Genomic DNA, 288,358 nt, shown 5'->3' on the forward strand with positions numbered 1-288,358 from the left:
TTCTCACCAGAATACTCCAGTTTCTTTGCGGGGCTGGAGGATCAAAACCATTCAAGGTGGTCCACATACAGGGCGGCCATCTTGAAACATTTTTCTGTGCACAGAAATCCTCAAGAGGCTCGCAAGGCAGCCTACAATTTGCAATGTGGGGAGGATCAGGCCCCACAAGAGTTTGTGCAAGAATTAAAGCGTGCTTTTGCGCAGACCACCAGAAGGGTGCGCACGGATAGCAGAGAATTTATCAATACGTTTTTCCATGCCTTACCCAAATACATAATGACCCAGCTCGTGAGAGATTTTCATGAGAAAAGATCTTTAGACTGGGTCATTGAACAGGCTACCCGGATCTATGAGGTGCAGAAGCGCATCGAAAATAAAAATAACGCGCCGAAAAACCCCAAAACCAACAGCACCCCTGTGCTGCCAAGGTGGCAGAGGTAAAGGTTGCCCCCGTTTTAGATTTGGAGATGGGGCGCCTAAAAACCTGCCTGCACCACATAATTCACAGCCCAGAAGGCCCTCGGGCCAGTCACAGACAGGGAGTCGAGGAGGCAGTCCCACAAATGGGGTCCCCCGCTCCCCTGACTATGTAAGTCCCCGCTACAAGGGAAACCGACCAATACTGGGTTATGTGTGGACACCTCCAGCCCAAGGGGGGGATCCAGCCAAGCACCTGACCCGGGGAACTTCCCTCCTAACTTCCCCCAGGAGGGCAGAAATTCTCCAAATCCTGGGCAGAACTTTTTCCCCAGGTATCCGCCCAATTTCCAGCCCCAAAATCATCCATCCTTCTTTCCCCAATTCCCTGAGCCCAGACAACCTAATCCGGGAGAGGGGAGGCCAAGGGTGGAGGGGTACCAAAATCTTCCCAACCAGGGGGACTAAGAGAGAAGGGATAGCTACCCTTCCTGGGATCAGCCCAGGGGAGAAAATAGAGCCCCGTATCAGCCTGAGCGGGTTTCACAACTTGAGCGCCAGGTCCAAAATATGGCACGGGATCTGGGTCACATACTGAGGGCTCAACAGAACCCTCAGATGAGCATGCCACCGCAGAATGCCCCGAACTCTGGACATGGTGCTCCAGAACAATGACGGGGGCAGCACCCCGATAACCCACCGGTTCCCAGGGAGGAGGCACAAGGAGAAGGGGGGTGTAAAGCCTTGGAGGAAGCTTCCTTCCCAACTTGTAAACAGCCCCTGGAAAACCAGGAAACGGAAACAAAATCTCCTATCCCTGAAAGCCTGCCTCCCAAGGAGCAGAGGGGGGGTAGGAGAAACAAAGGACCCAAACAGACCCACTTTGTGGAGGAGGTACAGGTCTTCCAATTTGAGGGAGAGGGATCCTCAGAAGATCCTGGGGAAAGGATCTTCTCCTTCAGAGATGGGGGAACTCCTCCTAAGGAAAAATGGGTCCCAAGGGATGTCAATTCAGACTGGGGAGATGTGGAGACTGAGCTACCGCCGCCCAACATCTCATCCCAGAACCGACAATACCAAAATCCCCTGGTTCAAACCCATCCTGGTGACTGCCTCCAAAAAGGGGGGGGCGGCCCAGAACCGGAACCAGGGGAACCCACAATGGCTCTGATCTCCAGCTGCCAACTTTTTCTTTCAGATTCCCAAGGCTCTCCACAGAATTCTGCCCAAATCTCTTCGCTAGCAATGTCCAAAACCAGAAAGTTAGCCCACCAGTTGTCCAAAAATGTGCATTATCTGTGCCCCTTTGAGGAGAAGGAGGGAAGATATTATGCCCCGGTACAAGTACAGGGGCTGGGTACAATTTTGGCACTGGTGCACATTGGATCCCAAGCTACCCTTCTGTCCAAAAGGGCCTTTGAGGAACTAAATGCAGGAAGGGGGGAGAATTACCGTATTCCTCTCACCTCTCTTCCTGGACAACTGCAGAACTTTGACGGGAAGGAAATTCCCATTGAGGGGACTGCAGACTTGGACATTAAAATTGGGTGACACAAGGTGAAACACCCGGTCTTAGTAGTGACTCCAGAGGGCACCCCTTGTTTACTAGGGAATGACCTCCTGAGAAGGTTGTCACCCCTAATAGATTGTGTAAACAAGGTCCTCTGGACCCAGACTAGCCGACCAATAAAATTTAAACAGAGTGTCAACCATGTTAGTTTAAACGGCACCTGCCACATGGCTGAACAAAAATCTGACCAAGTAGAATTTCACTTCCAGAACAACCAAACTCCAGACGTGACAGTAATAGCAGTAGGACAACAGACTGGTGATGGGGGGTACTCTCTATTTCTGAAAATCAACCTTCCTTCCAGTTTAAGGTGGTATTCCACACTGGAAGGAAACACCCTGAAATTCTTTACTAATCCACAATCAGAAACTCCCACTCCGATAGTCCAGAAAGATGTGAAATCAGCTCAGAGCCTGGCTGATATTCAGCAAATTGGAGAGCAGTTGTTCATCCCTGTTCAGTTAAATGATGGGAAGGACTCTGTTCTCGCTCGAGTGTGTGTGAACAACGGTAAGAGCTTCATCAGCGAAGCCATGTTCCGCCAACTCCCAAGAGATCCAGCCATTCCCACATTCAAACTGCTAGACAAATGGGAAATGGACCTGGAAGCACCTAATTCCAAACATCTCCTGCAAGCAGGTGTATGCTCAAAATCTCCATTGGCAACAAGAGCATAGTTCATAATTGTTGGGTCGTGCGAGACGTCACTGCCGCCTTTTACTTAGGCAGTGACATTCTCAATCGCTTTGCCATTAGTTTGGACCTAATAAACTTCAAAGCTTGGTCCCGATTAGCGGATAATCCCATGGGCTTTGATGATCCAGAAAAAGCATTTAGGTCAGCTCAATTGCTACCTTATGCAGTTGAAATTCAGATCAAAGAGGAAGTCACCATCCCAGAAAGGACCTGACAATTCTCCCTGGAAGTGAAAGTTAAAAGAGGACAAAAATTGAAAAACCCTGATGCTTATATCCATCTAAATGCTTCTCTCCAACCCAACACCATTAGTCAACATAGAACATGACACCATTCCAATAGAGGTGGATAACAGCGATTTGAAGAGTATTTCTCTAGCCGCAGGCACCATTATTGGAATGGCAATTGATGACCGACATTTCTCCATTGATTTAGGAAATGGACTGTTAGGACCAATCCCCAAGGACTGTTTTGATAGTGACAGTGAGGACAATACAACACCAGACAGGATTTTCACCCGGCATGGGGGGATCTTCCTGGTGTACACTTCTTGCCCTTATGGTAAGGAAGATGTGACTTGTGACTTCAGGAGGGATGAGGTGATTTTCCAGGTCCATGAGGGCTGCCTTTCCCACCTGAAGCCTCCAGCCCAAATCAGCACTCTGACCAGGGACTTCTCCACCCAGCTGGAGGAGGCTGCTGAGATAGCCAAACCAGAAGTTTTTTCAGGCTTTAGGCAGATGGTGGAAGAGAGAGTCAACCTAGCTGATGCCTGTGTGACTCTGGAACAGAAGCAAAAGTTGAAACAAGTTTTCTTGGATTTCCAAGATCTCTTTGCGGTAGACTCATATGACTGTGGTTGCACCGACATCCACACCACAACAATTCCCACGGACCCTGGAATGACTCCAGTGTTTGTGAAGCAATATCACTTGCCTCTCGCATCCATGGAGTCCCTTACTGAAATAATTAAGAGCCTTTAGTCCCGGGGAATAATCCGTCCAGTCCACAGCACTTTCAATAATCTGGTGCTGGGAATATTGAAGCCAAACGGCCAGTGGAGACTCTGCGCCAACCTTAGGGAGCTCAACAAACGGGTCCATACTTCCCGATGGCCTCTGCCCTACATTGACCAAGGGCTGGCCCAGATTCAGGGGTCACAGGTATTCACAGCAATAGACCTAACCAATGGATACTGGACCGTGCCTGTCAGTAGGGAGGACCAATACAAACTGGCTTTTACCTTTGGGGGCCAGCAGTACACATGGACCCGGACTCCCTTCGGATACCTCAACTCTGGCAATGAATTCAACATTTTCCTACATAAGGCCATGCCCGACCTGGGTGCGAGGGGTAACCTGGCTTATGTAGATGATGTCCTCATCAAAAGTTCATCTGTGGAGGAACAAATAGCGGAGATCCGTTATGTTCTGACACAGTTGAAGGCCTCTGGAGCAAAACTTTCCTTTCAGAAAGCACAGTGGTGTAGAACCCGTGTTAATTTCTTGGGGCATGAGATTACTCCTCAGGGTCTCTGTCCCCAAGAAAAGAAAGTGGAAGCACTCCAGAAACTGAAAGACCCCACAACTCTGCGGGAACTAAGGAGCCTCCTTGGACTGACTAATTACAGGAGACAGTTCATTGAAGGCTACGCAGAGATCACTAGACCCCTGATTCATCTCTTGAAGGGGGGGTCAAGTGGGAATGGGGTCCAGAACAATCCGAGGTGGTAAGACAACTCAAAAGAAGCCTCTCACAAGCGCCTTGCCTAGCTTACCCTGTGAGAAACAAGGAGTTCTTCCTGGAGACGGGGTTCTCTAATATGTGCTTGACGGCAGTATTATACCAAAAGCATGACAAGGTCAATAAAGTGATCTTCTATGCGAGCAAAACTTTATCCTCTGTGGAGGAAAAATTCAACGATTGTGAGAAGGCACTCCTGGCAACGGTGTGGGCATTGAAGAATTACCGCCCGTTTATCCAGGGGGAACACATCATAGTGGAGACTCTACACCAGCCTCTGCAATATCTCCAAAGTGACAGAATCCGGGCCGGAAATGTGAGTAATTCCCGAATTTCTTCCCGGATTCTGTCAATGCAAGGCTTTCCTGTGGAGGTCAGATATGGCCAAAACAAGAAGAGTCCCCTCGCGCAAGGTCTGGCTGACTTGCATGATTGTGCCAGAGAAAACTGTCTCGAGGACGAAAGTCTAAAAATCAAGGACAACATGGAGGCATACCTTAATTCCCCACACAAAGTCTTTGAAGAAGACAAGTGTGAGGGAATGCCCACTGTCTATGTGGATGGATGCTCTTACCATGTTGACAATGACGGGGAGAAAGAACTGGTGGCTGGCGTAGGGAATGCATGGGTGAAGGAGTTCCCAGAACCCTCCGCTGGATACAAAATTGGTCCCCGAAGTAGTCAGGTGGCAGAATTGATGGCTGTGCATCAGGCCATCCTCACTGATGTCCAGCATCAACTCCACGAACTGGTCATAATCACAGATTCAGATTATGTACGGAACGGGTTCGTGGAGCACCTGGTCAATTGGAAAACCAGAGGCATGTGTTGCGCTAATAACAAACCCCTGAAACATGGGAAGTTAATCCAAAATATTGATGATCTGGTCACATCGAATGGGATGACCACCTACTGGAAAAAGATCAAGGGTCATTCCAAAGTAGAGGGACCAGACAAAACTGGAAATGACTTAGCTGATCAGCTGGCCAAAACCGGGTCCATCCAAGGGGATCTAATAGAAATAGAGTCCCTCTTGGGGGAAATCCAGGTCACTGCTATCACTAGGTCCCAGACAAATGCTCACAATGATCTTTCAACTGCACAATGGAGTAAGGAGACCCCTGATGCTGAATTAATTACAGCTCAGAAGGGGGATCCAATAATTGGTAAGTTTTACCAACACATTGAGGACCCTGAGAACTTTCCCCTGACGGATACCGATAACATTGGGAAAGAGGACCTAAGAGTGTTGATGAAATGTCCATAAAGGTTCCGAATCCAAGACGGTTTGCTGGTAAGGAAATCCAAAGCTGGCCACGATCAGTGGGTGGTTCCTACCCCATTCCGAAGCCTGATGTTAAGTCACGCCCATGATGCCGCCACCGCCGGTCATAGGGGGTTTCACACAACACTGGAAATCTTAAGAGAGGTTGCATACTGGCCTCACATGGGGCAGGACCTCGACCAATACTTGAAAGGGTGTCTTGTTTGTGCACAATTTCAGCCATCATCCCTCACACTCCGTGCGCCTCTCCAAAAGAGGGGGATGACACTGCCATGGTCAGATTTGCAAATCGACTTTGTAGGCCTTGTGATTCGCTCGTCTAGAGGAAACAAGTACATGTTGACCGTTACATGCTTGTTTACCAAGTGGGTGGTATGTCTACCAGCCCCAAATTGCAAGGCAGAAACTGCAGCTGCCATGATGATTGACCACATCTTTTCCCGTTTTGGTCTACCTTAAAGGATTGAGTCAGACAGAGGTAGCCACTTCACCAGTGAAGTAATGACAAAGATGTGGGAGATACTGGGGGTCAAAAGAAAGCTACATATTGCTTACAGGCCAGCTTCTTCTGGAGCAGTGGAGAGATATAACCAAACCATTGTGAGCATCTTAAAAAAGTTTGTGGCAGATTATGGGCCAAGTTGGGATATCCGATTACCTCTGGTCCTAATGGCCATCAGATCTACCCCTTCATCTGCAACCAAAATGTCACCATTTGAGTTGATGACTGGACGCAAGATGGTGCTTCCCCAGCATTTGCTCTACAGAACCCAAGAGCAAACGTTGATAAATGCCTCCACAACTCATGAGTATGTGGAGAATTTAAGGAAACACCTTCAGCATGCTTTTGCCTATGCTCAGCGGAATCTAGAATGATCAGCCGAGAGCATGAAGACCCAATATGATTTAAAAACTACCCGAAAGGAATATAAGGTGGGTGATCGGGTCTATCTATACAATTTCCAAAGGAACCAGGCCAAACAGCAAAAATTCTTGCCTACATGGAAGGGACCGTTTGAAATTATAGACAAAATCTCCCCTGTGGCCTACAAGATCCGCATCCCCAAAGGCGGTTTGGCAGAGGGGGAAGACAAGTGGGTACATAGAAATCAGCTAAAGTGTTGCCATCCCAGGCACACTCTGCAACAACTGGAGGAATCCACTGGAATCCCAGAGGGGGCCGCTCCAGAGTAATTCAGTTCCAACCCTAAAATATTCCACATATAGCATATAAAATTCTGTGATCCTTGTATATATATGTTCTTGTCTTCTAATTTAAAAAAGAAAATGTATATGTTCATATCTTCTGATTCATAAAATGTATATGTTCGCCACACCAGTAATAGTGGTGAAGAAATGTCTACGAATAGGTATTGCCGCTTTCCTTTGTCGTCCTAGGAGAAAGAAAACCTGGAGACTGGCCAAGGAGGACGACCAGGGACCGGGAGCAGAGATCCGAGGGGCCCGGGGTACCGCCCAATATTCCCATCAGGACCGGCGAGAAGAACCGATCGATCTAACCGGATGGGGGAAAAGATGCTGAACTGTGCCATCTACCGGAAGAAGATGAGGAAAACATCCCAGATCTTGCGAGTTCCATCTGTGAAGGATCAGAATGGCCATCGCAAGAAGGGGGGGCTTGTGGGATGTTTTTACCCATGCATCCGAGCCCTACCACAAAAACTGTGCCTTACTGGCATTGAAAACATCATAATGGCCATAACTTCCCAGAAAATGCACAGGGAAATGCATGAAGAATAGGCTGCCACCCATTTCTGCCTATGTTGTGGGCACAGAAGGGCACTGCCTAAAACCACCATTGGGCTACACACAGTAGCCTGAAACCATTTCAAAAGGGGCAATGCTGATTGCCAAAAGCAACCCATAACTATTGGGAATTCATTTTCTTCAGGTCAAATATGGCTAAATTATGGGCACAAGATTATTTTACTGCAGAACCACACCAGTGCCATGTGTTGAACCTGGATAATATACTTCCATGTAAAATCTCTTGTTTGAAATGCATTAATTCAAGACTGATCCAAAAAAAAAATGCATGCAGTACCCGCTTTGGACTCAAGGCGGCGCTAGCGGTCTAAACTCTGACAGAAGAACTGCTACTTCAGAAACTAATCAGCCTTCTGTGACAATTGGGACTTCAAAAGACTGTGGGTTAATTAAAAATCTAACCACCTGCTGTTCCCAGAGACAATCTGATTTGATTAACAGGCCAAAAGGCTGGGAAACCTTCTCACCTCAGAAAGCCCAGGATATCACATGGTCATGCTAACCAAATGCAAAGTGGCCCCCTGGTCTGTTGACCTCAGCTTGCTGGAGCCCACACAAAAGACCTTTTCCCTTGAATAGGATATGGTGATTTTGACTGTTTCCTGTCAACAAAGATCTGCCAGCCAGGAGAGACATGTGATCACTGTCATCCCCAAACTTTGGGGGCGGACTCAAACACTGCAGTACTTTGAATTGAAAGCAAATATATATTTTACAGAAACACTGATGACTCTTGGTAACCAGATGACAGAAATGTGAAATTTGGGGATCCTTAAAATAAAAACTTTGCCCACAATTCAAGCCCAAACTCCAATTTGTGTGATGTTCTGGGGCAAAACCCCGCTATTTATTGATACGACAGACTCTGTGTTTAAGCTAGAGACATGGGAATTTACTGGAGTATGTATGGACAGGCCGTGTATATGTGTATAATTTTTAATGAAAAACCAATGTTGCATAACCCACTAAAATCGAAAATAAGTTGCCATTTCTTTACCCAAGCTCCTAGAAACGCCAGAGTCGGAACAGTGCCTACCTCATGTGATATACGATGTGTGTAGGTGATGTAAAAACAACTGTGTATTTGGGAAAATATGTATTTGGATCAAATATAGATTTGTGTGTTAAGATGACAGGGGAGGGCCCTCTGGCCATAAAATCTACCTCATCACTCTGACTCACAACCCAGTTCCCCCAATCAAGGGAGAGAGGAGGAATTGGCCAATGACAAGTAGAGAGGGGCAGGCTTAGCTAGGCCCAGGCACACACCCATTTTCAAAATACATAAAAAGAGACTGCTGGGACAGGTAGAGACATTCAATTCCATTTGCTGCGGAGCATGCTGACCGACGACTTCACATCCAGAGATCCAACACTTAGACTTCCAAGCTAAACAGAGACTACAGAACTTTGAACCAAGAAGGCCCACTGCAAGCAAAAGTATTTGTCAGCAGGCCTCAAAATCATTTGCAAACTATCCCACAGCCGGGCGAGCTGTCTGAATTTGTTTGCCAAGAACTCTTGCCAGTACCCAGAAAGCAGTGTTACATCCAGAATCCACTTGATCCGGACCGGAAAGCAGAGCAGTATCCAGAACCAGAGGCCGCTGAATCCAGAGAGGCTAGACCAGCAGAGCAGAGCTGACCCAGATCGCTGTGAGCAGAACCGGTGCCTGATTGACCCGCCGAGCAGACAGAACCGCAGCCGGACGTGTTGACCAGATCCATGACGAGGCCTAGTTCAAATTTATATTTTGAGTACCTAGCAGAACTGTGCAGAACCAATCTCTTAGTTAAAATAATCTAATCCAAACTATTTTAACCTAAGTAGAACAGCCTCCTAGAAATCGTGCCATCTGTCATTTGTAAAGCTGCACAACTGTCACCTGTCAATTCTGAAGCTGCAAGCTGTCACCTGTCATTTTGAGTTTTACTTTAAATCCGAAAAACTACCTTTATTTAATCGTCCGTATCTCTGGAACCGTTTGTGCTAGGAGGAACGAGATTGAACTTTCTTCTGAAAGCTTAGAATCTACGCTTTCCAACAAGCCTAGAACTGACCTCCTACTCCTTATACTTTTTCCGCAATCACGATTTACGCACTCGCGAAAATTACAGCGATTTGCGATTTTGGCTCAATTTCACCACTTGTCAAAATAGCAGCTCCATTCTTTCCTTTGTTAAAATCCGTTTGCAACTTGGTAATAACTCATAGAGCATTGCTAAAGTGAGCCTGAACTAATACCAACACGCATCTCCCACTCACCCTGAATCTCTAGAGGGAATTAAAATCATTGGCACATTTCCCATCCATTGCCATCACATTTAAAAAGCATTTTGGGCCTGTGTTTCAAACTCCTACCTGTTTCCTCTAAGCTTGCTGGGGGGGAACTGAATTTCATATTGTATTTGATTGCATTCCTGAGAACTGTGTGCTCCTCTTTCCATCTCCTTCCATTTCTTACATTGCATAAGGGAGGGGGTGAATTGCCAGAGAAAAAGTGATTATCTTATCTTTTTCTAAAATCATATCAAGTATTTCTGTCCTGCATTTTATTCCTCCTTGCTTTTCCCTTGAAATCATGAAAGTATTTTTGCTACTTTATCCATCCTATACTAACTCCTCATTGATTGTAAAGAAGTGTGCTAGTGCCAGATTACCCATTGTTGATCAACATCATATGTCTAAGTGTACTATCAGATATTAATTTATTATAAAGTGAGATATATATATATATATATATATATATATATATATATATATATATATATATATATATATGTATATATATATATATATATATATATATATATATATATATATATATATATATTGTTTAAATTCTCAAATAAACCTTTTAATTTGCAAAACAAACCTACTTCTTGGCTCAGTGGGGTCAGGGGGATTCTAAGAGGGGGTGTTATGCAAGGGTGGTCATCCAGAGTACTGAACTAGACATAAAAATACATTAATAAGGGTTTTCCTCAGCATCCCAGACTAGGCATTGACTTGGCTGTAGTGTTGATTGAATATCGCTTACAAAAGTGGGGTCTCGGAGGCGGGATATTCTGGGTTAGATTTACCATTTGTGCAGATTAATACAGTGTGCCAACTGACCAGATACACATATCCGGTTAGATCACCACGCTGTTTTACACTGTGAAAGCACCCCTCAAAGGAACGCTCTAAGGAAACTGTCTGTTTTGCAAAATAAAATACAAACTTTTGTAAGTCAGGAAGGAACTCAAATTCTAGAATGACGACCTTGGTAGATATGAAAATAGCCAGAGAGAACTTCTTACATAAGCTATTCGTGAGAGGTGAGTGGACTCATCAGGACCAAATGGTCTGGCTGCAGGCAATCGCGCAACAGGTCACTGAAACAGGGTCAGATATATGAAGAGATCAGCGTCCATTACATGTGGCCCTGAGTGAATTATACATGGCTCCTAAAGTTAAAGATGAACACGACAAGATGGTTAGGATAGCGGCATATTTGTATCTATATATGGGAGCCATGCAGGACAAATGTGCTGAAGGCCAAGATCTGGCAAGTAGGCAACAGCTGGCGTTAGAAAAGGCCCAATCTGACCTTGTCTCTTCTGAGCAGAGGCTGCAGAGGAGCCAGGAGTCAGAAAATGATAGTAGGCAGTATATCATTAAAATAAAAGAGGACATGGATAGACTCCAACAGGAGAAGGCTGACCAGGATACCAGATTTCTGGCCTTGCAGAAGGAGTACCAAGAAGGTTTGGACTCCCTTCTGCAGAGCCAGAAAAAGCTGGAGCAACAACTGGACTTCAACAGGGCATGCACAGAGCAGGTAGCCCCCAAGCAAATTCGATTAGACAGAGAGAAAGAGGAAAGCAATAAATTGATTCTGAAAGACTTGGATACCCAGGCAGAGTTTGATCAGAAGCGCCAGAAAGATGGTGCCTTCCAAAGGCAAAGGGACGACCTGGCGGCACAGATGCAGGCTCTTAGTCAGGAAAGGGATACCTTAGGCCAGGAAGTCTGCCACTTAAAAAGGAAAATGGAAGAAAATCACCTGGCCCTCCAGGGACTGGGTGACCTCCAAAAAGAACACCAGAACTTGTTAGAGCACACCTGGAGGGTGGAGGATGCTCTGGCAAGAAAGGAGCAGGCCAATAGGGACACAGCTCAGGAGGTAACCCTCCTGCAGCAGAGACTGGCCCAGTACTCCAGGACCAATCAGGAGGCACAGAGAGAAAATGAGGCTCTCTGTCAGCACAATGATAGGCTCCAGCAACAGGTAGCGATGCAGGAGAGACTGATAGAGTCTAGTAAGGCCTTAACTGAGGAACTGAAAGCGCAGGCTCTTGCATTGCAACAGGAAGCAGGGGCGGATAGAGATGAGGTTCGCTGGGAAAGAGAAACTCCTGAGCATAACCTCAGAAGCCCTAGTACCAGAGACCTTCATCTCTCCCAGTCCATGGACTCTGCCACCCCCATGTCCCCTCGCGCACATGAGCCCAGGGCCACGCGGATGGCAGATTACTATCCAGCTAGAAGTATGGGGCTCATAGGCCAGTACCTGCCAGGAATGGATGGGTGGGTATCCGGGTATGGGCACCCAAGCACAGTGCAATTTAGTGGGGAACCCCAGGAGAGTAGGCCCATTAAGGGCATCCTGAAAACCTCTGCCCAGTTAGGTCAGTGTTGGGGATACCCAGCAAATCCTGGTAGCAAGGAGGGATCTGAAGATTCCTCTGAGTGTCACAGGACACAGGAGACCAGGTCCCCACATTCTGCCAGCCATTCCCAGGCTCGCAGAATCCAGGAAAACCTGGAAGATCGGACGGGCACCTCTGGGAGCAGCGCTTCTGAGTCGGAGGATGAATGGACCAGGGTTACCCGAACCAAAAAGTCCAATAAGGCAAAAAGGGCCTTGCTTAAGGACCCATTGAAACAAATAAAGGCAATAAGGAGTGTCATCACGCCTTATCATAAGAATGCCAAGTATTCTGTTTGGGAACACTTGGAGCTCTATGAGCAAATGATGGAGACTTTCCATTTGAAGGACAGCCAAAGCTGTATTCAATATGTAAAGTGGACCTTCTCACCAGTATACTCCAGTTTCTTTGCGGGGCTGGAGGATCAAAACCATTCAAGGTGGTCCACATACAGGGTGGCCATCTTGAAACATTTTTCTGTGCACAGAAATCCTCAAGAGGCTCGCAAGGCAGCCTACAATTTGCAATGTGGGGAGGATCAGGCCCCACAAGAGTTTGTGCAAGAATTAAAGCGTGCTTTTGCGCAGACCACCAGAAGGGTGCGCACGGATAGCAGAGAATTTATCAATACGTTTTTCCATGCCTTACCCAAATACATAATGACCCAGCTCGTGAGAGATTTTCATGAGAAAAGATCTTTGGACTGGGTCATTGAACAGGCTACCCGGATCTATGAGGTGCAGAAGCACATCGAAAATAAAAATAACGCGCCGAAAAACCCCAAAACCAACAGCACCCCTGCTGCTGCCAAGGTGGCAGAGGTAAAGGTTGCCCCCGATTTAGATTTGGAGATGGGGGCCTAAAAACCTGCCTGCACCACATAATTCACAGCCCAGAAGGCCCTCGGGCCCCTGGGCAGAACTTTTTCCCCAGGTATCCGCCCAATTTCCAGCCCCAAAATCATCCATCCCTCTTTCCCCAATTCCCTGAGCCCAGACAACCTAATCCGGGAGAGGGGAGGCCAACGGTGGAGGGGTACAAAAATCTTCCCAACCAGGGGTACTACCAGAGAAGGGATAGCTACCCTTCCTGGGATCAGCCCAGGGGAGAAAACAGAGCCCCGTATCAGCCTGAGCGGGTTTCACAACTTGAGCGCCAGGTCCAAAATATGGCACGGGATCTGGGCCACATACTGAGGGCTCAACAGAACCCTCAGATGAGCATGCCACCGCAGAATGCCCCAAACTCTGGACATGGTGCTCCAGAACAATGACGGGGCAGCACCCCAATAACCCACCGGTTCCCAGGGAGGAGGCAAAAGGGGAAGGGGGGTGTAAAGCCTTGGAGGAAGCTTCCTTCCCAACTTGTAAACAGCCCCTGGAAAACCAGGAACCGGAAACAAAATCTCCTACCCCTGAAAGCCTGCCTCCCAAGGAGCAGAGGGAGGGGTAGGAGAAACAAAGGACCCAAACAGACCCACTTTGTGGAGGAGGTACAGGTCTTCCAATTTGAGGGAGATGGATCCTCAGAAGATCCTGGGCAAAGGATCTTCTCCTTCAGAGATGGGGGAACTCCTCCTAAGGAAAAATGGGTCCCAAGGGATGTCAATTCAGACTGGGGAGATGTGGAGACTGAGCTACCGCCGCCCTACATCTCATCCCAGAACCGACAATACCAAAATCCCCTGGTTCAAACCCATCCTGGTGACTGCCTCCAAAAAGGGGGGGGCGGCCCAGAACCGGAACCAGGGGAACCCACAATGGCTCTGATCTCCAGCTGCCAACTTTTTCTTTCAGATTCCCAAGGCTCTCCACAGAATTCTGCCCAAATCTCTTCGCTAGCAATGTCCAAAACCAGAAAGTTAGCCCACCAGTTGTCCAAAAATGTGCATTATCTGTGCCCCTTTGAGGAGAAGGAGGGAAGATACTATGCCCCGGTACAAGTACAGGGGCTGGGTACAATTCTGGCACTGGTGCACACTGGATCCCAAGCTACCCTTCTGTCCAAAAGGGCCTTTGAGGAACTAAATGCAGGAAGGGGGGAGAATTACCGTATTCCTCTCACCTCTCTTCCTGGACAACTGCAGAACTTTGACGGGAAGGAAATTCCCATTGAGGGGACTGCAGATTTGGACATTAAAATTGGGTGACACAAGGTGAAACACCCGGTCATAGTAGGGACTCCAGAGGGCACCCCTTGTTTACTAGGGAATGACCTCCTGAGAAGGTTGTCACCCCTAATAGATTGTGTAAACAAGGTCCTCTGGACCCAGACTAGCCGACCAATAAAATTTAAACAGAGTGTCAACCATGTTAGTTTAAACGGCACCTGCCACATGGCTGAACAAAAATCTGACCAAGTAGAATTTCACTTCCAGAACAACCAAACTCCAGACGTGACAGTAATAGCAGTAGGACAACAGACTGGTGATGGGGGGTCCTCTCTATTTCTGAAAATCAACCTTCCTTCCAGTTTAAGGTGGTATTCCACACTGGAAGGAAACACCCTGAAATTCTTTACTAATCCACAATCAGAAACTCCCACTCCGATAGTCCAGAAAGATGTGAAATCAGCTCAGAGCCTGGCTGATATTCAGCAAATTGGAGAGCAGTTGTTCATCCCTGTTCAGTTAAATGATGGGAAGGACTCTGTTCTCGCTCGAGTGTGTGTGAACAACGGTAAGAGCTTCATCAGCGAAGCCATGTTCCGCCAACTCCCAAGAGATCCAGCCATTCCCACATTCAAACTGCTAGACAAATGGGAAATGGACCTGGAAGCACCTAATTCCAAACATCTCCTGCAAGCAGGTGTATGCTCAAAATCTCCATTGGCAACAAGAGCATAGTCCATAATTGTTGGGTCGTGCGAGACGTCACTGCCGCCTTTTACTTAGGCAGTGACATTCTCAATCGCTTTGCCATTAGTTTGGACCTAATAAACTTCAAAGCTTGGTCCCGATTAGCGGATAATCCCATGGGCTTTGATGATCCAGAAAAAGCATTTAGGTCAGCTCAATTGCTACCTTATGCAGTTGAAATTCAGATCAAAGAGGAAGTCACCATCCCAGAAAGGACCGGACAATTCTCCCTGGAAGTGAAAGTTAAAAGAGGACAAAAATTGAAAAACCCTGATGCTTATATCCATCTAAATGCTTCTCTCCAAGAGCAAGGGTTAGGGGTAAACCCAACACCATTAGTCAACATAGAACATGACACCATTCCAATAGAGGTGGATAACAGCGACTTAAAGAGTATTACTCTAGCCGCAGGCACCATTATTGGAATGGCAATTGATGACCGACATTTCTCCATTGATTTAGGGAATGAACTGTTAGGACCAATCCCAAAGGACTGTTTTGATAGTGACAGTGAGGACAATACAACACCAGACAGGATTTTCACCCGGCATGGGGGGATCTTCCTGGTGTACACTTCTTGCCCTTATGGTAAGGAAGATGTGACTTGTGACTTCAGGAGGGATGAGGTGATTTTCCAGGTCCATGAGGGCTGCCTTTCCCACCTGAAGCCTCCAGCCCAAATCAGCACTCTGACCAGGGACTTCTCCACCCAGCTGGAGGAGGCTGCTGAGATAGCCAAACCAGAAGTCGTTTCCGGCTTCAGGCAGATGGTGGAAGAGAGAGTCAATCTAGCTGATGCCTGTGTGACTCTGGAACAGAAGCAAAAGTTGAAACAAGTTTTCTTGGATTTCCAAGATCTCTTTGCGGTAGACTCATATGACTGTGGTTGCACCGACATCCACACCACAACAATTCCCACGGACCCTGGAATGACTCCAGTGTTTGTGAAGCAATATTGCTTGCCTCTCGCATCCATGGAGTCCCTTACTGAAATAATTAAGAGCCTTGAGTCCCGGGGAATAATCCGTCCAGTCCACAGCACTTTCAATAATCTGGTGCTGGGAATATTGAAGCCAAACGGCCAGTGGAGACTCTGCGCCAACCTTAGGGAGCTCAACAAACGGGTCCATACTTCCCGATGGCCTCTGCCCTACATTGACCAAGGGCTGGCCCAGATTCAGGGGTCACAGGTATTCACAGCAATAGACCTGACCAATGGATACTGGACCGTGCCTGTCAGTAGGGAGGACCAATACAAACTGGCTTTTACCTTTGGGGGCCAGCAGTACACATGGACCCGGACTCCCTTCGGATACCTCAACTCCGGCAATGAATTCAACATTTTCCTACATAAGGCCATGCCGACCTGGGTGCGAGGGGTAACCTGGATTATGTAGATGATGTCCTCATCAAAAGTTCATCTGTGGAGGAAAACATAGCGGAGATCCGTTATGTTCTGACACAGTTGAGGGCCGCCGGAGCAAAACTTTCCTTTCAGAAAGCACAGTGGTGTAGAACCCGTGTTAATTTCTTGGGGCATGAGATTACTCCTCAGGGTCTCTGTCCCCAAGAAAAGAAAGTGGAAGCACTCCAGAAACTGAAAGACCCCACAACTCTGCGGGAACTAAGGAGCCTCCTTGGACTGACTAATTACAGCAGAAAGTTCATTGAAGGCTACGCAGAGATCACTAGACCCCTGATTCATCTCTTGAAGGGGGGGTCAAGTGGGAATGGGGTCCAGAACAATCCGAGGCGGTAAGACAACTCAAAAGAAGCCTCTCACAAGCGCCTTGCCTAGATTACCCAGTCAGAAACAAGGAGTTCTTCCTGGAGACGGGGTTCTCTAATATGTGCTTGACGGCAGTATTATACCAAAAGCATGACAAGGTCAATAAAGTGATCTCCTATGCGAGCAAAACTTTATCCTCTGTGGAGGAAAAATTCAACGATTGTGAGAAGGCACTCCTGGCAACGGTGTGGGCATTGAAGAATTACCGCCCGTTTATCCAGGGGGAACACATCATAGTGGAGACTCCACACCAGCCTCTGCAATATCTCCAAAGTGACAGAATCCGGGCCGGAAATGTGAGTAATTCCCGAATTACTTCCCGGATTCTGTCAATGCAAGGCTTTCCTGTGGAGGTCAGATATGGCCAAAACAAGAAGAGTCCCCTCGCGGAAGGTCTGGCTGACTTGCATGATTGTGCCAGAGAAAACTGTCTCAAGGACGAAAGTCTAAAAATCAAGGACAACATGGAGGCATACCTTAATTCCCCACACAAAGTCTTTGAAGAAGACAAGTGTGAGGGAATGCCCACTGTCTATGTGGATGGATGCTCTTACCATGTTGACAATGACGGGGAGAAAGAACTGGTGGCTGGCGTAGGGAATGCATGGGTGAAGGAGTTCCCAGAACCCTCCGCTGGATACAAAATTGGTCGCCGAAGTAGTCAGGTGGCAGAATTGATGGCTGTGCATCAGGCCATCCTCACTGATGTCCAGCATCAACTCCACGAACTGGTCATAATCACAGATTCGGATTATGTACGGAACGGGTTCGTGGAGCACCTGGTCAACTGGGAAACCAGAGGCATGTGTTGCGCTAATAACAAACCCCTGAAACATGGGAAGTTAATCCAAAATATTGATGATCTGGTCACATCGAATGGGATGACCATCTACTGGAAAAAGATCAAGGGTCATTCCAAAGTAGAGGGACCAGACAAAACTGGAAATGACTTAGCTGATCAGCTGGCCAAAACCGGGGCCATCCAAGGGGATCTAATAGAAATAGAGTCCCTGTTGGGGGAAATCCAGGTCACTGCTATCACTAGGTCCCAGACAAATGCTCACAATGATCTTTCAACTGCACAATGGAGTAAGGAGACCCCTGATGCTGATTTAATTACAGCTCAGAAGGGGGATCCAATAATTGGTTAGTTTTACCAACACGTTGAGGACCCTGAGAACTTTCCCCTGACGGATACCGATAACATTGGGAAAGAGGACCTAAGAGTGTTGATGAAATGTCCAAAAAGGTTCCGAATCCAAGACGGTTTGCTGGTAAGGAAATCCAAAGCTGGCCACGATCAGTGGGTGGTTCCTACCCCATTCCGAAGCCTGATATTAAGTCACGCCCATGATGCGGCCACCGCCGGTCGTAGGGGGTTTCACACAACACTGGAAATCTTAAGAGAGGTTGCATACTGGCCTCACATGGGGCAGGACCTCGACCAATACTTGAAAGGGTGTCTTGTGTGTGCACAATTTCAGCCATCATCCCTCACACACTGTGCGCCTCTCCAAAAGAGGGGGATGACACTGCCATGGTCAGATTTGCAAATCGACTTTGTAGGCCTTGTGATTCGCTCGTCTAGAGGAAACAAGTACATGTTGACCGTTACATGCTTGTTTACCAAGTGGGTGGTATGTCTCCCAGCCCCAAATTGCAAGGCAGAAACTGCAGCTGCCATGATGATTGACCACATCTTTTCCCGTTTTGGTCTACCTCAAAGGATTGAGTCAGACAGAGGTAGCCACTTCACCAGTGAAGTAATGACAAAGATGTGGGAGATACTGGGGGTCAAAAGAAAGCTACATATTGCTTACAGGCCAGCTTCTTCTGGAGCAGTGGAGAGATATAACCGAACCATTGTGAGCATCTTAAAAAAGTTTGTGGCAGATTCTGGGCCAAGTTGGGATATCCGATTACCTCTGGTCCTAATGGCCATCAGATCTACCCCTTCATCTGCAACCAAAATGTCACCATTTGAGTTGATGACTGGACGCAAGATGGTGCTTCCCCAGCATTTGCTCTACAGAACCCAAGAGCAAACATTGATAAATGCCTCCACAACTCATGAGTATGTGGAGAATTTAAGGAAACACCTTCAGCATGCTTTTGCCTATGCTCAGCGGAATCTAGAAAGATCAGCCGAGAGCATGAAGACCCAATATGATTTAAAAACTACCCGAAAGGAATATAAGGTGGGTGATCGGGTCTATCTATACAATTTCCAAAGGAACCAGGCCAAACAGCGAAAATTCTTGCCTACATGGAAGGGACCGTTTGAAATTATAGACAAAATTCCCCTGTGGCCTACAAGATCCGCATCCCCAAAGGCGGTTTGGCAGAGGGGGAAGACAAGTGGGTACATAGAAATCAGCTAAAGTGTTGCCATCCCAGGCACACTCTGCAACAACTGGAGGAATCCACTGGAATCCCAGAGGGGGCCGCTCCAGAGTAATTCAGTTCCAACCCTAAAATATTCCACATATAGCATATAAAATTCTGTGATCCTTGTATATATATGTTCTTGTCTTCTAATTTAAAAAAGAAAATGTATATGTTCATATCCTCTGATTCATAAAATGTATATGTTCGCCACACCATTAATAGTGGTGAAGAAATGTCTACGGAGAGGTATTGCCGCTTTCCTTTTCATCCTAGGAGAAAGAAAACCTGGAGACTGGCCAAGGAGGACGACCGGGGACCGGGAGCAGAGATCTGAGGGGCCTGGGGTACCGCCCAATATTCCCATCAGGACCGGCGAGGAGAACCGATCGATCTAACCGGATGGGGGAAAAGATGCTGAACTGTGCCATCTACCGGAAGAAGATGAGGAAAACATCCCAGATCTTGCGAGTTCCATCTGTGAAGGATCAGAATGGCCATCGCAAGAAGGGGGGGCTTGTGGGATGATTTTAACCATGCATCTGAGCCCTACCACAAAAACTGTGCCTTACTGGCATTGAAAACATCATAATGGCCAGAACTTCCCAGAAAATGCACAGGGAAATGCATGAAGAATAGGCTGCCACCCATTTCTGCCTATGTTGTGGGCACAGAAGGGCACTGCCTAAAACCACCATTGGGCTACACACAGTAGCCTGAAACCATTGCAAAAGGGGCAATGCTGATTGCCAAAAGCAACCCATAACTATTGGGAATTCATTTTCTTCAGGTCAAATATGGCTAAATTATGGGCACAAAATTATTTTACTGCAGAACCACACCAGGGCCATGTGCTGAACCTGGATAATATACTTCCATGTAAAATCTCTTGTTTGAAATGCATTAATTCAAGACTGATCCAAAAAAAAATGCATGCAGTACCCGCTTTGGACTCAAGGCGGCGCTAGCGGTCTAAACTCTGACAGGAGAAATGCTACTTCAGAAGCTAATCAGCCTTCTGTGACAATTGGGACTTCAAAAGACTGTGGGTTAATTAAAAATCTAACCACCTGCTGTTCCCAGAGACAATCTGATTTGATTAACAGGCCAAAAGGCTGGGAAACCTTCTCACCTCAGAAAGCCCAGGATATCACATGGTCATGCTAACCAAATGCAAAGTGGCCCCCTGGTCTGTTGACCTCAGCTTGCTGGAGCCCACACAAAAGACCTTTTCCCTTGAATAGGATATGGTGATTTTGACTGTTTCCTGTCAACAAAGATCTGCCAGCCAGAAGAGACATGTGATCACTGTCATCCCCAAACTTTGGGGACGGACTCAAACACTGCAGTACTTTGAATTGAAAGCAAATATATATTTTACAGAAACACTGATGACTCTTGGTAACCAGATGACAGAAATGTGAAATTTGGGGATCCTTAAAATGAAAACTTTGCCCACAATTCAAGCCCAAACTCCAATTTGTGTGATGTTCTGGGGCAAAACCCCGCTATTTATTGATACTACAAACTCTGTGTTTAAGCTAGAGACATGGGAATTTACTGGAGTATGTATGGACAGGCCGTGTATATGTGTATAATTTTTAATGAAAAACCAATGTTGCATTACCCACTAAAATCGAAAATAAGTTGCCATTTCTTTACCCAAGCTCTTAGAAACGCCAGAGTCGGAACAGTGCCTACCTCATGTGATATATGATGTGTGTAGGTGATGTAAAAACAACTGTGTATTTGGGAAAATATGTATTTGGATCAAATATAGATTTGTGTGTTAAGATGACAGGGGTGGGACCTCTGGCCATAAAATCTACCTCATCACTCTGACTCACAACTCAGTTCCCCCGATCAAGGGAGAGAGGAGTAATTGGCCAATGACAAGTAGAGAGGGGCAGGCTTAGCTAGGCCCAGGCACACACCCATTTTCAAAACACATAAAAAGAGACTGCTGGGACAGGTAGAAACATTCAATTCCATTTGCTGCGGAGCATGCTGACCGACGACTTCACATCCAGAGATCCAACACTTAGACTTCCAAGCTAAACAGAGACTACAGAACTTTGAACCAAGAAGGCCCACTGCAAGCAAAAGTATTTGTCAGCAGGCCTCAAAATCATTTGCAAACTATTCCACAGCCGGGCGAGCTGTCTGAATTCTTTTGCCAAGAACTCTTGCCAGTACCCAGAAAGCAGTGTTACATCCAGAATCCACTTGATCCGGACCCGAAAGCAGAGCAGTATCCAGAACCAGAGGCCGCTGAATCCAGAGAGGCTAGACCAGCAGAGCAGAGCTGACCCAGATCACTGTGAGCAGAACCGGTGCCTGATTGACCCGCCGAGCAGACAGAACCACAGCCGGACGTGTTGACCAGATCCGTGACGAGGCCTAGTTCAAATTTATATTGTGAGTACCTAGCAGAACTGTGCAGAACCAATCTCTTAGTTAAAATAATCTAATCCAAACTATTTTAACCTCAGTAGAACAGCCTCCTAGAAGTCGTGCCATCTGTCATTTGTAAAGCTACACAACTGTCACCTGTCAATTCTGAAGCTGCAAGCTGTCACCTGTCATTTTGAGTTTTACTTTAAATCCGAAAAACTACCTTTATTTAATCGTCCGTATCTCTGGAACCGTTTGTGCTAGGAGGAGCGAGATTGAACTTTCCTCTGAAAGCTTAGAATCTACGCTTTCCAACAAGCCTAGAACCAACCTCCTACTCCTTATACCTTTTCCGCAATCACGATTTACGCACTCGCGAAATTTACAGCGATTTGCGATTTTGGCTCAATTTCTCCACTTGTCAAAATAGCAGCTCCATTCTTTCCTTTGTTAAAATCCGTTTGCAACTTGGTAATAACTCATAGAGCATTGCTAAAGTGAGCCTGAACTAATACCAACACGCATCTCCCACTCACCCTGAATCTCTAGAGGGAATTAAAATCATTGGCACATTTCCCATCCATTGCCATCACATTTAAAAAGCATTTTGGGCCTGTGTTTCAAACTCCTACCTGTTTCCTCTAAGCTTGCTGGGGGGGAACTGAATTTCGTATTGTATTTGATTGCATTCCTGAGAACTGTGTGCTCCTCTTTCCATCTCCTTCCATTTCTTACATTGCATAGGGGAGGGGGGTGAATTGCCAGAGAAAAAGTGATTATCTTATCTTTTGCTAAAATCATATCAAGTATTTCTGTCCTGCATTTTTATTCCTCCTTGCTTTTCCCTTGAAATCATAAAAGTATTTTTGCTACTTTATCCATCCTATACTAACTCCTCATTGATTGTAAAGAAGTGTGCTAGTGCCAGATTACCCATTGTTGATCAACATCATATGTCTAAGTGTACTATCAGATATTAATTTATTATAAAGTGTGATATATATATTGTTTAAATTCTCAAATAAACCTTTTAATTTGCTAAACAAACCTACTTCTTGGCTCAGTGGGGCCAGGGGGATTCTAAGAGGGGGGTGTTATACAAGGGTGGTCATCCAGAGTACTGAACTAGACATAAAAATACATTAATAAGGGTTTTCCTCAGCATCCCAGACTAGGCATTGACTTGGCTGTAGTGTTGATTGAATATCGCATACAAAAGTGGGGGCTCGGAGCCGGGATATTCTGGGTTAGATTTACCATTTGTGCAGATTAATACAGTGTGCCAACTGACCAGATACACATATCCGGTTAGATCACCACGCTGTTTTACACTGTGAAAGCACCCCTCAAAGGAACGCTCTAAGGAAACGGTCTGTTTTGCAAAATAAAATACAAACTTTTGTAAGTCAGGAAGGAACTCAAATTCCAGAATGACGACCTTGGTAGATATGAAAATAGCCAGAGAGCACTTCTTACATAAGCAATTCGTGAGAGGTGAGTGGACTCATCAGGACCAAAATGGTCTGGCTGCAGGCAATCGCGCAACAAGTCACTGAAACAGGGTCAGATATATGGAGAGATCACCGTCCATTACATGTGGCCCTGAGTGAATTATACATGGCTCCTAAAGTTAAAGATGAACACGACAAGATGGTTAGGATAGCGGCATATTTGTATCTATATATGGGAGCCATGCAGGACAAATGTGCTGAAGGCCAAGATCTGGCAAGTAGGCAACAGCTGGCGTTAGAAAAGGCCCAATCTGACCGGGTCTCTTCTGAGCAGAGGCTGCAGAGGAGCCAGGAGTCAGAAAATGATAGTAGGCAGTATATCATTAAAATAAAAGAGGACATGGATAGACTGCAACAGGAGAAGGCTGACCAGGATACCAGATTTCTGGCCTTGCGGAAGTTGTACCACGAAGGTTTGGACTCCCTTCTGCAGAGCCAGAAAAAGCTGGAGCAACAACTGGACTTCAATAGTGCATGCACAGAGCAGGTAGCCACCAAGCAAATTCGATTAGACAGAGAGAAAGAGGAAAGCAATAAATTGATTCTGAAAGACCTGGATACCCAGGCAGAGTTTGATCAGGAGCGCCAGAAAGCTGGTGCCTTCCAAAGGCAAAGGGACGACCTGGCGGCACAGATGCAGGCTCTTAGTCAGGAAAGGGATACCTTAGGCCAGGAAGTCTGCCACTTAAAAAGGAAAATGGAAGAATATCACCTGGCCCTCCAGGGACTGGGTGACCTCCAAAAAGAACACCAGAACTTGTTAGAGCACACCAGGAGGGTGGAGGATGCTCTGGCAAGAAAGGAGCAGGCCAATAGGGACACAGCTCAGGAGGTAACCCTCCTGCAGCAGAGACTGGCCCAGTACTCCAGGACCAATCAGGAGGCACAGAGAGAAAATGAGGCTCTCTGTCAGCACAATGATAGGCTCCAGCAACAGGTACCGAGGCCTCAGTTAAGGCCTTACTAGACTGATAGAGTCTAGTAAGGCCTTAACTGAGGAACTGAAAGCGCAGGCTCTTGCATTGCAACAGGAAGCAGGGGCGGATAGAGATGAGGTTTGCTGGGAAAGAGAAACTCCTGAGCATAACCTCAGGAGCCCTAGTACCAGAGGCCTTCATCTCTCCCAGTCCATGGACTCTGCCACCCCCATGTCCCCTCGCGCACATGAGCCCAGGGCCACAGGGATGGCAGATTACTATCCAGCTAGAAGTATGGGGCTCATAGGCCAGTACCTCCCAGGAATAGATGGGCGGGTATCCGGGTATGGGCACCCAAGCACAGTGCAATTTAGTGGGGAACCCCAGGAGAGTAGGCCCATTAAGGGCATCCTGAAAACCTCTGCCCAGTTAGGTCAGTGGGGGGGATACCAGCAAATCCTGGTAGCAAGGAGGGATCTGAAGACTCATCTGAGTGTCACAGGACACAGGAGACCAGGTCCCCACATTCTGCCAGCCATTCCCAGGCTGGCAGAATCCGGGAAAACCTGGAAGATCAGACGGGCACCTCTGGGAGCAGCGCTTCTGAGTCGGAGGATGAATGGACCAGGGTTACCCGAACCAAAAAGGCCAATAAGGCAAAAAGGGCCTTGCTTAAGGACCCATTGAAACAAATAAAGGCAATAAGGAGTGTCATCACGCCTTATCATAACAACGCCAAGTATTCTGTTTGGGAACACTTGGAGCTCTATGAGCAAATGATGGAGACTTTCCATTTGAAGGACAGCCAAAGCTGTATTCAATATGTAAAGTGGACCTTCTCACCAGAATACTCCAGTTTCTTTGCGGGGCTGGAGGATCAAAACCATTCAAGGTGGTCCACATACAGGGCGGCCATCTTGAAACATTTTTCTGTGCACAGAAATCCTCAAGAGGCTCGCAAGGCAGCCTACAATTTGCAATGTGGGGAGGATCAGGCCCCACAAGAGTTTGTGCAAGAATTAAAGCGTGCTTTTGCGCAGACCACCAGAAGGGTGCGCACGGATAGCAGAGAATTTATCAATACGTTTTTCCATGCCTTACCCGAATACATAATGACCCAGCTCGTGAGAGATTTTCATGAGAAAAGATCTTTAGACTGGGTCATTGAACAGGCTACCCGGATCTATGAGGTGCAGAAGCGCATCGAAAATAAAAATAACGCGCCGAAAAACCCCAAAACCAACAGCACCCCTGCTGCTGCCAAGGTGGCAGAGGTAAAGGTTGCCCCCGTTTTAGATTTGGAGATGGGGGGGCCTAAAAACCTGCCTGCACCACATAATTCACAGCCCAGAAGGCCCTCGGGCCAGTCACAGACAGGGAGTCGAGGAGGCAGTCCCACAAATGGGGTCCCCCGCTCCCCTGACTATGTAAGTCCCGCTACAAGGGAAACCGACCAATCCTGGGTTATGTATGGACACCTCCAGCCCAAGGGGGGGATCCAGCCAAGCACCTGACCCGGGGAACTTCCCTCCTAACTTCCCCCAGGAGGGCAGAAATTCTCCAAATCCTGGGCAGAACTTTTTCCCCAGGTATCCGCCCAATTTCCAGCCCCAAAATCATCCATCCTTCTTTCCCCAATTCCCTGAGCCCAGACAACCTAATCCGGGAGAGGGGAGGCCAAGGGTGGAGGGGTACCAAAATCTTCCCAACCAGGGGTACTACCAGAGAAGGGATAGCTACCCTTCCTGGGATCAGCCCAGGGGAGAAAATAGAGCCCCATATCAGCCTGAGCGGGTTTCACAACTTGAGCGCCAGGTCCAAAATATGGCACGGGATCTGGGTCACATACTGAGGGCTCAACAGAACCCTCAGATGAGCATGCCACCGCAGAATGCCCCAAACCCTAGACATGGTGCTCCAGAACAATGACGGGGGCAGCACCCCGATAACCCACCGGTTCCCTGGGAGGAGGCACAAGGGGAAGGGGGGTGTAAAGCCTTGGAGGAAGCTTCCTTCCCAACTTGTAAACAGCCCCTGGAAAACCAGGAACCGGAAACAAAATCTCCTATCCCTGAAAGCCTGCCTCCCAAGGAGCAGAGGGGGGGTAGGAGAAACAAAGGACCCAAACAGACCCACTTTGTGGAGGAGGTACAGGTCTTCCAATTTGAGGGAGAGGGATCCTCAGAAGATCCTGGGGAAAGGATCTTCTCCTTCAGAGATGGGGGAACTCCTCCTAAGGAAAAATGGGTCCCAAGGGATGTCAATTCAGAATGGGGAGATGTGGAGACTGAGCTACCGCCGCCCAACATCTCATCCCAGAACCGACAATACCAAAATCCCCTGGTTCAAACCCATCCTAGTGACTGCCTCCAAAAAGGGGGGGCGGCCCAGAACCGGAACCAGGGGAACCCACAATGGCTCTGATCTCCAGCTACCAACTTTTTCTTTCAGATTCCCAAGGCTCTCCACAGAATTCTGCCCAAATCTCTTCGCTAGCAATGTCCAAAACCAGAAAGTTAGCCCACCAGTTGTCCAAAAATGTGCATTATCCGTGCCCCCTTGAGGAGAAGGAGGGAAGATACTATGCCCCGGAACAAGTACAGGGGCAGGGTACAATTTCGGCACTGGTGGACACTGGATCCCAAGCTACCCTTCTGTCCAAAAGGGCCTTTGAGGAACTAAATGCAGGAAGGGGGGAGAATTACCGTATTCCTCTCACCTCTCTTCCTGGACAACTGCAGAACTTTGACGGGAAGGAAATTCCCGTTGAGGGGACTGCAGACTTGGACATTAAAATTGGGCGACACAAGGTGAAACACCCGGTCATAGTAGTGACTCCACAGGGCACCCCTTGTTTACTAGGGAATGACCTCCTGAGAAGGTTGTCACCCCTAATAGATTGTGTAAACAAGGTCCTCTGGACCCAGACTAGCCGACCAATAAAATTAAAACAGAGTGTCAACCATGTTAGTTTAAACGGCACCTGCCACATGGCTGAACAAAAATCTGACCAAGTAGAATTTCACTTCCAGAACAACCAAACTCTAGACGTGACAGTAATAGCAGTAGGACAACAGACTGGTGATGGGGGGTCCTCTCTATTTCTGAAAATCAACCTTCCTTCCAGTTTAAGGTGGTATTCCACACTGGAAGGAAACACCCTGAAATTCTTTACTAATCCACAATCAGAAACTCCCACTCCGATAGTCCAGAAAGATGTGAAATCAGCTCAGAGCCTGGCTGATATTCAGCAAATTGGAGAGCAGTTGTTCATCCCTGTTCAGTTAAATGATGGGAAGGACTCTGTTCTCGCTCGAGTGTGTGTGAACAACGGTAAGAGCTTCATCAGCGAAGCCATGTTCCGCCAACAGATCCAGCCATTCCCACATTCAAACTGCTAGACAAATGGGAAATGGACCTGGAAGCACCTAATTCCAAACATCTCCCGCCAAGCAGGTGTATGCTCAAATTCTCCATTGGCAACAAGAGCATAGTCCATAATTGTTGGGTCGTGCGAGACGTCACTGCCGCCTTTTACTTAGGCAGTGACATTCTCAATCGCTTTGCCATTAGTTTGGACCTAATAAACTTCAAAGCTTGGTCCCGATTAGCGGATAATCCCATGGGCTTTGATGATCCAGAAAAAGCATTTAGGTCAGCTCAATTGCTACCTTATGCAGTTGAAATTCAGATCAAAGAGGAAATCACCATCCCAGAAAGGACCCGACAATTCTCCCTGGAAGTGAAAGTTAAAAGAGGACAAAAATTGAAAAACCCTGATGCTTATATCCATCTAAATGCTTCTCTCCAAGAGCAAGGGTTAGGGGTAAACCCAACACCATTAGTCAACATAGAACATGACACCATTCCAATAGAGGTGGATAACAGCGACTTAAAGAGTATTACTCTAGCCGCAGGCACCATTATTGGAATGGCGATTGATGACCGACATTTCTCCATTGATTTAGGAAATGAACTGTAAGGACCAATCCCCAAGGACTGTTTTGACAGTGACAGTGAGGACAATACAACACCAGACAGGATTTTCACCCAGCATGGGGGGAACTTCCTGGTGTACACTTCTTGCCCTTATGGTAAGGAAGATGTGACTTGTGACTTCAGGAGGGATGAGGTGATTTTACAGGTCCATGAGGGCTGCATTTCCCACCTGAAGCCCCCAGCCCAAATCAGCACTCTGACCAGGGACTTCTCCACCCAGCTGGAGGAGGCCGCTGAGATAGCCAAACCAGAAGTCTTTCCAGGCTTCAGGCAGATGGTGGAAGAGAGAGTTAACCTAGCTGATGCCTGTGTGACTCTGGAACAGAAGCAAAAGTTGAAACAAGTTTTCTTGGATTTCCAAGATCTCTTTGCGGTAGACTCATATGACTGTGGTTGCACCGACATCCACACCACAACAATTCCCACGGACCCTGGAATGACTCCAGTGTTTGTGAAGCAATATCGCTTGCCTCTCGCATCCATGGAGTCCCTTACTGAAATAATTAAGAACCTTGAGTCCCGGGGAATAATCTGTCCAGTCCACAGCACTTTCAATAATCCGGTGCTGGGAATATTGAAACCAAACGGCCAGTGGAGACTCTGCGCCAACCTTAGGGAGCTCAACAAACGGGTCCATACTTCCCGACGGCCTCTGCCCTACATTGACCAAGGGCTGGCCCAGATTCAGGGGTCACAGGTATTCACAGCAATAGACCTGACCAATGGATACTGGACAGTGCCTGTCAGTAGGGAGGACCAATACAAACTGGCTTTTACATCTGGGGGGCAGCAGTACACATGGACCCGGACTCCCTTCGGATACCTCAACTCCGGCAATGAATTCAACATTTTCATACATAAGGCGATGCCCGACCTGGGTGCGAGGGTTAACCTGGCTTATGTAGATGATGTCCTCATCAAAAGTTCATCTGTGGAGGAACACATAGCGGAGATCCATTATGTTCTGACACAGTTGAGGGCCGCCGGAGCAAAACTTTCCTTTCAGAAAGCACAGAGGTGTAGAACCCGTGTTAATTTCTTGGGGCATGAGATTACTCCTCAGGGTCTCTGTCCCCAAGAAAAGAAAGTGGAAGCACTCCAGAAACTGAAAGACCCCACAACTCTGCGGTAACTAAGGAGCCTCCTTGGACTGACTAATTACAGCAGAAAGTTCATTGAAGGCTACGCAGAGATCACTAGACCCCTGATTCATCTCTTGAAGGGGGGGTCAAGTGGGAATGGGGTCCAGAACAATCCAAGGCGGTAAGACAACTCAAAAGAAGCCTCTCACAAGCGCCTTGCCTAGCTTACCCAGTCAGAAACAAGGAGTTTTTCCTGGAGACAGGGTTCTCTAATATGTGCTTGACGGCAGTATTATACCAAAAGCATGACAAGGTCAATAAAGTGATCTCCTATGCGAGCAAAACTTTATCCTCTGTGGAGGAAAAATTCAACGATTGTGAGAAGGCACTCCTGGCAACGGTGTGGGCATTGAAGAATTACCGCCCGTTTATCCAGGGGGAACACATCATAGTGGAGACTCCACACCAGCCTCTGCAATATCTCCAAAGTGACAGAATCCGGGCCGGAAATGTGAGTAATTCCCGAATTACTTCCCGGATTCTGTCAATGCAAGGCTTTCCTGTGGAGGTCAGATATGGCCAAAACAAGAAGAGTCCCCTCGCAGAAGGTCTGGCTGACTTGCATGATTGTGCCAGAGAAAACTGTCTCAAGGACGAAAGTCTAAAAATCAAGGACAACATGGAGGCATACCTTAATTCCCCACACAAAGTCTTTGAAGAAGACAAGTGTGAGGGAATGCCCACTGTCTATGTGGATGGATGCTCTTACCATGTTGACAATGACGGGGAGAAAGAACTGGTGGCTGGCGTAGGGAATGCATGGGTGAAGGAGTTCCCAGAACCCTCCGCTGGATACAAAATTGGTCCCCGAAGTAGTCAGGTGGCAGAATTGATGGCTGTGCATCAGGCCATGCTCACTGATGTCCAGCATCAACTCCACGAACTGGTCATAATCATAGATTCGGATTATGTACGGAACGGGTTCGTGGAGCACCTGGTCAACTGGGAAACCAGAGGCATGTGTTGCGCTAATAACAAACCCCTGAAACATGGGAAGTTAATCCAAAATATTGATGATCTGGTCACATCGAATGGGATGACCATCTACTGGAAAAAGATCAAGGGTCATTCCAAAGTAGAGGGACCAGACAAAAATGGAAATGACTTAGCTGATCAGCTGGCCAAAACCGGGGCCATCCAAGGGGATCTAATAGAAATAGAGTCCCTGTTGGGGGAAATCCAGGTCACTGCTATCACTAGGTCCCAGACAAATGCTCACAATGATCTTTCAACTGCACAATGGAGTAAGGAGACCCCTGATGCTGATTTAATTACAGCTCAGAAGGGGGATCCAATAATTGGTAAGTTTTACCAACACGTTGAGGACTCTGAGAACTTTCCCCTGACGGATACCGATAACATTGGGAAAGAGGACCTAAGAGTGTTGATGAAATGTCCAAAAAGGTTCCGAATCCAAGACGGTTTGCTGGTAAGGAAATCCAAAGCTGGCCACGATCAGTGGGTGGTTCCTACCCCATTCCGAAGCCTGATGTTAAGTCACGCCCATGATGCGGCCACCGCCGGTCGTAGGGGGTTTCACACAACACTGGAAATCTTAAGAGAGGTTGCATACTGGCCTCACATGGGGCAGGACCTCGACCAATACTTGAAAGGGTGTCTTGTGTGTGCACAATTTCAGCCATCATCCCTCACACACTGTGCGCCTCTCCAAAAGAGGGGGATGACACTGCCATGGTCAGATTTGCAAATCGACTTTGTAGGCCTTGTGATTCGCTCGTCTAGAGGAAACAAGTACATGTTGACCGTTACATGCTTGTTTACCAAGTGGGGGGTATGTCTCCCAGCCCCAAATTGCAAGGCAGAAACTGCAGCTGCCATGATGATTGACCACATCTTTTCCCGTTTTGGTCTACCTCAAAGGATTGAGTCAGACAGAGGTAGCCACTTCACCAGTGAAGTAATGACAAAGATGTGGGAGATACTGGGGGTCAAAAGAAAGCTACATATTGCTTACAGGCCAGCTTCTTCTGGAGCAGTGGAGAGATATAACCGAACCATTGTGAGCATCTTAAAAAAGTTTGTGGCAGATTCTGAGCCAAGTTGGGATATCCGATTACCTCTGGTCCTAATGGCCATCAGATCTACCCCTTCATCTGCAACCAAAATGTCACCATTTGAGTTGATGACTGGACGCAAGATGGTGCTTCCCCAGCATTTGCTCTACAGAACCCAAGAGCAAACATTGATAAATGCCTCCACAACTCATGAGTATGTGGAGAATTTAAGGAAACACCTTCAGCATGCTTTTGCCTATGCTCAGCGGAATCTAGAAAGATCAGCCGAGAGCATGAAGACCCAATATGATTTAAAAACTACCCGAAAGGAATATAAGGTGGGTGATCGGGTCTATCTATACAATTTCCAAAGGAACCAGGCCAAACAGCGAAAATTCTTGCCTACATGGAAGGGACCGTTTGAAATTATAGACAAAATCTCCCCTGTGGCCTACAAGATCCGCATCCCCAAAGGCGGTTTGGCAGAGGGGGAAGGCAAGTGGGTACATATAAATCAGCTAAAGTGTTGCCATCCCAGGCACACTCTGCAACAACTGGAGGAATCCACTGGAATCCCAGAGGGGGCCGCTCCAGAGTAATTCAGTTCCAACCCTAAAATATTCCACAAATAGCATATAAAATTCTGTGATCCCTGTATATATATGTTCTTGTCTTCTAATTTAAAAAAGAAAATGTATATGTTCATATCCTCTGATTCATAAAATGTATATGTTCGCCACACCATTAATAGTGGTGAAGAAATGTCTACGGAGAGGTATTGCCGCTTTCCTTTTCATCCTAGGAGAAAGAAAACCTGGAGACTGGCCAAGGAGGACGACCGGGGACCGGGAGCAGAGATCTGAGGGGCCCGGGGTACCGCCCAATATTCCCATCAGGACCGGCGAGGAGAACCGATCGATCTAACCGGATGGGGGAAAAGATGCTGAACTGTGCCATCTACCGGAAGAAGATGAGGAAAACATCCCAGATCTTGCGAGTTCCATCTGTGAAGGATCAGAATGGCCATCGCAAGAAGGAGGGGCTTGTGGGATGATTTTAACCATGCATCTGAGCCCTACCACAAAAACTGAGCCTTACTGGCATTGAAAACATCATAATGGCCAGAACTTCCCAGAAAATGCACAGGGAAATGCATGAAGAATAGGCTGCCACCCATTTCTGCCTATGTTGTGGGCACAGAAGGGCACTGCCTAAAACCACCATTGGGCTACACACAGTAGCCTGAAACCATTGCAAAAGGGGCAATGCTGATTGCCAAAAGCAACCCATAACTATTGGGAATTCATTTTCTTCAGGTCAAATATGGCTAAATTATGGGCACAAAATTATTTTACTGCAGAACCACACCAGGGCCATGTGCTGAACCTGGATAATATACTTCCATGTAAAATCTCTTGTTTGAAATGCATTAATTCAAGACTGATCCAAAAAAAATGCATGCAGTACCCGCTTTGGACTCAAGGCGGCGCTAGCGGTCTAAACTCTGACAGGAGAACTGCTACTTCAGAAGCTAATCAGCCTTCTGTGACAATTGGGACTTCAAAAGACTGTGGGTTAATTAAAAATCTAACCACCTGCTGTTCCCAGAGACAATCTGATTTGATTAACAGGCCAAAAGGCTGGGAAACCTTCTCACCTCAGAAAGCCCAGGATATCACATGGTCATGCTAACCAAATGCAAAGTGGCCCCCTGGTCTGTTGACCTCAGCTTGCTGGAGCCCACACAAAAGACCTTTTCCCTTGAATAGGATATGGTGATTTTGACTGTTTCCTGTCAACAAAGATCTGCCAGCCAGGAGAGACATGTGATCACTGTCATCCCCAAACTTTGGGGACGGACTCAAACACTGCAGTACTTTGAATTGAAAGCAAATATATATTTTACAGAAACACTGATGACTCTTGGTAACCAGATGACAGAAATGTGAAATTTGGGGATCCTTAAAATGAAAACTTTGCCCACAATTCAAGCCCAAACTCCAATTTGTGTGATGTTCTGGGGCAAAACCCTGCTATTTATTGATACTACAAACTCTGTGTTTAAGCTAGAGACATGGGAATTTACTGGAGTATGTATGGACAGGCCGTGTATATGTGTATAATTTTTAATGAAAAACCAATGTTGCATAACCCACTAAAATCGAAAATAAGTTGCCATTTCTTTACCCAAGCTCCTAGAAACGCCAGAGTCGGAACAGTGCCTACCTCATGTGATATATGATGTGTGTAGGTGATGTAAAAACAACTGTGTATTTGGGAAAATATGTATTTGGATCAAATATAGATTTGTGTGTTAAGATGACAGGGGTGGGACCTCTGGCCATAAAATCTACCTCATCACTCTGACTCACAACTCAGTTCCCCCGATCAAGGGAGAGAGGAGTAATTGGCCAATGACAAGTAGAGAGGGGCAGGCTTAGCTAGGCCCAGGCACACACCCATTTTCAAAACACATAAAAAGAGACTGCTGGGACAGGTAGAGACATTCAATTCCATTTGCTGCGGAGCATGCTGACCGACGACTTCACATCCAGAGATCCAACACTTAGACTTCCAAGCTAAACAGAGACTACAGAACTTTGAACCAAGAAGGCCCACTGCAAGCAAAAGTATTTGTCAGCAGGCCTCAAAATCATTTGCAAACTATTCCACAGCCGGGCGAGCTGTCTGAATTCTTTTGCCAAGAACTCTTGCCAGTACCCAGAAAGCAGTGTTACATCCAGAATCCACTTGATCCGGACCGGAAAGCAGAGCAGTATCCAGAACCAGAGGCCGCTGAATCCAGAGAGGCTAGACCAGCAGAGCAGAGCTGACCCAGATCACTGTGAGCAGAACCGGTGCCTGATTGACCCGCCGAGCAGACAGAACCGCAGCCGGACGTGTTGACCAGATCCGTGACGAGGCCTAGTTCAAATTTATATTGTGAGTACCTAGCAGAACTGTGCAGAACCAATCTCTTAGTTAAAATAATCTAATCTAAACTATTTTAACCTAAGTAGAACAGCCTCCTAGAAGTCGTGCTATCTGTCATTTGTAAAGCTACACAACTGTCACCTATCAATTCTGAAGCTGCAAGCTGTCACCTGTCATTTTGAGTTTTACTTTAAATCCGAAAAACTACCTTTATTTAATCGTCCGTATCTCTGGAACCGTTTGTGCTAGGAGGAGCGAGATTAAACTTTCCTCTGAAAGCTTAGAATCTACGCTTTCCATCAAGCCTAGAACCAACCTCCTACTCCTTATACCTTTTCCGCAATCACGATTTACGCACTCGCGAAATTTACAGCGATTTGCGATTTTGGCTCAATTTCTCCACTTGTCAAAATAGCAGCTCCATTCTTTCCTTTGTTAAAATCCGTTTGCAACTTGGTAATAACTCATAGAGCATTGCTAAAGTGAGCCTGAACTAATACCAACACGCATCTCCCACTCACCCTGAATCTCTAGAGGGAATTAAAATCATTGGCACATTTCCCATCCATTGCCATCACATTTAAAAAGCATTTTGGGCCTGTGTTTCAAACTCCTACCTGTTTCCTCTAAGCTTGCTGGGGGGGAACTGAATTTCGTATTGTATTTGATTGCATTCCTGAGAACTGTGTGCTCCTCTTTCCATCTCCTTCCATTTCTTACATTGCATAGGGGAGGGGGTGAATTGCCAGAGAAAAAGTGATTATCTTATCTTTTGCTAAAATCATATCAAGTATTTCTGTCCTGCATTTTATTCCTCCTTGCTTTTCCCTTGAAATCATAAAAGTATTTTTGCTACTTTATCCATCCTATACTAACTCCTCATTGATTGTAAAGAAGTGTGCTAGTGCCAGATTACCCATTGTGGATCAACATCATATGTCTAAGTGTACTATCAGATATTAATTTATTATAAAGTGTGATATATATATATTGTTTAAATTCTCAAATAAACCTTTTAATTTGCAAAACAAATGGGGTCAGGGGGATTCTAAGAGGGGGGTGTTATACAAGGGTGGTCATCCAGAGTACTGAACTAGACATAAAAATACATTAATAAGGGTTTTCCTCAGCATCCCAGACTAGGCATTGACTTGGCTGTAGTGTTGATTGAATATCGCTTACAAAAGTGGGGGCTCGGAGCCGGGATATTCTGGGTTAGATTTACCATTTGTGCAGATTAATACAGTGTGCCAACTGACCAGATACACATATCCGGTTAGATCACCACGCTGTTTTACACTGTGAAAGCACCCCTCAAAGGAACGCTCTAAGGAAACGGTCTGTTTTGCAAAATAAAATACAAACTTTTGTAAGTCAGGAAGGAACTCAAATTCCAGAATGACGACCTTGGTAGATATGAAAATAGCCAGAGAGCACTTCTTACATAAGCAATTCGTGAGAGGTGAGTGGACTCATCAGGACCAAAATGGTCTGGCTGCAGGCAATCGCGCAACAGGTCACTGAAACAGGGTCAGATATATGGAGAGATCACCGTCCATTACATGTGGCCCTGAGTGAATTATACATGGCTCCTAAAGTTAAAGATGAACACGACAAGATGGTTAGGATAGCGGCATATTTGTATCTATATATGGGAGCCATGCAGGACAAATGTGCTGAAGGCCAAGATCTGGCAAGTAGGCAACAGCTGGCATTAGAAAAGGCCCAATCTGACCTGGTCTCTTCTGAGCAGAGGCTGCAGAGGAGCCAGGAGTCAGAAAATGATAGTAGGCAGTATATCATTAAAATAAAAGAGGACATGGATAGACTGCAACAGGAGAAGGCTGACCAGGATACCAGATTTCTGGCCTTGCGGAAGTTGTACCAAGAAGGTTTGGACTCCCTTCTGCAGAGCCAGAAAAAGCTGGAGCAACAACTGGACTTCAATAGTGCATGCACAGAGCAGGTAGCCACCAAGCAAATTCGATTAGACAGAGAGAAAGAGGAAAGCAATAAATTGATTCTGAAAGACCTGGATACCCAGGCAGAGTTTGATCAGGAGCGCCAGAAAGCTGGTGCCTTCCAAAGGCAAAGGGACGACCTGGCGGCACAGATGCAGGCTCTTAGTCAGGAAAGGGATACCTTAGGCCAGGAAGTCTGCCACTTAAAAAGGAAAATGGAAGAATATCACCTGGCCCTCCAGGGACTGGGTGACCTCCAAAAAGAACACCAGAACTTGTTAGAGCACACCAGGAGGGTGGAGGATGCTCTGGCAAGAAAGGAGCAGGCCAATAGGGACACAGCTCAGGAGGTAACCCTCCTGCAGCAGAGACTGGCCCAGTACTCCAGGACCAATCAGGAGGCACAAAGAGAAAATGAGGCTCTCTGTCAGCACAATGATAGGCTCCAGCAACAGGTAGCGAGGCCTCAGTTAAGGCCTTACTAGACTGATAGAGTCTAGTAAGGCCTTAACTGAGGAACTGAAAGCGCAGGCTCTTGCATTGCAACAGGAAGCAGGGGCGGATAGAGATGAGGTTTGCTGGGAAAGAGAAACTCCTGAGCATAACCTCAGGAGCCCTAGTACCAGAGGCCTTCATCTCTCCCAGTCCATGGACTCTGCCACCCCCATGTCCCCTCGCGCACATGAGCCCAGGGCCACAGGGATGGCAGATTACTATCCAGCTAGAAGTATGGGGCTCATAGGCCAGTACCTCCCAGGAATAGATGGGCGGGTATCCGGGTATGGGCACCCAAGCACAGTGCAATTTAGTGGGGAACCCCAGGAGAGTAGGCCCATTAAGGGCATCCTGAAAACCTCTGCCCAGTTAGGTCAGTGAGGGGGATACCCAGCAAATCCTGGTAGCAAGGAGGGATCTGAAGACTCATCTGAGTGTCACAGGACACAGGAGACCAGGTCCCCACATTCTGCCAGCCATTCCCAGGCTGGCAGAATCCGGGAAAACCTGGAAGATCAGACGGGCACCTCTGGGAGCAGCGCTTCTGAGTCGGAGGATGAATGGACCAGGGTTACCCGAACCAAAAAGGCCAATAAGGCAAAAAGGGCCTTGCTTAAGGACCCATTGAAACAAATAAAGGCAATAAGGAGTGTCATCACGCCTTATCATAACAACGCCAAGTATTCTGTTTGGGAACACTTGGAGCTCTATGAGCAAATGATGGAGACTTTCCATTTGAAGGACAGCCAAAGCTGTATTCAATATGTAAAGTGGACCTTCTCGCCAGAATACTCCAGTTTCTTTGCGGGGCTGGAGGATCAAAACCATTGAAGGTGGTCCACATACAGGGCGGCCATCTTGAAACATTTTTCTGTGCACAGAAATCCTCAAGAGGCTCGCAAGGCACCCTACAATTTGCAATGTGGGGAGGATCAGGCCCCACAAGAGTTTGTGCAAGAATTAAAGCGTGCTTTTGCGCAGACCACCAGAAGGGTGCGCACGGATAGCAGAGAATTTATCAATACGTTTTTCCATGCCTTACCCGAATACATAATGACCCAGCTCGTGAGAGATTTTCATGAGAAAAGATCTTTAGACTGGGTCATTGAACAGGCTACCCGGATCTATGAGGTGCAGAAGCGCATCGAAAATAAAAATAACGCGCCGAAAAACCCCAAAACCAACAGCACCCCTGCTGCTGCCAAGGTGGCAGAGGTAAAGGTTGCCCCCGTTTTAGATTTGGAGATGGGGGGCCTAAAAACCTGCCTGCACCACATAATTCACAGCCCAGAAGGCCCTCGGGCCAGTCACAGACAGGGAGTCGAGGAGGCAGTCCCACAAATGGGGTCCCCCGCTCCCCTGACTATGTAAGTCCCGCTACAAGGGAAACCGACCAATCCTGGGTTATGTATGGACACCTCCAGCCCAAGGGGGGGATCCAGCCAAGCACCTGACCCGGGGAACTTCCCTCCTAACTTCCCCCAGGAGGGCAGAAATTCTCCAAATCCTGGGCAGAACTTTTTCCCCAGGTATCCGCCCAATTTCCAGCCCCAAAATCATCCATCCTTCTTTCCCCAATTCCCTGAGCCCAGACAACCTAATCCGGGAGAGGGGAGGCCAAGGGTGGAGGGGTACCAAAATCTTCCCAACCAGGGGTACTACCAGAGAAGGGATAGCTACCCTTCCTGGGATCAGCCCAGGGGAGAAAATAGAGCCCCATATCAGCCTGAGCGGGTTTCACAACTTGAGCGCCAGGTCCAAAATATGGCATGGGATCTGGGTCACATACTGAGGGCTCAACAGAACCCTCAGATGAGCATGCCACCGCAGAATGCCCCAAACCCTAGACATGGTGCTCCAGAACAATGACGGGGGCAGCACCCCGATAACCCACCGGTTCCCTGGGAGGAGGCACAAGGGGAAGGGGGGTGTAAAGCCTTGGAGGAAGCTTCCTTCCCAACTTGTAAACAGCCCCTGGAAAACCAGGAACCGGAAACAAAATCTCCTATCCCTGAAAGCCTGCCTCCCAAGGAGCAGAGGGGGGGTAGGAGAAACAAAGGACCCAAACAGACCCACTTTGTGGAGGAGGTACAGGTCTTCCAATTTGAGGGAGAGGGATCCTCAGAAGATCCTGGGGAAAGGATCTTCTCCTTCAGAGATGGGGGAACTCCTCCTAAGGAAAAATGGGTCCCAAGGGATGTCAATTCAGACTGGGGAGATGTGGAGACTGAGCTACCGCCGCCCAACATCTCATCCCAGAACCGACAATACCAAAATCCCCTGGTTCAAACCCATCCTAGTGACTGCCTCCAAAAAGGGGGGGCGGCCCAGAACCGGAACCAGGGGAACCCACAATGGCTCTGATCTCCAGCTGCCAACTTTTTCTTTCAGATTCCCAAGGCTCTCCACAGAATTCTGCCCAAATCTCTTCGCTAGCAATGTCCAAAACCAGAAAGTTAGCCCACCAGTTGTCCAAAAATGTGCATTATCCGTGCCCCCTTGAGGAGAAGGAGGGAAGATACTATGCCCCGGAACAAGTACAGGGGCAGGGTACAATTTTGGCACTGGTGGACACTGGATCCCAAGCTACCCTTCTGTCCAAAAGGGCCTTTGAGGAACTAAATGCAGGAAGGGGGGAGAATTACCGTATTCCTCTCACCTCTCTTCCTGGACAACTGCAGAACTTTGACGGGAAGGAAATTCCCGTTGAGGGGACTGCAGACTTGGACATTAAAATTGGGCGACACAAGGTGAAACACCCGGTCATAGTAGTTACTCCACAGGGCACCCCTTGTTTACTAGGGAATGACCTCCTGAGAAGGTTGTCACCCCTAATAGATTGTGTAAACAAGGTCCTCTGGACCCAGACTAGCCGACCAATAAAATTTAAACAGAGTGTCAACCATGTTAGTTTAAACGGCACCTGCCACATGGCTGAACAAAAATCTGACCAAGTAGAATTTCACTTCCAGAACAACCAAACTCTAGACGTGACAGTAATAGCAGTAGGACAACAGACTGGTGATGGGGGGTCCTCTCTATTTCTGAAAATCAACCTTCCTTCCAGTTTAAGGTGGTATTCCACACTGGAAGGAAACACCCTGAAATTCTTTACTAATCCACAATCAGAAACTCCCACTCCGATAGTCCAGAAAGATGTGAAATCAGCTCAGAGCCTGGCTGATATTCAGCAAATTGGAGAGCAGTTGTTCATCCCTGTTCAGTTAAATGATGGGAAGGACTCTGTTCTCGCTCGAGTGTGTGTGAACAACGGTAAGAGCTTCATCAGCGAAGCCATGTTCCGCCAACTCCCAACAGATCCAGCCATTCCCACATTCAAACTGCTAGACAAATGGGAAATGGACCTGGAAGCACCTAATTCCAAACATCTCCTGCCAAGCAGGTGTATGCTCAAAATCTCCATTGGCAACAAGAGCATAGTCCATAATTGTTGGGTCGTGCGAGACGTCACTGCCGCCTTTTACTTAGGCAGTGACATTCTCAATCGCTTTGCCATTAGTTTGGACCTAATAAACTTCAAAGCTTGGTCCCGATTAGCGGATAATCCCATGGGCTTTGATGATCCAGAAAAAGCATTTAGGTCAGCTCAATTGCTACCTTATGCAGTTGAAATTCAGATCAAAGAGGAAGTCACCATCCCAGAAAGGACCCGACAATTCTCCCTGGAAGTGAAAGTTAAAAGAGGACAAAAATTGAAAAACCCTGATGCTTATATCCATCTAAATGCTTCTCTCCAAGAGCAAGGGTTAGGGGTAAACCCAACACCATTATTCAACATAGAACATGACACCATTCCAATAGAGGTGGATAACAGCGACTTAAAGAGTATTACTCTAGCCGCAGGCACCATTATTGGAATGGCGATTGATGACCGACATTTCTCCATTGATTTAGGAAATGAACTGTAAGGACCAATCCCCAAGGACTGTTTTGACAGTGACAGTGAGGACAATACAACACCAGACAGGATTTTCACCCAGCATGGGGGGAACTTCCTGGTGTACACTTCTTGCCCTTATGGTAAGGAAGATGTGACTTGTGACTTCAGGAGGGATGAGGTGATTTTACAGGTCCATGAGGGCTGCCTTTCCCACCTGAAGCCTCCAGCCCAAATCAGCACTCTGATCAGGGACTTCTCCACCCAGCTGGAGGAGGCCGCTGAGATAGCCAAACCAGAAGTCTTTCCAGGCTTCAGGCAGATGGTGGAAGAGAGAGTTAACCTAGCTGATGCCTGTGTGACTCTGGAACAGAAGCAAAAGTTGAAACAAGTTTTCTTGGATTTCCAAGATCTCTTTGCGGTAGACTCATATGACTGTGGTTGCACCGACATCCACACCACAACAATTCCCACGGACCCTGGAATGACTCCAGTGTTTGTGAAGCAATATCGCTTGCCTCTCGCATCCATGGAGTCCCTTACTGAAATAATTAAGAACCTTGAGTCCTGGGGAATAATCTGTCCAGTCCACAGCACTTTCAATAATCCGGTGCTGGGAATGTTGAAACCAAACGGCCAGTGGAGACTCTGCGCCAACCTTAGGGAGCTCAACAAACGGGTCCATACTTCCTCTGCCCTACATTGACCAAGGGCTGGCCCAGATTCAGGGGTCACAGGTATTCACAGCAATAGACCTGACCAATGGATACTGGACAGAGCCTGTCAGTAGGGAGGACCAATACAAACTGGCTTTTACATCTGGGGGCCAGCAGTACACATGGACCCGGACTCCCTTCGGATACCTCAACTCCGGCAATGAATTCAACATTTTCCTACATAAGGCCATGCCCGACCTGGGTGCGAGGGGTAACCTCGCTTATGTAGATGATGTCCTCATCAAAAGTTCATCTGTGGAGGAACACATAGCGGAGATCCATTATGTTCTGACACAGTTGAGGGCCGCCGGAGCAAAACTTTCCTTTCAGAAAGCACAGTGGTGTAGAACCCGTGTTAATTTCTTGGGGCATGAGATTACTCCTCAGGGTCTCTGTCCCCAAGAAAAGAAAGTGGAAGCACTCCAGAAACTGAAAGACCCCACAACTCTGCGGGAACTAAGGAGCCTCCTTGGACTGACTAATTACAGCAGAAAGTTCATTGAAGGCTACGCAGAGATCACTAGACCCCTGATTCATCTCTTGAAGGGGGGGTCAAGTGGGAATGGGGTCCAGAACAATCCGAGGCGGTAAGACAACTCAAAAGAATCCTCTCACAAGCGCCTTGCCTAGCTTACCCTGTCAGAAACAAGGGGCTCTTCCTGGAGACGGGGTTCTCTAATACGTGCTTGACGGCAGCATTATACCAAAAGCATGACAAGGTCAATAAAGTGATCTCCTCTGCGAGCAAAACTTTATCCTCTGTGGAGGAAAAATTCAACGATTGTGAGAAGGCACTCCTGGCAACGGTGTGGGCATTGAAGAATTACCGCCCGTTTAACCAGGGGGAACACATCATAGTGGAGACTCCACACCAGCCTCTGCAATATCTCCAAAGTGACAGAATCCGGGCCGGAAATGTGAGTAATTCCCGAATTACTTCCTGGATTATGTCAATGCAAGGCTTTCCTGTGGAGGTCAGATATGGCCAAAACAAGAAGAGTCCCCTCGCGCAAGGTCTGGCTGACTTGCATGATTGTGCCAGAGAAAACTGTCTCGAGGACGAAAGTCTAAAAATCAAGGACAACATGGAGGCATACCTTAATTCCCCACACAAAGTCTTTGAAGAAGACAAGTGTGAGGGAATGCCCACTGTCTATGTGGATGGATGCTCTTACCATGTTGACAATGACGGGGAGAAAGAACTGGTGGCTGGCGTAGGGAATGCATGGGTGAAGGAGTTCCCAGAACCCTCCGCTGGATACAAAATTGGTCCCCGAAGTAGTCAGGTGGCAGAATGGATGGCTGTGCATCAGGCCATCCTCACTGATGTCCAGCATCCACTCCACGAACTGGTCATAATCACAGATTCGGATTATGTACGGAACGGGTTCGTGGAGCACCTGGTCAACTGGAAAACCAGAGGCATGTGTTGCGCTAATAACAAACCCCTGAAACATGGGAAGTTAATCCAAAATATTGATGATCTGGTCACATCGAATGGGATGACCATCTACTGGAAAAAGATCAAGGGTCATTCCAAAGTAGAGGGACCAGACACAACTGGAAATGACTTAGCTGATCAGCTGGCCAAAACCGGGGCCATCCAAGGGGATCTAATAGAAATAGAGTCCCTGTTGGGGGAAATCCAGGTCACTGCTATCACTAGGTCCCAGACAAATGCTCACAATGATCTTTCAACTGCACAATGGAGTAAGGAGACCCCTGATGCTGATTTAATTACAGCTCAGAAGGGGGATCCAATAATTGGTAAGTTTTACCAACACGTTGAGGACCCTGAGAACTTTCCCCTGACGGATACCGATAACATTGGGAAAGAGGACCTAAGAGTGTTGATGAAATGTCCAAAAAGGTTCCGAATCCAAGACGGTTTGCTGGTAAGGAAATCCAAAGCTGGCCACGATCAGTGGGTGGTTCCTACCCCATTCCGAAGCCTGATGTTAAGTCACGCCCATGATGCGGCCACCGCCGGTCATAGGGGGTTTCACACAACACTGGAAATCTTAAGAGAGGTTGCATACTGGCCTCACATGGGGCAGGACCTCGACCAATACTTGAAAGGGTGTCTTGTGTGTGCACAATTTCAGCCATCATCCCTCACACACCGTGCGCCTCTCCAAAAGAGGGGGATGACACTGCCATGGTCAGATTTGCAAATCGACTTTGTAGGCCTTGTGATTTGCTCGTCTAGAGGAAACAAGTACATGTTGACCGTTACATGCTTGTTTACCAAGTGGGTGGTATGTCTCCCAGCCCCAAATTGCAAGGCAGAAACTGCAGCTGCCATGATGATTGACCACATCTTTTCCCGTTTTGGTCTACCTCAAAGGATTGAGTCAGACAGAGGTAGCCACTTCACCAGTGAAGTAATGACAAAGATGTGGGAGATACTGTGGGTCAAAAGAAAGCTACATATTGCTTACAGGCCAGCTTCTTCTGGAGCAGTGGAGAGATATAACCGAACCATTGTGAGCATCTTAAAAAAAGTTTGTGGCAGATTCGGGGCCAAGTTGGGATATCCGATTACCTCTGGTCCTAATGGCCATCAGATCTACCCCTTCATCTGCAACCAAAATGTCACCATTTGAGTTGATGACTGGACGCAAGATGGTGCTTCCCCAGCATTTGCTCTACAGAACCCAAGAGCAAACGTTGATAAATGCCTCCACAACTCATGAGTATGTGGAGAATTTAAGGAAACACCTTCAGCATGCTTTTGCCTGTGCTCAGCGGAATCTAGAAAGATCAGCCGAGAGCATGAAGACCCACTATGATTTAAAAACTACCCGAAAGGAATATAAGGTGGGTGATCGGGTCTATCTATACAATTTCCAAAGGAACCAGGCCAAACAGTGAAAATTCTTGCCTACATGGAAGGGACCGTTTGAAATTATAGACAAAATCTCCCCTGTGGCCTACAAGATCCGCATCCCCAAAGGCGGTTTGGCAGAGGGGGAAGACAAGTGGGTACATATAAATCAGCTGATGTGTTGCCATCCCAGGCACACTCTGCAACAACTGGAGGAATCCACTGGAATCCCAGAGGGGGTTGCTCCAGAGTAATTCAGTTCCAACCCTAAAATATTCAACATATAGCATATAAAATTCTGTGATCCTTGTATATATATGTTCTTGTCTTCTAATTTAAAAAAGAAAATGTATATGTTCATATCTTCTGATTCATAAAATGTATATGTTCGCCACACCATTAATAGTGGTGAAGAAATGTCTACGGACAGGTATTGCCGCTTTCCTTTGTCGTCCTAGGAGAAAGAAAACCTGGAGACTGGCCAAGGAGGACGACCGGGGACCGGGAGCAGAGATCTGAGGGGCCCGGGGTACTGCCCAATATTCCCATCAGGACCGGCGAGGAGAACCGATCGATCTAACCGGATGGGGGAAAAGATGCTGAACTGTGCCATCTACCGGAAGAAGATGAGGAAAACATCCCAGATCTTGCGAGTTCCATCTGTGAAGGATCAGAATGGCCATCGCAAGAAGGGGGGGCTTGTGGGATGTTTTTACCCATGCATCCGAGCCCTACCACAAAAACTGTGCCTTACTGGCATTGAAAACATCATAATGGCCAGAACTTCCCAGAAAATGCACAGGGAAATGCATGAAGAATAGGCTGCCACCCATTTCTGCCTATGTTGTGGGCACAGAAGGGCACTGCCTAAAACCACCATTGGGCTACACACAGTAGCCTGAAACCATTGCAAAAGGGGCAATGCTGATTGCCAAAAGCAACCCATAACTATTGGGAATTCATTTTCTTCAGGTAAAATATGGCTAAATTATGGGCACAAAATGATTTTACTGCAGAACCACACCAGTGCCATGTGCTGAACCTGGATAATATACTTCCATGTAAAATCTCTTGTTTGAAATGCATTAATTCAGGACTGATCCAAAAAAAAAATGCATGCAGTACCCGCTTTGGACTCAAGGCGGCGCTATCGGTCTAAACTCTGACAGGAGAACTGCTACTTCAGAAGCTAATCAGCCTTCTGTGACGATTGGGACTTCAAAAGACTGTGGGTTAATTAAAAATCTAACCACCTGCTGTTCCCAGAGACAATCTGATTTGATTAACAGGCCAAAAGGCGGGGAAACCTTCTCACCTCCGAAAGCCCAGGATATCACATGGTCATGCTAACCAAATGCAAAGTGTCCCCCTGGTCTGTTGACCTCAGCTTGCTGGAGCCCACAGAAAAGACCTTTTCCCTTGAATAGGATATGGTGATTTTGACTGTTTCCTGTCAACAAAGATCTGCCAGCCAGGAGAGAAATGTGATCACTGTCATCCCCAAACTTTGGGGGCGGACTCAAACACTGCAGTACTTTGAATTGAAAGCAAATATATATTTTACAGAAACACTGATGACTCTTGGTAACCAGATGACAGAAATGTGAAATTTGGGGATCCTTAAAATGAAAACTTTGCCCACAATTCAAGCCCAAACTCCAATTTGTGTGATGTTCTGGGGCAAAACCCCACTATTTATTGATACTACAGACTCTGTGTTTAAGCTAGAGACATGGGAATTTACTGGAGTATGTATGGACAGGCCGTGTATATGTGTATAATTTTTAATGAAAAACCAATGTTGCATAACCCACTAAAATCGAAAATAAGTTGCCATTTCTTTACCCAAGCTCCTAGAAACGCCAGAGTCGGAACAGTGCCTACCTCATGTGATATATGATGTGTGTAGGTGATGTAAAAACAACTGTGTATTTGGGAAAATATGTATTTGGATCAAATATAGATTTGTGTGTTAAAATGACAGGCGAGGGCCCTCTGGCCATAAAATCTACCTCATCACTCTGACTCACAACTCAGTTCCCCCAATCAAGGGAGAGAGGAGGAATTAGCCAATGACAAGTAGAGAGGGGCAGGCTTAGCTAGGCCCAGGCACACACCCATTTTCAAAACACATAAAAAGAGACTGCTGGGACAGGTAGAGACATTCAATTCCATTTGCTGCGGAGCATGCTGACCGACGACTTCACATCCAGAGATCCAACGCTTAGACTTCCAAACTAAACAGAGACTACAGAACATTGAACCAAGAAGGCCCACTGCAAGCAAAAGTATTTGTCAGCAGGCCTCAAAATCATTTGCAAACTATTCCACAGCTGGGCGAGCTGTCTGAATTCTTTTGCCAAGAACTCTTGCCAGTACCCAGAAAGCAGTGTTACATCCAGAATCCACTTGATCCGGACCGGAAAGCAGAGCAGTATCCAGAACCAGAGGCCGCTGAATCCAGAGAGGCTAGACCAGCAGAGCAGAGCTGACCCAGATTGCTTTGAGCAGAACCGGTGCCTGATTGACCCGCCGAGCAGACAGAACCGCAGCCGGACGTGTTGACCGGATCCGTGACAAGGCCTAGTTCAAATTTATATTGTGAGTACCTAGCAGAACTGTGCAGAACCAATCTCTTAGTTAAAATAATCTAATCCAAACTATTTTAACCTAAGTAGAACAGCCTCCTAGAAATCGTGCCATCTGTCATTTGTAAAGCTGCACAACTGTCACCTGTCAATTCTGAAGCTGCAAGCTGTCACCTGTCATTTTGAGTTTTACTTTAAATCCGAAAAACTACCTTTATTTAATCATCCGTATCTCTGGAACCGTTTGTGCTAGGAACGAGATTTAACTTTCCTCTGAAAGCTTAGAATCTACGCTTAGAACCGACCTCCTACTCCTTCTACCTTTTCCGCAATCACGATTTACGCACTCACGAAATTTACAGCGATTTGCGATTTTGGCTCAATTCCTCCAATTGTCAAAATAGCAGCTCCATTCTTTCCTTTGTTAAAATCCGTTTGCAACTTGTTAATAACTCATAGAGCATTGCTAAAGTGAGCCTGACTAATACCAACACGCATCTCCCACTCACCCTGAATCTCTAGAGGGAATTAAAATCATTGGCACATTTCCCATCCATTGCCATCACATTTAAAAAGCATTTTGGGCCAGTGTTTCAAACTCCTACCTGTTTCCTCTAAGCTTGCTGGGGGTGAACTGAATTTCGTATTGTATTTGATTGCATTCCTGAGAACTGTGTGCTCCTCTTTCCATCTCCTTCCATTTCTTACATTGCATAGGGGAGGGGGGTGAATTGCCAGAGAAAAAGTGATTATCTTATCTTTTGCTAAAATCATATCAAGTATTTCTGTCCTGCATTTTATTCCCCCTTGCTTTTCCCTTGAAATCATAAAAGTATTTTTGCTACTTTATCCATCCTATACTAACTCCTCATTGATTGTAAAGAAGTGTGCTAGTGCCAGATTACCCATTGTTGATCAACATCATATGTCTAAGTGTACTATCAGATATTAATTTATTATAAAGTGTGATATATATATATTGTTTAAATTCTCAAATAAACCTTTTAATTTGCAAAACAAACCTACTTCTTGGCTCAGTGGGGTCAGGGGGATTCTAAGAGGGGGGTGTTATACAAGGGTGGTCATCCAGAGTACTGAACTAGACATAAAAATACATTAATAAGAGTTTTACTCAGCATCCCAGACTAGGCATTGACTTGGCTGTAGTGTTGATTGAATATCGCTTACAGAGACTGCCAACATGTTTGGTGTATGAGTTGAGTTGTGGTAATGCCAGCTTCTCCAACAGCTTACCCAGGAAGGGGGTGATGGAACTATGGCGCTAGTTGGCAGGGCATGTAGGATCTGCTGAAGGTTTTTTCAGGAGTGGGAACACAAAGGAGTGCTTAAGGGAGGAAGGGAAAGATCCAGTGTCAAAACAGTGATTGCAGAAATTATCGAGTGCAGCAGTAAGGGAGCCAATGTTTTCCTTAATGGTTCTGGATGACCTTCATGGAGCGGACAACTCTAGTAACTTCTTCAGGTGTGACAGGGGAGAAGGAGGAGAAGGAGGAGGGTGATGGGCCAAGGGAGGCAAGCAGGTGAGTGATGGGTTTGGAGGTTGGCTAGCAAGGGAGTTCAGGATGTCCTGAGATTTGGTGGTGAAGTGCGTGGCCAAAGGGTTGCAGAGAGCCTGGGAAGGAGAAGGGGAGGAGGAGACTGCAGAAGGGCTGGCTATTTCCCTGCAGATCTTGAAAAGTTCTGCTGTGTTGTTGGATGCGCCAGACACCTGTGCCTGTATGTGGGATCTTTTCTTGGCGTGGATGGAGTGTCTGTATTGCCTTTGGAGCAGGTGGCAGTCCAGTTTGTCAGAGAGTGAGCCTGATGTTAGCCACTTCCACTCCACTGCTCTGCACTTTAATTTCAGAGCCGCAATTTCAGAGTCATACCAGCTGTTACGCTTAGAGGCAGGTTTCAGGCGGGTCCTCTTGAATGGGGTGAGAATGTCAAAGGTATTGGTGTTGGAAAGGTGGAGATTGCTGAGAGCAGAGTCAGAGGAAGTGTCAGCGGTAGGGGTTGAGGGGGAATGAAGGTGAAAGCGAAGGCAGCATCAGTGACTCGTTTCATCAGGTGGATGTTAGTGGTTGGAGGGACTTTTTGGGGGGTGGTCAGGGGGCCAAAGGGATCCAGGTGGGAGGAAAGGCGAGAATGGTCTGACCAGGAGAGAGGGCTGATTAGAAGTGGGGAGAGAGAGAGAGGTCAGAGTGTATTAGGGCGTCCAGACTGTGGCCAGCTGAGTGGGTTGGCCCAGAAGTTAGAATGGAGATGGAAACAGAGGAGCAGAGGTCTTTGAAGAGAGTGGGTAGAGCCAGGGGAGTCCAGTTGGATATTGAAATCACCTAGGTGGAGGTTGGAGGTTGATTAAAGTAAGAAAGAGCAGAAGTCAGCCCACTCAGAGAGGAACAGGGTGGTGGCACATGGAGACTGGTAGATGGTAGCAATGGTCAGGGTGGAGATGGAAGAGATGACCAATTTGCAAACCAGGTATTCAAAGGAAGAGTAGTGTTGGGTGGATAAGATGGAAGCAGGAATCCACTCAGTGAAGATTAAGGCACCTCCCCCCGCAAGTACGTTGAGATCGAGGATTGGAGATGATTTTGAAGCTATCAGGGAGGAGGGAGTCAAAAGCAGTTACAGAGCTTGCATTCAACCAAGTCTCTGTAAGAGCGAGAATGTCGAGGTCAATGTCTTCAAGAAGGAGGCAGATGTCAGCGGAGTGTTTGTTTGCTGAGCGGGCATTAAGAGTCGCCATATGGAGGAGGTCTCTGCCTTTGAAAGTTTTCTGAGATGGTGTACAGGGACTTGGAACATCAGTCAGAGGAGGGAGAGAGAGTAGTAGGGGGAAATGGAGGAGAAGGAAGAAAGTTAAGGAGAGAAGGCAGGATCTGGTCAAAGAGAAGGAGGTTGTGTTGTGCACCCTGAACTAGGATAGTGCATTTGTGTTAGACATTAAGGAAGCAACGAGAAGCCAGCCAGGAGAACTTCCCGCTTTATGCCACCATTAATGGTGGAGGATGTGGAAGGAGAGAGAGTGGAGATGAGCTAGGGGGTCCATAGATCTGAAAAGGGGACAGATAAGTTGGTCAGACAGCACAGGGAGTAGAGCGCTCTCTTTGACATCCGTGTAGAGCCTGCTGATGCACGTTCAAATCCCAGCTGGGCCATACTCAGCCCTTCATCCTTCCGAGGTCGAAAAATGTGCTCCACATACTGTGGATAATAATGAGCAGCTCTCAGATGCCTGAGAGTTCATAGCGCTATATAAATGCAGATTATTATTAGAGAAGAGAATGTCAGTGAAAACCTCTATGTAGGAAGCCCTGACGTAGGTGTCAGCGATGGGTAGTCCAAGGTTTGCACTGAAGATGTCTTTTTTGTGCTTTTTCCTATTGGACTTCGTGAGAGAGGGGATAGGTGATAGTGCAGCAATTAGAGAAAATAGGAGAAATGGACAGAGCTATAGTGGCAGCAGAGGATAGTTGAGGAATGAAAGAAGAGTGGCTGCACAGCACAGTTCTAGCTAAATCACCAGGAGGCTTAGTGGAAGTAGTCACAAGGCATACATTTAATCAAGAAAGGAATAGAGTAACAAGAAATAGGAGGTGGTCAGATGTAAAAGGTACACACAGCCAAAAACGAATTTCCCTTTTTTAAACGAGGCACAGATGCAATGTAAGAGAGGTGCACAGATCTAACAGGTAGACACAGCCAAAAACAAATTTCGCTAATGAGATCATTTGTGTCAGTGACTGCATTTGGGGAGTGAATTTTGGACGGTGATTGCTGTGAAACCACCAAACAGAAGCCATTAAGGTGCTTTTGTACATTTGGAAAAATGGCAATGTCTGGTGTGCCAGGCACTCCCATTTTTATGTCTTCTCGAGGGCCTAGACAAATAAAATGGAGCCAATGGAAGAAGAGCTTCCTGCATTACATACACGGTGCCTGTGGGAATACAAACTTTATGGACAGGAAGGTGCAGAGGGTAATTGAAAACATTCCCTGATTTGGATGATGGGTCAGAGTCAAGAGCGACAAATGAATTAGAGACTGAATTTAACAAGTTGGATGCCCACTTTAACCATTGCACCAGTGCTTTTAAGTGGGATTAGAAATTGAGGGGTAGGGGCGCTAGGTAGGGGGTGTGACCTATGTATGGGTGTGCTTAGGCCATGCCCCCTATTGAGAGCTCCCCTTGCCTAAGGGATGGGGGCTGTTAAAGAAAAGTAGAGCTGGATCACACTGGCATTTTTACCTTTGATACGCCCAGTCTCTCCTTTTTAAACAAAAGAAGGGGCTGGACGTACTAATGGTGTGACACAAGTGTGCCCCAGCTCACACCCAGCAGGTAGCCTTTTCATTCAAGGTGCCACGTGGTGCAATGCTTTAACCACAGGCTCCTTGAATTAAAAGGCTGCCTGCTGCTGATGGCTGTTCTCTGAAACAGGAGGAGTGCTGGGCTGCCCGCTCTCCCTTTGTTTCCGAGTTAATAGCCATCACCCACCATGAGAAGCCTAGGGGCTTCATGCTGGGTGATGGCTATTTACTCTGAAACAAAAGGAGGGCTGGGCAGACTAGCCCTCCTCCTGTTTCAGGGTACAGAGCCATCAGGTAGCCCACACTGCGCGGTTAGAACTGCTGCTTGCAGGTGTTAGGAACTGCAGTTTAGAAAAAAGAAAAGGCATGGACTTTTCTTTTTTTCTAATCCGATGTGCTGACACCTGCAGGCAGTTTGTGTAACCGTGCAGCCACTATATGGGCTGCCTCAGGTGTCATCGTGACTGCGGTCAGTTGATGGTGGGCCATGGCAGGGCCCTGGCTCGGGAGCCCTTTCTGGAGACTGCTGGGGCTTTGGCCCTGGCTAGCCCTGGCCCACTTAAGGGACTGACTTTAATCCCACAACAAGAACTGTTCTGGAAATATATAATTGTGGTATTAGGGTGCAAGAAAAAAGGGAAAGTGTGGACGAGTACATTACAACCCTTCCGCATTTGGCTCTAACGTGCACATTTGGCAATATGTTGGACAAGTACATAAGGGATCAGTTTATGATTCACTGTAATGATAATAACATTAGGGAGGAGTTATGGTTGAGAGATGAGCCCACCCTGGATGAAGTGATTGGTGTTGCATAACGTGTTGAACACTGCATGCAATGTGTGGCCAAACTGAAAAAATCGGAAGGAAAAAAGCCATGAGCAGAGATTCTGACGATGGCGTCTGAGGAAAAGGAGAAGACAATTAATTAGATGAAGGGACCAACCCAAACACAAGGCTCTTCAGACTATCGGACAGGGGTAAGACAAGGGGCGGAAGAGCACCTGTGCCCCCGGTGTCGGGGTGCAACCCATTTCGCAAGCTTCAATGCCTGTCCGGGCTGGAAATCAACTTGCTCAAAGTATAAAAAATTGGGCTTCTACACAAACTGCTGTAGGAACTTCTCTGAGAGAGTAAAGAAGGTGCTATATGTCTGTGAGGAAAATTACATGCCTTTGGGGGATGATAATGAGCAAACAGATGTTATTACATTTAACGCTGTGCATGGTATGGACGATGAGGAATGTGAGAGCCCCTTGCCGAGGAGCTAGTCAATAAGAAAGAGGTTAGAATGATGGCGGATTCAGGTGCCAAGATATCGTTGATGTTGAGGGAAATGTATGAGAGTGTTGTCAGTAGTAAAGTAAGTGACCTTTATTTTATTTTTATTTTTATACGTTTATACAAACCTTTAAAATATTTACACACATCAAAAACAACAAGTAACAATCATCCCACTTCGTCAACTCCGCTCCCCCCACGCCAGGTCCGTCCAGGTCCATTGATCCCCAATAGACCTACTGCCGTGACTCAGTTCCTAAACTCCGGGGACCATGTCTAGCCGATGTTCGATTATCCTTAAAAAGAGTGTCAAAGGAGTTAACAGCTTCGAGTCAATTCCATTGAACATGTGACCCCACCATTCATCTGTGCACAAGAACGGGTGAATCTTACTCCACGGGACCAAATGCAGAGTTCTTTCGCTACAAAGGCTATTGCAGAATAGTATCAAATGTTTCAATGTTTCTGGGTCTTTTGTACAAAATCTGCACATGAGGTTTATGGACTTGTTACAGCTCCACGTTTGCAAGCGCTCTTTGGTTTTAAACAGATTCATACGAAACAGCATAAAGCGTCTCCGTGCCTGGGGATCTGGGAAAAGGCTGATGTAGCGTTGAGCCGTGTTAAAAGCGCGTGCTTCAGATGGCACGTCTATCATCAATTTTGCCAAGGTTCTTTGGGAGCAGGTTCTCTCCCAATCTAAGCACCAAATTTTCAATTTTGCGGTGTCTGGGTTTTCGTGGAGCAAGTCAATATTGATGTCATATTCATCCAGTAAGCTTTTGCAATGCTGCATCCACATTGCCACTACATTTTGTCCTATGGCAGTGGCACTGTGGATAATTTCAAACTGCAAGATGTTTTCTCGAACATGTGTCTTTCGGAACAGAGATAACACATTCCAAGTAATCCTTGCCTGCAATGAAATTAACGATAGCTCGTATCTAATACACAAAGACATAGTTCCTCTTGGGAGACCCAACACTTTAGTCCAACATTGATTCTCCAGGGAAGACCAAACTTCGTAAGGGCATCCCAGGGCGTTCTCAGCCCCATAGATCAATGCTGGAATGACTTTTTGTTGATAAAAGAGTCGTAAAGGTTCCAGTGAGAATTTCCCAAATTTCTTTTTCATGCAAAGCGCTTGACTCGCTAACTGGGTGCATTTGCATTTGTATCAGCTACTCAGGGGGCATCATTAATACAAGAGCTTAAGACCATGCCTAAATATTTGACGTTTTGGGATATCGTCACAGGTACTCCACCTAGACGTCATTTGAAATGTTTACCTTTTTTTGATGTAGCCCCTCTCAAGTTCTTGAATATTAAAATGTAGCTTTTTTTTGCGTTGATCTCAAGCCGGTTCTCAATTACATAGTTCTGGAGGGCATCGAGTTTTCTTTGCAAGCTGACAGGTGTTAGATCCATCACAACGAGATCGTCGGCATATAAGAGCCAGCTTACATGTAGTTGGTTTATCTTCGGCAGGAATGAAACCACTGCATCTATCGAGTTTCCTAAATCCGATATAAACAAACTGAAAATAGCTGCAGCAAGCGGGCAACCCTGTTTTACACCCCTATGTGTAGTGATCACCGATGACAGTGCGCCAGATTGATCTAGGCGGATCGTGATAGTTGTATCGGTATGGAGCTCCTGAATAGTGGCTACTAGTTCTTCTGGGCACCCCCATCGATGCAATTTTGACCACAATAGGTCCTAATCGATAGTATCAAATGCACTGGAAAAGTCAATAAACGCCAAGTATATGGCTGTGCTTGATTTCAGGGCCTCCATTTTTGCCAGATTGAGTAGTAATAGATTTAAGGAGCAACCCACTTGTTTCACGAATCCAGCCTGCCGGGCATCTACATGCGCCGTATCTACAGCCCTCTCTACTAGTTTTCATTGCAGAGTGGTGGCGTAGACCTTGCCCAGAACATCTAATAATGCCACCGGCCGATAATTTCTGGGGTTTGATCTATCTCCTTTTTTGAATATCGGTACGATAATTGCCGATTTCCATGACTTGGGAGATTGACCTGAATTGTTTATTCTGTCGAAGAGGGTTATACGGAACTCAGCCCAAGTCTCGGGACATTTCTTGATGGTGTAGTTGGTTAAGCCATCCGGACCCGTAGCTCTTGAATTGTTGGCCTTCGTGATGATGGACACAATGTTGTTTTTACAAAACTTGAGTGCACGAGGTGGAAAAGTCAATTTACTCTTGTTATCCAGGGGCCTGTAACCCTTATATAAGTTCTCAAAATTAGAGGTCCAGGTCGTTTCCATCACCAGGCATGTTTGCAGGGCCTTTTGTGGTGCCTGTATGTTGTTAATGATCCTCCAGAACTCGCTTGTGTTTTTATTCTTTAGTGCAGATAACATTGTTTCGGCGTCATTTTGAATGGTCAAATGAACATGAGCCTTCATCCAGTTCTTGTACCTCTGTTTTACAGCTCTAATTTCGTTCCTTCTAGGAATCGTGTCCAGTGCTCGAGCCTGTTGAATCGCCTGCTTCATCTGCCGTTTGCGTTTCTGTATTTCTGGGTCGAACCAGTGTTTATGGACCATATTTAGGTTCTTTAGCCCTACATTCTTGGTTTTAAATTGCTGCATTAGCTGTTTGTATTTCAATTGGGAGTTGTACTGACCATAGGCCGTTGACAGCTGGGCAACTTCATGTTCCTCTAGACGAAGTCTAACCTTATTTGTAGCAACCGAGACAGAGTGTTGCCACCTTGAAGTGCTCTCCTGTGTTGATGTTATAAGGTTTGTTATTAACATGTTGTGGTCACTGCTGGTTTCTTTCCTAATCATGAAGGATTTTATTCGGGCGTCCAAGTCAATGGACACGAACATATAGTCGATCGTCGATGCTGAATCTTCACGCTGCCAAGTTTTTGCCGGTGGCATGTCCCCAAGGGTATTCCCATTCAGCATTGGCAATTGCCTTGCTTCCATTTCTTCCAGCCAATCAGGTGCGAGCGCCTTCTTAACTTTTGCCACAAGGTTGAAAAGTCAATGTTCAGGTCTCCACATATCATGATGTTAGCCCTTGTTGTAGGCTCGTAGAGGGCGTCTAGAATTTCCGCAATTTGCTCTATGAATTCTGTTCTGCCGGCCCTCAAGTGGTTCTAATACACGTTTAGGATTGTTATTTCATTAGTATCGTCAGAGCCCATCTTCTGCTTTATAATCGTGGTTTCCTGAATATATGGAGAGTGACCTTTTGCCATCAAACATTAGCAACCAGGTGGTTACAATTTGGATTGGATCGGATTATTTTGTACCCAGTTAGCGATTCAAAGGTAGAGAGGCTGGAGGAAAGGTGTATGTTACAAAAAAGGAGAAATGCTATTGGGGTGGAGAGAACAAAAGAAACTGAGGATTAGGTTGGATCCCAATACGGCAGATTAAGTGTTACATGTGAGTTGTTTAGAACATTTTGGGGATGTGTTTGCTGATTCGATTGGATGTGTGAGGGGCAGGAAACACAAAATAATTCTCAAGAAAGAAAGTGTGCCAGTGGCGGCTAAACTACATCCACTACGGTTAGTGTCAAGAGAAGGCATCAAACGTGAGCTTGACAAGCTGAGGAAGTCCAGGGTGATCGAACCTGCGTGGAGCATTGAATCAGTGTCGTCGGTGGTGGTTGTGAAAAAATCCTGTGGTGAGTTATGGGTGTGCTCGACCTAAGAGAACTTAACAAATGTTTGGTGGTGGAGAGGCATCCACTTCCAAATGTCTGAAATGCTTACTGTGACAGGAAAGGCAAGAGTTTTCTCGAAGCTTGATATGGCCTCTGCTTAACATCTGAAAGAGCTTGAGCTGGAGTCCAGGAAGTTAACAGCGTTTATTACCCATGAAGGGATATTTCCGTTCCTCAGAATGCCAATTGGATTAGAATCAGCTTCCTCGGTTTTCCAGAAGGTGATGGATAGGTTATTCAAGGTTGTGAGTGGCCTGCATTGTTTCCAGGAAAATGTTTTGGTGTGTGGCCAGTCAATGGACTAACACAATGAAGTGCTTAAGAAAGTTTTGGGTATATTGTGGAGTAGAGGTATCACTTTAAGAAATGAAATGTGTGTTTTCTGGGAAACTTCAGTAGAATACCTCGGACGTAAGAATCATGTGTCAAATCTCAAACCAAAGGCTGACATGGATGGTGCCATAAAAAGAGTGGATGGAAGCCATGAGAAAAGAAGAGGTAATTTCGTGGATGGTCAGATAAGGAGTGCTCAGTGGGGAAGAAAGGACATTCTGGGAAGTTCGGAAAGAACTATGTCTGGACAGTGGTTTGCAGTTAGGTGGGACCGAGTGGTGGTGCCTACGTCTGTGAAATGCAAGTTAATTGAGATTGCCCACGAGAGACACATAGCAGTGACAAAACAAAAGTGTACTGAGAGCTGAATACTGCTGGCCTAGGTTTGACAGGGAAATTGTGAAGTGTCCTGAGTGAGAGCATTGAGTGTGAAAAGTGAAAAGTAGATTAAGGGTATTGTAGCTCGTCCCCAGCCTGTGATTAAGGCAGACACATTGCAGAGTGTGTGCTGTAACTTTGCTCTGGATGTTTTGGGGCCAGTGGATGTAGGTGGTCGAGGCCATTTCATTTTGGTATTGGTAATGGAATGGTGGAATGGGTAAATGGATGTGCTATGGAATCTATAAGAATGGCTTGTGTGTGTGGCCAGGTCAAGAGGGTCATGGTGAGGGACAGGCTGTATGCCCTCAAAATGTCTAGACATGCTGCCACAGGGATCAGTTCATTTGCGTTGATGAGGGGAAGGAAAGGGAATACCAAAGTATCATCTCCATGGGTAGGGTGTGCAAGGGAGACTGATCATGTGGTGGAGGATCTTGTGAGATGTATGGATTGCATCAAAAGTGTGTGGGTAATGGAAGGGAATAAAAGGAAAGGGCACTGTGCCACAGAGGTTTGCAAGGGTTATTGGATCGAGAAAAGGAGGTGTGAGGGGGATCCTTTGTATTTGGATCCTGTGCAGATGAGTGAGGTGTTTAGAGGGGCAGTGAGAGGTGGTCAGATGTGGAATTTGGGAAGAGTGGCTCTTAAAAGGAAGAAGGTGTAAAGGGGAGTTCTGGTAGGATGAAGGAGAGGACATGTTACCTCTCTCTAGCCGCTCCATTACCTCCAACTCCTCCTTCTGCGCCTCTTTGAAATCTCTTCTCCTTTCCCCGTCCTGACTTTCCTCATCACTTCCCTTCCTCTTCTCTCTCACCTCCCTCTTACACTTCCTCTACTCCCCTTGAAACTTCATCTTATTCCCCCCTGACTCACCTCATCTATCCCCCTACTTCTCCCTCCTTCACTCCTTTTTAACCTAGGTAAATTGTTCAACATACTGTTTTTAATGCTTGTCTCATGTTTTTAATTATGCTTTTAGTTATCATGTTCTATATATTTTGTTGGTATAATGTAAAGCGCTTTGGCGTAAAGCGCTATATAAACTTAATAAATACAAATACAAATACATGTGTTGTGTATAGCTCCATGGTTACATGGAGCTAACAGCCCCATGGTTGTGTGGAATATTTGAAGTTGAAAGAGTTCTGGTGAAGCCAGTTAACTGTGGCTGAAGGAGCTGTTGGTTGTGAGAAGCTGAATGTCACTGTAACAGAACTTATTCGAGAATAAAACCATAACATGAATATCTATTGACATCCGGTCTCACCTTATTTCAGAAATGTAAGCCTGGGATCTGGTGATGGAGAGGGAGTGAGAGGGATCAATCATATTTATTCATTTTTTTAGGGAAGCTGGAGGGTGTGTCCGTGGGATTGTGTGTGTGTGTGTGTTTGTATTTCAGTTTGTGTGACTGTGATGATATGTTTAAGTGCATTTGTGACTGTGGAAATGTTAAGAATTCCAATCGGGCGTCACAAACTGGATCAGGACACTTGGTCTTAGCCTGGGATGTGGTGCTCAATAGGAATGCTTTTTCTTTAATCTCAATGAATTAAAATTGAGCCGGTACCCGACCCATCTCACACCCCCTTTTACAAATACCCCTGGTCACAATGGACCATGAACCAACCAGGGTTGGTGAAAATGCAATATAATTTATTTTTAGTATTCACAAAAATCACACACATTTTTAAGATTGGGCAGCAATCACCAATGGGGTGATAATGACAATGGAAATGGAAGCAATACACTTAGTTAACTTTCTAGTATAACATATCCAAAGCACAAATGACTAGGAACGCTTTTTGAATTAGGATAGATAGCACCCAAGTTAAGGTTTCCCCCTGCAATGTTCCCTCAAACCACAAATAATCGAACTCTGAGTGGATAGAAAGAAGCAGCAGGTAGTCAAGGATAAGAGTCTACAACACGTCTAGTAACTTGCTCAGCCCCCTTGAATGGTTACAGCACTTCGCTGCACCCCCTACACCATTTATCCCACTCTCAGTCCACACCAGGAACTGGAGACTAGGCTCTCGTTTTCCCAACCAAAAAGTCACCTCAAAGTCTAAAAACATATTCATTTGATATGACACTAGTAGTGTCACTGCTCACCCCCTCCCCCTTAACCCCAATCCCACACCTATCAACCCACCCCCCTCTAGCACGACCTCTAAAGAATCCAACTCCATTCCACCATCAATCAACATGAAAGGAGCTCTTATCAATGCTCGCCCATGCCTCAGGGATTGCCGATCTCATTATCTCAAACAGCCTAGATTTCTTGGCTATTACAGAGACCTGGTTACCAGGCAGCAGGCCCAGCGCTCGCCCAAGCTCTACCAGAAGGTTATACCATTATTAGAGCAGATAGAAACTTGGGCAAAGGTGGAGGAGTGGCCTTCATTGCCAAAACCCATCTAGCCCTCAGAGCCATACCCCCTTCCTGATTCACTTCCGCAGAGCTCCTATCTGTGAAACTAGCACTCTCACCCACCCAAACAATACTCCTGCATTTTGTTTACCACACCCCCCCATGGCCCCTTTCCTTCCTTTGAGGATGACATCATGAACCTCCTATCCACCAACAGCAAACTCGGATCCCAAACTATCCTCCTAGGACACCGGAACCTTGGCCTCCAGGACCCCAACGACCCTCATGCTCTAGCTGTAGACAACACTATCACTAACCTGGGCTTCATTCACAGAGTACCAACACCGACCCACTCCAAAGGTCGAACGCTAGATTGGGTAACAGACCTCAACTGTTCCATCTCCATTCTCCAAAATGAACCAGTAGCCTGGTCAGATCATCACCTCATCCTGTACTCCATCATTGGAACCTCCCTCCCTAAAGCCACATCAGCCCCTCCTATGTTATCTAGAAATTGTCGTAACATCACGATTGACAGCCTCCAGCCCCTCATTAGCAACATCCTTAATGAGACCCAGTTCAGTAGCCTTGACCCTCCCAATTTGATAGACCTTTACAACGACACTCTTAAATCAGCACTAGACATCGCAGCCCCTCTTAAACTCAGCAAAGCCAAACCCATCGCAAACCTCAATAAAGTGGTTCACCCCCGAACTAAAAAGCCTCAGAAACACCAAAAGATCAGCAGAATCTACATGGCCTAAATCGCCTATGCAGATGACACTCAAGTCCTCATCCCCCTCACTGGATCCTACGACCATGATTCCAAATTATTGAGCGACATTTATCTCAAAATCCAAGCATGGATGGCCACCAACAGTCTATGTCTCAGGCATGACTGAATAAACTTACACCAGTTACACATCCTTTGTCATTGACGGCAACTCAATCAATGTATCTAAAGAGATAAAAACAATGAGGGTCTACCTCTATTCAACACTCTCTCTTAAAAAAACAAGTCAGCAGTGTGGCCTCTTCCACGGCCTACACAAATAAACTGATCTACAGCTGTAAATCGTACCTATCTACAAGTAGTTGCCTAACGTTAGCTAGAGCACTTGCACTGTCTAAACTAGAATACTGCAACACATTATTCCTAGGCTCCTCGGAACACAATCTAAATAGACTCCAGGTACTCCAGAAAAACTCACTAATAGCAGCACTTGGCCTTCCCAGATCCTGCTGTTTATCCACACACAGACACAATGTCAATTGGTTGCCCATCCATAATAGAATCACATTATGCACCCTGGCCATCATGCATAAATGCCTCACAAAGACAGCCACGAAATACCTGTCTGAAAAAATCTGTATTTACCGACCCGCACGCATCACCAGATCATCTCACTCTAATCTAAAAACAGCCGGAGGAGCTAGCTTCCCAGTACAAACTGCCAAATGATGGAACTCTATTCCCATCTTTCTTAGCCAGGGACCATCCTTCCTCACCTTTAAAGCCAGAATACAAAACTGGCTAAGCCACAAGCCTCCTCACTAAGATATCACCATTACATTTATCTGACCACTGTTTTCTTATGCTATTGTACTCTGTCTCCTGTCTATTTATGCTGTAGTACATGACCTCAGTTGCCTGACCCACCTGTAAGTAGGGTCTCATTTCACTGCCTGTAATGTAATGTGTGGAAAATAGGGTCTTCACATTTGCCTGTAATGTACTTTGCTTCACCTTGTATGTAACCTCTAAGTTTCTGAAGCGCCCGGTTACCTCAGGGTTTGGTGCACGATACAAATAATAAACAAATTCAAAAATATAAATACAAAGAGGCAGCAAACAGAATAAAAATCACAAAATAAGAGGCAAAAACAGATTTTAATCCCCTTTGCAAAGGCCTACAATGACATTCAGATTTTGACAAATAATTAATTATATGTGTGTTTAAATAAGGATATACATATGTTTTATCACAGTATTAGGGATGTTATATCACTATCAAGCATAAGCAAAGGTATCACAAAAGCATACCGTTCACAAAACAGATTGAAGTTGAAAACCCAATGCAGCCAAATTCACACATGGAAAAGTTGTATTTTCTCTAGTTTGCAGTTTTAAATGCCAAAACTTTTTTCCAATAAACTGGTGACAAACACTGAATACACATGAGGTTTCTGGGCAGGGGGATAGATGCACAGCACAGGGACAATATAGAAGTGAAAGAAGGTCTATAGCTGGTGAATTGAGAGAGATTTGGATGGTAGAGTGAGGTTCGTTTTAAGGAAAATAGAGCAGTTCAAAAGAGAAAATTGGTTTTAAAAATGAAAGGCAAATTTTGCTTAAACTAAATTATTTAGACTATATTGTTAAAGAAAGCCACGGTACGTTCAAAGATTGATTCGCAATCTCAACCATTCCCTGCCGGGCTCTGATCTATGTGGGAATTAATTTAAATTACTCCAAGTATTACTAATGAGTTACAAGATGAGATGAAAGAAAGAATTGCGCTAAAACTAGAAAACAAGAACAAGGTGCACAGAGAATTAGAACAGTCTAGACAAGTTATCAGTGTATGGGTATGGTTGCTTAGAGAATGGAACAAAGACAACATCCAAGATGTTGTAGACTATGTCTTATGGGATGGGGAATACTCACAGTCCCCTCTTAAATTTGGGATTAGGAAAAGTCAACTAGGTTCTGGACTATAGGGCTTTGGTCAACTTGTAGCGGCGGACTCTCCAAGCAGAACAACAGCTGGGCCTGTCTGGTCACTGGATACAAGGACGGCTGGATTACAGGGTTGCAGCAGGCAAGCAGTTAGTGGGGAAAAATCCAGGCTGGTCTCAGGATGCTTCCCAAAAGAATACCACAGCATTTCCCTTTGGTTATTTGGATTTTTAGTGGGACTTCTGGATTGAGGGCTTGCTGGGATGGTCAGCAATGCTTTGGCCATGCTTGGATAGGATCAGCTATGCTTTGGCCGTGCAGTGGAGTCTGAAATCAGCTATGCTTTGGCTTTGCAGTGGGATCTGGAATCTGGCAAGATGAATGTAGAAGATGAGGAACACAGGCACAGGAAATCCAGGAAAGAGTGTGTGTCCAGAGTTCTGTCAGCCACCCTTTTTATAGAGCATGGTGACATCATAGAATTATATGGTAGGTCAGGCTTACCTAAGCACGCCTCCAAACAACTGGATTGGTCAGGGGTGATAGTTACCGCGTTCCTCTCAGCTGGTTGGGCTTCAAGGGCATGATGTCAGATTCATGATGTGTCATGATGCCTGCTCCCGGGGAACCGGTTCAAGCCCCGCGTCCCCAAAAGCGGACATCCAGTCACCAAGGAAGGACCCAGCAACCCCATATAGGGGCCCTTTGGACAGTGTCCTGGCGCCTATGGCACCAGGCTCATAAAAGACATCAGTCCTGGCGCCATAGGCGCCAGGCTCATTATGGAAATGCTTGGGTGCACTTACCTGATGCAGACCATGCTGCAGGATCCCGGCCTCCTTGAGGCCTGAAAGGAACTACTTTACCTGTGGGACTAATTTACCATCCGGGCGTGGTCGGGGAAGGATACATACCTGATTGGAGGAAGGATACATACCTGGAACTTCTTCCAAGGCTATTTAAACCCCACCCGAACAGCCACACGTGCTTCGCGTTGTTCTGCATCTAGCAGCTGGACGCTCACCGTGTCTGCTCCTGCATCCTGACTTCTGCCACGCCTGCCAGCATCCTGGATCACCTGCAAAGGAAGAGAAGAAGGGAACAGAAGAAGGAAAAGTCCTTACCTGCTAAACTCGCATCCCGGAGACATCTCGCCGACAATCCTGAAAAGGAAGACTTTCATTTAAAAGCTCATCGCGTCGATCGCTGCAGCGCCGCATTCCACTCACCTTTACAGGGCGCCTCCATGTTCAGCAGCGATCATCCGGATTCGCAGTCACGCCCCAGCGCCTAGGGAGAAAAAGACCAGAACAAAAGGTGAGAGAGAGAAGGGAATAAGGAAAGCTAAATCTCCATGTTAAGACTTACCTGTTGATTCATTCCCTCTTCATTTCACGTCCGCGCCGCATCCTGGCATTTCCGGACCCCAGCCCCTAAGGGGAAAAAGAGACATCAGCGTTAATGAGCGAATGAAAAGACATTACCAAAAAACGCTCATTAAAGACTTACCTGATTTCTTCAAGGATTTCACCTCTCATCTCGGGTCGGTGCCTGTTCCCCGGCATTCCGTACCCCGGCCCCTATGGGGAAAAAGACACTAGCATTAGTACATTAATGCATGGACACAAGGGGAACCTCTTATCAAAAAACTTACCTGGAAGCCAAGCAAGTTTGGTTCTCACCAATCCGAAAATCCAGTGAAGTAACTGGATACAAACGCGCCCCTGCATCAGAAGCAGGATGGAGAGCTCGTCCTTCCAAACCCTAAGGTGAGACGCTACAAGGAATCACAGAAGGGTTTTGAGGAGGGTGAGAGGGGAAAGTGGGAGGCTGATTGCATTACCCCGCAGACAGTTAATCCCCTATTTTCGCCTACAGAAGGATACTTCTGCGAGCCAGACAAGCCAGATTTGGGGGCCCGGTCCAGTCCGTCTTCCGAACCCTGCGCATCACCTTAGAAGAGGTCACAGCAGCGCGAACCAGGCCAGAGCCTCCGTGGGAGTCAGGTGAGCGTTACAGAACGCAAAGCCTTCCTACAAATTCGCACCCAGGCGCTATGGAAAGTTCTGAGACTGATCAGTTGGCCCAATTACTGGGGGAATTACGGGCCGAAGTACATGCCGCTCGTCAAGAGACTAATGCCTTCAGGAGGGAATAAATAATATCAAAGGAAAGAACTGATGACCTGGCCAGACAGCTTTTGCAAGGTCAAGCTGGGCAAACTCTTCTACCTGGTTCCGGAGGGAACCCCGCTCCTGTGGTTTCCAGTAACCCTGTGCAGATTAATCTACCTGGAAACATGCCGCTGGCCCCACCCGAACGCTTTGCTGGGGACCCCAAATGATTCGCCGTATTCATGAATCAGTGTCGTTTGCCCTTCCTATGCAGACCTGGGGCCTTCCCTAATGATCAGACCAAGGTAGCCTTTGTATTGTCATATCTCAGCGGCTGCGCTGCCGATTGGTCAGTTCCACTGGTTACTCAAGATGACCCGATTCTCCGTGATTTTCAAAGGTTTCAAGCAAGCATGGAAAGGTTATTTGCTCGACACTCTCAGGGGCAGGCTCTGGATGACGAACTTCTATCCCTGCGACAGGGCAATCAGGACCTCCTATCCTATATTGCAACCTTTAATAGACTAATTGTGGAAACGGGATGGCCAGAGGATAAAAGAGTCACATTGTTTTATCGAGGCCTACGCGGAGAACTTAAAGATGTCTTGGCCCAAGTTGTAAATCCGCCCCAAGAATGCACAGAGTATATAGACTTAGTGGTCCAATTGGATCACAGACTTCAAAACAGAAAAGCAGATCGGTCCAGGTTTGAGACCCGGGTGTTGGTCAAGACCCATGCTAATCCCAAGGGAGTTGATGTCTCTGAGCCTATGCAAATTGGAGGGGTTAAAGGACCCTTAACTCAAAAGGAACGTGAAAGGAGGCGGCAGTTAAAATGATGTCTTTATTGTGGAAATTCTGGACACTTTCTACGAGATTGCCCGGCAAAACTGCCCCGAAAGGCGGTAGGAGCCGCTGATAAAAACCATGAAGACTCTGTTTCGGGAAACGACTCCGCCCGACAAGTGTAGGGGTCCGCTTGGCGAGCTTGAAAACTAACTCTCAGACCTCACATTTCATTGTGCCAATGGTTCTTGTAGATCCAGAACAGCCTAAGCGGTTGCATGCAATAAAGGCATACATCGATAGTGGGGCTTTTGGAAACTATGTGGATCGTGAATTGGTCTCTAGGATTAACCTCCCTCTCCGTCCTAAAACCAGCAAAGATGTCATCACCACAGTCGATGAACTGAAATTGCCTCTGGACCGGTAACACATTCCACTACTGAGGTGACTCTTATTGGTCCCGACGGCCATCGGGAGGGTGTTGTGTTTGATGTAATCAAGGCTCCACAGTTTCAGGTTATTCTTGGAATCCCTTGGTTAGAGACACATAATCCTCAAATTGATTGGCGAGCTAAGAGAATAACCTTCCCGGATTGTACACAAACCTGCTACCCATAAAACCTGAAGATTGATCTAGCATCTGTAACCTCTGTCTCCATGCAACTACCTCCGGAATACCAAGACTTTCAGGACGTCTTCCAAAAGGAACAGGCCAACACGTTACCTCCTCACAGATCGTACGATTGCCAAATCGATCTGGTGCCCGGTGCACAACCCCCTTGTAGCAGGATTTATGCCCTTACCAAACCTGAGAATCTGCATTTGAGACAATATTTGGATCAATACCTAGCTAATGGTTTTATTCGTCCGTCAAAGTCCCCGGCATCCTCGGCTTTGTTCTTCATGCCCAAAAAAGAAGGCGACCTTAGAACTTGTATCGATTACCGCGCATTGAACCAGATAATGGTTAAAAACCGTTATCCTCTGCCTCTGATCCCTGAACTCCTTGACCAGGTGAAGGACGCTTGCATATACACCAAGTTAGATCTCCGGGGGGCTTATCATCTGGTACGAGTTAAAGAAGGTGACGAATGGAAAACTGCCTTCCGTACTAAATACGGATTATTCGAGTACCAGGTGATGCCTTTCGGATTGTGTAACGCGCCGGCTGCCTTCCAATACTTCATGAATGATGTCCTTCGGGAACTCATCGATGTTTGTGTTGTCGTATATATCGATGACATTCTGGTGTACTCCTCTTCGGAATCTGATCACAGAAAACATGTCAGGGCAGTACTTGAAAAACTGCGCAAACACAAACTATTTGCTAAATTGGAGAAATGTGTTTTCCATACCACAGAAGTCGAGTTTCTAGGTTTCATCCTGACACCCAAAGGAGTCCGAATGGACTCAAGAAAAGTGGATGCCATCCTCAAAAAGCCATCACCTATCTCTGTAAAAGGGGTTCAAAGCATGCTCGGCTTTGCCAATTTCTATTGCAGGTTTATCCCGGAATTTTCACGCGTGGTACAACCCATTACTGCACTCTTGAGGAAAAATAAACGTTTTGAATGGTCTGAAGAAGCCGAGCAGGCCTTTCAGGATTTGAAAGCTAAGTTTACCTCCGCACCTATATTGAAACACCCGCGTCCAGATCTCCCTTATGTCGTTGAGACTGACGCATCCAGCCTAGCCATGGGAGCTGTCCTGTCCCAAAGAGATCCCGAAACCAACCAACTGCATCCCGTAGCATTTTGATCCAGAAAATTCTCGGCACCCGAGGTTAATTATGCAATCACGGACAAAGAACTGTTAGCCATTAAGTCCGCTTTTAAAGCCTGGCGGCATTATCTGCTTGGCGCTCGACATACCATCACAGTGATCACTGATCACCGGAATTTACAGTATTTGAAAACCGCCAAGGCTCAGTCATCACAGCAGCTCCGATGGGCTTTGTTTTTCGCTGAATTTGATTTTGTGATTACCTATCGACCTGGCTGCAAGAATGGCAAAGCAGACGCCTTATCCCGAATTGGAATGGGAGAATCTGATACAAACTCAGAACCAGTACCAATAATTCCCGAACAGAGGATTCTAGGCATGACTTCGTTACAGACGCTTGAAGACATTCAAGCCAGAGTGAAACAACTCCTGGACCTTACAACCCTATAGGATTGGATACAAAAGGGATCAGACTTTACCATAGATAATGGTTTACCTTATTTCCAAGGATGCTTATTCCTGCCACATAAGGAATTACACGAAGTAGTAATTTCCGGTTATCATGATGCATTAATAGAGGGACACCCCGGTATTGCCAAGACAGAGGAAAAGGTGAAACGACAATTTTGGTGGCCCTCTTGGCGAAAAGATGTTAAATCTTTTGTGATGTCCTGTGGTGTTTGCGCCCAAAATAAAAGTCAAAAGAAAAGACCAGCCGGTCTTCAACCTCTAGACATACCGCCAGCACCCTGGCACACCCTATCAATGGATTTTATTACGGACCTGCCTCCTTGTTCGGGGTACAATACTATTCTGGTAATTGTGGATTTGTTTTCCAAAATGGCCCACTTTATTCCTTTGAAAGGTTTACCTTCAGCTTCTGTCCTAGCCAAAGAATTCCTCGAAAATATTGTTCGGCTACATGGATTCCCATCTATACTAATCTCTGACCGGGGAAGCCAATTCATTTCCCACTTCTGGCGCAAATGTTGTCAAATGGCACAGATCGACGTAAGATTATCGACCAGTCACCACCCTCAGACCGATGGTCAGACCGAGAGGACAAATCAGACCCTTGAGCAATACTTACGGTGTATGTTACAGCAATCTGAAAGCAACTGGAAAGACATTCTTTGGATAGCCGAATACGCATATAATAATTCGGTACACTCTGGAACTGGCCACAGTCCTTTTTATACTTTGTTTGGGCATCACCCTCGAACCTCAAACCTTGACTCACCTCAGAACCTCGGAATGCCTGCAGTAGAACACCTGTATTCTACAATTACCCAAGCCTTCAAAGAGGCAACTACGCATTTACAACAAGCCAAGAGAAAATACAAGGAGAATGCTGATCTACATCAGAGTGAAGCAGCTCCGTATCAGATTGGGGATCAAGTGTGGTTAGCTACCAGACATTTACCACTCAAAGGGCCTCGAACTTTTAACCCAAAATATCTGGGACCTTATTCTATTACGGCAATAATTAACCCAGTGGCTGTTAAACTTGATTTACCAGCTAGTATGCGAATTCACCCTGTTTTTCATGTGTCACTTCTGAAACCAGTGGTACCCAGAAGCCGACTACTCAAACCTCCAGAACCTATTCTAATAGATGGAGAGCCCGAATTCGAAGTGAAGAACATTTTAGACTCAAAAATGTTTAGGTCAAAACTGTTCTACCTAATTGATTGGAAGGGGTACGGACCTCAGGAGAGGTCGTGGGAACCCATCGACCATGTGCATGCACCTTGATTAGTCAGGAAATTCCACGACTCTTCCCAGACAAACCAAAACCCCCGGAGGGAACAACCTTGGGAGGGGCCTTGGGGGGGAGTGCTGTCATGATGCCCGCTCCCGTGGAGCCGGTTGAAGCCCCGCGTCCCAGAAAGTGGACATCCAGTCCCCAAGGAAGGACCCAGCAACCCCATATAGGGGCCCTTTGGACAGTGTCCAGTCGCCTATGGCGCCAGGCTCATAAAAGACATCGGTCCTGGCGCCATAGGCGCCAGGCTCATTATGGAAGTGCTTGGGTGCACTTAGCTGATGCAGACCATGCTGCAGGATCCCGGCCTCCTTGAGGCCTGAAAGGAACTACTTTACCTGTGGGACTAATTTACCATCCGGGCGTGGTCAGGGAAGGATACATACCTGATTGGAGGAAGGATACATACCTGGAACTTCTTCCAAAGCTATTTAAACCCCACCTGAACAGCCACACGTGCCTTGCGTTGTTCTGCATCTAGCAGCTGGACGCTCACCGTGTCTGCTCCTGCATCCTGACTTCTGCCACGCCTGCCAGCATCCTGGATCACCTGCAAAGGAAGAGAAGAAGAGAACAGAAGAAGGAAAGGTCCTTACCTGCTAAATCTGCATCCCGGAGACATCTCGCCGACAATCCTGAAAAGGAAGACTTTCATTTAAAAGCTCATCGCGTCGATCGCTGCAGCGCCGCATTCCACTCAACTTTGCAGTGCGCCTCCATGTTCAGCAGCGATCATCCAGATTCGCAGTCACGCCCCAGCGCCTAGGGAGAAAAAGACCAGAACAAAAGGTGAGAGAGAGAAGGGAATAAGGAAAGCTAAATCTCCATGTTAAGACTTACCTGTTGATTCATTCCCTCTTCATTTCGCGTCCGCGCCGCATCCTGGCATTTCCGGACCCCGGCCCCTAAGGGGAAAAAGAGACATCAGCGTTAATGAGCGAATGAAAAGACATTACCAAAAAACGCTCATTAAAGACTTACCTGATTTCTACAAGGATTTCACCTCTCATCTCGGGTCGGTGCCTGTTCCCCGGCATTCCGTACCCCAGCCCCTATGGAAAAAAAGAAACTAGCATTATTACATTAATGCATGGACACAAGGGGAACCTCTTATCAAAAAACTTACCTGGAAGCCAAGCAAGTTTGGTTCTCACCAATCCGAAAATCCAGTGAAGTAACTGGATACCAACGCGCCCCTGCATCAGAAGCAGGATGGAGAGCTCGTCCTTCCAGACCCTAAGGTGAGACGCTACGAGGAATCACAGAAGGGTTTCGAGGAGGGTGAGAGGGGAAAGTGGGAGGCTGATTGCATTACCCAGCAGACAGTTAATCTCCTATTTTTGCCTACAGAAGGATACTTCTGCGAGCCAGACAAGCCAGATTTGGGGGCCCGATCCAGTCCGTCTTCCGAACCCTGCGCATCACCTTAGAAGAGCTCACAGCAGCGCGAACCATGCCAGCGCCTCCATGGGAGTCAGGTGAGCGTTACATGATGTGAGTTTTACAATGTCCAGAACCTCACACAGTTACCTTAGCTAAAATCCAGTTTTGACATAAATGGCACATTTGTACAGTTGGGACATCTTAACAAATTACATAAGCAAGTTACATATTTTATGCAGAGTATGCCAGTCCAACTCTCCAGTTTGTACGACATTGTTTCACCCTTGTAATAATTTTTGTTCATTTTTAATGTGAAAAATTCGGCCTAAAATTGTATAACTTTATACATGTGTATGGATTATCATTAGGCATGTCAGTATTTAATTTCACATTGGCATTATGTACACTTTTCTTGGAATACCCAATTCTCTGCCATTTCTGTTCCCAAGGTGTCAGTGAAGGCTACATCATCTTAAATTAAAACCCACAAAATTACATTAAAACTGTTAACCTTTTAAATTCCTGCGAATTTCTGTTGCAATAATAACCGTCTTCAAAGTTTCTTAATAAAATAGTCTTTTGAAACAAATGGGCTGGCCTTTGTCCTTCACTGGACTATTTTTTTCTCTTCAGCTACCACCAACTGTCACTTCAGCCCTGTTTGGGATGGGGGTTTCCAATTTTGATTGAAGGTTTATGGCCCCCCGCACATCACAGAAGTTCCATTGTAAGAGGCCTCAGCCCAGACCAAAGTCTGCCAAGGTAGCAATTAGCACTTGTGTGTTCTGGCATCTACTGTATGGGGCCTTCTGTTGCTGGCAACCCCCAAGCAGAAACCTGTTTGGGTCTGATTTCCCCCATGTAGCCAATGCAATTTAATTCCAATTTAATTCCTTATTTTATTTACTTTTGTTATAAATCAAAATAAATCCTGTTGAAAAAAATCTCCCATATATGTTTCACAGCACAAACCCCCTTCACATTGCTAGATAAGGGCAGGGCCTTATCCAACATACACTTTAAACAAGTATTTTTCTTTATTTGCAAAAGTACATTTAAACATGTGGTGGCTGCTGACATTGTCCTTGCAACTTCAGTTTTTCTCTTCCACTTCAATTCCGACATTGTTTTGTAGCGATAGTTAGATTCTTGTATGCAGCAATTTGTTTAAACACAGATGCACTGAAATTGACATAGGCCCAGAAAGCCTGGGCCTCTTTGACACATTGATCTTTGATATTTTGGAGCCCAAAAGTAAAGCGTTTGCCGTGTAGCTGAAGTAAAGCTTCTTTTGATTTCTTCAGACCTGAACAACAGCTTTTCATTCAGGGATACTGCTTTTGTCTGCTGGAGCACAATGTGAATGTGAATGGGCATGCCAGAGTCTCATTAATAAAAGTTTTGTGATGAGGAATCAGAGGAAAATGCATCAGAGCGGCATCGGTTTTGTAACTATTTCCCTTTTTTTCAATGGGACCTGTGGGCTTGCAGCAAAGCAGCACTGCTTTTTCACTCACCTTCTTTTCTATATGTAAGAAACACACTAGCAGGCTTTCTTAGTGTGCCCCCTTGGTCCATCCGTCCCAACATGTGCTTGGCAAGCTGGTGCAGCCATCTTTTTGTAGCTGCAAAATGCAGCTTTGAGGTGAGGCAGTGGTGGTCCAAGGAGCCAGCCCAGCTATTTTGCTGTTTCTGCTGAAGTGCAGCTTGGTTGTGGATGGGAGTACTGCTGAGTGGGTAAATGTATCCCATAGCAGAATGTATCTGTGTTCATATGAGTATGTATTAATGTTTGGGAATATTTAGTAGATTTCTATGTCTGTCTTTTGTTGGTCACCTACGAGTGTTCTGGACAAGACAATGAAAAATGATCACAGACTTCAGGGTCATTCAGAGCTTGCTGGTAACAGTAAAATCAGTGGAATACTGCCAGTTGTAGTTAGTGCCCATTTCAGGGTTTTATAAAATACACCAGCATTATTCCAAGGTAATATGGTGATGGTATTTTAGGACGTCTGCTGACAATCTGCCTATTTTAACCTTAACTTAATAGGTGGAGGTAAAAGAATACAAATTTACTTTCTTTTACTGTACAGAAGGGATGTGCGGGCACTTGCCTTCAGTACAGTGAACATTCTTTTTACAAAGGACCACGGCAAGGGGTTGAAGAGGTGGGCATCTCTGTTGCACCCGTCCCCAGCACCTTAACCTTTTAATGCATATAACGATCAGAAATGGCTCTTTTGTGCAAACATGTTTTACATTACTTTTATGAAAAACTACTGTACATGAAAAACACCTAAAATACCACCTCTGCCGCTCACTGGCAAACCCTGAATTGGAAAGAATTTCAGAATTACCATCAGCGGCAATGGCAACATTTTCTGGGGTTTTTCATGAAGAAAAATCTGTCCATTTATGAATGACCCCTTAGTTTGTATTCTTCTAATAATTAATGGCTGAATTTTCAATCTTTCTGTGCATGTTGTCCAACTGTGCGCAAAAATTAGTACCATAAACAATTCAACAACCATGTCTATAACCGCAACAAAGTAACATCCTTGGGTGCAAATAAACTCTTTTGTTTTTAATTGTCATTTGGTTTATACATTTAAAAAGTACAACATCAAACGAACAATAGACATAAAAGATCATATATAACCACATACAATCCAATTCATCAAAATCTTAACATAATAATTCCCTCTGTAAATGGCACATTGCTAAAAGTGATCAGTAGAACCTGAGTGTGCACCGCTATCTATAACCAATGGTATTAAACATTTTTTAGAAAATAGTAAGATGATGTGGGTGGGTTGCAAACTCTTCAATAATGTTTCCGCACAAGACAGCCGTGACAATCATAGGAAAAGGATCTAGGCTGAAAAAGCCTGCACACTCTATAGCTAGCAAATTAGTGCGACAATTCTGTCATTTCATTCATATTAAATTCGAGACTCATGAGACTTTGCACCATTCCTATGCATGGAACATGGGGTGATCAATTTAATAAATGATGATACTAGCAGATGCCAAAAAAAGCCAATGCATTTCGGACCAGTCGGTACATCTTCAGGGCAAGATTTTAAATATATGCATAACAACCAATCACAAAATTGGAAGAACATAATCACAAATAATGCAGTAAGCAGAGTGAAAACGGCGCAACATTGAAAACATAAAGAGAAATGCAGCAGAGGCACAAGAACAGAGTACCCAAATGAGTGAACAAATTTAAAATAAAACATGTTAGTGTTTCCTTAATGCAATGACAACAGAATATTCACTAATACATGTCTGCATTTTAAGATGGTGTGCGAGCCGAAAATAGAAAGGCAATGACCATGACAAAAGTAATGGATTGAATATCTAGGGTAAGATTGAGAAGTGGGAATAGATGGACAAAAGGTGCTAATGTGGGATAACAGCAAAACAAAAGAGGTGATGGCTGGAAGGTTTAGAATACATTTTTACCTCTGGCATTGCTCTGGGCAACCCTCCAGACCATCGTTCTTCACCTGCCAAGCCATTACAAAAGTAGAAGACCATATGAAAATCAGGCTTGTTACCACCACAAAAGGGGCACTCCATCACAAACTGCCTGGTCATATCCTTTCTGCAGGAGACCACAAGCATCCCCAAACATGTTTTGGCCTTGTTGGGCTTCATCAGTGATGAATAGCTTGGATCTCTAGTGCCAGCAGGCACGTGACCCATGTCTGGACATGCGCGTCTCACTCAGAGTGATTAAAGAAATACAAAGGAGTTGTTGGCTGGACGGTTTAGAATTACTCTTCACCTCTGGCATTGCTCTGGCCAACCCTCCAGACCATCGTTGTTCGCCTGCCAAACCATTACAAAAGAGCAAAGAACATATGCCAATCAGACTTGGTCCCACCACAAAAAGGTTGCAAAATCCCCATCACTGAACGAAAATATCACTAATAGTTAACGTATTTTGTGAATGAACCATCATGCAGTTTTGTAACCATTGTTGCAGGACATCAGTCGAATTGCTCATTACACTGGCACAAGTTGTGGAATCACACCCACAACAACCCCCACAGGACCAGAGGCCACCCAGCGCTGTTTGGTGTGTGCCAAAAGCATCTCACCTGTTCTGCTTTATCCTGTTTTTACATCCGACCTGCGCCAATGCCTGGTTCTGCTGTCGTTGCTCCCTCACCCTACCACACAGGGGAGTGAGGCATGCTGTCTCCGTATGACGCTCATACGCACTCTTCACATCCGCCACATCCCCCGAGGCACAGCTTCCACAGACCCTAGTACCAGTGTAGAGTCTTGACTACAATAACACACTGACACATGGTGATCCAGTGGGGTTAATGAAACACCTGCTCCAACATATGCATTCGTCAACGAGCGGCATACCGGCAGCAGATGCAACAACTCCTTTAAAGGTATGTTCTTTTCGTGCAGTTGTGGATCTCCCTCCATCTGCTCTGGCCCTATTGGTGCTATTTATTTATTGTTAGGATTATACTCATGGTGGAATACCTATAACGCAAAAAATGTTGGTTATATTTTAAAATTAAGGAAGGTGAAGGGATGACCCTTTTTACCAAGTTAGGTAAGATTTCTAGATATGGTGAATTCTATGGAAATGTGTGATAAACTTTTATCAGAGACATCAATGGATCCAGAGAAAGATACATTGGTGCTAAAAAGAAAGTTAACGCGATGGGATATCATTGGAAATTGGGATAGTTTACAACACTTAAAATTCTACTGGGAATTTTGGTGTACATCAATAGGATTTAGAGTGCCCGTACCTTATCTTTTAAAGTCTCCGTCTAGTGCTTTTCATATATATGGCTCTTAACATTGAGATTGAATTGTCTCCTTACACTAGAAGTGCTGGACCCACATATTGGTCTGGCGCTGAATAGGAGGACCTGTCACGTCTGTAAAACAGAGCAGTTGCAGTCCCTCCAACATCTAACCCTTGAGTGTGGAAGCTTGTTAGAGAGCCGGATACAGCACTTGGGAAAATGTGATCGCTCCACGAATATGGTTATTGGTGACAACTTGTGGACACGTCTTATGCTGGGGACCACGCTTTCTTTCTCTATTGCACTTGTGCAATTTTTAAAAAGCCATATTTGCAGTTGGTGGACATTCAGGCCCTTAATTCTGATCCGCTTACAGGACTGGTTGGATGATCGTCTTCTAAAAGTCAGAATGTTTTTTTTCTCAGTGTGTATGGAATATTGGAGAAATCCCTTATTTGTAGATTCGCAATGAGGTGCAATCTTTTGTATCAAGAGGAGAGGTTTTAATACATTGCGTGGGCTGCTTTTATAAACTGTCAGGGTTTTCTTTGGATTGTATACTGTATTGATTATTGTGATATGTGTAATGATTGGTTTATTGTAAAAGGTTTTAAATAAACCAAAGCACAAATAAAAAAAAACATTAAAAAATGGAAAGTGCTTCTATCAACATTATGCTCTGCATGGGATCCATCATCTGACAGGCCAAGAGTAGATCAACTTCTCACCAATCACTGAAGTGCTGAAATCTCTCCAGAAAATTAATTGGAACAGTAGCTACATCTCAGTTAGAAGCACTATGCCACTGAGGCAAAAACGAGGATACTGGTTTCATTCAGTGGCAGATGCCTTAATGATATGCATCCCAGTGCAGCCACATGCATAAATTAGAACCCCTTGCCGCCGACCACTCCAATGAGAAAGCTCTGAAGGTGGCCATTATTAGCTGGATTTCTTCTGCATTGTAAGCTTTTCGCAAACTGCCACCAAATCCTGCTCTCCTCCCACCCCTATTTCCTGTTAAACTAAAAATAATGTCGGCATCTTGGCTTCTTGGTCCTCTGTCTGAGTAGTCTCTGAGCAACTCCACTGTTGCTCTGTACCCACCATGGAAAGAGAAAAGAGGCTATTGTCTGAGCTCCCTTTTATTTTTTCCATGGGACCCATATCAGAATGGGTATGATATGATATGATATGACATTTATAATGCGCCTATACACAAGTATTTCAAGGACCGGCAAGGCAAGGGAGGGGACACAAAGGGAGGACAAGACAATGATCTTACTAGGCCTAGTGACATTGAGATCGCGCAAGTGCAGGGGAGCAGGAAAGGGAAAATTGCTAGGGGAGGAGGAGCAAGTGCAGGACAAAGCAAAACAAACATCAAAAACAAGAGGTGTGGCCAGCAGGTGGCAGTGCAAGGGTTACATGCAGACAACAAGTGTCTGGTAAGTACAGGTAAGGGGACTGTATGTTTGCAGATACAGGCCCAAATGCATGGTTGCCAGGAGGCAGTGCAGATGTGCAACTGGGTGGGCAGGGGCCTAAGCCCGAAGTTCAGAGGGTAGCCGGCTGACCAGTGCAGTATCACACATGAGATCAGCAGGGAAGAGTAAGAGAGAAGGCAGAAGCAAAGATGAAAGTCTTGAGATGCTTCCAGAACCAGAGATGGTTCTGCTCAAGTTTCAGAGAGGAAGGGAGGCTGTTCCAGAGGGAGGCGCCAGCTGTAGAAAGAGATCTGCCCCCAACTCATTGCTTGGAGAAGAAACTGACCATCAAGGAGTTGTAGGTGGAGGAGTGAAGAGCTTGAGTAGAAATATGTTTCTGAAGAGAGAGTTGGAGTTATTGTGGTCCCAGGCCCCAGAAGGCCTTGTGGACAATGGAAAGGGTCTTGAACTTGATCCTTGAAGTCACTGGGATCCAATGGAGAGATTTCAGGGCTGGAGAGATACGATCCCTGGGCTTGAGGCCAAGGACAAGTCTCACAGTCCTGTTCTGCATGACAGCTCTGGAAACAGAGAGCTTCTGGGGGAAGGAGTGGAAAGGAGGAATACCTCTGAGGAGGTGTAGTTGGTAGTTTGACTTCTCAGAGACGTTGGAGATGTGAGGAGAGAAGGAGAGTGTGAAGTCGAAAATGACCCCGAGTTTCTTAGCCTCACAGGTGGGAGCAGGAAGAGGGCTAAGGGGGAGCCGGCCAGAGAGTGGCAGGAACTAAAGGTGCAGGTGTGTCGATGAAGAGGATCGCTGTCTTACTGGCATTCAGACAGAGATCATTGGCGGCACACCACTCCTGGATTGCAGACAGACAATCTGGGATGAGAGAAGGAGAAGAGGCGGTAGAGAGGAGCCTGAAAGCAAGCTGAGTCTCGTCAGCATAGCTCTGAATGTTTGAGAAGAGAGCAGCAATGTGGTGGGTGAGAGGTGCCAGGTATTGGTTGAACAACCAGAGGGAAAGGTTAGATCCCTGGGGAACACCACATGTGGAGAAAGAGATAGAAGAGAGGAAGGACCCAAGTTCGACGTGGAATGGTCGGTCCGAGAGGAAAGAAGTCAGCCAGGCCAGAACTTGATCAGTGATACCTAGGTTATCATGGAGCCAGTTGAGCAGGATGGAATGGTTGACTGTGTCAAAAGCAGAAGAGAGATCAAGTAAGATGAGAACAGAGGGGAGATTAGCATCAAGGTTAGAGAGCAGGTCTTCACGGATGTTCAGGTTACAGTTTCTGTGCATCTGGCTGCTCTGAAGCCACACTGATGGTCATGGAGACAACCAATAGATTCAGTGTGAAGATTAAGTTGGGAGATGGCCAGGTTTTCCAGGAGTTTGCCCAGGAAAGGAGTGATGGAGATCGGGCGATAAGTAGCTGGAAGGGAGGGGTCGGTTGAGGGTTTCTTGAGAAGAGGGTGCACAAGTGAGTGCTTCAGAAGGGAAGGGAAGGTTCCAGTGGTGAAAGAGCGGTTGCAGAAGTCGGCCAAGGCTGGAGCGAGGGTGTCAGTATGGTCATTGATGGTTCTGGAAGAACAGGGAAGAACCTGTTTTGATGAGGTTTTCTTGGATCAGACTTGTCTAGAAACCTTGTCAGGGCCGAAGAGAGGAAAGGCAGTGAAGGGAGGGTTTGGCCGCAGGGTTGGCAGAGGAATAGGAGAAAGTGGAGGCAGTAGCAGGAGAGGATGAAAGGTGGACAGGATGTCCTGGGTTTTAAAGATAAAATGAGAAGCTGGGGCCATACAGAGGGCGTGGGAGGGGACAGGAGAGGTAGAGACTGAGGCTGGATTAGCCAGCTCCTTGCAGATTTTAAAGAGTTCGGCCGAGTTGTTAGATGCCGCAGAGACGCAGGCCTGGATGTGAGCTCTCTTCTTAATAAGCACAGAGAGTCTGTTTTGCCATTGGAGCAGACGGCAAGCCAGTTTGTGAGAGGATGTACAAGATACCAACCATTTCCTCTCAGCCACCATCACCTGCGTTTAAGGGTGATGAGGTCTGAGTCATACCAAGAGTTGCATTTGGTTTTAGGCTTCATGCGGATCATCATGACAGGGGAAAGTACATCACACATGTCAGTGATAGCAGGGTGAAGCATGGAAAGGGCTGTGTCAGGGTGCGAGTCAGCCAGCGGTGCAGGAGGGGGAGAGAAAGATGCAGTGAAAGCCTCAACTGACGCCCGCATTATGTGTCGAATTACTGAGAAGGTGGTGGCAGTGTGGAGGTTGGCTTCACGTGAGGAGAAGAGAGAGAGAGAGAGATGAGAGGAGTGTAGAAAGTGGTCACTCCAGGAGAGAGGAGTGGTGAGACTGTTAGAGAGGGGGAGGTCAGAGGAGATCAGAACATCAGGGGTAATAAATAAGAACTAAGAAATCTTGCGAGTGAGTGTTCTTTTCATGAAGGAAATGCCCCCTTTTAAAAAATAAACCATTAACAAGTCAGACTTTTTTCCAGGCGGCTAATCCAGATAATAATCTTATGGACGGGGCATATCGACTGGAAACGGCAATATAACCCTTGCAATTGCACGTGGTTTGCAACCCATTCTAGGTGATTATTACCAAAATATGTCCATCATCACTGCAACCCAGCTACAGTGGGGGAGTGCGCATGTACCTCCAACATGTACTTCACCAGCCTTGCCAGCAGCCACATAAAAATACCACAAAGATCTGAGAATTTTTCCCACATGGGGGAGGAGGGAGGTCAGCAGTGGGAACTGACAGCAGTCAGATGTGAAGGATTGCCTGACTAGTGTTAAAGTCAGGAGGACTTTCTGCCCGCATGAGTTATGGACATACATGAGCCAAGGACAGAGTAGATCCGCAGCTGTAATAGAATATGACGTGACACCGGCATCCATTTATTTATTATTTATTGAACATTTTTTAGGTGCCTATATAACAAAATGGTGTTTCAATGCGCCACAAGGTAATGTGGGGTGGGAACAAGAGGAGAGAATAACAATGGTAACAACAGCAAATATACAGTCATGGTCCTACTATGCCATGTGGCATTTGGACGTTCAAATGCAGTGAAGAGAAGGAGGGACACATGGACAAGTGCTGGTGGGGGCCCAGGAGGCAAGTGCCAAGGGAAGCCAAGGTAGGAGGCCTCAGAATAAGTGCTAGTGCAGATGAATACCAGGATGCAATACACAGCCACCAGTCAGGGGGCCAACAAGTGCAGTGCTGAGGAAGAGGAGGGATCTGGTGACGACTGGGTAGAAGGCCTGATATCCTGTGAGAATTATAAGGACCAGTCCATCAGGCTCAGTGGCAGTTGGGTGATTAGCAAGGAAGGGAAAGAGGAAAAGAGCTAGAGAAAGAGGTAGAGAAAATCAGAGTTTTGAGAGGTTTATGGAACTTAAGGAAGTCCGGAGCAAGCAGGGAGGCTGTTCCAAAGAGGGGCACCAGCGGAAGAGAGAGACCTGCCCCCCGCTGTCTGCTTGGAGAAGCGTTTGACAATCAGAGAGTTGCAGTTAGAGGAGCAGAGGGCTCTAGCAGGGGAGTATTTATGGAGGGAATATTGGAGATAGCATGGCCCCAGGCCCCAGAACGCCATGTGGAAGATGCAGAGGATCTTGAATTTGATCCTTGCGGTCACCGGGAGCCAGCAGAGAGATTTTAGGGCTGGAGAGATATGGATCATGGGCTTGAGACCAAGGATAAGTCTTGTAGCCCTATTCTGGATTAGCTGAAGGTGGTGTAGGGAGGAAAGGGGGAGATTGAGGAAGTGGCTGTTGCAGTAGTCCAGCCTAGAGAGGACCAGATCTCTGGAGACATTGAGCTAGTGGGGGAAGGTGAGGAAAGGGAGAATGCCTCTAAGGCGGTGAAGCTGGAAGTGGGCAAAGATGTGAGGGGTGAAGGAGAGAGCGAAGTTGAAGATGCCCCCAAGGTTTTTGTCCTCACAAGATGGAGAGGGTAGAGGGCCCAAGCAGGGCGGCCAGAGGTTAGGAAGATAACAGGACTCAGGTGTCCCGTTGAGAAGGATCTCTGTTTTACTGGAATTAAGACAGATATCGTTAGCCGCACACCTTGCCTGGATGGCGCTCAGGCAGTCAGTGATGAGAGAGGAGGAAGGGGAGGTGGTAGATGGAAGCTTGAAGGAGAGGAGTCTATCATCGGCATAACACTGGAAATGAGGAGAGAAGGAGGAGATAGGTGAGCAAGAGGGGCAAGATAGATATTGAAGACCGACAGAAACAGGATCGAGCCCTGGAGGATGCCACAGGTAGAGAGTGAGGTGGTAGAAGGGAAAGGGCCCAGTTGCAATTGGGAGGGGCAGTTAGTGAGGAAAGAGGTTAGCCATTCCAGTGCCAGGTCTGTGATGCCAAGGGCGTCATGCCCATTACCAAGGTCACCCCGTACTTAAACATCTCTTCACCATCAAGGGTTAAATGGCCCCCTCATTCATATACTAAGGGGACTCTTAAAGATGGGAAAACCAGCATCAGGGCCAGTTGTCCCACTCATGGCGCACTTGGCGCTTATCTCAAGCAAGGCGAAAGAGTGGTAGAGAACTTCCTAGTTCTACCAAGATGGCTGACCAGTAGGCCAGAGAAAGCACTGAAAACTGCATATCCAGTCAATGGGAGTGACACTCTATAAAAGGTCAAACCAAGACGTGCAGCTTCAGTTTGCGTTGTTTTGCATCTGCAGCGTAACGCTACCAGTGAACTCCAGCAACATGCAATGGAAAGAGAAGACACGTTAGAAGCAGACCACCGCAACAGAGACCCTTGTAAGTCCTATCACTCACCATTGGCACCTCCTGAATCCACTCAGATCCACCAGCAGCTCCGGTATTCATCCTGCCCCGGTCTCATCCCTCATTCAACTCCTGTGACTTTCCCTCATTCCGTGCGTTGGCGGTCACTATGCCAGCTTAATTCCACATTCCAGCTCTCACTGCTCCAGCGATCCACACGGCAGAATCTGCAGGAGTACAAGCTCAGGCAAGCAATCAAGACACAACATAGACTCCCTGCAAACAGCTATTATTCATAACAGCAGAACTTACCTTTGGCGGGACACGTAACGTTTTGCTGCAGGGACAGCTATATCTCGGCTAATTTTTATAAGGCAAGCTGCTCCTAGGATTTAAAGGGGCTCATTTTGAGTGAAACAGACAGCAAACAGCTATTAGCTTTTAAGGGACATGTTTTTGAGTAGAACTGAGCAGGAAAAGCAGCTTAAGAACAGGACAAACCCCAGGCCTATGAGAACAACCTCAGGACTAAAGGCCATCAGACACTATCCAAACCTCCATATACAGCACGAACTAGCAACAGCCGGACTGGGCCAAGTAACCAGTGAAGTAACTGGCCATGCAGGTGAAAGATAGCACCCCTGCTACTGATAGCAGGATGGCGAGCTCAGCACACACTTATGCAAGGTGAGCTCAGCACCCCTAGGCAATACACCACAGGGTATTGGGAGGTTAGGGAGGGTTCTGGGTAACCACACAGGGGTTCATTAGGTAATGTCTTTATCCATTCTTTAGGAGAAGTTCTGGCAACCGCACCCTGCAGCCCAGACAGGCCAGCCACCCTGAGGGTCCAGATACCCCCGCAGAGAAAAGGCATCAGGTACGTGTTACAAAGGGTATCACAGAGTCATTTTATGAGGACAGAATGATTGACTGTGTCAAAGCCAGAGGAGAGGTTGAGGAGAATGAGAACAGCAGCAGAGTTAGAGTCAAGATTTGTGAGCATGTCTTTATAGGTGTTCAGGAGAGCAGTTTCCGTGCCTCTGAATGCCCGGAATCCAGATTGATGGTCATGGAGGCAACCAACAAGTTCAGTATGACGGGTAAGTTTGGGGAGGACAAGCATCTCCGAAGGTTTAACCAGAAATGGGGTAATGGAGATGGGGCGATAGTTAGCTGGGCAGGAGGGGTCGTAAGACATATTTTTTAAGAGAGGGTGCACAAAGGAGTGTTTGAGGGATAAAGGGAAAGAGCCAGTTGCAAAGGAGTGGTTACAGAAGTCAGCACGAGCCGGGCAGAGAGAGGAGATGTTGTCCTTCACGACTCTAGAAAAGCAAGGGAGCACATATTTGGAGGAGACCTTCATAGAGCGGACAACCTTAGAGACATCATCAAGTGCTATTGGCAGAAGGGAGGAAAGTGTGAGGATTGGATCGTGGGTGCCCAAGAGGGAGGCAAGAGAGCAGGGGCAGGGATGGGGGTCGGGATGGTGGGGAGTGAGGATGGGATATTCTGGGTTTTAGATGTGAAATGGGATGTCAATGCAGTGCAGAGAGCATGGGAATGAAGGAGAGAGGTGGATACTGAAGCTGAATTGGCAAGTTCCTTGCAGATTTTGAAAAGTTCAGCTGTGTTATTGGTGGCTCCAGAGATGGGGGGTTGAGTGTTGGCCCTCTTCTTGGAGTGGATGGAGAAACAATAATGTCTTTGTATCAGAAGACAGGCCAGTTTGTCAGAGGATGAATCTGAAGTCTCCCACTTCCATTCAGCAACTCAGCACTTGCGTTTCAGGGATGCTAGATCAGAGTCATACCAGCCATGGCGCTTGGAGGCAGACTTCAGCCGGATCTCCATGACAGGGGCAAGGATGTCGAGGGTGTTAGAGATGGAGAGGTGAAGGTTAGCAAGGACAGAGCCAGCGGGGGAATCGGGAGCAAGGGTGGAGGGTGGGATGAAAGTGGAAGCAAAAGCAGCAACTGACACTCGCTTCATCGGTCAAATGACAGAAAAGGAGGCTGGCAGTGCAGGGGGCTCAGACAGAGGACCGAGGGACCCCAAGCAGGAGGAGAGGAGAGAGTGGTCAATCCAGGAGAGGGGGGTGGTGACCGGGTTATATATAGGGGTGTCTCCAGAGATGAGAGCATCCATAGTGCGTCCAGCTGAATGAGTCAGGCCAGAAGGAAGAATAGTGAGAGAGAGGGAGTCACAGATGCTAAGGAACTGTGAAGTGTCTGATTCAGGGGAGTTGAGGTGGATATTGAATTCACCAAGGAGGAGGAGTTTGGAGGAGGAGGACAGGAGGGAGGAAGTAAGGTCAGCCCATTCAGAGAGGAAAAGGGGATAGGGCCAGGGGTCCTGTAGATAGTGACTAGGTTGAGTGAGTGGGATAGACCCCAAGCCTGCAGGCGAGGCATTCAAAGGAGGAATAGGGCTGAGTAGGTACAATAGAGGTAGGGACCCACTCAGGAAAAATCAGGGCCACGCTGCCTTCAGGCCCGTTAGGCCTCGGTTTGGAGAGAAGTTTGTATCCCTCAGGAAGGAGAGTGTCAAGAGCAGTGGCAGACCATGATAGGGAAGGTGGTGTGGAGAGAAAACCAACTGGCTGGCATGCACACAGAAGTACACAAAGCTGCATATATGTTAAGTCAAGCTCTGCCCAATGCTCAAGTTTGCCCAGATTGCCAGTTCAGAATCAGCATCAAGGGTGAGATCCAGTGACTGAGAACTGGAACAATAGTTACATGGGCACTAGGTGCTGGATCAGGCTGTAGCATGTAGGATGGAAAGATCCACTAAATGTGATGGTCTGTATTTATTTATTTTATTTATTTATTGTGCATTTGTAAGGCGCTTATACATCAAGTAAATTGTGTTTCAAAACACCTGCAGGGCAACAGGGAGGGAACATGGGAATGAAAAGCAAATATAACAATGAAAGATAGAGGTGGACCTAATAGGCTGTGTGAGCATTCAGAACGGGTAAGTGCAGAGAGAGAGAAGGGATGGGGGTGTGGGAGTAAGTGCTAGGTGTACCAAAGAAGGAAGTGCTAGGTAGTAAGCAGCTGTTAAGTGAATTGGTGAGAGTGGTCAGCTGCCAATAAATAAGTGCAGGTTAGTGGTGGCATAAGCCGGAGGGGGCCAAGGCAAGTGCTGGGAGCGGGTGGAGGCTGAAGACGATTGGGTGTGGGAGGCCAGGACTCAGGAGGATACATAAGGGTCCTGGTCATCAATCTCAGCAACTGAGAAGGGAGAGTATTTAGTGAGAGACAGTTGTAGGTAGCATGGTCCCCAGCCCCAGACAGCCATTTGGATGATGCAGAGGGATTTGAATTTGATCCTTGCAGCAACCGGGAGCCAGTGGAGAGATGTTACGGCTGGAGAGATGCAGTCCCTGGGTTTGAGGCCAAGGATAAACCTCACAGCCCTATTCTTGATTAGCTGGAGGGGTAGAGAAGAGGAGGGTAGATTAAGGAAGAGGCTATTGCAGTAGTCTAGCCTAGAGAGAACTAGTGTTCTAGAGACATTAAGCTTCTTGGGGAAAGTGAGGAAAGGAAGAATTCCTTTGAGAAAGTGGTGTTGAAAGTGGGCCTTCTAGGCAAGGTCCTGAATGTGAGGGATGGAGGAAAGAGAGGAGTCAAAGATGACTCCAAGGTTTCTGGCTTCAGATGAAGGAGAAGGGGGAGGGCCTATAGAAGATGGCCAGAGTGAGGGCAAAAAGAGGGGGCAGGAGTCCCAATAGGTAAGATATCAGTCTTGCTAGCGTTGAGGCTGAGGTCATTGGAGTTACACCATGATTGGATGGCAGATAGGCATTCAGGAATGAAGGAGGAAACAAGGAGAGGATCAGAGGGAAGTTTGAAGAAGAGTTGTGTGTCATCTACATAACACTGGAAGTTTGGGGATAGGGTGAAAATAAGGTGTGCAAGCAGAGCCAAGGAGAAAGGTTGGAGCCCTGGGGGATGCTGCAGGTGGAGAGAGAGGTGGGGAGAGGATAAAGAAACCAGAATAACCTGTGACCGATGGTCATTAAGGAAGGAGGTCAGCGAGTCCAGTGCCCGCTCTGAGATACCTAAGGTATCGTAGAGCCGTTTTCTGAGGATGGAGTGGTTGACTGTATCAAATGCAGAGGAGAGATCAAGAAGAATGAGAACAGCTTGAGAGTTGGAATCCAGAGATGTGAGCAGTTCCTCACAGGTGTTCAGAAGAGCAGTTTCCGTGCCTCTGGATGCTCGAAATTCAAATTGATGGTTGTGTAGGAAACCAACAAGTTCAGTGTGCTGGGTCAGTTGGGGGAAGACCAGCTTCTCCAAGAGTTTACCAAGAAAAGGGGTGATAGAAATGGTATGGTAGTTGGCTGGACAAGACGGGTCAGCAGAATGTTTATTTCAGGAGGGGGCACACAAGGGAGTGCTTGAGGGAGGAGGGGAAAGATTCAGTAGCAAAAGGAGTGGCTGCAGAAGTCAGCAAGTGCAGGGGCAAAAGAGACCTGATATTGTCCTTAATGGTTCTGGAGGAGCAGGAAGAGACCTGTTTGGAGGAGACCTTCATGGAGCGGACAACTCTGGTGACCTCATCAGCTGTGATAGGAGTGAACGAGGAGAAAAAGGCAGAGCAGGGATGTGAGGCTATTGGAGGCAGGGAGTGGGGAGGAAGAGAGGGAAGCAAGGGTGCTCAGGATGTCCTGAGTTTTTGCAGTGAAGTGTTTGGCCCATGCATTGCAGAGGGCCTGGGAAGGAATAGGTTAGGAGGAGACTGCAGAAGGGTTGGCTTCCCTGAAGATTTTAAAGAGTTCTGCCGTGTTGTTGGATGAACCAGAAAAGCAAGCCTGGATGTGGGCCATTTTCTTGGAACAAATGGAGAGTCGGTATTGCCTTTGGAGCAGGCGACAGGCCAGTTTGTCAGAGGGTGAGTCTGAAGTCTGCCACTTCCGCTCCACAGCTCTGCACTTGCATTTCAGGGTTGCAAGTTCAGAGACGTCCCAGGTGTTACGTTTGGAGGCATGTTTCAGGTGGATCCTCAAGACTGGGGAAAGAATGTCAAGAGTATTTGTGATGGCAAGGTGGAGGTTGCTGAGAGCAGAGACAGAGGTATATTCTGCAGTGAGGAGAGAGGGGGGGTGAAGGTAGATGCGAAGGCAGTGGCTGCCACTCGTTTCATCAGATGGATGTTCGTGAACAAGGTTGACAGGGCTGAGGGTGGTGCGGTCAGAGGGCCGAGAAGACCCAGGTGACAGGAGAGGAGGGACTGGTCTGACCAGGAGAGTGGGTTGATCTTTGGGGGGAGGGAGAGTTAAAGATCAGTTTTATGAAGGCATCAAGAGTGTGTCCACCCGAGTGGGTAGGACCATAGGGGAGAATGGAGAGAGCGAGGAACAGAGATCACAGAAGAGAGTGGATGCCATGATTAAGGAGTCAAGGTGGATGTTGAAGTCACCCAGGAGAAGGATTTAGAGGTGGTAGTGAGCAGAGAGAAGGAGAAGTCATCCCATTCAGAGAGGAACATGGTGGTAAAGCCAGGTGAGGTGGTCTGTTGAGATAATGGCAATGGTCAAATATGAGGTGGGAGAGATGACCAGTTTGCACACCAGGCTCTTGAAGGAAGAGTAAGGCCCGGTGGGTATGAGGGAAGAAGGGACGCACTCTGGGAAGATTAGAGCAACCCCACCACCCACACGGTTAGGGTGAGGCTTGGAGATGATCTTATAACCATCAGGGAGAAGGGAGTCAAAAGCAGTGACTGAGCTGTCATTGAACCATGTCTTGGTAAGACCGAGGATATCGAGGTCAGGGTCTTCAAGGAGGAGGCAGATGTAGGCAAACGTTGGTAGAGTGTATATATAGGTGGGACTGCACATGGCATAGGCTCACCGGGCGTCTGAGTAGCTAAGAAAGGAAAGAACAAATGCACTAGATGCAAAACACACCAAGGTTCTGATTTCCAAAAAGGTACAACATGCAGTGCACAATGGGGTGAAGAAAAATGAAAAACTCCCAGATTCGACTTTTTTCTAAAAAAGGTACACAACCCCCTAATTCATTTTTTGGCAGAAAAGGTACAGAATGGTACAAAATGCAGAGCACAAGGGGGTGAAGAGAAGTTAAAAACAGCCCGATTTTACTTTTTCAAAAAAGGTGCACAATGGTAAAAAATGTTTACAAAATGTAGTGCATAATGGGGTGAAGAGAAGTTAAAAACACCCAGATTTGACTTTTTCAGAAAGGTACATAATGGTACAAAATGCAGAGCACAATGGGGTGAAGAGAAGTTAAAAAACACACAGGTTTACAATTTACAAAACAGGGGTGAAATGCATTTAAGAATCAAGTATATAGTGTGGCATAGGAAGCAGAATGGCATGGGCACACATGGGCTCAAAACATGTATTAGTGAGTTAATAGACAAGCATCACAGTGTCAAAGCATGACTCACAGGTGATCATGGTGGTGTAATAGGCTTCACAAGCACTAGTTTCTGGGAGTGCTGGCTTCATGATGTCTAGGACTTTCATGCCGTGTGGAGGTGGGCTGTGACGTGCTGTGGGGGAGAGAATGGAACGGCCCTCCAGGTCCACCCGGGCTTCGACAGGCTCAGGCAGAAGCCTTGCTGCAGGGCCTTGTGGGAGGGGCTGGCTTTCACCTGCCCGCGCATGGGATTGGGTACTTTCAGGATACTGTAGTCCAATCACATGGGGGCCTGCCTGGTGGAGCATCAATTCCTCTCACGAGGAGGAGGAGGAGGCCATCTTGGAGCAATTTTCCTTAACAAACATTTAAATAGCCAAGCTGGCTGCTTCCAGTGAAACTGGTTGTAATGTGCTGTCTCTGAGGTGCGCTTTCCCTGCACAGATTGAAATAGACTGATTTAATAAATATGGAAAGAGCGAAGCGCTCATTTCATGGATTTCAATATATTATTTTGTTTTCCCCAAATTGATGCCAGAAGCCCTTCAGGGCTTACCCTGCAGGTGTTCGAGGCTGTGCTGCTCCAGCAGTATGTGGTGGTGGAGTTCAGGGTGATGGGCTGATCCACGATGCACCTTCCTGCCTGGGAAGATGAAATGGTGGAGAACATCTCAGACAGGAGCCTTGCTGCAGGGCCTTGAATTAGGGGCAATCTTTCCCCTGCCGGCGCACAGGAATGGCTATGTTCAGGATTCTGTAGCTCAATCAGAGAGGAGGCCTGCCTGGTGGAGCATCAACTCCTCTCACGAGGAGGAGGCGGCCATCTTAGAGAAATTTTCCTCAACAAACAGTTAAATAGCCCAGCTGGCTGCTTACAATGGAACTGGTTCTAATTTGCTGTTTCCGATGTGCACTTTCCCTGCACAGATTGAAGTAGGCTGATTTAATAAATATTGGAGGAGCACAGCGCTCATTTCAATTATATTGAAATATTTTTTTTTTGTTTCCCAAAATGATGCCAGAAGCCCTTCAGGGCATACCTTGCCGGTGTTGGAGGCCATGCTGCTCCAGCAGCGTTTGGTGCTGGAGATCAGGGTGAGGGGTTGATCCACAATGCTTCCTTCCTGCCTGCAGGGAAGATGAAATGGTGGAGCAGGAATGTACCATGTGGGTAGGCTGAGCAGGATTTTACCATGCTTGAATGGTGCTCTATATCCATGCCATCCAAGGCTGAAGGACCTGCCATTTGGAAGTCCTCTGTTAATGTAACCGACTAAATGTATCACAATGACTTTCTGTATAATGCTCATCTTGTAATAACACCCTATAAAAATCCAGAGGCTTCTGTTCTCGGAGATCACAATTTTGGTGCAAGGATCATCTGTCAGTTTCTCAGCCGATTTCTCCACAGCTTTATGGAAATGAACCTTGGCTCCACCATTTCGGTCTAATTTCACTAATGGGTTATTGGTGATGGACTGAGGGATGTGTTAATAGGGTACTCAATATCCTCATTGGAATACATGATTCCATTAGAAAAATGGACAAGACTATTCACTCAACTCTCCAGGTAACAGTACTAAACTTGGGGGAAAAGACAGATCTTATACATTCTGTCTCATAAGCAATGCTGAATTAAATGCAAGCTTTGAAGCATCACCTTGGGGAAACATGGAATTATTTAATGTGTTAGTCCTTTCCAACCGTCATTTGTGTTTATATCTGCCCCTATCACTAATGCTGAACATGTAAACTTGTAGCCTCCAGAGTAGCAGTGACACCACACTCCGTTCTCATGGCAGAACAGGAACATTATCAGCAGAAGCCAGTGAAGGGGCCCCTCACTCCCAGGAAGATATGTTATGACAGGACACTGGGCTAGAGCAGCCATCACACACCACACAAGACGCGACTCATACATAATGGGCAACAGAGCACTGTGGAGGAGCCAAGTCAACCCAGTGAAAACACTGAGCGCTGTTTCTGCTACACTCCTATGCTGGCTTTAACCATACAGGGAAGCATAGTTTCTCATTAACAATTCAGTACCAGAGAGCGCATGCCAATGGTCCATGTAAGGTCAGCAGAGTTTTATTTCCCCAGCCTTCATTAGTCCATTGGGGATGCAGGTTTGGGTATTGCAGGGATAAATGTGCTGTGGCCTCCGGTGGGCCACGCATTCACTCAGGGACACTCACACTAATGGGAAACACACAGAGCTCTTCAGAACACGACTTATCATTATTCTCTCGTAACTTTGAATGTCTAACCCTGCCTTCCTGTGTCACTGCCTCCCTCACAGCCTCCCGCCTCCTTCTGTCCCGGAACACGTCAACGTGACATCTCCCCCCATTTTAAACAGTCACTAGACCTTCACAACAGGTTGATGTCCAACTTGATTACTATGCCATTTTTTCAATGAGGTGGCACAGCTTGATTCTAGCTCGCTGGGGAGCATATCGGTTCGGGAGGGCTGCCGCCGGCTCTATGATCAGAATGGTCTTCCTGATCAGAACCACCTGTGTCCTTTTGGTCCCCTTGATAGGGATCATCCAACATGTAGTCAAGGGGAGCAGTAACCCTTCCACTAGGTCACTGTGATCCGGATGAGGGGATTCCCTGGAAGTGGGATGAGTTGCGTGTGATGGAACCTCCCATTCCTTGGGCTTTGACCATCCACCCCTTCTTTGTGGTGATGAGCAAAGCATCTTCGTGAAAGACAGAGGTGTGCTTGTGAGTCTGCGGCTGTTTCACGGCCACTACGTTGCCCACCTCGATTTGGGGCTCTTGTGCCCCTCTGCGCGTATAGGTGTATGCTTTCATGCAATCTTCACGCTCTCTCACTTCTCGGTCTACGTCGGATCAACTGCCGGTCATCTTGGATTGAGGTATCCTTGTTTTAATGTCTCTTCCAAACATTATTTCGGCAGGGGTCTTTCCGGTGGTGCTATGCGGCGTACTCCTGTAGTCCAGAAGTAGTTGATGCAGGACTTGCTCATATGGCTGTCCAGCGAGCTTGGATACTTGTAACACTCTCTTCAGGCTGGCCACAAATCTCTCGATCATGCTGTTTGCTTGAGGCCATAAGGGAGTGATCTTCTGATGATGAAATCCCATGTAGTCTGTAAATTGTGCGAAGTGATGTCCATTAAATGGGGGTCCATTGTCCATCTTTAACACCTTCTGAATCCCATATGCAGTGAAGATGTGTTCCAGTACTGGTATCACGTGCTGGGCTGCCATTGAGGATATTAGTTGAGTTCAAGATATCTCGAGTATTCGTCCATGATGGCTAGAACATATTTCCCCTCTCCAATAGGTCCAAAGAAGTCAGCCGCTACAGCTTCGGGAGTTCTGACATGTTTAAGGGTTCTGGGTGCCTGTTGGGAGTGATGAGGCTGCACATGGGGCATGATTTCAGTGCTTCCTCCACCATGGAGTCAAGATGCGGAAACCAGACCTTCTGGCGCAGCATGCGCTTGGTAAATACCATTCCCTGATGATTCTCATGGCCGATTTCAATTGTCTTTTTCCACATGGTTGTGGGAATCACTAGTTTGCAGTCCTTCAATAGTATACGATCGTCAAGAGAGCACCAGTTCCTCTTTCACTTGTAATAGTATCTCTACCTCTATGTGCACCTCTTCCCCTGCTGCCCGCCCTCTCTCTCTGGCCCTCCTCCAGAGTCCGGAGCTGAGTCCTTCACAGATGATTTGGCAGGCTGTGTCATTTTCAACTTCACAAGCTATTTGTGCAGTATATATTACATCTGGTGCTGATTGATGTATGAGATATCTGAGATATCTGTCTGTCACTGACTTTTCCGGCACGCTCTCTCCTCTGGGGCATCTGGAAAGGAAGTCAGCAGGATTCTCCCCTTTACCCGGCTGATGAGTAATCTCAAAAGATTAATCCTGCAATCATAACCCCCAAATCGGGATGCAGGCGGCATATTTGATTGCGGGTTGCTGTACAGAAACAGCAGAGCTTGATGGTCAGTTATTACTCGAAACGGTTTGCCGTATAAGAAGGGGTGGAAATGTTTGCACGCCAACACCACGCTAAATCTTCCTTTTCGGCCTGGGAATAAGCCTGCTAAGTGGTGGAGAGGCTCCTGCTGGCATACCAGCGATGTGGGTCTGGGATGAGTCTATCGGATCTACTTGAGCGAGGATGTCTCTGAGACCCACTGGGCTCGTGTCAACCGTTAATTCAGTCTTGCAGCTGGGATCGTAATATGACATGTTTTCGGCCTTGCGACCCTCTTGTGGATGATTTCGAAGGCCTTTTGGCACTTGTCAGTCCAGTTGGGGGGACAGGCCCTATCAGCGACACCAAGGTGGTGGGGCCTGTGGCTGGCTCAATTATGTCCTGTTCCAGAAACTTGTGCAGTTCATCCTCCACTTTTTTCTGAATGTTGATTTAGATGCCTGTATAGTGCTGTGCTACGGGTCGTATCGATTCATCTATGTGAAGCTTCACTTGTCTGTTTTTTTAGCCTTCCAATACCCTTGAATGTGCTAGGGTATAGATTGTTGATTATCTCGACGGGGTCGATGTATTTGTGGACCATGATGTTATATAGTATGTGTATAAGCCCCATGTTGTCAGCCGTCTTGAAACTGAGGACATAGACACTTTCTGTTTTGGTGGCTAGGACGTGTATGGGGATTTGTTTTTCGTGACCTTTGTAGCGGCAGACACCGTCAAATTGTCCAAGGCATTTGAGGGGCACCTTGGCTCCATATGCATAAATGTCTACGGTTGCTGGGCTTAGTTTTGGCCTTTGAGGCAGGTCTTTGAAAACTCTTTCAGTAACCACGTTCACCATGGCCCCGGTATTAATGAGGAATTCGGTTGGTTGCTTGTTTATTTAATGATTAGGGTTGGACTGCGTGGTGGTGGGATTGCCCAGCGCATATACGTATGTTTTCTTTCTTTGGTTGCTTCCAGATTAACTAGGGTCTGAGTCTGACAGGGATTGTTCTACTAGCTACTGTATGTGGCACCTGGATCTGCGTTCTGGTCTCATGCATGCCTATCTTCTCCATTCTCTTCTTTCCTGTATCTGCCTGTCTTCTCCTAAGTCCCTTTCTCTCTGTTCTGGATTTGCATGACTTTTTTGTGACTTTTGTAATGTGGAGCTGGGATGTGTTGGCATTGGAGGGGTGGACCTCCCCTTGATTCTTGGTGGTGTGTCTCTGGTTCTTTCCTTTCCTTTTTCCCAGGAGAGTCTACATACTGATTTGAAATGACCCTCCTCATCGCATGTGACGCACCGCTGGCCAATGGTTGGGAAAGTACCGTCATGGGGGTATTCAAATCCGCACGTGTAGCAGAACGGTTCCTCTGATCTCTTCTCCAGCTGGAGTCTATGTATGGTCTCTGTTGGCGTGGGGGTGCAGAAGCTCTCCACCTGTGAGTCGACGCTCTCTCGGTCCGAGCCAGTTCCAAGATGTCATCCAGTGTGCAGGCTTTTTGCAGTAATTTGCACCTGAATGTTTGTGACTCACACCCCGCAATGATTTGCGATCTTAAGGCCTCACTGTTGGAGTAATTGGCGAAATCGCAGTGTTTCATTTTTGTACGCAGCCTCATCAAATGGGCGTCCATTGTTTCTCCTTTAGTTTGCTTGCTGCTATGAAATAGATGGCACTCATAGTCCACGTTTGTGTGTGGGTGAAGTCTTTAATGGAGTCGATTGTATCGGGGGCATCTCATCAATGATGAAACATGTGGCTCGTCCCACTGCTAGCTTAAGGAGACATTTTTGTCTCTCATCCTCAATGGGCCCTGTGGCCCCATGTATAAGTCAAAATCCTGTATCCATCGGGCCCACCTGGGACCCATGTTGCTTTTATCTGTTACATCAAATGAACCTGGCATCTGGGCTGCCAGAATTTCCGGTAATCTATATGGGGCCTGTTGGTGTGCCTGCGGCCCTTGTGCTGGTGGTCCTTGGATTCAGGCTTGTGCCACCTGATTTTCATCTAGGTTGGAGATTTTTGGTGCTTAGGGTTTCCTGTTCCTTAGGTACTGTCCTTCTGTGGCCTCTCAAGCCACTTGGAAAGACACTAGCACTGTGTCTTGGATGTGGGTCGTGACACAAGCCCCTGACACCTCGGGGTGATGGAACCTGATGGCCGCCTCCGTGGGCACGAGCACCATCGGTATTGTATTGCTGTGGGGCCCCCTTCACCTTTCAGGTTATGTCTGCTAGGTCGGGGGCCTGGAGCTACTCCGATAGGCGTGTTTCCCCACTCACCGCCGCAGCCCTGAACGCTGCATGCAACGATGTGCGCACATTCAAATTCACAACCGCTGCCCAGGCCACGGCTCCACCTTCTCAATAGCAGGGGTGGGGAGCCCTGGCCTTGTGATCCTGCTCCGGATACACAGCCTCGCCGTGTCGCGCCTTCCAGTGCGTGACGCTGTGCGCAGTGCTTCCAGGTGACCGCCTGAGGCACAGCTGCTTCTTCCACGGTCGGTGATGGCTTTTACGCCACCCACCTCATCGCCAGTGTTGTGGCCTCCGGTGTGCCTCGCATTCACTGAGGTACACACACAATAATGGGCAAGACACAGAGCCCTTCAGAACACGACTTATCTTTATTCTCTTGTAACTTCGTCTGTCTAACCCTGCCCTCCCGCGTCACTTCCTCCCTCTCAGCCTCCCGCCTCCCTCTCTCCGGGAACACATCAACGTGACAAAATGGGAATAGGGTGTGCTCCTGCACCTCCTCGTACATTCAGAGGCCCAGGGTGGCTAAATGGAGGTGCTCCAGCTCCACTGTTCATGTCCAGGAACCAGGAAGCTCTCCTTGTTTCCTGTTTCCTGGTTCCCATTGTATGCTACTGGAGAGCTGGATGATTATCGTGGCAGGCAATGTTTGGAGTCCACACCATGGCTGCAGGTAAGAAAAAGATGCTGTTTGTATGCATCCTTGTGCCTGCATATACACACATGCAAGGGATGTGTGTGTAATTGCACGCGTCAGAGAGTGTGCATGGAAATTAGACAGTGTATGTTGTTTTGGTACACTTGTGAATGAGTCTATTGCTTTATGAACGTGTGTGCCGGGCCAGGAAGTGGGCCTCTTATTGGGATGGAATTGCCTACATTGGTGCAGCTGCATTTATTTTACTGCCATCAATGTCAAAGATGACATGATGAGTGTTCTTACGTGCACATACTGGCCTTCATGGGTGCATCCAGACTGTATGTTTTTCCTTAATGTGGTATGGTATTTTATATTTGCATCAAGAAGGGGTGCCAATTTAAGAACTCACCGGATGAGGGGTAAGACTTTTAGCACAAGGTTAGACCAAGAGCATTAGCATTGCAGGGCATTACATCACAGGACGTGGTATCACAGACACTTACTTGTTGGCAACTATTATTTTAATGATCCTCCACTTGCAAACAAAACTAAAAAGTGTTGTATTGAAGGTTGAAGGTTTAGCATGAATTAGACTCAATGGAATTGTTCTGGGCAACCTTCCGTACTATGATTATTTTGTCTGGCATGCGTCATTTCAGAAGGTGACCAAAAATTTGCAATTCAGTCTTCATCCTTCCTTCTTAGGCTGGTAAACAATCATCAGTAACCTTGAGCTGACTCATGCCCTCTAGCCAGCAAGCAGAGCTGGGCTGAGCTAATAGCAGTCGTGCGTCTGGGGGAGCTTTTCCTAGTACCCCATCAGACACAAGTGGGAGCAGAAATCGTCACCTGCATGTCCTGGATGCTGGCAGAGAGATGATAAAAACAAAACCAATGTATGTCAGGTTAAAAGGATCAGGTCTAGGCAAGCAAACCCCATGCCCAAGACCAGTATGCCATCTAATTCTACACTAAGTATGTATGTATGTATGTATTTTATTTTTGTATAGCGCCGGTAGCCCGAGGGCATCAGGGCGCTTAAACTTACAACACTGCAGTAACATGACAGACATTAAGTAACGAACACTGCGGCCTAATAGGGACCCCGAAACATTGCTTTCCCCAGCCTCTTCATCTGAAAAGGTGTGTCTTCAAATGCTTCCTGAAGGTAAGGTGCTTTACTTCTGACCTCAGCGCTTCAGGAATGCTGTTCCACAATTTGGGAGCCATCACCAAGAATGATCTACCCAAACCAGATTTCAGCTTGAAGTTGGGGACAGACAGCAGGCATTTTCCCTCCGAGCGTAGACTTCTCCTCGGCGTATAGGGCACTAAGCTCTTTTTCAAATAAACCGGCGCAGAGCCGTAAAGGCACTTGTGCACCAAGCAGAGGGCCTTGAACTTGATGCGCTCCTCTACCCTGAGCCAGTGCAGTGATAGTCTATCTGCTGTAGTATGATCTTTCTTCTTTAGGTTCTTGACAAGCCGGACCGCATTGTTCTGGATCACTTGTCAGTTAGATAAGTCCTTGGAAGAGGCCCCCAACAACAGAGCATTCCCATAGTCAAGCCGTGATAGGATAATGGCTCTGGCTATCGTGGCCATATTACCTTCATTAAGAAACGGCTTGATAGCTTTCATTAATCTCAGATAATACGCCGTGTTTTTTTGCAGGTAGCTGGTCTGGGCATGGGAATCGACTGCAGAGTTGACCATCATACCCAGTGTTTTCACTTTAGGGGCCACCAGGATGATGGCATTTTTAATTTGAAAAGAATAGTACTCAGGCCCCAAATTTGCCAACTGGCGGCTGGAGCCAAACAACATCAGTTCGGTTTTTGAATCATTCAGGCACATCCAATTTGCCTGCATCCAGTAGTCTATTGTCTTGTATACCCTGGCGATCAATTCGCTATCCATGGCGTGATGGCTGCCCACCAGTTCCAATATGAGTTGAGTATCGTCCGCGTAATTCATGAACGACACTCCTGCTTCCACCAATAAGCTGCACAAGGTGCGCATATATATATTAAATAGCATGGGAGATAAACTGGCCCCTTGGGGAACTCCAAATAGGATGTCACAGGGATCAGAAAAACTGTTACCCCGGTGGACTCTAGCTTGGCGGTTAGATAGAAATGACAAAAGCCAGTCCAGGGCTCCTTCAGAACATCCCACGTTTTCTCTAAGTGCCTTGATGAGAAGATGATGGTCCACTAGGTCAAAAGCGGCACTTAGATCTAGGAGCATTAACATCCCTAACTTATTCTTATCAAGCAAACTCAGCATCTGATTCTGCAGGTCCAGCATGGCTGTCTCAGTACTGTGAGACGCTCTGAAGCCTGATTGTTGCTGGTGCAAAACTTCCTGGTTCTCTATAAAGTGTTGAAGTTGCTGTGTTGCTACCTTGTCTAGGAGTTTAAGTACAAAGTTCGAGTTAGTTATAGGGCGAAGGTTAGCTGGATCCTTAGGATCCAGGCCAGCTTTTTTACGAGCGGTGTGATAGTGACTTTCTTCAGAACTCTAGGAACTGTGCCCTCTTGGAAAGATGCATTCACTATTCTCCGGAGGATAGGAGCAAAAGTGTCTTTGTGTTGGAGGATGATACTAGGAGGTAGTATGTTTTCTACACAAGTGGTAGGATTCATATTATTCAGCACCTCGAGCATATCCGCCTCTGAAATGGGGTCAAATTTGAAATACTGTTCTCTGACAGTTGCCTCCATTTGCGTGAGTCGCGTGTCCTGTTTAACGGAAGATGTAGCCTTAATAATATTTTGTCGAGCTTTTTCCGTTTTGGCTTGAAAAGCATTTAGGACCGTTTTACAATCTGCCTCTGTGGGCATAAAAGGAGGAGTGAGGGACGCAGGTTTTTCAATACTCTTCAGAATATTGAAGAGTTTGCTGGTCTTGTTGTCTGCATGCTCTATTTCAGAGTTGAAGAATTCAGCCTTAGCTGTCTTTATTTTGTCCCTATATTCATTGTCTTTGCTTTTCCATTCATTTTTACTGTCCACAGATTTATCTATAGTCCATTTTCTTTCCAAGGTACGTTTTTCCTTCTTCAGAGAATGGAGCTCTGGGGTAAACCATTTTTGGCTGTTGTTGTTTTTCCTAGCAAGCTTTGTAGTAAGAGGTGCTTCTGACTCCACCAGCTCAAGAAGATGCTTGTTATATTTATCTAAAAGATTAGCACATGTGTCATGATCCTGAAAGGAACTCAGTATTTTGTCAGTGCATGTCTTTAGCTGTGGCTTATTTAGCTTTTTAAAATTTCTAGTAGCTATTTTAATAATCATGTAACATACTCCTTACACCTTCAAGGTCAATGCCCTAGGTAAGCTATGCACCCACAAAACATCATAGTGCACATTTCTTTCACTTTTTTTACGAGGAGAAAATCATGTCTCAAAAGCAATGCTACAACGAGCAAGCTAAGGTGTGACTCACAGCCTGTGGTGTGCACCACATACATTATCAATATTGTGATTATATATGGAGCAAATACTGTGATCTAATAAATCATTTATTCATATTATTCTTATAAATGGAGCAAACAGTAGTCTATTCAACAATGTATGAGTGATGTTTTTTGAGTAGTGCATACTTAGCAGAATCGCTTCTAGGTGATACCAGTTTGGGCAGCCAAATAGAAAAAGACCTGTCGAGATTGAGCGATTTCCCCAGGATTACATAGTTTGATCAAATAGGGAAGCCTGGCTTTGAGTCCAAGTTTAATTGTTGCACAGTGTGTTGGTTTTAGACTGCATATACGGTGGGATCATTAGTCGTGCACCAAAAATGTTGTCTGCATAGTAGCTTGGCAAGTGCTTAACTAGCAGCTGTGTATGAGTGACCATTTCGATATTTTGTTTGATGGATTCTCAACATTAAAGTGAACCTCTGACTGAGACATGAGGAGTGGTGCTTAGCCCCAATAAGTGTGGTTAATTGAGGAAGGGTGGATAGCTCACGAGAAGATACGTTGCAAGTTTAGTACTCTCATGTGGGCGATCTTGGAGTTTGCAAGTTCAAATCTCATGGCATGGTCGAGTTAGCCCTTCATCTTTCTGAGGTTGATAAATTGAGTACCCTTTGTCAAGGGAACAATAACACCTGTTATTACAGATCTTAGAAGCTGGAGAAATCCGGATTGAACTGATAACACAAATTATTATTGTTATTAGAAGACGGTAGAACAAGTTGCTAGGGTTAAAATTTGTCTTTTTGTAGACTGGACATAACACTTCTTCCAGGTCCTCCATCCTGCCAGTCACAAGTAGTCTGAAAGAATAGAAACTAAAAACGAACCCACTTAAAGTGCTGCATATTTACACCAATTGTGTTTTTAAAAATGCAGAAAGAATTCTTTCAACTAGGATTTCGCGTGGTTCTCGGTAAGGGATGAGAGAGATGTTTTACTAGTTCTGGCTTGTTGTTAATATAATTCTGTAGTCTTGTCCAAGGTTTGTGCCTTTATTTTCCCACTATAAACACAGAGATAAAAGTGGTAAGATTACCTGAGCATTTCACATTGGACATCGCCCAATTCAATATGTCTTTAATCTATCTCTGGCATTTACACCTGTGATACCTGGTTTTAGGCATTGCGTGATACAATCATTCTATTTTTTATTCATAATCCATGACATGAATACAAGTTGCATTCTTGAAAAAAACTAAACTTATTGCAAAGTGCAGCATTCAAATAAATGGTGGTTGCCAGTTTCAGACACATTCTTTTTATACTGAATCTTTCATAGAGGTTGCAGGGAGCTATTTGTATACATTTACACTGTGCTGTGAGAACTGTAGGTATAATTAGTACACACATATCACCTGTGCACTAATTTCAACAGAGCCACTGATCTCAATAGGGAAGTAAGCACTGATGTAAAAGTGAACCCAATGTGCAGTTTAGGTGTGATTTGGGGCTGATGTGAGGCACTGATGCGAACCATACAAACCAAAGGAAGGAGTTGGGATTCAGCATAGCATAGCGTGGTAGTTTATGGGTTAACAAATAACCTGACTAATTACTAACCATTAATCTTAACATACTAATCTGATAGTAATTAAAATGGGGTTGCTCATACATCCACACTGCAGGCTGTGGGTGAAAAGGCGCCATTCACACAGTGATGTGAGATTAGAAATAAATGCAGAAGAATTTGAAAGTGGAAATTGAATTGCAGAGTACGTGGGAGACAGCAGAATGCATTTTGTAAAAACCCTTTGTTTGCGCAGGAAGCTGCAGGAAACAGAGGATGAAAATGTTGCATGTTCATCCAGGCCTGGAGAAAGAGTGCTGTTCAGAGGTCACAATGAAGAAGCAGAAGGAGTTCGGAAATGTACTAGGTGTTGGTTGAAGGGGGGTGTTTGATTGATGGGTGATCTCAGAGCAAGGGGTGGTCAAATCATATACTTTCTTTAGGCGGTAAAAGCATAGTGGGACGGAAGGAAAAAAGCCTTAACAGGAAGAGGAGGAGTAAACAGAGGGGTGTCTGCCAACAGAAAGAGGGAGAAGAAGGAGGTTTGCTGGAGAAGGACATCATTCAAGGGATTCAGGGACAGGTGGCTGCCTGGCCATGTGTGTGCTGAGAGACTGCAGTCGGAGTCTGGAGAAAGGAGGGGAAGGCTGGTGCTGCACACGCTTGAGTCATCAGCGGTGTGGGGGAAAGACAGTCATTCTATCCGAAGGCATTTCCCATGCAAGCTGAATGCTCTTTCTCTGGTCTCGGTGAGTATTAGTCAAAACAAGAAAGATGAAAAAAAAGGTGATTAGGACAGGCCCTCGTCAGAGTTGGGAGGTGCTAATATGTTTTCAATGCATTTCTGTTTCTAATGCAAAGTGTACATTTTGCAAAGGTGCTAAAGGGCATTTAGTGTAACTGTCAAGGCCAACTGCGGTTCTCCTGCCAAATGCTGATGTATAAATAGTCTCACTAAAAGAAAAGATGCATTCTTGTCGTGGCGGGCACGCATGAAGAGGGGCATCAAAGTGTGTTCACCTCATTAAGCAGATTGTGAATATATTTCTCATTCTAACATTTGTCCAGAAACCATAAATGGCAAAAAAGGCTGAATACTCTGAAAAATATAGAATGTTTTTTCTCCACTGTAAAATGTGAAATTACATGTATTTATCTTCTCATTTTTTTCCTATGATTGCGAAAACCACATCTAAGTGGTATCTGACTTTATTCTCTTTCATGCAGATGTTTTATGCTGTACTAAGACTTTCCAACTGCATATTGATAAGCCGCATTTCGACTCTGTCCTACTTTCAACATATTTAGAAAAAAGCCAAAGAGCGCTGTTACAACAACTGTGTGCGTGCCTGTCATTGTGTGAGTTATTCTTTCACAATAATTAGTGTGCTCAGCACTGCACTAGGTCTGGATTTGTAGCCAAGACATCCCAAATAAAAGAACATAACAGCAAGCACTGCACCATGTTTTACCAAACAAGGAATCAGAGATACATTATGCACATTGTTTCATGCTCCTGCAGGTGGTGGAAGTGGCCCTGTGGAATTAAAGAAACCTACAAAACCCAGCAGTTGGCTGAGAAGGAGACATTTTCACACTAAGGTGTAATTGGCCACCCCATCGCAGTTTAGACAACTGAGGCATTTACGCTTTGTCTACTTCTCAACAAAACTAAGGACTGCCAAGAACAAATAATGGCAAGTATAACCACTGACTTGTATTTCTATTATTGTTAATGATGTTTTCTGTTGATAGCGGGGGCTCATCCCTCTCTGCACATTTTAAGGGGGTATGAAAACATTCAGCCCCCATAGAGTCAGCACCACTGTCATCAAGGGTAAAGCCAACATGATAAGCATTCAGTCAGTCAAACAAACTTTTATTTGGTGTAAAAAAAACTTCAAGTTGTACAATAATAAAAACATCCTAACATTTTTTTCGTCATACAAGTCATGAAATAGCCAAAAGCTGGAAGAAAATGGAATAGAAAATTGTTGTGGGGTAAAACATTAATGACATAGAAGAAAACCCCAAATAATGAAACAACAGCTAAAACCACTTACAAGAATACTGGCAGGGAGAGTTAACTTGCAGCCCCTGCAGTTTCTAAAAATGTAATTATGTAAAACAGACTTATTCATCACCATTTTTGTTCAGTGTCATTGCATTGACATTGCATTTTGCATTGCAAAAGCAAAGTTCTAAATGGCAATTTTATGGTTTGATCCATATTTACTGTTTTGCTTCTACAGTTCCATGTTTTATGTATTACTGGTTGTTATCTGTAAAGCGCCTTGGATTAAAGCACTATATAAAACAATAAAAATACAAATTCAAATACAAATTCCGATGAACTCAGCCAATTGCCACCGCTATCAATTTTTTAGAAGGGTTCAAAATGTCACTCAGGTATTCTGAATTATCCAACAAAAATATAACCGGTAACAAATAAATTCTGACAGACACAGATATGAATGTTATAGGGCACAATACATTAGGTTCCCTCAGAAATATTCTTTAGCGTCTTTGATCTGTGTAGCCACACTCTGTGTATGTACCTAGCAGCTGTAAAGATAACATGGGGTTGTGAGGATTGTCTTAAAAACTTTATGGCATCACCTTCGCGGCGGATCCCCATTTCATTTAATACAGGTTTTATGTAACAATGTCTCAGATCAAGTGTACTTGGGAAAACCAATAAATAATGAATTTGCGTTTCAGTGGCTAATCTGCACAGGTGGAATAATTCCGAATCATTTTCATGTCACGTTCTAGTAAAATAAACACTCTGCAGGATCCACAGCTTCACACTGTCATATAATACGTCCAAATGGCTGGAGAAATAAAGTTAAAATAAGTGTGATCCTCAACCGGTGACTTCAAAGATAAGTAATCTTGGCCCAGTTTAAGCAGTGCAGCTTTACATTCTAATCTCTCTCTTAATTTTGATTTTATCACCACCTTCAGATTTGAGGCCCTAGAACCAGGGCAAGCTCTTTGATATTCTCTTGGGTTACAAAATCCAAAGGCACCAATAGTATATTTCAAGTGTGTAATCCATTTGACACTGTAAACCTGTGAGCATTCTTAAATGAAAATAATGGCCTACATTGGTGCAGCCAGTCTGGACATGTTTTAACTTGGTGACCTGGCATCTATTGTAATTATTTACCCTGGTAAACTGATTGCAAACTGTGAGGCAGTTAGCCATTTTTTTTTACAGAAAGTGTGCTGTAAAATGCAGTATTTTACCCCACTATTTTAAAACCTTTCATGGGGGAAGAACTCCCCTCAGATGTCACTTTGTTGGTTCAGCCACTCATGTTGAGTGTAGTTGCTCCCACATATTCATGGTAAATAGTTATGCCACTCAAATGAAAAATGTACTAACTGCCACGGCACCACAATGATTCTCACATCATATTGAAATGTCACTCTTGCCCTTCAAAAGACCATATATCATGTAAATTGAATTATCCATAAAGAAATATCAGGTGACGTGACTTTTGAGATACATTGGGCACAACTCTCAGGGCACGCAGGTCACCAGAAAATTGTGATTTTTGCAATGAAATGTGTATATCTTTTATTATGCCCATTTCAACTATTTCTTCAATCGCAAGTGTACACTTTATTTGGTCTTTACACTGGAAGTAATTTCATTATGTTTATGGTGTGTGGGGAGAAATTCCCTCATTGTGACTCCTCATGATCTCCCTCACGACAATGCACTTCAATGCAAAGTTCACAATGGCTACTCTTCTGATGTAAAAACACCTCCTTCCAACTTTGCAGGAACATGGGGTATGCACTTTACTGTATGCATTTGGCATGTGGCTATAGCAGGTCTTTATCCTGGGCATCAGACCAGTTAGAATGTATTATATGGACCTGCAGAGAGGCTCACAAAAGAGCACATTGGCCATATAGTACCTACTACCAACCTGTTATGTTACGACGGGACTCATGGCATCCTAATGCATAAACAATTAAGAGTCATCTTCACAAACATGATCCTAGATCTGCCACCCCAATGTATAACTGCACTATGATATATTAATATTATTTCAATGTGCGGCCGCATGGTGCAAATTAATATGAATGAAAGCCAGTGTGGACCACACAATTTCTGCTCCTGGAGCATGATACTGAATTCTGAGCTATGGCAGTTAATATCTCCTTGGGTGCTCGATATCTCAACATATTCGTGGGTTGATCGTACTTGTATTGCCAATTGCTGCAACGTTTGCATAGACTTGCTGTCTGTATCCATCAGCCACCGGCACAGGTCGGTACGCCAGGACTGTGCAAGCAACCACTGTAGATTTCATGTGAGCAAAGGTGGAAAAATGTTCCTACAACTATACAACATGCATGTAACATCAAAAATGGTTTGTGTCCTTTCATCTCCAAATCTTTACCTCCCATTGTATCTTGGCACCCTGCTCCTTCCTAAGCTTATTTATCCTCGTTGCCCACAAGGAAGGAGCATGGCAATGAGCAATTCCTCCAACTGCTAGCCATTTTCTCGTTCACTCCTCGCATGCATATTCACTCATTATTATTGCAGTCTCCAGGAGTGGACTGGGAACCAAAAGAGGGCAGGGAAATAATTTTCAAAGTGGTCCCATTTTACACATTTTCAGCAAGCCGAACCCTTTTCCTATGGATACATTTGGAAATACCTCACAAAAGTGGCCCGGTATGCAGAGGCCTACTGGGAAATCTCCAGCAGAGTTCCCTATGAGCCAGTCCACCCCTGGCAGTCTCTATTCCCAATTGACTAGTAGGTTAATGCCTGACAGAACCCTACCTCCCACCTCGCACCCTAAAATCAAGCACTGCCCCCTTTCTAGTGATTCCAACCTGTAATTCTGTCAGGATCTGAGGATCCACCTTCTCAACCTTGGCCTCAACTCTGTGGAACTCACTCCGCCCTCATATTCGACACACCCAAGACTACATGGCCTTCCGCAAAGCTCTAAAAACCTGTCTCTTTCCATAATGCCGACTAAGATCATCTAAGGCTGCTGAGACCCTGCAACCTGATGACAAATGTTCTAAGAGATCCCGAGCAAAGTCGCCACTGAAGGCACCTATTAAGTCTGCTCTGAACGAAGCAAACACAAACACATACTTGAAATCCGGAACAGCGAGCTCATTAGATCAAAACCTCTACCCCCACACTCACCTCTCCTATTACTATGCTCACTCTCTACTCTACACCATCACACAATTAAAGCGCAGCTACACCCATCGATCAATATCGGCCTAGCTGCTCACATATGAACAATACCCCATGAACATCTCAACATTCTGATAAAACGCAGCTATACCCCACGAAAATCGGCCTAGCTGCACACATAAGCGTCCTACACAGGCCTAATGCAGCCAGAACCCAGTCTTGGTGACCATCCTCCATTCTGCACGCATTCAACTGATGTCAAATACCACCACACCTAAGGCTAAGATGCAGCTAACATCAGGCAATCGCATCAGCTGCACACATAATGGGTGCAGCCAAGCACCCTATGACACATTACTCTCTCGGCTGACCAGGACTACGGTCTCCGAGGGCGTTCAACTTACCAGCGCTTTGAGGTCATACCAATGATATATAGAGCACTATATAAATGCCAAATAACATAACAGAATCCATGGCCACTATGGTCAGTGTTTGGGATGTTCCTCACCATCCTGCATTCTCCCGAAATGTATCTGTAGACATGCAGGGAGTAGCAGGGCAGTGAATATGTACAGTATGCATGCATGGCTTTTGGGTGATGCTGCTGTACAATTCAAACTCTAATGTCTCTGCAGTTGATTAGTATTATCTTCTTGTCTGGTGCCTGGTGTTGCCTAGGCAGATAATGAATATTCCCTGCATACTACAGCGTGAGGTTCTTCTTCCAAACTCGACAAGGGTACATACATCAACTGACTTTTGTCCTTTCTCACCATTTACTCCCTCCATGTCTGCAAGCATTATTGTTTGTTTGTTTGTTTGTTTGTTTGTTTATTTGGTAATGCGCACCAAACCCTTAGGTAGCTGGGCACAACAGATAGAAGGATACTTGAAGCTTGGTTACAACATGTAAATTGGTACAGTAATACAATTTGGGAGTGCAATAGGTACGGAGTAACATACAAAACAAGTGCAGTGGTCAATTCAACAGAATGGTACATAGATAAAAAAGTAGTTGAATAATCAAATGCACATATGGGTACAGCAAGACAAGCAGGTATTAGTTGTCATTTGCTCGAAGCCAGTTTAACATATTGTGTCTGAATCTAGAATATGGCTGTTCAGCTCTGAGGGCTTGGGGGAGTGCATTCCAGGATAGAGCTTCTTTAACTGGGAAGCTGGCTCCGCCAGATTTGTTTAGTTTAAATCTGGGAATTTCTAAACAATGGGAGTTAGCTGATCTGGTAGGGTGGGTCGAAGTTCTTCTAATCATTCTGTCTGAGAGATATGGGGGTGCAACATTGTTCAGACATTTGAAGGTGAGAGATACAGTTTTGTGAAGGCTAGCCAATGATGGTCTCTTCTAATGTTGGAGATGTGCTCTCTAGTGGGTATGTTCAAAGCTGCTCTTAGGGCATTATTTTGTAGTGTTTGCATTTTATCTAAGATGTATTTGTTGGCTCCTATAAATAGGGTGTTGCAGTAGTCTAATTTTGGACATTGTTAGTGCACTGGAGAGCGTGATGCAGCTAGCATTGGAAAGGAAGGGTCTGCAAGCCCTGATTAGTTTGCAGGTATAGGCAGTTGATGATGCTATGGCATTGACTTGTTTTTTTAGTGATAGGGTAGAGTCTAGGTAAAATCCTAACGTTTTTACCTCGGTTACTGCTTTAATTGCGTTGCCGTCAATATTGAATGCAGCGTAGCTGGGGCTAAGTTTTTTCAGGTTAGCATCCGAGCCCAATATCAGGATCTCAGTTTTGTCGTCACTCAGGCAGAGGCTGTGTGATGCCATCCATGCCTGAATGAGGAGGTATATCCTATTTACCAATGCTGTGTCTTTGTCAAAATTACCCGAAAGGGGTATGAGGATCTGGGTGTCGTCTGCATAATTAGTGTAGGTGACACCCAGTCTATCCAATTTGTCGAATAGTGGCTTGGTAAAGACGTTATACATTGTCGATGAGACGCTTGATCCCTGTGGAACACCACAGGTGGTTTGGATTGGGTCTGCGGATGCTGAGGGGGAGAACACTCTCATCATATGGTTAGCTAGGAAGGATTGGACCCAGGCTATAGCGTCACTCAAGAAATGGGCGGCTGATGCCAGGTGTTTGCATAACACTGCGTGATCCACCAGGTCAAAGGCTGCCGATAGGTCGAGGAGGAGTCGCATAGCTGTTTTACCTTTGTCCTTGAGCTCTTTGATTTGAGTTTTTAAATCAATTAGTGCCGTTTTCCGTACCATGTTGTGGTCTGAATCCTGATTGGCAGGAGCCAAGTAAGTGGTTGGCTTCAAGATGGTTTTCTGAATTAATGTGCCTGTGACCACCTCCCACCATTCTCCCACCCCTCCAGGACCTTACCACTTCACCCCAGTTTCCATGGTCGATGTATGGAGCTAGAGCTGCCCTGGGATTCATTGTACCATACCTGCCCTTTTTTCCCATCTGCTTTTCTCCTATCCCTTGCAAGCTTTACCCATTATTCCATTGTGTGCCTCTGGAGCTGCCTCCATGCGAGCAAATAGTGCCACGTAAATACACTACTCCCAGCACACAACTCCTAAAGTTTGCACCATGTGACCCAGTGGTAGGGGGAGCTTCTAGTGATCAGGTGAGAGTTTCTGTGGAGGACACATGCATTCTGTTTCAAGACCATCTGTGGCGTGTGATTTGTTTTAGTGGAGGTGTGATTCTATTTCTCCTGATTTCGAGCGAGCGACGGAACATAGCATAACCAAATCAAGAGGGTTTGGGAAGGTTTTCCCCTGAGATTTTTTGTTTAAGTAATGTGTTTTCCAACGCAGTCTTTGAGAAACAATGGGAAAAAATCATACAATGTACAATCAGTTCTGTGGTGTAGTACATGAAAAAATCCAATAGATGCGAGGTCTCAAAAAGAACATTTTCTTGATTCCTGTCGCCACATTATGTGCCATCATCACCACAGCAAAACATACTTTCATTATAACTGTGCACACAATATATGCCAGCATCCCACTGTAAAATACGTTCATGATGCCATACCGTCAGGATCCTATCTGCCTGCCACCCAGCGCTATTGCATGCAGTCATTCAGTGACTCTGCAGTATGACTACTGTTTTAGAAAATACAAACTGTCTCTGCATTCAGTTGCCTGCTTTCCAGATATAATGATGAACCAAACTCATTCCATGTTCCAGTCTGGGTTTTGATTAAATCCAGCAGGGATATTCTGGTAGATGTGGCAGAGTGCTGGTTCAGGGATCTAAATGGCTCTCATCTGCATCAGGCTGCAAAGAGGAGAAGAGGCTTTGATTGGACCCAGGTGCTCCATTCTTCCTTGGGATGGTGGAGTAGAATGCCTTGCTCTCAACTGCGCATGAGTGTAGCCTGCTCGGCCCTGTATGTGTTTCAGCTTTCACCAGTAGCTGTTGTTCGATGAACTGTTTTCATTGGGAGTTTCGGCTTTGTGCTCCTGTGACCAGCTTTTCTACCCGTTCCTTGAGATCCTAAATTTGATTCTGAATCTTACCTGCTGTTGCTGCATTGTGCAGTGCCTTATCCTGTCTGCTATTAGTGCCTTCAGGTCTCTACATATATATTTGCTGCCTTTCTGCTTCAATTGTACAGGACCCTGACAGACTCCCCATAGTCTGCACGTACTGTCTTGCCTCAATTCCTCCTGAACATGCAGTCGACTCCTGCGACGTGTGATGTATTTCCCTGTGCCATCTTGGCACACTCAATATAGGTCAGCATTGCACTGTCAAACACTTTCTGGATGCTGTGGCTTGTATTTTGAAACATGTGCATGATTTCATGCCTACCATATATGCCCCCATGGAATTTAAAACACTTTCATGAGTATGTGATGAAAACATTTGCCAGCATTGCATTTTAAAACAATGATATTATTCTGTGCCCACAATATATGCCAACATGGAAACACTTTTGTGATGCTGTGCCCCAATGTATGGCTGCATTGCATTTAAAAAAATGTCAAGATTCGGTACCCACAATATGTGACAGCATTGCATTTTAAAATGCTTTGATGACTCCATGCCCACAATGTAGGCTCACCGTGCATTTTAAATCCCTTTCTTGGTGCTGCATCCACAATATATGCGAACATTGCAATGCAAGAATACACTTTCATGCTGAATTGCCACTGTAAGGTCACACTTTCGTGTTGTTTGTGCTCAATGTATCCTAGCATTCTTCTTTGAGAACATGTTCTCCCAGTTGTGTGCTGGGAGTAGTGTATTTACGTGGCACTATTGACAGTAGCCATTTTGTATCAAAATTGCCATGTAAGCATCTTTTTTGTTTGGGCTTGTAGAGTGTCCAATATGTGCCAGCCAGCATGCCACCCACAACATGTCTGAGTGAGTATGGCTACACTCTCTCGCAAATACACACTCATGGAACCATTGTGCACGCACACACACCAACACACATTGAACATATGATGGCCTGCATTCACAACACGCTTGCTTTTTTCCACATTTACTTTTTCCTGGATGGATGTGTAGTTAGATACATGGATGGATGTGTTGCTAGATGAATGCATTGATGGTTGAATTTGGTATGTAGCTAAAAGCATGGGTGTAAGGGTGGATGTGTAGCTAGATAAATGGGTTGATGTGTAGATAGATGAATGGAGGTATGGGCAGGCGGCTGAATTGGTGGATGGATGGACAGGTGGCTGAATGGATAGATGGGTGGGCAGATGCATGGATGTATGGGCAAGCTAATTAATGAATTGGCAGGCAGATAATGGATGGATGGATAGGCAGGCATATATGGATGCATGGGTGAATGAATGGATGGGCAGGCAGATGCATGGATATTTGGACGGACAGGGAGATACATGGGAGTGTGGCGGATGCATGGATGGTTAGGAAGACAGATATATGGATGGATGGGAAGGCATATACATGGATGTATGGGTGGATGGATGGTCAGATAGGCGGATGAATGGGCAAATGGATAAACGAATACATGAACAGAAGGCAGATGGATGGGTCGAAGGATGGGCGGACAGACTGATAGGCAGGCATATGGATAATGAATGGGTGGGCATGCTGGCTCGTGTATTGGGAGGCAGACAGGTGGATGGATGGGTGGGAGCAAGCGTGGATGGATAGGCAGCCATATGGATGGATGGGAGGATGGTTGAGTCACTGGATGGATATAAATGGATGGGTAGATGAATGATGGATGGATATCTGATGGATGCACCGATGGATGCACAAATGGATTCACAGGTGGATTGATTAGAAGAAGGACGAACAGTAAGGCAGGGAGATGGGTAGATGATGGATGGATGGATGGATGGATGGATGGATGGATGGATGGGGCAGATGGGTGGACTGATGAATGGATGGAAGGATGGATGGGCATATGGAAGGATGCATGGATGGTTATATGGATAGATGATGTGTAAGTAGATAGATGTATGGCAAGGCAGGCACCTGAACAGAAAGAAGGAATGATAGGTAGCCAAATAGATAGATGGATAGTTCAGTGGGCACATGGATGAATGGATGGATGGATGGACAGGCAGATGGACAGCCAGATGGATGGATGGATGGGGAGACAGATTAATACATGTCTGGATGGATATGAAGGCATATGTGTGTCTGGATGAATGCATGTAGGAGAGAATGGGCAGAAAAATGGTTGGATGGCTACACAGGCAAATGGATGGATGGGTGGATAGATCGATCGATGGGTGGATGAATGAATAGATGGATGGGATGGATGGATTGGCAGGCAGGTGGAAGGAGGGATGGATGGATACATGGTGGATGGATGATGGATGGATGGGATGGAAACTGGACAGGCAGCTGGATGGGTGTGTAGGTAAATGGAAGGATAGATGGGTGGATGACCAGGTGGATGAATGTATGGATGGATGAATAGTCTAACAGCTACATGGATAGATGGTTGGATGCATGGACAAGTTGATGGAAGTATGGATGAAAAGATAGACAGATGAATGGAAGAATGGATAGGCCGATAGAATGATGAGTGGATGGATGAACAGACAGATGGGAAGACATATGGATAGATAGATACGTGGATAGATGATTGGATAAGAGGCAGATGGAAGTATGGGTGGATGGCTGGATGGATGTAGGGATGCATGGGTGGATGAGTGGACATATGAACAGGCAATTCGATGGATGAATGGGTAGGCTTATACATGATGGGTGGATTGATGGATGGATTGGCAGGCAGATTCCCATTCATCACTACTTCCAGAGCGTAGACCTTGTAGTCTTGTATCCGGCACCAATGAAAAAGTGGCACACCTTTGCAAATGGCAGTTCATTCCTTTTGTGACAGACAAAATGTGATGCAAATTGGGCATTTTAAGGAATATTTATTCAGTAACACTGGTCAAAACTACTAGACACATGGTAAAGTAACTTATCAAACTGGCCCACATTGGTCAAAAAAGTGGCCCACTTTGACCAACCAAACATGGCCCACACCAGCATTTTGTGTTTTTGGTTCGGGAATTGCCCTATTACCGTATAGGCCAGACCGAGTCTGCTGGCAAGGGAGAAGAAGCACAATGTTGCCTCCTTTCTTCTGCAAAGACTGAACAACAAGGCCACCAACTTCCTACATCTCAGCATCATCGCGCTATAACCAATACCATCAGTCCGTGGTGGAGGGGAATGGGGGCCTAAAATCATCTTGTAAAAAACAGCCCCCACCCCAAAATATTGAGGATGGGGAAAGGGCATTTTGCAGCATAAAAAAGGGTCCTTTTGCAAAGCAAATTTGTGTTTTTCGTGACACCGCTTTTATTCATGTAAGGTTGCAAAGGAGTGACCAGATAAAGGAGAGAAATCCAGAGTGAAACATCAACAGCCACAGGCAGTGTAAACAAGGTCTATAGGACAATCCACACATTTGGAAACGACACATGTTTCTTGGTATGGTAACTATGACTGATCGCTATTATTCTATTTAGAGCAACACTAGTCTAGTAACCCATGATTGAGACTTTTTGGAATAACATAGGCTGCAAACTGAATCAACTCTTGGGATGCTTACGTTTTGCAGATAGGGCACTTTGCAAATACATGATTTGCCTGACCAGGGTCACACACTTTGATGAAGTGGTGGTGATGGTATTTGAACCTGTCTGAAATGTGGGTACTTGACCACATATCTACCCAGCTGCAGCTGTAGCAACTATTTGTTAATTATCGAGTTGACGCATAAAATTAAATCAGAGAATGAATTAAGCAAAGTAGCTTTGTTTTCTCCATCTTCAATTGAAGCCTGCACATTCCAGCATGGAAAGTGAAGTGAAACTACAAAAATTCTCTTACAGACACAAACTGAAACAAAAGGCATAACACAGTCACTGTTTCACACAGTTTGCAGCCTTTCGGGAGGATAGCTCAGGGGCAACGTGCTCACCTTGGAAGCAAGATGTCACGGAGCACCACAGGTTCGATCCCAGGTCATCCCTTAGAAACCTCTGGGTATTAAGTGTGTTAATAAGCTGTCATATCATATCTCTTTACACCCCCATTATTTCCAATCACCCAGACACATCAAATAGCTCATTGAAACCTTATACAAAACAAAGAAAAAAACTAAGTGCCATAGACAAAAATCACTCCCGGTTACCTGTTCCCGCCACAAATCACTTCCTATATTAAATGCTCTACCGAGAGGTGCTACCAAGGTAATTAAGCTCGCACTTGGAGGCCATGCACTTCTGTAGCCGCTCTTTGAAGGATGCTCTCTCGCTCCTTTTTGCCTGGCAGCAACTGCTGAGATGCAAATGAAATGATATTTATAATGCGCTTAATACCCAGAGGTTTCTAAGCACGGACCCGGGGATCGAACCTGTGTTGCTCAGGTCATCTTGCTTCCAAGGCGAGCACGTTGCTCCTGAGCTATCCTCCCGAGTCAAGGTCAAGGAAAGTGTAGTGAAAGGAATCTGAACGAAATGGATGCAATTATATAAAATTCCATGAAGTCTCTGGACAGCCTGCAGTAATTAAAGGGACAAGCGGGTGAGTTGCTAAAGTTGCAGATTCCAGTAGCAATTGCGGGCAGAGGGGGGTCCAATCTGTGCTAAATGCTGATGGCATGTGGAAATGAAATTCATTATTCTAACACCTTGCCTACATGTGTTTATTCCACCGATTCTTTCCTTTGCCTTCACGTAAAAAATACAAAAAACTCAAACTCAATTTACACACATGAAATAGTTCTTGATCTTTTTATCATTATAATGTGCCACTAATACCACCATTTCTCTAGGGTCAGTGCACATCCTTCAAGCAAAGGCGGGATCGCTGCTCCCCAAAATTGAGTGAAAGCGCATGATTTGGAAGGCAATTCATTTCGGTCCAATTAATGCAAACCCACCTGCATATTGCGTTAAATGGCGGAAGGTCACTTAAATTAACAAATTGTGCAATCTCTATTTCATTCCTCCAGCGTCTTCGGTTCCCATGCCAGCAGGTATTTTGATTTTTAGCACCCCATTCTCTCACCTCAATCTAGCAAAGGTTTTGCCACATATGGTAGTGCTCTGGGCCACTAAAACGCAACCAAACCTACTAAGGTAATTTCATGTATATGTTTATGAAGGCTGACCAGAGTAAATTAATTATATTTTGAAATTGTGGATTAAAAGGGTAACAGGCAGCACATTCAATCTAGCTGGTCCTTTACTATCAAATGGGCCTGGAAGAAAAATTGAAACAGGAACTATGTTTGCCATACTAAACAAAGGTTGACAAAAAAGAAACATGTGAGTAAGAACTATGCAGATCATAGTAAAGAAGGGTGGACCAGAAAGGAAGTTACAAGCAGGAACCATGTAAGAAACAGGAAACAACGGTGGACCGGAAAGGAAGCTACAAGCAGGAACCATGTAAGAAACAGGAAACAACGGTGGACCGGAAAGGAAGCTACAAGCAGGAAGCATGTAAGAAACAGGAAACAACGGTGGACCGGAAAAGAAGCTACAAGCAGGAACCATGTAAGAAACAGGAAACAACGGTGGACCGGAAAGGAAGCTACAAGCAGGAACCATGTAAGAAACAGGAAACAACGGTGGACTGGAAAGGAAGCTACAAGCAGGAACCATGTAAGAACCAGGAAACAACGATGGACCGGAAAGGAGCAGGGGTGAACGTTGGAGAAGACAAATGAAAAATTATCAGAGTTAAGTAACAAATGAGGAAGTGAGGAAAGGAAAGCAAATATAAATTAGCAGTGGAGGAATGCAAAGTAAGAACAGCAGGTGAAGAGGGAGAGCATTATGAACCCTGTCAGACAACCAATAAAAAGAGATGAGGGTAAGCAATATATTGGGTGACAGACTATCGAGAGAATGAGGAAGGGATATGGAAATGAGTTTTTACCAATTTCCTTCATTATTAAAATTTGATGTGTGAATAAGACTTTCCCTCTCTCCCTTGGATAGGTTATCTTGCATTATAGAGACAATGAATCCAGTGATGAGTGGGCAATAAGCAACCCTGGGCAGTGAGTCCCTGCTGATGGTAAGATTGATTGGAAGGATACAGATACGCACACACCAGGTAAATTAGATCATGGACTCATTTTCAAATGTTGTCTGTTGAGAGTAATTGTGATTAATAAAAAGTAAATAGTCTTATATAAATACACCTATCCAACAGTCTTTTCCATCTTTTGGAGGGGTGGATTGAAGGAGAATGTTACCCTTCTCTGCGCTTCCCTGAAATCCTCTATGAAGATTGAAGATAAAGTTTTGAGTAGGTGTCCACGGGCTAAATAAATTCAGATTGTGTGCTGGATGCGTTGATCTTTCATCTGAGGTGGTGAACGGTGTGCACGGACACAAGCTCAGCAATGGAATTGGTGGCACATTGGAATAACAAAACAACAGCCAGAACTATATTGTATGCTTACAGTGAGTGTTGTGTATCTTGTTTATGTGAAGGGCTTAATCATTGGAATAAACAAACACATGGAGGCAAAGGTAAGAATAATTAGTTGGATTTTCCGTGGCATTCTGACTTCCATTTTACCACCCTGAAGAGAGTGTGGAAAATTAGAGTTTATGTTGAAACATATGTCCACCCGTGTCGATGATGATAATTATTTGAAGCACTGTAAATAGAGAATGATGGTCGGCCAATGGGTAACTTTGCAGTATGTAGTGGATGGACAGATAAGCTTCACCAAATGAATCACAATTTATGGAATCATGCAAGGGTTTTTATATTAATATATGCGTTCAAATCTTGTCATTATTGTTGTGTTATTGTGTGGCGGACAGCACATCACCAGAAGCCAGGACACATGCAGACTTGAAATCTGCCGCTGCAAAAAGGAAAGGACCAGAAAACAAGCCTTCTCTGCCTACGCCCCAAGGCAATGGAACCTCCTCCCTGTCAGCATCAGACTCGCCTCCACACTCCTACAATTCATAAAAGAACGCAAGACCCACCTCTTCAAGGAGGGTCTCCTCCTGAACACCGAGGCCATCCTGTCGGCTCCTGCACTACCCGACTCGCTAGACGTCGTCTGCCCTTCGCCTCCCCGCCACCCTTTACAGCTGTACCCCTCCTCTGTTCCCCTCTGTATCCCATCCCGCTGTATATCTTTTCTGTTGTTACCTCTGAAAAGTGGTTTCTTACGCATCTGCACTGTTGGACACCTGTGTAAAGCGCTCCGTTGTGCATCTGTATTGTTGTAGACCTTTGTAAAGCGCTCTCTTGCTTCTCGAAGCTAGGTCCACGCTCAATAAATACCATTATAACATAATAACATAACAATAACATTGTGCCCGTAAATTACTGCATTTAGTTATCTCCTCATTGATTATGTAAACGATTTAAAGATGTGTTGTGGAAAACCTTAGCTTAACATGTTGAAACTGCAAAATAATCCTGTCATGCTCTAGTTAGTAGTTGAGCGATAATGGGTTATTTGTGAGCAGAACATTGGAATATTGTGTAGCCACTCCATTTCGTTTTGGGAAAACATATTTGCAATGCATCTTCGTCAAATGGTGTGCTGCGGGATTGGAAAAGTGGTTCCTGCTTTCACTGAGAAGTGGAAACACTCTGCATTCGGGATTTCCAGTGATCTTACTGCATGGGGTAGTAGCACAAATAATAATGCATGCGTTAAATCTGTACTGGGAACAGCTTCATTTTCCTTGAAGGATCGCATGCGATGGTCTCCACCTGTCTTGTATGGTCCTTCTCATTTTTGTCAAGATTACCCTGGTGAATCAGGGCACAGACCATCTGGGTAATGCCCACAATCCAACCTAGTGGATGCGGTTGTAGGCACAGTCTGCCCCGGCGGATTCAAGCTTTGAGTGCCCGTTATTTATGTTTGTGTTTTTTTATTTATTTATAGTGTGACTTAGTTTAAAATCAAACTTTACACACCTGTAAACAACAATACATACCAAGTAAAACACAGCTAAAACAAAGAGATTGCATACAGTGATAAAAAGCATCTATCAGCAAATGTGATATATTAATTAGCAGCCTATCGCTGATAGATGCTTAGTAGATTCCACCACAAAACATCCCAAGTTAAAAAAGGGCGAGTACTAAAATATCCTTTAACAGTCTCTTGCCAAAGAGCTGTTAAGACTGAGCAGTCAGCAAGGGCCCGTTATGACCTTGCAAAAAGACACAACATCCCCCACAACATTTCCTCTATCCAAAACCTGGCTTCTAAGAATCCCTCCGGTCTTCGAGGTTCACAGGGGTGTCCGCACTCGTGGGGCATCAGCTGAAGCACGGTACACATGGGACTACTGCTCTTGTTGTATGCTTGACCTTGTTTTAGGGACCCTTGTGAAGCTGGGCCTCCACTTCTTGCTGCCTGTAATGCGACACCCAGGCATTGCACGTGCACCCAGTTTGCTTGTGGTTTTACAGCATGCAACCTTTCTAGACATACAGTATTATTAGCTGTGTTCTTTACTCCACTTTTATTGTTCATTCCGGAAAATAGGTGAAGAAGTCATAGGAAGCAAGTAACATTTGAGTTGACATTTGGCTGAGAACAATGAGCCCATGTGCTTTTGAGAATGGGTGGCACTGTGTTTAAGTTATGGCTATCTTAAGGCTTTTAATTAGGCAATATGCCCGAGACTGCGGATCATTACTGTATAAGGTAATGCCCCCATAGGGGATTACCTTATGCGGTAATGGCCTCAGTCGAGGGGCATATTGCCATTGGTACCCTAGGCCTGTTAGACCGGGGTACTAATGTTTTTTTTTTTCACGGCTGCAAGACGCGTTGCATTTCACAGCTGGAAAAAGTTTGAAAAAATGTCTGCCGTGGACAGAAAACATTTTCTCCATTTTGTTTTGTTTCCGTGGCACTCATAGTAAACAAAGAAAATGGACGCCATGGAAGAGCAGAAGGGACTACGTGTAGTCCCATCTCCCTTTTGATGGTGGCCATTGAAGTACATTGAAAAAACAAGATATCAAAAAAATAGCCAGCATGGAACAGGAAGAAGGGAATATACGTAGTCCCTTTTCGCTTTCCATGGCGGCCAGTCGTGGAAAGAACTTCCAACCCGGGCGGAGCTCCATTCCTTCTGGGGCAGGTAAGGCCTGGGCGAGGCCAATGAGTTTGCATTTTACAAGCTCATTGACCCTTGTTGCAAACTAATGCTTTATAAGTCATCATTAGCTTGCAGCGTTTAACAATGTATTTGGTCCAAAGACCTTGCCCAACTTGTAGAACCTGTGTCATGCACTGTATCTGGGTAGGCAGTCCCGGGCCACATTGGGGCGCAGACATCTTGCTGTATCCACATGCATCAGTGTGCAAGTGAAGACCCCAGGGAGTGAATGCAATGCTTTCTATATTGTCATCACACAGTAATACTCTTCATGCTCGTGATGGAGTAGAATGGTGACGTAAATAGTTTGAAATAACATGTCATTTCAGTCAGACCGACATTGTCGTGCGTTTAGGTGAAGACATCTTCTATGCAATGTTCACTTGGTTATTGCCATGGGCTGCAAATCCCAAGATAGGTGAAATAACACATTTCCATATTTTAATTATTATTATGGGTTTGTTTCGCCTGAAATCTGCAATAGGGATCATTCAGTGCAGCAAACAGTGTCATTTGCAGCCAGGCCGTTAATAGAAAAAAGAGCAATTAAAGTATAAGGGCAAAATCACTGAAACATTTATGTTTACTGCGGGTAATTATCTAGTGCTCTAAATATATGTAGCAATTAATGAATAGATGCACATAATGTTGAGCTGAATGCAAACTATGATTGTTAATTTAAAAAATAGCACAGCTCGTGTGCACTTGAAACTGCGCATCTTTCTAATAACAAGCCTACTTTAATAGAGTTCAGGTAGAAAATAATACTAAAAAGCACTTGCAATTAGTTTCTGCTAAGAGAAAGTAGCGGGACAGATTGAACAACTTTAAAGCATTCACTATTGCACAAATCACATCTAGCCCTGGTTCTTTGTACTTGCTGTACTCAAATATTGGGAATGGGTGAATTGTTTGGTTTTCCACAAATTCTGAAACAAGAAACAAATGGTTTGACAACGGTGCTTTAAACAAGCATCCAAACACAGGGCTTAAAGTTAATGTCAAAGGATATTTGTAGCGTGCACTATCACCACCAGAGTGGTCCCCTGGCGCTCTAGCAGCTCTGAAAAAGGGAGGGGCGGTGAGTTAGTGAGAGCAAGCTGGAAAAGTGCAAGAGAGCAGTGATGTGCTGTTGGCGACCTCAACCCGGAATTCCATTGGCTGGGCTTTGGGAGTTTTCCGGGTGGTAGTTGTCGTGTGCTGTTGTGCGAGTCTATGTGTGGTTTGTTTTGTTGTTGCAGTGTAGTGAAGTTTGTGCAGATTGTTGTGTTATAGCTTGTGATTGTGTTTGGTTAGAGTTTGAGAGGTATATGCAGAGGGGTGAAATTGTTAGTGGATTGGTTAATTGGGCCAATTCTAACAATCACAATTCTATCTAAGTGTGGCACATGCTGACATTTTAAACCTATCTAGATGCGACGCTGGCTAGTGTTTACGATTACGTCTAGATGTGACGCCGGCTAAGGCTTATGATTACGTCTAGGTGTGGCACATGCTAACTTTCACAATTCCATCTAAGTGTGGCGTGTGCTAATAATCACAATTCCATCTAGGTGTGGCATATGCTAATAATCACAATTCCATCTGAGTGTGGCACATGCAGACCTTCACGATCCCTTCTAGATGCGACGCTGGCTAATGTTCACGCTTTCATCTAGAGGTGACGGCGGCTAATGTTCATGATTACGTCTAAGTGTGGCACATGCTAACATTTACACTTCCATCCAAGTATGGCATGTGCTAATAATTATAATTCCGTCTAAGGGTGGCACATGCTGACCTTCACTATCCCATCTAGATGCAACGCCGGCCAATGTTCACAAATACGTCTACGTGTGGCATATGCTAATAATCACAATTCTATCTAAGTGTGGCACATGCTAATAACCATAACTCCATCTAAGTGTGGTATACGGTAACAATCATAATTCCATCTGAGTGTGGCCTGTGTTAATAGCCACAATTCCATCTAAGTGTGGCACACGCTGACAGTCACAATTCCATCTAAGTGTGGCAAATGCTAACAATCATAATTCCATCTGAGTGTGGCACATGCTAACAATCACAATTCCATGTAAGTGTGGCACGTGCCAACAGTCACAATTCTATCTAAGTGTGGCACATGCTATCGTTCACAATTCCATCTAAGGGCCTCATCACTAGTTGGGCGGTAACGCCGGCGCTGTTAGCGCCGGCGTTAATAGCCCCACCGCCAAACCCCCCGGTGCTAATAGCGCCGGATCACAGGTTTGGCAGAACGGGTATTGCCCATTCCCCACTGAGCCCATTCGGGAATTCCCCATTCCCCATTGGGCTCAATGGGGAAGTTTCACGCTCTTACCGCCGGCAAACTTCCCACCGGCGGTAAGAGTGTGAAATTTCAGCGGATTTCCCCCCAGCTCAGAGCTGGGGGGAAATCTGCCAAACCTGTGATTTGACCGACCCTTAAATGCAGCGGTAATAGCGCTACCGCCACATTTAAGGGTTACCGCCAAACTCATGATGAGGTCCTAAGTGTGGAACATGCTATCATTTAGACTTCCAACTAAAGTGTGGGACATGCTACCATTCACAATTCCATCTATGTGTGGGATATGCTACAGTTCACAATTCCATTTAAGTGTGGAACATGTTACCATTCACAATTCCTTTTAAGTGAGGCATATGCTTCCATTCACAATTCCATCTAGGTGTGGGACATGCTAACAGTCACATTTATCTCAAGATGCGACTCTAGCTAATGCTCATGATTTCATCTAAGTGTGGCGCATGCTACCACTCACAATTCCATCTAAGTGTGGAGCATGCTATCATTTACAATTCCATCAAAGTGTCGGACATGCTGACAGTTCTGTTCTATCTTTGTTGTAATCTTTGAGCGCATTATGTGAGAGTCTTATGGGGAGGGATACAATTTAGTAAACTTTCAATGCACTGTCTCAAATTGTTAGACTAAGAGGGAGGTATGCAATTGATTACATCTATGTGTGGTGCATGCTAACATTTACGATTCCGTCTAAGTGTGGCATATAGCATTCACAGTGTAGAGGTAGGATCATGTAGAGTGGCTGGGCTTTCATTGCTCTACTCTCCACCCATGCCATGCTTACCTTTTTGGTGGTGGTCGGCGCTGGTTGACGCTGGCTACTGGCTTCCCTGGCTTCCACTACGGACACCTGCGGACACTCTCTGGAGCTGCCAATGTAGGAGCCGCCCTTGGCCTCGGCCCATATCGGCAGGGGCTGCTGGGCAGTGGGCTGCCCAGGTCAGGTCAGAATAAGGAGGGGTGGACCATAGGGTCCGGGGGGAGGGTGCAGGAGGCGGGACATGGGTAAAGGAAGCTGGGACGCTGCAGATGGAGCTCACGGCAGCTGGCCTTGTTAAACCAGTGCCTTGATGGTGGGTAGGAGGTCCGGGGGACCAAGCAGGACAGGCTCACCTGATGCCGAGATGTAAAAGGCACAGGGAGCTGGCACACAGAGGGTTAGGCCCTTGCATGTATACAAGGCCACATTGACCAATATGGTCCGTGGGAGGGCGCAGGAGGCGGAACATGGGTAAAGGAAGCTGGGATGCTGCAGATGGAGCATGCGGCAGCGGGTCTGACTAAACCAGCGCCATGATGGTGGGAAGGGGGGCCGGAGGACCACGTAGGACAGGCTCACCTGATGCCGAGATGTAAAAGGCACAGGGAGCCGGCACACAGAGGGTTCGGCCCTTGCATGTATACATGGCCACATTGACCAATAGGGTCCGGGGGAGGCCACGGAAGACGGGACAAGGGTAATGGAAACTGGGACGCTGCAGATGGAGCTCACAGCAGAGGACATGGCTAAACCAGCACCATGATGGTGGGAAGGGGGCCCGGAGGACCACACAGGACAGGCTCACCTGATGCCGAGATGTAAAAGGCACAGGGAGCCAGCACACAGAGGGTTAGGCCCTCGCATGTATACACGGCCACATTGACCGATAGGGTGCGGGGGGAGGGTGCGGAGGCGGGACATGGATGAAGGAATCTGAGACGCTGCAAATGGAGCTCGCGGCAGCGGTCCTGGCTAAACCAGTGCCATGATGGTGGGAAGAGGGACCGGGGGACCACACAGGACAGGCTCACCTGATGCCGAGATGTAAAAGGCACAGGGAGCCGGCACACAGAGGTTTAGGCCCTTGCATGTATACATGGCCACATTGACCAATAGGGTCCGGGGGGAGGGCACGGGAGGTGGGACATAGGTAAAGGAAGCTGAGACAATGCAGATGGAGCTCGCGGCAGCGTGCCTGGCTAGACCAGCGCCATGATGGTGGGAAGGGGGGCCGGGGGACCACGCAGGACAGGCTCACCTGATGCTGAGATGTAAAAGGCACAGGGAGCCGGCAGACAGAGGGTTAGGCCCTCGCATGCATACACAGCCACATTTACCAATAGGGTGTGGGGGGAGGGCACGGAAGGCTGGACATGGGTAAAGGAAGATGGGACGCTGCCGATGGAGCTCGGGACAGCGGGCCTGGGTAAACCAGCAACATGATGGGGTGCCGGGAGACCACGCAGGACAGGCTCACCTGATGTCGACATGTAAAATGGGAAACTAGACCTTTCCGCTGCATTCCATCTGGTGGACCATAATATTCTGTATATACACCCAACATCAGCAGCAAACTTCTCATCAAATGCCACACTATGGATAAAATCCTTCCTCAGCAACAGAACTATGAAAGTCTTCTACCCTAAAGCTCTAGCACCCCCCACCCCAGTCACCTGCGGAGTGCCACAAGGCTCCTGTGTGGCCCCCACCCCGTACAATATTTTCACAAAGCCTCTCTTTGACCTCCTCGATGGCCTGGGTGTCACCTACCTTAGCTACGCAGACGACACCCAGCTCCTCATCCCTACAACAGGAGACCACGATACCGACACAGCCACCCTCAACGCCATCTACCTCTCTATCCAAGAATGGATTGTTCAATATGGGTTATGCTTAAATGACGATAAGACTGAGCTGCTTATCGTTGGCTTAACCTCTTCAAGTCCTTCCCCATGGATGGACACACCATTACAGTCACTAAAACAGGTAAAACACTGGGCTTCTACTTTGACTCCTCACTCAATCTCAATAAACAAGTTAATGCCACTACATCAGCCACCTCGTACACATGCAAGCTCATTACTGCTTGGAAACAATTCCTCTCACACGACAGCTGGCTCACACCATCCAGAGCCTTAGTCCTTATGTGCCTTGACTACTGCAATGCCCAGTATGCCAGTAATAAGTTACAGAACATCCAGAAACTACAGGTCCTCCAAAACAACGCCCTCAGAGCCGCTCTCAACGTCCTCAGATCGGCACACATATCATCCATTAGACTCCAACAACACTGGCTCTCAGTACATGAGCGTATCATGTTCAAATGACTCACCTTAACCCATAAATGCCTTCACCCGATCGCCCCGCCTACCTGTCCAACAATATCACATTGACACAACGATCTAGACCAACTAGAGTGGCCTGTTAGCACCGCCTCGCCACTCCCAGGTTCCAGCTCCAAAATGCAGGAGCCAGGAGCTTCCCCACTATTGCCATCAAACTCTGGAACTCATTGCTGCTCCAATTTAGAACTCAGGAATCATTCTGGATATTTCAGAAACAACTCAAAACTCATCTCTTTACTCTAAGCCCTAATAACTAAGTACCCCTATCTGCCCAACCCTTCTGCAATCCCTCTTGACCTCCATGTATCTGCATTCATTGTATGTAACCATGCTCACATTATCTATATGTATTGTCATTTTCGTGCTTTATGTCTGTCTTTTTTACCTGATTGTCTAACAAATATAACATCCATATCCTGTAAGAAAGCGCCCTGATGCCTTCGGGCTTGGTGCGCTATAAGCTTCAAAATAAATAAATAGTAAGAAACTATGAACCAAAGAATTCAACGCTTGGCCATCCAGTAAAACAAGATACAGATAAGTGACTGTTAAAAGTTCAAGTTACCAAAGTTAAATAACCACGTAATGTTTGAAGTTTGAACTGTAGCTCTTAAGACTTTCACTGAAGAATGAAACTAAACTAAGGATTTAATTTCGTATGTTAAAGTGTAAATGTAGATGTGTTAAAGGCAAATGTTTAAAATAACCTTCAGCAACTTGCGCGCGCGGTCATCTGAGTGAAGAAGGGTTGCAGAGTCAATTAGAGCAACGTGTGTGTAGTGGTACTGGAAGCATTGATCCAAGCTGTGTAAACAGTATAGGGCACTTTACAGTAAAGCACCTTACAATGTACCGCAGCGTCGTAATCTTCCTTTGTAAACGACCGTGTCATGTTTTTCAGTCAATGTGAGTTGTGCATCTGGGTCGAGTGAAGGCATTGACATTTACGTCGGGAGTTCCTTTTTGGCAGCGTATTGTTTAAAAGCGTGGGGAACAATTCATTAGGAAAAGCGCAGGTCTTCAGCGCAGAAAGTTTTACAAGTGAAGGAAGCTCATTTCCAACGCAATGAGTGATCGGTAAGTGAAATAACTTGAACAAGTTTCCATGACTAAGCCCAGTTAAGACTATCAGTACTGAAGGAGCAGTCAAGGAGTTTAAAAAAAAAAGTAGTTTTATATAAGGTTGGTAATGTAATTGAAGAAAAGGAAAAAGAAACTGGAAAAAGAACATTGCAGACTTTTCAAGACATGAAATAAAAGACAAAAAGCAATTCAAGTTTTTTCTAAGTTGAAGAACAACTTTTTAAAGAAATTAGCCAATTAAAAAGTAAATAAGTAATAAATGTACAGCAGAATCTTCTACAGAGGCAAGCTGATCAATAGTTAATCATATGGCTGACAGTTACCTCCCAGATTGGTGAGGAGGTAGACAGATAATCAAGGGACCTAGAATTATACATGGGAAGTAGCAATAAGTTTGCATAAGTAACCAATAGATGCATTTGTTTACAGGTATCCTGAGAAGCAAGGTTCTGAAGAGGAGGCTTTCCGGAGAAGACCTGTCCTTTATTGTTCTATACACTTCGCCCCCCCCCCCGGCCTGGTCAATTCAGTAGTTGTTAATAATAAATAGCTGGAAGGACCGGTCTAAGGGGTCTGGAGGACTAATCGTCTGCTCCTGCTGAATTCAGAGTTGGGACCGGAGAGTTAATTGGTTATTTGTATTGACAGATTTAATTTGTGCAGCTCTACAGCTCACATTTACCCCTCTAGAGATAGGCCTGCTCAGTCACACTACCAACTTGTGTAATACAGACATATACCAAAAGGTGGGTTAACCAATACCAATCAGTTAAGACATATGTAGTCTCGCACAGTGTGACTGCACCAATTCTTACCCAACTGTGATCCCTTCTTGTTCTGGAGTTAAAAGGTCAGAACAGACCGGCCTCCCAAATTCAAATGGATTTATAGAATACGAACACTTAGAGGTCTTGCTGTTCTCCATCTTCATGAGGACGTGCTATTGTAAATCATAGACTACAAAGTGCTTTCTGTGAGAAGCCAGAAGGTGTCTCATCCACTAGTCGCCAGGGACCCGCCATCCAGGTGGCCAGTACATGGCCACCGCCCCTGGATCCAGACCAGTGGACCAGTGAGGGAGGATCCCCTGGCCAAGGGAGCGTCAGGGGGTGGGACACTGGATGGCGAGACCCAGTATCCCCTTCCCTGAAACACCTTTATCGCATCCTACCCTGCAGGATATTTAGGAACTTTACCCCTCTCCCTCATTTTACAATATGAACACTTTCTCACGGACAGCCCGCTATTTGAGAAAACAGACTAAGAGCAGAGCAGTATACCGGCCGTGTCCCCATACAATGGTCTGGTGAGGTCAGGCAATTACTGACCATCACACACACACACACACACATACACACACACACCTGACTTCCATTAAGATTCTCCACATGGATAAAAGGCGCAGCATGACAGCACACTCTGAGTGAGGCAAAGCACATGAGGAAATGGCGCTTTCGAAACGGCAGCTGAACAAGAGAGGAAAGATGGCAACACAGAAGGAGATCGTAAGGAGGAACAAGGAACTGTTATTTTCCCGAGACCTCGAGAATAGAAGGCGTAAGACCATGAAAACAAGCTGACGAATCCTGTATTGTGTGTTGGAGATACCTGGGGCCCTCCCGTGTGAATTATCAAGCAGGGAAGAAGCACCAGCCGCCGGGGTACTGTCCTTGGCTCCAAGAACAAAAGCAGCGACAGTGAATAAACACAGACAGTGAGTTGGGGAAACAGTTCTGTGTTGAAACCAAGGTTTCATGCAGCAACATTGCATGGCAAGCGCTGGAACGAACAATGTTAAGATGCGTGTGATAAGAAACGCAAGTAAAGTTGAACTGCTGATGAGTGATTCAAATTTAAAAGCAAGATACAATACCTTGGACAGAGTGGTCTGGCACTGTGTGGGTGCTCAATTGAAGGTCTCTGCAAGGTATACAGCTGAGAAGTGCCAAAAATGAACTGAGAAAAAAGGTTATATCAAGAAGAGAACGAGTAAGTGTGAATCAAAGTGGTCCTGCGACGGGTCAGCAAAATCATTCGCCGTCGAAAGACTTAGATTTTGATGAAGTAGAGAAATGAGGTCCAAGCCCGACACAGGGAAACCAATTGAGAGTTTTGAGTTAAAGTGAGTCTGAGCCCGGCAGAGGGGGATCTGGGGTGAACAGTAAATCACCAGAGAAGTTGTATATGTGATTTCCTAAGAAGAAAGGAACTTTAATGTTCGACATGTTGGATCAGCCCCTCTGAAATAAGAGACTTTGAATGACAAAGAGACTTTGGCACAAAAGGCCCTGATGTTGATGTTTTGAACTGGATCCTCATCCTAGAGAAGCCAGAGAGTCTGTTAAACTCGAGTGTGCCTCCTTCTCCCGTGCTGAAAACGTGGGGAAGGAAAGCCAACAGCTTGAATATCCTGACATATCATTTCTTGCAGAGAGTTTTCTAATGGAGAATACTGCTCATAAATGTTTGCAAAAGATGTCCACTTGGAGCAAAGTATATGCATTCTGGCCAACTTGGTTGAATCAGATGCTATAGCTGGATGGATCCAGATGAGAAACGTGGTGCAGATGAGAAAAGTGGTGACTAAGCCTGGGCAAACTTGTTTGGTGATAATCTGAAAGGTCAACACATTGCTGATTGGTAATGCAACTGCTTGGTGATGATCTAGCACTCTGACACTTTGGCTAAGTGTGCCAGTGGGACATTAGACAGGAACTCAGTTTTGTGAACTAACTGTGCTCACAGACTTGCAGATCTTGCACTATTTGCATGCTATTTTAGTGTTTTCTTACTCCTCCATCTGTCCCTCTGGCTCACTGCTGTAGCTGGGCTTGCACATTGTACACATGTCATGAATTACATCTATCAAATTTCTTCACCAGATTCACCATAAGCATTGCCAATATTGGGTTCATATTACAAAGAATTGGAATACATGGGAGATGCAGTGGGTGTGCCAGGCTGAGAAACGTTCTTCACCTGAGCAATTTACCATGGCCCTGCTCCTCCTGACCTACTACTGAAAGCTGTAATGCCAAAGCATCCTCAAGCACATCGCTTATGAAACATATTCATAGCAATGTACCCTTGGCTGTTGCAACATTTGGGGATGGGATTTTTCGGATATATTAAGTTGTGCTAGGCTCATATGTTAGGAAGGTGGGCTTTGGGCCGGCAGCAGTGAATGATCAAACCCAGCAAAGTCAATGGTGACATTGTCTCGGGAGGATAGCTCAGGGGCAATGTGCTTGCCTTGGAGGCAGAACGACACGGAGCAACACATGCTCGATCCCAGGGTCTGTGCTTAGAAACCTCTGGGTATTATGCGCGTTACAAATAACCAATCATATCCAATCGTTATTAGCACTTGCCACTTCGACCAGTGTTTCAATACTTGTAGCTGTAGTCAATGCTCTGTTTTGCTTGCTACCTGGCACTGTTTTATACTATACAATTGCAGTGGCAGATATTTGTGCTGTAAATCATGTAACATTTCCACACCTTCCTCTCTGCCTTCAATGTTTGGGTGCTGGCCTTGAGGACCTTCTGTTTGGTGTAGCTTATACAGATGGCCAGATGGCATAGAGATTTGTAATTTCAACCCATATATTAAAGCCACTTTGACCCTGAAAGATAACCCTTGGGTCATCGAGTGGCCTCTAGCTGATTTTATTTTACTATCGCTGATGGGCATGTGGTGTAAATGTGTGCACTTCTTCACTCTCTCCACGGTATGGCTTGTGAGTGGTCAGAAATGTGAGGCAGACAACTTTGTGAAGGTTTTTCAAACAATGCAATGTTATTAACTCAAAAGGTTGGATAAACGTCCCACTGTCCCTAACCTGATTAGGATTTCCCTGCCTCAAATACACTAAAGGAAACACTCTCACAAAAGGTTTCTGTCCCTGACACTTCTACCTACAATAGCTCAACAAGGTAATGTGTGCCAGTTCAAAAGCAACACATATAACAGTTAAATTCACAATATGATAACTGTCTCTCCTTATAACATGAATTAATTCCCCTTCCCCAGATTCAAGCAGGATTCTGTTCAACAGTTCCAAAAGCATACAAAAATCGTGTCTTGTAACAGGGTTTCAACACAGTTCTTTGTGACTCCAACTTGGTAACAAATGTTCTAACACTTCAGAATTGTTCAACAAAGGTTATTTCTCTTGCATGTGTAATAGTAAGAACTCAAACAACCTTCTTTGCTTAAACCAAGAACACCTCCTTCTTACTTCATCAACATCAATATTCATTGTCTATGTCAGGGTTTTTCTATAACATATTTATTTAGAAACACATATACTTTTGCAGCAGTTTATACAATACTTTTTTCATCATTGAAAGTTTGAAAGGATGATTCGTTAAACACCACTTCATAGCACATCATCAACTTCCACCTGATTCACTTCCATGCCAGGCCTACTACTTCATAGTGCTCTGTTCGGGTATACTCCCCTGCACGATCAGCAAATTACAAACACGTGCCTCTGTGGTTGAGATGCACCTACAACAACTTCGCCATGTCTCTTGTTTCACAACACCAGGTTTTAAGCAACTCCTCAGGGAAGCTAAGATTTGCATTGGTGTTCTTTATTACACTTCTGTGCCTTCCAAAGCCTCTGCAAGTTATGCTCCCCTCCTTATGAATAACCTTTACCAGAAGGTCAGCCTTCTTGTCACTTTGGTTTCCTCACTTCCACATCAACCAAACACTGACAATGATATGGTCTTATTCTGCTTCGTCCTTGGCTTTGGCAATGTGGGTTTATACCAGCACTTCTTTAAACATGGGCATTATGCTTTACAAACTATGGGACTTTCGTTTACCCACTTCTGACTTTGGCAGTGTTTGTTGGTTTTAAATTGCCTTGCTTGAAATTTAATTTGGCTTGGGTAATGGTAGTTTGCATTGGGTTCTGAAATGATTGCTCCTTCTTGTTGCTGGGTTTTATATAAACTTGCATGCTTAAGTTGCAGTCAACTTATCTTATAAAATAATGTTTCTGCTTTCTGTCCGTTCAATATTTTAAATAGCCTCCATTCATGTTTCCCACGATACACAGTTATTTTCTGATGTTAAATTACCTTCTCTGAGAACGCAAGCGATCAAGGAGCGCTGCAGTGTCACAACAGCTTGGTGAACTCACTGGGTATGGCGTACATGTCTGTTTCCTTTGCTGCTCCCATGTCGTCTGCCTCAGCTGCTCCTCGGGGTCAGGAAATCTGCTGCTTCCAGTCTGCCGCTGCCAATGCCACTCGCACATGGAGCTTCCGCCATTCCAAAGGCTCTCAGGTGCTCACCTGCCACTGGAGACAGTCTTGTTAAGGGTCAAACGTTCTAAACATTCGCTTCCCGCTGTGCAGCCTCTGCAGCCCAGGTCTCCAGTGGGCAAGCTTCCTTCTCCAACGCTTCCCGCTGCACAATCTCTGCAATTAAGGCTTCTGGAGGTGAAGACACTTTCAGGACCGACTACTACTTGACACTCAACAGTGTTCCTGGTGTCTTCTTTCTCCTCAAGTCTCTGCTTCTGCTGCAATGTGGAGAGTTCATAACTCCTCCACCTATGACTATTACTCTGCTCCTTTTCCTTCTCATGGCCTGCACCTGAGGGGGCCTTTTAAGCCTCCCAGTTTCTCTCAGGTGTGGGACATTTCCATTAACAAGCTGCACCTTGCAGCCTTGTTCCTCTGCTGCCCTCTTCTCCCTTCCAGTACCTTGGGTATTATGGGACTTGGAGACCATAATGTAAAAGACAGTGGCCCTCATTACAACCCAGGCGTTAACGGGTTAACGGCGCCGTAAAAGGTGGCGGCGCCGTTAAACCCTTAACGCCTGATTACGAGGTCCCTTTGCGGGTGGCACTTTAACGCCTGCTTTTAACAGGCGTTAAAAAACCAACCCGCAAAGGGACCCTGGTGCTAAGTACGGTGCCGCAATTTGCGGCACTGTACTTAGTGCCTTCCCCATTCCCATTGAGCCCTATGGGGCAAAAATGGGAATGGGGAAGGGCCATGGCGGCATGGGGAATTACCGCCCCGCCAACCTCGGAATGGGGCGGTAATGCCCCATTCCGCCATGGCGGAGTCGGTAAGTTACCGGCATGGACCATGGTGCTATTAGCACCATGGTCCAATGCCTGGGCCATAATGAGGGCCAGTGTTTCTAATTCCTTCTATTTTGCATTCCTCCTGACCTGATCCTCCCTCAGAACACCATGGCAAGGCTCCGGATCAGAAAGTGTCTGCCTTTCCCTGGACACATGCGAAGGGCTCCAGGCCAGGTGTTCTGGGGGAATCATCTCTGATTCATCACAGACACCAGAAGCAACCAATATATATATATTTATTTATACATTTATAAAGCGCACCTAACCCAAGGGTATCTGGGCACATATGCCTCACATTCTGTATCTGGGGGTGGCAGACAATATATCGTTCTTTGCAGAGCTGCCAGCACAAGGATACTGTACCCTTTTGCATTCATGACAGGAAATGCATGTCTGTTGCTGGACAAGTGTACTATAGTGCACACACATTCACACATCGGTCACGGTTCCTTCTCTCCATTCAGTATACAGTATAGAACAGTACAGTTTACAGTTGATAATTCTTTTCATTTTCATTTCAACAATTGCCAAACAAGTAACAAGCTCCAGGACAGTACAAGGGGTCTTGTTCAGGGTGAAGGTGGCATTGAACATCGACCAAAATTAAAAATCTCTATGATACCACCTGCAAGCAGGCAAACAGGTTACTCTTGGCTTTATCTATTCATCTGTTTATTTACTTTATTGCCAAGTCTTTGCGGGGTCTGTGAAAAGGAAATATTAGCTGCCCATTGTGCTCTTGGGAGACTTTGAAGTGGGGCTTTCTTTTTTAGAACTGTACCTTGTCATGGGCAGCACAGCGCTGTCCTCACCAGAGTGCCTGACAGTCACGGACGCCTTCAGGGTCACCTCCTTGGGCTTATTCAGTCTCTGTGAACAACTGTTAATTGCTCCCTCAGGCAGATTTCTTTCTCAGCGAGGCAGGATAACATATTAATGTGTCATTTAATGGCAGCACCCAGCATAGATCCTTATGCAGTGCTTGATCAAGCAATAATAGAAATAATTAATTAACACCTGGTTTCCCTTCCTCTGTATCATGCAACCCTTTTTAAAGGCCACTATGCTGGCACACACGTCCAGTTATTCATTGTGATTTTCATTGGTTTGTAATGTAATTATGTCCTTTACTGCTTTTACTGCTCTCTCTGCAATGGCTAAGCCCATCCCTTCAAAGATGAACAAGTAGCTGGAGGAGTTTATGGCACGGGTGCATCATGTGGCAGATCCGCCATTGGGTAACTAAGTCTTTGCAGTTTTATAATGCCATCCAGAATATATTATCACACCAGTTGAAACGCACACCCAGAGAAAAGAATTATGAAGCTCTTGGGTGGGTAAGTGTAAGGGGCAATGAGGAGAGCTGCAGTTGTGTTTAAAGTATGTTTTGCTGCACTGACTTTCTTTTCCACTTAGGGGGTCTATGGATCCTTAGAGATCAGCTCCTTCAACAAAAGCACAGTATGGCACCTCAGGGCAATATTATTGGGCTGGAAATAGAAAACAGCAAGTTGAGGCTTCCCATTAATGTAGAATACAGCACAATACCAAGCAGCGCCTGTAGTTTATACTGCCTCTCCATTTCCCCTGCACTTGCACAGAATCACTGTACCATAGCCCCATTAAGATGGTCTGGGCCCAACTAAAGGGGTACCTTAATTGTGTCCATAAGCCGACCAATAAGGCTGAACTGTTTGATGGCATCCATACATTTTGGTTCAAGGTACCGATACCTGCCCCCTGTGTAGGAGTATAGACACAACAAGAAGGATCACCCCATCATGTTGGAGCAGAATGGTGGAGCAGCAAACATGTAAATGTGGGTCTCCAGCCCTCACAGTTCAGGGAAACTGGGAAAGCGACTTGCGATGTTCATTTTCATGCCAGGAATGACTTGATATCTCGTCACACACAAAAAAGGTGTCCAGGAATTCCAGATTCAAATTGATCCAATTACATTTCTTTCATTGGGTGTACATGACTGCAGCGAAAATGCATCCTATCAATCCGGTGTTGCTTCACATATGCCATCGATCCAGTCACAATTCGGCTGGGTTTTAGCACGTGGTGTGGGAATGTTTAGTGAAACAATGTTACTGGAAAGAGGTTGTAGATAGGATTCATATATTATTTAGTGGTTCCTATGATTGCAATCCAACCTCTCCTTTGTTGGAAAGATTAAAGATTGCTGGGGAGCAAGAAAGATAAACACATGAAGAAAATGGATCCTTTTTTATTATTATTGTCAAAAAGAAGAATTTGCAAAATCGTGAAATGTCCCAATGGCTCACTTATTCCCCAATGATTGTCAGGCATAAGAAAGGTGAGGCTTGACTGAATTCGAAATATTACGCAATAATAAAGAGTTGGAATCGGAGGAAGGTTCATGATCGATTGGGGACAACTTTTAAATCTTCTAACTACTTCTCCTGATTTTAAAACATGCAGAATTATGTTGCATTTTCGAGTGACATGGGACAAGGAGTTATGTGTCGGTTGTAAACTAAGCAGAATACTGTTTTTTATTGCCATTCTAATCTAATGATGGGGCTCAGGAGGAGGAATGTTTATGTATCGGGACTATGGGGGTCATTCCGAGGTTGGTGCAAAGGGAAGAACGCTGCTGGTAAAGGAATACCGGCATCGAATACCGTTACGGGCCATTCTAACCTTCCCGACCGCTATTAACGGCATTGTAAAGTACGATGCCGTAAATAGCGGTCTGGGCACGGGCACGCGACCCACCATACCACAAGGTAAGCGGACATGCAAATTACGGCTTCATGAAGGCATAAAAAGTGCCTTCCGACATGCCGTAAATACCGGCATTGCAGACCTACCGTAAAATGCCATGTGCATTGATCCAAAATGCCACAGGTGCACACAATCAGCACATGTGGAGGCAATGGAGTTTGCCCTACTACAAAATGAGCACATCCACACACCACACCCCTTACCACACCGAGATCAATACAACAGCATCATCAACACTTCAGCTGGAGGACATGCATGCATTGCAACACCAGCAACAACACCAACAACAACAGCAGGCACCACAGAGGAGACTCAGCAGGAGAAGGAGGGTGAGACAGGCCCTGCATGCCCCAACAGTGCAGCCAGAATAACCACGCATGCAGCCCCCAATCCCAAACATCATAGACAGTCCCTCCAACCCAACTCTGCAGCACAACCACACCCCGTACCGTCTGGACCGGGACACCATCAACACCATTGTGGACATGTTATATGACTGGCAGTCTCATAGAAATATGGATATGTACCGCCACCCCCCCTCAACTGAAGGTACTGTTGGTGCTCCACCACAAGCACACAATCGAATACATATCACTACCACGGACTTCCCAGGAGATACTAGAAACAAAAGGTGGCCTCCATGCCATTGAGGTGGTTTAACGCAATCACAAACTATACCAACACAAACAGGTGGAGATGGAAGGTGACGCAAGCAAGATCATCACACATTGTGGTGCACATCATCCCGCATCAACCACAGGAATGCTGCATGTCACCATGGGGAAAAGCAGCACAGAATGCCAAAAAATGGAAGAGGCAACTGCCAACGCTCACCATCAGAAAATCATGCACAACACAACTAATCAGCGAAGTCACACAAACACAGCAATATGCATACACAATGCATGAGCTACAATACGACAGAGCACACCATGTATCATCTTGAAGATGCTACCCACACCATTATTCCATGGCACAGGACACATTGAAGGCCATAGAATTGCTTGCATACAACCAGGGACATGTGCATGTGACCAACGATATGCTGCCAGCAAGTGTGACTAGTACAGCTGTCCATCATTCTTCACATGACAATTACCTATAATTGCCTCACATGCAGCTGATAGTGGCTATCCCTTGAAGCCGTGGCTCCTCACCCCTGTCTGTAACCCACAGAACAGGCAGAACGAGTACTACAATTGTTCCCATTCCCGTACCCGTGTGGACATCGAGCATACCTTTGGCCTGTTGAAGGCACGATTTCACTGCCTCAGCCGGTCGGGTGGGGCACTCCGCTACAGGCATGAGAAGGTGGCCAAGATCAACATGGCATGTGTCGAGCTGCACGATATGTGCACCCGCCGGAACGTGCCCTCGCCCCCTGACATTGAACTGCTACCACCTGGTGATGATAAGGAGGGAGGAAGAAGATGTGGCTGGACATCAACGCGATGGCGATGCACAGGAGGCCCGTACTGTGTGCAAGTCCGTGATTGCACAATATTTGTGACACACATGGCAGCAGAGGGTGAAATGATGGTTGGACAGAGCGCACTGGATGTGGGGGTACATCTACACCATGCACTGTAACAGAATAATTGACACATGCGCATTGATGAATGTCCACTCCGGTATTTTCTTTTTAAACAACCGGTGTATTAAATGTAAGAAAGTAAACTTAAGTGACAAAACCCTCAACCAACCTCACCCCCTCCCACTCTCCCCAGAATTACTCCACACACCCTCACCCCCTCCCCCCACAACTCCCCACACAAGTCCCATTGGGTCCCCGAAGCCTACATGAGGCTGCCGTAACAATTACTCGTTACTCCCTGACCCAGGGGGCGGCATGTCCTGTCGGCGCTGTGAGCTGTGTACGGGCCGACCAGCAGAGCAGGCTTGTTTGTGTTGGACTGCAGGACAACGGTGTAGCCGCCTGCTGATGTTGTGTGGCGGGTTGCCCTGCCTCCATTGCATCCGCAATGCGCCCTAGCACCTGCCGGAGGGCCGAGACCTCCTCGCAGAGGCGGCTGGTGTTGTCCGAGAAGGATCTCACCATGGAGGCTGTGTTGTCTGAAATGGACTGGCCTAGTGCAGCTAACTCTGTACACCACTCCTCGCTGGCCTGACAGTTGTCCTGTACAAACTCACGAACGAGTGCAGTGAGCAGGTCTGCCCGCTGCGGTCCTGTGGGTGCACCTGTGGATGTGTTGGGCACCTGGCTGTCATGCCCAGCCTGCTCAGCCTCCCCAACACTGAAGACTGGACTGAGATGTCCCTCTGTGTGGTCATGGGCAGACTGCTCTGGGGTGGTGGCGTTCCCGGTAACGAACAATGATACTTGGGGGGGATGCAAGTTGGGATGGGGTATGGACCACATCCATTAGATCGTCCTCCATGGTGCTCCCGGATGTCCTCCTGGGTGTCATCCACAGTCAGGGATGCCGTGGCTGCCACCTCCCCGCCAAACTCGACTCCTCCGAATGTGGAGTCTCACATGTGTCTTCAGGCTGACCAGTGGGTGGAGGTGGTGGTGGTGCAGTGCACTCCATGGGCCTTGGTGGTACAGGTGCAATGTGTACCTGCAGTGGCTTGGTTTCTGGGACACAGCGCCCCCTGGCTTGTCCCCTGGAGGTTGACGGCCGGTTTCTGTCCTCCTGGGACCTCTTCCTGGCTGTGGCCTGTGCAGGGGTAGCGTCCTGCCCATCGCTGTCCTGGTCACTGCCTGTGGGGGTGGAAGAGAGGGACGGCATGAGTGATGTTTTGATAGGCATCATACATACATTGGGACAATTGCTCATCCACACAATTGGGGGTAATAGGCATTTGTGTTTGGAAGGGCACATCATTTCATACATGGGTGGTAAATGCAGTCATATGTCGGCATCACTTATGTTGGCCAGGAACAGTGCTGTCTGACATGCTTACTATTTTGGTCATGCACGCTGTGTGCCTCGTGGAATTTCCTACTCTGTGTGGTATATGTCATGTACGATATTGCCTTGCACCAGGCGTCAGCATGTGTCTCTGATGCTTCGGCCTACTTTACGGGGAGTGTGTGTGTGTGTGTGTGGGTGACCATGGCGTGACTCTTCGGACTGACATTGTGGTTGACTTTCATCAGATTTGGCAAAGCAGTGTTTACTTTGGACACTCACCTCCATCGGCAGATGTTGTTGCGCCACACTCCATCTCGCCTACACCTTCGATGGATTCCGTCCCAATCATGCTTGCGCATATGTCCTCCCACAGGGTTAGCTTTATGGGGGAACTAGGACCTCCTCCAGTTCCCATGGCCTGGCTGCGATTGACAGATGATATGTTGCGCATCCTTAGGCACAGGTCGTCCCATCGCTTACGGCAGTCTTTCACTATGCGTGGTGTGTTGCCCACTGCACTAACCTTCTAGGCAACACGTGCCCAGATCTCTTTTTTATGTAGCACTGCCTCTCTCCTCATGTTGCTGGAGAAGACTGTGCCTGCATGCTTGTGCAATGTGTCCACAAGCATCTGGAGCTGGTCCTCATTAAATCGTTCCTTTCTCAGGCCGGCAGCTCCCTTCTTCAGGGCCTTTGGCATTCTTGTCTTGTAGGAGGAGGTTTTCTGACGATCAGCAGGGTCCTGTGTGCTGAGGATGGCAATGGATTTTGTTTTTAAAGATGGCCGCCGTGCTCCTTCCCGTTCCTGTGTGATTATGCTACTTTCGGTTCTGCTTATTAGCGGTGAGTGTAAATAGTGGTGTCCGCTAATTACAGTCACCGCTATTTACAATCACCACTAATGACGCATTGGGCTATGTCGGTAGTGTTATCTGCGCTACACTTGATGCCGGTAAGGGCTTTTTGGGAGCCTTGTGCGGCATGGCGCTAGATACCTTACCAGCATGGCGCAAAGCTCATGCCTGCAAAGTCGTAATACTCCTCTATTAGTGGGCTGGTGCCAGCACGGACACGCTATTTGCGCCATGCCGGTAAGGGACGTTACTTACCTCCAAACTCGGAATTACCCCCTATCATTCCCCACTCCCATATGTAAAATGTTTTTGCATAAACAGCGGTAGACGCCAAACTATGTTGGGGGCAATGTACCAAAGTATTCACAGATTATATTGCATTGAACAATTTCTGAGTATCATTAACAACTCACGACTTTGGATTCGTTGTTTGCTCTTGTTATTCTAAACCTCAATAAAAACATTTTATTTTAAACATGTTGCAGAGGTTTGGTTTTGGTTCATGTACCCTGTGGTGCAAGTCTAGAGTACTGTACATGTACCTGTACTGCTGTCTCATTTCATGTTCTGCTGCTATGCCATATCAAAAGTGTGTAATATAACAAAGAAGTAGACACTGATACTTTATTTCCAAATTGTATTGCATCAATAAACATGCAGCACTGAAGGGACCATAGATCAGAGATATTGTACACATTATACACAATGCTTTAAGTGGGAACAGTAATCAAAGAAGGCCCCAAGGAGTCATGAAAACTTATATTTTTATATTTTTTTATTTTATTGGACATTTGTATGGCGCCTATACACAAGTGTTTCCAGGTGCCACAAGACAAGAAAGGGGGGGGGGCTTGGGAATAACAAAAGTAGAACAACAAAAACGGTTATATTGGCCTTGTGACAATCCTACCGGGCAAGTGCTAGACAAAGTGGTAAGGACAAGGGGGGAGGGGAAGAGGGAGAAGTGCAGGTGTGGGGTGCCCCCAGGGATGGGAGCGTGATAGTGCAGGGAAGGCCAAAGTGGCAATTTCCAGGGGAAAAGGGGGAGATGGAGGATTAGTGAGGTTGACATGGAGGACCAGTTGGTCTAGTCCGGGAATGGGCGCTCGAGGGCCAGTGCTGGCAGGGATTCTGAGGGGACTGGTAGGGGTTGGTCTGGCCCCTGTATGACTCTGAAGGGACCAGGCCCCAGTCGTAGCAACAGAGGGAAAGTTAGCACTAGAGGGCGGGAGGGAAGGAAGAGGAGAAAAGGTTCCAGAACTTAAGAACATCTGGCTCAAGTCTGAGGGGAGGAGGGAGCTGAGGGATGAGACAGCTGAGGAAAGGGATCTACCTCCCACGCTCTGCTTGGACAAACGTTTCACCTGCAGAGAGTTAGAGCAAGAGGACTGGAGGACTCTGGCCAGGAGGTATTTAGGGAGGGAAAGCTGGACGTAGAGAAGTCCCCACCCCCAGACGTCCTTGTGGATGATGCAAAGGGTCTTGAATTCAATACTTGCAGTCAGCGGGAGCCAGTGGAGGGATTTTAGTGCTGGAGAGATGCAGTCCCTGGGCTTGAGACCAAGGATAAGTCTTGCAGTCCTATTCTGGATTAGTCAAAGGGGGCAAAGGGAGGAAAGAGGCAGATTGAGGAAGAGGCTGTTGCAGTAGCCTAGCCTAGAGAGAACCAGGGCTCTGGAGACATTGAGCTTCTGTGGGAAGGGGAGGAAAGGTCGAAGGCCCCTGAGAAGGTGTAGCTGAAAGTTGGACTTCTTGGCAAGGTCTTTGATGTGTGGAGAGAAAGAGAGAGAGGAGTCAAAGATGAACCCAAGGTTTTCTTGCCTCACACGTGGGTAAGGGGAGGGGACCCAAGGAGTCAGGACAGAGAGTGGGAGGGAAAGAAGGAGCAGGCGGCCCAATGAAAAGCATCTCTGTCTTGCTGGCATTAAGGCAGAGATCATTGGTGGAGCACCATGCCTGGATAGCAATCAGGGAGTCAGGTATGCAGGATTGGAAGGAGGAGGTAGAGGATGGCAGTTTGAAGGAGAGCTGTGTGTTGTCTGCATAACACTGGAAATGAGGGGAGAAAGAGGAGATCAGGAGTGCTAGAAGGGCCAGGTAGATGTTGAAGAGCCATGGTGATATGAAAGAGCCCTGAGGGATGCCACAGGTAGAGAGTGTAGAGGAGGAGAGAAAAGGACCCAATTGCACTTGGGAAGGTCTATTTGAAAGGAAGGAGGTAAGCCACACCAGTGCCCTGTCTGTGATGCCAAGGGTATCATGCAGACGTTTTATGAGGATGGAGCGATTGGCTCTGTCGAAGGCAGAAGAAAGGTCAACGAGGATCAGAGCAGAAGGAGTGTTAGAGTCCAAGTTAGAAAGTAGGTCTTCACGGGTGTTCAGGAGAGCAGTTTCCGTGCCTCTGGCTGCCTTGACACCAGACTGGTGGTCATGGCTGTAGCCAGCCACTTTGGTGTTGAGGGTCAGTTTTGGGATGATCAGCTTCTCTGTGGGTTTGCCCAAAAAAGGGGTGAAAGAGATAGGGCAATAGTTAGCCGGCCACAATGGATCAGCAGACAGCTTTTTTAGGAGAAGGTGCACAAGGGAGTGCTTAAGGGAATGAGGGAAGGGACCAGTGGCAAATGAGTGGTTGTAGAGGTCAGCCAAGGCTGGGGTGAGAGAGGTGATTTTGTGCTTGATGGTTCTGGAGGAGCAAGGGAGCACCTTTTTAGAGGAGACTTTCATAAAGCGCACAACTCTAGAGATCATATCACTTGAAATGGGAGAGAAAGAGGAGAGTATGGGGTGGACATGGGAGGTGAGAGAAGGGGGAAGTGGTGGGGGGGGGATGAAGACAGAGAGGACAGGATGTCCAGGGTTTTGGAGGAAAAGTTAGCAGCCAGTGCAGTGCAGAGGGCCTGGGAGGGAGGAGAAAAGGAGGATACAATTGACAAGTTCCTTACAGATTTTAAATTGTTCAGCTGTGTCATTGGTGGCTCCAGCGATGCAGGCTTGGACATGAGCCCTCTTCTTGGAGCAGATGGAGAGACAATATTGCCTTTGGAGTAGGCGCCAGTTTGTCAGAGGTGAGCTAGATGTCTAACACTTCCGCTCAGCAGCTTTGCACTTGCGTTACAGATCAGCCAAGTCAGTCATACCAAGAGTTGCATTTGGAGGCAGGCCTCATGCAGATCTTCAAGATGGGGGGCAAGGATGTCCAGGGTGTTAGAGATAGAAAGGTGGAGGTTAGCTAGAACAGAGTCAGAACGAGAGTCCAAGGAAGGGGGTGGAGTAGTGATGAAGGAAGAGGCAAATTCAGGGACTGACAGACGCTTCATCGGTCAAATGACAGAGAAGGAGACTGGCAGTGCAGGTGGAGGAATCGTCAGGGGCCTGGGGGAGGTCAGGGTGGCAAGAGAGGAGAGAGTGACCAGACCAAGAGAGAGGGGTAATAAGAGGGTTGAAGAGGGGGGTGTCTGTTGAGATGAGAGCATCCAAGGTGTGTCCGGCAGAGAGGGTTGGACCAGAGGGAAGGATAGTGGGGGAAAGAGTGTCACAAAGGTTGCGAAAGAGATCAGTGGGTGCACTGGGAGAGTTAAGCTGGATGTTAAAATCCCTAAGGAAGATAAGTTTGGGGGAGGAGGCGAGAAGAGATGAGGACATGTTGGCCCATTCTCAGAGGAAGAGGGAGTTAGGTCCAGGGGGTCTTTAAATGGTATCAAGAGTAAGAGCAGAGGTAGGTGAGACAGAAAGCCTGCAGACTAGGCTTTCAAAGGATGAGTAGGTTTGAGTGGGGATGTTGGAGGCAGGAATCCACTCAGGGAAGATCAGAGCCACTCTGCTGCCAAGCCGGGAGGGCCTGGGATTGGACAGGCTCTTGTAGTCCTCAGGCAGAAGAGTGTCAAAATCAGTGACTGAGTTGGCCTTGAACCAGGTCTCAGTGAAGGCGAGAAAGTCAAGGTCAAGGTCTTCAAGGAGGTGACAGATGTCAGAGGAGTGTTTGATAACAGAGCGAGAATTGTGGGTAGCTAAGAGAAGCTGGTTGCCCCCTTTAAATGCGAAGGGAGCCAAGAACACTTCCCATCTGGTGCCGTCAGTAATGGGTGAGGAGGAGAAAGGGGAGAGGACAGAGACCATATGGGGAGTCCATAGGTCAGAAGAAGGAACAGAAAAGAGAATGTCAGTCATAGTCTGTCTGGAGGAAGCATTAATGTAGGTGTCTGCAATCGTTAGGCCTGGGTTTGAACTAAGCAGTGCCTTCTTAAATGTCTTTCTTCCAGACTTTGTGAGAGAGGGAGCATATGTGATGGAGAGGCAGTTAGAAAAGATAGGGGAGACAGAGAGCACCATAGGGGCAGAGAGCAGAGGGGGAGGGAAATCAGAGGACAGCAGGGGAGAGGATCAGAAGCACTATACAACAGTAGAATCTCACCAGGCGGCCAGGCAAACAGTAACAATGAGCAACCTGGAAAAGCCCATGTTTACAGATCAGTAAGACATTTGAATTATGCCAGAAAGCACTAAGTAGCAGTACAAAAGGGTGTATGCACAGTTGGAAGCACACCTACATTCGAATTATGCCTGAAAGCACCCCATAGCAGTACAAAAGGTGGATGCACAGTTGTAAGCACACCTAATTTCGAATTATGCCAGAAAGCACTAAGTAGCAGTACAAAAGGTGGATGCACATTTGGAGGCACTAGAGAACAGAAAAGAGTTTTCACATTTTTTTTTCTTTTTTCAATGAAGAGGGGAGTTAAAAAAGCAGTAGAGGAGCAATCAGTATGGGGCACATCAAGATGCATAGCACAGAAGGTGCAGAGAATTAGAAGTTATGGATTCGGCAGGTAGGGATAGGAGCAGGCAACAATTTAGAGCAGTCACAGTATGCAGGGAAGGTAGTTGGACCAATGTGATCCATATTGCTCAACAGAGCAAGTTGAAGTCATGATTTTGATCATGCTAGAGGCAGTTAGGACTGCCACTTTCCGGTGGTCCTAACTTTTTCCGGAATACCCCTAGAGTCCAAGGGCTTGCCTGAGGAGTGGGGGGGGGGCAGCAGCTCTCTGTGGAGGTGGTGGCAGACTGATACTGGTGGATGCAGATATGGAAGCAGCCAGACCAGCTCCTTTGATGCTGTGAAAGGATGCCGGCTATGGGCAGGAAGATGGACCCCAGCCAGACCCAGACAAGGCCAGACAGGGTAAGTCTCAGCCCTTAGATGGGGGCCGGCATTCGCCTGCCAGCTCCCGTGCAGTTGGTCGAGATGAAATGAGACGACATCCAATCAGGGCTTAAGGAGGAGGCTGGTGCTTGCCTCAGAGGTTTGTGAAAAAGAACAAATGTGCCGTCCACTAGACCCCAAGGGTATAAGAGCGAGCTGCTCTGTAGGGAAGTTGCAGGAAAATTAAGCAAGTTATTTGGGAGTGTGACCCAAGGGGTGCCAGGCATGGACAACGAAGTGTAATAATACCATTTAATAATCATTTATTTCACTGTTTAAAAGGGAGAAGGCCATGGCTCACTAGAGGTGCTATCAATTTGGTCAGCAGGAGCGGTGGCACTGTGAGTGAGATGTGCATGATGTTCAAGTGGGGGGGGGTGCAAGGTTGATACTGTGGGTAATGGAACTTTTGCAACCATTGGCTCCAGCTGCATCTTTATGGTAGGATAACTTTCCCTGTGCTCACACCTGGTGTGGGGGGAGGGCAACATAACAGCCTGATTTAAAGAAGTCAGTGCCCTTTTTGTTTTACTATAAATAACACATGTTATAATATTCTATATTGTACACCTGATGCGCTGATCTTCCTGCCTGGCTGTTGTGGATATGTGCATTCCATTCTGATCTGATCAATTAAAGATGTAATGCATCATGTATGTGTTCAATGGAGTGTCAGGATGGTTCAGAGGATAGCTAATTTTATGCACCTACATGCCCTAGGTTGTTCATCATGGAAATGTTCCCAAAGCCACCTTGCGCCAGATCATGCATGTTATAAGTACTTTCAAAGTACAACTTGAGGCTTGAGACTCCAACAGTGCTTGTGACCAGTCTAGCAAGTAAGCAGGAGTTTCTGCAAATAGAAATGATGAGCATGCTAAATTCACCATGACAATGTGACAACTTGCGAGTGGCAGGAAGAGATGGAGTGCGAGAGAGAGAGAGAGAACAAGAGGAAGAGGAAGGAGAGAATGAGAGGGAGAAAGAGAGAGAGATACTGTACACACTTACTGAGTCATAGGTGAAGGATCGTGTTCTTCTTGAGGGTGATCTTGGGCAGCCTTTGTTGACTCTGATGACAGGGGCTGCAAGGCTGTGGCCTGTGTGTGATTGGGGGAATGGAGCGACTTAGTTGTGGTTTGTGGATCCTTAGGATATTACAAGTGTGTTCGTCTTGTGGAGTCAAAACCAAGAAGGGCTGAAGGACCAGCAATAATGAGCAAGCAAATACAGCACAGATGTGTAAGTTCAAGAAAGGCCCACATGGCCCATTTACATTCTCATTTCAAGACATTGGTAGGCATTGATGAACGAAGGTTTTCAGAAAAGTAACCAAACTCCGGCCCAGATTCTCCCGAAAGTCATCATTTGGAGCAAAAGTATAAATGAATGTGCAAAATACAGTGTGATTTGTGCAAACGTCATATTGCATGGAGTGAGTTCAGCAGTGGCAGTATTGTTATACCGTGTGTGTAGGAAAGCAGTTAAATATATAATTATTTATTGATTAATTAGTGTCTAGCACAGTATATAGAGGAGTATGCTGCATTGTCTTGTCTTAAAATTGATCGCATTGCGATCAATGCCCTCTTCTCTTCAGGTCCCCGTTTTAGTTTTATTTGTAAAAGTAACCCCTTTGATTTCGTCTGTGCCAATTAGGATCCAGGTCTGAATGATGGAATTTAATTGATTTGTGGGGATGAGTTCCCAGTGATACATTGGAAAACAAAGGGCTTCAGTGTCCCCAACCAGCATGCACTGTAATCAGTGGTAAGGGTAGTTGTGCCTGAACTTTCATCACCAAAGAACGTGTTTCTCCCACTATCCTGAGTATTTTGCACAGCTCACCCCTGGCTTGCTCCTCTCTGGAACTTTTGGTAGGCAAAAGCCCTTTTAATGTCAGCATGTCACATATCATATCTCACCTGGTCCACAACGGTTGAACATCAATGGTCTGCGTCCAGTGTGCTGTATGTACTGTAACTCTTTACCCATCTGGGCTGGACTGCAAGAATGTAATCTATGTTTTACACTACAGCAGAGGCTGGCCACTAAAATGGATAACCTGCAATCAACACAATGCAGAGGTGTCTGCATCAATACTGTGATGGGACTTGGTGCGGAGGTGGCTCAGCCTATTGTGAGGACCTTGCTCAGGGGATTGTCTCCGTTATTAAAGCCAGGTGTGTTGGTGGGCGGCTAGATTATTGATGAATTCATCACAGGCTTTTGTGATGCTGGGGCTGGGGACTTGTCTCCTTTATTACAGATGGATGGGTTGATGGCCTCTAGAGTACCGATTAAGACATCATGTACTGTAGCACAATGTTTTTGGCTATTATGCACCCCGTTTTTATACTGGCACTGGGCAACTCCCTCTGCTTGTCTGAGGTAGAGAAGCATCCATGATGGGTTGTGGGGATTACTGCAAGGATGTTGAGTTCAATTCAAACCCTATAAGGTAGTCATTGAAAGCTAATACTGTTGCATGATTTCTCCCGACAATACTTTGGTGATTTTGTGCCCTTGTGCAGAAGCTGCTGGTTCCAATTGCCACCAGTTTTTTTTTTCCATAATGTGACGATGCTTCAGCAACCATAAGGAGCCACCATGACCATTATTTCAGCTGTTGGTGGAAACTCACTTTGTCCAGAAGCTGTTCTTGCTGTATTAATATTAATGAATACTGCTACCAGACTGCTCTAAGAATCATTACTCGCTCTAAAGAATCTGTTGCCCCACAAAGTACAGTTTCATTAAGCGGGCAGTGGATATTGTAGAACTGTCTCACATGCTGTAACGTGCGTGTAATAAAAAGCATTGTGAAATGCCTGACCAATGTCTTGCATTCGAATGCTGTCCTGATGTATACGTTTCAATGATATTCTGGCAGTTTCGGTGTACTTAGATTTTTAGTGATATTTGTAATGTGAACACTGGATGATGGGGCCACTCCCTTGCTTTCTAAACCTACAAACATACATACATTAATGACTGCTATGACAAACGCTTCTTCCCTCCCCCATAAGTTTTGGCTTGGAGCAACTTGGTAAGAGCTAAATGCAGTGGCGGCTGGTGAATATTTTAAGTGGAAGGGCGTACATATTTGGCCCGATATGCCCACACCACTCAAGCAGGGTTCTGGGGTGTTCCCCCTGAGAATTCTTTTTAAATAATGGTTGAAAATGGTGCATTTCAGACCACACTTTTTTGAGAAATTGGGTAAAAAGCCAAACAGTTGGGTTTTTTAGGGTAACTCATGAAACAAATCCAATAGATGCAAATCACCAACATGCACAGGATTTTCATGATCCATTTGCCCACAATATGTGCAAGTATAAAAAGATTTTCACGCTGTCTGTACCCATACATTTCCATGTTGGTTTCACCAATATATACAGGTATTCACCAATCAGAGCAGGCTCATGTTTGCTTTGCGCATAATGCCAATAATGATACTATAAGACAATGGGCCTCATTAGGAGTATGGCGGTAAGGCAACAACGGCGCCGGTATCACTACTGGCACTGTTACCATGCCGCCATACTATGAGTTCTGCTTGAGGGTGCCCTTGCAGCCACCTGGTCTGAATAGGTGGCTGTACCGGTACCTGCGAGCAGAACTCGTGACTGCATCGGCACCGTTATCAACGGTGCCGGTGCAACCATACTCCCCACCCCCATTCTGCCCTATGAGGCAGAATGGAGATCGGGAGCCTGGCAATACCAGCACCCGCAAATTGCCAATTACCGGCCCATTCAAATCGTAATGGGGAGGTTATTGCCCAATCGTGGGTGCCAAGCTCGTAATGATGCCCAATATGTCCACACTGGTTCTGCCAATTTATGCCAGTACCCTCATAACATACTCCCGTTGGCTTTACCAAAATACCAAAATGCATGCCGCAGTGCAAACATATATCCAAACTGCTGCACTAAAATGCCAGTCTAGTTGATTTTCCCCAATCCTATTTGTCAAATCAATCAACATTAAACCAATATTGAATCTACAAAACAAAATGAATGCTTCAAATGTAGTATAGCATATTTCATTAAGATAATAAGCATAATGAAAATGCTAGACAACATTTTAGCCCAGTTCAAACTGTAGCACAGAAATGTACTTGGGACACCTACCATCACTCTCTTTCAGCTTAAGAAGTACAAAGGCACCGATCTGACTTAAATTTATCCATGTGCTTCCACCCAAGCATCACCATTAGAGGCACAAACATTTTTTGAAGGGTACATTCTTTATGTAAGGAAAATAATATATTAAGCATTAGTTGTCTCTAATCTCCACGTTGTTCACATTTACCGGACAAAACAGGAAATAGTTGATAAATAGCGCAGACAATAACTAACGTGAGCATTTCTTTGTTCCCACCTTCATTCATATGCATACATTATGATGCAATCTAAACGGTGAAGTGGGGTTAGAATTTTCATGTCAGCATAGTGAGTGGAAGGATAGATAGGGTACTAGAGACCACTCATTCTCACACCAGTCCTTAAGTGGGTGCTTTCAAACTTAATGGAGAGACTACACTGCTTGTAACATTGAAGCTGCACTAGAATAGTCTCAATAGAATGCGTAAAGAAGTTAGATGCCGCCCACACAAATAGGTGTGCCCCTCCCCCACCGTCTCTGAAGTTAGCATCTCTCCCAGCATTTGAACCATCTTGGAGGAAGCATGAACTACCTCATCAGGACACTAGAATATAAGATATGATGGATATGGTTTAACCTCACCAATGGCTGGTGCAATGTGTGTCTAACGCCACACCTTAGAGTGATTGGAAATGTGCATTTAGTTTTCATTCAGGTGCAACAAAGAAAGGGAGCAGAGAAAATGTTTGGAAGGTGGCTCACTGAGGTGATTGATAGAAGGGGACATTCTGTGTTACTCGAGATTACAAATGTCCATGGTAAGTAATGTATCTATGGACATGTTCCAGTAAATGAGGCTTATGAATTTGCATATTTGCTCTTCATATATGAGCTTATAAATTTGCCTAATGTGCATTTGTGGATTTTCACCTCATGCTTGCCTTTATACATCTGTTTTTTATTGCCTCTCCACATCGCATACTGAGATTATCACTATTCTGTGAAAAGCTACCCCAAAAAAAAGATCCAGCAGCATTTCAGCAGAAGCCTAGCCTCTTGAGAGAGGTGCTAACTTCAGAGACGGTGGGCCTAATGGGGTGGGAATTCCTCTGGTAGCAACGCGAGATTCACAAGCTGAGGGAGGAGGGTCAAGGCTGGGACTGAAGGCCTGGCCCCTCTCTCAGCCTGTGATATCATTTTGTCTGATGAAGTAACCCAACCCCTCTCCACAGACTGGGGTTGGGTCTGCAAATTCTGACCCCACCCCCGCCTGTATGAGGGCTAGGATAGGGGGCAGGGTGAAGGGTAAAACAAGGCACGAGCGTTACTTTATAAACGCCCCCAGGGCCCAGTTTGAGTCAGGCTTCTTGGCTTTCTTTGCCTCGCAGGAGCTCAAGCAGCACTAGGCGTGTGCAATGGAGATAGCTCATTGGAGCTCCCCACTGCCCATTCGAAGTGCAGCCACCATGTCCTTGAATGACATAATTTTAATGTCAATCATGAACATGATGGAGTGCTGGGCCCGGCACTCATGGGTGTTGGTGGGGCTCTGCCCCTAGTGCCCCTATTGGTCACTGGCTAAATGTTTCAGGAAGATCAGGTGTGAACCCGAAAAGATGTGGGTTGAGAGTTTGGAGGCTCGCTGCATTGTTGAGGATGTCAAATTGAATACACATGGGGGTAAGAGGTGCTGGCTTAGATACATGGCCAATACAGTGAGAAGTGGACATTACCACAATAGAGCACTGTTGATTTACAGTAAACTGCCTAAAAAACCGTACGGTTCAGTGAGGGCAATATAGAGTAAACAGTATCTCACATCTTTTTTGGGGAACAGGCCCACCACAGTAATGTGTGGCTCCAACACAGACGTAAGCATGCTGACTACATGTGGATATAAACTACTATACAGTAGCGGGTCCCTATGACGTTATGTCCCGCTGTGTGAATTATCCACAAAAGTACATGAACATGCAATAGCAATTTTTAAAAAGTGATAGTGGTGGAGTTATCAAGTACTGTGATCACCTGATCTGAGTCACTCAATTCATGAGGAACTCACCCAACTGATTCACGAGCAGCAGCCTGTAACTCTTGCTCCCAAATCTTCTGCAGTGAACAAAGCAAATGAAAATGCAGAGCCGCCGCCACCCCTATCATGCAGAACGCTGGACACCTGAATGCCTATGTGCGCCAATGGATGTCTTCATCACGCTGTCCTCACACTTGCACTGGCCCTGGGGCCAGTGCAAGAAGGAATGGGTGCTTGTGCACCATTCAATGGCAAGAGTCAACCCAGTGGTGAAATGAGAAACAGTATCACAAACGTTTGCGTACGCCAGTTTTCACAAATAAATTGGGGCATAAGCATCCAATAAGAACTCAAAAACATATATTGTATTGCCTCCCAGACAGCGAAAGCAATGGTAGTGTGCTTTTCAAATATCAATGGTCCTGTGTGATCTTGCGCCTGGCCTCAACTGCTGAAGGAAGCTGCAGTGCTTCAATCAAACTGCGAGGCGTGTGTAGAGGTGCACTCGATAAGTAATTCGGTTCCAGCAATAATTATTAAAGATTACTATGGCAGGTAAGTGGGTGTTTAAGATGCTCCCGGTCAGATCTTGACTATAAGATCACAATAAAGGGGCAGAGGGGAGGTCCCTCAAAAGAAATCGGAGGACAGGACCTGGAGCACACTCAGACAATATAATTGTCAGTCGTTTGAGACACATTTACAATTACTTGGTTTGTGAAATCAATTTTACTAGTTTTAGGACATAGGTGCTTAGATGAGACAAAGTAAATACAAAAAAGTATCTGAATAATTGGCAGTGATTTGATACAAAAGTAGTTTGAGAGCAGCACAATTCAATGCGTGTGTCAGGGCCACTTAGGAGACGGCCAAGCATGTAACAAATCATTACAAACAAAAGTAAAAAGCAATATAGCAAAACATAAGTCTGTTCAAATTAACAGGCCTTAATTTGTTCAGATATCTTAATAGGAACAAATTATTTGCCTGTGGGGAGGTACTGTATCTCTCTATACCGCCTCCTATTGATTACGATGTGTTTCGGGCATGGGAGAGCCCTTCATCAGGTAAGGATATCTGGGATTATAATATTTTTTCCTAAACATTCAATTGATATTGCGTAAGTATTTTATAATTCAATAAAGAGCTATGCTGTTAGCATGTTTAAATCAACATGAGTGCTCTGTGCTTCTGGGCCAACCTTGAGGTTGGTACCACAACAGGTTGTGATGCGCTTCGTGGGCGCGGGGTAATCCTCACTATGTCTGTGGATGAATAATCGAAACATCAGTAATGTCATCATGTTATTGGGCGGTCACTCATGGGAGGATTTGCTCGAAATGAAGCGCTGGGTCTCATGCAGTGACCGCAGGTTTTAGACTTGCACGTGTCTAAATGACACATTGGGAAGTGAGCAGCACTCACCCTTCATGGTGTGGTGTCTATACACATACAAGGCACTTGATGTGTCAGTCATTCATGGTTGAAAACCACAGCGTGTTCACTGTCGTGGGGAAAGGTGCAGCAAGCTTTGTGAACGTGTCTGTGAGCAAAAGATGGGACGATGTAATAACAAATGGAGAATAGTGATGGCTGGGGCTATCAGGTGCGGGGCCCCTTGCGGTGGTTGAGCGACAGAGCCGCATGATGATGGCTCAGCATAAACTTTCTTTTTCAGAATTAATGTGGCTGGGGGTTAGCCGGTACCAACCATCTACTGGCACACGTATTCTTCACAAGATTGGATGTTGTCTGTGTCGGGTTATGATATGATATGATACGATAGTTTATTTATATAGTGCCTATACACAATGTGTTTCAAAGCGCTTCAAGGCAAGGGATCGAACAAGGAAAATACAATGACATTCTTACAGGCCATGGCCATGGCCTGTAAGAATGTCATTGTATTTTCCTTGTTCGATCCCTTGCCTTGAAGCGCTTTGAAACACATTGTGTATAGGATGTGAAATTAACTATCGTACTTGGCCTGACGACATTTCAGATAGTGCAAGAGCTAAGACATAGATAAGGAAGGGAGGAGGAGAGTGGGAAGGAAATGGAAACAGACAGGCGACTACCATACTAGGCCTGACAACATTTCTGGTAGAGCCGGAGAAAAACAAGAGGTGAGGGAGAGGGGTGCAGAAAGGTAGGGGAGGAACAAAACAAGCGACTATCATACTAGGCTTGATGACATTTCAGATATTGCTGGAGGGAGGGGGGGAACAAGTAAGGGCACGGGGAGGAGACAGACGAGGTTGCTATTATACTAGGTGCAGGGACAATTCTGATAGAGTAAGTGCATAGAAGAAAGTAAGGAGAGGAGATAGGAAAAGGGAGAAGAGAAAGGAGTAGAGACAGAGAGTTAGCAGTCAAAAGAGTGGAGAAGCAAGAGGGGAGAGTGAAAACAATTGCAGAAGTCAGTAGTAACACATAGGGCCTCATTACGACCCTGGCGGAACGGGTTAAACGGTGCTGTAAAAGGCTGCGGCGCCGTTCAACCCGTTCCGCCACATTACGAGGTCCCCTCCCGGGACTCGTTATGCACGCCTGGGAAAACCAGGCATGCATACCGGGTCCCGCGAGGGGAAGAGGGAGCAAACAACGGGCCATCTCGTAATGGCCCGTTGTTTACTCCCTCTCCCATTCCCATTCAGCCCAATGGGGGCTGAAATGGGAATGGGGATGAACCGTGTCCGTGTCCTCGAGTGAGGAATTACCGGCCATCCGAACTCGGAATGGTCCGGTAAGTCCTCATTCCGAGGACACGGACACGGATGCGGTTTTGCCAGCAGCCATGCCGCCAATAGCGGCATGGCTACCGCCATACCTTGTAATGAGGCCCATAATGTTGCAAGCCAGGATACAAGATGAAGATGGGAACAGCATGATTCAGGGCCACCATGAGTACAAGATGCAAAGGAAGTCCAGCATGAGAGTTGAAAAAGGGTGACGCACCGTGAATGAATGAAGTCCATAAAAGTCAAATCCAGCATTGGCCAGAAGACGGTGATGGTCAAACCAGAATTTATCAGGACAGACTCCTGCAGAAGTAGGTTTGAGTGGAGTGAGGGGTGAGCAGGGTAGAAGAATCAAGCAAAACAGGCAACGCAACACCTGTGTGTGAGAATAGTGGGGGCACAAGGGAACATCAAGAGGGACCAGAGGGGGTAGGGATGACCAGTGGGGACAGTGGGAGTAAACACATATTGGTGCATGCCTACCTGCTGTCTGAGCAGTGTGTCAGGCCCTGGGTCCTCCTTTTCCGAACAGGTCCAAACAGGAATTGCCCTGTTCTTCGTTAGCCCTTTGCTTCGGACGCCCGGGCGAGAGACGCCCTTGATCTAATCGTTAAGAGCAGGAAGGAAGATGCAGGGCTAAGAAGGTGGGTGGTGCAAAAGAGGCTGGATGGCTCCTTAAGTAGGGAAAAAGAGCGGCAAGCAGGAAGGCACCAGGTGGGCGGGGCTTGCTAAGTGGTGGAAAAGAGCAGCAGGCAGGAAGGCACCAGGTGGGTGGGGCTTGCTAAGTCGTGAAAAAGAGCGGTAGGCAGGAAGGTACCAGGTGGCGGGGCTTAGGCCAGGTGACATAAATCCACTTGCACATTCTCCCCATCTGCAAAGGAAAAGAGGCTGGAGGGCTCCTTTAGTAGGGAAAAAGAGCGGCAAGCAGGAAGGTACCAGGTGGGCATGGCTTGCTAAGTGGTGAAAACGAGCAGCAGGAAGGCACCAGGTGTGCGGGGCATAGGCCAGGTGACCTAGATCCACTTGCACCTGCTCCCCATCTGACACTAAGGGTGCGGCATGCCCTATGGGGAAAGCGGTTGGGAATCATCGGTAAGTTTTGTATTTCCTGTACTGACAAGTGCAACTTTAGGATATTAATCAGCCTTGCTGGAGCGTTAGACTGGGTTATAACCGGTGGAACTTGCAGGGACACACCAATGCCATTCCTTGGGTGCCGACTCAGGCGTGCGGGCGAGGTCGCTGTCTCATTGCGTACTAGTGTGGCGTCCAGTTACTAGACAACATGGGCGCATGCATGCTTGATAGTTGCACTGATTGCATGTGCGTCCGTGGCACAAATTATCCTATTAAACGGAGTAACTATGTGTTACTGGTACTTGGCACCAGTATATAGCTTGCATTGTCACTGTTTTATAACACGGCACACTCCAGCCAGGGACTACTTCTCCGACAATGAATGTGGCACACAATAAAAATACTTTTTATCTTTAATATACGACTGATTCTTTCTGAGTAGGCCTCCCAGCTGTCTAGCACCCCACCTTCACAAACACCCCTTGTCACAATGGACTAGGAACCAGGCCGGTGTGTATCAATAAAATATTTATTAGTTTATGGTTTAACGAAAAAGAAAAATCAAACAATTTTTCAACAGCCATCAATGTTGTGGCAACACAAATGCAATGATTCTTACAGAACAATTTGTTCAGAAATCCTACCACAATTTACACGGATCTTTAATGGCAAAACAGGAAAAATAACATTTTTTAATCTACTGATGGCATCAAGGTTTAGCACTCCCCCTGCAACACACCGCCAAACATCAGCTAACTTAATTCCCTTTGAATGGAAGGCAGTGTCAAGGAGTAAGGATAGAGAGAGAAAAGTCGGATTTGGAATAAAGCCCACCACCCCAAGATGGGAAGTCAGAAAAGAAAATAAAAACCCGTTTTTTGGCGCAAAACGGCAGAATTGGATTTTGCTTATTACCTGCACATCTACTCCCAACTGCGGTGGGACAGAATAAAGGAAATTCGTGTTGCTACACTTGAGATAAGGAAGCTTAGAGACTACTAATCAGTACACAGAACAACGTGGAAATGAGGTTAGGAAATCGATCTTGGGGAGAAAGCAAATGCAAAAGAAAAATACAAACGGCAAATGGAAATTGGTTTCACATGGGATTAGCAATGAAAGGTAGCTAACGAAAGGGTTTAGCTTTCAAAATCGGAAATCGGTTTTCAAGGACAAGGACAGATGCACATAACAGATAGGATTCTAGACAAACAGGGTTACTCTCAATGGAAATACAGTTTGGGTTATTTAATAGGACAGATGCAATTTAGGAATTCGTGGGGTAATGCACACAATACACGGGCAAATTCGGCTTTTCAGTTACACATAGACTAATTCTGTTGAGGCTATACTTTAATGACTATAGTTATTAAAAAAAAGGCACTAGACATAAGGGGCTTAATTTCGAATTTTAACCAACTCGTACCGTACTTATATACAGACAACTGAGAGATTTATCAAAGAAATACGCTAACATACACAGGCTAATACAGATTCTACTATGGGAAGGTGAGTGAATTAAACTGGCAATTTGGGACTTACAATTGGATTTTCTATGGGATTTTAATGGTTTTTCAATGTGGGGAAATATTGGATGCAATGTCACAAAAGGAGAGGTTTATGCAATTTAGGGTGGGGTTATTTTTTGCTTACAAGGTAAGCCTTGGTTTGTGATTCTGGACAACCAGCTGGATCTCAGACACTCCGGACAGCTAGGCAAGGGGTCTGGTCTCTGCACTCTCCTGGATGGTATTCTGGACAACCAGCTGGATCTCAGACACTCCGGACAGCTAGGCAAGGGGTTTGGTCTCTGCACTCTCTTTGGTATGGTTCAGCTGCCTCCTCTCCGTCCTCCTTCTCCTTTCTTCCTGGATTTTGTGTGTGTGTGTGTCCCTCTGTGTAGTACAGTCCCCCTTCATATAGCCCATTTGATATCTTTGGTTTTACAATCTAGGGAGAGTACTCGAGAATTACTCCTACCCTGGCATAGGACCGTTCACCATTTCTCCCTCCGCCCCCTGGCCTTATTGGTTCAAGGGGAGAGAGCATAATGTGTGTGTTTGTCATTTATTACAGTTCTTTGTTCCCAGGTCCACTTTAGCAAAACTGAATTATGTATCATAACTTCAAATTTATACTAGTCACCGCCATAAGAGATAGATGTGCGGTTTCAGTGGGTCATAGGGAATTAGACAAGCTGATCGCCAACCCTCTGCAAGGTGGCATGGCCCTTTGGCACATTCTTTTCCTTTTCATGAAATACATAAATTATATCTCTGCAAATGATTAAACATGTTCATAATCTCATGTTCCAACTTTCCACCAATTTTCATATTTGTCCCATTCTTAAATCAGCCAGAAATGAGTTTATACTGGCCACTTCAGTCCACAAAGTCCTAGGAACATGCACCTAGTCTCTTCAGAGCCCATGGAAATCGCATGGAAAAATAGCATAAAATGAAATTATTTCTTATTCTGAGTGCTGGGAAAAAGTCCTAAAATGAATCAATCCTTTAATGTCAATTTGGAGGATCTGTCTCATATGGGATGGTGGTGCTTCATCCCCCACAGCCAACTGTCTCCCCCTGGCTCAGCTTGCAACAAACCATTTTTATTACACCCTTTGAAGTTTGTCAGTTTATCCGTGGTAGTGAAGAAAGAACTCACACTTCTTGGTCAAGCTCCAGCCAGACTTGCTTTCTTTGTCCTCCCTGCTAGTACTCCCTTCCAGTCTGTTAGAGCCGGGAATTATAATGCCCTCAGCCACATCACATGTCACAGCTGAATAGTTCAATAATTGGTGCGACTTCCAGTGGGAGGCAAGGCATTCAATTGAGTTTTGTGCGTGAGCCCAAAAACGTTTTTTTCTGGTATTTTTCTGAGCCTCTTCCAAGGTGATGACGTCTTGTGGGGGAAAACATAATGTACATTGCTTAGCCAATCCCCCACCCATAACATATTTCACTGACATTTATGTGCGAGCAAAGCTATCCTTTCTCATGGTCATTAGATTTTTTAATTTGTCCTTTTGAGTGGGTTTGTATTTGCTGCTGGTCCATTGACATGGATGGGTGAGCCCCCTGCACAGGGCTCTTTGATTTGACATGGGGTGAAAAGAAAAAGCCAAGCCATTTTTCATTTGCAGTGTTTTAGAGGGCTGCTGTTCAGATGAAAGGGAAAAAAACCTGTGTCAGGTTACAATGTTGAAATCCTTGCCCTGCATTTAATTTAACAGTATGACAAGACCATTTTGGATGTAGTGCATAACTTTTATGTTCAGATGCAAGAAAAACAAACGCAGGGCCGTTTTTGAATGCAGGGCATAACTTCTTATTATTCAGATGAAAGAAAAACAAACGCAGGACCATTTTTCAATAAAGTGCATAACTTCTTGTTATCTAGATGAAAGAAAAGCAGACGCAGGGATGTTTTTGGTGACATGTTTAACTTTTGGTCATTCGGAATGGAATAAATGCAATTGTGCAGGGCCGTCCTCGGTGAAAGGTTTTCAACTTTTGTCATTCAATAGAATAGAAGAAAATTGTCATGCACCACTTCGGCAGGCGCTTGTGGGACAGATGGCTCACACAGAGCCATTGACTGTTCCACTTTGTTTCCTTCCCGTTTTGCTTAGCGGTCTAGTGGGTTGCAGCATGGCCAACGCCGGGAGGTGCTTGTTCTCCCTCTTCCCGGCGGTCGGCACATTGCAACCCGCTATCTTGGTAGCTCTTTGGGTTTACACACTATGTTGTTTTCCTCTCTCCATGTACACTTCATGGCTTCCCTCTTGCCTCTGGGCTTTCGGCCGCATCTCACCGCAGTTCTCCTCCTCTCTCTTTCTTCTGAATCCTCTCACGGCTCGCGGCCCTTCTCCATTCTCTCTCTCCGCGTCCTCTCATGGCTCGTGGATCTTCTCCAGTCTCTCCCCCGTAACTTCTCGTGGAGCATCTTATTTTCCTCTCTCTCTCTCTCTCTCTCTCTCTCTCTCTCTCTTTTCTCTGCTTCTCTCTCCCCCTTTGCTTGTTCTCTTGGCTCTGTGCCTTCTTTCTTCGCGTGCCAGTGCCTCTCTCACCAGCTTGTGCTGTTTCTCTTTGTGTTCCTTTCCTTCCCGTTCTTGTTCCTGACTGCTAATCCTCCTCTTCTGTGCTCTGCTGCAGCCCGGTTATTTTCTTGGACTCTCTGCTGTTTTTCTTTCCAATACCCCGGTATTGGCTACCTTCTTACTGGCCTCTTCCCATCTGGAACCCATATTCCACCAGGCCAGTATTGCTGGTGACTTACTGGACCGTACCATATTTACATGCACATAGTGAGACTGGAATTTGAGAGAAGCTTGGCTCATGGAGAGTCAGATCCAGCTCAGGGTTCTTTTGTGTCTTCTGGCTTTTTCCCCTTACCTGGGCTGTCCTGGGGGTGGGCCAGCTGGCCACTTCATCTTTGAGCAGTCATGGTGGCTTCCTCCCGTGGCAGGCCATACGTGTATTAAAAAAAAAGGAAATCATTGGAAGAAGAAGAAGGCGCCACAAGAGGTCTTCCGCTCAGGTGAGGAGGAGGGGGACTTTGGGTTCCTGGGGCGTTCCTCTCCAGGCTGGAATGTAAGGATGTTTATTCTCTAATAGAAGATAGAAAGAAACAAGTTTTAGTACTTTTTACTTACATTTTTCCCGTAAGATTTACAACAATGCAACAACGACATCAACTTGCAATTTTCATGACATTTTTATTTTTTATTTTTACAATAACACCAAGTAAATTACTCCCTATTATCTATATGAATAAGATTTTCATCAATCCGGATTCCAGTTCCTTACCTGTATCCTCTACCCTCACAGCCCTGACAGGGCTCTTCAATCAGCCACCAGTCCTGCTCTCTTAATTTTTAGGGGATGATGAATCGTCGGGCCAGGCTTGGGATGGTGACCTCTTCTCCATTTTTGAACTTCAACTGCCTACGGTAGCAATGAAGCTGCACTCTCTTTGGTATGGTTCAGCTGCCTCCTCTCCGTCCTCCTTCTCCTTTCTTCCTGGATTTTGTGTGTGTGTGTGTCCCTCTGTGTAGTACAGTCCCCCTTCATATAGCCCATTTGATATCTTTGGTTTTACAATCTAGGGAGAGTACTCTAGAATTACTCCTACCCTGGCATAGGACCATTCACCATTTCTCCCTCCGCCCCCTGGCCTTATTGGTTCAAGGGGAGAGAGCATAATGTGTGTGTTTGTCATTTATTACAGTTCTTTGTTCCCAGGTCCACTTTAGCAAAACTGAATTATGTATCATAACTTCAAACTTATACTAGTCACCGCCATAAGAGATAGATGTGCGGTTTCAGTGGGTCATAGGGAATTAGACAAGCTGATCGCCAACCCTCTGCAAGGTGGCATGGCCCTTTGGCACATTCTTTTCCTTTTCATGAAATACATAAATTATATCTCTGCAAATGAATAAACGTGTTCATAATCTCATGTTCCAACTTTCCACCAATTTTCATATTTGTCCCATTCTTAAATCAGCCAGAAATGAGTCTATACTGGCCACTTCAGTCCACAAAGTCCTAGGAACATGCACCTAGTCTCTTCAGAGCCCATGAAAATCAAATGGAAAAATAGCATAAAATGAAATTATTTCTTATTCTGAGTGCTGGGAAAAAGTCCTAAAATGAATCAATCCTTTAATGTCAATTTGGAGGATCTGTCTCATATGGGATGGTGGTGCTTCATCCCCCACAGCCAACTGTCTCCCCCTGGCTCAGCTTACAACAAACCATTTTTATTACACCCTTTGAAGTTTGTCAGTTTATCCGTGGTAGTGAAGAAAGAACTCACACTTCTTGGTCAAGCTCCAGCCAGACTTGCTTTCTTTGTCTTCCCTGCTAGTACTCCCTTCCAGTCTGTTAGAGCCGGGAATTATAATGCCCTCAGCCACATCACATGTCACAGCTGAATAGTTCAATAATTGGTGCGACTTCCAGTGGGAGGCAAGGCATTCAATTGAGTTTTGTGCGTGAGCCCAAAAACGTTTTTTTCGGGTATTTTTCTGAGCCTCTTCCAAGGTGATGACGTCTTGTGGGGGAAAACATAATGTACATTGCTTAGCCAATCCCCCACCCATAACATATTTCACTGACATTTATGTGCGAGCAAAGCTATCCTTTCTCATGGTCATTAGATTTTTTAATTTGTCCTTTTGAGTGGGTTTGTATTTGCTGCTGGTCCATTGACATGGATGGGTGAGCCCCCTGCACAGGGCTCTTTGATTTGACATGGGGTGAAAAGAAAAAGCCAAGCCATTTTTCATTTGCAGTGTTTTAGAGGGCTGCTGTTCAGATGAAAGGGAAAAAAAGCTGTGTCAGGTTACAATGTTGAAATCCTTGCCCTGCATGTAATTTAACAGTATGACAAGGCCATTTTGGATGTAGTGCATAACTTTTATGTTCAGATGCAAGAAAAACAAACGCAGGGCCGTTTTTGAATGCAGGGCATAACTTCTTATTATTCAGATGAAAGAAAAACAAACGCAGGGCCATTTTTCAATAAAGTGCATAACTTCTTGTTATCTAGATGAAAGAAAAGCAGACGCAGGGATGTTTTAGGTGACATGTTTAACTTTTGGTCATTCGAAATGGAATAAATGCAATTGTGCAGGGCCGTCCTCGGTGAAAGGTTTTCAACTTTTGTCATTCAATAGAATAGAAGAAAATTGTCATGCACCACTTCGGCAGGCGCTTGTGGGACAGATGGCTCACACAGAGCCATTGACTGTTCCACTTTGTTTCCTTCCCGTTTTGCTTAGCGGTCTAGTGGGTTGCAGCATGGCCAACGCCGGGAGGTGCTTGTTCTCCCTCTTCCCGGCGGTCGGCACATTGCAACCCGCTATCTTGGTAGCTCTTTGGGTTTACACACTATGTTGTTTTCCTCTCTCCATGTACACTTCATGGCTTCCCTCTTGCCTCTGGGCTTTCGGCCGCATCTCACCGCAGTTCTCCTCCTCTCTCTTTCTTCTGAATCCTCTCACGGCTCGCGGCCCTTCTCCATTCTCTCTCTCCGCGTCCTCTCATGGCTCGTGGATCTTCTCCAGTCTCTCTCCCGTGACTTCTCGTGGAGCATCTTATTTTCCCCTCTCTCTCTCTCTCTCTCTCTCTCTCTCTCTCTCTCTCTCTCTCTCTCTCTCTCTCTCTTTTCTCTGCTTCTCTCTCCCCCTTTGCTTGTTCTCTTGGCTCTGTGCCTTCTTTCTTCGCGTGCCAGTGCCTCTCTCACCGGCTTGTGCTGTTTCTCTTTGTGTTCCTTTCCTTCCCGTTCTTGTTCCTGACTGCTAATCCTCCTCTTCTGTGCTCTGCTGCAGCCCGGTTATTTTCTTGGACTCTCTGCTGTTTTTCTTTCCAATACCCCGGTATTGGCTACCTTCTTACTGGCCTCTTCCCATCTGGAACCCATATTCCACCAGGCCAGTATTGCTGGTGATTTACTGGACCGTACCATATTTCCATGCACATAGTGAGACTGGAATTTGAGAGAAGCTTGGCTCATGGAGAGTCAGATCCAGCTCAGGGTTCTTTTGTGTCTTCTGGCTTTTTCCCCTTACCTGGGCTGTCCTGGGGGTGGGCCAGCTGGCCACTTCATCTTTGAGCGGTCATGGTGGCTTCCTCCCGTGGCAGGCCATACGTGTATTAAAAAAAAAGGAAATCATTGGAAGAAGAAGAAGGCACCACAAGAGGTCTTCTGCTCAGGTGAGGAGGAGGGGGACTTTAGGGTTCCTGGGGCGTTCCTCTCCAGGCTGGAATGTAAGGATGTTTATTCTCTAATAGAAGATAGAAAGAAACAAGTTTTAGTACTTTTTACTTACATTTTTCCCGTAAGATTTACAACAATGCAACAACGACATCAACTTGCAATTTTCATGACATTTTTATTTTTTATTTTTACAATAACACCACGTAAATTACTCCCTATTATCTATATGAATAAGATTTTCATCAATCCGGATTCCAGTTCCTTACCTGTTTCCTCTACCCTCACAGCCCTGACAGGGCTCTTCAATCAGCCACCAGTCCTGCTCTCTTCATTTTTAGGGGATGATGAATCGTCGGGCCAGGCTTGGGATGGTGACCTCTTCTCCATTTTTGAACTTCAACTGCCTACGGTAGCAATGAAGCTGATTGGAAGGCTTTTCAGGATTGTCAAAGCTCCTGGGGTTACCCTTCAGTTGGGACCGGGCTTGAATGAGATCCAAATTAATAGCGAATTGATTGAGAATGTTACTGTCTAAGTAGAAGTCAGAGGGGACACCTCGCATGACCCAATAATTATGCACTTTTAGCATGCACCTGCAAAACAGGAATTGTTTGTATTATCGAATTTCCAGACCCCACACCTACTGATAAATTGACTCAACAGTGGGACAGGTCTGATCTTTTGGGAGTTTCCTGAATAACGCTTTGCTGATGAAGCTTTCCTCACAATTCAGGTCTACTGTGGCAAGAACAGGCCCCCCATCACCATTTACCTGAAAGGGGAGGAACAGCTGCTCACCCTTTTTCTGAATATTTTTTTATCAATTGTTATCATGGGACTTGAGTTTTCAAATTGTGGATCGCTATAAACTTTCAGGGTATTTCTTTCCAGTGTGGAATACCACTTGGAACTAGAAGGAAGGTTGATTTTCAGGAATTAAGAAATGTTCCCATCACCAATTTGTTGTCCTAGAGCAATTACAGTAATGTCAGGGACTTGATTGTTCTGAAAATGGAACTCAATTTGGTCAGATCGCTGCTCAACCACGTGGCATGTGCCATTTAGACTGAAATAGTTGGTGCTCTGTTTTAATTTTACTGGCCGGTTAGCCTGCGTCCAGAGGACCTTGTTCACACAGTCTACTAGTGGAGACAACTCCTGAAGGAGGTAATTCCCTAAGAGACAAGGTGTCCCCTCTGGATTTACGACTATAGTCGCTCAATTTTGATCTCAAGATCCACAGTCCCCTTGACGGGAATGTCATTCCCGTCAAAGTACTGGAGTTGTCCAGGAAGAGGTGTGTGGGAAATTTGGTGACTCTCCCCCTTCCTGAATTAAGTTGCTCAAATGCCCTTTTGGACAGAAGAGTGGCTTGGGATCCGATGACCACCAGCGCTGAAATTGCACACTGCCCTTGCACCCGGATGGGGCATAAAACCTATTTTGGGCCAGCTTGCCAGTGAACTTCTTTATTTTGAACTCCGACACTGTGGGATCTTGAGCAGTTTTCTGTGTCAGAGTTTGGGAATATGTGAATAAAAATTGGCATTCTGAGATTTGGGGAGTTTTGGAATCCTTCTTTCTCTTGATTCTGGGCTGTCCCTTTTTTCCTGGAGACAGTCACTTGAATTGATTTGGGGGATTTGGGAATCCCCTTTTTCCACTGATTCTGTGCTCCCCACCTTCTCCTGGAGACAGTTGCTTGAATTGGTTTGAGGGATTTGGGAATCCCCTTTTTCCTCTGATTCTGTGCTGCCCCCTTTTCTTGGAGACAGTCGCTTGAATTGGTTTGGGGTATTTGGGAATCCCTTTTTCCTCTGATTCTGTGCTGTCCTTCTCTTCTTGCAGACAGTCACTTGAATTGGTTTGGGGAATTTGGGAATTCCCCTTTTCCTCTGATTCTCTGCTGCCCCCCTTTTCTTGGAGACAGTCATTTGAATTGGTTTGGGGAATTTGGGAATCCCTTTTTCCTCTAATTCTGTGCTGTCCCCCTTTTCCCGGAGACAGTCACTTGAACCGGTTCGGGGGGAGGATCCCTCATTCATTTCGGATCTCTCAGGATGACATTTCTAGGGTTCAGGGATAAGCGGTTCTAGGTCAGTCCCCATACCTACCCAGTCTGAGTTAGGGTGTTTTAGGACTCACCCTCCCATCCTTCAATGAGAAGACGTTCTTCCCAGAATCCTCCAAGGATTCTTCCCCTTCAAACTGGGGAACGTGGACCCCCTCCACAAAATGGGTGTTCTTTGTCTCTTTGTTTCTCCTACTTACCCTCTGTTCCCTATGTTGCAGCTTTTCGGGGGTAGGAGATTTGGGTTCAGGCCCAGAAGTTTCTGGGGGCTTTTCACAGGTGAGGAAGGAAGCTTCCTCTAGGGGTTTGCATATCCCTTCCTCCCTCTGATGCTGGAAATGCATTGGAGGGACAGGGTCTCCCTGATCTTGTCTTGTAGTCATTTTGTCCTATATGTTCTGTATTGTTTTCTGCCCAGGAGTCCATGTGTGACTCATGGCAGTGCAACTCTTCCTATTTTTGGTTTGGTGTTCAGACGCTTGGGATACCCTTATGGCACCCCTGGGTGGGGGTACAACCCTCTGCCCCTAGTGTATGTTTTTGGGTACCTGTGTGTGGTCCACGGAGCAAGGTATGGGCTGGTGGCAGCTCCATGCTGGATTTGACAGGTTCTCTGAGTATCCTCCATTTTGTGGATAACCAGGCCCTGCCATTGGAATCAGTTGATTCCTGATAGAAAACAAGATGGCCCCTGTGGCCTCTTGATATGATATGATATGGCATTTATAACGCGCCTATACACAAGTGTTTCAAGGCGCGACGAGGCAAGGGAGGGTGAACAGAGGGAAGACAGACAACGATCCTGCTAGGCCAGGTGTCGTTCAGATCGCGCAAGTTCATGGGAAGTGGGAGAGCGCAGTACATGGGATAAAATAATAAATAACAATAAGTAGAAGTACGGCCAGCAGGTGGCAAAGGTATGTGCAGACAACATGTGTCAAGTGCTGGTAGTGGGACTTTAGGAATACAGAAAACAGTCCTCAAATGTGGGGGTTGCCAGGAAGTCCCCAAGTGCCAGTTTGCTTTCTATTACCTGTTACCTTGTTTTTCCCAAAGTCCTGGGAAGCCCTGCCTCTGTCCCTTCCCCCTGACTTGTGTTGGGTGGAAGTTGCATATATGGTATTGTGGGGGAAGTCCAGGCCAGACTGGCTGGAGCCTTCCCAGTGACTATATGTTGAGGGTATTTCCTGTGGATGGGACCTGGGTGAATGGAGTGAATGACCAATATGCACTTCTTGTTATGGGTGTCTAGTTTCTAGTATGTGACACAAAGACTGAGACAGCCTGCCTGAAACTGGTGTGAATGCAGTGTGTAGTGCTGAATGGCTGGGTACTTGTCCCAATACACATTCCTTGTTGTGAGTGTCTGAGAGGGAGGAGAATGGCCTGAATGCCCAGTGAGCTTGATTGGCTGCCTGCCTGCTGAATGCCCTTCTGAGTGATTGGTTGCCGAGTGTGACCCAACAGAATGAATGAAATTGTTCAGAAGCTGAAGTTGAAACTGATGCTTGATCTCGACCGCCGACCTCGAAGAAGAAGGTTAACTGCTGTTACCTTCACGGCAATCTGAAAGCCGCTGTGACGTCGAGACTGATCTGAGAGAGGACCTGGCTAGGAGACCTCTTCCCGAGTTACGAGGGACCATCATGCACTGCTAACTTTTGCCGAAGCTCCCTGGAAGTCAGACCCTCGACAGGCTGCCGACCGGAGATGAGGACTGCTGAGGAGAATGAAGAGAAGCACCGGACATTCCGTCAACCGTCGTTGACCAAGGTTCGCAGGTTTGCTATAACTGCTGGAGGCCCATCGAAGCTGTGTTGCCCAGAAGCAGGAACTGCTTGACACAGAGCCGTCGTTGAACAGAGCCACAAAGCTCCATTGATTAAGACATTTGAATCCAAGGACATTCTCGCCGTACCGCTGACCGTTTTGTCCCGCCGGAGAGAGTCAAGGCCATTGACACACTGAGGAGTGTCCGCCAGTGGGTTTCCCGCCAGCCGAAGACTGCAGAGACGCCGGACAACTCGACGCCCTTGCTGTGCCAAAGTTCTTCATAGACTCTTTGCGGTAACAAATTATTGTCATCGAGGTGCCCCGCACACCTCGTCTTCGCAGGACGTCCCCGACCGATCATTGACAAGCACCACCAGGACCGAAGCCACTGCCTCAATGCCGTTGTTCACCATTTCTTCGAGGGATCTCGATGATCCATGGCTCCTGCCTTAAAGGGAGCCGCTCATGAAGGATCCATTGACGACCCGACATCGAACTCTGCTATTCCAGTTACATTGGGGTTGTAGAACTATTTAGAAGGAAATAAGACCCTTGTGAACAATATATGGACTGGGCTTGTAGTATAACTTTATTTTACAGGTTGCCCAAGTGGGGGGATCTCCACACAGAACTGTGTCTAGGTAAACAGGGCCAGTATTCTGCCAATTGTTCTAACCAGCTGCTTTCCTCCTATGTCTATTGTTGGTTCTCTTTATTCATTGATTTGTGTCACATTTGACCAAACTCCACTTGATGCAGTTTAATGAAATCTGATAGTAATTGTGGCGCCACGTAGAACTGTGTTTATATTTGCCATTGTAGATTAACTGAGCACAAAGTGAGTTATTGTGATTGTGTATATAACCTCGAACCTTAATTATATATAGTCTGTGTTTTCACTAATACAGTTTGTGGACATTCCTTTCTGGGTGCTTGGGGACTACACTGTACTTAAGAACCAGCCTGCATCACCTCCTGCAAGCTAGGCCTTGCTTGCTCGCCCACGTTTTACCAAATAGAGAATCTTAGCTGGGGTCCTCTGGGCCTCTCCTCTGCCATATAGAGAGCAGGAGTACAGATACCACCCTCCAGTCTTTACACTGGTGGCAGAGGTGGATGCTTCTGGTTTTAAGAATCTGCGTGTAACCTTGCCACTTACAAACTATCTACACTTTGCTAAATTGAGGTTTAGTTGTGTACTAGATAGCTACATTACAAGCAATGAAATCTATTGCAAATGGTAAATTGACTCAGATGAGCTTAGAGGCTCTCCAGAGTGCCTCTGAAGCCAGGGAGTTAGACTTTGAGGATAAGTCTATGGCTGAGCTGATAGCTGCCCTGGTGGACTACCAGACTGATTGGGAAGCTCTTGAAGGGGGGGTGTAACCAATGAGGGCCCTACCCTAGGGGTGTTGTTGAATCTGATTTTGGGAATGCCTCCATTCCTGCTACCTCTGTTCCGAACCCCAGCAGTGCTCTTCAGGGGGAAGCTCTGAAGATTTAACTTTTACAATTGGAGCTACTATGGGAACAGTTAGCTTTTCAATACAAAAAGCTGGAAACAGAAGCTGAATTCGAGAAAGAGGAGTTGGCATAACAAGTGATACTCAAAGATAGGGACACTGAACAGCAGAACATTAATCTGGAGAGAGCTAGAGTGGAGACTTCAGCAAAACCAGTTGAGAGTGTCAAGTCCCCAGCCACCAAGTTTATGAATGATTTGGTTGGTGTGTATGCGGAGGGTTCTGATATCTTCCAATGGATTGAAGTGTTTGAGATGGCTTGTGGAATCCATGATGTTGATAAAAGAGTTCGGGCTAAGTCTTGGTTAAGCAGAATGCCTTAAACTGGATATGACTGTATTTTGAAACTGAGTGTGGAAGAAAGGGGTCATTATGAGTGCATGAAGTCTGCTTTGATTGCCAAGTTTGGCAAGACACCTACCCAATACCTTAAAAGGTTCAGGGAATTTAAGAAAAAGAGAGAATGTGTCTTGGGTTGACTGCGTGAGTGCTGCACATATGAACATGACGGGGTGGATTGATGGTTACAAGGTGAAAACGTTTGTTGAATTGTCCAACCTTTTGTTTTTTTAGCATTTTTCTGAAGTCTGTTCACCAGAGCTGTGTCAGTATGTTGCTGACCAGAGCATTTTAGATCCCTTTAAGCTGGCCAGGCTGACAAGTGGGTCTCCCATCGGGTGTCCCCTAAGGACTCCAGTGGGAAGGACAAGACCAAAGAAAAGGGGACCTCTCAGAAGGCTGAGGAGTCCCAGAAGCAATCACAGTCGGGTAAACCAAAACCCTCCTCTCCTAAGACCCAAAAACCTAGTGGGGATAAGTCATATGTGGGTGGGAGTAAGAGTAGTGGTCCACCTGCTGCAAAGCAGGCTCCCAGTGGCATCAGTAGCAGTGTGTCATCCCCCACAGACAACTGTCTCCCCCTGGCTCAGCTTGCAACAAAATACTTTTATTACAGTTTATCCTTGGTAGTGGGTGCAGAAGGAACTCACACTTCTTGGTCAAGCTCTAGCCACACTTGCTTTCTGTGTCCTCCCTGCTAGTACTGCCTTCCAGTCTGGCAGAGCCATGAATTATAACACCCACAGCCACATCACATGTCATTGCAGAATAGTTCACTTACTGGTGCGACTTCCAGTGGGAGGCAAGGCATTCAATTGAGTTTTGTGCCTGAGCACAAAAACTGTTTTTTCCGGTATTCTGAGCCTCTTCCAAGGTGATGACATCTTGTGGGGGAAAACATAATGTTCATTGCTTAGCCAACACCCCACCCACAACATATTTCACTGACATTTTTGTGCTAGAAAAGCCATCCTTACACATTGGCTTTTAAACATTATTTTTCTTATTTACTTTCACACGTTTGCAAGCTGTATTTTTCATCTAATGTTTGAAATGTGGTTCTGTATGTCATGGGATTTTTAAATTTGTCCTTTTGAGTGGGTTTGCATTTGCTGCTGGTCCATTGACATGGAGGGGACACAGGATGAAAAGAAAAAGCCAAGCTGTTTTTCATTTGCAGTGTTTTAGAGTGCTGCTGTTCACATGAAAGGGAAAACAAAAGCCGTGTCAGGTTTCAATGTTGAAATCCTTGCCCCTCATGTGATTTAACAGTAAGACAAGGCCGTTTTGGACGTAGTACTGTGGGATGTATTGACCCCCTCCGCTATGCTATGCGGTATCACCCTGCCAGTTGTGGGGAAAGAAATAGCAACAATGGCGGCAAAACCCTTGTGTGTGCCAAAAACCTACAAAAACTGTGTGCTTCAGCACACAAAAAGAGAGATGCACAACCTGCCACCCATGGTGCATGTGCAGTGGAATTGAGCACACCCTGCAAAAATGTGCCAGTGGGTCCCACGACCAGCAAACAAAGTGCAGAGAGAAAAGCAGCCTTTGCAGATGAAACCCAAAAATGTTCCTACAAATGATATTTGCTTTGTTACCAAAAACTCCAAAATGCCTATAACATAACACTTTTCAACATTCACAATCTTGCCTGGTGCTAAAATCCATGTATCAAATGAAACAAACAAAGCCTGAAAACTGACAGCCTCTGTGCCAAAATCTGGGTGAAGTACCCAGGGCTGCCTGAATGACAGCTGTCAGAGGAGGACTGGGAAAGCCTTAAAATGACCTAAAACTCAAAAGTCTGCTGAATTAGCAAACATGAACAGGGTTGTTGCCAAAAAGGAATACAGATTTAGTTGTGTTTTTGATTCCATAGATTGTAAGGCCAAGAAAGAAATGTATTTGTATGTGATGCAACAGATGTGGTTTTTGCTAAGTTTAAAAGTTAATTAGCTTGGCTGAAGTTGCAAAGAACTGGAAAAGCAGGTTTTTCTCCCAGAAGGAGGGCCTTCCTCTCAGCAGATACTCACGGGCAGGTGTTAATTGCGGGTTGGGACAGAATCTTATCTACAGAGAGCAAAGGAACAATGATCAAGTTGCAGCCCAGGAAATTGGAAGTGTAAAAAAGGGGTCATACATGGCCTCTGGAAGGAGCAAGCCAGGGGGGGAAGCCCTGGACTGCAGGGAGACAAAAAGAGGCAGAGCCAAATGACCATCTGTTGCTAGACATGAACAAACAACACATTTTAAGACTTACAGCTTGCTCAACATGGTGAAAAATATAAACATGACAGAGTTGTTAATTTAATTTCTGGCTGCACGTGTGAAGAGGCGGCAGAACTGTGTGACTTGTTCTAGGCAGGAATGGCAAGATATGTGGTTTTATGCAAAATGTATTACTGTTAGAATTGTGAAAATGTACACGCATATCCCTAGGTTAAACACGCACAAATGTGGAAATTTGCAGAAAAATTGAAAAGTGTGTTCATCGCGAAAAGGTCAAAATTCTGTAGAAAGGTGGAGACAAGATCCCACAGATACAGGATTTTGAGGAATAGCTGCTATGTAAAATATGGCATCTTTGTGTGTGATTGTTATAAAGGTGACCAATGTAGAAAGGTACATTTAATATAAAATCAGATTTTAAGACCAGTGGCTAAAGGGAGGTCTCTGAGGATGGTAAAGCAAATCATAAAACCTGACATCACCCAGCCTTGATCCAATCACTCAAATTGCAAGGCGGAGATGAAGTGGGGTCCAATCCCAGCTCACAGGGGCAGGCTTAGCTAAGCCGGCACACACACCCCCTTTGTGATGTCATTTTTAGGCATAAATAGAGACAGCTGACAACACATAGGGACTGACAGATCCAGCCACCTTCCTGATTCCGGCGAAGCACTCTGATCCAGCATTCTACATCCAGCCAGATGCCAAATCTCTTGCCAGCAATAGAGATTATTGATTTCCAGCAAGGCCCAAATCCTCAAATGTATTCTCTCCACTCAGTAAAGCGATGTGTGGTGTGAGAAGGCATTTGAACCAGTATCCAGAAATTCTCTGGCTTGCCACCACTAGGCTTGCCTGAGGAACTCGCCATCCAGCTGATCCAAATACCCACAGATTAGGTGAGCAGATCCTGTGCCAATCTGGTGACCGGCCTAGAGGATCCAGTCCCATGCCTAATGTGCTGTCTTTCCTAGACCAGACCCAATCCATGACCAGAACGAACGGTCTCATTTAAAAACGTATCCTGTGAGTATAAATAGGAATAACTGTGTCCCATTGCACATGTACTTTGCATAGTCTTATCCCTATCCAACCCATCCTATCTTTCATTCAGAACCAGTATTGTTAAGAGTATCGTTGCCTTGTCTTATCCCTAGCTCAAACCCATCCTATCTTTCCTTCAGAACCGGTATTGTTAGAACCATCTTTGCGCTGACCCTTTTCTCATCTGAAGAAGTCGAGTTTCCTTATCAGGTGGGACACCCTGATCCAGTGACTGTAACATTCCTGTGTGGTATTCACTTCTTCATAGTCATCCCCTAGTGTAAGCAAACCCATTTGTCATTTTTGAAAGTGCATTCTGTTTTCCATTCTTGCGCCTATTTTACAAAAACGACCATTACTAAAACAAACCTCCATAACTCCCTCAGTTTTTGTGATATAAATGAAATTTCAACTTCTACGTGTGCCCAACATCCATAGCTATCCATAGATATTTATAATTTATAACAAGTTCAGCAATTTTGACCATATTTGCTGTTTTTGCCCAGCTCATTCTAAAGACAATCTTGAAAGCCAGTCTGACAGCTGCAAGTAAATTCCGTTTTTCTCTTGTGTTCGCTGGGGGAAAGTGGGACTGATATTCTGTTGGATTTGTGCCATTCCAGAATACCTGCTCTCTCCTCCTATCTCTTTACATTGCTTATTGGGGGGTTGAGGGATGTTGCGTGGGGAACTTCTAACCACAGTGCTATCTGATCTGAACCAACACAAAAGTATTATTTTCTGTGCTGCATTTGTTTTGCTCATTACTTACTCCTCGTGTATTAAAGATATTTGTGTATTAAAGATATTATTCAGTGTTTGGTCACCCCATTGGTAATTGTTGTTTATCTATTAAAACATATTGGGCCTCATTACGACCCAGGCGGTAAGTTACCGCCTGGGCCGTGACTTTACCACCATGGCGTAAACTACGTTTACGCCATGGTGGTTGGCGGACTTACCGCCCCATTCCGAGTTTGGCGGGGCGGTAAGTCCCCAATCCCCATTTACCCTTCCCCATTCCCATTTTTGCCCCATAGGGCATAATGGGAGTGGGGAAGGCGTTAATTACGCCACCGTAAATTACGGTGGCGTAATTAACTCCATGGTCCCTTAGCGCCATGGATTTTAACACCTGCTAAAAGCAGGTGTTAAATCCGCCATGGCGCTAAGGGACCTCGTACTCAGGCGGTAAGGGTCGGCGCTGTTTACGGCGCCGTAAACCCCTTACCGCCTGAGTTGTAATGAGGCCCATTGTGATTCAATTTTAAATGCATAAATAAATATTTACCATTGCAAACCAGCCTGATTCCTGGTTCAGTGTGACCGGGGAGGGGGCTCCAGGAGAAGGGTGTGATATGAGTGGTTTATCGTTCAGAATATTGAACTTTTAGACATAAATAAATAAGGATTTCAGTTGTGCACTACATGCTGGGCTTTGACTTGGGTGTGTGCCGGATTGAATTCACTTACAGTGCATAACTTTGATGTTCAGATGCAAGAAAAACTATCGCAGGGCAGTTTTTGAATGCAGGGCATAACCTTTTATTATTCAGATGAAAGAAAAACAAACACAGGGCCGTTTTTCAATGCAGCGCATAACTTGTTATTCAGATGAAAGAGAAGCAGGCGCAGGGCTGTTTGGTGACATTTTTAACTTTTGATCATTCAAAATGGAATAAAAGCAATCGCGCAGGGCCGTCCTTGGTGAAAGGTTTTTAACTTTTGTCATTCAATGGAATAGAAGCAAACGCAGAACCATTCTTTGGGTTGCAGTGTTCAAATGCTTGTCATACATGTGCCAGGGAAAGCAAAGCACAGCTGTTTTTGGTGGCACTGTTTTATGCAATTTTTCAGGTGACAGGGATTTCTGTTTCAGGGCCTTAAATGCACCCCACAGCATGAATCTAATGATCGCCTGCCGATGGGATTGCAGTGAGCAAATTATGTACGATATGAGAATGGTGTCATATGAAAGGAATGTCTATATTGTAATAATTCGCCACCTAGAGATGCTGTTAGATGAATTGTCATATTATTCACAGTGAGCACACAAGGCTCGATTGAGGGAATATCCCAGCTGAAAAGATATATTACAGTTGTTCTCCTCATCCGATATTGCTGGCTGGATAATTGTGGTATTCCCACCACCCAATTCATTTCTTTGAAAGTTGAAGGGCATTGGATATGTTGTTACAGATAGCTACTTAAGTCCCAGTCCATATTCATTCCACGTGCGTACATTGAATCTAGCCTCAGTTTGCCCCACGAAGTAAAAGTAACTATGGGCCTGGGCTCTACTGAATGTTTTACTGTCTAATTCGTAATCATTTCCAAGGTGTGTCTAAACCAGTGTAACTGATTACTAATCCTGCAAATAAATACATGCAAAGGTGTCAGATTATCCATTTAAGAAGCCTTACCCCCGAAACAGGTTAACTGTTTAGTCAAATTAAGTGAAATATATTATACTTCCGCCTGAGCTGTACACATCAGCGTCCTGTAATGTCCACATGTTGATGCGCAGCCGCATTCGACCAGATGCCACATAACGGTGCCAGAGAGATGTCACCAAATGTTTCGTTGTAGGAAACAACGTACAGGGACCAGCATGCCTTGTGAATGGGCAACATAAGTCAAAATAGCAGTCTGGCGATTTACTCGACGCCATACGTGTAAATCCACATAAAAAGCCTCACTCCTAAAACGGCAATTGCATTTTTCGCATGAAAGTTCCCAATGCGGCCAAAAGCCAGACGTCGATTTAAAAATAAGTGCTACTCTGTGGCTGCATCTAAAAATAAGGTGGTGTCGGCGGAGCACAGGGTGGAGCCTCTCTTTTTGTTGGCAATCGCCATTCGCAGCAAAGGATTTGTTGCAACGTATGTTTGAACGGGCCCTTTAAAGGCGCATTTGGACATGTTCCCGGGTCAGCATTATATGAAGGCCCCCAATAACAATGACATAATTACAAAGAATGCTGGCACAGAGGCAGTGGCTGTAAATGAAGAACAGGCAAGCTGCCTCGCTGGATCTTTGGAATGAGGAAGAGGCAAGTAAATGGGCAGGCTGGATCTGCCTGGCAGTTCTTGCACAGTGTAAATTACATGTCTTTATACACATGCATGAGGGATCCTATTATGGGTACAGCTGGAGGCGGTTTGACCTGTACCGATTTTAAGTACCCATTAAGCATATGAAAAAAAAGAACCACCCAAAATTGTTCAGGAAATAAATCTAATAAGTTCACTCCTGTACCATCCAAAATCATACAGAGAACCATTCTCGATGGTTTCTGCACCTGCTTATCCCGCCAAATCATGTTATATGTGCATTAGTCATCAAGTAAGCACTTGTTTGGCATCCTGAGGGAGGGTAACTTGATAAGGGTTATGTAAGCCTTTACAAAGGTGAGAGGCTTTAAGTCTGTAATGCTCTGTATTGAACCATGTTTGGGGAAGGGGCCTAGGTACAAGCCAACAGCATCCCTGATATTCTTCTAATGAAAGAAGCATGTTCTTGCAAGAATGGACGTGATTGGTTTCCAAATTCTCTTTGCAAATGAAATAGAGAGTGTGCAGGAAAACAGAAATGAATCTATGAGGAAACCCAAAAATGTGATGCTTTGAGAAAATTGATTCATTTGCCAATTTTAACCAAGCTTTTGAAGACCTAAAACCACTAACGATGCAGGACGTTCTGGGAATTATTGTGTTTTGCACTTAGAATAGTTATTATGTTAAATGATCATACACACGCCTCTCAATCTGAGGAATAGTGCATGAAAGAGACGCAAAGAGCTACTTGATTCCATGCCAAATGGTCTGTGGGTTGGGCGTTTTTCAGCACGTGATCGTATGGATCGCCTCCATCATGAAATGCTGGTAGAAAATTTGAATGTGTCTCTTTCTTACATTCATTATAACCCTGATGCGTGCCTCTGATTTCCTTATTTGAAGTATGTTCTGAACAAAACCTCGATTGATTCGGGCTATGGCAACATTTGTTTTCGTGGACGAACCCCAACCTTCTCGATACTTTGATTGTGTTTGGAGCACGTCAATTAGGGGAGGATGCATAAAGTTTCAGTGCCAAACTAAACAGGCTAGGCTGTCACACAGATCTTTGTGGAAAATGTCTTGATGAAAAAGGAGCTTGCATGCTTTATGTCTTGATCGTCTCTGCCCTTCATTCTGCCTTCATTGACGACTTCCCCTACAGTAATTCCCTCTACTGTGTGGATGTGGTCTTTGATTGATAATTTCTAAAGTAGGAGGCAAGACTTCCCCTGCTCGAGAATTGAAAGCTCTGACTGGGGCAACCTTGTAAGAGAGATCAACCTCTCCCTGCTTTTAGAAAAAAACTTGCTTGTGGGAACATCTTCCAATGTTTTATGTTCTATTAAGAGCTGTGAATGGCTGAACATACACAATTAGATGCTTAAGGAACTTCCCTCTCAGTAGTAGACCCTTTATTTTGGATGGTAACTCCTTGAAGGCCCTCTCCATCAGTTTGGGGTTTATCTGCATTACGAGGGACAGCGTCTTCTTTATTGAGATTGCTGTGTTTGCATTAGCAAGAAGGTATACGCTCCTCTGAAGTAAACCTCTTTACAATGGAATGGTAATATATACAAATTACGCAAGGGGCCCAGTGTGGTTCAGATAAGGCTGGGCATGCAGTTGACTCAACAGGGTGCTTCAGTTGACCAGATTAAGGCCAAAGCTTGTGATACCCAAAGTTCTATGGTGGTTGGTCCAGAGTCGTAGTCTGTTCAGCCAAAGAAAACTCAATTAACTATGGGTGAAACTACAGAAATTGTGAGAGCAGATGTTCCTTCTACTAGCTTAGCCCTAATGATGAAGTAATTTGAGAAATCCCTGCTTATTAGCCCGGAGTATACACAGTTTGATTCAATGTTTCAGCTAAGTCTGGGCATGCAGTTGATGGAACAGGGTGTTTTAGTTGGCCACATTAAGGTCAAAGTCAGTGATTTTCCAATTGGTAGAAAGGTTGATTTGGGGTCCCAGATTATTCAGTCAAATGAAAACCTAGTAATCAAGAATCATACTGTGAAATTGTGAGACCGGATGTTCTCTCTCCTAGCCTAGCCCAAATGATGAAGCAACTTGGGAAGTCTTTGTTTTCAACCCCCAACTGTACACAGAACACCGGGATTGTGAGGAAAAACATGCCCTTGACATCAAGTACTTTAATTAGGAGGGGAGACACCTGTACCTCTTCTGTTTAAGGAATGTGTAGAACATCAGACCAAAATCTGTCCACTGTACATGAAAAGTGCACTGCTCCTGTTTAGTCTAATTTGATCGCCCTAAATGGGATCAGATAGGACAATTCCTCTGCTCGAATATATGGAGAGTCTGGCAATGAACAAGAGATTGATAATGACATGAGTGTGTTGGAGACTGCTAAAAACATACATCCCCTCTGAAATGGATGGAATCTGATCAAGTGGGGCATCATCTAAATAAATTTAGTGATAGGTGCCCCACAGTGTATAGATTAACCAGTGGTAAAGAACACAATCACAGAGGGGCAGGTTTGAGAGGATCCCATGAAAGTTGGTCAATACTAACTGCCTGCCCACCTCGTTCATGGGAGAGTAGTGACCAAGTCTCTAATTTCATCTCAGACATTTCTATGTAAAAATAAATGGAGGACAGGTGCTCCAAGACTGTCCTTCCCTTAACATTTTTCTTAGAAATGATAGTGAATTGCCCATACGAAGTTACACTGAACAGAACAAATGTCGTAAAACTATTTAATCAAATACCCCAATTAAGATTATTGGAGCCCAGATATATTGAGAGGGATTTCTTCTCAGTTAATGAGAAATTATGCAGTTTGCAACAGGAGTTCAAATCTAATATTGTGATAAAAATTATTTTAATGAAATAGATTCCTTGAGGGCTCTTGGTTACAACCTCAGGAAACATCAGGTTGAATCAGTTGTGCTGACTGAGGAGGCAGAGAAGAGGTGTTTTGGTACTTTCAGTATGGTGTCTCGTCCCACTGTTAATATTGTTTGTAAAATTAATGATGATAATGTGAGGATGGTTGAGTTTTGCAGCATGTGATGACAAAGCCAAATAAAGACTCCCAAGGTTGGCTCTGGCTGCCCAAAACTCTTGTTACACCATTCAGGAAATAGGGAAATCGTAGGACCGGACACTAGCCTGAGTTGAGAAATCATATATGTAATGAAAGGGGCCTGTCCTAATAGACTAATTTACTGTGCACCAGGTGTGCATTTATTTACAAAAATGACAATGAATGTCCATTTAATTTTTAACTCAACAACCACAAAGCATACTCACTTCAGCTTTCATCAAATCAAGTGTTGAGTGGTTTATTATTTGCCCACCTCTACCATTCTCTTAATTGAATATTTTGTCATTGTTTTTTAATATACTTAACTAATAAAAAGTGACATCGACCAAGATTTGGTCAGGTGACCCACACACTAACTGTGAAATGTAAAGACCTGGTCATTCTGACCCACAACATGTTCAACCCTATATTGAACACACTAGGGATACAGTTCCACACAAATTCTAAGTATAGATACACAGACCTCATTGCACAATAGTGGACACTAGAAAGTAAAGGTGTTGTTTGATTGTTCCATTCCTGTTCTGTGTACACATTGAACACCTACAAGTGAATGCCCATTTCTTTAACTCTTTTTCCTATGTGCACTGTATAGTTTAGCAGTCTTTCCCTGCTCCAATTGATTTTTATGATAGTATCTTTTATGCTTTCCTTCAATATGTTTGTTGTTTATTGTTTTTTGTCCATATGTTAAGAAAAACTGAGGACAACTGTATGTCTTGCAGTAATATATAAAAAAATAATATGAAATAACAATGACAACATATTGAATAAAGAGAATGGTAGAGGTGGGCAAAAAAAAAAACCCTCAACACTTGTTTTAATAAAAGCTGAAGTGAGTATGCTTTTTGGCTGTTGAGTTAAAAAAATAAATGGACATTCATTGAACATTCCGTAAATAAATACACACCTGGTGTGCAGCAAATTAGTCTATTAAGACAGCCCCCTTTCATTACATATATTTACCAACCTAAGTCCTAATATAGGGGGTTTATCCCTTCACTTCCAACAAGTTGAGATATCAACCTTTGTTGAAGTCCTGAGTTGGAATACTCAGGGCTTTAATAGCTTCTTGGGAAATGCTGCCAGACAAGAAATCTTTAAGGGAAACAATGTCTCGCTTTTTTAGGAGGATTGTCTGATGGTTCCAAAGATCATTGATGGTTTTCCGACTCACCAATAAATGGCATTTAAAGGGAAGGAAGGTAGACTCCGGGGGGCCTTATAATCATGGTTCATAATTCTATTCTAGTTGAATCTGAGGTAATAGTCCATTTAGGGTTTGTTGGTAATTAGGGTCATTATAAAGGTTTTTTTGCAACAAAGATTGGTATTGTTAGTCAACATCTACAGCACTCCTTGTCATAGCAAATTACTGGTTATCCTGGAAAAATTGGGTGATAATATTTATATCTTTTTGTGTGAGAATGATGGGAACCACATAATGGTAGCAGGGGATGTAAATGCTGATTGCTCTGCACTTATGGGTGGAGATCAAGGAAATAAAATTAAATGTGGTGGTAATATCTCATGAACAAAGGAGGATGGGAAATTATGGGCTGAGTTGCTAAGAATTGGAATGTAAAGCTCGTGAATGGCTCTACCTGAGGTGATTTTCTGCCTAGTTGTACTTGGAGGTCAGGTGGTAAATCTTCCTTGCTCGATTACCTTGCTTGACTTCAGATCAGTTTGGCCAATTCACAGACATGTGCATTATGGAGACAGATCTAAGTGAGCACTCGCAAATAAGGCTGGAGTTGCAAGGCAAGGTTATTCAGGAAATGCATCCTGGTGTCATTGATTTGCTGATTAACCAGGGAGGAAATAGAATTTCAAGGTTTGCTCGTAATTCTGACAAACATAACGGGTTAATTTTGGACTTCACACATCGAACAACGTTAGAACAAAAATGTGTCATTATTATTCCAGTTAACTTTCAGTCTTTCCTGGATGTCTTTAATACTAATTTGACCAAATGTACGACCCAAGAATATCATTCCACCCATTTATATGACACCTTAGTCCAAAACAAAAAGAAAATATTGAGAAGAGAAATAAGAGCATCAAGAGTCACTATTGGTGCTCATAATGCCTATCTGGAAAAAAATTGAAGACTGAAACAGAGATGACAAAATTGGCTCAAAGGATATAGGTATGTGATGGGCAAAAAAGAGGGCTTGCAAATGTTAGCTATTATCACTAAACATGACACCAGGAATATTTGGGAGCAGATACATTTGTTGAGTAGATCGCACAGTTCCATGCAGAGTAATCCCATTCCGCAAAAAGAATGGGTGGTCCATTTCTCCAAAGTTTATAGGAAACCTACACAAGCTATTTTGTTTCCCTGCTTGGATACTACCATCTCAGTAGAACTCATCGAGAAGCTGATAAAGAAAGCTTCTAATTCTAGGGCACCTGGCACAAATGGGTTGACTGATGCCAGTCTAAAAACGAACCATACTATGTGGTTCTCACCATTGTAAATTCTGTTTAGCGAAATCCTGTCCACACACACAACACCTGCCACGTGGAGTTGTGCAGTTATTGTCCCGATCTACAAGAAGGGGGATAGGGCTGATCCTAGTAACAATATATAATTGCCCCTATGAGAACCACAACATCATAAATGTGGCCAATAAAGTAGCCGTAGAGTGTGATGATCATTTGCCTGAAATGAAGGCGACAGTATTAATGAGTTTGTAGACCATGAGGCGGAAGATGCATATTTAGCTCTCTGAAGTGCGCAAATGGCTCTTAGCAAAAGAAGTGGAAGTGTGTATTGGGTCCTGAAGAAAGTGGCAGAAAAGGAATTATTAAACCCACTGAAACTGGTCATCCAAAGAGATTAGGGATGTTTAAGTAGTGATTAGACACCCTGGTGGGAATAATTGGTTTTAATAACATGCATGCATTAGCTGCCGTAATGGCCAATGAATTATTTTTGGAATGTGGCTTCTTTAAAAGGTTAGGGCCTGTCTCTCTTTTTCTATCCCCTCACCCGAGATAAGCGGTGCACCAGTGCATGCTACGGCAAGGTATTCCAGGAGGGATAGTTAGTGGTGGGAGGAGGGTATGAATAGCACATGTATAGCCTTTATGTGCAAAAGTAAGCTAGACAGACCAGGACCTTACTGTTTGTTCATAGTAATTGTAGGGTTCCAGTATGAGCCCCCTTGTTTGGCTGAGCCCTGATTTTTTATGATTTCATTCAGATGCCTCCAGCCTGGTCCTATGGAGCTCTCTAGAGCTCCATATGGGAAGATGGACTTCTTTAGCAGCTTTGCTGCCTTGGTGAACACTTTCATGATTTTTCAGTTCCGTTCTGAAACTGAGGTGGATCTCATTTAGTCTGAGGCTCAGAGGACGTTTTCTCCATGCCTTGGGAATGGCCATACCAAACCTGATGCCTCTTTTACAAATCTGCTTTTAACTAGGCATGCAGAGGTGACCATTATCAGTGAACTATTGCTCAGTACCGTAGTTAGATCTCCTGCAACTGATCGCTTATTGGACGGCTCAAAGAAGTTTAAACTACACTATTTGTTCAAAAGACCCCTTTTTCAATTAGATGCTTTTCAATTCTGCAGAAATGTTTTCTCGTCTTCTGTAGCCCAGGACTAAATGAGCTGGCCGGTTCTGGACAAACTGCAGGCTTCTTACAGTGCATTTAGATACCCAAATGTAGATCCAATTGCAGTAGTCAATCCTGGATAGGAGGCTTTCACAGGCGATATCCTATTTGCAGCAACTCTCCAAGAATTGGGCAGAGTGTAAAGTTGGTATTTACATCAAAGGTTCTGACTGTTTCTGCCGGTTGAAAGGGTTGAAAGGGCCTGTTAAAAAGCAGTTTTGTGATTTTGGAAGGGCTTCAGTTCTGGGTATGAGTTGTCCACATGTTTAGGCACAGCCACTGAGGCCTGTTCTATTTTTCAGGCAAATATCTAGAGATGCTTTGTTGCTTGTTTTTCCACTTCTTTGAGGTGATTACAGTTCTACCAATAATCTGTGATGGATTGGAATAGGGGCTTAAAGTTATTTTCATAAACGTGTGTTGAGCAATCATAGAGACAGGGTTCATTGTTCTGTGATCTCATATAACTGGGGATGGGGAGTTTAGACACATTTTGTCCAATTGATGCCGGGAACCACCTCTGGTGTTTGAGAAATTAATTTAGCCAGAGAGCTGCTCCTGATGTTCCCATCCACCATCTCAGCTGGTGTTTAAAGGTCTTGTAATGCACATTGCTATGTTACCAGCTCATAAGTCTTGAAGGATAAGGGCTGCAGAGCTGTGGTCATCCAGAGTGTTTAGGATTCCTCCTGTAGTGGCTTGTCTGGAACTGTCAGTGCGGGAGGTTTGTTTGGGCTTCACTAAATTCTTTTAGCTGCTCTGTGACTACTTGCTTTTTTGTTTTGCTTGAATGGGTAGGTAGCAGATCAGATGGAAGTTTGCAAGGAGATCTGGTTTGGCTTTAGGTTTTTTTAAAGAGAGAGATGACCAGGGTCTTCTTGAGTGGAGCAAGCACTACTATCCTGCAGACAGATCAGGGTGAAATGTGGTGGTGCCAACATTCTCACATCTTTCAAGTGCACACCACTTCTTTATCCGAAAGGTAAACATCATCTGAATTCGGATTTATTGGTCTATAACTTTTAGAAACTGTATTTCTCTGCCTTTCAATATTGTGGGCCTTTCCTTTAACCAGCACTGACACTCTTAAAGAAAGAGAAACATATTGGTTGGCCTAATACCTCTACATGTTTACATTTCTTTGAAACATTTTGTGTGTGTCCTGGGTTAATCTAGTTTAGAGTGCCCTGCAGAATGCAACAGTTCAGAGATTGGTTCTTTAGGTGGAACGGAAGAATCATTGAGACTTTGAGTAAGAAAATCAAAATCATTAGATATTGAACTATTCATAGTTTAAAGGGCACTATGAAATACATAATGGTCTGTTTTAGTCACTGACCTCTCCAAAACTCAAGAGGATTGCTATGCTGTGAAGACCTCACAAGTTGTCATGCTCAATTTCACTTTTTCTTGTAGCCTTCTCAGACACCTCTGTGAATGAATTAGGTAGAAAATATGAAATAAGCAGTTGAAAATAGCAAATAAAGTTCTTATTATTTGTAAATATGGCAGTACTATTTGGTGGGGCAAACCTGGGTGGGGCAAAGTACATGAGATGCACTAAATTACACAGCAGTCGAAGAGAAGACAATGTAATACAAGCAGCCCATTGCAGACAAGTGTGTGGGATGCATTGACCCACAAGGCTCTGCCCTGTGACATCACTGTGTGCTGTTGCACCAGAACCAGCGAAAGGCTGCAAAAAGCCCTATGCACGCTAAAACCTCTGAAAATTGCGCAGTGAAACCGGAAAAGATGGCTGCCAATCTACTTTGCTGTGTCAGTGGTGGAACAGGTGATCACACTTCTAAAACCTGTCATTGGGTTGCCCACAGAGGGAAAATGGAAACTACATGAAAGGCAATGCTTCATTGCAAGGAAACCCAGAAGTGCTCTGAAATCTGTTTTTCCTTGGTTGCTGAAATTACAAAATAATGATTCCAAGCATCAGAAAATATCCAACATCCTTGCTGGGTGTTAACCATCACCTTATTTAAGGAATCCACATAAGCACACAATGTCAGAAGAAGCAGAATCCATCATAAGAATATCCACATTAAAAAGTGCGCTTGTCTGTGAAAATCTGTAAAATATGGGCGCAGTACCGTTGGCCGCCTGTATGAAAGCTGTCATTTAATTACACTGGAAGCTTAAACTTGTGCAGTTCAAATCCAATGATTTGAATTAAGTGACTTGCTATAAAAAACAATATAGGCTGCCACTATTTAATCTCTATGTTTTAAAAAAAAACTGGAATTAGAGATTTGTTGTCTGTTGTGAAAATGTAAGTTTATTTTTATCAAAGACACATTTAAAAAAGTTGGGTTTTAAAGTAAACTGATACAGCCAAAGAACTTGACAGCAAATTCCACAGTTTGCTCCAACAAAAGGCATCTCTCCTGCTTCTCATCAAAGACCAGGAACTACCAGTCAGGTGTTAATGAAGAGGGGAGGGGATTTTGCTCTGCTGCTCCTAGAGAGACAAAGGACTCCCTTGGCTGAAAAGAATATGCAGATACGAGTGTTAACAGAAACCCCTGCTAGAGGAAAGGGGAGGGGATTGCTCATGACCCACCAAAACTTTGGGGGCGGGACAGACAGTTATGTGTATTCTTAAAGCACAAGAAAGTATATTTTTGAAAAGGACTGACAGAGGACTGTGCAAAATTGTTAAAATGTGTAAAATACAGTATTGTTAATATGAAAATTTTGGTCACGTTTTAAAACTACTCATAACTCTGTTCTATTTTCAGGGACAAGACTACAGAATTTGTGATTTTGTAGCAATTGTGGTGATGCCAGAAACATGAAACTTCATATGATTATGCCCAGATGTCATGCGCACATATGTGTAATAATGTGGACAAATCTGACTTTGGGTACCAGACCAAAAGTGTGAAAAATTTCCAAATCTAGACCCAAGCTCTCACTGAGACGGGGCTGGGATGAATACTTGCTCCACCAAATCTGTGATATCAATATGCTTTTGCTAGCAAGTTTGTAAAATTGTAAACATGTCTTGTTTGAAAAATAGATTTCATGTGCAGAAACCAGGGGGAGGTTCTCCCTGGATCGTAAAATACAGCGTCATCATGACACTCTGTTTTCTTCTCAAATCAGGGGCGAGGAAGCACCCTAACCAATAGAATCCCTAGGGGTGTGCCTAGTATAATTCAGCATACCCACCCCATTAGAAAATATATAAATAGAGACAGCTTAGGACCTAGAAGGAGACACACATTCACCCACCATCCGATTGCTGGCGGGGCATTTTGCAAGAGAAATCCATATTCCAGATTTGACCCCAGACCTCTAAGGGGAGCAAAAGAACCGCCTGGCTGCACTGTTGCTGCTTTCTTGCTCAGAATTCTTGCCAGAATCCAGAGATCCAACCCAGTAGGGCAGAGCTGTGACCAGATAGCTGCGAACCAGAACCAACCCGTCAGATCCAGTCCAATCTTGCTGTGCAGTGTCCAGAGTGCCGTGCTGAGTACAGAACCAGAGCGCCTTGAGCCCAGTCCGGTGTGCTAGCTGAATTCCTGTCCAGAAAGACTCCCTGACCTGTCTAGAAAGACTCCCTGACCAGATCCCTGACGGGTCCATTCCAAACCTTGGTAGTGAGTATCTATATCATAGGATTGTCCCTAGCGAATATCTTATCCATAAGTAATCCTAACCAAACCCATTCTATTATATCCAGAACTGCATTGTAGAAAATCTTTTTGTTTTACCTGAATCTTTCTCTCATCCCTATTGTCCTTTTGTAATAGTAGTGTTAAAATCATCTTTGCGCTAATATATTTGCTGAAGAAAGGCAAGCGTCTCGGTTGGCAAAAACCATCCAGAGGTGTTGCTGGGTTGGTGGCTGTGCTGTCGTGTAGTTTGTGGCTTCATAGTCTCCCTAGTATAAGAAACCTTGTTTGTAATTTTAAAAAGCGCAACCTTGTTTTACAAATTTTGACTCTTTCTGAAAAAACCCGACCTCTAAAAAAACCTTCATAACTTCTACACCGTCATTCCCGGCAGTGTCCACAGTACGAACGCTCGGCAATCGAACCAGAGATCAAATTCAAACTGCTACCATTGGAAACTCCCATGCTTTATACCTAGGGTCATTCTTACAAACAGCCACTCCTAATTCCCAAAATGTGATAACCATATCCACCTACACCAGTCAATTGAAACGGGCTACTCAAGCACCATTGTAGAACAAAAACAAATACCATCAGTTCAACTGATCTTTCTTTGAACCACTCTCAATTCAATTTCTAAAAAAAACCCTGAAGATCCGCCATACACCTGGCGGTGAAACACGTGTTGGGTATTTGAACTTGCATTTTTTGAGACCAACTGAATTCTGTGATGCAACAATGTTTAACTACTACATTGAACTGGGATGCAATTAATTGGTTGGAACTAAAACCAAACCTGTGAAGCAACAGTACCTATACAGTAAACGAATTTGCCTTTTTTGCATATTTAAATTCTGTGATGCAACAGTGTTTGCTTTGTTTTCAATTTATAATTTCAACCATTTCCTCTTTGGAATAAAATCAAGGCTAAGACTATAGAACTAACATCTGGCACATCTTTATTTCTGCAAAAGTTTTTGAAACTACCATTTGAAGTATATACATTTTTTCCTGTTAAACTGGAAACATAGTTCTATTTTATTTATTTTTTTCTCTGCAGAGCGCGAAAATTCCTTTAAGGTCTAAACATTCAAATACGTAACTTCTACACCGTGTATGCTAGAAACAAAATGTAAGTGTCAAATTGAAGCTAACATCCTCAGCTTTCCAACGAATCCAAAACCGCATCTCCTTATAGTTTTTCCGCAATCGCGCTTACCGTGCATGGAAAAGTTTGCCACAAATTTTTCGTTTGGCTTAAATCCATCACGTGTGAAACTGTTGTTTATTGCATCTGATCTTAGAATTCAGTTTTCAACCTGATCATTACTCAATAATCATTGCTGGTGTTTATCTGAAACTATACAAAGCAGCTCCCACTAGTATTGAATCCATTTTAGTGCTTTCCCATCCCTTCAAAGCCACATTCAAAACCATTTTGACAAGTTGCAATCATTCATGTTGTTCTCTGAGTTTGCTGGGGGGAATTGGGATTGATACTGTATTTGTTGAGTCTGTATTCCTGAAACCTGGTTTCTCTCCTTCCATCTCTTTATACTGCACATTGGGGGGATTGAGTAGTGTGCAGGGGGAAAGAGTGATCACATTGCATTTTGATTGAACCCACGCAAAGTATTATTTTATGCTGCATAGTTTTTCTAACATTACTCCTTCTGATTAAAGAGATTTCTTGTGACATCACCCCATTGGTGATCCTTGTATAAATATTAAATAGTGTGATAAATATATATAAATATATTATGTGCCATGTTATTTGCAATGATTGATATCACTTTTCACTAGTGATCGTCAATCACAAAGCTGGAGCCCTAATATGGATTGAATCCATCCACTACCATTGAGGATAGTGTTTTTTGGAATATGGAAATTGAGGTCAATAGGTTGGAGTTGGAAAATGCAATGCATTGTGCAATATGCTCCTTGCATTTCAAAACTGGATTGCAAAAAGCCTACTGTCCCGTTGTTTCTCTTGTTGGTTGTGGCTGCGTTGATATCCAAGTATCTGATGTGCAGTACACAGTCCTACCAATTATTAGTATTGGAATATCTTCAATTTCATGATGTGCAGACATGTGATGACCACAGGGAAAAAATTGGCTTCCATTCCTGGCCAATTGTTTTTTGAAATCCATCTCAATCCCAAAACTGATCAGACATGGTTTTCCAGTATCTGTTTAGACATTACCAAGTATCATGCTTTATCATCATCAATCTGTTTATTTCGCATTTGCTCAATCCATCAAACAACATAGTTCATCAAAACAATACACTAAACAGAAACAATATAAAAAATAGGTAAAATGAGGTGTGTGTTCCGAATGATAAAAATTGTAGTTCCTTTTACAAGTATGTATCAAATGAGGGCATAACAAAACCCTTGGGGCCAATACATATAACATGCCACAAAACACAGTAGTGATAGTCTCAATGCATGTATTTTTCATGAAGTCAACGCCAACGGTAGTGATCTGTGTTAGCAGGAATTTTGCAGATAGCATGCACATTTAAATGCAATCTTTACAACGGGAAATGACAGAAGTAATAAGAAAGCGGGTTTCCAGGGTCTTATACCACAACCCCTTAGGAAGTCAAACAGATATAGTTTCCTTAGGTCATGATACAGTTGGCAAAATAATACAAAGTGTGCCAGGGCTTCGTAAGAGCCACACAGACAACAAACATCCACTACCAGCCTTGTGCCCTGCAATTTGCCAGCCTATGCATTGACAGGGAGCACATTCAACATTGCCTTCATCAGGAGGATACAATGGTAGGAATTTGTAAACAAGGCAAGATATTCAGCTTCCCCCATCACATGTGAAAGTGGGAGATAATTCCTCATTCTTATGAATTTCATGCCAATTACATTGTAGAGGGCAGTGGAGTGTTATTCATATATTGTAAGCGATACAGCACTTTGCCATGACCTATTTGCAAGGGACGCTTTCATTCCTTCCACCTGCTTATATATTTTTGTTGGGATATGCTATGAATCAAGTAGGACAAAACAGTATATTTTTTTTCGGGGATCGCAGAACTTGCTATTATAGGTATCACAGTCCCCTGAATATATATTTACACATACCTTCTCCTCCCGTGAGTGTTTCAATACTTTTCCTCATCTCATGGATGAAGATACTGATATAATATATTCAAGCTAGGAATTTGCTAGGAATTTGCTTTGGAATAGTTGTACTCAAAATATTCGCTAATTTCCATATCCATTCAATGTAGTTTCTCTGAAATTTTTGATTCCCTCATTCAGCATTGAGAGTTTTAAATATTTGAACAACTTTAACGATTGATGAAGTTCAGATATAAGAGCTTCCAAGATGTTTACATTCAATCCATCGTATAGATCCCCCAAAGACTCCAAAGCTTTCCCTGTAAACATTAAACTTACTTTATCAAAAAAACATCTTCAGATATTCCAGCAAGCTTCCATAATCGAAGGAAAAGGGAGTACTGTGTGGGCTGAAACATTTCCTGATTTGTATCCATATCTTGGGAACCCTCTTATTTAACTTTTTTTAAACTGATAATAAAACTGGACAGACTAGATGTCTCAATATACTCTCTAACAATGGCTAATTATTTAAAATCATAACCATAGCAGAAGTGATAATACACACTATTGACCCCTCAATGATATTACATGAAGTCACAATATATGTTCTTCGACCCACAATGAAATAAATTTCAATTGAACTTAGGCACATAAATCGAGTACATTGTCAGGGCAGAATTACTTTTAACAGATCAGTAGTTAAATTGAGTAAATCAAAGGATTTACAAAATAGTCCAGAGGGGCTGAAAATGGGCCGCTAGTGGGAGCTAAATCTGACCTTAGCTATTGGGCTGGGGGGATAGCTCATGGGCAAAATGCTTTCCTTGGGAGCAAGACAACCCTGAACAGCATTGGCTCCAGAGGGGAGTGCCAGAGCCCAGCATGAAATAAAAATAAAAATTAAAAAAATGAGATTGTAGGAAATGGGAAGGGGCAGCTCACATGGTCAGACAGGACCATAAAACGGTCTTAGGCACCAATGAAAAAATGGCCAGCACTTGCAAATGGATATTAAGTCCTTTAGTCACAGACTGTTTGAATAGTACCAAAGGGGTTGTTTTTTGTTCAAATGTAAACAAATTGTGATATTTAAAGAATATTTATTCAGCAACAATGGTCAAAACTACTAGCTGCATAGTGAAGTAACTCCTCAAACTGGCCCACATTGGCCAAAAAAAGTGGCCCATTTTAACTGGCCTACACTCGAATTTTGAGTTTTTGGTACGGTCATCGCCCTATTGCCCAATAGGCCAAACCAAGCCTGCCGGCTCATCCATAATGGGTGAGGGGCGTCCACCGACTGGCCCCCTCACCCATTATGGAGGAGCCGAGGAGCCAGCCCAGTGAAACACTGAGCACTCCCTCAGCTGCTTTTTCCAGCTGAGAGAGTGCTCCTGGGATGGCTGAACTGTCAAAGGCAAACACAATTTGCCTTTGACAGTTCATTTCCCCAGCCGCACATGATCACTGAGCCATGCAACGCTCGGGATGTTTTGCTTCACCAGCCTTGCATAGCTCATTGGAAATGCTGGCTGGGACACTGCATGTATGTATATGCGAGGGGGTGCTCCTGCGCCTCCTCGCACATACGGGCAGAGCAACCTGGAGCGGGGCATTTTAGCAACCATGCACAGGCCCCTGCAGAAGGTACGTTTATGGTGATTTATTTATTATTTAAATGTGTATGGATGTGTGTATGCTTGTGTTATGGGACTGTGGTGGGAGCAGGATGGGAGGCAGCACTGGGATAGTGGTGGGAGTAGGGTGGGGGAGAGCCCAGGGTCTGTACTGGGAGTAGGGTGCGGTGACGGCGCGCAAAAGTTAATAGCGATCTCTACATACTGTCCATCTGGCACTTTTGGGGGGGCCCGGCCTTCCCAAAATTTGCTCAGGGGGGGGCCCAGGCCAAAAAAGTTTGAAGACCACTGACTTAGAGGATGGAGGAAGTGCGGATGCTGAGGGGATGTAGAATTAAATGAAATGGCAAACACAGAATCCTGTGCTAATTGTCCTGGAAAAGGTGTAAGCACACAACCAAAATATGCAGCCTTACTACTTGTGTATTTTGTTTTCATATAATTTATGAATTCATCAATATCAATTCTTACAGACATTATTAACAAACAACTGTTTATCATACGACCAATACAATTTCAGGAGAAATGATCAGATGTATCAAAAGGGTGAGGTACTGTGCCTATAAAAAGATCAACAGCATGCCAAGAAATAATACACAGGTTGAATCATGAACATGATGCAGTTAAAACAAAAGAAATTGCATTAATTAATGCAGAGTGTCAATGAATAATACTACATCTAAATAGTGTCTACATGCATGTTTCAACCCCCAAAGTCTATTATTTTTGGGGTCTTCGTCAGGACACAATATCCCTCCTGAAATATAGGCCACAAACTTGGCATGAAAAAACATATTTTTTTATTGTGTATACATGGTTAATTATAAACCGTATTCCCTTCTATAAAATTTGCTGTATAAATTCATTATGCAAAATACATAATATTGCTTAATATAACATAATAATTCTCCTTAGAGCATTACACCCTGCATTGCCCGGTATTTACAAAAAAATACATTATCACAACCCCAATTATTCGAAGATGCTAGTAAGAGTAAGTCAAAACATACATATTGCCAAGATCAAACGCAGTTGTCCTCGCTCCATACAACTAGACCAGAACGTCTCCTCTTTCAATCCCTTTTCACTGTGTACACATTTACGAAACAAAATGCAACCTACTATTAGAAATGGCTGGAAAGGCTAAAACCAAGTGTTTCATAGTTTCCTTTATTTCAGGATTCTTACTTTACACAGACTAGAAAAGAGATACCTCTGATGAGGTCTTAACTGAGGACCTAGTACTTAAAAATGTTCTGGTAGGTTAAGTGTGAGTTTAATAAAAATGCCTCTAAACTCTTTGTTTGGGAAACCCATAATATAATTGTGTATCAGTCAAAATGTAGGGATATGTTTATAACTTTCTTTAAAATGCTCCTTTTACATTGATACACCAATCCCATGTTTTAGATTTTTATCCAAGTTTTAACTAAGTTGTTTTCGATTAATAGTGAAAGGTACTTCCCTGTTGTAATTGAAACCTATTTCAGTAAAAAATAGTTCATTGCTCTGGGCACATTTCAAATGTTCGGGGTATAGATGTTTTTCAATAGCCTCCATGAGAAGCAAACTAATATTCTCTGTGTCTGCATATTTAATCTTTAGGTAATGTGCACACCTTCTTATCTTAATCCTGGTGCTTAATGAGGTCAAGCCCATCTCAACTCTTATGAGCACTAGGGTGGTGTTTTTGGGTGAACCTAAATAGGAGCGTCACCATTTTCCATCAGTCTTTGATAACTCTCTATCCATATTTTTAGTGAAAATGTGTCACCCGCATGTAATCAAGGGAACACACTACTGATTGTATAACATTCAGGTAGGAATCAGTGAATGGCCTCCCATTTTACGATTCACACGTCTTAACCCTGATCCCATTGGTTGTTTAGCTTCTACCTTTTTTTCATTAATTGTATCACCAATCTCCATGCCCATATATTTGATGTCCCAAACTATTTCAAATTTATTGTTTGCCATGTACCATGACATTAATTTTGAGAGACACAACTGAATATATTAGTAAAACCATAATTTTGAATTGCTCTGTGTTCAGAGTTAAATGTTTTTTTCTCAGCATATTTGTGCAGTTGATTTAATGATCTCTGTAAACTCAACGTAGTAAGATCAAATATCCCTAGATCATCAGTATTCAATGACCAGGCATAATGGGTATTGCCCAGCTTAAGTGGAAAAGAGTGTGTTTTTTGCAGGTTGGGATGCAGGTCTGGTAAATAAACATTACTCAAGAATGGTGCTAACACGCAGCCTTGTTTAAGGCCTTCATACGAGTTTATCTTTTTGCTAAAACAGTCCCTTTCATCTAATCTCATTTGTACAGAAGTGTCCTTGTGGAGAACATTTCATTTTATTTATTTATTTTCACATTTATAGCAGCGGACTAAAGCCAGAGGCATCTAGGCGTCATTAACTCAACGTGTTGGTCTTGAAAGCAACACCACAGAGAACAACCCAGGTGCGAATCCCGTTACAGAGTTTAGAGACAAGTGTCCGGTTTTAAGTGCGTTTTAAAGGATTACTTAATTCTTGTTCATGATTCAACCTGTTGATTTTTTCTGTGGACATGGTTCATCTTTGTATAGGCACAGCTCTTCACCCCTTTAAAAAATATGATCTATTCCCCCGAATTTGTAATGTGCTTATGATACACTCTTTTTTTTAATAATAATGTGTCTATGAATTGATTCTGGTGAATTCATAAATGATCTAAAATATAATAATATGCAAGTAGCTAGGCTGCAGATCTTTGCTGCTTGAGTGCACATTTGGAGCTTGTTAAGTGCCGTTCTTTCTGAGCTTCCTTATTTATATCGTCCGGGGTGGATAGCTCAGTGGCAGCGTGCGCGTCTTGGAAGCAAGACGACAAGAAGCAACAACAGGTTCGATCCCCGGGTCCGCGCTTAAAAACCTCTGGGTGTTTAAGCGCGTTATAAATACGAAACAAAAAAAAAAAAAAAACACAATTATGCAACTAAAAAAAAAAAAAAAAAACAATTCCTATAACAGCGCCTCGATGCCTGCGGGCTGTGTGAGCGCTTTATAAATGTAAAATAACAATAACAATTTATTTTTATCTAGAAAAGACCTAGACAGATTCTCTTTAACTGGGGCAACTGAAATACAGAATACCACAGAGGGCTCAGCTTGCTTTCTTCAACGGTGCAAAGTATTTCTTCCAAATGTTCAATGGTTTCTTGGTGGCACATATGAAATAGCAAGTTGGGCACAGTTGTTAAAAAACACAGGAATGCAACTCTTACTGTATTCAAACAAAATAGTACTTCTAGGTGAAATAAGCGTTGCGATTATATCAATCCAACCAATAAACACAAATGGCAAATTCTGCCAAATAAATATTGCCATTCTTTCATCCAGATCTAAAACTTCATCATCTTTTTCTCCTTTTATGCGAAAAATATCAGACAGATATTTAATCCAAGATGCATATTTCATCAATATTCCACTGCACAGCACCAAGTGATTATGTAGCGGTGTGATGGTCCTCCTTGCCCTAGGTGGACACAGTAATAGACTTTTCTGGATTAGCAGTACATAATCCGACCTCTTACCTGTCTCCAGTGTCCCCCGCTTACCTGAGTTCCAAATCACCCATGGTGTGACGCACTGGTATACGGATTGGGACATGGACGGCAATAGGTGTAGGAATACCCCAAAGCCCTATAAAGGAACACTAGGTTAGGTTAAATATACAACACAAGGAAAGGAGGACACATGAATGCTGGTGTATGGTCTTGAATCAGTCCAAGTAACCAGCAGGTTTATATTTGATAAATAAAGGCATGAACACACAACACTCTATAAACAGTTCCAGTGCCTTAGCAACTACATCTTAAAAAAGATCTAAAGTGTCCTTTAAAAAAATATACAGTCCTTAGAAAGTTCACAAATAAAGAGTTCTTGCATGGAAGGCTGTCTGCCCAGAGCTGCCTTAAAATCCACTTGGCTGTCGAGGTCCTCTTAAAGTGCTCTTGGATTGAAAGGTGTCTTCTCAGGGAGGAAGCAGCATGAACTAGGTCTACATATTCTTCCTAGAAGAGCTGCTTATGCCAAAGGTGGGCCAGCAATGTGGGGGCCTCTGAGCGAAGTTCATGCCGGGCGGTTTGTGCCAGCAGCACCCCAGCATTCATTGCAGCATTGAGGGCCCTAGAAAAGCCTCTAATCCATGCACCATGTATGGCAGAAGTGGCCCTTGGTTTAGTATGAGCCCACCCTGGCAGGGTGCAGCCCAGCAGTAGTCACACAGTGCTCCCCTCTTCACTGGGGCGTACCACATATTAATGTTATCGTGTCTAGGAGGTGGTGGTGAACAGGCAGCGCTACCCTACCTCAGTGGGATCGCCAGTTCAAATGGCCTGGAACTCGACAGTGACAATCAGTGAAGTGACCATCCTGGCAATAGGGGACCGCTTTGATGAAGAGCCCAACTGCGAAAGTGACAAGTGCAGCACCCCTCCTGACAAAGGTGTGATTCTTCAATGTAGAAGCTGCTGTGGTGAGGTGCAGTGCGTGGTGCCACTCCAGATCACTGGTTATCACGCCTTCAAAGGCTGGATCAAACAGGTGTTTGTTTATATTACAGGGCCCTGAGCAGATCACTGACTCATCTCTCCTTTGAGAGCGTCAGGCTAACTCCCCACTGACTCAACAGCGCTCTTCTTGTGAAGCTTTAGAATGTTAACTTTGATTTGTTTGAAGGGTCCCCTGCATGGCACGTGCTTTCTACACCACTTACAGGGGCAGGTGATTAAATGTCCCCCTTTTGAACTATCCTCAGCCCTGTGAATAGCCTTGCATGATCTCTGAAACAATCCAGCTATGATGCTGATTTATAGGCCACCCATTGCAGTGCTCTACCCTGAATCTCAGGCACCTCCCACAGTACCCTGAACGCTGAGGAACACGCACTAATAAAGGAAGAATGGAAAACTGTAAGCAATGGCACTGGGAACCTCACACCGGTCCCCTGGTGAATCATACATGTGTTTCATAACAGGCCTGCTCTCCCCGGTGGAATGACAGAGAGCAGCCAGGGCTTTGGCTATAGTTTCCAGTGACCTAGCAGCGCATGATGTACTGAGTCAGAATCCCTATCAACCAGCGAATGTTATTGGAATGGGATCCTTTGCCACAACCAGCACAGCAGGGGCAATAAGAGCAGGGTAAGGTTAAATCTTAGGAAGAACACTTGCAGGTTCAGGATCAGTTTCCTTAAGAGTGGGGTCAGGACCAATGGCTGGAAGGACCCACACTAGTGAATGATCAACAAAAAGATTCCTGGCAGATGCCAAGCTGATCGCCCTTTGGGTTGTCATCTTCACTGGCTTCTAAATTGCCTTCCAATGGTCTTGCTGTCTCGGTAGCTTGAGGAGCTTCATGAGATTGTGCCAACAAATGGTCTTCCTCTTCTGGTCTATTAGCTTGGAGTCACTGCTCTCGAGTCATCAGCCCCTTGAGTGATGTCTCCTCTGTCTCTGCCAGAACTAACTCGACCATATCCCCGACAGGGAGCAGGGGGTTCTTTTGCATGGTTTTGATGTTCGTTGGCCATCCTTCCCCTCACAATCATTAGAGAGGTAGCACTCCTAACTGATGCTCTATGATGAATAGTCATGACTCACACCATGTTATCGCCCAGCTTGTTCTCAGTATCATGTCCCGTACGCTCCCCTGAGGGTTTCTCTATCCTCAAGAGCAAAGCAGCAAGGTCTGTGGCATCTGCTGTGGCATTTGGGGCAGCAAATGCTTCTGCATTCGCCACATACTTCAATTCCCAGCCAGCCTGGCAATCCATTCTCACGTGATGTATCACATTTTTTCTCCTGCTGCGCTACCCAGAAGAGGCTGCATTTAAGCAAATGGAACCTGCCGGCCGGCGCTCCTTCACCGTCGCGCTTTGCCCAGCAAGCAGCTTCTTGTTCCTTGATCACCTCATTTTTCATTCCGGCTTCTGGCCCCTTATTGGCTGATGTAGGATGTATTGACCCACGCTGCTATACTATGTGGCCTTACTCTGCTATCTATGGTGCGAGAAACAACAAAATGGCGGCAAAACCCTTGTGCGCGCCAAAACATCCAAAACCGCATTTTCAACACACAAAAAGATGGTTGCACAACCTGCCACCCACGGTGAAAATGTGGTGGAACAGAGCACATGATGCAGAAAAAGTGCCAGTGGGCTCCATGACAAGTAAACATGGAGTACAGAGGGAGAAGCAGAGCTTTGCCAGTGAAATTCCCAACTTTGCCTGTAAATGACATTTACTGCTGCTGAAACTTCAAAACGCCTGTACGTAACACTTTCCAACACTCAAAATCTTTTTTGGCGCTAAAATTCAGTTAATCTAATGAAGCACTGTGAATTTACAAAGTCCTGAAATGTTAACACCAAAACATTTTCTCAGCAAAACTGGATTGCCTGTGAATGACAATTCCTGTCAAAAATCTGTGTGCAGCCACACTGGGCTACCTGTGAGTGACAGCCCCTGTCAAATGTGCTCTCCTGATTAAACTTAAAGTTGTCTAAAACTAAAGATCTGCCGGATTAGCAAATATAAAGGACTGTTGATGAAAGGAACACTGATCTCAGTTGTTTTGATCCCACAGGTTTAAATCTAAGAATGTAATTTATCTATGTCATCTGATGCAACAAGTTTGTTTGTTTTATGCTGGATTTTAAATCAAGAAATTAAGAAATTAATTTAGGCTGGCTGGGCCTGCAAGAGGTTAAAAATCAGGTTTCCACCTAAGGTGAGGGCATTCCTCTCAGAAGATGCTCACTGACACATGATAATTGTGGGGTAGGCCAGACTTTTGTCGCTACCAAGGACTGAACAATGGCAGATCCTCCAGGCCAGGAAATGGACATGTGAAAAGGTCATAAACTAGGCTTGCAGAAGGAAATCCCAACGGTGGGGGCTGCTCCTTGCCTCCAGAGACAGACAAAGGATGACCATTTGCTGCAAAAAATATGTAATGAACAATTTTTAGAGACTTATAACTCGCTATCAGAAGTGGTGAAAAATATAAAAAAGGCAGAGTTGTTAATCTAATTTTTGGCCCTACATTTCAAAACGTGGTGGAACTGTGTAGCATATTCTGGACAGGAATGGCAATATATGTGGTTTTATGGGAACTGTATTTATGATAGAATTGTTAAACTTCGCACACACATCCTATGGTAAACATGCATATTTGTGGAAATTTGGAGAAAGTTTGGAAAATGTTTTCAAGGTGAAATGGACAAAATGCTGCAAAAAGCTGAAACAAGGTCTCACAGCTGTGGGATTTTGAGGAACAGATACTCCATAAAATATGCAATCCTTGTATGTGATTTTCCTGGAGGTTTCAAATGTATACATATGTATTTAGGACAAAATTCAATTTTGATACTAGTGGCTAGGGGAGGTTTCTAAGTATTGTAAAGATCAAACCATAAACTTGACATCATCGGTCTTTCATCCAATCACTCGGATGCAAGGCGGAGATGAGGTTCTGATCCAATCCAGTTCACTGGGGCGGGTTTAGTTAAGCCGGCCCATACACCCAGTTTTGTGATGTCATTGGAAAGACTAAATAGAGACAGCTTACAACACATAGACACTCTCTCTTCTGATACCAGCAAAGCACTTTGTTCCAGCATTCAACAGCCATCCTTTAACATCCTTCTAGATCCAGATGCCAAGGACCAGGCCAAGCAGTAGCTGAACCATTTTCAACTAGGCCTCATCCTTAACTAATCCTTAAAACCCAGTGAAGCGCTGTGGTGTAGGGAAGCATCCTGAACTATCTGGCTTGCTACCATAAATGCTTGCCTGATGAACTCACCATCCTGCTGATCTGAAATATCCAGATGCAAGAAGGGCAGATCTCGTGCAGTTCCGGCGACCGGCCTAGCTGATCCTGTCCCGCGCCTGATGTGCTGTCCTTCCCTGATAGACCAATCCGTTGACCAGAACCTTGACGGGCCAACAATCTTAAATCCCAGTGGATTGTGAGTATTAACAGGACGCTAGAGAGCTATTGTAGACCTTGCTTTATCTTTTTCCACCCTAATCTCTGAACTACCCTTACTTCCATAACCAGTAACATGTGAAAATCTGTAGTGCTATCCTAACCTGTCTGTTTGATAAAGCCTCATTTCATAGTCATTTTTATTTGTGTAATTCTGATCCATAAATCCCACTTCGAGTGTTTGGACTGGTTCCACCGGGGAAGGCGCTGGGGATCTGTTACTGGAGTCATGAATCAGTCTCAGAGCTTACTTCATCCCAACCTGGTTGTCTAGTCTGCATGCTATAGTCTTGAGTAAAAGCATACCCATATTTTCTGATTTTAAACCGAAGTTCCTGTCCAGATTCGTGTCTTTATTTCTGAAAAACACCTCTCACTAAAACCTCTGTAACTCCCTCAGTTTTAAAGACAGAAACATTTCAATTCCCACTGATACCTAACATCCTTAGCTATCTTCACAACCCATTGACCCGTTTTTATCAAAAATCGCATAGTAAAAGTTTGCAGCGCATTTACATTTGGCAAATGTTTTACACGTGTGAATTGCCTTTAAATTAATTCCCACTTTGCCTTTGAGATTCCAATTGTTTTCTTTTGATTAAATCATTGCTTGTGATTGCTTGCATCTGATCAAAGCGGCTCCCATAGAAATGTATAATAATTTAAGCATTTTTGACCACACTTAGGGGCCGATTCATGGAACAAACGTGCGCCGAAAATCTTTGCGCAAGCAGGGGCAAGCAGGCGCAAGCGGAAAAAAACAGGCGCACGCGCACGCGTGCGATTCATGGAAGTACCTGCGCGTGTACACCCCGGGATGTGCGCCAAACCCGTGCATGGCGCACAAGTCACTGCAACATCCCGAAAGGCGTGCGCGATGCGCACAGTGAAAGCGCACATCCTCGGCGCATACACCAGAAAGTGGGCGGGACACGGGGCGTAACGCGCGGAATGGGGAACAACGCGCGAAAATAAGGGCGTAACTGGGGATGTACTGCAGGGAAGCAGACGGAACGCCCACACGCATTCGAACCACACGTATTCATGGAATCGAATAGGGCAAAGCCACGCACGGCCAAAGACACGCACAAGCCGAAACATGTCCGCCACACCAAGGCAGGCGGTAGCGTCCCTGCGCATTACAAAAGTGGCAACATACAGCAATTGGGCCTGGGGGAGTGGGCTATGTGTATTTCAGGGGTTCGCGTGAACTTTTTCACGCGATCGGGCCTGGGGGAGCGGGCTACGTGTATTTCAGGGGTTCGCGTGAACTTTTTCACGCGATCGGGCCTGGGGGAGCGGGCTACGTGTATTTCAGGGGTTCGCGTGAACTTATTCACGCGATCGGGCCTGGGGGAGCGGGCTACGTGTATTTCAGGGGTTCGCGTGAAGTTTTTCACGCGATCGGGCCTGGGGGAGCGGGCTACGTGTATATCAGGGGTTCGCATGAAGTTTCTCACGCGATCGGGCCTGGGGGAGCGAGCTACGTGTATTTCAGGGGTTCGCGTGAACTTTTTCACGCGATCGGGCCTGGGGGAGCGGGCTACGTGTATTTGAGGGCTTCACGTGAACTCATTCAGCTAACGTGCACTTGCGTGAACTCAGTCAGCTAACGTGCAGGAATTTCACATGCCAAATCACTCCGTATCAAGCTGGCCACGCGAAAACACATGGAAGACCACGCTCCTGCCCAGAAGGCCGAATTACTGCCCCCCAGTGCCCCGAGCAGCCTCCCACGTGCCATCTGCTGCTGCCTGCCTGCCTGCCTGCCTGCTGCCACCGTGCCCTGCCATTTGGTGCCTGCACATCAGCCATCTGCAGGGGTCCAGTTGCTGTGTCCACCCCTGCTGGAACAGAAGACTCCCGACTCGGATAACATCGCTCCACAGCCCAGCCCCAGGACCCAGTTGCCCACCCACTCCTGCCCCTGGGGTTGCCATGTCGGGCACATCAACATCTGGCACCAGTGGCAACCCCCGGCCAGAGGGGCAGAGGGGCACCAGCTTCACTGCCACCGAAGTTGATGTCCTGGTGGAGCAAGTCCTGGGGCAGTATGATGCCCTCTTCGGATCGTCCCGCGCCAACAAGGAAGGACGGGAGAGGATCTGAGCCGACTGTGTGGTTGCCATCAACGTGGAGGGGGTGGAAACCCGCACCATCCAGAAGGTCAAGAAGCGCTGGGAGGACTTGAGGTCCAGGACCCTCATAAAGGCCCGGCGCCTCGTGGAGGGGGGCGGGGGCCGCATGAGTTCCATCCAGATGAGGGTCCTGGAACGCGTACACCCAGCGCTCCACGCCCAGGTCCTTGAGAGGGAGACCCATCTGGAGTTGAGCGGTAAGTGGCCAAGCATTGCTGTGTGAGACAGGGCATGTTGCAGTGTGCTGGTTGTCTGATACTTGCCTGTATGTGTGACATAGGCCATGTATGCATGCATGTGTGCAGGGACATCATGGTAATGCATGTGTGACCAGTAATGTGTGAACCGCACGGTTGTTGCATGTGTTTAAATGCGACATGGGGAGCCCTATGCAGATTATACACATGAGAGCATGGCAGTCTCTGTTCCTGGACATGGGTGGGGGTTAGGGATGGGTGCTGATGCCAGGTACATATATGGTATGCATGTCTGTGTACCTGACCTGCGTGTCTGTGACTTGTGAATGCCATGGATGCATGACACATGTCTGTGACAATGTACAGATTCACTGATGCAGCCTAGTCATCCTTGTATCCACTGTGATTGGGGTGTACGGGGCCAGATGGATGTGACTGAGGTGAAGTGTGTGCATGTGATAGGCATGACCCATGATGCATGTGAGTTCCATTACATTGTATGTTTCGAGAGTCCATTGGACATGTATGGAAATGTCCATGGCATGCACCATGACTGTCACTGTGTGTGTTTTGCCTGGACTGACACATGTGTTGTGGAGGGACATGATGGAAGTGTACTTTGACAGTGGCACTCATCTGCTATTGCTTCCTGTCTAGGGGACCATTGTACAGTACCCTGATGCTTGTGTTCTATGTCTCCCTCTATGCAGCGGCTAGTGAAGAAGAGGGCGGAGACGGCGCTGTGGAGCAAGGCGGCGGGGATGCTCCCACGGCTGCAGCGGAAGGGGTGGGTGAGCCCCCACAGGCGCCTGCTACGGCGGAAGACGGTGAGGAGCCATCCAGGTTGGTGGTTTCCACAGAGGAGGAGGAGGCCGCCACTGAGGCGCACATGGGGCCTGGTGGGGGCATCCCTGCTGGTGCAAGTGGTGCAGTCCAGGGGCAGGGGCAGGAGGCAGCACAGGTCACCGTGGAGGGGCCTGTGCATGTCGCTGTCCCTGACCCTGTGGGTGCACCACCATGCACCAGCAGGGATGCCCCGTCCCAGGCCCGTCCGCAGGTAGAGGGGATGTCCATGTCATCTGACTCCCCTCCACCTGCGGACGAGGGGACCCCTGGCCGTATGGAGAAGGTCCTCATTGGGGTCGCGATGCGCACGGCTGTGATTCGTGATGCTGTGCGTGCTTCCCAGGAGGAGCACGCACGTCATCACGAAGAGCACCGTGCCGATGTGGCCCAATTGGGATCGTCCATGTTCGGGGGTTTCCTGCATGTGTCGGCCAATCTGGCGGCCCTCTCCTCCTCTGTGGAGACTATACGCCAGTCATTCTCCTTGCCGTCTTCCGGCCCAGATGCCACCAGGGCCCCCTGTGGACCTGCCCTGACCAATGCAGCCAGCTCGGTGGGGATCCCATCCCTGCCACAGTCGGGAGTCGGAGGTCCAGCAGGGGTGGACACCACAGCAACTGTACCCCAGCAGATGGAGGATGTGCCGGCATCATCAGGCAGGGCACGTGCACAACGGCGTCCGTGGATTCCATCAGCCTGGATGCCGTCGTGCTGGCAGAGGCAGTTGCGTCGGAGGCAGCAGCAGAGTCAACGTGGGAGGCATCATGGCTCGGGGCCATCAACATCGGAGGGGCAGGCATTGGCCGGAGGGCAGGAGGACCCAGGACAGGAAGTGTCTTCCGTGTGGCTGCGGTTGGGCCAGCAGATAGGTGCGGAGCGGCGGCGGGCGGAAGAGGCGCGGCTCACGATGGTGGAGGGCCCTGAGGTGGGCCGAGTGCCTCGAGGCAATCCGCAGGGGGTTGGAGGAGCAGATGGCGTCGTCCCTGCGGACCCTCGGGGCCATGGAACAGGGCCGCCTCCGGGACATAGACGAGGAGTTTGATGATGCCCTGGCCCGGAACACCACGGAGTGAGCCGCTGGACTTGCCCGCCGCCTTTGTATATAGTTCTTTAGTTTTAGGTTTCATTTGTCTCTTCTTATGATTTGGAGTCGACGGACACAGCTCCACTTTTTGCATATAGTTGCATTTTAGTTAGGGTTTTTTGTAGGTTTCTTTTGTTCAGTTGGGCTCATGGACCCTTGGATGTTTTGTACATAGTTCTTCATTGGATTGTTTTATTTTTTTATTTTTGATTTATTCTCCATGGAGCAATGGTCTTTGCATTTATTTTTATCTCTCGGATTGATTTTATTTTTAATGTGACTTTGAACAACATTTTTTTGGATTTGGATATGTAGCTTTGATTTTTTTGGACGGACATGCAGCTTATCTTTTTTTCATTGCCATTGCAGTTTGTTTCATTTCATTTGCATTCAATTTTTTTTAATACAATTTTGTTTTCATTCTTCACTGTGTGGTATCATCTCATTGGTTTCATGCATGTCATGTTGGGTGTTTTCCCATTCATTTGCAACCATTGTGTGTGATGGACATGGGTTCATTTGCTTTATGAACATTGGGGGTGTAACATGTAATTTCCATGTGGGTGAATGGGTTACTTGGTAGGGCCTTTTGGCTGTGGAGGCTGACCATAACGCACATGATTGGGGATTGTGAGGACCTGGGTGCAGGGGGACATGAGTGGGGGCCTGGTGGAGGCTGCCCCTGCACTGCTGGGGCGTGGGGGTGGTGGGAGACATGAGTGGGGGCCTGGTGGAGGCTGCCCCTGGTGGCTGGGGGGTGGAGGTGATGGGAGACATGAGTGGGGGCCTGGTGGAGGCTGCCCCTGCACTGCTGGGGGGTGGGGGTGGTGGGAGACATGGGTGGGGGCCTGGTGGAGGCTGCCCCTGGTGGCTGGGGGGTGGGGATGCTGGGAGACATGGTTGAGGGCCTGGTGGTGGGTGCCCCTGCACTGCTGGGGGGTGGGGGTGGTGGGAGACATGGGTGGGGGCCTGGTGGCAGGTGCCCCACAGTGCTGGGGGGTGGGGAGGTGGGGAACATGAGTTGGACATGGGCGGGGGCCTGCTGGCAGGTGCCCCACAGTGCTGGGGGGTGGGGGGGTGGGGAACATGAGTTGGACATGGGTGGGGGCCTGCTGGCAGGTGCCCCACAGTGCTGGGGGCTGAGGGTGCTGGGAGACATGGGTGGGGGCCTGCTGGCAGGTGCCCCACGGTGCTGGTGGTGGGGGGTTGGTTGAACATGAGTTGGACATGGGTGGGGGCCTGCTGGCAGGTGCCCCACAGTGCTGGGGGGTGGGGGTGCTGGGAGACATGGGTGGGGGCCTGGTGGCAGGTGCCCCACAGTGCTGGGCGGTGGGGGGGTGGGGAACATGAGTTGGACATGGGTGGGGGCCTGCTGGCAGGTGCCCCACAGTGCTGGGGGGGGTGGGGGGGTGGGGAACATGAGTTGGACATGGGTGGGGGCCTGCTGGCAGGTGCCCCACAGTGCTGGGGGTTAGGGGTGCTGGGAGACATGGGTGGGGGCCTGCTGGCAGGTGCCCCACAGTGCTCGGGCGTGGGGGGGTGGGGAACATGAGTTGGACATGGGTGGGGGCCTGCTGGCAGGTGCCCCACAGTGCTGGGGGGTTGGGGTGCTGGGAGACATGGGTGGGGGCCTGGTGGCAGGTGCCCCACAGTGCTGGGGGGTGGGGGGGGTGGGGAACATGAGTTGGACATGGGTGGGGGCCTGCTGGCAGGTGCCCCACAGTGCTGGGGGGTGGGGGGGTGGGGAACATGAGTTGGACATGGGTGGGGGCCTGCTGGCAGGTGCCCCACAGTGCTGGGGGGTGGGGGTGCTGGGAGACATGGGTGGGGGCCTGCTGGCAGGTGCCCCACAGTGCTGGGGGGTGGGGGGGTGGGGAACATGAGTTGGACATGGGTGGGGGCCTGCTGGCAGGTGCCCCACAGTGCTGGGGGGTGGGGGTGCTGGAAGACATGGGTGGGGGCCTGGTGGAGGCTGCCCCTGGTGGCTGGGGGGTTGGGGTGCTGGGAGACATGGGTGGGGGCCTGGTGGTGGGTGCCCCTCCACTGCTGGGGGGTGGGGGTGGTGGGAGACATGGGTGGGGGCCTGGTGGCAGGTGCCCCACAGTGCTGGGGGGTGGGGGGGTGGGGAACATGAGTTGGACATGGGTTGGGGCCTGCTGGCAGGTGCCCCACAGTGCTGGGGGGTGGGGGGGTGGGGAACATGAGTTGGACATGGGTGGGGGCCTGCTGGCAGGTGCCCCACAGTGCTGGGGGGTGGGGGTGCTGGGAGACATGGGTGGGGGCCTGCTGGCAGGTGCCCCAAAGTGCTGGGGGGTGGGGGGGTGGGGAACATGAGTTGGACATGGGTGGGGGCCTGCTGGCAGGTGCCCCACAGTGCTGGGGGGTGGGGGTGCTGGGAGACATGGGTGGGGGCCTGGTGGAGGCTGCCCCTGGTGGCTGGGGGGTGGGGGTGCTGGGAGACATGGGTGGGGGCCTGGTGAAGGCTGCACCTGGTAGCTGGGAGTGGGGGTGGAGGGAGACATGGGTGGGGGCCTGGTGGTGGGTGCCCCTGCACTGCTGGGGGGTGGGGGTGCTGGGAGACATGAGTGGGGGCCTGTGGAGGGTGCCCCTGGTGGCTGAAGGTGCAGGGGGACATGCGTTGGTGGGCAGTAGTGCAAGTTGACATGTGGGTTGGCTGGGGGGCATGGCCATGGTGGATGGGGTGCCTGCAGGACATGTGCAGGGTAGGCCCCTGTGGTGTGAGCCACCTGCAGGGGCCGTGGAGGGTGTAGAGGGAACACCTGGGAGGACCCACACGTGCAATTCACGTGTGGTGCTCCCCGCGCACCCCTGAAATACACGTACCCTGCAGAAATTGCGTGTGGAACTTCACGCGCACCCCTGAAATACACGTACCCTGCGGAAATCGCGTGTGTAACTTCCCCTGCACCCTGAAATACACGTACCCTGCTGATATCGCGTGTGGAACTTCACGCGCACCCCCTAATACACGTACCCTGATGGAATCGCGTGTGGAACTTCCCACGCACCCCTGGAATACACGTACCCTGCTGTAATCGCGTGTGTAACTTCCCCTGCACCCTGAAATACACGTACCCTGCTGATATCGCATCTGGAACTTCACGCGCACCCCGAAATACACGTACCCTGATGGAATCGCGTGTGGAACTTCCTGCGCACCCCTGGTATACACGTACCCTGCTGTAATCGCGTGTGAGACTTCCCATGCACCCTGAAATACATGTACCCTGCTGATATCGGGTGTGGAACTTCATGCGCACCCCGAAATACACATACCCTGATGGAATCGCGTGTGGAACTTCCCGCGCACCCCTGGTATACACATACCCTGCTGATTTCGCGCGTGAGACTTCCCCCGCACCCTGTAATGCACGTACCCTGATGGAATCGCGTGTGGATCTTCCCGCGCACCCCTGAGATACGCGTACCCTGCTGATTTTGCGTGTGAGACTTCCCCCGCACCCTGTAATACACGTACCCTGATGGAATCGCGTGTGGAACTTCCCGCGCACCCCTGAGATACGCATACCCTGCTCGCATGGGCCCAATTGCGTGTGGAAATTCCTGCGCACCCCTGAAATACACGTACCCTGATGGAATCGCGTGTGGAACTTCCCGCGCACCCCTGGAATACACGTACCCTGCTATAATCGCGTGTGGAAATTCCCGCGCACCCCTGAAATACACGTACCCTGATGGAATTGCATGTGGAACTTCCCGCGCACCCCTGGTATACACGTACCCTGCTGATTTTGCGTGTGAGACTTCCCCCGCACCCTGTAATACACGTACCCTGATGGAATCGCGTGTGGAACTTCCCGCGCACCCCTGAGATACGCATACCCTGCTCGCATGGGCCCAATTGCGTGTGGAAATTCCCGCGCACCCCTGAAATACACGTACCCTGATGGAATCGCGTGTGGAACTTCCCGCGCACCCCTGGAATACACGTACCCTGCTGTAATCGCGTGTGCAACTTCCCCTGCACCCTGAAATACACGTACCCTGCTGATATTGCGTGTGGAACTTCACGCGGACCCCTGTAATACACGTACCCTGCGGAAATCGCGTGTGTAACTTCCCATGCACCCTGAAATACACGTACCCTGCTGATATCACGTGTGGAACTTCACGCGCACCCCGAAATACACGTACCCTGATGGAATCGCGTGTGGAACTTCCCGCGCACCCCTGGAATACACGTACCCTGCTGTAATCGCGTGTGTAACTTCCCCTGCACCCTGAAATACACGTACCCTGCTGATATCGCATCTGGAACTTCACGCGCACCCCGAAATACACGTACCCTGATGGAATTGCGTGTGGAACTTCCCGCGCACCCCTGGTATACACGTACCCTGCTGTAATCGCGTGTGAGACTTCCCCTGCACCCTGAAATACATGTACCCTGCTGATATCGGGTGTGGAAATTCACGCGCACCCCGAAATACACATAACCTGATGGAATCGCGTGTGGAACTTCCCGCGCACCCCTGGTATAGACATACCCTGCTGATTTTGCGCGTGAGACTTCCCCCGCACCCCGTAATACACGTACCCTGATGGAATCGCGTGTGGATCTTCTCGCGCACCCCTGAGATACGCGTACCCTGCTCGCACGGGCCCAATCGCGTGTGGAAATTCCCGCGCACCCCTGAAATACACGTACCCTGATGGAATTGCGTGTGGAACTTCCCGTGCACCCCTGGTACACACGTACCCTGCTGATTTCGCGTGTGAGACTTCCCCCGCACCCTGTAATACACGTACCCTGATGGAATCGCGTGTGGAACTTCCCGCGCATCCCTGAGATACGCATACCCTGCTTGCATGGGCCCAATTGCGTGTGGAAATTCCCGCGCACCCCTGAAATACACGTACCCTGATGGAATCGCGTGTGGAACTTCCCGCGCACCCCTGGAATACACGTACCCTGCTGTAATCGCGTGTGTAACTTCCCCTGCAGCCTGAAATACACGTACCCTGCTGATATCGCGTGTGGAACTTCACGCGCACCCCTGAAATACACGTTCCCTGCGGAAATCGCGTGTGTAACTTCCCATGCACCCTAAAATACACGTACCCTGCTGATATCACGTGTGGAACTTCACGCGCACCCCGAAATACACGTACCCTGATGGAATCGCGTGTGGAACTTCCCGCGCACCCCTGGAATACACGTACCCTGCTGTAATCGCGTGTGTAACTTCCCCTGCACCCTGAAATACACGTACCCTGCTGATATCGCGTGTGGAACTTCACCCGCACCCCTGAAATACACGTACCCTGCGGAAATCGCGTGTGTAACTTCCCATGCACCCTGAAATACACGTACCCTGCTGATATCGCGTGTGGAACTTCACGCGCACCCCGAAATACACGTACCCTGATGGAATCGCGTGAGGTACTTCCCGCGCACCCCAGTGATACACGTAGCCCGCTTGCTGTGCTGGTACAGGGTTAGCGCAGCCCTTTGCGCTGGATTGGGTATATTGATGGCTTTTCCCTGCGCGAGAGGCGTTCTCGGGGGCGTAACTGGCGCTGCTGCAGGGTCGCTGTGCCACTGTGCGCCACGGCTGGTTTTGGTGGCTGGAATCCATGAATACGCTGTGCGCGGAATTGGATTTTAGCGCACGCGGCTGGCGCAGGGATTCGCACGCGCACACTGTGCGCCAGCCGCGTGCGCCACTTGTGCGCTGGATTCTATGAATTACCCCCTTAGTGTTTTTGCTCAGTCAGTATCAATGCCATCCTGACAGTTGAAAAGTCAAATCCGTTTTACTCTTGTGTTTAAGGGGGAAGGTGGGAGTGATATTCTGTTGGGTCTGTATTATTCCTGAGTACCTGCTCTCTCCTCATATCTATTTAAATTGCCTATTGGTGGGTTGAGGGGTGTTGCAGGGGGAACCTCTAACGTAGTGCTATCTGTTCCAAACCAACCCAAAAGTATTGTTTTCTTTGCTGCATTCTTTTTGTGTTCATAACCTGATTCCCAGTGCATTAAAGATATTATTCATGGTTCTCGTCACCCCATTGGTGATTGCTGTTACCTATTAAAATATTTTGTGATTTAGATTCTAAATAAATAAATATTTACCTTTACAACTAGCCTGATTCCTGGTTCAGTGTGACTGGGCGAGGGAGGGTATTTTGAGAAGGGTGTGATATGAGTGGTATATCATTCAGAATATTGAACTTGTAGATAAAAATAAATAAGGGTTTCACTTGCGCACTACATTCTAGGTGAGACTTGGGTGTGTGTCTGATAGAAATTCCTTACACTCATGCATTTGCCTTGCCGCTTACTGCTTCTGATGCTCACCACCTCAGACGGATCTCCTGGCTCCCCCTGAACTTGGCTCCTGTGTTTCCTCAACTGCTCTTTCTTAATGGCCGTGGCCGGTGATTGTTCTGATTTTTTCCTTGGCTATTCCTACTGTTTTCTTCTGTGGATTTTTGTATCTTTGCCCCTGGATTGTATTTTCGTTTATTTTCTTTTTCTTTTGTTTGAATTGTTTATTGGAACTGAACTTGGATTCTTTTTGGATACATTTATCTGTTTGCTTTGGGTACTTTTTGTTCTTCGGATCTACGGTCCTTTTGGACTTCCTGCATTCTGGAACTCATTGTCTGTTCTGACCCTACGTTGCGCCCTCGTGCAGTTCAGGTCAGTTTTCCTTCATGAAGAAGACTTTGTTGGACCTCTCCAGGACTATCATTTCTCCCTAGGGATCCTGGACTCTCTGGACTACTTTGGCAGGAGCTTGCAATTAGGTTAATCGCCTCATCAACATCACAACAAGTAGGAGTTGGGTGTTGTCTGAGGGAGGTGTGGTCTGTACCGTTGCAAGATTAGATGGGATACTGATCTGTTATACGTGTTTATTCCTTTTTTTAGCTCTGCTAGTTGCTCCCGCCTTTTCACCTGAGCTCCTAGCCTCACAGGTTCCATCTATTCTCTGCAGGCTGCGCTCTCGGGGGAAAGGTCTCCCTGTGAAAGGAGACCCGGTTGTCACATGAGACTGGGGTTACCAAAGTCGGACTTGAACCTGACAGATTAAGGAGCCCACCTTGTCAGTATGTGATGGAGCCAGGGGTAGATGTTTAGCCATTCAAGAGAAGCTTCAGAGTTACATCTCAGGCCGGACTCTGAGATGTTCTGACGCAGCATTTCTATGTGTTCCTAAATATAGAAAGGAGCAGTTGGGTGGCAGTGCCTTCTCTGTGGCAGGGCCCAGGCTCTGGAATTTGCTGCCTTACCAGCTAAGAACTACTGTGGGTTTAGCACTTTTTAAACAAAGGCTCAAAACTTTTATTTTCATGTGAGTCTTTTCACTCAGTCTTCTCAGTATATTTCGACAGCACTATGATGTCTTCAGCGACCGAGCGCGATAGAAGAAATTGATTCATTGATTGATCACTTGGCTGCTGTTTTACAGGCATTCTCTGCCCTACGCACAGACATGGCAGCCGCCTATGCCTTTTTGCACCAATGCATGGACTTAATGCAGAGCCTGGTCCATCCTTTGCCCTCAGTTGATGAATTCAGGGATTGGGTGGCTGCGGCAGGCCCTCTAGCTCTGCTTTGGCCAAACCAGGGGCTTACCCCTGTCGTTTTGCCTGGGTCATTTCCACTGGCTCCACCAGAATGGTTCACGGGTGACCCTAAAACATACAGAATGTTTATCAACCAGTGCAGGTTGTGTTTTCTTTGTCGTCCTTTGGCTTTCCCCAATTCCACCACTAAGGCCGTTTTTGTGCTGTCACATGTGGGGGTACTGCCGTTGCCTGGGCTAACCCTCTTTTGGAGACAAACAATCCTGCTCTATATCATTTCAATGCCTTTTTGGGTGCCATGAAACTCATTTTTGACGCCAGGTATAAAGCACAGGCATCAGATGTGGAATTTCTGGCCTTGACTCAAAGAAAACAAAGCCTTTTGTCTTATCTGGCCCTTTTTAATAAATTAGTGGCAGACAGCACATGGCCACAACAGAAAAAAAAGCAGCAGTATTTCACCAAAGCCCTTCCGATGAATTAAAAGACGCCTTGTCGGTTGTCCCATCCATAACGCTCAGTTTTCCTGAGATTTTGGATTTAGTCTTGCAGGTTGATGCTCACATTATACAAAGGTGAGGTGAACTTAGGACTCCCGAGATGCATCCCAGCAAAACCGAGGCTGTGTCTCGAGCCCCGACTGGTGACACAGAGCCAATGCAGATTGGGGCTACACATGGCCCTTTGATCAAAGAGGAGAGGGAGAGGCAGATGGCCAATGACCTCTGCCTTTACTGTGGACAGACGGGTCATTTTATTTGTGTTTGTCCGAAACGGCCTGTTAAGTGGTCGGGAAAAGCTAAGACTTGTCCCTAGAAAGGGCCACTCGGATGAGTCGGCCGTCCACTGGCTCTGAAACCACCCCTTCATCTATGCACATATACCTGCCTATATCCTTTTCGGTGCTCAACTCTTTAGTGGTCAGCCTTCCGGTGATGATCAATTCCGGGGCAAAAGGTAACTACATGGACTCCCACTTGCACTTGCACGTTCTCAATATCACTGGGCCTAGTAAGATCATTTTTTTTTTCTCTCTTGTTCCCCTCCCTTGCCTTGTCTCGCTCTGAACCACTTGTGTACGAGCGTGATACAAATAAAATATCATATTATAGCATACCAGTTGCCAAAGAAAACTGGGGTTCCCACATGTGCCAAGCAACTACCGGAAACCGTGCAGGCAGTGGATGGTTCGTGTCTAGTGATCCGGCAGGCGACGGAACAGACTGAACCCATTTTGGTGAGCACACAAGAGGGGCATTCTGAATGGGTTGACTTTGACCTGATAGCTGCCCCCCAGTTCATGGTTATAATGGGCCTTCCTTGGCTACAGCAACACAATCAGTCTATCGACTGGGCAAATCAGACCGTACGCTTCTCCTCTCCGCATTACTGAGATCAATGTTTAAACTCCAAGACAGAGACTGCATTTTTTCCTTGTCTAGCATTATTGTCCGGTATGTCAACTGTCAGTGCTACCAACCAAGGTCTGACGACTAGCATACCATCAGAATACCAAAACTTTGAGGATGTCTTCGAGAAAGGTTTGTTGGATTGACTTCCACCACACCCGGATTACGACTGTCCCATTGATACCGTAGTGCCTGGGGCCTCCATTCCTCATGGTCGTATATACTCCCTCACACACAAGGAGGAGGACTTCCTCAGGACTATATGGAGAAGACGCTAAATCTGATATGATATGATATGGCATTTATAACGCGTCTATACACAAGTGTTTCACAAGTGGGTCACATATGTCAGTCCTAGTCCCCATCAGCTTCTCCCATCTTCTTTGTACCCAAGAAGGATGGGGAGTTGTGGCCCTGTGTGGATTTCAGAGCGTTGAACACAGTCACGGTTAAAAATCAGTACCCGCTGACACTGATTTCAGAGGTACTAGATTAATTGAGGTCTTCTGTCGTATTCAATAAACTTGATCTCTGGGGGGGGGCGTATAACTTGGTTCGGATGAGGCATGGCGACGAGTGGAAGACTGCCTTCAAGACCAAGTATGGTCTTTTTGAATATCTCGTCATGCCCTTCAGTCTGTGTAATGCTCCCGCTACTTTCCAGTATTTCATCAATAATACTTTTCGGGACATACTAGACTGCTTTGTCCTGGTATATTGGGATGACATCATCATGAGAAACACTTCAAACATGTACGCATAGTTCTAGAAAGAGTGAGTGAAAGCGCACTATATGCCAAATTGGAAAATGCCTTTTCCATGCTTCCTCTGCAAAGTTTCTGGGATTCGTGTTGTCCTCACAGGGAGTTCAAATGAGTGACACTAAGGTCCGAGTGGTGCTTGACTGGTCAGTGCCCACTACCCTAAAGGCATTATAGAAATTTGGGGGTTTTGCACATTATTATAGGCGGTTCATTGCCTCATTTTCTGAAATAGTGGTACTGCTTACTAGCTTCACCAGTCCCTCTGTCCCGTTTATCTGGAACACAGAGGCACAGGTAGCTTTCCAGTCTTTAAAAGACATCTTTACATTGCCCCTGGTACTGCAACATCCAGTCCCTTCCTTGCTGTACATAGTGGAAGCTGATGCTTCAGCTGTGGCCGTTGGTGCCATTCTTTCGCAGAAGTGCCCTACGACGCATCACATACAGCCAGTGACCTACATTTCCAGAACCTTGTCAATGTGTGAAAGAAACTATGCAATCATGGAGAGAGAACTCTTGGCAATCAGAGCCACTTTCAAAGAATGGCGACATCACCTTTTGGGTGCCAGACATCCGGTAATGGTGTATTCCGACCACGGTAACCTGTAGGCCTTGTCACACGTGAAATGTACGAATGCACGCCAAATCCATTGGCATTTGTTTTTTGCAATGTTCAACTTTGTTGTTACTTACCGTCCTGGTCCTCCTCATGGCAAAGCCAATGCCCTATCCAGGATAGGGGGAGATTTAGATGCCACCCACTCAATCGATCTGCTCCTATGGATTCCGTTGTCTGTTTGTACGATATCTTCTCCTTTGTTGAATGGTATCTGACGTTGGGTGAAAGAGCATCCTTCCGATGTCATTTCCCAAAATGCACAGCTCATAGACGGCTTGCGCTACATGCACAAATGCCTATATACCACTGATGCATAACTCGACTCCCTGCACTCAAATGGTCTCATGACGCCAGACTCGTTGCTCATCCAGGTCAGCAAAAAACCTTGCTACTACTACACAGATGGTGCTGTTGGCCCCATATGAAAAGGGAGGTTGCAGATTACATCTCAAAATGCTCTGTGTGTACACAGTCCAAGACGATCTCGGGTAATCCGATGGGCTTATTACAAGCAATGCATAAACCCTAGTTTATGGTCTCTATGGACTTCGTGGCTGAAATGCCACCAGTACAAGGCATGACCACCATCCTGGTGGTGGTCGACGCTTTCACCAAGACAGCACACTTCATCCCCTGTTGCAGTGTACCCTCCGCCTCTGAAATTGCCACACTGTTCTTATTGTCCGATTCTTTGGTCTTTCCCTGGAACTCATCACAGACTGGGGACCGCAGTTCACTTCCCGATTCTGGTTGGCCATGACCAAGTATTTGGACATTGATGCATGCTTTTCTTCATCATACCAACCCCAAACCGAATGCTAGACCGCGGGAGCTAATGCCACTATGGAACAGTACCTACAATGTCTTTATTTTCAGTATCAGTCAGACTGGCTCTCGGTGTTAGGGGCAGCTGAGTTTGCATATAACAACTCTTGGCATTCCTCAGTGGGTTGTTCCCCTTTCTTTGCCTTCTATGGTCAGCATCCATGGATCCTGCCTCTTGTCTTGCCCAGCCCAGTGCACGTTCCGGCTTCCAATATTGTGGTTCACTCGCTTTTTACTGTTCGCACAATAGTGGCAGAACATCTGCAGAATGCCCAAGAGCACACCAAGCGACAGGCTGATAAGTTCTCCGGCTCCTGATTATCTGCACGGGGATAAGGTCTGCTTGTCCACCAAATACTTACGTATCCCAGGGAAACACAAACTTCTCCCATGATATGTCGGTCCGTACTTGGTCAACAGATGTATAAATCTAGTTGCCTTCCACCTTATGGTTCCCTCGAAATGGCATGTTCATCCTGTTTTTCAGGTCTCCCTGCTGAAACCCTATAACATCGGTACCAGACTTCCTGTCAAGCCTGCTCCTGTCAAGGTTTGTTGGGAGGACGAGTATGAGCAAGCCATTCTGGACACTTGGGTCTCGAGGGGAGTTTGCTACTACTTGATTGATTGGAAGAGGTATGAGCCAGAGGACAGGACCTGGGATCCTGCTGCGCATATAGATGCCCCTCGGTTTCTGCATGCTTTCCGTATCACCTATAGGCATGCCTCTCGGAGACGGCATCATTTGAGGGGGGTACTGTCATGTCCTGTGCCATTCAAGTCAGGTTTCCTTCACAAAGAAGACTTTGCTGGACCTCTCCTGGACTATCACTTCTCCTGGGAATTCTGGACTCTCTGGACTACTTTGGCAGGAGCTTGTAAGTAGGTTCATCGCCTCCATCTACATCACAACAGGTAGGAGTTGGGTGTTCTCCCTGTGAAAGGAGACCCCGGTTGTTACATGAGACTGGGGTTAACAAAGTCGGACTTGAACCTGACACTCAGGCTGTGAAAAAATCCACAATCACCAAGTTGAAGAGCATGGAACTTAACCTTGGCACCGTAGTAGTGTTTGTTAACTTTCTGCAGTCTTCTCAGCAGCAGCCTGGGCGAGCGAATGGGCTTGATCTAGTTGACGTTTGAGCTGATGTTGTTTTCACTGCCTGATCCATCTGCAGACACTCCAAAACACCAGTCTACAGGCAGCCGGGCGTCCCTTCTGAACATCAAGTAATACTGTTTAAACCAGGTGGCATCCTTCCTCATACAGTTGTAAGCATGGGTTAGGGTAGCCACGTGCTGACTCCACCTGGGCGTCTCCTCAATTTGTTTTTGTTTGAAAGGACCCCTACACAGCACACGCACAGGGGGACCGTTCTATTAAAAAATACACACACATGCCTTCTATGCCCCTTAAAGTGGGTAGAGGTTTACATGTGGCTCCTTAAATGTATACCCTGATGAAGGACTGTACTCCTTTATAACATGACAACCATCATCTTTCTGGAGTGCATTATAACAATGTCTGCATATAACTTGAGTTACTGTTTTCACCCACGTTTTTTGTATTGCAGGTATCAATGGCAAGAGTGGGCCAGAACACGTAGATGCATATTGAAGGAAAAGCCATGCTGATATTCATAAATCAATGGTCTGCAGTGTATTAATTAAATTTGTGGCGAGAAGGCATGCAAGTAGGTTCATGTACAGGATCAGTCCTACAATCGGTTGATACTCTTGCATTTCTTGGGCTTTCCTCTCAGTTAACAAACAAGGTATGGCCATCTTTTTCCAACTTGTATGTATGCACCTAATAAACCTTGGTGTGATGGCATCCCAATATCAAAAAGAATGATAAAGAATGCAAGAGATATCTGAATAGAAAACCATGCCTAAAAATGATTTGCTACACTATAAATAACAGTTGAAAAGAACGATTCACACTTGCCACAAAATCCTTCTGATTGGGATCTATCACAACAAAGCGCAAAATCTAGTACAAGGAATCACACACAAGAATGAGCATGCCACTAGTAGTTATTTATCGCAACATCTCTAAAGTGTGGCTGAAGTTCTGGTTGTCATGATGCATTAAATGTCACTTATATAGATTATGGCAAATGCAAGAGTGTGCTCCTTGGAGACATTCAATAGCTGTGGCATTCAATCATTGTGACATTCAATCATTGTATTTTGATCCCAGAATAAGCAGCAACAAGGAATACACATCTTACAGTGGCTGCAGAGAGCACATTTCAGGGTTATTTGTAGAAGAAACATCACTCGAACCCCAATCACATTATGTGACAAACTATTCTATCATCTCATTCCTCAAGATCTTTTCCCCCTCCTTATTGGGCCTATTGTTTATATCAGGCCAAACTTGGCCTCAGGAAAAGGAAGTCTCTAGACCAAGGAGAAAACTCCATTGGCTATCTGTTGATGCGTCGATTGATTGTTTACATCTGATATTTAAATGCAGAGTGGCACCCACCCTATTATAGCTCCAAAACATAGACTGTTCACTACAGTTAGGTAAACCTTCAGGTCTTAGGATCAGAATCTAGGCTCCCTTCTAGTCTGTGAATAAAGCCATAAAATAATTTTGCATTGTTATTCTGTTCTGGAAAATCCCTGGCAGAATTTGACTCTTTATTAAAAACTCTGATTTGTTTCTTTCCCTTCTTTAGACTGCTGGCAGTGGGCAGAATAGCACTTAAAGACAGGTTGCTGTAAAGACTGCTGTACAGGTCATTCAATCACGAACTGATTCACTGCCTGAGCAACTCACTCACTCACTCACTCACTCACTCACTCACTCACTCACTCACTCACTCACTCACTCACTCACTCACTCACTCTTTCTTCACGTCTTATATTATTGTTAAGTTTTTGAGACAATGGCAAAGTCCTTGATGTGTTTCTTTGGTCCCCCTTTTGTACATTATACCTGCCTGCACATCAAGTGTTCTAAGGTGCTCTTTTCTCGCCACTGACACGCCTAAAGAACACACAGAACACCATATATTCTACTCATTCTTATGAAAGATAGTGTCATGTTTTTAGACTAGATGTTTTCTGGAGAGTCTTAGAATTTGCACTATTTTAGCAAACTGTCCCTGAGCGTAAGGTCAGTCAGCGTGCCCCCTCTTCTGAACATTCACCTTCTGACTGACTACTCTTTTTTCCCCTTGTGACCTTGTGACCCTCTTGTGGCACCTGCAGGTCTTCTAATGTTTTTGGCATATATAGCGGAGAGTCACTGTGGTGATGACTATTTCCAACTGTTCATAAACTGGGCATGTATGGTAATTGGCAGTGATTTATCTGTCCATTGTATGCAGAATGAGCATAATGGGAGATGCAAATGGAAAGGTATATGACTCGTGAAAAATTGGTGCCCACAGCGCCACATTCCGATTGCTCATGTTGCACATGAGCGATATGCCACAGATCTGATGAGCGATATGTTTTTTTCCAGCGCCATAGGACATTCCCTATTTTCTATTTTCTATTACACCCCTTCATGAACCCACCTTCCTTTGATTTTATCATTTGTTTATTTAGTGCTAAAAAAAAAATATAGCACAGGTTGAAGGGCGCCTAAGAAGAGCTAGAACCCTCACCATATTCAATTAACAGCTGTGAGGAGTCACCTAACGTCCCCTCACTATGTGGATGGGGAAACCCAACTACTGGGGTCAGGAGTGGCCCGCTGCAAACCGTAAAACCCCTCAGAGGGTGGTCAGGGAGGGATTCTGAGGTGTGCTTCCTCCACAGACCATGGAGTGTCACTGCCTGCTCTTTCCCCATTTCCCCTTACGGTAGGGTCATCAGCCCATCCACACTTATTAAGAACAACATCTATCCAGAAAGGGTGTTACAATAAAAGGGGATTCAGTAGACATATATCCTGCCTCCCACAACCCTGTAGCATTTACAAACCACTGATACGTGGCCAGCGAGCGTTCCTCGAGAGACGTGTACCCCGCATAGCTCAGCATTCTGCGCTTGTCTGTTTTTCCATTCGGCAGAGCTCCACATAGAGACAAGCACACACAAGGCTCCATGGTCCGTGGCAGTTTCAGCCAGGACCATTCTAAGATGGCGTACATGCCTATAACGGGCGATTAGACCTCCCTCTTCACACCAGAGACTGATTTGAGCAAGCAAGCACATTGTCCAATCGCAACGGGACTACCGCCCTCTGCCAATAGAAACAGGCCTCAGCATCTCAAGGCTTTTAAATGTGAACCGAGAGGAATGCTCAGTGTGTTCCCCACCTCTGAGTGGTACACAGAAACGTCACTCTCTCTCCCTGAAACATGAAAGGAAATCAGCAAACAGGATGCAACGTTTTTCTGATGTTATTACCCAAGTCCCCCAAAGAAAACGGAGTTATCCAATGAAGCACAGTGTGTCGGGCACTATAACCAAATACTCTCGAAGCACAGCATGTCTGCTGGTATAACACAAGAGCCCCAAGAAACAGGGAGTGATCCATTGAAGCGCAGTGTGTCAGGCGCTGTAACCACTCATCATTCTGGCTATTCTTTATCCACAAATTTAACTTTCTCACTCTGGCTATTCTCTATTCACAAGTGTAATATGTCCTGCAACCAGCACCTTGATACCCACGGATTTAGAGCGCTTTACAAATGTAAAAAATACAACTAAATACATAAACCCAGAACTACCAGAACCCCTGTAGGCTCTGGAAGGACTGATAAAGCTCAGACAGGGAAGGGCTGTCAAAGTGCACTTTGTAACTGCACTGTTCTGAACCTGTTTTACGAAAACTGTTTCGAAATGTGGGCTTCTCTTGGACAGCTTGAGGGGCAGACACTTAAGATTAGAGCAATGGAACTTTTTCACGTATTTCTGTTTTTCGCTTCCCATCATGTTTCCTATAGAACTTCCTTTTTTAAATTTGAGTGTTCCCCCAAGAATCTGTAGACGTCCAACTAACCCAACCCTGAAAGTGCAGTTTTTCAAAACGCTGGTCAAAAACCAGATCGCCTTGTGCCAAGTTGCCTTTGTCCTCTGATCTTCCGCAGCATGTGCATTCATTGGGCCAGTCAGAGCATTATTGTGTATGTTGATGGGCGGATAGATGATGTTTCACTCGCCAAGGTCTCAAAAGAAGCTACCAATAGAAGTGGAATGATAACGACGCCACCCTCATTTTGCATATATAAGATGGGCACAAACTGTGTGCAAGCAAAGTGGCAATCATTACAAGTCTGCCGGTAACCCGCCGGTGCTACCATGTAGGATTGATTAATATGATTGCAATTGTACATTGTTTTCCCTAATTTTAAATACACGGTTCAGGTAAGTTAATGGAGCGCAGCCCATCCTATACGTGGTGAGTCAACCTTTAATAAAAAGCAAAGTGCCGGCCGTCACTGGTGAAATCCAGCCCCTTTCAAAATTAAAAGCAGTGCTCTGCACCTATTACCTTTGTAAGCCAGACAAAACCGTATGAAATGCTAGAGATCTTCACTAGGTGCCTGACAGAGAGCACCAATACTGTCTTCTGCATATCTTGCCCAAAGAGCCGTTATTGTTCTTAATGCCAGACAGTTAAACCTCACCCTTATAATTAAACATCTGTCATACAAATGATTGTTCCAGCATAAATATTCTGGTAGAGGGTCGAAGCTAGTAGAATATGATTACAATTGGAAGATTTCATTATTTCTTTGGTTTCCCGCATGACCTGGACATAGGTTCTAAGATGCGCAATTATCTTTTTTTTTTTAAATTAATTTTCTTTATTCAAATAGCCACTACAAAAACATAACGTCCTATCCAACAGTGCCAATACCCACATAGACTAATCTCGTGTTTCACAAAAAACACATTAATAGTACACAGCAGTGCAATCAAAAACACTGGAGAAGATATGGCGAACATCAAGTACAATGAGTCACCAGCTGAATGCCATCTTCAGGCACCCTGTCCATGACCGACATTATCGATTGGAGCTATAATGGAGGGCCAGTATGATGCCTATCCTTCTCCGCCAAGTACCACCTCAGGTGACACCAAATGTCTCTGGGCTTGGAGGATGGGTGAGCGAGTTCATGGTAAAGGTCCTCACATTCGTTGATTCTGATTAGTTCATACATCCACTGGTTTAGCAAGGGTGCATTTTTGTCCATCCATCTCACAGCAATACATTTGCGGGCTAACAAACGCACTAATACAAGAAACCTGCCCATTGAATTAGGTGTGGTCGGAGGGAGGCCATGTAAACATATCAGAGGACATTAACCAGTAACAATTTTGGTAATAGTTGCAAGTGTATGGGTGATCCTGTGCCAAACTCTGCAATTTTAGGGTACACCCAGGTCATATGTATGAGGTCGGCCTCAAGTAGCTTGCAGCTGGGGAATGCACCAGTCACTGTGGGTCCAACTTTCTAATTTTCAACAGTGTGTAGTATGTTGGAAAAGAGATTGCATTGCCCTGCGATTATAATTGAAAGAGATAAATCTTGTCTGCCAACATATTTTGATCCATTATACATCGTCAATCTGTAACCCCAGAGCAAGCTCCCAACGCACCTTAGCTGGAATGATGCAATCCAGAAATGTAGTCATAGCAAGTTTATAAAGCGAAGGGATATTACGGGATGTGGTGTTAGAGGTTATCAGGTATTGCAAAAAGGGGCTCCTCTTACGTTCCTCAGGTACGCATGGGTATTTGGTTTTCGAATTCCCCTTTGATGCGTGTTTACAGTAGTGTGTTGTTCATGGAGGAGTAGATTGCTCATGGAACCTGTCTAAGGGTATGAGTTGGTCATCGGTGAAGAGGTCTTCCCACCTTGTAAACCCCTCCTATGTAGTTGGTGCATGGTCCTCTTCTCTGTTGTTAACAGAATACCCTCAATGCTATCAAGGAAGGTCAGCAGGATATAGGAGGGGGAACAGTGCATACATGAGGTTTAACATTGGCAAAGCCCATCCCGTGTTTTTACAGGGTGGGTTAAAGTGCGGTGACTTGGAGTAGCATCGATAGGTATCAACTCCATGGCCGTTGGTTGTGCAAGCATTTTCTCTAGTTTAATATGCTGGGGCGGAGGAGGAGTTTGATACTAATGTATTGCATGTCAGAACATACAGATCAACGCATATATTCTAAAGTTTGGTACGTTCAGACCCCCCTGTCTATATGGCAGTACCAGAGATTCCCACTTGAAGCAGGATGTTTACCCCACCCCAAAAAATATCAGTGAGGGTCAATATGACTTTGCTAAAACAAATGAGTGGTAAGTTGACTAAGGATGTTGGTAAACAGATACCGGCAACTGGGAATCAGTAGCATTTTATTCAAAGAAACAATGGCCACAAAGGATAAGGGTAAGCTAGACCATCTTTTAGCCTTGTGTTGCAGCTCTTCCAATAAGGGGCTATAAGTCAGAGAATACAATAGAGCAGCCTAGTGGGCTACATTTATACCTAAGTATCTAATGCTAGATTTAGACCATTTGAAGTTCTCACAATATGCACCCAGAGCAACGTTCTCTGTCAGGAGGAACAGCTCTGACATATTCCAATTAATTTGCAGCCCTGAAGGTTTACCAAAGTCAATTATGTCATCAACAGCTGACTTAAGGTTGTGCTCAGGTTGTTTAAGAAAGACCACCAGGTCATCCACATATAGGGTATTACCCAAATTGTTCGAACACAATAGTTCGAATTACCTAATTGACCGAAAATCAAGGGTCCAAATTGACCTTTGCACAATTGACGGTATATATATATATATATATATATATATATATATATATATATATATATATATATATATATATATATATATATATATATATATATATATATATTGGTTTGGTTATATACATATATGTATATATATATTCAGTGAAAAAACTTTGTTAAAGGGACGTTATGGTTAAGTTGCGCTACTAAAAACCTATGAAATTCAGTGAAAAAACTCTGTTAAAGGGACGTTATGATAAAGTTGCGCTACTAAAAACCTATGAAATTCAGTGAAAAAAAACTCTGTTAAAGGGACGTTATGGTTCCAAGTAAAACCAAAAAACCCTTGAAATTCGCCAGTTAAGGTAAGCAATGCAACCATAACTCGCGCCACCACCGTGCACTGCTAAGACTAACACCCAGGACATCAAAGATGACATCACAAATGTCATTGATGACATCACTGATGACATCACATGTGCATTTACCTTTCATTATGAGCGGACATTATGAGTGTTCTTAGAACACTTCCAGCTTGACAACGAACAATACGGACAGCGTCCTCAGAACACCCACATTTTGTTTATTTACGAACATTTCAGCACACCGCGAGAGTTCTTAGAACATTTTCAACTTGACAACGAACAATATGGACAGCGTCTTCAGGACACCCCCTACGAACATTTCAGGACACCACGAGTGTTCTCAGAACACATTCAACTTATCATCGAACAATACGGACAGAGTCCTCAGAACACCCATATTTTGTTTATTTGCAAACATTTCAGGACACCACAAGTGTTCTTAGAACAGAATCAACTTGACAAAGAACACTACGGACAGCGTCCTCAGAACACCCCTATTTTGTTTATTTGCGAACATTTCAGGACACCGCGAGTGTTCTTAGAACACATTCAACTTGCCAGAGAACAATACGGACAGCTTCCTCAGGACACCCCCTATGAACATTTCAGCACAATGCGAGGGTTCTTAGAACATTTTCAACTTGACAATGAACAATACGGACAGCGTCCTCAGAACACCCCCTTTTTGTTTATTTATGAACATTTAAGGACATCGCGAGAGTTCTTTGAACATTTTCAACTTGACAACGAACAATACGGACAGCGTCCTCAGGACACCCCCATTTTGTTTATTTGCGAACATTTCAGGACACCGCGAGTCTTCTTAGAACACATTCAACTTGCCAGAGAACAATACGGACAGTGTCCCCAGGACACCCCCATTTTGTTTATTTACGAACATTTCCGGACACTGCGAGTGTTCTTAGAACAGTTTCAGCTTGCTTCCGAACAAAACGGATACATATTGAGTACTCAGAATACCCCCCATTCAATTTATTTAGAACATTTCAGAACACCCGTGATGTCCGCAGACAAATCGAACACAACAAGAACGTCTACCACATGAAAAAACACAACTTTCAACCAATCTCATACTCTCCCACCCTCCCCAAACACTCCTACACACCAACACACTCAACTAAATACAAATTTTGAACCAAGTTTCACTGCGCTGTCCGCGGACGTCCGTGAATCCAAGATGGCGGGCGCCACCGAAAATCTGACGCACTTCACGCTCAACACCGTCCAATCAGTGAACACGTCGCATGTCCGTGGACATGACGTAAGCCGATCGGCCAATCAGGACACTGTCCGTGCAGCGAACAGGGAAGTGTGTCCGCGGACTGAACAACGATATCACTAATTTTTTATGACCCACTTTCTGGTCATTTCTAAAACAACTACTGGACGGATTTTCACCAAATCTGCAAAAGCACGCTTTCAGGACCAAGCCGCTGCTCCTGGTCCAAATTTGGTGAAAATCCGTCCAGCGGTTTGGGCTGTAGGAGCGAGCAAAGTTTTTTTCCCATTCAGTCTATGGCAGTTGATGACTGGAGAACCCATTACTGAAGCAAAACACTTTAAACGGTTCTAAGTCCCGTTGCCGACATAATTTTTACTGATAAAATTACTCACAAAAACTCACTTTTTTATTTTTATTTTGGGGGGTTCCCCCACCAAGCCCCCTTTCCCTGTGCTATTACCCCACCCCAACCCCTTACCCACCCCTTTAAATCCCTTACCTACCCCCACCTATATATTTCAATTCGTTTTTTCATAGTAATTTTGTCTGCAAAAAAATAATGTCGAAAAACAAATGCGATAACCTTCAAACAGCATGACAATAATAGAAAACAACTGCTACCACTGGGCTATTGGGGGGGCGGCTTAAGCAGTCCGCATTGTGATGCATGTACCCGGGCATGCTAACAAAAAATATATATGATTAATCATTAACAGAGCCTAGACTACAGGCAAAGGAGCTCAACGATGAGGACGATTCGTGCCAACAGAGGATGTGCAGAAATCCATTGCATCAGTACGGGAGGTAAAAAAGTGAGACTTATTCTTGAAGATTATTTTGAGTTTCCCTGGGAACAGCATGGTGTATGGAACTTGTTTATCTCATTGGAACTTGCAGATATCAATGAAAGTCTTTCTAGCAGATTGCACAGACGGGCTGAAGTCGGGAAATATCCGGATATTATCTGACTGGAATTGTAGTTGGCCCATCTCTCTGGCAGCTTTAAGAATTAGGTCTGTATCACGGATATTAAATATTTTATCAGTAATCAGGTGGGTTGGGAGTGCTGGAACTGGTCGTGGACCAAGCAATCTATGAGCCTGCTCCACCTGGAAGTGTGCAGAGAATACTGGATTACTGAGGTTTGATGGCAGATGTTCCAGTGAGCCAAATGGTGTAGATTCCCGGGAACAACAGGATGCAGATATTATTGTGTCCTGAGCAGTTTTAAATGTCAGAGTTCTTAGCCTGCATATGTTTAAGTTATGCTTTCAGTGTTGTCACTGCAGTTCAGAATTTTGTTTGGAATCTTCCAATTTGTATATTCTCTGTTCTGTTTCCAACACTCTTGCACATAACATTTCAATTCTTGCATTGGATAAATCAAATTTTATGGCCAGTGTGTCCATTTTATCTCCAATAGTGCATGCACCTTCTTGGAGGCTATGCAGAGTGATTGCAATTGGGTTAGCGGTAACAACCACACTAGCATCAGCTTCTGATGTGCTTTCCCATACTTTCAGGTGTGTGGAGTCATGCGTGGTCCTTCATGCATATCTGTCCAGTTTATCTTGTCTTTTGGAGGGTGTGGACTTCCCAGCCATGTTGAGCACAAGTTTCACAAAGCGGTATTAAAGCCATATGCTCACTAGAATGATTGCCAGACAGGCAGTGATCCAGCAATGGGATATCTTTTCTGTGAACTGTACAGAACTCTACCTCCTGAATTGATCAATTGGGACTCACAGCCCACAAATTAATTGATAAAGCTTAGTGGGGTGGCGTGCGATTTACCTCCCACTTTGCCTTGGGCTCTCTGCTGATTTGGGGTGGTCTTCATGCTATATTAAGGATCAAAACATTGGGGTCTTCTCCAGCTGTCCCCTTGCTCAGTGACTGGACAGTGCTCCGATATACACCCCGCCAAATTGACAGGCTGACAGCAGGGTCTTCATAGCAGCCGCCGTGCTTTGATGCCATAATCCAGTTAATCATTGGGGTGCCAGAGGCAGTGATAAAGCCTCCATGTGTGCGACTGATCCGGGGCTCCACGGCGAATGGAATTCTTATCACTGCTACGTCACAGAGCCTTTCCTCCACCCCAAGGGGAGTGTGCTTGACCCCGCAGTAGGAATTGTGGTAGGAAAAGAGGTAGAAAAGAGCATATGCCTGTCACTATGCATCACAAGAGAGAGTGGGCAACAAACCCCATCAGTGGGCTAGCCCAGTCACCCACAAAGGACTGATTTACTAATGTCATGGTTTATTTAGGGTCTACTGTTCAAACCTTCTACTAACCCCTTCATTATCAAATCATGCACCATATAGAGGAAGACAATATAGAGTACTTTAAATAGATTACCCACCTTAATACAGATGCACACATGCTTCTGACTTGATTCTCAATAATTAACACTCAATGAATGCTCTCAGACTCTCCTGTAAAATGTAATTTTTTTATCGTGCAAAATAAGTCATAAAAAGCATTGCCACTATTATTGTAACTATACATAGTATACTACATATGCAAAAGGTTATGAATGAAAATCCAGCTATCATTGTCTACCCTATATGTCTACTCAAGATTAGTCAACCATTTCAAAATAAAACAGCTCCTTAAAAGTAATTGCCTTTAATCAATTCTCACTAAAGAGCTTCTTCTCAAAAGCGTATCAGTTCTCACTAAACAGCCTCACAAAAGCAACTTGCATTTCAATAGCTTATCAACTCTCATTAAACAGCCTCATAAAATGAACTGTCTTCTTAATACTTCTCCTCTTTCCCAATGTGAAATTAAGAATGGGTAAAACTGGCTTTCATACTCACTACAGTTGTCTGATCATGGGGAAAAGAGAGCTAAATGCGGGATGGCTGGAGCCTGGTTGGAGGCGTGTGATTTTTACAATACATACACATCCTGAAACAATATAAACAAATATCAAATCCAGTTAAAATAAACATATATGAAGCAGCAAAGTAGGAACAAATGCCTTAAAAGAGTATATGCCAATTGGAATTGACCATGATGCAATGATAAGCTAAATCTGAATACAATAGTTCCATGGGTGGTGAGCTGATTACCATTGGTAGGATTACTTCCCTGTGCAGATCAGTGAAAAATATTAGAACAATCAAAAAGCAACAATGAAAGCCTTCTCAGTATCTGGAGTCCAAAAATGCAATTTCAGATGCTTCAAATTCTAAGCAGAAAAACGAGTGAAAATCAACCCCTGCCCCCTTCATAGGCCATATGGAGGGAGTTTTTCCAGCTTTCTTCTGGGTCCTCCAGCTCTGCCTCCAGCCTGCCTCATCCAAGCTTGTGAACAGCACTCTCTGCAACCTCCCAGAAACAGGACTTTTATAGATTTAGCGCAGTTGTTTACCAAATGCCTGAAGCTTTTTTATCCCTAACAGCTTGAAACATGTTTATCTCTAAAAGCCTGAAACATTTTCATCTCTTAAAGTCTGAAGTTTTTTCTCTCCGAGCCCATCAGTCAACAATCTCTCTCACACCCGGCCTAGCCGGGAAACCTTGTAGTCCATTGTAGTCTTTCAGGACTTTGTTATTGTTTATTAGAACATTGGCTACTATTAACCAAAACAAAAACAACTATTGGAACACATCTTAGACCACTGGATTGCAGCCCTGAAGCTACGTAAGATATAGTGTACCTGGTTGTTCCAAAACAACTGATTAGCCTGTCACGAAGCACAAACTTGCAAACTAAACGGTAAAATAATTTCATACTTGTTGATACATGCTCACTCCATGAACGCATTTCAATGTATTGTACTATTTACATGCTATTGCGGATAGAGACTACATGGCTTGAGATAATGCTCAATCTCATGCATGGCTAAAATATACTTCTATAAATGGCTAAAATATACAACACCACTTAGGCCATCACCCATAAGATTTATCAACGTGTGCAGGTGGAAGGATTGGTGTTCCAGATCGTGTTCGAGGGAATCGCCCTCATGTTTGTCTTTTACGGAAGGCCTGCAGTACTTGCTTGTGCCCCACACACTGTAGGTAATATCACTAGTATTAGTTTTTGCGGGGGTGAATCCCATTTCCCACTTCACAACAGGCATCGAGCAGTCTGGGGCAGTCTTTAAGCTGTGGTGCTTGGCACAATGACCAACTTGGCCTCTCCGGATGACCCTTCGTTCCGTGCCCGGACAGTGCTCCAATAACCTCCCGGGTAGTCAGTGGCAAAGTTCGGTGTGGGGTGTGGAAGGCATAACAACTTCTTTAAAATCTTTAAAAAGAAAGCAATTCTCTACAACTTGTAAGAGTGATACATCTGAAAAGCCCCATAGAGTAGAGCCATATTGAACCTAAAATCATAAGTAGCAGTTGCGCCTTGCACATTTTCATGAATTAAAAGACTACACCCATAGCTTGTTTTATCTGACCCTCTTGTTTAAAATAATTATTCTCTACCATTAAACCCAGAGGAGATACACATTCCAAGATAGTCAAATTCTGATACACAAGGAAGTTTGCTAATGTTTGTATACATTGAGGGAGGTTTAATATTTCTTCTTCCAAGATGACATACCAGTATAGCTGATTTATAAGCATATATCTGCAGCGCTAAAGAATTCATGAACACTGTGTATTCCATAATAAGCTGCTGGTGTGAAAGAGGGGTTGGGTAATATAATAGTATCATCCCTGTATGCCAGTGCTGCGATGGACATATTTCCTACTGTGTAAACATCAGCACCGGTTTTAAATAGGGCAGTGTACACATCATTACTCTAAAGTGAGAACAGGAGAACATTGCTGGGCCTGTAACAAACAGTCATGGATGACCTCACATATGCCATGGTCATGTTGTAAGGTTACAACTTAATTGGAAGAGCATTTCCATATTAGATATTTCCTTCCCACGTATGCCAGTTGTTTGTGTGTTAAGACTCCTTCCTTCAATTGCTGCTAAATCTCATGGTACACTAAGAGGGATTTATAGAACTCGAATAGTGGTGAAAAAGCACATACTGAAACATTGAAAATGTAATCCTGCACCCTCTGCTGATGATTGGTTTCACAGCCTAATAACTAGTTCAGCAAGGCAAAAAATCTTATTCCAAAGGAGTGTGAAGATTGGAGATTATGATAAGATGTGGAGTGTGGGTTCGGGCTCGGTGTGCTATACAAATGTCTGTAAATACATAAATAAATGATGAATTATTTTAATGAATTATTTTATCTAGATGACAATTTCAAGTTTGCTTTGTGTTTCATTGTCCGCCTCATTGTCCCCCTTTTTTCCATGTATCAAATGGTTATATATTAACTAAACCATATGAAAGTGGGTAATTAACAGAAAACTGAAATGAAGATGTAAATGACATATCCATGCTTTAGATATGTTAACTTTGTATTAGAATTTGTAGTCTTTTAATTTTGTATTGTAAAAATGAAATACATTATTTATGAAAAAATAAATACAACAGGAGTACGGCAAGGAAACAACCCTGTTGGATTCCCAGTTCCACTGGGAAGTACTGGGTACACCAGCCATTGCCCCTACTCTTTACACACACTGTATTGCCCTAAGGTATGTGCATAAGTAGGTCTAAAATAGCTGCAGGGCAATTTATGAATCTGAGACTCTGTTATAATTTGTGCCTGATGACTTTGTCAAAGGCAGTGCTCAGATCCATGAACGCTAAACAAATTGGTTTAATTTTAATATACAAGGAGTAGGTAATTATCAAGTATAGGTTGCATGCAAGCGTGTTCATTAGTTCCTAGTCCATGATGGAAGCCTAGATGGATGTTAATTAAAATCTGCCTGAAGACTTTGAAATGGGCGTCCAGCAGGGAGACGGCTCTTGTAAAATAATGGAGTATCTCTCCTCCCATTCTTGAATATAAGGTAAAGTATTGCTTGATAGCAGGATTCTGGAAAGCTGCTCTCCTTGACCAAAGCATTAAAGCAAATGGTCAGGACTGGAGCCCAAATTTTTACCATATATCGAAATAAATCCACTGGTATTGCATCTGGACCAGGGCAAAAGTTGAGTGCCTGCTAACGTTTTGCTTCAGGCAGTTCTTGAACTGTGATTATGAGTGGAGGGCTGCAAACTCGAGGATCGTCATTAATGGGCCTCTGTTCAAAGGTTATAGGTAATGAGGCTTGTTTATTGGTCATTATTGTAGACTTATAAAGTTAGGCAACGTGGCCTATCCAGACGTGATCCTCTATGTTAGTTTTGAGACCATCTGAGTCTCGACGGTAAATTGGGCCATGAGTGAGTATTTCCTCAAATGTTCTGCCGTTTTTCCCTGCAGTCGTCTCCATTAGCTCAGACCAAGCTAACCTATCCAGTTATTTATTTGCGGGTGACAATGCATTTTGTGTACAAGGATCAGGTTCTCACTATCTCCTTTCTGGTTGTAACAGGTTTCTTCAGGGTAGAGAGGAGACTGCATTTAGCTAGTCTGCAAACTCAATGAAACCACCCTTTTGGTTGATGGGGCTCTGATACAGTATTGGCACAAGAAAATGAATCGGAAATGTTGTATATCACAGAGAAATATGGTGGCTCTACCAGAGATGAGTTAGAATCCATGTCCAGCAATATTTGAAAATACAGTAAATTCAGCATAATTAAGGTCTCATAGATAGTGGTTTTGATCAAACTCTTCCCTTGTTCATCTTTTTCGCTCAGACGTTGCTTCAACTGCAGGAAAGTGAAGAAGAACATAAGATTGTTTTGTGCAGCCCCTACACTCAATCTGTAAAGCTTTTGGGTGGTGGTTGCTAAGGATCTCCTCTACAATAGAAAAAACATTTAAAATAGGTAATTTAGTAGCAGGAGTACAAACGTTATCCATAGTAAAGTACCTCCCAGCATTGCTTTCCTGGGTTGTTCTTCAGGACTGAGCGATTGATGGAGCGCAGACCCCATTACAATAGCTGAGAGTTAAATAAAAGGCCATTGTGGCAAATCCGAGGATCAATCATGCAAGGGTCTGGAATACCCATAATTATATCTTCATGACTGCCAAAAAGATCAAGTGGGGGGTATTTCCAATTCACCCCCTAAGATTATACAATCGTCCACTTTTACAGCCCTCAATATTATATCACACATCAGGTTTTTAGTGGTAAAAAGATTTGTGGAGAATTATATAAATTGATCAATCCAATAGTTTGAAAACTTGCACAAAGTGTTAGGGCCTCATTACACGGTAGGCGGTGAGACATGGCGCTATTAGCGCCATGGCTCATGCCGGTAAAATACCGGCACCGCCTTGGCGGAAAGGGGATTTACCGCCCCATTCCAAGGTTGGAGGGGCGGTAAATCCCCCTTCCACCATTGCCCTTCCCCATTCCCATTTCTGCCCCATAGGGCTCTATGGGAATGGGGAAGGCGCTAATTACGGCACCGCAATTTTGCGGTGCCGTAATTAGCTCCGAGGTCCCTTAGCAGGTTGGATTTTAACAGCTGCAAAAAGCAGCCGTTAAATCCCCCAACCCGCAAAGGGACCTCGTAGTAAGGCGGTAAGGATTTACCGGTACCGGTATTTTACCGGTACCAGTAAATCCCTACCGCCATCTGTGTAATGAGGCCCTAAGCCTGAAGAAAGGGAAGCCATTGGGTACTTACTGATGTCTTTATAAGGAGTGCCAAGCCACCAGAAGGTCTTTTTCACGTTTTTTTAGTTGGATGGATTTGGTGCATAACATATCCATTAACTGTGAAATCCTCTACTGCCCAGGTCTCTTGTAGCATAATAATATCAAGCAGATACAAGAATTTAAAGATGCCATCAGCCTTTAATTTAATCCATAACTCCCACGTTCAGCCTGCTCCTGTCCCCCCTTCACTTGAGCAGAAATGCTGGGCTAATAAAGGATGTTTGACAATGTAGGAGGAAGTAGCATGCCCACGTAGCCACCCACCACAACAGGAACAGCCTGCTCACATCCCCGCTCTGCTTGAGCAGAAATGCTTGGCTAATAAAGGATAGATGCCAATGTAGGGTCAAGTAGCGTGCCCGCGTGTTAGGAAGAATTCTCTGTTTAGGCTGAATTTCCTAACCTAGTGAGTCCCCCAGCAGCTTTGCTGGATTTCTGGAGTTTGTTTTTCCCATCCTGCCAAGAGTGTGACCCTTTTCCTCTCCCTCTTGGACATGTATGTGTGTAGTTCCTTTGAGATGTCAATGTGTTTGATGGGCTATGGGGTCTTTTTACTCCATAGGGTCTCTTAAGTTTTTCTATGTGTGTCACTCTGCACCCTACGTGTCGTGACACGGGGGCGCCCTAGCAGGTCCCCACACCATAGACTCCATACCCGGGGACTGACTACTGTCTCCCCAGGCATGTAAAGTCACCATTGGCTTTACTAGACCTAAATTTACTAACAGAACTAGTACCAACCATCCTATTGTGGACGTGCTAGTAGGGGTAATACGATTACTCCTGGATCTGTTACTCGAGGGGGCACTGTCCCGTCCCTCCTCGTCGAGTTTTGGCTGGTGGCAGTGGAAACTACTTGTTATGTTCGACCCCGAGCATAACCCTATGGGATTCGTCCCATTGTTGAAGATTGATACTGTTTTTCGTTAATCTCCAACGTACCACCGATCTACTTATCTTAAATAGGTTTATCGAGTGGTATTTTCTGCCAGAACTCGGGTTGTAAAATGGCGTCTGTGTTTTTCTCTGTGACTCCTAAACCAAAGGTTGAGCCCTTTGTTCCACTTTTGGCGGGCCTCTGGACAGAGACCCGCGAAGGTGGCGCCATTCTGTCTGGGTTACCTCAGGGGTGTGGGAGGGGGTTGAGACACCCTGGACCGAGTTGCCTTGCCAACTCAGGTCGCACTCTGAAGTGATTGGCCCAGGTGGTGAGCCTTCCCGCTCACCACTTAGCATGTGTTGATTGACAAGCTAGGCTGAATGAATGGGGGACGTCTGCATAAAAGCAGGGCCTTTGGGACTGAATCTTCAGGAAGTCGCCACTGGACCTAAAGAATCCGACGAGGGTAACGTTGACTCGACCTGCACGACGACACCTCCGGTGGAGCCCTGCGGAATCGTCTCACAATCTCCCGACGACAGAAGAGATCTCCCTGCCGGAGAGGCTCTTTCCCTGGCTGGTGGGAACAACCAGTCTTCTTCTTCTTTGTGCTTTTTGGTCGCCCAGGACGCAGTGGTCGAATTGCCCGTGCAGAGCACCCGGCAACCGGATAGCCACTACTCCTGCACCGTGATCGAAAGGTGGTGCCTTGTGACGAAGCACTCCGCGGCTGGTTTCTTCCCTGGTGGTGCACCGGACATCTTCTCTTCGACGACGAGAGCATCTCTTCTCTTGGCCAAGACCCGTCGTGCATTCACCACCAGGAACAACTGCCCCCGTCAGAGCTGTCTTCCACAACAAGGTACCGTAACCGCCTGGCTTCCCTTTTCGATCGGTTCGTGTGAGGTATCTGATTCCTCTCCGTTCCGTTGGGTTGCCTCCAAGCTTTATTCACTCTTTGTTCTGAACTGGTTCCACCTGTCGCTAACCAATTTGCTAAACAAGACTTGAATGCATCACCCATAGAGACTTTCCAGGACATCGTGCCTTGCCTCTCACCGAGTGGGCCTGGCCGCCGAACTGTATGATCTAGTGTGATTAATGCTTTCTTGCCGTGCATTTTTACCCGCTTCAGTGCGAACCGTGTTGACTTCGTTACCTGCCTTTCTCTTCTCTCCCTTCCTCACTAAATATTCGAGTGTCATCTGGGTTGAGGTATACACCTCTGTCTGAAAATAAGTGGTGCCGTAGAACCTAGAGTTGTCGATAGTGTGTTTCGGGGGATTGAGCTTATTCCATTCTGCAGAGTAATTGTATTTTGAATTATTTGCCGTGTTCCGCTTTAGTATTTTTCATAGACGTGCTGTTATCAATAAATAACTTACTATCTTTATACTAAAGCCTGGTTGCGTGTTTACTCGTTTTGCTGCAGAGAATTACCCTATCTTGTATGCTCCCTATACTGACCAACTTTTCTTGAGAGAAGTCTGACTGCTCAGCCACAGCTACCAATTGAATCTGTGTGGTACAGACTGCTACCAAGTGGGTTCATCGCAACACCTGTAGTCCTAAATCTTTTGCAGTGGTCCCAGAGGGAACTGCACAGGTTTCCGCCTAACACTGGTGTACAGCGGTGGGATTAGTATCGAGTATACAGTTTAGAGTGTTTTTCGACGCTGTAGAACGACTAACCACAAAACGTTACAAAAGCAACTTTCAAAAAACATGTCTACAATGGAAATCTACAGCCAAGAGTCTTTGTCGGATAAAAATACTGAGAGTCTGCGAGCTCTCTGTAGACAAGAGAATCTTCCTGTAAAAGGCAAGAAGTTAGAACTGATAGAGAGATTGCTGGCGAACCAAAGTCTGGGTACTGGTTCAGAGGAACCAAACTCTCCAGCAACTGTAGATAACAGTAATGGTGTTGATCTGAATCGTAATTCTGATGATAGCGATGAAGAGGCTGACGAGGACGGCGAGGCTAACGAAACTGTCTCACCTGTTCCTCTACCTGCCTTACCAACTGTGCCTACGGGGCCAATACCAGGTCCCACGAGTAATTCTGCTTATTTTGAACTTGAAAAAATGAAGCTCGAATTAGAACATAAACGATTCTTGGCTCAAGCTGAGCAGAGACAAGCGGAGTTAAGACTCAGAGAAATAGAGCTTAATCATGAGTTACAAATGAAAAAGTTGTCTATGGAAAATGCTTCTCTCTCCTCTGGTTCCTCTAGGAGCTCCAGTCCCAAAAGACCCCGGATGCCGAAGGAATTAGTGGGTATGTACGAACCGAGATTGGATGTGTTGGATTGGTTGAAACTGTTTGAATACAATCATGGGCTCCAGGACATCACCGGGAATGCGTTGCTTCCCTGGTTGTTCTCTAGGCTTCCTCCTGTTGCGACTGATGTGGTAATGGAATTGGGGGAGGTGGATAAGACGGATTACGAAAGTGTGAAACTAGCTTTGATAGCTAGATTCGGGAAGACCCCTTCCCAGTATCTTAAGAGGTTTAGAACCCTCAAAAAGCATGATGGTACCCCTTGGGCTACCTGGGTGAGTGAAGGGTTGAAAAACTTAGAGGGATGGATTAAGGGTTACAAAGTTGACACTTACGAGGGTATGCAAAATCTTTTTATGTTGGAGTCGATTTATGATGCCTGTTCTCCTGAGCTCAGACAGCACTTGGCTGATTCGAAGGAATTAGATTCCAGGGCTCTAGCTAAGGCTGCTGACTTGTGGGTTGCCAACAGGGCTACTCACAAGGATTCTGGGGCAACTCAGAAAAAGGACGAGGGAAAACAGCCTAAAAAAGACTCAAAAGAGAATTCGAATAACTCACATTCCAAAGAGGGCCCCAAACAAAACCAGAAGGGTAAGCCACCGGGAAAACCACAGCAGAATAGTGTGTCTTCTGGTGCCAAACCGGAAGGAGGTCAGAACAAGCCACCATTCCAGAAAGCATTCGGGAAATGCTTTGTTTATGGCTCGACTGATCACGTGAAAGGAGATCCCAGATGTAAGGGTAAACCTTCAGGGGTCCAGCTTGTCTCCTTAGCCTTCGCTCCAGAGGAGGAAGTCCAAATGGCAAGTGGAAACTTTCTACTGATAGCTGACGAACCCATTGGAGTCTCAGCCAGCGTTTCTTTAGTATCTCTGGGGTTGTGGGAACAACAGAATTTAGATGTCTATAATTCTATCCCCGATAATACTAAAGAGTATTATAAGGACAGTGTCCAGGTGAATGGTCAGGAGACGCCTGCCATTAGGGACACTGGGGCCAGCATAACTGTGGTGGATAAATCGTTTTTTCAGGCTGAGGATGTTGCTAAGGCACCCAAACGCCTCACCAAGTTAGCTGGAGGGCCTGTGCAGATGCTTCCCCAATTACCAGTTCTCATCAGTGTAACGACATGACTGTAAAGATACCTGTCAGCATACAGAGTGAGGTACCAGGACGCGTACTGTTGGGTAACGATTTGAAAACTCTCGGAGTTGTATCGCATACTCCCAGACCTCCTAGTAAACGGTTACAGGAGCTAACCAGACCTGCAAGAGAGAGGACCCTGCGCGGTACTCTCGGGGAGATGATGAAGAAAGAAATCACTCCTGCTCCATTGGAAATGGCGGCCGCTGTCTCTAGGAACACAGAAGTAAAAGGGAAACCTAAAACTTCCAAACCGAAACCAACAGCCCACATTCCGATGCAGCCGACACGGACTTCCCCGCGGTTGTCCAACGTCACACCCGTAACTCCACCTCCAGCTGCGGCTGAGGGGGAAGTACAACCCTGTATGGTAGAATTAGACTCTGAAGAAGAGCTAATGGAAGGCCAGGAACTCATTGGAGATCTGGATCCTGTTGACCATCCTGAGCTGCAGTCGTTACTGGCAGAAGGTGGACCCAGCAGGGCAGACTTCAGTAAGGGACAGAGAGAATGTCCAACTCTGGAAGGTCTTCGCCGTCAGGCAAAAACTCAGGCTGAAGGGCAAGAGCCTGGGAAACATAGGTTGCACTGGGAAGATGGCCTCTTCTATAGTGAACCAACCGAGTCTGCACCTGGAGACTACAAACGCCTTGTAGTACCCCAAGAGAACAGACCACAGTTCTTGCAGTTAGCCCACAAGATTCCTTTGGCTGGTCACTTGAGTTTCAAGAAGACTAAGGAAAGGCTCTCACTCTACTTCTATTGGCCAAAAATGGGGGCCGAAGTAGAAAAACACTGCAGAAGCTGCCATACCTGCCAAATCTCTGGTAAGGTTGGGTCCAAGAATGTGGCACCGTTAGTGCCTCTTCCCGTTGTGGGAGTCCCATTTGAGAGAGTAGGGATTGATATCGTTGGTCCCCTTGATCCTCCAACCTCCTCAGGCAACAGGTTTATACTTGTTGTAGTAGACCATGCTACTAGGTATCCTGAGGCAATTCCTATGAGGCCTGTTACAGCTCCGGCTGTGGCTAAGGCCCTCCTTGGTATTTTTACTAGGGTCGGATTTCCTAAGGAAGTTATCTCTGACAGGGGGTCAAATTTTATGTCCCACTACATGAAAGCCATGTGGAAAACCTGCGGAGTAACTTACAAGTTCTCAACGGCTTACCACCCACAAACCAATGGGTTGGTAGAACGGTTCAACCGAACCATGAAGAGCATGATAGGTGCTCTAGAAGAACCCCTTAAGCGTAAGTGGGACCTTCTATTGCCATGCCTTCTTTTTGCTTATAGAGAAGTCCCTCAGGAGGGAGTAGGCTACTCTCCCTTCGAACTACTCTATGGTCATCCCGTCAGAGGTCCGTTGGCCCTGATTAAGGAGGGGTTGGAGAGTGCTCCTTCCCCCAAGCCAGTCAGAGTGACTGACTACGTGATAGGTCTCCGGAGGAGAATGTCGCACCTGATGACAGAAGCAAGCAATAACTTGAAAGCTGGACAAGCATTGGTCAAGCACTGGCACGATCAAAAGGCTAACATGGTTGAGTTTGCTCAAAACCAGCTTGTTCTTGTTATGATCCCCACAAGGCAGAGGGCCTTGCAAGATAAATGGATGGGACCCTACCGAGTAGTGGGTAAGCTCGGCGAGGTGAACTATCTGGTGGACTTGGGTAACCCCAAGGAGGCTCCGACAGTCTTTCACACCAACCGACTTAAAGCGTATGTCTCACGACCTGATGTAGGAGCGTTGCTTCTAGCATCGGCCGAGGAAGAAGAAGAGAGTGAAGCTCTTCCGGATCTCCTCAGAGGCTTACCTTTAGATGAAAACATTGAAGGAGTAAATCTCTCCTCCAATCTGACACCCGAGCAACAAGAAGAGTGCAAGTCTATGTTGAATCAGTTTGCCTCTCTGTTCTCGCTCTCACCAGGCTTGACCCCTTGGGGCCAGCACGAGATACTCACTGGTGACTGTCTGCCTGTCAAAAGCAGAGGATATCGCATGTCAGAAAACGTAAGAACCCACATCAAAGGTGAGGTCAGCAAGATGCTTGATCTCAGGGTAATAGAGCCCTCTACTAGTCCATGGTCTAGCCCAGTTGTGTTAGTACCAAAGGCCGGATCTAAAGAACTTAGATTCTGCGTGGATTATAGAGCTCTTAACGCAGTCACCACGACTGATGCCCACCCTTTGCCAAGAACAGATGAGTTGGTGGATAAACTTGGCGCCGCCAAGTTCCTCAGCACATTTGACTTGACGTCAGGCTATTGGCAAATAGCCCTGACCAACCATGCCAAGGAGAAAACTGCATTTTCTACCCCCGTTGGTTTATACCAATTTACGGTAATGCCTTTCGGACTAAAAAATGCACCTGCTACGTTTCAACGGATGGTAAACCAAGTTCTAACCGGGATGGAGGACTTCTGCATGGCATACTTGGATGACATAGCAGTGTTCAGCAATTCCTGGGACGAACATGTAACCCACCTGAGAGATGTTTTGCAGGCTCTTAGACGAGCCAATCTGACCATAAAGGCGAGTAAATGCCAAATTGGACAGAGTAAGGTAGTCTACCTTGGGCATGAGGTAGGCGGTGGCGAAATAAGGCCTTTGCTCAGTAAGATTGAAGCTGTGCAAAATTGGACAACACCGACTACTCAGACTCAGGTGAGAGCCTTCCTAGGCCTCACCGGGTATTACAGGAATTTCATAGAGAACTATGGGACCATAGCTTCTCCACTGAATGTCATCTCCTCGCCCAAATTCCCTAAAAAGGTTAAATGGAACGAGGAGTGCAATCAGGCTTTTGAAAACCTGAAAAAGGCTCTTTGCCAAACCCCAGTACTCAGAGCTCCTGATTACCGCCAACACTTCATTGTGCAGACAGACGCTTCCAATGTAGGGATAGGTGCCCTACTCAGTCAACTGGATGGGAAAGGTAGGGAGCACCCCGTTTGCTACATCAGCCGCAAGCTGAAGGATCCTGAAACAAGGTGGGCAACAATCGAAAGAGAATGCTTTGCCATCGTGTGGGCTCTGAAGAAGTTTAGGCCGTACTTGTATGGTTCTACTTTTGTTATTCAGACGGACCACCAACCCTTGAGATGGTTAATGCAAATGAAAGGGGAAAACCCAAAACTACTGAGATGGTCGATCTGCCTGCAAGGGTTCGATTTCACCATTGAGCACAGGTCAGGATGTCACCACCAAAATGCTGATGGTCTCTCTAGGATGTATATCATCGACTAGAGGTATGAGATTCATCCAGGAGTGGATTAAATCCTCCTGTCCCTTAGTCTTGGGGGGGCGAGTGTTAGGAAGAATTCTCTGTTTAGGCTGAATTTCCTAACCTAGTGAGTCCCCCAGCAGCTTTGCTGGATTTCTGGAGTTTGTTTTTCCCATCCTGCCAAGAGTGTGACCCTTTTCCTCTCCCTCTTGGACATGTATGTGTGTAGTTCCTTTGAGATGTCAATGTGTTCGATGGGCTATGGGGTCTTTTTACTCCATAGGGTCTCATAAGTTTTTCTATGTGTGTCACTCTGCACCCTACGTGTCGTGACACGGGGGCGCCCTAGCAGGTCCCCACACCATAGACTCCATACCCGGGGACTGACTACTGTCTCCCCGGGCATGTAAAGTCACCATTGGCTTTACTTGACCTAAATTTACTAACAGAACTAGTACCAACCATCCTATTGTGGACGTGCTAGTAGGGGTAATACGATTACTCCTGGATCTGTTACTCGAGGGGGCACTGTCCCGTCCCTCCTCGTCGAGTTTTGGCTGGTGGCAGTGGAAACTACTTGTTATGTTCGACCCCGAGCATAACCCTATGGGATTCGTCCCATTGTTGAAGATTGATACTGTTTTTCGTTAATCTCCAACGTACCACCGATCTACTTATCTTAAATAGGTTTATCGAGTGGTATTTTCTGCCAGAACTCGGGTTGTAAAATGGCGTCTGTGTTTTTCTCTGTGACTCCTAAACCAAAGGTTGAGCCCTTTGTTCCACTTTTGGCGGGCCTCTGGACAGAGACCCGCGAAGGTGGCGCCATTCTGTCTGGGTTACCTCAGGGGTGTGGGAGGGGGTTGAGACACCCTGGACCGAGTTGCCTTGCCAACTCAGGTCGCACTCTGAAGTGATTGGCCCAGGTGGTGAGCCTTCCCGCTCACCACTTAGCATGTGTTGATTGACAAGCTAGGCTGAATGAATGGGGGACGTCTGCATAAAAGCAGGGCCTTTGGGACTGGATCTTCAGGAAGTCGCCACTGGACCTAAAGAATCCGACGAGGGTAACGTTGACTCGACCTGCACGACGACACCTCCGGTGGAGCCCTGCGGAATCGTCTCACAATCTCCCGACGACAGAAGAGATCTCCCTGCCGGAGAGGCTCTTTCCCTGGCTGGTGGGAACAACCAGTCTTCTTCTTCTTTGTGCTTTTTGGTCGCCCAGGACGCAGTGGTCGAATTGCCCGTGCAGAGCACCCGGCAACCGGATAGCCACTACTCCTGCACCGTGATCGAAAGGTGGTGCCTTGTGACGAAGCACTCCGCGGCTGGTTTCTTCCCTGGTGGTGCACCGGACATCTTCTCTTCGACGACGAGAGCATCTCTTCTCTTGGCCAAGACCCGTCGTGCATTCACCACCAGGAACAACTGCCCCCGTCGGAGCTGTCTTCCACAACAAGGTACCGTAACCGCCTGGCTTCCCTTTTCGATCGGTTCGTGTGAGGTATCTGATTCCTCTCCGTTCCGTTGGGTTGCCTCCAAGCTTTATTCACTCTTTGTTCTGAACTGGTTCCACCTGTCGCTAACCAATTTGCTAAACGAGACTTGAATGCATCACCCATAGAGACTTTCCAGGACATCGTGCCTTGCCTCTCACCGAGTGGGCCTGGCCGCCGAACTGTATGATCTAGTGTGATTAATGCTTTCTTGCCGTGCATTTTTACCCGCTTCAGTGCGAACCGTGTTGACTTCGTTACCTGCCTTTCTCTTCTCTCCCTTCCTCACTAAATATTCGAGTGTCATCTGGGTTGAGGTATACACCTCTGTCTGAAAATAAGTGGTGCCGTAGAACCTAGAGTTGTCGATAGTGTGTTTCGGGGGATTGAGCTTATTCCATTCTGCAGAGTAATTGTATTTTGAATTATTTGCCGTGTTCCGCTTTAGTATTTTTCATAGACGTGCTGTTATCAATAAATAACTTACTATCTTTATACTAAAGCCTGGTTGCGTGTTTACTCGTTTTGCTGCAGAGAATTACCCTATCTTGTATGCTCCCTATACTGACCAACTTTTCTTGAGAGAAGTCTGACTGCTCAGCCACAGCTACCAATTGAATCTGTGTGGTACAGACTGCTACCAAGTGGGTTCATCGCAACACCTGTAGTCCTAAATCTTTTGCAGTGGTCCCAGAGGGAACTGCACAGGTTTCCGCCTAACACCGCGTAGCCTCCCACTGTAGCCTACTTTCATACCGCTCTGCTTGAGCGGAATTGCTGGATAATGAAGGTGGTACGCCAATGTAGGAAGAAGTAGCATGCCCGCATAGCCGCCCTCTTCAGCCGGAACAGCCCGCTCTCGCCCCGCTGTGCTCCACTCGGCTCGAGGGGAAATGCTGGACTAATATAGGATGGATGCCAACATTGATGGGACAACGTAGTATGCTCCCGTAGCCGCTCACTTAAGTGGGAACAGCTAGCTGTCATCCGAGCCCCACCTGTATATAAATCTCCACAGGTCATTGTGAGACTAGATTATGAATATGTCGAATTCTGGAAGAGTCCTTTCTACGTTTCACGGTACTGCAGTCGCATAAACTAGCCACATTTAGTTGAGTAATAGTATATCTGTAATTTCCAAATCAGTGCAAATAGCATATGAAATCTCAGCCTTCCTTCACCCTAGTCGACGAAGGTGCAAAAGAAAACACTTAATTAAATACATAATTTTATTTTAGGGGTACCCTTGTCCAAGGCCCACGTAAATAGGCAACATGACCCCCCTGTAGAGGTACATACACTACTGGTTAGGTAGTAGCAAACATACATTTGTGTCTGCATTCAAAATATTTCGCCATAGTTTACAAATTCTGCAAATATTTCTCAGAACAATTTTGCTAATTCTCTGAATCATTAAAAATGATCATTCAAATTAATAATCTCCTGAAAGCTACGAAACCCCTCGGTTTAAACCACGACGAGACGCTTTATATGCCCGCTTTTATGAGACATGCAGTGCCTGGCTGCTGTAGATCATTTTACTGAATTTCGTGGGCCTTTGCTTCCCTGAAGTTGTCACAGAAAAGAATCACCATGCTATCTTTCACTCAGGCGGACGCGCAGACGTTCAACATGCGGCATTGGGTGAGTCATCACAGATATTCAGCCTTTGACATGTCACGCATGTCAGGGAAAGCCTGTCTACACACACTTTTTACTTGTTTACATCATTTACCGATCACTGGGGAATTGTACAGCCAAGACATGGACAAGATCAGCGTAAGAACCGAAAAGTCGAGCTTCTTAGTCACCACTCATATACTTGATTGTTGAACATTCCATATATTTTTGTATTTTTTTTAAATTTATTTAACGTGATTTTACGGTTATACATTAGACAACCTTTGATCACATGTTTTAACTTCATATTTAGAAAATAAAAAGAAAGAAAGAACGAGAAAGATAAGATAAGATGGATACAGAGACCTCAGCATTGTATATATGTCATGTCGGTTATAACAGTTTCCTCTAGTCCAATTTAGCTAGGCGATTCTTTCCATATATGTTTCTGTTGAAAGGTCCTAAACTGCAGCCCTTAAACCAATAAGAAAAGTAGAGTTAGGTTATACATGCCATGGCATTGTTTTATTAGAAAGTACAACCCAGTGACATATAAAGCAAAAACATGCAGCATTGTCTGTTTAAAATGAAACCCCTCCTTCTCCAAAATCCGTTGAAAGACATCAGTGATTCCCTCCACCTCGAGGCGTGACATGCTCGAGACATGCCATGATTTGGACAAGCAGGGACCCTCTAAAGAGTGTTCTCGCCCCCTTCAAAAAAGCCTCTTGGGGCCCGTGTTGCACTGGTGAGTGCAGGCATGTTGTAATTGGAACACACAACGAAAACACTGCTTTCTGTTAGAGGACCACGTTAAACAGACTAATAGGCCCAAGGGTGAAACTGCCAGTGAAAAGTTGTTATAAGAGAGTAGAAAGTACGACTGGGAGAATATCTGTGCCCAGAAAATAACCAGAAATCATGGTTTTTCGTTCTGACAGAATCCTGCAAAAAATGTTTAAATAATAATAATCTCGGGTTGGGTGGAAGAGTTCACCTGAAAATAAGATTGGTGCCTTTGCTAACTGAAAACTGGGCATTACGCCAAACTCATTTAACAACCACTGACAAAGCCAATAGTTTGGGGATTTGCAGTTTTTATTGCTTTTTTCATTTAGGAGTGGTGGCGGTGTCACATGGTGGTGTGAAGTGAAGTTGTGGTGTTGGGATGGTGCAGAGTGGTATTGCGGAGGGGTGTCTGGAGTGGAGGTGTGGCAGTGTAGAGGTGTGGGGTGAAAGGATGTGGAGGTGTGATGGTGGTGTGGAGTATTGGCGTGGAGTGTCGATGTGAAGTAAGGGTGTGGTGGTGTGAAGTGGTGTGGATTGGTGATCTAGGATGGTGGTGTAGAGTGGTGGTGTGGAGGGGTGTCTGGAGTGGAAGTGTGGTAGTGTAGAGGTGTGGGGTGTAATGGTGTGGAGGTGTGATGGTGGTGTAGAATATTGGTGTGGAGTGTCGATGTGAAGTAGGGGTGTGGTGGTGTGAAGTGGTGTGGATTGGTGATGTAGGATGGTGGTGTAGAGTGGTGGTTCAGTGGTGTAGTGGTGTGTAAAGGTGTGGTGGTGTGGTATGATGTGGAGTCGTGGTGTGGAGGCATAGGTGTGTGGCAGTGTATCCATGAAGAATAATAGGCTTCAGAAGGCAATAAAGTGTGCAGGTGTAGGGGATTGGAGGTGCAGTGGAGTGGTGTTGTGGCAGGAAGTGGAATATAGATGTGGAGCTTTAGTGTGGTGTGGTGTTGCAGTGTGGGGGGTCTTCTGTGGTATGGAGGTGTGGAGAGTAGTGAGTGAGGTGTAGAATGGTGTGGTAGTGCTGTGTTGTGGTGGTGTTGTAGAGTAGTGTGTTGGTGTAGAGCATTGCAGTGGTCTGGAGTGGTGTGCTGGTGTAGAGTGGTGGTCTGGAGTAGAGTGATTGTATAGTCTGATATAGCAGTGTGGAGTGGTGTCGAGTGATGTGATGTAGAATGGTGTGGTGTGATGGGTGAAGTTGGGTGTGGAGGTGTACTGTGGTGGTGTAGAATCGTGGTGTAGAGTGTTGCTGTGGAGTGGTGGTGCAGTGTAGAGTGATAGTGTGAAATGGTGTGGAGTGGAGTGGTGTTTTAGAGTGGTGGTATAGAGTGACGGTATACAGTGGTGTTGTAAAGTATCCAGGGTGCTCTGTGTGAGGAGCACCATTGAAATAGCTACCTTAACAAGGCTAATATTGAAATATTACTCTGTGACTGAATAGGCACACCATGATCAGACCAAGTCAATATGACTAACAGTTATCCCAACTAGAACAATTCTGAAATAGCATGTGAACATAAATGAAAGAATATAAGGAACCAATGATTGATGCTATAGTAATCAGACCATCCAAATGATTAAACTGAGATTGATGGATCACAGAGAAATCATCTTCTATTAATGTACTCAACGGTTGACATGCAAATTAACATTAATACCAGGTTTTGTTAATGACCTTGAAGAAGCCAAATAGGGCGAAACATTGGCACGTGCTGTCCAATGAGTTATTGTGATTAGGATTTATGTGTTTGGATTATTAATTATGTGTTTGGTAAATTGTACATTATGGATTAGATTATAGAAATGTACTTCATTGCAATTGAATCTATTTTAAGATTGTTATAAAATTGATGCACAATAAGACCATCTTTGTCCCTTTTTCTTTATATAACTTTATATAACCAATCCACAGCGCAAAGGTGTATGGACCATGTTGCATATCAGTGTATTTTTTAGGTTGGGTTGGGTGTCCCAATGACCAGATTATTGTAGCTTTAGTGGATGCAATCCTTTTCTTTTTGAAATAGTGGATAAACATAAGTCAATTTAGGAGAGTGCAGTGTCCCAATTGTTTAACACTTACCCTATAAAATGTGGTGTTGTAAACTAGTTGTGAATTGGTGGGGTGAAGTGGGGGTCTGGTGGTTGGGGGCCTGGAGGAATTGGATGTGGAGGTGTAGGGATGTGGTGATGCACAGTGGCGGTGTGGAGTGGTGTTGATTGGTGATATGGGGTGGTGGTGTGATGGTGTCAGTGGCAGTATAGGATTGTGGAGATGTAGGCATGTGGAGGTGTAGGGCTGTGGGGAAATGGTTGTGTGGATGGTGGCCTAGAGTGGTGGTCTAGGTTGGTAGACTGGTGCTTGGTGTGGAGTGCTGTGGGATCATGGTATGGGGTGCAGAGGTGTGGGTGTGTGGAGGTGTGGTGGTTTGGAGTAGGGGCGTAGATGCATGTGGGTGTGGAGTGGTGGTATTATTTAGAGTGATGCTGTTGAATACTATGAAGGTGTGGTGGTGGTGTTAAGTGGTGTGAAGTGGTGTTTGTTTGCTTATTTATTTATCTAGCACGCAGATATCTAGGCGCTTAAACTTAAGAGATTGGTTACAGTGCTTTAGGTTACAGAATAGGAAACATAAGAGAAGTACATTACAACAATGTGGAACGTACAAGGGTAGTAAGTCATATGCAAAGTGCAAAAGAGAAGTACGTGGTGAACACATCCATTGAGCCTGAGCCCATGCTACAGGGCGACAGCAACACAAAGATGCAAAGGCAAATCAGAGGGCAAATACATGGTGCCTACCCCATGTTGCAGGGCGGCAGAAGCACACAGATACAGGTTCAGCAATAGGCAAATACATGGTGCCTACCCCATGTTACATGGTGGCACTAACACAGAAATACGAAAGTCAAATCAGTGGGCAAGTACATGGAGCCTAACCCATGTTGCAGGGCGGCAGCAGCTCACAGATGTGAAGGTCTAGCAATAGGCAAATACATGGTGCCTACCCCATGTTGCAGGGTGGCAGCAGCACACAGATGCGAAAGTCAAATCAGTGGGCAAATACATGGTGCCTACCCCATGTTGCAGGGCGGCAGAAGCACACAGATACAGGTTCAGCAATAGGCAAATACATGGTGCCTACCCCATGTTACATGGTGGCACTAACACAGAAATACGAAAGTTAAATCAGTGGGCAAGTACATGGAGCCTAACCCATGTTTCAGGGCGGCAGCAGCTCACAGATGTGAAAGTCTAGCAATAGGCAAATACATGGTGTCTACCCCATGTTGCAGGGTGGCAGCAGCTCACAGATGTGAAGGTCTAGCAATAGGCAAATACATGGTGCCTACCCCATGTTGCAGGGTGGCAGCAGCACACAGATGCGAAAGTCAAATCAGTGGGCAAATACATGGTGCCTACCCCACGTTGCAAGGTGGCAGCAGCACACAGATGCAAAAGTCCAATCAGTGGGCAAATACATGGTACCCGCACTATGTTGCAAAGTGGCAGCAGCACACAGAGCGAAAGTCAAATCAGTGGGCAAATACAGGGTGCCTGTCCCATGTTGCGGGGCGGGCAGCAGCACACATATGTGAAAGTTAAGTCAGTGGGCAAATACAAGGTGCCTACCCCATGTTGCAGGGTGGAAGCAGTACACAGATGCGAAAGTTCAAATCAGTGGGCAAATGCATGGTGCCCACCCCATGTTGCCTGGCGGCAGCAGCACACAGATGCAAAAGTCAAATCAGTGGGTGAAGTAATAAGTGCTGTGGTGGAGTGGTGGGGAGTGTGGATAGGGGTGATGTATTGTGGTAGTGTGGAGTTGGGACATTGTGGTTGTGGGTGTGGGGTGATGGTGTGGGGCAGCAGAGGTGTGGGGTTGTGTGTTGCAGAGGTGTAGGGGCATTTAGGCATACAGGTTTGTGATTGTATTGGTGGTGTGGAGTGGGGTGTGGGGGTTTGGGATGTGGAGGTGTAGGGATGTGAGGTGTGGAGGGATATGTTGTAGTGGTGTGCAGTGATGTGGAGTGGAGCTGTGAGCATGTGGAGGCATGGAGGTGTAAGGGCATGGGTGCATGGGGATGGTGTGTGGTGGTGTAGAGTCGTGGTGTGGACTGGTGTGGTGGTGTGAAGTGTTGTGAAGTAGTGTGGGGTGGGGGTTTGGTTGTGGGGTGTTTGGGTAAAGGGTTGTGGAGGTCTGGCAGTTGTGTGGAACGGTGATGTGGTGGGGTGGAGGCATAGCAGTTTGGATGTGTCAGGGCATGGTGATGTAGAGTGCTAGAGTAGAATGGTGATGGTGTTGTGGGTGAAGAGGTGTGTGGAGGCAGTGTGAAGTGTGGGTGCGGAGGCGTAGGGATGTAGCGGTATGTGGTGTTAGTGGTGTTGAGTGAAAGTTGGGCCAATAGACCAGGCCCACAACCCAAGTTTAAAAAATGTGTGAAGCATGAATGTACACATTCTTCTAACAGAATGAAAGTTGTTATAAAAAGGACAATTGGAAAATATAAGCTTCATGATAGACTCAATCTAGTAAGTTCCATACAGGAAATATCTATACCACATTTTATCACTCTGTTGCCTACTGCAAGTTAACCAACAGTCCCGAAAAAGAAAGCCCAACAGACAAGCAACACATTTTGATGTAGGAAATACAAACACCTATATTGCTAGCCAATAGACTGACATTATCCACAGATATCAGTAATATTCAGATGAGGTTTGGGGCAACAGCAAGCAAAACAAACCCCTTGAATGTTCAGGTACAAAAGGAAATAACGACTATAGTCCTTGGAACTAAGCTAATTCACAGATTGCCTGAGTTTCCCTCCAATGACCAATCAAGGAAATACGAGAAACTCAGATCACCCCTCATAAAATGGTGCATGGAATTTCGCAAACATCAACTTCTGTGGGCCCCAGAGGAATTGAAGACACCCTCTAAAGTCTGTTGTGGGACTAATTCACAGCAATGGGATTTTCCTTTTGCAAGTGAAGAGGAAATTAGATCAAGATGTGAAGCAAATGCCAATTGATAGCCCCAACCTAAAAACAACACAGAGCAAATCAAACCTAATTTTCTGTCCAGTCAAGGAAAGGAGACAGGAGTAGAACAAATAGGAAAGACAGGGAAAGCACATTGATAACTCCAAAGTCTTTCCATGCACTCATAAGAGTGGAGCAAATGAACTGTGAGCCCTAGACCCAGCAGAATGAACAGGAAATATCAAGGAAGGAAATGCCAAAGATTTTCAAGATCTGCCACATGAGGCACACACTTTCAGCATGGCATTGTCACCAAGCCCTCCCCTACTGCCCCATCAATAACAACATCTGCTTCGGTCATGTGACCTGCCTCATGCCTACCTCTTCACCTACAGTGCATGTCCCGGCACATGGCATCCCAGTCAAAGGGTGACCTTCCAAGGGCGCTATGTTTCCCTGTTTTGCCCTGTTCACTCCTGATCATGCGCTCCGCCTATTTACATTATCAACTCTTGTTCTCATCATTTTCTCCTCTCCTCAGCCATTATGCAACTAGGCTCTCCTCTCATTAATCTTGGTCTTCTAAGTACCTGTTCTGTCTGCAATATATCACATTCAATCTTGATCTCTTCTTTCTCCTCATTCTGTAATTTTTTTGTTTAACTAAGACCTGGAGTTCTCCTCAGAATACATCCACCCCTGCTTTTTTCACACTTCTGCTACTCATTTCTCTCACACACTTCCCACCTCTGGCCACATTGGTGCTACCAGGTTTCTTTATCATCCTTCTTGTACTCCTGCTCCTCTTCCTTCAGGCCTCCCTCCCCTGCACCATTTTTTCCTCCTTCACTAAACCTTTTGCTGTGTCATCCACAGACCCCCTTGCTCTACCACTGATTTCCTTGACCATCATGATTCTCTTCTAGCATTCCTCCTACCCTCTTCCTCATCCATTTTTCTTCTTGGTGACTTTAATCTTACTTTCTTACTGCTTCCCCTTCATCCCTCCCTTATCTCTCATTTAATCATATCATTTAAACCTACGCTCTTCCCCTCTTTCTCATCGGTCGGGCTCCTGCCTTGATCTTATTTTCTCCTTGCTCCCTTCCCCTACCACCATCACTGCTTACCCTATGAATTCATCTGACCAATTCATGTTCTCTTTTTCTCCGTCCCTCCTTTTGTCCTCTGTTTCCCCCTATGACCTCTCCAACTTCAATCACTGCATTCTCCATTCATTTAACCCTCTCTTCTTTCTTTCTTCCCTTCATTCCTCTCTTACCCCATGTGCTCCTTATCTTCTCTTGTCCCTGATGACACTGCCACCTCCTTCCTACCATTGACCCCATCTACACTTTGTGATCCTTCAACTGACCTTGTAGACCTTCTCAACCCTGGCAGACCCCCACTCTCATCTCTCTTCGCAAGGCTGAGCAGCAATGGAAGAAGTCAGAATCCCTTCTGACCTTCTTATCTTATCTTAACTCTTCTTATGATCAATCTTTGCTTTTTGCTAACAAAACAGTATTTTTCTGAATGTACTCATTCTCTCCATCATCATCCCTGCCAGTTAATTTAGCCCTTTGATTTAGCTAAATACTTCACTTCTAAGGTTGTCTCTGTTTGCTCTTCCTTCCCACTTGGTGCTTCCCTCTGTCATTCTCCCCCTCTGGTACATCCCCTTTTCACTTTCTTTCTTTTCCCTCTCTCTGTACTAGGCACTATTTCCTCACCGGAGCCCCATCCTACCACTTCACCATTGGATCCACTTCAATCATTCCTCAAATCCACCTTCATCTTATCCCATATCTCACGTGCACATTAATTCATCTCTCAGTAACTCCTGTTGTCCTTCCTCATTCAAACATGACATAATTCTACCTATTCTGAAAAAAACATCCCTTGATTCTTCCAATTTCTGCCCTATCTCTCTTCTTCCCTTTCTATCAAAGCTCCTCGAGCACACTGCTTGTACCCAGTCCTCTTCCTAGCTTAATCTCCATTCTCTTCTTCATCCCTCCAGTCCAGTTTTCGCTCCTCCCATTATACCAACTCAGCTCTTCTGCATGTGTCCAATACTCTCCTCTCAGCTCGTTACCCCAAGCTCTCTTCTGTTCTTATTCTTCTGAGACATTTTAATTTTGAGAATATATTAGGAAGATAAATGTTCTATGACACACCAATGAAGTACATTTTTCTTTTCTTGTTTCCTCTTCTGTCCCTTGTTTGAATGTTCTTATGTATGTGTTGATAACAATTATAATTTCATAGTAGATGTAAAGAAGCTAATGTGAATTTAAAAGAGACATTTTCAAAAGTTGAAATGTCCTATACAATTTATGGCTTCAAAAGGTTTCTTAACCTAAAATTATGATTTCATTGCCCTGAAGAAGCTCACCTTCACATGTGGGAATAGATCTAACAGAGTGAAACCTGTGTTGGTAATTTGTGAACAGAATATTTTGTTTATGCAATTTGGACATTTGTAAGTATACACAGGAGAGGTGTAACCAAGAAAAGAAATCATTTTTTTTCCTTTGGAGAAGGGTATTTAAGGAATCAACTGTTTCGTCAGATAAATAGCAGATTGAATGTATTTGTCCTATGTTTGGATTTGTCACATTAATTTACTTGAATATAAGAAAATAATAAAACAGTATTGATATACAAATTGTTGTGCGACTACCAAGATTACTTGCGTATTAGAATTATTATTAAATTCAGATAAAGCTACAAAATACAAGCTCACATCACACCTACCGTCAGTAGCTAGAAAACTAGACGAAATCGAGACTTTCTTGAAGAAACTTCCAAGCAGACGAGTTTGCGACACTCTCCTAAGAGCAAGGCTGAACCTTTTGCCCTCCAATGAAATTCTGATGATGAGAGGCCTCTCAAAAACAAATAGCTTCAGATTCTGTGGCACCGTCTCTGAGACTGAATCAATACATCACCTCCTTCTGTCTTGCCATGGCACAAGTAGTTTTAGAGCTCCCTATTTGGAGGAGCTCTTGGCTGCAACACGAATCCACGAGGAAGAACGTTGGTGGACCCACCTGATCGGTGGGGAGAAGACCTCTTGGACAATTGCAACGGTCAAAATCTTAGAGCACGTTTTTTACTCAGAAAAAACGACCACTTCTTTTTCTTTCGCAACGCTCAATTAAACTAAGAAAAGTTGACCTACAAGTCGTTTTCAGAGCAGAGTAGTTTTAACAACCTTAAACACATTTGGATTCATTTCTGTGTGTACTACCTTCTTGTAAAAATTACTAATGTAACTAAATCCCGTAATAAAAAAGAAAATATATATTATTAAAATCTCGTAATAAAAAATAAAATATATATTATTAAACTCTAACAATGAAGCTACACTTGATGTAACAATGCATAATTGTGGGCCATCTTAAAATAAAGCAAATAATCACAAATTATTCAAAGGCTGTCGGGTTGAATGTGCAAACATCTCTTCAACCATGAGATCAAAAGATGTCAGAGTTATTAATAGGGAGAGCTGAGTTGGCGTATTCTATGATGCAGGGTCCACAACAAAACATTTATTTCTAATAGTGCCCTGATGACTGAAATTCCTCTCCCAACATCCCAGCAGATGTAGCTTTATTAGTAGAAATTGCTTTACTCAAATTGATCTGCAACACCATATGTGGTCCCTGAGCAATAGCCCATGAGACAGCAACCATCAGCGAGCCCCCAGAGGACGGCAAGTTTCAATTTCTTTACTTATGCTGATTTCTGTATTTCCCCTTTTCACCAATTGCAAGTAGTATGTTGGTGGGAGAGCAGAGTTAGAAATTTAGAAGGTGGGCCCTCCTGCATTGTCATATTCCAGAACTAGAGTGCTTGAGTTAAGTAGTCTTACATTTAGAGAATTATTACGAATTGTTAAAGGGACATTTCAGTTGTGGTCTTTCAAATATGCTGGGAGATCCCAATGTATAACTTACACAGAAACATCGCCAAAGTATATTACCCAGCCTGGATAAGATCAATGGGAGCCAAGAAACAGGCATACACAACTTACATGTAAATACCACAGGAAGATTTGTCAGTGGTCTAATGGCAAAGAATGTCCTCAATCACTTAAATGTGCTCTTTCTAACTAATAGCCTGTTATTGAAAGAATATGATAAAACATATTTCTGATAAGTAAAATATGTAACTTTATGGTTGTGGGGCACCCCGAAATGCACCATGGCCCAATAAATGAACAGTAAGTGACTCCCTGAAAGTTGTAAGTTTTACATGAAGAAAGCATATAAAAAAACAATATATCAAAAACAGTGCGATCTGTTAGCAGAGCTAGTGAGAGGAAAGGACAGATGAGACATTTTGGGTATGTTTTCCAATAGAAATTCACATTTTAGATAGGTTTCGATGATCCTTTTGTTCTAACTATTAGCAGAACCAAGCATTAGGTTGCTGGCTATGCCGTTGGGAAGGGTAAACGTTTTTCTAGCCACATCCAGAGAGATATTGCTATGCATGAGGGCGATAAATCATATATATTTCCGATTCACCCTAACTGGTGTCCCCTATTTGAATTCAGATAATACATATTTACCATCCTAGTGCGATGGTTTATTATCAAGCTTATTCATAGGAAAGGATGTTTAGTAGATTTCTACTGCTCGCAGGCATTATCACTGCTGGATATCTAAGAAAAACATTCACTACTTTTTTGGTTATTTCAGGTGTGGGCTGATAAGAGTAAGATCATACCACTTTCATGAGCAGGTTCCCGGCATCATTTCAATTATAGATTAATGCCTGGTCTTGTCAAATGTTTGTCAAAAAGTATGTTAAATTGAGATGGGCACATTGGTATGTGGCCTTTCTCAACTTGATCCAGTATTTTGAGTCAAATATTAGGCCATTCTGTGGGCAAGATTTAGTAATCTAGGAATCCCTGCAGGCCTACCAAGGAATATTCAACTGGCTTATACAACCTCAACAGCTGCCATCCTCTGAGCTCATTGGCTCACTCGGCCGTTGCCAGTGAACAAGGAAGTAGTGAAGAGTCGGCCCTTCTAAAATGGCTGCCTTATTTGCCTGGAGCTGCTCTATCGATGTGAAGCAGGCACTCAGTCTCCTTGCCAACAGCAGCTGTTTGGGTAGACTCTGTTGTTTTGCCCAGGATCCCAGAGAGGCGGCAGGTGATTCCGGCCCCCTACAAAGGCCAACTGCTAAGGCCTCTTTTATCTCCTGTCTGGCCCTGTGACAACAGTCCAGGAGAGCTGCATCAATTGCACCGTGAGATGCAGAGCAAACACTGAAATCATAGAAATAATTCCTAAGGTAAGCCCTGTTGAGCTGCATTGAAACAAAATGCTCACACTGATACCTGGCAAGATTTAATTTTAAATTGCCTGAATGCCACATCTCTAGCTTCTGAAATCGGCCCTTCTAAAATGGGAGCTTTATTTGCTTCGAGCTGCTCTATCGATATGAAGCAGGCACTCAGCCTGCTTCCAGCATCAGCTGATTGGGCATCCTCCGTTATTTTTCCCAGGATCCCAGAGAGCCGGCATGTGATGCCGGCACCCTGCAAAGACCATCTGCTAAGGCCTCTTTCATCTCCTGTCTGACCCTGTCAGGCCGTGGACGCACATCACCCCAGGGTATGTCCTTCCAAACATGCGATCATGCAAATGCTCTATTAATTTTTCAACCCTGTCCTCCCTGCTTCCAGACAAATCTGTCCCTCATTCCACCTTCCTTCCCTCTGCTGCCTTGCACCCTCCTCTTCTATGTAAGCGTGCATTGCTTACATATTGGACCGTAAGTCTGTGTCAAGGACCAATAAGGACACCACGCCTCAGAGTGCATACCCTACGCTGCTTTTGCCCACATAGTAAACTCATACCTAAATTCTGAGGCAACAAACGCCTCCAATACCGCATGCAGACCTTGCATGCAGACAAGGCACACTGTGCCAGCTGCGTTATACTCCTGTAGAGGAGCAGCTGAATGCCTCGGCAGGAGGTCCAGCCCCCATTCTGCCTATATGTTGGAAACCGGAAATTGCAACATGCACAACGCCAGTAATGATGCCTATACCACGAAGAGCCTTTGAGACAAGGCATTCGTTGAGAAAACCCTATATGATGTATCTGCATGGAGATAACGGTCTCCTGAAGGAGATCCCAGAAGAAGTGTGAAGATGAGAAAAATAGAGGCTGGTGATGTCACAAGAAATGAGTGTGACGCACCGAGAAGAGTGGCTGAAGAAGAGAATGCATAAGCCTTATAGAATCTGATGGCAAAGTAAAGACTCAAGAAGACTTTCACATATGGAATGAAGATTGCACGTGTGAAGAAGCACTGCAGAAAATGCAAGTCACTTTTATAACTGTACAGATGTTGTAATGCAAGTAGACTAAGTAATCATAAAGTCTGGCTATACGTAGTGAGTAGACTGCAGGCGGTGCCGCCATTATTTAGAATCTGGATATTCAAAATCACAATTTTAGTAAGCTCAAACCCATGGAGAAAGGAGGATTGATAGCTATGCATGTGTCGCAACAAAGAAACAAGCTGAAGCTCGAAAGTAGACCAAGAAAGGCTGTCTGGGGTGGTGTAAAAGGCTGAAGCAGCCAAAACTGGTTATCAGTCCTTGAAGAACAGTGAATGTGAGACGTCGAGGCATCCCTTGTTAAGTTGCAAAGAGAGAAAACCATGAGTGTCAAGTTTCCTTATTCAAGACAATTAAATACTGTCATATGGGCTGATTCACGGTCTCGTGTCATGTGAGTCCAGGATGGAAATAGACGTGGGCATGCAGAACAGAACTTTGATAAGCATACGCTCACACCCCTTACATTTTCAGAGAAGAGAAACTACTACAAGGCCAAGTTCAAAGACAATCTGAATGGCAGTCAACATGAGTGTTGATGGATGTCCGGCTAATTGTGTGGGAGACATGGTCAAGTCCACCCATTGACACCTGGGGTACCAGCTTACCTGCTGCTAGTGAGTTGAATATTCCGGAAGGGTACAAGCGTGCCAACCAATTATAGAAGGACGTATAACGAAGGGCCTTATAGTTTGAGAGCCAATAATATGCTGTTTACTTAATAACTGTTGAAAATGACTTGCACTAGGGTTGGGCATAAGTTGTCCACCTGACTGTAGAGACCCAATCACAATTCAATCCCTTATAGAAAGTATACTTAGATGTTCCCTTTGAACCAACAACAATCTCACGTAGGTTTTCTTAGTTTTTCACATAGTATGATGTCATGAATGATGAGTTTTTGTTAGAAAAGAAGTATTTTTTCTGAAAATCAATGAGTGAGCTTGTGTGATGTCCGTTGATGTCCGTTGTAACTCCCTGTTTTAGACAATTGAAAATAAAACAGTTTGTTGAGACAGTTTGCCAACTTCCTGAATCTGTCTTATCATTTGGTATAAGAGTTATTCTGCATCCCCTCTATCGTACGATGTGTTACCTCAATTAAAAAGGGCCATAAGGGTTCACTCTACTCCACCTACCAGCCTCTTGTAAACCACATCGTAGAACAATCCACCTTACCAGGGACACACCAGCCTGCCAAGCGTTCCCTACTGAACCATTCCACAATGGAACCAGGAGTAGCAACTACTGTTGGAGTACGACTCATCTTAACTACTGGGATCACCTAGGCCAGCCAATGCCCATCAGCCCACCATACACCTGTGGCTTATCCATCTCCTGTGACTACCCAAGTTCGTCAAAGGGCACTAAACTGATCTCCTTACCAGAGCCCACTATGAATGCAGTGAATGACTCGGATCACCTAGGCCCACCATTGCCTGTCAGTTTATCACTTACCTGCACTCTACCTGCCTCCTGTGAACACCCAAGCACGCCAAAGTGCACTAAACTGATCCCCTTACCAGTGCACACCATGATTGCAGTGAATGTCTCTGATCACCTAGGCCCACCATTTCCTGTCGGTTTACTACTTACCTGCACTATATCTGCCTCCAATGACCAACCAGCCAATTTCAATCCAGTTTGCTCGGCTACTACTGACACCAAACTGGCCTCTCCAACAGGCCCCTTTAGTTCTGCACCTGCTGCACTAAGCCAAATGATGAAACGATGTCAGGTCACAAATACCCCTATCAAATGTAAGGAAAGCATTGTATGAAACAGTGAAGGCAGAACCAAGTGATCACAGTTCAAGGGTGTTTATTGAACTTCAATGGGTTGGATGAATGCCTATCTAACCCTAAATCTAAGTATGGGAGCAAGCTACAACCATCAAAGTAAAAATAACACAGTCCTACTGGAGTCTTGTTGAAATACAAAGGGCCTATACTAATAAACCTATTGCCAATCTTTGCTCCTAAATGAAAATGGTGTGGGAAAATGATGTATGCAAAAGAAAGAGTGTTCAAGAAATAATATGTCAGAATGACTGAGTACTGAAGCTCCCTTCCCCACGTTTTCAGCACGTGACAAGGTGGCACACTCAGGTCCAGCTTCTTTCACAATGAGCAGTTCAACACGTGGATCGAGGCCCACCTGCCCTTCCACGTTAATTCTCTTTTATTGGACTTCAAAACAATGTTCCATCAAACCACTTTGCAAAGATCCCCCTATCTTGGGCTCATATCTTGTACTAACCAGTTCTCATAGGTCCCCCTCTGCCGTGCTCAGACATCTCAAAAAAATAAAATTCAAATCAAATAAGCAAGGGGCTCCCTTCCCCAAGCTTATCACGCTTCGGGTCTCCGCCTGTCAGCTCGGACCCCTTTTGGTTTTGATGCAACAAAAACAAGCCAGGGGATTTCCTTAACCAAACTTATCTACCTTTGGGTTTCCTTCTGCTGGACCCATTTTTGGATGTTGAAGACTTTCGAAAGTGCATTGGATTTTTACAAAAACCTTCGCAGGAACACTTTGACTTTCCGACACAGTTCAACTCTTGCTTTCCCCTTTCCCTAGGAGTTTAATCTCTTTTCTTCACTTCACAGTTCAATTAGTTCCCTTTAATTCGCACCCATCCGGTTTACGCGTCAACTTCACTCTCTCTTACCCAGATGCTTTCTGTTGCTTTGGGTTCTTTTCAATAACTTGCATAGGCTTCTCTCTCTCTGGCGCAAACCTCATTTATTCAATACTTTGTTTCAATTTCTCCAAATCAGCTGGATTCTGGCCAACTCACCGGCTGTATTTATCTTTGTTTGTCTGTCCTCCCCAACTTCACCGTTCACCAGGGAGGGAAAATCAGGAATCTGTGCGGCACTTCCAAGGAGGGACTTCCTCCACTCTGTGGGTCTAGCCTCTTGAAAACCTTGCGGGCTCTTGGAAATGTAATTCCCTTTGCTTAGCTCTCTCTGGCTCTCATTAGCTTTTGCCCAGTCTCTAGGTAAATTAATTTCTTCAGCCTGGTTTGTATCAGCCCAGAAAGAGCTCTCCTCTCCTGTGCCCAATCCTGCTGGCTGAGTGCTTGGCAGTTTGATAGGGATCCTCTGCCAAACTCAGCCTTGCAGCCTCCCTCCTGTCTTCCCAAGAGTAACTGACAGGCTCTGTTTAAACACCTGTGAAAGGTTAATATGTTGCAGGTGTGTGGTTAGGGTTGGGCCTGCCTGACCTTGCCTGTCCTCATTAACAGGACAGTCTGTTGTCCAGATGGAAGAACCTGTCTTCTGTGTCTAAGTGTTTTTTTTGTCAGTACTCGTCATCCTCTCACTCCCTCTCATCCTCGTCTCAGTGTTTGTGTAGAAAAGGGGGGGGGGGTGGGAAGTCATTGTATCCTACAAAATAGGATGGGATAGAAGTGTTGGCAAGGGGGGAATACCATGTCTCACCATTAGGTGTCTTCACCCCACTCCCAGAGGACCCCTCACTCAGGTGATCCTCCCACACTGGTCCACCCCCAGGGACTGGTTTCGAAGGGGATGACCGTGCCCTGGTCACTTGAGTGACAAATCCCCGGGTACTAGCTAATTAGACACCCTTTGGTTTCTCACACAAAGGGGTATAATATAAATGAGCATAGAAGTCTTCTTTTTTATAGAGAGCTGTGTAGATGAGGACCAACACAATTGATCAAAAATACAAATTCCACAGGCAGCTATCCTCTTTTCACACACATAAGCTGTGGAAATCCTCAAGTCTCACACAAAGGAGCATTAATCAAAGCCAGATCCCTCACAGCTCATGTGCTCGACATCAGTGATCTGATCACCATCAAAGAACTTGACCTACTCGCCATAATGGAAACTTGGCTACATGTGGCCTCATGACCAACCTTGTCCCTGACAATCCCTAATAATAACACAATTTTCTGTAAAGATAGACTGGACATCAGCAGTGCGGGGGTCAGTGGGGGTGTGTTTATAATTTCAAAAGACTCCTTAGGCATTAGAGAATCCTGTAATGTAGACTTCCTTTCAGGAGAACTACTGTTCATCAAATGGCCCCGATTGCACGCACTACTATAATCCTACACTTGATAAACCGACCACCAGGCCCCTCACTATCCTTTGAGGATGATATTGTTCATCTCCTCTCGGCAGAGGCCCAGTCAACTCTCCAGAACTATCTTCTTGGGCAATGTGACCTTCGGTTTTAATGACAGCACTGACTCCAACGCCCATGCAGTAGCCAATGACATTGAATCCTTCGGTTTTTGCTCAACGCATCACCAGTTCTACTCATAATAAAGGCTGGTGCTTAGACTGGCTGGCAGATCTCAATTGAAAAGTTACAATTGTATCCAATGAGCTATGCCCTTGGTCAGATCACAATATTATTGCCTTCAATGCACTGATCTGCAACCTAATCCAGGCCCTGCTGAAGCCCTTACCTGCTACCCTAAATAGAAACACCAGAAAAATCAGTCCGTCTTGCATCCTCCCCCCGTTGAAGGCACTTACTGACTACCAAGACACGTCTGATGACCCATCCAAGATGGTGGACACCTACAATCACTCTTTGATGTGTGCCATTGACACAGTGGCACCATTTGGGAAACTCCTCATTTGCCTCCACTTCAGTTCCAACTAATTAAAAAACTCTTGGGCCCTACCTTTGCTAGAAAATGTGACCCAGACACCAACATCCCCACTATCTACCGTCCAATCACTACTGTACCATTCCTTCTCAAAAGATTGGACAGAGCTGCATACCTACAGATTCCGTCTCACCTGGAACCTTTTGGGCCTATGTCAATCTGGATTCTGATCTGGCCATGGCACTGAAACTGCACTCCTTGACTCAAAGAATCAAATGGACAAATTCAAAGTTGCTGGCAAGTTTGTACTCCTCCTGCTGCTAGACCTCTCAGCTGCCTTTGATTTGGTGGATCACCAAATCCTCTGCCAAGACTTGTCCTCAGCTACTCACTTTTCCTTTGAAGCCACCGCTTGGATCTCATCTTTCCTCTGGAATAGATCCATGAGAGTCTTCCCCCATCTAGCTTCAGCCCTTCCAGCCTTTGTCACTTGCGGCGTACCGTTGTACAATATCTGCGTTTCACTCACTTTGTACAATATCTTCACAAATCCCCTTTTTGACCTCATAGACATACAGGGTATCACCTATATGAACTATGTTGATGATACCTAGATCCTCTTTCCTATCTCAGGAGTCTACATCACCGACTCCAACTCATTTAGAGCGATCTACCAAAAATTGCAAGCCTGGATGGCTCATCATTCATTATGTCTCAATGATGACAAGACTGAGCTGCTCCTGGTCGGCTCCCATTCCCTGCTGAACAATCTTGATGGATCTTGCAAATCATTCACCATTGATGGCCTATCCATCCCAGCATCACAGGTAGTTAAAACCCTCAGGGTCTACCTGAATTCCAAACTGACTCTGACGAAGCAAGTAAATGCAATCGCCTCCTCAGCAGCCAACACCACGAAATTAATCAATGCCTTTAGGCCCTTCCTCTCCCCTGACAGTTGCACTACCATTGCCAGAATGCTGATTGGATCTAGACTTTACTGCAAATCATTATTCGCTTGCACTAGTGCACTCAATATTAATAAACTACAGATCATATAGAATAATGCGTTCCGAGCCGCTCTGAATATCCCCAAAAAAGATCACATCTCTGCAGCTAGAAAAAAAGTACACTGGCTGCCTATTCGCAAGTGCATACTGAACAAAACGCTTGTCATCACACACAAATCTCTCTCGAACAACGCCCCACGATACTTGTCTCCCAAAATTAACAAAGTCCAATCTAGCAGAGTTGCCGTTCTACCTATATATGCTGCATCATCACCCTGAGATTTAAACTACAAAGATCAGGAGGTCTCCGCTTCCCAGTTATTGCGGCACAGAACTGGAATGCCCTCCCACTAGCATTGAGTGTGTATAACTCTTACTGGGCTTTCTCCAAGCCCCTACAAACATGACTTTTCGCTCAGAATTTGCAACCTATCGGCAGCTTCTAAGAAGGTTTTATGTTAACCATCCTCGCAAAGATTTTTCATTCAGTTTGTCAAACCACAAGTACTGTCCTTTTGTCTTGATGTAATGCGAGTCACTGTAACCAATGTAAGCTTTCAGGCTTATCCCTGCAACCTTCAAATTACAAACTCTGTTCTGATGTCTTGACGTAACAACTCTCACTGTAACCTTGATGCCCACGGGCTTAGTGCGCTATACAAATGTCAAAATAAGTAAATAAACAAATAAATTAGACAGGTCTGCTTTCTTGCGTGCAGTTTATTTTGTGTTTGGTAGAGCTTGATGAAATGCTAGCTCAAATTCCTTCTGACCCCCCTAAATTGAATGGTACTTCATGTAGGTCTCAAATGTATGCAGATTATTCGGCCCTTGTGCATCTTCCACCACAGTCATTACAGGTGGGTTTTGTGACAGCCAGGAACTATTTCAGGGCCCATTATTTGGAAATGAACCAACATTTGAATACAGCAAAAATGAACCCTTTCCTCTTCATAAAAGAAATCAGTAAGTTCATGTGGAGTCTGTTGAGCACTGAGATGGCATTTCTGCTAGCAGATTGGTTTTTATAGTCGTTTTAACTCTAGTTACGTGATTTGTCTGGTAAATAAGATATGCGCGACTTAATTTCATAATTGGCTTAATAAACTTTTCCAGTTCAGCCAATGTGGATGCACTGAATACTACTGATAGATGTATTAGCATCTATCGTGTTTCTATTCTGTCATTCACTTCCTTAACGGACCTACGTGTATTGTACAATAGGAACATGAAAGCAGCTGAGTAAGTCATTTGTGCAAGGGATCTTTTGGTATCACGTGATGTGCGCTGGCTGAGGCCGAGTGCTTGTATAGGAACTCATGCAAAATTACCCGCATTTGTAAAAGGAAGATGGTGATCCTGGTCACCATTCAGTGGAAACTTTTCAGAAGGATTAATGTCAGGTGGTCAACATGTAAAAGACGTCTGCATCAATGAAGGACTTTTTTGACCATCTTTATGGCTTGGACATTGGAGGAAGATCTCACCCTTAGATGAAACAGTTACTTTTTATTTCTGGAAGAATCTGGACAGTTTTCTCTTTTGTCATTGGAGGTCTGGTGGGTGGGTCAGGTTGTTGCTGGGTTGGTCTGGTAGAGAAAACCTGTAGCTCTGTTGATTCTCTTACAAGACAAAAATGTGTTTCTATCTTTGCTACTATCCAAGAATGATTGTGTGAACTCTGTTTCTCTATCAATTTGGCACTGCAGCTCAGACTTGTCGTGCTCTGAGTGTGTACTGCTGGCCTGCAGACTGCTTTCGCCTGAACCCCACTTACACCCATTGAGAGCTAGAGGTAAGGTATCTTACATTCAGTACCTGAATACCTGCTCTCCTCGAGGCTGCAGAACAGTGGAGTTTTCCTTGTGTATTAGTGTGTTTGAAAGAATAATAAAACATTGCTACAGAACAGTATACAGAACAGTCTATAGCACATAGGTGCTTGAAGCCACATTTTATTTATACCAAATACAACAGATTGTGCACGGATTTACAAGAATGGCACCATCTCTGCACAGTCAATTCCTGCTAGAATGTACCTTTCATATTGACCAGCTGACCAACTAATAGCGCGCATAAAAAAAGAGAAAATGTATTCACAACGTTGGGGAGATTATTCAGGTATGCAGAGGCATCAGAAAGACATAATACTTCCAAAATTGAGGGATTCAAAGATTCAAATCCGCTGTTTTCGCAATTGGCATGTTCCCAGTTGGTAAAACATGCACAGGATGAGGAGGCAGCAGAGGATATAATTGAGTTATTTACTAGTGTACAGATCAACCCCTGACAGAAACAGTGTGGATGGTGCTACTACCCCACCATTGAATGCCACTACATTGACTAGACCGGCTCAGACAGCAGGGCCACAAGAGTCTCAGAGGTGCTTGTCCCACAACCCATATCAATTCAGTAACTGACTGCCCCAAAAACCCATTATCTAACCACTTTAATTACGAGATGTTCAGACCCAGCACAGCACTTCCTACGTATTTGCTGACATAGACTTCACGGCAGATGGCCACCCCCAAGTTTTCATAGATAGCCACGTCATCCCCATTTGCAGCATCTCTGACAAAGGGTGTGAACCAAATGCAGAAGGGATTCACTTGTTATCTAGGCACCGTCACAATAGGTTCCGGAAAATACCACCCACCTAGACGGGGAGGACATAATAATGTCTGTACATGTCTCATGATCACAAGGGAAACTTAGGAATGTGGTCAATACATTCTCTTATATTAGACCGAAGCCGCAATGCTTCATTGAGGAGATGGAAACAGTGATCCTATATTACAAACTCCTCTTGGGCTGACATGAAACAGTTCACAAGGGTACTAATTCCAACAGAATTCAGGCAGAGACTCACTCAGAAGGGTCAATGGCTGACCGATGACCCAGGAATGGGTGCATCACTAAAACAAGCCAGAAACAGACTGCTAACTGCTATTACCAAAGGACACCCCAGGAGAACTGATTGGGAAAGGATACATAATTGTAAGCAGAATAAAGGGGCGTTACCAGCCAACTATTCATACAGATTGAAAATAGAAATCACCAAACACTTGGGAATGGTAAAACCTGAAGATACCACAGAAAAAGTGGTAGTTAACACTTTGTTTCAGGAATGCAACCTAAGCTCCAAAAACAGCTCCGACTGAACCCTTCTCTGAACACATGGCAGAGGCAAACCACTGTGTCGTTTGGCAGGAACAGAAGAACGAGTACCTTGCGATTACAGGACTTACAGTGCAGAATGTCCAGACTTAGGCTCTGCAAAGTTCAAGAGGTGCTTTCAGAGGGGGATAAATGGAAAACGTGATGGGAGAGGTAGAGGTTCCCTGCAGGATGGACAGGAAGGGGAAACTCCCTAATCCGCAAACTGTAACTATTGTAAGCAAGAGGACCACTGAAAGAATGAATGACTGCCTCCAGAACAAGGCACATTTCCAAGCCCTATGTCCCCAAGTTTAAAATGAATACGCCAACGCCCACTGCCTCAAATGATGACCAATATTGAGATGGCCTGAGAGAAAATCTGGTCATAAATCCCTTAATCCTAAAAGTGAGGTAGAGAGCCAAGCCCTCTCTTGTCGAGTAGACACAGGAGCTAGTAGGTCAATGATCTGTTGCAACTGTTTCCCAGACATTCCCACTCCATGACTGTAAATAATTTAGGTATGTTGGTATGGTTTGCCAGAGGTATGGGGGTTACAATGAGCTTATCAGTTCAGCTCCCAGGGACAAACAACCCTCCCCATTAACAGAGGACTGAGCCAAGGGCAAGTTAGAACTGTCGTTTATTTAAAAAACCGACAGGGATCAAACAAGACATTGCTGCTCCCAAACCCCTGTCATGTCTTCTTGTTGCAGAGTATTGTCACAATATGCCAATTCCCCATAATACCTATCCCACTTTCTGGTTGGGTGCTCAGAGTCGTATACAGTATAGAGAACCCCTATAGACCTTCGTTTATTGGCCCTCTCATATCAGGTGGTTGGCCTGCCCCTTCCCCAAGAAACTATCTATTCCATTGTTGCAGGGATGCAGGATTACCATTGGCCCTTGCCTTCTGCCATCCACCCCTGGATTTCTGTTCCCTGATTGGCTGGAACTGTTCTCCCTAGTCCTGGGACCCATCTCTGTTCTCAGCGCTCTGTGCATCTCTTCAAGGTGATGGGAATGACTAGGCGTTCCCAATGTATCAGTTAGCAGTACTACCTTTGCCTGGCTGTCCAAATAGTGAGTGACTTCATGCATTTTTTGACTCTTCAGGCCGTCATGTTCACGGGGATGAGGAGGGGCATTCCAGGGACCCTCTCTTCAGGTATTTCTAACATCCCATCATACATCCATTCACTTTACCAGTCTCTATTACACTAATAGCCATTTCTGATGAACACACCTTTCTATGGGGCCCATTAGCCCCTGCAAATTTGTTAGGTAGGGACCTTTTATGCAAACTAAACTTCACCATTCGTTGTACCCCAGATGGATTATTTTTAAGAAGTCCCTGACAGGAAAACTGAAGCAGTACTGGCTATGCTGCACACTGCATCATTGAATGTAAATGGCACTGAGGATACACACATGTCTCCAGAACTAACAGAACTGTTGGAGGCTGTCTCAAGTGCCCCCTGGTCAAAACATGGCAGCAAAATAGGACGAAATTGCAAAGCGGAGTGAGTCCAAATTAAGGTAGATCAGACAAAACAGTTACAAAGAATATCTTAGTACCAGCAATGCTCAAAAGTAAAGCCCCATAATACAGTCCACTTTAAATAAGTAATAATAGTCCAGACTAATAGACTGTGCAGGACTCCAATATTACTTGTGAGGAAGCCATTAAAAGACACCTATACGTTCGTTTGGGACCTCAGGGCTGTTAACACTGTAGCATTACCTGCTTTTCCTTTTGTTCTAAATTCAGCCATGATACTTTTCTGTATTTCCCAGACAGTTAAACACTTCAAAGTTGTAAATCTTCTTGCTGCATACTTTCCCATACCCATTCACACATACAGTAAGTATTTATTCACCTTTTCTTATTGAGGAATTCAGTACACATGCACATGCCTCCCACAGGGGTACACAAAATCTCCAAAACTCCTTCCCAACAGCTACTGTCTAGATGATGTCAAATTCCCTGCACAGTCACTTCTAGTACAGCATGTAGATGACCTCCTCTGAACAGACCCTCCATATGACACCTGTGAACAAGACTCGCAAATACTCCTAACTGCAATAGAAGGGGCATACATCTTTCAAACATAAACTACAATTATGGAGAGTAAAATGATATCCTTATTAGGCAATATTACCCAAGGTGGGGTCATTACTGGTCAGGCCATAGTTAGAAACCCGGGTCATTATCTGACCGCTAGTGCCACCCTCCGAGGGTTATATTGTGATTATTACCCCGGCACATTGTACCGGGGTACTAATAGGCATTTAGTCCCTTCTCTCTTTCCATGGCGGCCATTGAAACAAATGGAACAGGGGGAAAGAACTACAGGCAGTCCCTTTTCCCTTTCCATGGAAATAATGGTCAGAACTGGTGCGAGAAGCACGCCGCAACATTAGAGGGATTACCTTGTGGTAAGGCTTGTAAATGCATCAGTTGGTGTGCAAATGTCATTCTGAATACGCCATGCCCGGTGCTAATGTACGATATAAAATTGTTAATGGAAATAGTTTTACAAAGAAAGAATGTACAGGAGCAGCTTTAAATGTGCCAAAATTCCAGACGGTTACACAGAAGAAGGCATTTTAGGGGATAATTGGCTACTGTAGATAGTGGATAATAGGCTGCACATAAACAGTTAAACCACTGTTAATGCCCCATTAGCATCACTGTTTAAAGTTGAACTTAGAAAGTGTGCCCTAATGGCGTCACTGTGTTAAAGTTGAACTTAGAAAGTGTGCCCTAATAGCGTCACTGTGTTAAAGTTGAACTTAGAAATATGCCCTAATAGCGTCACAGTATTAGAGTTGAATTAAGATGGTATTCCCAACATCATTGAATGTGCCCTAATAGCGTCACCGTATTAGAGTTGATTTTAGAAGGTATTCCCAACAACAGTGAGTGTGCCTGGTCGCATACACTTTACTGATTACCACAATATCACACTACTACGCTTGCTCTCTCCTATACACCACCATTCAACTAGAACACAGCAGTACTTTGACACATTCGGTAAAGCTGTTCTCATACTAACATGACTCATCACACTACCCATCATCCTAATAAAACACAGCTAGCTGAGCACACACCGGATAGCTTAGGTGTCTCCTCAGGCCTAACGCAGCCAAAACTCAGTCTGGATGTCGACCCTCCAGACTGAACACATTCAACTGATCTCCTCAGCACAACACCTACCGCTAAGAAGCAGCTATCATGCAACAACCACACCAGCTGCACACCTGGTGCGCCCACACACTCTACGACTCTCTCTCTCTCTCAACTGACTTGAACTGCGGTTCCCGAGGGCGCTTAATCTGCCAGCCCTTTGAGATCATACCAATGATACATAAGGCGCTATACAAATGCAGAATACCATAACATAACTACAACAACCAAAATGAGTCCCCCATAACTTTTGCAGTGTATGTCAGAAACAGAAAATGAGTTCCAAAGGATGCTATTAAACACACCACAATTAAATATTCCTGACTATGAAAAGAAATTAACACTATATTGCTACAAAGGAAATGGATTTTCTTTAGCTACCCTTAGACAGACACACAGACACACAGACAAAAGCGTAGGCCAATAGCCTATTACAGCACTGCTCTGAACGTGGTTGCAGGTGTGTTGACCCCAACCGTGTGAATGCATATCACTAGGCTAACCATTCGAAGTAATGCCATAAAAACACAGCAAAAACACAACACATGTCTTTATCACGACTGATCAAATATGAAATGCTGATGCTGAACTAATCAAACAACACCCTGACGTGTTTCCCTGCTCTAAACTAAGCACCACTGTTGCCTGCTCCGGTAGGTGGAGAACTCCATTAATGTGAGCCTCATGACTGTGTTGATGTAACAGCTGAACCTTTATAGTCCAGACAGGACTTGCTAGACATACCAAATCAGAACCCTGACGTGTACTTTGAGGACAGATCTTGTACGTGAGATGACAAAGGCCGATTTGCAGCTACAGATGCAGTAAGTAGTAGCAAGCTCATAAACTGCCCAATATATTTTCAGCACAGAGTTAGTCAGACAGTTACGTGCATTTAAACCCACAGATGACCAGGCTGTCAATATCTACACTGTCTCCCGATACGCCTTTGCCATTTCCCATGACCTCTGTCAGCTGTGTAAGCAAAGAGGCTTCCTTGCATTCTCAGATTCCCCAATTAAAAACATTGTTTTTTGGAAGCCCTCTTGTTGACCTATAAGTTATCTATCATGGTCACATTGTCATACCTAAGGTACGTTTGTCCTACTTGGCTTGCATTCATCATGGATTTCCCCATGTAGGACAAGGGGCATGACTGTGACACTGCTACACTGATACACTGGGTCAGGATTGGTATGCTTTAGATGTTTCTGCTCTAGAGCAAGCTTATATTAGAGAGTGTGTTTCCTGTCAACAAAATAATGCGAGAAAAGCTGTGCAAGCACTGCCAGGAGCACATCTGTGATTTTATGGCCCCTTTATTAATCTGCAATCTGATTTCCTACGGCTCCTGAAATGCAAGAATTATCAATATGTTTTAGTGACTCCTGACATCTTCTCAATTTGGATCCAGGCCTTTCTGTGCCAGAAGCTGGACACCATAACTGTAGCTGAGCTGAGAAAGGTTTGCAGTGAACTAACTGTAAGTGCCTGCCTTGCATTTACAACATGCCTGCATCTTATGAACTTAGAAGTAAAGCGCAGTGCGCGCCCATGAATGACCCTCTTGTAGCTCCAGCAACAGAGGATGAGGAAAATGGTATTGTTAATCTTGACCCTCCCCTGGGGCAACTTCCAATACTTACTTATACCCCAATATGCTAGAGGATCCAGCAAATAAACAATCATCAAGCACTTTCTATCATGATTTGGACACATATGCATACAGCCAAAATCCAATGTCAGAGCAGTGGAGAGACAGACTTGCTAAACTGTGTGCAGGAAAACAGGGGTAAGCCCGAATAAGATTGTGTTTGGTCATCCAGTGTGCCACCCTTCATCACCACCTGTTAAACGTGTATATAGTAAGTGCCACCTTACTGATGCTATATTGCTCAACTACTGTAGGAGGCATATATCTACCGTTGTATGTTTACATTCACAAGTGCACGCAGCGTTCACTTAATGACCTGAAAATCCCTGTCATGGCGGGAATGCAATCTAGAGTGCAGTCTACTGCAGCATGTGGATCGTTCTCTCTGTTGGAACTTGTTGCTGGAGGACTTGGATCAACGTTACACTACCTTTAGAAACCACAGGCAGCATGGAGCACTGCACAGGAGTGCAAGCTAGAGTGCAGTCTACTGCAGCGTGTGGATTGGTCTCTCTGTTGGAACTTGTTGCTGGAGGACTTGGATCAACATTACACTACCTTAAAAAACCACACACAGAGCACAGAGCTTTACAGGAGTGCGAGCTAGAATGCAGTCTACTGCAGCATATGGATTGTTGTCTCTGTTGAAACTTGTTGCTGGGGGACTTGGATCAACATTACACTACCTTTCAAAACCACACACAGCACAGGACCCTGTGCGGGGGTGTGAGCTAGAGTGCAGTCTACGGCAGCATGTGGATAGTTCTCTTCAATGGAACTTGTTGCTGGAGGACTTGGATCAATGGGCCTCATTCCGAGCTTGGTGCTAGTCATGGCGCTATTAGCGCCATGACTAGCACCATTACCGGTACCGTGTCCGCCCTTGTTCAATGGGGATTTAACGGTCCAGTCCGACCTTTGCGGACCGGTAAGTCCCCATTGAAAATGTCAATCCCCATTCCCATTTGAGCCCCCATAGGGCTCAATGGGAAGGGGGAAGGCGGCAATAATGGAGCCGTATATTAGGGTACCGTTATTGACCCCGGTAACCCTTTGCGGGTCCCGCCCTTAACGCCTGCTAAAACCAGGCGTTAAGGGAAGGACCTGCAAAGGGACCTTGTAATAGGGAGCAAAGGGAGTACCGCACCGGGGTCATTACCGGTGCCCGGTATCCCTTTGTGCCCGGGTCGTAATGACCCCCAATGTTACAGTACCTTTAGAAACCATGGGCTAGAGTGCAAAGCGGAGTGTGGCCTAGAGTGCAGTCTACTGCACTCTGCTGTGGGAAGCAGTGGCTACTCGGGAGAACGTTTTGTAGCGAACTAACGGTGAGTGCTTGCCTTGAATTTACAATATACCTGTGTGTTATGAACTTAGAAGTAAACCTCAATGTGCCCCCACTATTGACCCACGGGTAGCTGCAACAACGGAGGCTGAGGACAATGGTATTGTTAATCTTTACCCTCCACTGGGGCAACTCGCTGAGCTTACTTCTCCCTCGATTTACCTATGAAAGACGCAACACATAAACAAGCACATTCCGCAATCCACTGCAAACCTGCCTTATCAACTGCGACTGAGATGGTCTCATATGCCAAAATAACTGCTTTCTTTGCCAACGATATTGCTACTAATGCCCAGGAAGCAGTTAAAACAAACAAGAGGATTCTGTGATAAGGAAGCGCTTAAGTCATTCCTAATTGCATTAGTTTACTGATTCTATCACAAGCAATTACCTGTATACCCAATTACATCAACCAGAACCATTTCATATCTGTGAATTTGTGTTTAAATATTCTTCCATTTCTACAGAATGGGTCACATGTGACAGCAAACAAGTGTTTCAATCCACACAGGTCTTTTATTTATTTATTTTAATTTTATTTTTTTGTTTAAAGCGTTGACCTAGGTCGAGAGCAGGAGAGCGTTGTACAGAGATTGGGTAGCCAGCATTTGGGTTGCCATCGTTTAACAGTAGCACAGTTCTGTGAGGTCTTTGCGTTGGTATGTGAGTCCATTGGAATTAGTCCTTGGTCAGGTGTTGTTGAAAGAGCCATGTTTTGAGAGATTATAAAAATTAGAGAATTGTGCGGGCATTCTGAGCCGACATCGGATTGAGTTCCAGAGGGTGGTGAATGACAAAAGAAGGAGTGCTTATGGGTTCTCTTTTTGCAGACGAGGTATAATACAAGCCGGTTGGTTAATTAGCTGCAAGAGGAGTGTGTGCCACCATATATGTGGATCTTAGCTACCAGGTAAACTGGTGTGCTTCTCGTGACTGCTTTGTTGATGATACATGCAGTCTTGAACAGTATCATGGCTTGGAATGGAAGCCAATATAGTTTGCGTAGGATTGGGGTAATTCAGTCAAATTTCCGTACTCTTTTGGACTGGTGGACTGCTTTTAGGGCAGCCAACTGATCAGCTGCTTGCCCTGTTAGGAGAGCATTTCTCCCATCAATGTGCAAGACCGCAAGGACCTGCACAATGGTCAAGTAGTCCTGCAGCGGGATCAAGGGTTTGATCTTTCGAAGGGTAGAGATTCTGAGCCAGGCTATTCAGGCCTTCTTGGCAATGGGCCTCATTACACGGATGGCGGTAAGGGTTTACCGGTACCAGTAAGGGTACCAGTGCCGGTAAACCCTTACCGCCTTACTACAGGTCCCTGTGTGGGACCCTACCTTAACAGCTTGGAGGTAATTACGGTACCGCAATTTGTGGTACCGTAATTACCGCCTTCCCCATTCCCATTGAGCCTTATAAGGGCAAAAATGGGAATGGGGAAGTGCCATGGTGAATGGGGAATTACCGTCCCCACACACCTTGGAATAGGGCTGCAATTCCGCCATTCACCATGGCGGACTTGGTAAAATACCAGCGGCAACCATGGCGCTAATAGCGCCATGGTTACCGCCGTCCGTGTAATGAGGCCCAATGTATTTCTGGAATTATAGGCTGCTGTCAATGGCAAAGCCTTAGGATTTTGCTGAGTCTGAGAGTTGTGGATCAACATATCATTGAGACATTGTTGGACAAGTTGTTTTTTAGCGGGTGGACCGATGAGGATGAATTCAGTCTTGGATGATTTAGTTTGAGGTACGTAGTCAACATCCAGGACTGGATGATGGCTAGGTAATCGCAGAGACAAATGATATCTGCATATTGGTGGATGGCTATATTGGTCTCTTTGACGAGAGTGCCCAAAGGCTCCATGTAAAGGTTAAAAAGGATTGGTGAGAGGATGGAGATTTAGGGGACTTTGGGGACTGGTACGGTAGGAGGGAAACCAATTCCGGACAGTGCCAGAGAATCCCATCCTGTCAGCAAGGAGGGAGGGAAGGATGCAGTGGTCAACTGTGTCAAATGCAGTGGTCAAGGAGGATGAGGAGTCATGAGTCACCCTTATCTTTGATTTGGAGGGCATCATCCACCACCTGTATGGTGGCTGTTTTGATGCTACACTTGGGGCATAACCCTGACTGATAGATATTTAGGAGGTGGAGTTGTTCCATTCTGGCACGTAGTTTTGTGGCAACTAATTTTTAAGATTTTGACAATAAACGGGAGGTTTGTTTTGGGCCAGTAGTTGGCTAGGTTGTCTAGATCTAGGGTTGTTTTTTTACAAAGAGGTCATATGAGACCAGTTTTGAAGGCGTCCGGGAATTATCCTTCTACGTAGGAGGCTTGATGGTGCTGAGGAACGCATTGAGTGCCAGGCCCATCAATTGTTTATTGATGGAGGCAGGAATTATATTGTTAGAGTAAGAAGTAGGATGGAGGAGATCCAGGAGAAAGAGAGGAGAGAATTTGGTCCAGAGGGGCAGTGTGCATGTCGGGCTGCAGGCGATGCTAATGCTGTGCGAGGCTGATTCAATGATCTCTCAGATTTTGTCTATTTATTCAATAAAAAATGTGTTGATTCCATCACATTTTTCCTGAGTTGCTGGTACCTTGGGGTCGGGTGAAGGTTTGGTAGAATACTTTACTACTGTAAAGAGGGCTTTTTTCTCCTGTTGGACACTGCTACAATGATGGCCTTGCAGCAGCTTTGGCCTTGGTAATCAGAATCCTACAGTTTGCATGGAGAGATTTGAGGTTGGTGAGGTCTCCTGAATTATTTTCTTTGGACAACCGTTTATCTAGTGGTGTACCATGGGGTAGATGGTTTGGTCTTTGGCTGGCTGGATTTTAGGGGGCATGAGGAATAATTCCAAGAGACCCAAGGCATTTCCTGGGGTGGGGAAGTCTGCAAAGTTTGTTTCCATTTCATTGACAGGGAAGGTTTTGAATGAGCTGTGTTGCATGAGAGGATGTTTAGCCTGACCTTTGTGAGTCATAGTTGACTGGGTGATTGATAAAGGGATGGCAGCGTGGTCAGACATATCAAGTGGGATAGGGTCTGCATAGGTGATGCAGGAGGATGATGTGAAGACTTGACTCATCAGTAGTCTGGCAGTATCCCGGCAGTAATACAGCTGGGATACCGCCAGCGCAAATAGCGTTACTCCCACTTGATCTGGCGCTATTAGCGCTGGATCATGAGTAGTGTTACAGCGGTAAGTTCTCATTCCCCATTTAGTCCATTGGGGTTGGGGGCACTATTACCGCCAGCACTAACTGCACTGGCAGTAATTGCACCGAAATGGCTGAAAACAGGTGGTAAGGGGACATTTCTATCTCCAGCAAAAAGCTGGAGGCAAAACTCCCACTTACCGCCTGACTCATGATTGGGCCAACCCTTAAATGCGGCAGTAATATTGTTACCACCGCATTTAAGGGCTAAGGCCCAACTCATGATGAGGCCCTAAGTTTAGGGTGTTGCCTTTGTTGTGCATGGGGGAGAGTACAATTTACTTACGGTCCATGGAAGTGGTCAGTGCAAAAAGCATGCATCGAGTGTGGTTGTAAGCCTTTGACTCAGGGATATTAAAATTATGAAGAAAGACATTACTAGAATGTGCTAATTTGGCAGAGGAGAGTAAATTGGAGATGTCTGCAATGAAAGAGTCCCTCTTGTGAGTTGGCCTGTAGATACAGTGGAAGGTGATGGATTCCTTGTGTGAAAGAGGGAACCGGCTTGTTCTCAAGGCTGTTATGTAAATCATGTAATAACATCATACAATGTGGATATACACTAGAGAGAAGAATATCTAGTAGAACATTCTGGCACTAATACTATTATATGAGTCCTACGGTTGTATCAAAGGATATTCCAAATGGAAATGGAAATTATCACAAAATGCAAAAATAACTCCTAAATACAATGATGCAAAATTCAATGAACAGAAGGAATCAACATAAATCATAAGTTAATCCAATTTATATCATACCTAAATTGTTTAAATGACGTATAATCTAAAGGGTTATTGATTGAGACTGAGTAGACAGTGCAGTAACTGTACTACAAAGCTTCTTCAGTTATGTATTTCTGTCATAAAAGAAACGAATAATGCTAAAAAAACAACTATTGCCAATTTCTTACTGCTAAATTACAAAAAGAGTGTGTAACAATGTCCACCAGAAAAGAAAGAAGTGTTCACAAAATAATAAGTCAGGAGGGTATGGCTGGGTCTCTCTTCCCCATGTTTCCAGCACGGGACATGGCCGGACTTCCAAGCGCAGCACATTCCTTGGCCTCATCAGCACGAGGTTCACAGTTCCAGTTCAAAGATATCAAAACCTTCAGAGGCTTAGCCTCTTTTCTGCAAAGTCTATTGCCTTAGAAAGCCTGCTGATTCCAAATGACAAACAAACTAACACAAGTTCCTTCAGTACTCCTGTACCTTGGGCGATTGATCTTCGTCGCTTGGATCTCCCTCTGTCGCGCTCGGATCCTCTCTGCGAAAATGGGCCTCCCTCTCTCGGGTTCACTACGGCCTACTTTAACACAGTTCATGTATTATTAACACAGTTTGTGTTTTACTCAATTTCATCAGAAATTCCTAACTTTCTTTTCGATCTTGCTTCATCGGGCTCGGGTCCTTTTTGCAAAAGTGTGCCTCCCTCTGTCGGGTTCACTACAGCCTTATTTTACAGTTCACAATCTTTTAGGAAAGCGGGGTTCCCTCCCCCTAGTTTTGCTTTTGCGATGGGTCAGAGACATTCGATTGTATAAGGGATTTGACGTAAACTTTATAGGATCACTCTGACGCCTCACGCCCCCCTTTCCTAGGGCCTTCTGGTAGTTGCAGTTTCGAAAGCAGGTCCTGGTCAGAGTCTTTCGAAGGAGTGCCCAGGTGGTGCCGGATCCTTCTGTACCTGGACATCAACTGGGCTTTCTCTTTAAAGGTCAAACTCACACATAAGTTCTTTCTTGTACGAATTCCTTGCATTGACAATGTTGCAACTCGCAACCTTGGGCTCAACACAGTTTGGTTTGCTATCAATTTCCTCCGACCTCACACTGATAAAATTACACACCAGAAGGGGATGTGACCAAGCTCATTTTACTGAACAGCACCAAGATAGAAGGTGACAATGCTAGCCGGGAACTATAACACGCCAAAGGGACCATATATGCCACCTGAATGTACATTTAAATTGTGGAGGAGCGCGAGTAAGACAGCGTTCATCTAACACTGCTGGCCGGGATCACTACATCAAGGGTAAGACATTGGCGCCCCTAATGCTGTGTATCCTATCTAGGTCAGATGTGCGTAAGTACATCAGCATGCCTAATCTATACAAATATGTTTTGGATGTCAATAGTCATAAACACGATATGAACAACGACTGTCTTTAAAGAAGGCACAGGTAGCTAATACAGAATAGAACACACGCGCAAAACCAAACCCTGTGCATGTTTTCCCCATCCCCTCCTTAGCTTTTAAATGCTGATTCATTCTAAACATTGTTTCCAAATACATACAGACCTAACTTTATCCATATATATTCGACAGGGTCTTCACAGCTACGCCCTGACGAAGGCGGCCTTTCCTACCTACACAACGTTGAAGCGTGATTTGAACTGGGGGTCTTCTAATGTCTTATTTATCTGACGAACATCATCTCTGCAACTCAGATACCCCCTGCCACGTAGCCAGACCCTCTTTGATGTCCCCTTTAAAGGTTGTCAAAATAACCTTTGAAACCTAGAAAGGACCTTGAATTTAAATAGGAGAATAGAAGCAACTAAGCCTCCAACAGTTTATACACAACTGTAACAATGTGTGATTCACCAATTCTGTTTCATCTTTTGCTCCTATAGGCATCAATTTTGTTTGACTTGATTGCTGAATCAGCTACAACTGTTGCTTTATCTGTAGAAATTGTAGATAGTGTCCCCACATGAAGGGAACCCCTTGAGAAACTTTGGATTTTTTTACATTTTCTGTATCAATATTTTATGAATTTTTGTATTTTTAGAATATTTCTCTCTATCACTTTACATTTCCGTATCATTTATCTCCAGCTTTTGATTTGCACATCATCATCACTGGGTCTCTTTCACTGTCTTTCTTTCTCTAACATGACTATTTACCTTTGCACTGCAATTATGCCCACTACACAGAAGTAACTTGTATTGTATTTGAATTTTGTTTGTTTATGTTTACCATTGAGCTGCAATCAAAATATTTTGCTCTAAAATGTTAATAAATCCAACTTTTAAGCGCCATTGAGCACATATCAGTGGTTTGTATGATTTCTCGTGGACACAATTACCAATGTATTAAATCACAGTCTGATTACATGTTGTTACAATAAGGGTTTAAGTTAACAACCGCATAGGTATCAACATTGGCAGCAGTCTCTCTTTGTGTTTTTTACATTACCTTTGCCCATCCTGCTTCCTGTGCAGTAGGGCACTCATCTTTGTTTGTTTAATACTAATTCATTTGTTGGCATTTTATTATTGTTTTTATTTTAATCTTTATTATTTGTGTTGTTTTTATCCCGTTTATTGTAAAAGGTTCACTTGTTGAAACATAGCACAATTAAATAAAAATAAAAACAAAATAAAAACCCCTGCCACTCCCTCCAACCTAGGGAGGATGTGATGGTCAAGGTGCATCAGAGGAAGACAGCACTGGACCCATGTGGTGTGGACACTGCCAGGCCATTTTGATTATGAATACTACTAGAGGGTTCAGAGAAGTAGCTGCCTGGGACCACACCATTTAAAGTAAGAGGATAGTGGCACCATAGAATGGATGGCAGGTTGCTGGCAGGTAGCCTATTGGAAGGTATTTGGTATTTTACTTTGTTCCTCAATGAAATCCAACACTGGTACACTCAGACTGAACTAGAGGGTTTGATAAGGGGGCAACTGAAAATTAATCTGATCAGCGATGTTGCAACCTCTGAATTACCAGCCTGTTCTTGGTATGAGAGAGAAAGTACATCATGTCATGACAAGGCAGAACCTATGATCTGGGAGGAACTTGGGAATCTGGCATGGATATGCTCCTGCGATTAACCCGGTCACCTGCTAAGTGCAAATAAGGACAGGTGTGCACTCTAGCCTTGCTCTTCCTGTCTTTCAGATGAAGACTATGCTAAAACATTCATTGCAAATGAACCAACTAACTGCAGCACTGATCCATCATTCTCCTATTCCTGCCACTGTCATTAAGAATGCAACCAGCCAAATTAGTTAAACATGCCTAACCCCTCATTTATGTGCAACTTGCATTTCTAACTTGTATTTCAAAGATAAGGAACAATTCAAAGGAAGGGTCATCTTCTGGTATACAAACAACACTGAGCAGGTACTGGTGTGGGACATAATGCCTTATGTGGTAAGCTGATCTGAAACACGGATTAGGGTACACTTATACAAAGCAGTGTACATGGTGGCAGCACCAGGATATTGTGATAGATAGTGAAATAGAAGAATAGAATGGTGCCTCCTGTTATTTAGTTGTCCTTTTGACAACTAAGAGTGATACAACGACAGAAAGAATTATGGCCATGTTGTTTTCACCTGTGTGGCCCAGATGATTTTTCATGTTCAGTTATTCAGGAATTATGCCTCTCATGTTATCCACCCTGTAGAATTTAAAAATGTTGACACAGTAGCTGGTCAGAAACTGTAGTGTGAAGTATGGTATGATATGATATTTTATTTATAGCGTGCCTATACACAAGTGTTTTAGCAACTAAAATAGATAGATCGATAGGTGCAGCAATACGTTTTGAGCAGCAGTGTCAAGTAGGGATGTCTCAGAAGAGCAACAAAGATTTTGAGGATCAGTTGTGGGATGGGATGGAAACAGCCCTTGATGTTTCAAACCTTTATAGAAGGCACTCCCTTAGTGACTATCTGGGTCATATGGAAAAGGTAACTGAACTTTTCACTGGGGCACAACTAACCAACACTAATGCAAACATCAGAGAACTGAAAGTAATCTCTGCTCTGTAATCTTTGTATTTGTAAAAGTCCAGGATTTTCATAATCAACAAACATATGTGAGACTGACCACAAGAACTCAGCAAGACATCTGAGCTACCTCTGAACTGTGCCCCTGGAGTAATATATGAAAATTCAGCATTTGGAAGTGTCAGCTGATGTTTGTTCTTTTCAAACCGGGGGGACTCATTGATGGAGTCTAGCCCCCAGCCAGGCAGCTCTTGCTGGGCACGTGGGCAGTATGCTCTTGGGACTGGATAAGACACAGTGATTTCTGGCAGATGCAAATTCCTGGACAACCATCCTGTTTCCTCACTTGTTCTCCAGGGATAAGTCTGGAAGTGTGGGGCAGGGTTCAAAACAAATTGATTATTGGGGACTCTTGAAACTCCTCACCTGCAATGTCTAAGTAAGTTAGAGCCAGGTCAAGTGGTTTTGGTAGGAGAAAGAACCTGTTGGCAGGGGAGTTCCACAGGTTGATCCATACAATAAACAGATTATTTGAGGCAAAAAAACTATTGTACATGTTTGAATGGAACACCATGTTCTTCTTAGCATGCGTACTAAGCTAATGTCTTCTGGCTGATGGAGAGATCCAAGTCAGTAACATTAGAATGCAAAATGTCCCTAGACTGGTCAAAATGTGTTCTTTGCAGGTTTGAAAATCTTCTAGAACTCTTGCCCCACGTCCACGAGGTTGCTCATGCAAAGGAACAATCACACATTTTAGAAACAGTGCATGATGAGGAAAAGCAAGCTTTCCAGGTCGCACACCTATATGTGAACCGGAACATGAAAACTGCTGAGTTTGCCTTTTTTGCAAGGGACCCTTTGGCACCCCATGATGTGAACAAGTTGAAGCCAAGGACCTGTATGGGAACTGATGGAAAATTACCAGCACCTGTAAAAGGAAGATGGAGGTCTGGTGGGTGAGTTCAGTTGTTAAGTATTGTTCTGGTAGAGTCAACATGTAACTCTGTTTATTGTCTTGCAAGACAATAAAGCAGTCTCTTTCTCTGTCTCTGCTACTTCATGAGAATGATTGTGTGAGCACTGTTTTTCTGATAATGTAAGCAAGAAATGTGTCTGCATATTAACTTTTTGTCTAATATAGCAGGTAGGACTGAAAGACCAAGCATGTACAATCACTGAGATTTCTCATTATCTATTGGGCCAGACAATAAAATAAAAGTTTGGAGGTGCGCAAAAAAGTGACATATGTTATGCTTTTTCCAACTCTGGGCCTCGAGGGACAGAATCCAGATGGGTTTTTAGGATATCCCTCATTAATATTCATGAGGGCATATTTGCATACATTTAGAATCATTGTATGCAAATGTATCTCATGAATATTAATGTGAGGTATCTTGAAAACCCGGCATGGAACAGGCTCTCGAGGCCTGGAGTTGGACAACCCTATTAGAAATTAGGACTCATAAAAAAGTTCATAACCTAGAAGTGTTGCAGTATAACAACTAATTCTTATGCTTTAAGGTAGGAATGTCCAAATGTACTGCTGCAATGTGTGCAAGGTGGTCTGCCACGAAGCAAAGATTGTCTTTGGTGGTTATGATTACAAGAAGCCCATAGGTCTGCTTACCAACCCGAACACTTCAATGTTTTCTCTGATTGAATGGCCTCCTTCCAAGTGGGATAGACGTTGTATAACAGGCAAAATAACATAGCAAATTCATTTATTGAACTTGCCTAATTTTGACCTTCTACGAATGTGAAGTATGTTTGGGGTGAATGCAAAAGGAAAATAAGATTGGACCTAGACCAGGAATTGATGCTTCAGTTCAGGGAGAATGCAAGTCAACAAAGGCCTCTGGCATTCTATGTACAATTCAAACCCCCCTTCGAGTCTGAGTCATAATTAAGTGTCATGAAATTCCACATATTGTGAAAATCATGGCATCTACATGCATCACTTGCTGAAATGGAAGGAAATAGAAGGATGCTAAGCTTTATATACAGTGTTACTGTCATAACGATGCAACGAAAGGATGCACATTATTTTCTGGTCTGCTTTAGATAGTTGCACTTAGGGAAAAACTGTTAAGACCAATGTTCCTGAAATATAGCACTAAATTATGCACTGACAATTTACAGCTGCTGTGAAGAGCAGTACCTACAGATGGAAACCACACAATCTGCACTTTTGTAAAGGATGATTTAGAAAATCAAAATATCAAGCTAGGACTACAGATGTGTTAACATTCTCAATTTTCTCCCAAGTAATTTATGTCCATTTCTTGATAAATCTTTGCGACAGAGATCACACTCTAACACACAAATCCATCCTACGAATTATGGACAAAAAACAGAAAGCACTGACAATTCTCCTTGACCTATCAGCAGCATACACCATGGTAGACTGCATAATGCATATCCAACGATTACATTGCACTACATGTCTTCTGAGGGTCCTAGCACTTTGTTGGATTAAATGACTGTTAAATTAGAGTTCTTCCCAAGTCAGACTAGGTAAATTCCGGTTCAACACCACAACAGCCCAATGCGATATCCCACGATGGACATCCCTTTAGCTATGGCTCTAATGTCTACATGCATCCACTAGTTGATATGCAAGACACCTTTTGCAGATCCCTTTCAGGTTTAAGTGCCTGACAAGAATACAGATTTGGATGTGATCTACAAAGAGTTGTTTCAGTGCCAGCCAACAAAACATAAATACTCCACATTTCACTACAATTATTGCACACCCATTTTACAAGAACAGATCTTCTAGGCAACACATTCAGCCCTTTCTTGAAAAAAAAATAGGAATTACATTTAACAATAACATCTCTATCTCCTACTAAATAAATGCACCAACAAAAACTGCCATTTAAAACTGTAATGATGCAGATACACGTGCCAGTACCAAAGTCTGTCCCTTCTCCTCGTCACTCTAAAAGTGAGAGAGTGTACAAACAGGCCCTGTCGCCCCATGAGCGCAGAGGTGAGAAACCATACAAGCTAAGGCATAGTCCATAAACCAGTCAAACCATTAATACACAAACATCTGTCATAAAGAATTAGTTAGGCTGAGTGACACTAGTAGGGATCTAAAATAAGACGTATAATGCACAAGTAGTGTCCTAGATAGACAAGTGCACAGCATACACGCAGGAAAACTAACATATGGCAGATTTACAAGGCAAATGTAACATTAACGAACACAAATATCAGTCACCAATTTGGAGCTGAGAGTACAGCCATTTTCCTAACATGGAGGCCGCAACAGGTCCAAGAATTAGCAACGAATTAGAATCCAAGATGCTGAACTTACAAAACACATTTATTTGAGAGGTCTTTGAAGCTGCCCAGACAGTTGTTCACAGTGAACGCCAACGTTAGAATGCCTGAAAGGGAGTAATGGGTGAGCAGAACCCAGAGAAAAGAAACCAATTCCCAGGATGCGTAGCAGTAGCCTCCCAAGTTAATTAAATTAATATGAACACAGACAGCAATTCATGTCCAGGTATGAGAGTTCAGCCTGCCAAAAGACTTCATAGAGAATAGATGAAGGACGTCTCAAATGGTCACAAAGAAAACAACATGCATGTTAGAATTTGCTAAAAGTTCAATAATATGAAGCAATTAATTCTCCAACACAGTCCCCTAGCATGTCATCAAGACACTGAGAACACTGGCTATTAATTATGAGCCAAACACAGATAAGACACCTGCTGAACTCCCTAGTGCACAGATAGACACTAGATGATACACAAGGCCAAGTACAAAAGAAAGGATATACCTCATTGCTTGGGAATGACAAGGAGTTACCTTCAATTGGAATTATTGCAGAGAATGGACTTCTCACCCCCATTCATATCTTGATGCCTCATCAAAGTATCCAAGGTTGGTTTGCAAATTGCCATCCAGTAGAAATCCCTTGTGTCACAGTGTCTATAATGAACAGCGCCAACCAATTAGGTATCAATGTGATGATGTATTGAAAATATTATCCAAAGTAAGTTGGGTCTAGGAGGAGCCCTCAGATATGTTTAACAAAATCATAGAACTAACACCTATATACTCGATATGTATTTTGCGATGCTAACCAATTATGTGTACTCCTAAATTGTGCATTTGACACTGCATGATGATGGCACGGCTGATGTGTCTTTTGTTTAAAAACCACTCACATCTATTGTAATGTGGAGCACTGATTGAACCAATTGCAACAGATACAAAAAAAGGTATGTGTGTGTCAGTATGACTTTCCTTGCACATGAATGGAATAATTTCATCCAGAAATATGCACAGTGTTAAAAAGAGCCTACATGTAATGCTTGCAGACCCTTTATTTCTGAGCGGGAGATGTACTATTCTCCAGTAACAGATATTTAGTTGATCATTCTCTTCCCTCCACACTACACCTGACTCTGCCTAAGCATTGACAGATAAGACAATGTAGAGGGGTTTTCACTTCACACAGTTCTTAATTAATAGAGTTAATTCTTTCAGCATACATTTCATCATGCAAGCATACAGGCTATGATATGGTCTAGGTTGGCTGCATCAAAGCATGATATCAACACAGGTGGTAGGTAAAATGTGCACTACACTATGACCCACCCGACACATTCCCATCTTCGACCACTAACTATCTTTGAAAATAATACTAAGCTTTATAAGGGCAATCACACTTTTAAGTAGCATCCAATAGGTTTTCAGTTTTGCATTTCCTTATTCATTGCAGAGTGGAATGAACCTAAAAGGGCCTAAAAGATCAATTACTCACTTTACATTCAATATATAAATGAGGAAACACAGGGCATTAGGATATTACCACCTGTGCCCATTTGCCCCTAATTTTGAATTGGACCCCTTTTGCATTTCCAGTCCTTTTCCCTTTCCAGATTTCACTATGATAAATGTTGGACAATTTTATGGAATGGGTACAGGTTTCTTTTGATTTACCTTTCAAGATGGACTCCTGATTTGGGTATAACCACGTAGGGCCCCAGTCAGACAGCATCATTCTGTCAGCAAAACAACAAATTTCAAGTGGCTTGCTTGAAAGTTAATTCTCCTGTGTAAACTTGACATTCATCTATGGGCTGCTCTGGCCTTTCCCTTTTAATGGACCCATCTTCCCTCTGAGTAAATAAGTCCTTTGGTTCTCTAATCTCCAGTTTGTTCCTCTTCCATTCTCAATATTTCATAATCCAGACTCCTCTGCTTCTGTTACTCTGTTTTATGTTTATGCTATCCTTATAGGATTTTACCCTACCCCTACTCTTAGCATAGAGCTGTTTCTATGCTAAGAGTAGGGTTTCTATGCTCTACTTTCTGACTACATTGATCCAATGTATATTTTTAGTTTCTGCAGGCAAACAGTTTGATACCCTGAAGCATTGAATTATGATCATGTTTGATAATTGTACATGTTATTAGCAAATTTGAGCCACATCCAAAATGACAACATTCAATGTTCTGATTCAGCTTTCTTTTTTTACAATATATCAAAAGTTCAGATAAATCTGAACTTTCCTGAAGATTCAAGGCTTAATTTAGTTCTTTTCACATTTTAATGCATTTCATTGCTCATGTGAATGCATAGAGTTTTCTCTAGTGTGCACTTGCAACAGTTTCCCTCGAGAGGGCAGAAACTTCACTAATACCAATAAAATGTCTTGGTCTTTAGTGACCTTTAACCTTAACTAATCCAAGGCAGCTGGCAGATACCATGCATCTAATGCCTAACCTTTCTGATGACCTCTTTATAGGCTAATGGATCCAGTTCATGATTTGATATAAAATAAGCCTTGTGGCATCTCTTTGAAGTCAGGCCTGTTGCCATTAGTGCATGCCTGGAGACAATTTACAGTGTTTTCATTCTCATTTCGGGGTAGTCTGAAGCTTTCTGGCCTCACTATAACCTATAAATATTTTCTATCCAATTCAAACCTTGTTCTATTCAGCATGCCTACAAGTGGTAATAGAGCTTTACATGCAAATTAATTCTCTTCTGTTCCTTCGGGCTCTTGAACTTCAAACAATATATTCTGAATGATTTTCTAACATGTCAGAATGGAGGAAAACATTATTTATTCACACATTGACTGGAATACACCTTTTGCTGTAATGACATCATATTTGCATAAGCTGTTCAGCTTGGCAAGACACATGAAGAAATCCTGATTGAATGGCTTGTTGTATTTGCTGCAAAATAACTACTTTAATTCCGGGCCTTCCTTTCAAATGTTACATGGTTCATTATTGTCACACTTTAAACCTTACAGTTTTCTGTGCTCAAAGCTGCATTTCAAACACATTTATTTATTTATTTTATTAATGGGTATTTATAATGCACCTAGACGGCAAAATGGTGTTTCATGGCGCATCGAGACAAGGGACGGGTACAGGGGAGAAAAACAGAAACAATAACGATCCTACTAGTTTTTGAGACATTCAGATCGTGCAAATGCAGTAGCAAGAATGAAAGGGGGGAGGGGAAGTGAAGGTTGGGGAGGGAGATGGAAGAAGACAGACAAAAACATTCATACTAGGCCTAGAGACAATTCGGATTGTGCAAGTGCAGTAATAGAAATGCAGGGAAAAGGGGAGCAGGGGAAGTGTGTGTTGGGGATGAAGAGGGGTAGAAGAAAAACAGTAACTTTCTCACTAGTTCATGAGACAATTCGGAGCGTGCTAGTGCAGTGAGAGAAGAAGGGGGGAGGAGGAGAAGAAGTGTAGATTGGGGAAGAACAGGGAAGAAGAACAATAATAAAGTTCCTACTAGGTCTAGAGACAATACGGAGCATGCAAGTGCAGTAACATAAATACAGGGAATGGGGGAGGCAGGGAAGTGCAGGAAGGGGAGGAGGAGAAATTCTCAAGAGAGAGGGGACAGTGGGTAGGGAATGAACAAGGAAGAGTCAAACAATAACGTTCCTAATAGGTCTTGAGACAATTCGGGGCGTGCAAGTGCAGTAACAGAAACGAGGGGAGCGAGGGAGAGGGGAAGTGCAGGATAGGGAGGAAGGAGTAATGCTCAGGCGAGAGGGAGGATAAGGGTACATTAACTGCAGGTAAACAGGTTCAAACACAGCACAAGGCTGGAAAGAAGAAACAACAGTGGAGTGAGTGCACAATTGGGAAAGCCTCACCCTATGGCGCAGGGGGCAACATGAAGTATGCAGGTAGAAGGTCAAATGCAACAGTGGAAACCCTCACCCTATGGTGTGGGGGCTACATCAAATTACACAGGAAAAAATCGCTAAATGCAACAACTAGAATGGGTGCACAGTTTGGGAAAGCCTCACCACATGATTATGGGATCTACATCAAATGGGTAAAATGCAACATTAGGATGGGTGCACAATTTGGGAAAGCCTCACCACATGGTTATGGGATCTACATCAAATAGGCAGGTGCAAATGGGTAAAATGCAACATTAGGAGGGGTGCACAATTTGGGAAAGCCTCACCACTTGGTTATGCGATCTACATAAAATAGGCATTCACAAATGGGTAAAATGCAACATCGCAGGCAGTATTGCAATTTTGCAGTGCTGCATCACAGGCAGTTATTAATGTAAGGATATGTGGGAGGCCGTTTTGCAAGCAGTAGAGTCAATAGATTAAGGGAGGAAAATAGGATGGGCCACACTAAAGTCATTAGCTCCTAACAATGAAGTTGGCACTAGATCCGGTCCAAAACATGTTCTGCACATTGTGAAGGAATGGAAGCTGCAATCTTAAGCTTCGCAGTGCTGGGGACACGGATCAGACCAACGTAAGCGGCCACGGGAGGTAGGGGCCAACGGTGGATGTAGGTGAAGATGCAAGTAAGGTGGGGGAGTGGAAGCATGATCCGAAACAGCGTCCCAGAGCAAGCCAGGAGGGAAACAGTAGAGAGGCAGGGGAGAGTCGCAAAAACCTCATTATCTTGCAGGTGAAGCATGGAACGCCACATGTTGACCGGGGTGCCGCCGAGAGGAGGGCCGAGCATATGGTGTGGGTCAGGACAATCAAGGGAGTCCTGGGGTGGGGCGTATAGGCGAATCAGCTTGTGCATTTCAGGCGCCACAGAATCTCTTACCTGACAGAAGCACATGATTACCTGCGGGCTGTGATGCGGGAGACCCAGATCAAAGGAGGCCCAATTCTGTGCGTTAGCAAGAGCGGAAGGCCAACCTAGCCCATGATGGCCCGGGCAGGCCCAGACAGGGTATGAAAAGACCCTTATAGGTGGCCCTTGGAGGGGGACGGCATTGCCTGTGGGCTCCCGAGCCTCGGCAGGATATCGAAGCCCAGGCCAATCTGCAAACTGCAGAGGTGAGGTCAACGAGATTGCAGGTCCTTGCAGTCTTTCTGGTCACAGTGGCAGCCATCTTAAAAGAACATGCACCGCTCATGATAGTAATAAGGAGCCCAGCATAGGCTCATCGGTGGCAGGATAGATGTTTCTTCATGGGCAGACAGGTCTTCAGTGGGCCCAGACAGGATATGAAAATACCCTTATAGGCAAAGCATGCATGATTGGCATGCTTTGCCAAGAAGGCTTGTGTAATCCACAACACCTATTCATTTATGAAATTACAATTCTGTGGTTTGCACAATGGCTTAAAGACATATGTCACTGTATTTTATTATGAATTCTGGCTTTGAAAATAAATAAATCACACAGTCATTTTTGCAACAACTTGGTGTGCACCAGAGCTTGACAGGTGTCACTTTCTGACATGTTAGCAAGCAAGAGGCAGAAATCCTATTAAACACCAAAGTTGATTTCTCGTGTTCCTGCCAGTAAGACCTTCCTCATTTTATACAATTTAGGTTGCATCTTTATTATAAAAGTCCTGACGGGTGATATATCCATTATTAGTATTCGGCTAGGGGTGTGTGGTGGCCTCCCAGCCAAAGAGGAGGCTCAGAACGGGGGTGTTACCAGATGGTAATCCCACCGCTCTGAGCCTCTCAGGACTGGAGGCTACTATCTTCCCCGCCAGGGAACAAGGTAAGTGGCCTGCACCCCCAATCCCCTCCTCCCTCAATCCCCTTTTACACCAATTTCCCTCCCCCTCCCGCCTCACCTACCTTCAGTTTTTTGTCCCTTTCCAGGAGTGTACACATCAGGTACATTTCTGTCCCCGTCAAGTTCGCTCCTGATCAGCGACACACCCCCATAAATAGGGAGCATGGACTACGTGTAGTACCTTCTCTCTTTTCCATGGCAGCCATTTTCTTTGTTTACCTTTTTTCCCTATTTTTTTAATGGCCACTATGGAAAGGGAGAACGGTCTACATGTAGTCCCTTCTCCGTTCTATGATGGCCATCTTATTTGTTTACTTTTTTAAAACTGTTTTCATTGGCTGCCATGAAAAGGGAGAACAGGCTCTGTTTCCTCTTACATGGTGGCCATTTTTTTCTTTCAGTTGCGAAATGCTGGAGCGTCTCACAACTGAAGTTGCTTTTAGTACACCGGTCCAATGGGGTGGGGGGCATTATCACATCCGGTAATGTCCCAGATCTTTTGTTAATGCCCTTGCTTCGCTTGGGCCTGTAACTATGGGCCCAGGGCATTACCTGACGCAGTAATGCCCCCCGGCTCAAGGCTTATTGCTTAAATAGTCCCTCCTGCATTGGGAAGCCTCTCAGGGATTGGAGGGCATCAGAGGAGTCAGACTAGATCATGGGATTGGCTAATAGGCCTTCTCTTGTCCCCCACCATTGCATCCAAGTAGCTTGCCGATGTGCGATATGCACACAGCATACAAATTCTGGTGATACTTTGCAAAGTCCCTTAATTTACATTAAATATGCAGAAAAATCAAAGAGGGGGAGGTGTCACTGCATACTGGCACAATCATTAACAGGCAATACATAAACGGAATACAAAGGCAAATCAAATTGTATAGCCAACATTGCTTGGCCAGCATTTGTGCTTGTCCATAAACCAGCACAGCAGTCATTCAAGTGACTAACAGGCAGTGCGCAGATCACACAGGATTGTATGGATGCCACATTTCAGAAAGGCAATAAAGCTACGGATCTCTATTTCCCCTTTCCTATTATGCAAGAGCTGATCGTCCTGGAACTGGAGCACACCCCAACCCTCCCAATGCCCACCTTCTGCCCTTGTCTTGCTAGAAACCAAGCTTCATGTGTCTGACTGCACCTCCAGGACTCCCAAAAGTATGTGAATGACAGACAGGAAGATGTAAGGTGCAAACTCTGCCTTTTAAACCAAATATTTGCATGACTGGCCAGTGTAAGGATCACATAAAGGGATTTTCCTGAATGCCTTTTAACCAAGCAGGAACTTCAGGCATTAGATCGACACATGAACAATATTGGTGCTTCTTTGCCATCAAGAAGGGGGTGACAAAAAAGGTTGCAGTTCCCATGTGGATGTTTTCATCAGAGCCTGGCAATATTGACTTAGAAACAAATCGAACTGGCCCACCTGTATTAGCCCCAGGTTGGACATGCAGAGACAACATTTTCTCACTTTACCTTTAATTGCTCAAAGCTGAAATTGAAGCCCATACTGACGTTTCAAACTGTCACTTCTACAAGCACTTGCATGAAAATAAGCGCTTTATTTCAGCCATGCAGCTTTAATGGATAAGTCGAAAGAATACCCAATAAATCAAAATCATTGGACCCTTTTTAATTTTCTCTCAGACAATGATTAGCGCCAGTGGTGTTAACAACTGCTCGACGCTATATGGTTCTAGAATTAGCATGTATTCGATTTCTTGCGCAGTTTACAGCCACGTCTATTATACTAAACTGAGGCTCAGGAAGGTCAAACATTACAATGTGCCCTTTCCTCCGGGGCAGCCGTTTTGTTTGTGCAGCTCCTCATGTGCGAAATGTTAGCCAGGCCTTTCTCGCTGAAGGCGCCGGAAAGAACGTTTCAAGTCTCTTTTATTTTTATAAAGATTTCCACCATTATCATCTCACTCTGAAAATTGAATTAGAAAATGTGCTAGGAAAAATAAATGTCATTCCTTTTAAAGGTCATGTCTCATGTTTTCAAGCACAATGGAGTTAGGGTTCGGCTATTTGAACGCCATTTTCTCTGCTTCTTTTCCATCCTGGTACCCTTTCTAATGGTGCTTTAATAGAGGTACTAAATGCTACTTTTTTGCTTACAATGCAGGATACTGACACAACAAAATATGCACCATACATCATGCCGTAGGCCGGGAAAGCTGCAGGGAAATCATGAAGTGTTCTCTGAAGATCTAAGCTTGAAATCCAGATGCATAGTAATATCATTTTAATCCCTCAGTTGCTGTTTATTTTGAACATTTCTTGCTGCTATCGATTGTTGTTCTATGTGCACCCCTCTCATGGCTTGCCAAGGAAGACCCGTTTGTTGTCACTTGTAGAAATAAGCATTTGATTCTGTGCTTGGTCTACTTTGTTGCAGAGACTATGGGCCTCATTACATGGACGGCGGTAACCATGGCGCTAGTAGCGCTATGGTTGCCACTGGTATTTTACCGATTTCGCCTTGGTGAATGGGGGAATTACTGCCCCATTCCAAGGTTGGCGGGGCGGTAATTCCCCATTCACCAAGGCCCTTCCCCGTTCCCATTTGAGCCCCCATAGGGCTCAATGGGAATGGGGAAGGAGCAAATAACGGTACCGCTAAAAGCGGTACCGTTATTTGCCCTGAAGTCCCTCAGCGGGTCCCTTCCTTAACGTGTGGTCTGGCCACACGTTAAGGATGGGACCCACTGAGGGACTTGCAGTATGGTGCTAAGGGATTACCGGCAGCGGTGCCCTTACCTTAGCGCCATCCGTGTAATGAGGCCCTATAATTGTGCACTCAATCAAGATGTTTCTGTTTACATCTTACCCGGAATTTCCTTTTGGACAAAGGTGAGGGACGACTGGACGGCAGTGTTCCGAGAGCATACCTCTCTTGCTGCTGGTATTTTTGGCGCTACTGCCCCATCCCCTTGTTTTCTGTGCTTGGTGAAAAGTGTACTTATTGATTCAAATTCCAAGGTTACATTTTTTTTTTTAATTGTTAAAACTGATGAGCTCAACTTTTCAATATTTTCACATAAAATGATTACACCATTTTTAGAAATTTAACAGAGTATAACAATCTCTACAGATTGTCAAAATGCAAAAGAACATACAACTTAACATACACAAGACACACCAGAACTCAAACATGTTGTCTTTAATCACACTCATATCAAACAATAACTATGTAATTCAGTACTACACCTATTTGTAGATGTTGTTATTATTCCATTCTAGTAACATCTCAGTCAGGTGACTAACTTTAAAATGTCCATTCTATACCAACCAGTTTGGTTTTTCTTTTAACTGCACCATTTAACACCTAGATAGGAGATACACACCCAATGTAAATTTACATTTACTGAAAATGTATCTCAAACTCATAATGTGCTTGCTTTCGGTCTGTTGTTATTTTCTTGTTTATCTTAATTCTTCCACAGGTACAATCGTTTAGTTATTAACCTGGACTGTCAAATCTTCATAGTCCAAGTTCAATGCTTCCAAAAAAATTCATTGTGGCGATTTTCACCCACATTTTTTCAGTGTTAAATATTAGAGACCAAAAGGTGTCTGTATCTAAACCTGTTATGTGTGAAAAAGATGGGCATTCTTTTACCTAGAGAGAACGTGCAATGCTGTTGCTTAGTGCAGACAGGCAGTTAGGCGAATCCTGCCCCAGGAACATATGCTTTCCTGGGTGAAGGGAGCTATCCGTGCTTCACACTGATGTTGTAGGTAGCCAAAGGCCATGAGTAGTGAACAAAAATTGCGGTTTTTAAAGTGTGGATTGCCAATGGGATTTTGTTCTAGGAGGCAGGTGTGAAAGGTATGTGTTCATCCTTGCATGCCCAATTCATCTCATGCTTGAAGATGGTCTGGCTTCTCAAGGGGCACAACTGACCTGCAGCTAGGTAGACAAGTTTGTAAGAAGTGGTTGCCTAATATTTTTTTTAAAAAATGTTATTTTGTTTAAAGCACAAATCTAACTTGAGTGCAGCAGAGCGCTGCACAGACTGTCGGTAGCAGGCATTTGGGCTGACTTCTTTGAACCGTAGTGCAGTACTGTGAGTTGAGGTCTGTGTGTCAGTCTATGCAACCACTGAAATTAGTCCTTGGTTAGGAGTTGTTGAAAAAGCCATGTTTTGAGAGATTTGCGAATAGGAGAATTGTGGGGCATTCTGATACAACACCGGGATCACGTTCCAGAGTGTGTCTGCGCGACAAGAGAAGGATTGTTGTGCAGGTCCTCTCTTAGCGGACGATTTGTGATTCAAGTTGGTTGGTCGATTTGCTGCTCGAGGAGCCTGTGCCACCAGGTAAGTGGAGCTAAACCGCCAAGCACGCTGCTGTGCTACTCGTTACTGCTTTGTACATAATATAAGCATACTTGAATAGCATCCTAGCCTGGAGAGGAAACCAATGTAGTTCGCCTAGGAGCGGGGTGATTTGGCCAGATTTCCATGCCCCCATAACAAGACGTGCTATAGCGAGGTGAACTGCTTTTATGGGATCCAAGTGAACAGCTGGGAGCCCTGTCAGAAGTCATTTCACCATCAATGTGCAAGACGGGGGGAGGAGGGTGAAGGGTTTCATTTTCCGAAGCATGGAGAGCTGAAGTCAGGTTGCTTACAGTTAGTGCATCCAGTCTTACATAGTATTATTGATGGGATGGGAAGCCAGTGCGCAGCACCAATATAATGACATATGTGGCTGAATTTCTTGTTTTCTGTTATGAATAATGCCAAAGCACATTTGATGGGCCTAGGTGTGGCCTATGGCCATGCCCAGTGAGCAAAATAGGTTTATTGGAGGTGTTCAGAGTCATACCCTGAATAAAGTACCCAATTGATGTCTTGGTGGTGTCTTGGTGGTGTCATGACTGGGAAAATTGGACAATGAAGCACTAGACCCACACCAGCCGTTGCCGGCTGGTAGCCCTATGCTGCACTCTTAATGGGACACAGTCCCCAGGGTTATTTTGTAGAGTCTCGTGAGTCTTGTCCTACTCCTTATCAGAGAGGTTTTAGGACACGAGAGTCAGAAATGTAAGTATTCTTACAATGCAATCAGCATTTACTCAGTACATCATATATTTATTAATCAAGGTGTTTTGAATCTCTCTTTATTGGCTCGTCTCCAGCGAGGCACCACAGCACTGAGACGAGACAGAATTTAAACAGAAAAAGTATTGTTTATATCAGTTTCACTAAGAACCATTTGAATTAACAACACACTATTTCCTAATAGTGTGGGAAAACATTGTCAACAACAAAAACGTATAGCATATAGAAATATTAGCAGTAGATGGGGCTGAAAAACCCCAGAGGTACAGAGGTATACTCAGAAAATTATATACATTGTAACATCTTCAATTAAACAAGGAATTCATATGTTGCTGAGTAACATTGGTTTGATTGTCCTTCTGAGCAGTACGATTCTTTCCGCTCAGAGTTTTATAAACACACTCCTGTCAATCATGTGTGCCGACGCGTTTCGGATTAAACAATCCTTCTTCAGGGCGGGGTGTGTTACAGTTTCATGAGTGTTCATAAACTCCTTAATTCCTGTGTGTATGGTCAAAAACCGGTGTCAACCCGGACGGAAGATAACTATCTCTCCCCGGGTGAAAGAATGGTGATGGGCTGTGACTTCCAGTGCGCAATGGCTCAGTCGCGCATACGTAGCACAGGAAAAATTGGACAATGGCCACATCACTTGGCTTGGGAGTGGAAAAGGCATGCCGAAAGGCCATGCCCCAGGCTCAGACGTCAAGTGTGGATAATGTAGGCATCATAGTCCATATCACTGAATTGAAGTTTTTTTAAGATAGTGTACTCTTTTTTTCTTTGTAGTTAAATCATTTTTATTGAAAATCATGAAAACAATGGTAATTAAAGGAATAAATGCAACAATAGTAAAACGGAGATGATGTAATGAAGTTGATTACAATTATGTAAATACAATTATATGATATATAATGAATTAAACTAAGATAATATTATTAGTCAAATCAAGCAAAATAAGAAAGGAGACTAGTGATAAGCGAGGACTAACAGGGGAGGATCTACATAAGGTACACAGATACAATTTAGGGAAGATGGAGGAGAGGGAAGCATTATTCTCTGTAGAAAATGAATATTTTGTGATAAATAAGAATTAAATACTTTCCATTTGCTATACAATTTAGGTAGCTTCATAGATTATAGAGCATGCATTTTTTCAATTCTGTCAAAGGAACAAATGGAATTCCACCATTAACTATTACTGTGCGTTTTTGCAGTTGGAGGCAAAAAGGTAAAAGGCAATATAGATAAAGACATTAAATAAGTCACGTGAAGGTATAGATGACATATAAGGGATTCACTAACACACCAATCATAACATTACATAAAGATAAGGTTCCTGAAAAGAAAATCTATTTTGAAAAACTTCCCACATTTGGCTCCAGATGGATAAACACATTTGCAATTAAAATTGAATGAATAAAATCATCAGCAGGAGATTTACATGACCAACATAGATTATTGACCGAGTTGGTGATTTCAGCAATCCTTGGGGGTGTGAGAAATGTTCTGTGTACTATAAAATATTGTGATTGAGTAAGATTTGCAGCAACGGTCTTAATACAAACATCATGGGGAATGTGCAAATCCCAATCAGATTCTCATTGTAGGGTGAGTTTAGAAATAGAATCTTTGGGTTGGTTAAGGGTATCATTTAGATGCTTTGGTGGAACTGGTGCACCAGAGTAATTGATATGATAATATAATATGATATGATAAGTCTTTTCTAATGCGTCTGTACACAAGTGTTTCTAGGCGCAACATTCTATACACTCATTACAGATCTGGAAGTAACCCTACCGGAGCTACCGGCGGGTTGCTGCCGGACCCGTAAAAAATGACCGGTGTCTGACTTCCCGGTGCCACCGGGCTATTACGAGTAAGGCAGCCGTGAAGTCAGGCGCCGGTAATTTTATGAATCCCCATTCCCATAGAGTCCAATAGGACTCTATGGGAGGGGGGACATGGAAGCACCAAGACCGTTGATAACGGTGTCAGTGCTTCCGTGATGGCTTTGCTTACCATGACCGCTGTGCCCGGCAGGGTCAGATCTGTCGGGCATAGTGGCTCTGAATGGCAAACCCGTAGTTTTCTGGTCCAGAAACAAGGGTGCTGGTGAGCTTACCGGCACCCTTATTTCCGGACCAGCAAGCTCAGCATAAGCCCCAGTATCATTATGATTGTTTCGAATACATAGTTCGGGCAAAGGTATGGGTATTATTATTGAATAAATGTGTAACCAGGCAGATTACCATTTTTGTAATATGTTATGTTTGGTATGAAGGCACTAGTTGAATCTTGGTTACTGGGAGAACATGAGATTAGGTAACTCCATGCATTTCTGATCCACACAGGGGCATTAATCAATTGGGATTCAAAT

Source organism: Ambystoma mexicanum, chromosome 5q (genome assembly GCF_040938575.1).
Source record: "Ambystoma mexicanum isolate Mex_15411 chromosome 5q, UKY_AmexF1_1, whole genome shotgun sequence".
In the NCBI taxonomy this organism is placed as follows: domain Eukaryota; kingdom Metazoa; phylum Chordata; class Amphibia; order Caudata; family Ambystomatidae; genus Ambystoma; species Ambystoma mexicanum.